This window comes from Salvelinus fontinalis, chromosome 37, assembly GCF_029448725.1.
Source record: "Salvelinus fontinalis isolate EN_2023a chromosome 37, ASM2944872v1, whole genome shotgun sequence".
NCBI lineage: Eukaryota > Metazoa > Chordata > Actinopteri > Salmoniformes > Salmonidae > Salvelinus > Salvelinus fontinalis.
The window spans coordinates 32,016,562-32,290,416 of NC_074701.1; the positions used below are offsets into that span (position 1 = coordinate 32,016,562).

Genomic DNA, 273,855 nt, shown 5'->3' on the forward strand with positions numbered 1-273,855 from the left:
GTTGCAAAATGTAACTTTCCCAAAATGCCCGGGTTTCCCAGAAATCCCAGGTACAGGATGGAAATGGAACACGTTGGAATTTTGTGAAACTTACCGACCAGAAGACTGGTTTTGACATTGTTCCTGTAAGATGAACATGAACTGATGTATGGACTGACGGCGGTGGTTGTAACGTATGTTATATTTGTTTTCCATCTACATTTCCTGTGTGTGTAGAAAGAGTTTGTCAGCTACTGACATCTAGACACATAAATAAATACATGTAAGATGGTGCTATATAATTTGAAGCACCCAAATGGAAACCGGAGTTAAGCACTTCAGGAAGAAACTTGCACTTCGAAGCCTTGATGTTGATTGAGGCAGCCCCCCGCACCTCTCTGATTCAGAGGGGTTGGGTTAAATGCGGAAGACACATTTCAGTTGAATGCATTCAGTTGTACAACCTGCAAGTTATCCCCCTTTCCCTTGGCTCTTTTATGTTTATTTATGATAGTGTAGTATGATTCTGGCCACAAGGGGTCAGAAACGAGTCCGTAATATGTTTACCCACAACAACAGTCTAGCCTGGATGTAACTGGACTTTACATTACCATGCTGAATCAAAATCAAATAATGTATTTATCACATGCGCCGAATACAATAGGTGTAGTCCGTACCGTTAAATGCTTACTTACAAGCCCTTAACCAATAATGCAGGTTTTTAACAAAGTAAGAGAAAATGTGCTAAATATACTAAAGGAAAGATAGCCTCATTATTGTTATTTTGTGTTACTATGTACAAAGCCTTCATACCCACTACTACAGAGATTTCTGTAATCTTATCAGTCCATGTGTTATCATGATGATCCCCACACTGGAGTGCCTTATGAATATGGGCTCTGTTCTTATCTTGTTAAGCCAAATGGTGTAAGGAAATAGGAAGTCATGAGAATCATATGTACGCTACCGGTCAAAAGTTTTACAACACCTACTCATTCAAGGGTTTTTCTTTATTGATACTTTTTTCTACATTGTAGAATCATAGTGAAGACGTCAAAATTTGAAATAATCAAATTGTATTTGTCTCATGCTCCGAATACAACCTTACAATGAAATGCTTACTTACAAGCCCTTAACCAACAATGCAGTTTTAAGAAAATACAAAAAAAAGAGATTAGAATAACAAACAATTAAAGCGCAGCAGTAAATAACAATAGTGAGGCCATATACAGGGGGTACCGGTACAGAGTCAATGTGCGGGAGCACCGGTGTTCGAGGTAATATGTACATGTAGGTAGAGTTATTAAAGTGACTATGCATTGATATTAACAGTAGCAGCAGTGTAGAAGGGGGGGGAGGGCAATGCAAATAGTCTGGGTAGCCATTTGATTAGCTGTTCAGGAGTATTATGGCTTGGGGGTAGAAGCTGTTTATAAGCCTCTTGGACCTAGACTTAGTGCTTTGGTGCCGCTTGCCGTGCGGTAGCAGACAGAACAGTCTATGACTAGGGTGGAAGGAGTCTTTGACAATTTTTAGGGCCATCCTCAGACATCGCCTGGTATAGAGGTCCTGAAAAGCAGGAAGCTTGGCCCCAGTGATGTACTGGGCCGTATGCACTACCCTCTGTAGTGCCTTGTGGTCGGAGGCCGAGCAGTTGCCATACCAGGAAGTGATGCAACCAGTCAGGATGCTCTCGATGGTGCAGCTGTAGAACCTTTTAAGGATCTGAGGGCCCATGCCAAATCTTTTCAGTCTCCTGAGGGGGAATAGGTTTTGCCGTGCCCTCTTCACAACTGTCTTGGTGTGCTTGGACCGTGATAATTTGTTAGTGATGTGGACGCCAAGGAACTTGAAGCTTTCAACCTGTTCCACTACAGCCCCGTCGATGAGAATGGGGGCGTGCTCGGTCCTCCTTTTCCTGTAGTCCACAATCATCTCCCTTTGTCATGAGTGAACAGGGAGTACAGGAGGTGACTGAGCACGCACCGCTGAGGGGCCCCCGTGTTGAGGATCAGCGTGGCGGATGTGTTGTTACCTACCCTTACCACCTGGGGGCGGCCCGTCAGGAAGTCCAGGATCCAGTTGCAGAGGGAGGTGTTTAGCTTAATGATGAGGTTTGAGGGCACTATGGTGTTGACTGCTGAGCTGTAGTCAATGAATAGCATTCTCACATAGGTGTTCCTTTTGTTCAGGTGTGAAAGGACGGTGTGGAGTGCAACATAAATTGTATCATCTGTGGAGATGTTGGGGCGGTATGCAAATTGGAGTGGGCCTAGGGTTTCTGGGATAATGGTGTTGATGTGAGCCATGACCAGCCTTTCAAAGCACTTCATGGCTACAGATGTGAGCGCTACGGGTCGGTAGTCATTTAGGCAGGTTACCTTATTGTTCTTGGGCACAGGGACTATGGTGGTCTGCTTGAAACATGTTGTTATTACAGACTCATACAAGGAGAGGTTGAACATGTCAGTGAAGACACTTGCCAGTTGGTCAGCGCATGCTCAGGGGTACACGTCCTGGTAATCCGTCAGGCCTTGCGGCCTTGTGAATGTTGACCTGTTTAAAGGTTTTACTCACATCGGCTGCGGAGAGAGTGATCACACAGTCGTCCGGAACAGCTGATGCTCTCATGCATGTTTCAGTGTTATTTTGCTTGTCTGGTAGGCTCGTGTCACTAGGTAGTTCTCAGTGGAATCATGTAGCACACATGGAATCATGTAATAACCAACATTTTTTTAAATCGAAATATATTTCATATTTGAGATTCTTCAAATAGCCACCCTTTGCCTTGATGACAGCTTTGCACACTTTTGGCATTCGCTCAATCAGCTTCATGAGGTAGTCTTCTGGAATGCATTTCAATTAAAAGGTGTGCCTTGTTAAAAGTTCATTTGTGGAATTTCTTTCCTTCTTAATGCGTTTGAGCCAATCAGTTGTATTGTGACAAGGTAGGTGTGGTATATAGAAGATAGCCCTATTTGGTAAAAGACCAAGTCCATACTATGGCAAGAACAGCTCAAATAAGCAAAGAGAAAAAATGACAATCCATCATTACTTTAAGACATGGTCAGTCAATACAGAACATTTCAAGAACTTTAAACGTTTCTTCAAGTGCAGTCGCAAAAACCATCAAGCGCTATGATGAAACTGGCTCTCACGAGGACCACCTCAGGAATGTAAGACCCAGAGTTACCTCTGCTGCAGAGGATAAGTTCATTCGAGTTACCAGCCTCAGAAATTGCAGCCCAAATAAATGCTTCACAGAGTAACAGACACATCTCAACATCAACTGTTCAACTGTGATTCAGGCCTTCATGGTTGAATTGCTGAAAGAAACCACTAGTAAAGGACACCAATAAGAAGAATAGACTTGCTTGGGCCAAGAAATATGAGCATTGGACATTAGACCGGTGTAAATTAGTCCTTCGGTCTGGATTCCAAATTGGAGATTTTTGTTTCCAACCGCCGTGTCTTTGTGAGACGATGTGGGTGAACGGATGATCTCCACATGTTGTATTTCCCACGTAAAGCATGGAGGAGGTGTTATGGTGTGGGTGGTGACACTTTGCTGGTGACACTGTGATTTATTTAGAATTCAAGGCACACTTAACCAGCATGGCTACCACAGCATTCTGCAGCGATACAACGTTACATCTGGTCTCAATAGTCTAAAGTCACTTCTTTTCCCAATCTGCTTTTCTTCAGCTGCACTGAACGAGCTGTTTAGGTAACACTACTTCCTGGTAGGCAGCTTCCATACTGCTTTCAGCTATCCTGTGTTTTCAGATCAGTGCAGATGAAGGGGAGGAAATGGAGAGGATTTTTTTTTTGTGGACAATTTAAAATACATAAATGTACACCCGGCAACAGATACATACCATTAACTGTCAACGATATAAACACAAAGTTGAAAGACTTGCTTCCATTGTGGTCCTCTTGAGGAGAGGAAGCCACTTTTTTTCTTACTATTGAGATGCACCCTCAAACTTCCACGAAGGCCAAGAAACACAGGACTTACATGTATATGTTACAGGGCTATAAAAAAGATGAGGCCATACTCTCTTTGGAGCACTGATGCTCTGTCCCAATGCACATCTCTCCTATGGGAATGTTTACCACTGTCCCAATGCACATCTCTCCTATGGGAATGTTTACCACTGTCCCAATGCACATCTCTCCTATGGGAATGTTTACCACTGTCCCAATGCACATCTCTCCTATGGGAATGTCCCAATGCACATCTCTCCTATGGGAATGTTTACCACTGTCCCAATGCACATCTCTCCTATGAGAATGTTTACCACTGTCCCAATGCACATCTCTCCTATGAGAATGTTTACCACTGTCCCAATGCACATCTCTCCTATGAGAATGTTTACCACTGTCCCAATGCACATCTCTCCTATGGGAATGTTTACCACTGTCCCAATGCACATCTCTCCTATGGGAATGTCCCAATGCACATCTCTCCTATGGGAATGTTTACCACTGTCCCAATGCACATCTCTCCTATGAGAATGTTTACCACTGTCCCAATGCACATCTCTCCTATGGGAATGTCCCAATGCACATCTCTCCTATGGGAATGTTTACCACTGTCCCAATGCACATCTCTCCTATGAGAATGTTTACCACTGTCCCAATGCACATCTCTCCTATGGGAATGTCCCAATGCACATCTCTCCTATGGGAATGTTTACCACTGTCCCAATGCACATCTCTCCTATGGGAATGTTTACCACTGTCCCAATGCACATCTCTCCTATGGGAATGTTTACCACTGTCCCAATGCACATCTCTCCTATGGGAATGTTTACCACTGTCCCAATGCACATCTCTCCTATGGGAATGTCCCAATGCACATCTCTCCTATGGGAATGTTTACCACTGTCCCAATGCACATCTCTCCTATGGGAATGTTTACCACTGTCCCAATGCACATCTCTCCTATGGGAATGTCCCAATGCACATCTCTCCTATGGGAATGTTTACCACTGTCCCAATGCACATCTCTCCTATGGGAATGTTTACCACTGTCCCAATGCACATCTCTCCTATGGGAATGTTTACCGCTGTCCCAATGCACATCTCTCCTATGAGAATGTTTACCACTGTCCCAATGCACATCTCTCCTATGGGAATGTTTACCTCTGTCCCAATGCACATCTCTCCTATGGGAATGTTTACCACTGTCCCAATGCACATCTCTCCTATGGGAATGTTTACCACTGTCCCAATGCACATCTCTCCTATGGGAATGTTTACCACTGTCCCAATGCACATCTCTCCTATGGGAATGTTTACCACTGTCCCAATGCACATCTCTCCTATGGGAATGTTTACCACTGTCCCAATGCACATCTCTCCTATGGGAATGTCCCAATGCACATCTCTCCTATGGGAATGTTTAACACTGTCCCAATGCACATCTTTCCTATGGGAATGTTTACCACTGTCCCAATGCACATCTCTCCTATGGGAATGTCTCAATGCACATCTCTCCTATGGGAATGTTTACCACTGTCCCAATGCACATCTCTCCTATGAGAATGTTTACCACTGTCCCAATGCACATCTCTCCTATGGGAATGTCCCAATGCACATCTCTCCTATGGGAATGTTTACCACTGTCCCAATGCACATCTCTCCTATGGGAATGTTTACCACTGTCCCAATGCACATCTCTCCTATGGGAATGTTTACCACTGTCCCAATGCACATCTCTCCTATGGGAATGTTTACCACTGTCCCAATGCACATCTCTCCTATGGGAATGTCCCAATGCACATCTCTCCTATGGGAATGTTTACCACTGTCCCAATGCACATCTCTCCTATGGGAATGTTTACCACTGTCCCAATGCACATCTCTCCTATGGGAATGTTTACCACTGTCCCAATGCACATCTCTCCTATGGGAATGTTTACCACTGTCCCAATGCACATCTCTCCTATGAGAATGTTTACCACTGTCCCAATGCACATCTCTCCTATGGGAATGTTTACCACTGTCCCAATGCACATCTCTCCTATGGGAATGTTTACCACTGTCCCAATGCACATCTCTCCTATGGGAATGTTTACCACTGTCCCAATGCACATCTCTCCTATGGGAATGTCCCAATGCACATCTCTCCTATGGGAATGTTTACCACTGTCCCAATGCACATCTCTCCTATGGGAATGTTTACCACTGTCCCAATGCACATCTCTCCTATGGGAATGTTTACCTCTGTCCCAATGCACATCTCTCCTATGAGAATGTTTACCACTGTCCCAATGCACATCTCTCCTATGGGAATGTTTACCTCTGTCCCAATGCACATCTCTCCTATGGGAATGTTTACCACTGTCCCAATGCACATCTCTCCTATGGGAATGTTTACCACTGTCCCAATGCACATCTCTCCTATGGGAATGTCCCAATGCACATCTCTCCTATGGGAATGTTTACCTCTGTCCCAATGCACATCTCTCCTATGAGAATGTTTACCACTGTCCCAATGCACATCTCTCCTATGGGAATGTTTACCACTGTCCTAAAGCACATCTCTCCTATGGGAATGTCCCAATGCACATCTCTCCTATGGGAATGTTTACCACTGTCCCAATGCACATCTCTCCTATGGGAATGTTTACCACTGTCCCAATGCACATCTCTCCTATGAGAATGTTTACCACTGTCCCAATGCACATCTCTCCTATGGGAATGTTTACCACTGTCCCAATGCACATCTCTCCTATGGAAATGTCCCAATGCACATCTCTCCTATGGGAATGTTTACCACTGTCCCAATGCACATCTCTCCTATGGGAATGTTTACCACTGTCCCAATGCACATCTCTCCTATGGGAATGTTTACCTCTGTCCCAATGCACATCTCTCCTATGAGAATGTTTACCACTGTCCCAATGCACATCTCTCCTATGGGAATGTTTACCACTGTCCCAATGCACATCTCTCCTATGAGAATGTTTACCACTGTCCCAATGCACATCTCTCCTATGGGAATGTTTACCACTGTCCCAATGCACATCTCTCCTATGGGAATGTTTACCACTGTCCCAATGCACATCTCTCCTATGGGAATGTTTACCACTGTCCCAATGCACATCTATCCTATGGGAATGTTTACCAATGATTTCTCCCAGCCCACCCATGGCACAGTAGCTAAGCCCTTAGCCTTCACCTCTTAAGTCAATCTCATTGATGCTCAGACTTTATTCTCTATGGTCTTTTGTACAAGATTTGTTCTTTTGGCGCTAGGAAACTTTATGCAATCGCTTTTTATTTAACCCGTATTTAACTAGGCAAGTTGGTAAAGGACAAATTCTTATTTACAATGACGGCCTACCCCGGCCAAACCTGGACAACGCTGGGCCAATTTTTGCACTACCCTATGGGACTCCCAATCACAGCCGGATGTGATACAGCCTGGATTCGAACCAGGGACTGTAGTGACGCCTCTTGCACTGAGATGCAGTGCCTTAGACCGCTGCGCCACTCAAGAGCCGTGTTTAGTTGACTGAAACCAGGGTTATGTTCAGCAGTGTAAAAGGGGGAGAAAACATTTTGTCAAATGCAAATGACAGATTGAGGTAGCATCTCCTTTTCTGTTTCAAAGTGTTTCATCCCATTGAGGTGCCTGCTGAATGCGACCTTGTTGAAACAGTTCTGTGAATCCTATCATGGGTTTAAGACATGATTGTCTCAGTTAATGTATGTACTTAGGGTGGGATTGGTTGCATTGATAAGTGGAGCACCTGAGATGTCTGTATTTAATGTATTAATGTGTTTATTCTGTAGACCTAAACTATGCTTTTGAAACGCTACGGGTCAAAGTCCTTAAGATCTACGCTTGTAACTCAAATGTTCATGTAAATCTTCATTTACATCATTACTTGGTTCAGGGTTAGCGCCAATTCCATTTCTATTCAGCCAATTCAGGAAGTGAACTGAAATCCCAATTCTAATTATCCTCATTGAAAAGCAATGACAAGAATTGGAATTTATATGTCGGTTTACCTGCTGAATTGAAAAGGAATTGAGCCAAACCTTGTCAGAATTCAGGCCTAAAGGGAACATATCAACTCACTGCTGCTCAATATATCCTGACAGTAGTCTACACATGACCTATCCTAGCCTGGTTAAAACAGACTAAATAAACACTGCTCACCTTACCGTATGGACAATGGTGAGTACAGCGTTATGTCTTGTGTAACCAGGCTAGAACTACCCCGTCTTCAGATCCGTTTATTTATGATCAATGTTTAATGATGATATTCTAATAATATATCAGGGAAGGAATGGTTTTGTCTGAAAGAGAAATCATTTGCTGGAAACTACTGAACAATAAAAAAAAATGTTTTAACCAATATTTATTTTAATTTATACATCAATTCTTGTCAGTTTCTTGTTCTGATTTTATAAATGATAAACGATCAGAATTGCGCTAAAATGTTGTCTTTTATTGAGTCAATATAAAGGCTGTTATTTCTCATACAGAACTTATGATTTGGTTGGTGTAGTTTACTCATCATGTAAGAAATGTATTGTTCTCTTAACAAATAGGTTACATAAATATATCCTTTGAATATGTAGGCTAAACCTGTTATTATGGTTCAGTCTCCACTCCAGTTTCCTTAGAAGGACTGTTGTGGGTGTTGGGGTCCTGCCCTGTGCTTTACACACAACTGTCTGTAACTTTGAGATTAGATTGCTGCATAACATCTCTGAGTAAACCAGACATTATTTTTGCTTCTCCATTCCTATGTGGCTTGAGGTAGAAGCTGCCTTTTAACTGTACTAGGATCAGCTTACCCTCCTCTAGTGTCTCTTGACAAACAGGTTGCTTCCCTTAATGTGACATTTGTTCAGGCTTAACACGTAATTGAACCTCAGTTTGGCATAAAGGAACTAGGTCAATGCCTTATCCGCTGGTTGCTCACATCACATCCCCCAGACACAAAATAGTAGCTAGCAAGATGGATATCACTGAGGTTATTTTTAATGAGTCCATTTCACAAGTGACTAGTTTTCTTCAACTCCCGTCACTAAAACCACTGCAAAGGTTTCGCCTGCAAACTTTTGGTTTAGAATCATGACCGTCTGTTGGGAGAGTTGAAGAGGACCCTCCCAGGAACAATTTTATTTCCCTTTTTTAAAGTTACCAAAATAGTCTGTCTTTAATCCCAGACCCTATTCACTGCTTTTGCCTAGGGTATGGTTTTACGAGACTACCATCTGCCAATCCAATCAACGCAAGACTTTAGATGACTTTCTAGGGCAGGGGTTCTCAAACTTTTTCACTCAAGCCTCCCTTCCAGCATTGGGGAACATCTCGCTCCCCCCGTCTATTTCTATGTGCACGAACATTGTTTATGACACAAACTGTTCACACTCCTCTTGTTGCTGGAGAGAACATTTAGCATATTTACGGTTTATTTCCTCCAATTCTACACATTTTGTCTTGTCTGTGTCTTCATGTGATATTTGAATGACTCAAACATTACAACAAACTCTATGGGTTAAAAAACCAAGCAAAGAAAACGTTAGCTGATATGGGCTAGTTGATCTGGACATTTCTGTTATAAATAGCTCTCTAAGATATGCAATAACTGACATGACAAGAGGAATAGTGATGATGCACTTCCCAATTTCGAAATTGCACCTTATGCATTCTACTCAAGCATAAGTTGAAAGCCGGACTGAGTTTTTGGAAGCTGGACCCGAGTGCCCCCCCCCCCCCCTCCCCAGACCAAACCACATTACAGTCCTGCTTCACTATGTAACTATATTATTACATCATTCTGTACCCTGCAGTGAAATAGTTGGAATCCATATTTGCATATATTTTCTTGATACCAGGCTACACTGCCCACTGTTGTCTGATGTCACCTCGTGATTTGACTGGTAAATATGTGTAGCCTATTAATGGATGGCTAGAGAGCTACGCTCTACCTTTCTGAGTATTCACTGTAGATGAAAACATGTTCAATTGCTTTCATTAGCTTATTTTCTCACTGCCCAAGTTTAAGACAAGGGTTTAGCATTTCCAAGAACAAATCCAAGAGCTATAGTTTCAATAATCAAATTTCTTTACTTTAGGCTTCAGGAGAAACATAAGAAATAATATTTCCGATAACCTTTTTTGAGGAATAGCAACTTTGCTTAACTTTCTCCATGAGTCTATAGTTAAGGGAAAAATTGCAGTTAAGACATTTCTTAAGGTTTTGTGAATCTAGGCCCTGCTCTCAACCCTTCTGAGTATTCATTGTCTCTGCTCCCTGTAACCCTGTTTCCCCTCCTGTATTAAACCTAGCCTGGTCTTCAATCTGCTGTCTCCTATGGTAATATTGTATTGGCAAGACGACGCAATCAGTTCTGGGACCAGGCTATGTTAGATTTGGAACTCCCTAAAAACACGCCACTTCGATACAGCTACGACTTCTCGTAGCAGGTTAGGAGATTTAACTTAAGGTTAGGAAAAGGACTAGGGTTAGCGAAAATTCTACGAAAGTAATTTGTATTGAAGTGCCGTGTTTTTAGGGAGGCCCTATTAGACCCGTTTCCTTGAATCGTTTTGAAACACAGCGGCATTTCCTTGAACACTGTTTACCTCCTCCTACATTATATACTGTATAACATATTACTAAATGGCCTATACCCATCTACCCCCATTAGTATTGGTACATTGGGAGCATTAGGAAAATAAACCCTGTCAAGTGTAAGTACTGATATTTGATCATTTGTTTGAATATTGACCTGGGAATTTTCTATTGGAACCCCAGTGGTCGTGAGTGTGTTGGATTGTGTGGGTGCATCCACAGAATAGTGAGCTGACCTATACAGGTCTACACTGCTCAATGATTTGGAAACCAAATAATGTAATGTAAAGAAACCAACGTGACAGTGATGTTTTCATTAAACAAAAGAAGTAGGCACTTTGATGGGGAGAGGACGTGGATTTGTTTGTTATCTTATGTCTAAAACTTTTTTAACTTTCTGAAGCTTTAATAAATACTTACTCGCAGAGTCCTCTTTGTCCTGGGTAGGGCATAATGTCGCAACAATCTTCTGCCACTGGAGTCTGTCTTTGGCCACAGCTTGATTATATACAGTGGGGAGAACAAGTATTTGATACACTGCCGATTTTGCAGGTTTTCCTACTTACAAAGCATGTAGAGGTCTGTCATTTTTATCATAGGTACACTTCAACTGTGAGAGAAAATCCAGAAAATCACATTGTAGGATTTTTAAGTAATTAATACGCGTTTTATTGCATGACATAAGTATTTGATCACCTACCAACCAGTAAGAATTCCGTCTCTCACAGACCTGTTAGTTTTTCTTTAAGAAGCCCTACTGTTCTCCACTTATTACCTGTATTAACTGCACCTGTTGGAACTCGTTACCTGTATAAAAGACACCTGTCCACACACTCAATCAAACAGACTCCAACCTCTCCACAATGGCCAAGACCAGAGAGCTGTGTAAGGACATCAGGGCTAAATTGTAGACCTGCACAAGGCTGGGATGAGTTACAGGACAATAGGCAAGCAGCTTGGTGAGAAGGCAAAAACTGTTGATGCAATTATTAGAAAATGGAAGAAGTTCAAGATGACGGTCAATCACCCTCAGTCTGGGGCTCCATGCAAGATCTCACCTCGTGGGGCATCAATGATCATGAGGAAGGTGAAGGATCAGCCCAGAACTACACGACAGGACCTGGTCAATGACCTGAAGAGAGCTGGGACCACAGTCTCAAAGAAAACCATTAGTAACACACTACGCCGTCATGGATTAAAATCCTGCAGCGCACGCAAGGTCCCCCTGCTCAAGCCAGCGCATGTCCAGGCCCGTCCGTCTGAAGTTTGCCAATGACCATCTGGATGATCCAGAGGAGGAATGGGAGGTCATGTGGTCTGATGAGACAAAAATAGAGTTTTTTGTCTAAACTCCACTGGCCGTGTTTGGAGGAAGAAGGATGAGTACAACCCCAAGAACACCATCCCAACCGTGAAGCATGGAGGTGGAAACATCATTCTTTGGGGATGCTTTTCTGCAAAGGGGACAGGACGACTGCACCGTATTGAGGGGAGGGTGGATGGGGCCATGTATCGTGAGATCTTGGCCAACAACCTCCTTCCCTCAGTAAGAGCATTGAAGATGGGTCGTGGCTGGGTCTTCCAGCATGACAACGACTCGAAACACACAGCCAGGGCAAGTAAGGAGTGGCTCCGGAAGAAGCATCTCAAGGTCCTGGAGTGGCCTAGCCAGTCTCCAGACCTGAAACCAATAGAACATCTTTGAAGGGAGCTGAAAGTCCGTATTGCCCAGCGACAGCCGCGAAACCTGAAGGATCTGGAGAAGGTCTGTATGGAGGAGTGGGCCAAAATCCCTGCTGCAGTGTGTGCAAACCTGGTCAAGTACTACAGGGAAACGTATGATCTCTGTAATTGCAAACAAAGGTTTCTGTACCAAATATTAAGTTCTGCTTTTCTGATGTATCAAATACTTATGTCATGCAATAAAATGCTAATTAATTACTTAAAAATCATACAATGTGATTTTCTGGATTTTTGTTTTAGATTCCATCTCTCACAGTTGAAGTGTACCTATGATAAAAATTACAGACCTCTACATGCTTTGTAAGTAGGAAAACCTGCAAAATCGACAGTGTATCAAATACTTGTTCTCCCCACTGTACTTATACTTAGTGTACAAAACATTAGGAACACCTTCCTAATATTGATTTGCACCGACTTTTACCCTTAGAACAGCCTCAATTCGTCGGGTCATGGACTCTACAAGGTGTTGAAAGCGTTCCACACGGATGCTGGCCCACGTTGACTCCAATGCTTCCCACAGTTGTGTCAAGTTAGGTGGATGTCCTTCGGGTGGTGGACCATTCTTGATATACACGGGAAACTGTTGAGCGTGAAAAACTCAGTAGTGTTGGAATTCTTGACACAACCGGTGCTCCATGGCACCTACTACCTAATACCCGTTCAAAGGCACTTCAATCTTTTGTCTTGCCCATTCTCCCTCTGAATGACAAACATACATAATCCATATCTCAATTGTCTCAAGGCTTAAAAATGATTCTTTAACCTGTATCCTCTCCTTCATCTACACTGATTGAAGTGGATTTAACAAGTGACATCATAGCTTTCACCTGGTTAGTCTGTCATGGAAACAGCAGGTATTCTTAATGTTTTGTATACTCAGTGTATATTTGACTTGCCTAGTTAAATAAGGTTAAATATATATTTTTTAACTACCAGAAACCATTATATTTACATTTGAGTCATTTAGCAGATGCTCATATCCAGAGTGAAGTACAGTTAGTGCATTCATCTTCAGATAGCTGGGTGAGACAACCACATATCACAGTCATAGAAAGTACATTTTTCCTCAAAGTAGGTATCAGCAAAGTCGGTGCTTGTACAAAAAAATGAGGGGGCGATTATTTAAGATACTCACAGGTGCCACTGACCACAAAAGTGCCAACGACCACTGTTTGCTAAAATAAATTGCGATGTTTCCTTATGAAATAGGAAGAAAGTTGCCAGTTATTGTTTCACCCTCCTAATGTTGAGTGTTAGGATTGGAGATAGAGTAAACTGATCCTAGAACTATGGTTAAGTACAACTTCAACATATTGCTTCAAGACTCTTTGATTTCTCAAAGAGAAAGAGGAACATGTAATGAACAAAAATATAAACGCAACATGTAAAGTGTTGGTCCAATGTTTCATTAGCTGAAATATAAGATCCCAGAAATGTTCCATATGCACAAAAATCAATTGGCATGCTGACTGCAGGAATGTCCACCAGAGCTGTTGCCAGAGAATTTGTTAATTTCTCTACCATAAGCCACCTCCAGAGTCATTTCAGACAACTTGGCTGTACTTTCAACCGGCCTCACAACTGCAGACTACGTGTTACCATGCCAGCCCAGGACCTCCTCTTCCGGCTTCTTCATCTTTGGTATCCTCTGAGACCAGCCACACTGACAGCTGATGAAACTGAGGAATATTTCTGTCTGTAATGAAGGCCTTTTTTGGGGAAAAACTGGGCCTGTGCCCTCCCAGGCCCACCATGGCTATGCCCCTTCCCAGTGATGTGAAATCCATAGATTAGGGCCTAAAGAATTTAAAATTGACTGATTTATTTATATGAACTGTAATTCAGTAAAATCGTTGAAATTGTTGCATGTTGCGTTTATATTTTTGATCAGTATAGATATCATTCTCAAGAAAGTGGATTCCATTTCACCCTAGGAGGAAAAACCCTGAACCACACCACCAACTATACTTACCTTGGTCTGACTAGAAGTTATGAGCAGTTTGACATGGCCACAACGTCTCTAACAGAGAAAACATGCAGAGCATATTTAGCAATTAGAAAGACCCTGTATAAATTAACCCCCAATTAGAATTGAACTTAAATTATTTGACGATGTCGTAATTCCAATCATTCTATATAGCAGTGAAATTTGGGGTCCCCTTTACAATTCAAAATATGCATCATGGGATAAAAGCCCCACCAACATTTTACACCTGGAATGTTGTTCTTCTGGACTTACCTTACACCTTTTGATCCAGAATGTTATCTCAATAATAAGATAAAATAATTCAAACAAAGGAAGACATAAACAATGTACAGACTCATAGACGTCAGAACTAGAGAAAGACTATGTAAACACTGTGGGTCAGGTGAACTAGAGAAAGACTATGTAAACACTGTGGGTCAGGTGAACTAGAGAAAGACTATGTAAACACTGTGGGTCAGGTAACTTAGAGAAAGACTATGTAAACACTGTGGGTCAGGTGAACTAGAGAAAGACTATGTAATCACTGTGGGTCAGGTGAACTAGAGAAAGACTATGTAAACACTGTGGGTCAGGTGAACTAGAGAAAGACTATGTAAACACTGTGGGTCAGGTGAACTAGAGAAAGACTATGTAAACACTGTGGGTCAGGTGAACTAGAGAAAGACTATGTAAACACTGTGGGTCAGGTAACTTAGAGAAAGACTATGTAAACACTGGGTCAGGTGAACTAGAGAAAGACTATGTAAACACTGTGGGTCAGGTAACTTAGAGAAAGACTATGTAAACACTGTGGGTCAGGTAACTTACAGAAAGACTATGTAAACACTGTGGGTCAGGTGAACTAGAGAAAGACTATGTAAACACTGTGGGTCAGGTGAACTAGAGAAAGACTATGTAAACACTGTGGGTCAGGTAACTTAGAGAAAGACGATGTAAACACTGTGGGTCAGGTGAACTAGAGAAAGACTATGTAACAACTGGGTCAGGTGAACTAAAGAAAGACTATGTAAACACTGTGGGTCAGGTAACTTAGAGAAAGGCTATGTAAACACTGTGGGTCAGGTGAACTAGTGAAAGACTATGTAAACACTGGGTCAGGTGAACTAGAGAAAGACTATGTCAACACTGGGTCAGGTGAACTAGAGAAAGACTATGTAAGCACTGTGGGTCAGGTGAACTAGAGAAAGACTATGTAAGCACTGTGGGTCAGGTGAACTAGAGAAAGACTATGAAAACACTGTGGGTCAGGTAACTTAGAGAAAGACTATGTAAGCACTGTGGGTCAGGTGAACTAGAGAAAGACTCTGTAAGCACTGTGGGTCAGGTAACTTAGAGAAAGACTATGTAAGCACTGTGGGTCAGGTGAACTAGAGAAAGACTATGTAAGCACTGTGGGTCAGGTGAACTAGAGAAAGACTATGTAAGCACTGTGGGTCAGGTGAACTAGAGAAAGACTATGTAAACACTGTGGGGCAGGTGAACTAGAGAAAGACTATGTAAGGACTGGGTCAGGTGAACTAGAGAAAGGATATGTAAACACTGCGGGTCAGGTGAACTAGAGAAAGACTATTTAAACACTGTGGGTCAGGTAACTTAGAGAAAGACTATGTAAACACTGTGGGTCAGGTGAACTAGAGAAAGACTATGTAATCACTGTGGGTCAGGTGAACTAGAGAAAGACTATGTAAACACTGTGGGTCAGGTGAACTAGAGAAAGACTATGTAAACACTGTGGGTCAGGTAACTTAGAGAAAGACTATGTAAACACTGTGGGTCAGGTAACTTAGAGAAAGACTATGTAAACACTGGGTCAGATGAACTAGAGAAAGACTATGTAAACACTGTGGGTCAGGTAACTTAGAGAAAGACTATGTAAACACTGTGGGTCAGGTAACTTACAGAAAGACTATGTAAACACTGTGGGTCAGGTGAACTAGAGAAAGACTATGTAAACAATGCGGGTCAGTCTTTCACTAGTTCACCTGACCCACAGTGTTTACATAGGTGAACTAGTGAAAGACTATGTAAACACTGTGGGTCAGGTGAACTAGAGAAAGACTATGTAAACACTGTGGGTCAGGTGAACTAGTGAAAGACTATGTAAACACTGTGGGTCAGGTGAACTAGAGAAAGACTATGTAAACACTGGATCAGGTGAACTAGAGAAAGACTATGTAAACACTGTGGGTCAGGTGAACTAGTGAAAGACTATGTAAACACTGTGGGTCAGGTGAACTAGAGAAAGACTATGTAAACACTGGATCAGGTGAACTAGAGAAAGACTATGTAAGCACTGTGGGTCAGGCGAACTAGAGAAAGACTGTAAACACTGCGGGTCAGGCGAACTAGAGAAAGACTATGTAAGCACTGTGGGTCAGGTGAACTAGAGAAAGACTATGTAAACACTGGGTCAGGTGAACTAGAGAAAGACTATGTAAGCACTGTGGGTCAGGCGAACTAGAGAAAGACTGTAAACACTGCGGGTCAGGCGAACTAGAGAAAGACTATGTAAACACTGCGAGTCAGGTGAAGTAGAGAAAGACTATGTAAACACTGTGGGTCAGGCGAACTAGAGAAAGACTATGTAAACATTGCGGGTCAGGCGAACTAGAGAAAGACTATGTAAACACTGCGGGTCAGGTGAACTAGAGAAAGACTATGTAAACACTGTGGGTCAGGTGAACTAGAGAAAGACTATGTAAACACTGTGGGTCAGGTAACTTAGAGAAAGACTATGTAAACACTGGGTCAGGTGAACTAGAGAAAGACTATGTAAGCACTGTGGGTCAGGTGAACTAGAGAAAGACTATGTAAACACTGTGGGTCAGGTGAACTAGAGAAAGACTATGTAAGCACTGGGTCAGGTGAACTAGAGAAATAATATGTAAACACTGCGGGTCAGGTGAACTAGAGAAAGACTATGTAAACACTGCGGGTCAGGTGAACTAGAGAAAGACTATGTAAACACTGGGTCAGGTGAACTAGAGAAAGACTATGTAAACAATGCGGGTCAGGTGAACTAGAGAAAGACTATGTAAACAATGCGGGTCAGTCTTTCACTAGTTCACCTGACGCACAGTGTTTACATAGTCTTTCACTAGTTCACCTATGTAAACACTGTGGGTCAGGTGAACTAGAGAAAGACTATGTAAACACTGTGGGTCAGGTGAACTAGTGAAAGACTATGTAAACACTGTGGGTCAGGCGAACTAGAGAAAGACTATGTAAACACTGCGGGTCAGGTGAACTAGAGAAAGACTATGTAAGCACTGTGGGTCAGGTGAACTAGAGAAAGACTATGTAAGCACTGTGGGTCAGGTGAACTAGAGAAAGACTATGTAAGCACTGTGGGTCAGGTGAACTAGAGAAAGACTATGTAAGCACTGTGGGTCAGGTGAACTAGAGAAAGACTATGTAAACACTGTGGGTCAGGTGAACTAGAGAAAGACTATGTAAACACTGGGTCAGGTGAACTAGAGAAAGACTATGTAAGCACTGTGGGTCAGGTAAACTAGAGAAAGACTATGTAAACACTGTGGGTCAGGTGAACTAGAGAAAAACTATGTAAACACTGTGGGTCAGGCGAACTAGAGAAAGACTATGTAAACACTGTGGGGCAGGTGAACTAGAGAACGACTATGTAAGCACTGGGTCAGGTGAACTAGAGAAAGGATATGTAAACACTGCGGGTCAGGTGAACTAGAGAAAGACTATGTAAACACTGAGGGTCAGGTGAACTAGAGAAAGACTATATAAACACTGGGTCAGGTGAACTAGAGAAAGACTATGTAAACACTGTGGGTCAGGTGAACTAGTGAAAGACTATGTAAACACTGTGGGTCAGGTGAACTAGAGAAAGACTATGTAAACACTGGATCAGGTGAACTAGAGAAAGACTATGTAAACACTGTGGGTCAGGTGAACTAGTGAAAGACTATGTAAACACTGTGGGTCAGGTGAACTAGAGAAAGACTATGTAAACACTGGATCAGGTGAACTAGAGAAAGACTATGTAAACACTGTGGGTCAGGTGAACTAGAGAAAGACTATGTAAGCACTGTGGGTCAGGTGAACTAGAGAAAGACTATGTAAGCACTGTGGGTCAGGTGAACTAGAGAAAGACTATGTAAACACTGTGGGTCAGGTGAACTAGAGAAAGACTATGTAAACACTGGGTCAGGTGAACTAGAGAAAGACTATGTAAGCACTGTGGGTCAGGCGAACTAGAGAAAGACTGTAAACACTGCGGGTCAGGCGAACTAGAGAAAGACTATGTAAACACTGCGAGTCAGGTGAAGTAGAGAAAGACTATGTAAACACTGTGGGTCAGGCGAACTAGAGAAAGACTATGTAAACATTGCGGGTCAGGCGAACTAGAGAAAGACTATGTAAACACTGCGGGTCAGGTGAACTAGAGAAAGACTATGTAAACACTGTGGGTCAGGTGAACTAGAGAAAGACTATGTAAACACTGTGGGTCAGGTAACTTAGAGAAAGACTATGTAAACACTGGGTCAGGTGAACTAGAGAAAGACTATGTAAGCACTGTGGGTCAGGTGAACTAGAGAAAGACTATGTAAACACTGTGGGTCAGGTGAACTAGAGAAAGACTATGTAAGCACTGGGTCAGGTGAACTAGAGAAATAATATGTAAACACTGCGGGTCAGGTGAACTAGAGAAAGACTATGTAAACACTGCGGGTCAGGTGAACTAGAGAAAGACTATGTAAACACTGGGTCAGGTGAACTAGAGAAAGACTATGTAAACAATGCGGGTCAGGTGAACTAGAGAAAGACTATGTAAACAATGCGGGTCAGTCTTTCACTAGTTCACCTGACGCACAGTGTTTACATAGTCTTTCACTAGTTCACCTATGTAAACACTGTGGGTCAGGTGAACTAGAGAAAGACTATGTAAACACTGTGGGTCAGGTGAACTAGTGAAAGACTATGTAAACACTGTGGGTCAGGCGAACTAGAGAAAGACTATGTAAACACTGCGGGTCAGGTGAACTAGAGAAAGACTATGTAAGCACTGTGGGTCAGGTGAACTAGAGAAAGACTATGTAAGCACTGTGGGTCAGGTGAACTAGAGAAAGACTATGTAAGCACTGTGGGTCAGGTGAACTAGAGAAAGACTATGTAAGCACTGTGGGTCAGGTGAACTAGAGAAAGACTATGTAAACACTGTGGGTCAGGTGAACTAGAGAAAGACTATGTAAACACTGGGTCAGGTGAACTAGAGAAAGACTATGTAAGCACTGTGGGTCAGGTAAACTAGAGAAAGACTATGTAAACACTGTGGGTCAGGTGAACTAGAGAAAAACTATGTAAACACTGTGGGTCAGGCGAACTAGAGAAAGACTATGTAAACACTGTGGGGCAGGTGAACTAGAGAACGACTATGTAAGCACTGGGTCAGGTGAACTAGAGAAAGGATATGTAAACACTGCGGGTCAGGTGAACTAGAGAAAGACTATGTAAACACTGAGGGTCAGGTGAACTAGAGAAAGACTATATAAACACTGGGTCAGGTGAACTAGAGAAAGACTATGTAAACACTGTGGGTCAGGTGAACTAGTGAAAGACTATGTAAACACTGTGGGTCAGGTGAACTAGAGAAAGACTATGTAAACACTGGATCAGGTGAACTAGAGAAAGACTATGTAAACACTGTGGGTCAGGTGAACTAGTGAAAGACTATGTAAACACTGTGGGTCAGGTGAACTAGAGAAAGACTATGTAAACACTGGATCAGGTGAACTAGAGAAAGACTATGTAAACACTGTGGGTCAGGTGAACTAGAGAAAGACTATGTAAGCACTGTGGGTCAGGTGAACTAGAGAAAGACTATGTAAGCACTGTGGGTCAGGTGAACTAGAGAAAGACTATGTAAACACTGTGGGTCAGGTGAACTAGAGAAAGACTATGTAAACACTGGGTCAGGTGAACTAGAGAAAGACTATGTAAGCACTGTGGGTCAGGCGAACTAGAGAAAGACTGTAAACACTGCGGGTCAGGCGAACTAGAGAAAGACTATGTAAACACTGCGAGTCAGGTGAAGTAGAGAAAGACTATGTAAACACTGTGGGTCAGGCGAACTAGAGAAAGACTATGTAAACATTGCGGGTCAGGCGAACTAGAGAAAGACTATGTAAACACTGCGGGTCAGGTGAACTAGAGAAAGACTATGTAAACACTGTGGGTCAGGTGAACTAGAGAAAGACTATGTAAACACTGTGGGTCAGGTAACTTAGAGAAAGACTATGTAAACACTGGGTCAGGTGAACTAGAGAAAGACTATGTAAGCACTGTGGGTCAGGTGAACTAGAGAAAGACTATGTAAACACTGTGGGTCAGGTGAACTAGAGAAAGACTATGTAAGCACTGGGTCAGGTGAACTAGAGAAATAATATGTAAACACTGCGGGTCAGGTGAACTAGAGAAAGACTATGTAAACACTGCGGGTCAGGTGAACTAGAGAAAGACTATGTAAACACTGGGTCAGGTGAACTAGAGAAAGACTATGTAAACAATGCGGGTCAGGTGAACTAGAGAAAGACTATGTAAACAATGCGGGTCAGTCTTTCACTAGTTCACCTGACGCACAGTGTTTACATAGTCTTTCACTAGTTCACCTATGTAAACACTGTGGGTCAGGTGAACTAGAGAAAGACTATGTAAACACTGTGGGTCAGGTGAACTAGTGAAAGACTATGTAAACACTGTGGGTCAGGCGAACTAGAGAAAGACTATGTAAACACTGCGGGTCAGGTGAACTAGAGAAAGACTATGTAAGCACTGTGGGTCAGGTGAACTAGAGAAAGACTATGTAAGCACTGTGGGTCAGGTGAACTAGAGAAAGACTATGTAAGCACTGTGGGTCAGGTGAACTAGAGAAAGACTATGTAAGCACTGTGGGTCAGGTGAACTAGAGAAAGACTATGTAAACACTGTGGGTCAGGTGAACTAGAGAAAGACTATGTAAACACTGGGTCAGGTGAACTAGAGAAAGACTATGTAAGCACTGTGGGTCAGGTAAACTAGAGAAAGACTGTAAACACTGCGGGTCAGGCGAACTAGAGAAAGACTATGTAAACACTGCGAGTCAGGTGAAGTAGAGAAAGACTATGTAAACACTTTGGGTCAGGCGAACTAGAGAAAGACTATGTAAACACTGCGGGTCAGGCGAACTAGAGAAAGACTATGTAAACACTGCGGGTCAGGTGAACTAGAGAAAGACTATGTAAACACTGTGGGTCAGGTGAACTAGAGAAAGACTATGTAAACACTGTGGGTCAGGTGAACTAGAGAAAGACTATGTAAACACTGTGGGTCAGGTAACTTAGAGAAAGACTATGTAAACACTGGGTCAGGTGAACTAGAGAAAGACTATGTAAGCACTGTGGGTCAGGTGAACTAGAGAAAGACTATGTAAACACTGTGGGTCAGCTGAACTAGAGAAAGACTATGTAAGCACTGGGTCAGGTGAACTAGAGAAAGAATATGTAAACACTGCGGGTCAGGTGAACTAGAGAAAGACTATGTAAACAATGCGGGTCAGTCTTTCACTAGTTCACCTGACCCACAGTGTTTACATAGTCTTTCACTAGTTCACCTATGTAAACACTGTGGGTCAGGTGAACTAGAGAAAGACTATGTAAACACTGTGGGTCAGGTGAACTAGAGAAAGACTATGTAAGCACTGTGGGTCAGGTGAACTAGAGAAAGACTATGTAAGCACTGTGGGTCAGGTGAACTAGAGAAAGACTATGTAAGCACTGTGGGTCAGGTGAACTAGAGAAAGACTATGTAAAAACTGTGGGTCAGGTGAACTAGAGAAAGACTATGTAAACACTGGGTCAGGTGAACTAGAGAAAGACTGTAAACACTGCGGGTCAGGCGAACTAGAGAAAGACTATGTAAACACTGCGAGTCAGGTGAACTAGAGAAAGACTTGGTAAGCACTGTGGGTCAGGTGAACTAGAGAAAGACTATGTAAACACTGTGGGTCAGGTAACTTAGAGAAAGACTATGTAAACACTGTGGGTCAGGTGAACTAGAGAAAGACTATGTAAACACTGTGGGTCAGGTGAACTAGAGAAAGACTATGTAAACACTGTGGGTCAGGTAACTTAGAGAAAGACTATGTAAACACTGTGGGTCAGGTGAACTAGAGAAAGACTATGTAAACACTGTGGGTCAGGTGAACTAGAGAAAGACTATGTAAACACTGTGGGTCAGGTAACTTAGAGAAAGACTATGTAAACACTGTGGGTCAGGTGAACTAGAGAAAGACTATGTAAACACTGTGGGTCAGGCGAACTAGAGAAAGACTATGTAAACACTGCGGGTCAGGCGAACTAGAGAAAGACTATGTAAACACTGTGGGTCAGGCGAACTAGAGAAAGACTATGTAAACACTGCGGGTCAGGCGAACTAGAGAAAGACTATGTAAACACTGTGGGGCAGGTGAACTAGAGAACGACTATGTAAGCACTGGGTCAGGTGAACTAGAGAAAGGATATGTAAACACTGCGGGTCAGGTGAACTAGAGAAAGACTATGTAAACACTGAGGGTCAGGTGAACTAGAGAAAGACTATATAAACACTGGGTCAGGTGAACTAGAGAAAGACTATGTAAACACTGTGGGTCAGGTTACTTAGGGAAAGACTATGTAAACACTGGGTCAAGTGAACTAGAGAAAGACTATGTAAGCACTGTGGGTCAGGTGAACTAGAGAAAGACTATGTAAACACTGTGGGTCAGGTGAACTAGAGAAAGACTATGTAAGCACTGGGTCAGGTGAACTAGAGAAAGAATATGTAAACACTGCGGGTCAGGTGAACTAGAGAAAGACTATGTAAACACTGGGTCAGGTGAACTAGAGAAAGACTATGTAAACAATGCGGGTCAGGTGAACTAGAGAAAGACTATGTAAACAATGCGGGTCAGTCTTTCACTAGTTCACCTGACCCACAGTGTTTACATAGTCTTTCACTAGTTCACCTATGTAAACACTGTGGGTCAGGTGAACTAGAGAAAGACTATGTAAACACTGTGGGTCAGGTGAACTAGAGAAAGACTATGTAAACACTGGATCAGGTGAACTAGAGAAAGACTATGTAAACACTGTGGGTCAGGTGAACTAGAGAAAGACTATGTAAGCACTGTGGGTCAGGTGAACTAGAGAAAGACTATGTAAACACTGTGGGTCAGGTGAACTAGAGAAAGACTATGTAAACACTGTGGGTCAGGTGAACTAGAGAAAGACTATGTAAGCACTGTCGGTCAGGTGAACTAGATTAAGACTGTAAACACTGCGGGTCAGGCGAACTAGAGAAAGACTATGTAAACACTGCGAGTCTGGTGAAGTAGAGAAAGACTATGTAAACACTGTGGGTCAGGCGAACTAGAGAAAGACTATGTAAACACTGTGGGTCAGGCGAACTAGAGAAAGACTATGTAAACACTGTGGGTCAGGTAACTTAGAGAAAGACTATGTAAACACTGGGTCAGGTGAACTAGAGAAAGACTATGTAAGCACTGTGGGTCAGGTGAACAAGAGAAAGACTATGTAAACACTGTGGGTCAGGTGAACTAGAGAAAGACTATGTAAACACTGTGGGTCAGGTAACTTAGAGAAAGACTATGTAAACACTGGGTCAGGTGAACTAGAGAAAGACTATGTAAGCACTGTGGGTCAGGCGAACTAGAGAAAGACTATGTAAACACTGCGGGTCAGGCGAACTAGAGAAAGACTATGTAAACACTGCGGGTCAGGCGAACTAGAGAAAGACTATGTAAACACTGCGGGTCAGGCGAACTAGAGAAAGATTATGTAAACACTGTGGGTCAGGTGAACTAGAGAAAGACTATGTAAACACTGCGGGTCAGGTAACTTAGAGAAAGACTATGTAAACACTGCGGATCAGGCGAACTAGAGAAAGACTATGTAAACAATGCGGGTCAGTCTTTCACTAGTTCACCTGACGCACAGTGTTTACATAGTCTTTCACTAGTTCACCTATGTAAACACTGTGGGTCAGGTGAACTAGAGAAAGACTATGTAAACACTGTGGGTCAGGTGAACTAGTGAAAGACTATGTAAACACTGTGGGTCAGGCGAACTAGAGAAAGACTATGTAAACACTGCGGGTCAGGTGAACTAGAGAAAGACTATGTAAGCACTGTGGGTCAGGTGAACTAGAGAAAGACTATGTAAGCACTGTGGGTCAGGTGAACTAGAGAAAGACTATGTAAGCACTGTGGGTCAGGTGAACTAGAGAAAGACTATGTAAGCACTGTGGGTCAGGTGAACTAGAGAAAGACTATGTAAACACTGTGGGTCAGGTGAACTAGAGAAAGACTATGTAAACACTGGGTCAGGTGAACTAGAGAAAGACTATGTAAGCACTGTGGGTCAGGTAAACTAGAGAAAGACTGTAAACACTGCGGGTCAGGCGAACTAGAGAAAGACTATGTAAACACTGCGAGTCAGGTGAAGTAGAGAAAGACTATGTAAACACTTTGGGTCAGGCGAACTAGAGAAAGACTATGTAAACACTGCGGGTCAGGCGAACTAGAGAAAGACTATGTAAACACTGCGGGTCAGGTGAACTAGAGAAAGACTATGTAAACACTGTGGGTCAGGTGAACTAGAGAAAGACTATGTAAACACTGTGGGTCAGGTGAACTAGAGAAAGACTATGTAAACACTGTGGGTCAGGTAACTTAGAGAAAGACTATGTAAACACTGGGTCAGGTGAACTAGAGAAAGACTATGTAAGCACTGTGGGTCAGGTGAACTAGAGAAAGACTATGTAAACACTGTGGGTCAGGTGAACTAGAGAAAGACTATGTAAGCACTGGGTCAGGTGAACTAGAGAAAGAATATGTAAACACTGCGGGTCAGGTGAACTAGAGAAAGACTATGTAAACAATGCGGGTCAGTCTTTCACTAGTTCACCTGACCCACAGTGTTTACATAGTCTTTCACTAGTTCACCTATGTAAACACTGTGGGTCAGGTGAACTAGAGAAAGACTATGTAAACACTGTGGGTCAGGTGAACTAGAGAAAGACTATGTAAGCACTGTGGGTCAGGTGAACTAGAGAAAGACTATGTAAGCACTGTGGGTCAGGTGAACTAGAGAAAGACTATGTAAGCACTGTGGGTCAGGTGAACTAGAGAAAGACTATGTAAAAACTGTGGGTCAGGTGAACTAGAGAAAGACTATGTAAACACTGGGTCAGGCGAACTAGAGAAAGACTGTAAACACTGCGGGTCAGGCGAACTAGAGAAAGACTATGTAAACACTGCGAGTCAGGTGAACTAGAGAAAGACTTGGTAAGCACTGTGGGTCAGGTGAACTAGAGAAAGACTATGTAAACACTGTGGGTCAGGTGAACTAGAGAAAGACTATGTAAACACTGTGGGTCAGGTGAACTAGAGAAAGACTATGTAAACACTGTGGGTCAGGTAACTTAGAGAAAGACTATGTAAACACTGTGGGTCAGGTGAACTAGAGAAAGACTATGTAAACACTGTGGGTCAGGCGAACTAGAGAAAGACTATGTAAACACTGTGGGTCAGGCGAACTAGAGAAAGACTATGTAAACACTGTGGGTCAGGCGAACTAGAGAAAGACTATGTAAACACTGTGGGGCAGGTGAACTAGAGAACGACTATGTAAGCACTGGGTCAGGTGAACTAGAGAAAGGATATGTAAACACTGCGGGTCAGGTGAACTAGAGAAAGACTATGTAAACACTGAGGGTCAGGTGAACTAGAGAAAGACTATATAAACACTGGGTCAGGTGAACTAGAGAAAGACTATGTAAACACTGTGGGTCAGGTTACTTAGAGAAAGACTATGTAAACACTGGGTCAGGTGAACTAGAGAAAGACTATGTAAGCACTGTGGGTCAGGTGAACTAGAGAAAGACTATGTAAACACTGTGGGTCAGGTGAACTAGAGAAAGACTATGTAAGCACTGGGTCAGGTGAACTAGAGAAAGAATATGTAAACACTGCGGGTCAGGTGAACTAGAGAAAGACTATGTAAACACTGGGTCAGGTGAACTAGAGAAAGACTATGTAAACAATGCGGGTCAGGTGAACTAGAGAAAGACTATGTAAACAATGCGGGTCAGTCTTTCACTAGTTCACCTGACCCACAGTGTTTACATAGTCTTTCACTAGTTCACCTATGTAAACACTGTGGGTCAGGTGAACTAGAGAAAGACTATGTAAACACTGTGGGTCAGGTGAACTAGAGAAAGACTATGTAAACACTGGATCAGGTGAACTAGAGAAAGACTATGTAAACACTGTGGGTCAGGTGAACTAGAGAAAGACTATGTAAGCACTGTGGGTCAGGTGAACTAGAGAAAGACTATGTAAACACTGTGGGTCAGGTGAACTAGAGAAAGACTATGTAAACACTGTGGGTCAGGTGAACTAGAGAAAGACTATGTAAGCACTGTCGGTCAGGTGAACTAGATTAAGACTGTAAACACTGCGGGTCAGGCGAACTAGAGAAAGACTATGTAAACACTGCGAGTCTGGTGAAGTAGAGAAAGACTATGTAAACACTGTGGGTCAGGCGAACTAGAGAAAGACTATGTAAACACTGTGGGTCAGGCGAACTAGAGAAAGACTATGTAAACACTGTGGGTCAGGTAACTTAGAGAAAGACTATGTAAACACTGGGTCAGGTGAACTAGAGAAAGACTATGTAAGCACTGTGGGTCAGGTGAACTAGAGAAAGACTATGTAAACACTGTGGGTCAGGTGAACTAGAGAAAGACTATGTAAACACTGTGGGTCAGGTAACTTAGAGAAAGACTATGTAAACACTGGGTCAGGTGAACTAGAGAAAGACTATGTAAGCACTGTGGGTCAGGCGAACTAGAGAAAGACTATGTAAACACTGCGGGTCAGGCGAACTAGAGAAAGACTATGTAAACACTGCGGGTCAGGCGAACTAGAGAAAGACTATGTAAACACTGCGGGTCAGGCGAACTAGAGAAAGATTATGTAAACACTGTGGGTCAGGTGAACTAGAGAAAGACTATGTAAACACTGCGGGTCAGGTAACTTAGAGAAAGACTATGTAAACACTGCGGATCAGGCGAACTAGAGAAAGACTATGTAAACACTGTGGGTCAGGTAACTTAGAGAAAGTCTATGTAAACACTGTGGGTCAGGCGAACTAGAGAAAGACTATGTAAACACTGTGGGTCAGGTAACTTAGAGAAAGACTATGTAAACACTGCGGATCAGGTAACTTAGAGAAAGACTATGTAAACACTGCGGATCAGGTGAACTAGAGAAAGACTATGTAAACACTGTGGGTCAGGTAACTTAGAGAAAGACTATGTAAACACTGTGGGTCAGGCGAACTAGAGAAAGACTATGTAATCACTGCGGGTCAGGCGACCTAGAGAAAGACTATGTAATCACTGCGGGTCAGGCGACCTAGAGAAAGACTATGTAAACACTGCGGGTCAGGTGAACTAGAGAAAGACTATGTAAGCACTGTGGGTCAGGTAAACTAGAGAAAGACTGTAAACACTGCGGGTCAGGCGAACTAGAGAAAGACTATGTAAACACTGTGGGGCAGGTGAACTAGAGAACGACTATGTAAGCACTGGGTCAGGTGAACTAGAGAAAGGATATGTAAACACTGCGGGTCAGGTGAACTAGAGAAAGACTATGTAAACACTGAGGGTCAGGTGAACTAGAGAAAGACTATATAAACACTGGGTCAGGTGAACTAGAGAAAGACTATGTAAACACTGGGTCAGGTGAACTAGAGAAAGACTATGTAAGCACTGTGGGTCAGGTGAACTAGAGAAAGACTATGTAAACACTGTGGGTCAGGTGAACTAGAGAAAGACTATGTAAGCACTGGGTCAGGTGAACTAGAGAAAGAATATGTAAACAATGCGGGTCAGGTGAACTAGAGAAAGACTATGTAAACAATGCGGGTCAGTCTTTCACTAGTTCACCTGACCCACAGTGTTTACATAGTCTTTCACTAGTTCACCTATGTAAACACTGTGGGTCAGGTGAACTAGAGAAAGACTATGTAAACACTGTGGGTCAGGTGAACTAGAGAAAGACTATGTAAACACTGGATCAGGTGAACTAGAGAAAGACTATGTAAACACTGTGGGTCAGGTGAACTAGAGAAAGACTATGTAAGCACTGTGGGTCAGGTGAACTAGAGAAAGACTATGTAAACACTGTGGGTCAGGTGAACTAGAGAAAGACTATGTAAACACTGTGGGTCAGGTGAACTAGAGAAAGACTATGTAAGCACTGTCGGTCAGGTGAACTAGATTAAGACTGTAAACACTGCGGGTCAGGCGAACTAGAGAAAGACTATGTAAACACTGCGAGTCTGGTGAAGTAGAGAAAGACTATGTAAACACTGTGGGTCAGGCGAACTAGAGAAAGACTATGTAAACACTGTGGGTCAGGTGAACTAGAGAAAGACTATGTAAACACTGTGGGTCAGGTAACTTAGAGAAAGACTATGTAAACACTGGGTCAGGTGAACTAGAGAAAGACTATGTAAGCACTGTGGGTCAGGTGAACTAGAGAAAGACTATGTAAACACTGTGGGTCAGGTGAACTAGAGAAAGACTATGTAAACACTGTGGGTCAGGTAACTTAGAGAAAGACTATGTAAACACTGGGTCAGGTGAACTAGAGAAAGACTATGTAAGCACTGTGGGTCAGGCGAACTAGAGAAAGACTATGTAAACACTGCGGGTCAGGCGAACTAGAGAAAGACTATGTAAACACTGCGGGTCAGGCGAACTAGAGAAAGACTATGTAAACACTGCGGGTCAGGCGAACTAGAGAAAGATTATGTAAACACTGTGGGTCAGGTGAACTAGAGAAAGACTATGTAAACACTGCGGGTCAGGTAACTTAGAGAAAGACTATGTAAACACTGCGGATCAGGCGAACTAGAGAAAGACTATGTAAACACTGTGGGTCAGGTAACTTAGAGAAAGACTATGTAAACACTGCGGATCAGGCGAACTAGAGAAAGACTATGTAAACACTGCGGGTCAGGCGAACTAGAGAAAGACTATGTAAACACTGCGGGTCAGGCGAACTAGAGAAAGACTATGTAAACACTGCGGGTCAGGCGAACTAGAGAAAGAATATGTAATCACTGCGGGTCAGGCGAACTAGAGAAAGACTATGTAAACACTGCGGGTCAGGCGACCTAGAGAAAGACTATGTAAACACTGCGGGTCAGGTGAACTAGAGAAAGACTATGTAAACACTGTGGGTCAGGTAACTTAGAGAAAGACTATGTAAACACTGTGGGTCAGGCGAACTAGAGAAAGACTATGTAAACACTGTGGGTCAGGTAACTTAGAGAAAGACTATGTAAACACTGCGGATCAGGTAACTTAGAGAAAGACTATGTAAACACTGCGGATCAGGTAACTTAGAGAAAGACTATGTAAACACTGCGGATCAGGTGAACTAGAGAAAGACTATGTAAACACTGTGGGTCAGGTAACTTAGAGAAAGACTATGTAAACACTGTGGGTCAGGCGAACTAGAGAAAGACTATGTAATCACTGCGGGTCAGGCGACCTAGAGAAAGACTATGTAATCACTGCGGGTCAGGCGACCTAGAGAAAGACTATGTAAACACTGCGGGTCAGGTGAACTAGAGAAAGACTATGTAAGCACTGTGGGTCAGGTAAACTAGAGAAAGACTGTAAACACTGCGGGTCAGGCGAACTAGAGAAAGACTATGTAAACACTGCGAGTCAGGTGAAGTAGAGAAAGACTATGTAAACACTGCGGGTCAGGCGAACTAGAGAAAGACTATGTAAACACTGCGGGTCAGGTGAACTAGAGAAAGACTATGTAAACACTGTGGGTCAGGTGAACTAGAGAAAGACTATGTAAACACTGTGGGTCAGGTGAACTAGAGAAAGACTATGTAAACACTGTGGGTCAGGTGAACTAGAGAAAAACTATGTAAACACTGTGGGTCAGGTGAACTAGAGAAAGACTATGTAAGCACTGTGGGTCAGGTGAACTAGAGAAAGACTATGTAAGCACTGTGGGTCAGGTGAACTAGAGAAAGACTATGTAAGCACTGTGGGTCAGGTGAACTAGAGAAAGACTATGTAAAAACTGTGGGTCAGGTGAACTAGAGAAAGACTATGTAAACACTGGGTCAGGTGAACTAGAGAAAGACTGTAAACACTGCGGGTCAGGCGAACTAGAGAAAGACTATGTAAACACTGCGAGTCAGGTGAACTAGAGAAAGACTTGGTAAGCACTGTGGGTCAGGTGAACTAGAGAAAGACTATGTAAACACTGTGGGTCAGGTAACTTAGAGAAAGACTATGTAAACACTGTGGGTCAGGTGAACTAGAGAAAGACTATGTAAACACTGTGGGTCAGGTGAACTAGAGAAAGACTATGTAAACACTGTGGGTCAGGTAACTTAGAGAAAGACTATGTAAACACTGTGGGTCAGGTGAACTAGAGAAAGACTATGTAAACACTGTGGGTCAGGCGAACTAGAGAAAGACTATGTAAACACTGTGGGGCAGGTGAACTAGAGAACGACTATGTAAGCACTGGGTCAGGTGAACTAGAGAAAGGATATGTAAACACTGCGGGTCAGGTGAACTAGAGAAAGACTATGTAAACACTGCGGGTCAGGTGAACTAGAGAAAGACTATATAAACACTGGGTCAGGTGAACTAGAGAAAGACTATGTAAACACTGTGGGTCAGGTAACTTAGAGAAAGACTATGTAAACACTGGGTCAGGTGAACTAGAGAAAGACTATGTAAGCAATGTGGGTCAGGTGAACTAGAGAAAGACTATGTAAACACTGTGGGTCAGGTGAACTAGAGAAAGACTATGTAAGCACTGGGTCAGGTGAACTAGAGAAAGAATATGTAAACACTGCGGGTCAGGTGAACTAGAGAAAGACTATGTAAACACTGGGTCAGGTGAACTAGAGAAAGACTATGTAAACAATGCGGGTCAGGTGAACTAGAGAAAGACTATGTAAACAATGCGGGTCAGTCTTTCACTAGTTCACCTGACCCACAGTGTTTACATAGTCTTTCACTAGTTCACCTATGTAAACACTGTGGGTCAGGTGAACTAGAGAAAGACTATGTAAACACTGTGGGTCAGGTGAACTAGAGAAAGACTATGTAAACACTGGATCAGGTGAACTAGAGAAAGACTATGTAAACACTGTGGGTCAGGTGAACTAGAGAAAGACTATGTAAGCACTGTGGGTCAGGTGAACTAGAGAAAGACTATGTAAGCACTGTGGGTCAGGTGAACTAGAGAAAGACTATGTAAGCACTGTGGGTCACGTGAACTAGAGAAAGACTATGTAAGCACTGTGGGTCAGGTGAACTAGAGAAAGACTATGTAATCACTGCGGGTCAGGCGAACTAGAGAAAGACTATGTAAACACTGCGGGTCAGGCGAACTAGAGAAAGACTATGTAAACACTGCGGGTCAGGCGAACTAGAGAAAGACTATGTAAACACTGCGGGTCAGGCGAACTAGAGAAAGACTATGTAAACACTGCGGGTCAGGCGAACTAGAGAAAGACTATGTAAACACTGCGGGTCAGGCGAACTAGAGAAAGACTATGTAAACACTGTGGGTCAGGTGAACTAGAGAAAGACTATGTAAACACTGCGGGTCAGGTAACTTAGAGAAAGACTATGTAAACACTGCGGATCAGGCGAACTAGAGAAAGACTATGTAAACACTGCGGGTCAGGCGAACTAGAGAAAGACTATGTAAACACTGTGGGTCAGGCGAACTAGAGAAAGACTATGTAAACACTGTGGGTCAGGCGAACTAGAGAAAGACTATGTAATCACTGCGGGTCAGGCGAACTAGAGAAAGACTATGTAAACACTGCGGGTCAGGCGACCTAGAGAAAGACTATGTAAACACTGCGGGTCAGGTGAACTAGAGAAAGACTATGTAAACACTGTGGGTCAGGTAACTTAGAGAAAGACTATGTAAACACTGTGGGTCAGGCGAACTAGAGAAAGACTATGTAAACACTGTGGGTCAGGTAACTTAGAGAAAGACTATGTAAACACTGCGGATCAGGTAACTTAGAGAAAGACTATGTAAACACTGCGGATCAGGTGAACTAGAGAAAGACTATGTAAACACTGTGGGTCAGGTAACTTAGAGAAAGACTATGTAAACACTGTGGGTCAGGCGAACTAGAGAAAGACTATGTAATCACTGCGGGTCAGGCGACCTAGAGAAAGACTATGTTAACACTGCGGGTCAGGTGAACTAGAGAAAGACTATGTAAACACTGTGGGTCAGGTAACTTAGAGAAAGACTATGTAAACACTGGGTCAGGTGAACTAGAGGAAGACTATGTAAGCACTGTGGGTCAGGTGAACTAGAGAAAGACTATGTAAACACTGTGGGTCAGGTGAACTAGAGAAAGACTATGTAAACACTGTGGGTCAGGTAACTTAGAGAAAGACTATGTAAACACTGGGTCAGGTGAACTAGAGAAAGACTATGTAAGCACTGTGGGTCAGGCGAACTAGAGAAAGACTATGTAAACACTGCGGGTCAGGCGAACTAGAGAAAGACTATGTAAACACTGCGGGTCAGGCGAACTAGAGAAAGACTATGTAAACACTGCGGGTCAGGCGACCTAGAGAAAGACTATGTAAACACTGCGGGTCAGGTGAACTAGAGAAAGACTATGTAAACACTGTGGGTCAGGTAACTTAGAGAAAGACTATGTAAACACTGTGGGTCAGGCGAACTAGAGAAAGACTATGTAAACACTGTGGGTCAGGTAACTTAGAGAAAGACTATGTAAACACTGCGGATCAGGTAACTTAGAGAAAGACTATGTAAACACTGCGGATCAGGTGAACTAGAGAAAGACTATGTAAACACTGTGGGTCAGGTAACTTAGAGAAAGACTATGTAAACACTGTGGGTCAGGCGAACTAGAGAAAGACTATGTAATCACTGCGGGTCAGGCGACCTAGAGAAAGACTATGTAAACACTGCGGGTCAGGTGAACTAGAGAAAGACTATGTAAACACTGTGGGTCAGGTAACTTAGAGAAAGACTATGTAAACACTGTGGGTCAGGCGAACTAGAGAAAGACTATGTAATCACTGCGGGTCAGGCGACCTAGAGAAAGACTATGTAAACACTGTGGGTCAGGTGAACTAGAGAAAGACTATGTAAACACTGTGGGTCAGGTAACTTAGAGAAAGACTATGTAAACACTGTGTGTCACGATCGTGTGGTGGATTGACGGACCAAAACGCAGCTTTAGGAAAATAAGCCATCTCCTTTTATTGGTGAAGAAGGCAAACGAAACAAAAAACACTTAAACACTAAACAAAACAAGAAAACGATCGTGAAGCTAAACAACGATGTGCACACACTGGCTACAAACGTATCACATAGACAACTACTCACATAGAATGAAAGCCTATGGCTACCCTAAATAAGGCTCCCAATCAGAGACAACCGAAATCAGCTGTCTCTAATTGGGAACTCATTCAGGTAACCATAGACTCTCCTAGATAACTAAACATACATAGACAACGCTAGACATCTGAACTCAACACAAACCCATATACTACACCCAATAACCCCTTTACCATAGAAACACCCAAAACCAACAAAACACAAACATTCCCCATGTCACACCCTGACCTAACTAAAATAATAAAGAAAACAAAGAATACTAAGGCCAGGGCGTGACACTGTGTGTCAGGCGAACTAGAGAAAGACTATGTAAACACTGTGGGTCAGGTAACTTAGAGAAAGACTATGTAAACACTACGGATCAGGCGAACTAGAGAAAGACTATGTAAACACTGCGGGTCAGGCGAACTAGAGAAAGACTATGTAAACACTGTGGGTCAGGCGAACTAGAGAAAGACTATGTAAACACTGTGGGTCAGGCGAACTAGAGAAAGACTATGTAAACACTGTGGGTCAGGCGAACTAGAGAAAGACTATGTAAACACTGTGGGTCAGGTGAACTAGAGAAAGACTATGTAAACACTGTGGGTCAGGTGAACTAGAGAAAGACTATGTAAACACTGTGGGTCAGGTGAACTAGAGAAAGACTATGTAAACACTGTGGGTCAGGTGAACTAGAGAAAGACTATGTAAACACTGTGGGTCAGGTGAACTAGAGAAAGACTATGTAAACACTGTGGGTCAGGTGACCTAGAGAAAGACTATGTAAACACTGTGGGTCAGGTGACCTAGAGAAAGACTATGTAAACACTGTGGGTCAGGTGAACTAGAGAAAGACTATGTAAACACTGTGGGTCAGGTGAACTAGAGAAAGACTATGTAAACACTGTGGGTCAGGTGAACTAGAGAAAGACTATGTAAACACTGTGGGTCAGGTGAACTAGAGAATGAGCAGCACTTCCTGCTCCACATACAGTGGGGCAAAAAAGTATTTAGTCAGCCACCAATTGTGCAAGTTCTCCCACTTAAAAAGATGTGAGAGGCCTGCAATTTTCATCATAGGTACACTTCAACTATGACAGACAAAATTAAAATAAGTATTTGGTCAATAACAAAAGTTTATCTCAATACTTTGTTATATACCCTTTGTTGGCAATGACAGAGGTCAAACGTTTTCTGTAAGTCTTCACAAGGTTTTCACACACTGTTGCTGGTATTTTGGCCCATTCCTCCATGCAGATCTCCTCTAGAGCAGTGATGTTTTTGGGCTGTTGCTGGGCAACACGGACTTTCAACTCCCTCCAAAGATTTTCTATGGGGTTGAGATCTGGAGACTGGCTAGGCCACTCCAGGACCTTGAAATGCTTCTTACGAAGCCACTCCTTCGTTGCCCGGGCGGTGTGTTTGGGATCATTGTCATGCTGAAAGACCCAGCCACGTTTCATCTTCAATGCCCTTGCTGATGGAAGGAGGTTTTTATTCAAAATCTCACGATACATGGCCCCATTCATTCTTTCCTTTACACGGATCAGTCGTCCTGGTCCCTTTGCAGAAAAACAGCCCCAAAGCATGATGTTTCCACCCCCATGCTTCACAGTAGGTATGGTGTTCTTTGGATGCAACTCAGCATTCTTTGTCCTCCAAACACGACAAGTTGAGTTTTTACCAAAAATAATTTTTTGGTTTCATCTGACCATATGACATTCTCCCAATCTTCTTCTGGATCATCCAAATGCTCTCCAGCAAACTTCAGACAGGCCTGGACATGTACTGGCTTAAGCAGGGGGACACGTCTGGCACTGCAGGATTTGAGTCCCTGGCGGCGTAGTGTGTTACTGATGGTAGGCTTTGTTACTTTGGTCCCAGCTCTCTGCAGGTCATTCACTAGGTCCCCCCGTGTGGTTCTGGGATTTTTGCTCACCGTTCTTGTGATCATTTTGACCCCACGGGGTGAGATCTTGCGTGGAGCCCCAGATCGAGGGAGATTATCAGTGGTCTTGTATGTCTTCCATTTCCTAATAATTGCTCCCACAGTTGATTTCTTCAAACCAAGCTGCTTACCTATTGCAGATTCAGTCTTCCCAGCCTGGTGCAGGTCTACAATTTTGTTTCTGGTGTCCTTTGACAGCTCTTTGGTCTTGGCCATAGTGGAGTTTGGAGTGTGACTGTTTGAAGTTGTGGACAGGTGTCTTTTATACTGATAACAAGTTCAAACAGGTGCCATTAATACAGGTAACGAGTGGAGGACAGAGGAGCCTCTTAAAGAAGAAGTTACAGGTCTGTGAGAGCCAGAAATCTTGCTTGTTTGTAGGTGACCAAATACTTATTTTCCACCATAACTTGCAAATGCATTAAAAATCCTACAATATGATTTTCTGGATTTTTTTTCTCATTTTGTCTGTCATAGTCAGACCCAAGTGTACCTATGATGAAATTTACAGGCCTCTCTCATCTTTTTAAGTGGGAGAACTTGCACAATTGGTGGCTGACTAAATACTTTTTTGCCCCACTGTATGACTCAACCAGACGTATTTAATGCTGATTTTTTCCTCAACAGGTAGCTCAAGAAATCCTGCAATTCTTTCTTCAAATTCCAGGATTTCTTGAACTACCTGTTGAGGAGAAAATCAGCATTTTTGGGTGGAGAAAACATAGAGACAGTAGGTTATGTCATGGCCTATCACAATAGAAGAGAGACATTAGCTCCCAGGATGTTATACACACGAGCACTTGTTGTTTCAATTACTAAATTGTTTTGTGTATTCATTTCTGTGTAATTGTATTTGTTGATACATATTATTGTTGCTCAAACAAAGAGAGAGGCGGAGAGAGAGGGGAGGGGTGAGAGAGGGAGAGAGAAGGGGGAGGGAGAGAGAGAGAAGGGGGAGAGAGAGAAGGAGAGAGGGTAAGAGAGAGAGAGAGAAGGGGGAGAGAGAGAAGGAGAGAGGGTAAGAGAGAGAGAGAAGGGGGGGAGAGAGAAGGGAGAGAGGGTAAGAGGGAGATTTGAGAGAAGGGGGAGAGAGAGAGAATGTGAATAGAAGATGATCTTCAGGCATGATACAGGGGTGGGGTCAAACAGTACACCAGCCCACATGAACCATTTTCACATGCCTCTGCCTCTAGCTAGTTGTTTAAATGCTTTTACATTGCATGTGTGGTGTCAGTACATTAGTGGATGTTTATGAGAGAGAGAGAGAGAGAGAGAGAGAGAGAGAGAGAGAGAGAGAGAGAGAGAGAGAGAGAGAGAGAGAGAGAGAGAGAGAGAGAGAGAGCGAGAGAGAGAGAGGAAGGTCTACGTATATTCATGAGCAAAAAGGGGAACTTTAATTTGGTCCAGACTCTCTCAAAGTGAACAACCAACACACTTGTAGTAGGTGATCATATCTGCCTGCAGAGTTAACCAGTGGATATCTCCTGTCTATCCTGTGTGTGATTACCACCATGCCATCCTATACAGTGACGGTGGCTACAGGGAGCCAGTGGTTTGCAGGGACTGATGACTACATATACATCACCCTGGTAGGAACAGAGGGCTGCAGTGAGAGGACTTTACTGGACAAACCACTCTACAATGACTTTGAGAGAGGGGCGGTGAGTTGAGTTACAGTGGCTTGTGTGGTTAGGGTTTTGTCTGTCGTGCTCACTATCCAGAGTTCGTGTTAGAGTGAGATTGAAGGTTTCAGTGTGTGCATTACTTGAAAGACAGAGTTGACCTTGTTAATGACAATCATTGGAAATATTGTACCTTCATCAGACTTGAGACTGGAGATTTACTCAGTAGAAAGCTTCCTCTGGTATTTGTCCTGAAGACTAAACTTCAAAAGAAAGGAATTGATTGTGCTCTTTAGAATGACTGGTTACTAGTTGTGTAGACAAATACATACACTATATATTCAAAAGTATGTGGACACCCCTTCAAATTAGTGGATTCGGCTATTTCAACCACACCCATTGCTGACAGGTGTATAAATTCGAGCACACAGCCATGCAATTTCCATAGACAAACATTGGCAGTAGATTGGCCTTACTGAAGAGCTCAGTGACTTTCAACGTGGCACCATCATAGGATACCACCTTTCCAACAAGTCTTTTCGTCAAATTTGTGCCCGTGGAAACATTCTCTGGAGTGATGAATCTCGTGGATGCCATGAGAACCCTACCTGCCCCAATGCACAGTGCCAACTGTAAAGTTTGGTGGAGGAGGAATAATGGTCTGGGGCTTTTTGTCATGCTTCGGGCTAGGCCCTTTAGTTCCAGTGAAGGGAAATCTTAACTCTACAGCATACAATGATATTCTATACAATTCTGTGCTTCCAACGTTGTGGCAACAGTTTGGGGAAGGCCCTTTCCTGTTTCAGTATGACAATGCCCCCATGCGCAATTCACGGCTCATACAGAAATGGTTTGTAGTGGACCTCCCGATTGGCGCAGAGCTGTAAGCCACTGCATCATAGTGCTTGAGGCGTCACTACCGGGTTCGATCCCAGTCTGTGTCACAGCTGGCCGTGACCGGGAAACCCATGAGGTGGCGCACAATTGGCCCAGCGTCGACCGGGCTAGGGGAAGATTTGGCCTCCGGGATTTCCTTGTCTTATTGTGCTCTAGCAACACCTTGTGGCAGGCCGGGCGCCTGCCATCTGGATGGTGTTTCCTCCGACACGTTGGTGCTTCTGGGTTAAGCAAGCAGTGTGTCAAGAAGCAGTGCGGCTTGGCAGCGTCGTGTTTCGGGGGACGCATGGCTCTCAACCTTTGCCTTTGCAGCGATGGGACAAGACTGTAACTACCAATTGGGTAAAAGTACAAAAAATGTGTTTGTTGAGATCGGTGTGGAAGCACTAGACTGGCCTACACAGAGCCCTGATCTCAACCCCATCAAACACTTTTTGGATGAATTGGAACGCCTACTGCGAGCCAGGCCTAATCGCCCAACATCAGTGCCCAACCTCACTAATGCTCTTGTGGGTAAATGGAAGCAGGTCCCCGTAGTTCCAACATCTAGTGGAAAGCCTTCCCAGAAGAGTGGAGGCTGTTATAGCAGCAAAGGGGGGGATCAACTCCATATTAATGCCCATGATTTTGGAAAGAGATGTTTGACGTCCTGGTGTCCACATACTTTTGGTCATGTAGTGCATGTGTTGGATCACAAAACATCTACCTCTGGAAGCCCTCACAAGGCCCCTGTCGGGGAAAATTCACTGAAATCAATGTACATTAACAGTAACATTTGACATGCCATTTGGACATACTTATATTTATATATCATTCCATGTCATTTCTATCAGTATTGTAGTGTAACCAGGCATTGCAAAGTGCATTTTGCACCATACCTGGAGCAATGCTAATAACTGGTCCCCTTACCAATAAAAAAGATATACTGTATATATATATATATACAGTTGATGTCGGAAGTTTACATACACCTTAGCCAAATACATTTAAACTGAGTTTTTCACAATTTCTGACATTTAATCCTAGTAACAATTCCCTGTCTTAGGTCAGTTAGGATCACCACTTTATTTTAAGAATGTGAAATGTCAGAATAATAGTAGAGAGAATAATTTATTTCAGCTTTTATTTCTTTCATCAAATTCTCAGTGGTTCAGAAGTTTAGCATTGACTTTAAATTGTTTAACTTGGGTCAATGTTTCGGGTTGCCTTCCACAAGCTTCCCACAATAAGCTGGTGTAACTGAGTCAGGTTTGTAGGCCTCCTTGCTCGCACACGCCTTTTCAGTTCTGACCAAAAATGTTCTATGGGATTGAGGTCAGGGCTCTGTGATGGCCACTCCAATACCTTGACTTTGTTGTCCTTAAGCCGTTTTGCCACAACTTTGGAAGTATGCTTGGGGTCATTGTCCATTTGGAAGACCCATTTGCGACCAATCTTTAACTTCCTGACTGATGTCTTGAGATGTTGCTTCAATATATCCACAATATATCCTCTATCATGATACCATCTATTTTGTGAAGTGCACCAGTCCCTCCTGCAGCAAAGCACCCCCACAACATGATGCTGCCATCCCCGTGCTTCACGGTTGGGATGGTGTTCTTCGGCTTGCAAGCCTCCCCATTTTTCCTCCAAACATAACGATGGTCATTATGGCCAAACAGTTCTATTTATGTTTCATCAGACGAGGACATTTCTCCAAAAAGTACGATCTTTGTCCCCATGTGCAGTTGCAAACCGTAGTCTGTCTTTTTCATGGCGGTTTCGGAGCAGTGGTTTCTTCCTTGCTGAGCGGCCTTTCAGGTTATGTCGATATAGGACTCGTTTTACTATGAATATAGATACTTTTGTACCTGTTTCCTCCAGCATCTCCACAAGGTCCTTTGCTGTTGTTCTGGGATTGATTTGCACTTTTCGCACCAAAGTACGTTCATCTCTAGGAGACAGAACGCGTCTCCTTCCTGAGCGGTATGACGGCTGCGTGGTCCCATGGTGTTTATGCTGCATACTATAGTTTGTACAGATGAACGTGGTATGTTTGGAAATTGCTCCCAAGGATGACCCAGACTTGTGGAGGTCAACTATTTTTTTTCTGATGTCTTGGCTGATTTCTTTTGATTTTCCCGTAATGCCAAGCAAAGAGGCACTGGGTTTGAAGGTAGGCCTTGAAATACATCCACAGGTACACCTCCAATTGACTCAAATTATGTCAATTAGCTTATCAGAAGCTTCTAAAGCCATGACATACTTTTCTGGAATTTTCCAAGCTGTTTAAAGGCACAGTCAACTTACTGTATGTAAACTTCTAACCCACTGGAATTGTGATACAGTGAATTATAAGTGAAATAATCTGTCTGTAAGCAATTGTTGGAAAAATTACTTGTGTCATGCACAAAGTAGATGTCCTAACCGACTTGCCAAATCTATAGTTTGTTAACAAGAAATATGTGGAGTGGTTGAAAAAATAGTTTTAATGACTCCAACCTAAGTGAATGTAAACTTCCGACAACTGTTTATACTCAAGGACATTCTAGACAATTCTGTGCTTCCAACTTTGTGGCAACAGTACGGGGAAGGCCCTTTCCTGTTTCAGCATATTTTTTTTTATTTGACTGTTCCCCAGTGTAGGATCTGCCACAGATCTGTTGCAGGATCAAGCCCAGCCCTGTAAGAACATCTGTCATCAGGTTCACACTGCAAGCTGAGAAAAGAGGAACCAGTCAGTCAGTCAGTGAGGTTACACATAAACTTGATGAGCTCTATTCTCTTCAATAAATTGTGCCTGAAATTGTGTTCCAATATGAGTCAAGGGGAGTAATCCATAGAGATGAAGTAAAGAGACTTTACTGTGATTCGTTCCATTGACACAGTGCTATTTACCTGGTTGTCACCTGGAAATACAATGGATTGGATTATATAATGCATTTTTTAAGGCGCTCAAATCTCTTTACATTGATTGTCCTGTAGAAACTTGCCTTTACCACTACACAGTACAGTACTAGATAAAAGGATTACGCTCCGGTGCAGAGTGAGTCCTGGAGGCGCCATCACCACCATCGCTGTTACTGTGTATGAGGGTGGTCTAACGGAATCAGATTACTACTTTCAATTCTCTGCTCTTTCACTCTAATGAAGCAAAATAACAACATAAGGCCTATTGACAAATGTCTTCTACAGCCAATAGCTTATGAGTGACCTGCTCGTGACCTCATGGCCCATGAACACCACATTGAAGTTCAATAAAAAGCTTCCCTATCTGATCAAAATTGTCAACTCATTCTCGCATTAAAAGCTTCACCAGTGTCTGAGTCTTGTTCCCTAGATGCAGTTGTACTCTTTAGTTCAGATGCGTCGGCTGTATACTTCTTCTATTGCACTAACTATCAGTGACTCATGAGCTCGTATCAACCTCATGCTGTCTCTTTCTGACTGTTGTATCTGGACCCCAGAAAGAGTACCTGGTGCAAAATGAACAGCTATGGGGATCCCAACAAACACAATAAACCTTGTTCAGTGTAAGTCATTCATTGAAAAAAATTGCTTTCCGTAACAGTGACAACCTGGTAATGACTATTGTCCGTCCTCAGGTTAGGCTGAATCTGGGTCCGGGAATTAGCCCATTATGTTTACTCTACACAGGATGAGAGCAAGCTCAATCGCTCTAAACCTGGTTGTCCGTCCTCAGGTGGACTCGTATGATGTGACGGTGGGGGAGAACCTGGGAGAGATGGTGCTAGTGAAGATAGAGAAGAATAAGTACTGGGTTCATGATGACTGGTACTGTAAGTACATCACAGTGAAGACTCCCTCTGGAGACTACGTAGAGTACCCCTGCTTCCACTGGCTGGTGGACGACAAGGAGGTGGTCCTTAGGGATGGCAGAGGTACCTGTGTGTCTGTCGGTCGGTCACATCTGTCTGTCTGCCGGTCTGTCTGTCGGTTTGTCTCTCTCTTTGTCAGTCTGTCTGTCTATCGGTCTGTCGGTCTGTCTCTCTTTGTCTGTCTATCAGTGTGTTAGTCTGTCTCTTTGTCTGTCTCTCGGTTTGTCTGTCTGTCGGTTTGTCTGTCTGTCTGTCTGTCTGTCTGTCTGTCTGTCTGTCAATAAACTGTCTCCTCTCCTTATGTTAAGGAACACAAGTCAATCCAGAAACATCTTCATTACGGGTTTTCACTTTTTTTAAGCACGGTTGCCAAAGGACGACAAGACCAGGCTGGAGAAGCAGCACCGACGTAAAGAGCTGGAGAGCAGACGGAAAACCTACAGGCAAGAGCTGGGTTTATGGTGTAGCACACATCTACATCACAATTGTAACATACTGATAATATACCAAGATGCGTTAATCAAATACATGTATTCAATGTAATGAACTAGTCAATGTTTTCTAGTTTCCAATGCACTGACTTTATAAAGTGTAGCCTAACAGTAAAAGATCTGCGCACAGTGTTACGTAGTGTAGTCCTAATTCAGTAGTGCTGCTGAACCTGCTAGTGATTCTGTGATGTCCTGCTGTGTATAGATGGAGTGAGTGGCAGCCTGGGTTTCCTATGAGTATAGATGCCAACACACACAAGGAGCTTCCCAGAGACATCCAGTTTGACAGCGAGAAAGGAGTGGACTTCATTCTTAACTACAGTAAGGCGTAAGTACTGCATCCATACTAAACTCTGTAACCATTGTCCTATCATTACAGGGTTACAGGTTCAACCCCTGCTACCACTGTTTCCCCTCATAAATGTTTCCCCTCATCACTGTTTCTCCTCATCACTTGTACACTCATCACTTTTACACTCATCACTGTTTCGCCTCATCACTTTTACACTCATCACTTTTACACTCATCACTGTTTCCCCTCATCACTTTTACACTCATCACTTTTACACTCATCACTGTTTCCCCTCATCACTTTTACACTCATCACTTTTACACTCATCACTGTTTCCCCCTCATCACTTTTACACTCATCACTGTTTCCCCCTCATCACTTTTACACTCATCACTTTACTGTTCTTTATTTTACTCTTATTATTATCTATCCTGATGCCTGGTCACTTTACCCTGCCTTCATGTACATGTCTACTCAAATACCTTATTATTATCTATCCTGATGCCTAGTCACTTTATCCTGCCTTCATGTACATGTCTACTCAAATACCTTATTATTATCTATCCTGATGCCTAGTCACTTTACTCTGCCTACATGTGTATATCTACCTCAAATACCTTATTATTATCTATCCTGATGCCTAGTCACTTTATCCTGCCTTCATGTACATGTCTACTCAAATACCTTATTATTATCTATCCTGATGCCTAGTCACTTTACTCTGCCTACATGTGTATATCTACCTCAAATACATTATTATTATCTATCCTGATGCCTAGTCACTTTAACCTGCCTTCTTGTACATGTCTACTCAAATACCTTATTATTATCTATCCTGATGCCTAGTCACTTTACCCTGCCTTCATGTACATGTCTACCTCAAATACTTCTTACCTCTGCACATTGATCTGGTACTGATACGTCCTGTTTATAGCTCCACATTGATCTGGTACTGGTACTCCCTGTTTATAGCTCCACATTGATTTGGTACTGGTACTCCCTGTATATAGCTCCACATTGATCTGGTACTGGTACTTCCTGTATATAGCTCCACATTGATCTGGTACTGGTACTCCCTGTATATATCTCCACATTGATCTGGTACTGGTACTCCCTGTATATAGCTCCACATTGATCTGGTACTGGTACTCCCTGTATATAGCTCCATTCTTGTGTATTTTATTTGATTCCTCTTGTGTTACTATTTTATAAAATGTTTTAACTGCATTGTTGGGAAGGGCTCGTAAAGCAAGCATTTCATGGTAAAGTCTACACCAGTTGAAATTACATTTCAAAAACTTACAGTAGGCCTCTTTCCAATGTGGAGATTTACACTCGGTTTAATTTGTACTCTATACAGTGCTAAACCTTCATGAGGTCTCTTTCCAATGTGGAGATTTATACTCGGTTCAATTTGTACTCTCTACAGTGCTAAACCTACAGTAGACCTAGTCTTTCCAATGTGGAAATTTACACTGGGTTTAATTTGTACTCTCTACAGTGCTAAACCTACAGGCCTCTTTCCAATGTGGAGATTTACACTTGGTTTAATTTGTACTCTCTACAGTGCAGGCCTCTTTCCAATGTGGAGATTTACACTTGGTTTAATTTGTACTCTCTACAGTGCAGGCCTCTTTCCAATGTGGAGATTTACACATGGTTTCATTTGTACTCTCTACAGTGCTAAACCTACAGCAGGCCTCTTTCCAAAGTGGAGATGTCCACGTAGAAGACCCATGCTTGTCATAATAGGGAATTTTCTGTTTTTTAGGGGCAGTATTTTTTTATTGCATTGACACTTATGCTCTAAATGTCAGGTTGTCCAGGATAGTGAGGTCATCTAGTGAGGTGTTCCTCAGAATGTTTTTTTTAATGTTCTCAAAGGGACTTCTTGGTTTGAATAAAGGCTAAATGGGAAACAGAAATCCACTGTTGGCTCAGTAGGTGGGTTGTGAGTAGTATGTAAATGTGACTAAAAGGTAACCTGTTTAAAAGCTCTGTATGAAAGCCTGTGGAACAGGAGAGTTAATGTATGAGTAACCATGGAAATTTGCATGTATCCTACACATCACCAGACCTAATCACAAACACATATTGTTTCAATTTTTTTATTCATTTTTTATTTCATCTTTATTTAACCAGGTAGGCTAGTTGAGAACAAGTTCTCATTTACAACTGCGACTTGGCCAAGATAAAGCAAAGCAGTGCGACACAAACAGCAACACAGAGTTACACATGGAATAAACAAGCGTAGTCAATAACACAATAAAAAAAAAGAAAGTCTATATACAGTTTGTGCAAATGGAGTAAGAAGGTAAGGCAATAAATAGACCATAGTAGCGGAGTAATTACAATTTAGCAAATGAACACTGGAGTGATAGATGAGCAGATGATGATGTGCAAGTAGAAATACTGATCTGCAAAAGAGCAGAAAAGTAAATAAAAACAATATGGGGATGAGGTAGGTAGATTGGGTGGGCTATTTACAGATCCGCTATGTACAGCTGCAGCGATCGGTTAGCTGCTCAGATAGCTGATGTTTAAAGTTAGTGAGGGAAATATAAGTCTCCAGCTTCAGTGATTTTTGCAATTCATTTCAGTCATTGGCAGCAGAGAACTGGAAGGAAAGTCGGCGAAAGAGGTGTTGGCTTTGGGGATGACCAGTGAAATATACCTGCTGGAGCACGTGCTACGGGTGGGTGTTGTTATCGTGACCAGTGAGCTGAGATAAGGCGGACCTTTACCTAGCATAGACTTATAGATGACCTGGAGCCAGTGGGTCTGGCGACGAATATGTAGCGAGGGCCAGCTGACTAGAGCATACAGGTCGCGGTGGTGGGTGGTATAAGGGGCTTTGGTAACAAAACGGATGGCACTGTGATAGACTTCCTCCAGTTTATTTTGTAAATTACATCGCTGAAGTTGAGGATCGGTAGGATAGTCAGTTTTACGAGGGTATGTTTGGCGGCGTGAGTGAAGGAGGCTTTGTTGCGAAATAGGAAGCAGATTTTGGATTTAATTTTGGATTGGAGATGTTTAATATGAGTCTGGAAGGAGAGTTTACAGTCTAGCCAGACACCTAGGTATTTGTAGTTGTCCACATATTCTAAGTCAGAACCGTCCAGAGTAGTGATGCTAGTCGGGCGGGTGGGTGCGGGTAGCGAGCGGTTGAAAAGCATGCATTTGGTTTTACTAGCGTTTAAGAGCAGTTGGAGGCCACGGAAGGAGTGTTGTAAGGCATTGAAGCTCGTTTGGAGGTTAGTTAACACAGTGTCCAAAGAAGGGCCAGATTTATTCAGAATGGTGTCGTCTGCGTAGAGGTGGATCAGGGAATCACCCGCAGCAAGAGCGATATCGTTGATATATACAGAGAAAACAGTCGGCCCGAGAATCGATCGCTGTGGTACCCCCATAGAGACTGCCAGAGGTCCAGACAACAGGCCCTCCGATTTGACACACTGAACTCTGTCTGAGAAGTAGTTGGTGAACCAGGCGAGGCAATCATTTGAGAAACCAAGGCTGTTGAGTCTGCCAATAAGAATGTGGTGATTGACAGAGTCGAAAGCCTTGGCCAGGTCGATGAAGATGGCTGCACAGTACTGTCTTTTATCGATGCGGACCTCGATATCGTTTAGGACCTTGAGCGTGGATGAGGTGCACCCATGACCACCTTGGAAACCGGATTGCACAGCGGAGAAGGTACGGTGGGATTCGAAATGGTCAGTGATCTGTTTATTAACTTGGCTTTCGAAGACTTTAGAAAGGCAGGGCAGGATGGACATAGATCTATAACAGTTTGGGTCCAGAGTGTCACCCCCTTTGAAGAGGGGGATGACCGCGGCATCTTTTCAATCTTTAGAGATCTCAGACGATACGAAAGAGAGGTTGAACAGACTGGTAATAGGGGTTGCAACAATGACAGCTGATAATTTTAGAAAGAGAGGGTCCTGATTGTCTAATCCAGCTGATTTGTACGGGTCCAGGTTTTGCAGCTCTTTCAGAACATCTGGTATCTGGATTTGGGTGAAGGAGAAGCGGGGAGGCTCGGGCAAGTAGCTGTGGGGGGTGCGGAGCTTTTGGCCGGGGTTGGGGTAGCCAGGAGGAAAGCATGGCCAGCCGTAGAGAAATGCTTATTGAAATTCTCGATTATTGTGGATTTATCGGTGGTGACAGTGTTACCTAGCCTCAGTGCAGTGGGCAGCTTGGAGGAGGTGCTCTTATTATCCATGGACTTTACAGTGTCCCAAAACCTTTTGGAGTTAGAGCTACAGGATGCAAATTTCTGTTTGAAAAAGCTAGTTTTTGCTTTCCTGACTAACTGCGTGTACTGATTCCTGACTTCTCTGAAAAAATGAGACAAATACTTTGTTTCAAACCTATCAGCTTACTGTATGCTTTTAATCTACATTACGAAATTAGGAAATAAGGTGAATATGGGTGATGATTAGGTTCAACTTTCCGTTGATTGCTTAGGAGGGATAGCAAACCTTGGAAACGGGTTGTCTGTCTTTGCTCTGTAGTTCCTCTGTAGCTCAGTTGGTAGAGCAGGGTGCTTATAATGCCAGGATAGTGGGTTCGATTCCCGGGATCACCCATATGTAAAATGTAAACATGCATGATTGTAAGTCGCTTTGGATAAAAGCGTCTGCTAAATGGCTTATACACTCAGTGTACAAAACATTAATGACAGCTCCTCATTTCATACCATTCACCTGGTCAGTTGATGATCCTTTAGTCATGTCACTTAAATCCACTTCAATCAGTGTAGATAATGGGGAGGAGACAGGTTACATGTAAATAATGATTTTCAAGCCTTGAGACATGTATTGTGTTTTCAAGCCTTGAGACATGGATTGTGTATGCGTGCCATTCAGAGGGTGAACAGCCAAGACAAACGATTTAAGTGCCTTTGAACGGGGTATGGTAGTAGGTGCCAGGCACACTGGTTTGTGTCAGGAACTGCAACACTACTGGGTTTTTCACGCTCAAAGTTTCCTGTGTGTATCAAGAATGGTCCAGCACCCATTGGAGTCAACATGGGCCAGCATCCCTATGGAACGCTTTCGACACCTTATAGTCCATGCTCCAACGAATTTGGGGGGGGGTGCAACTCAATATTAGGAAAGTGTTCTTAATGTTTGGTCTACTCAAAGGCGTGATGAGGAACTAGAGGAAGTGGCTGGTGTTAGCATGCCGTTTATTTATAGTCCTGAGAAGTGTTGGTGTCATCATGACTAACTGTGTTGCTGTGGCTTGTTTGAACAACGGAATTATTTGTGCAGCTGATTTATTTGTGCAGATGAATTATTTGTGCAGCTGAATTATTTGTGCAGATGAATTATTTGTGCAGCTGAATTTGCTTATCTGCAGAGAGCACAGGGTACAAAGGACTACATGCAGTACGTTGTGCTATTAAGACATTGCACAATGCTTGATGTAGCTTTACCAGACTGGTGATGGGTAGGATTACATTCAAAGCATGATGACTGACCTACATTGATAGTACCAATGTACCAATAACTAGTAAACATTACTCACCAGGAGGTGAGTAGCAGCATTCTCGGTATCCCAAATGTTGTTGCCAAAGTACTGCACACATATGTGCCCGAATCATAACAAGGAAGGGAAGCGGTAACTCTATCCATACATTAATCCCTAACAACCAACGCTGCTAACGTTCTAATAGAAGGTGGATAAGTGTGTAAAGAATGTGTACATACATCATCAACTCCTCAATTGTCTTGTTTGTTGATCACATTGACATTGGAAGAAAATAACTCAACATAAATCTTAGCTTCGCTTGACCATCCTGATCTCCCGAGATGACATTTTGTTTCTCTACATGGTATCGCAGAGGTCAGTCAGGAGGGTGGATCAGGAGTCATAAATCTCCTGCAGCTAGATGATGTTGTCCTTTCCTCCCCAGGATAGAGAACCTGTGTGTGAACCAGTTGTCCTTTCCTCCCCAGGATAGAGAACCTGTGTGTGAACCAGTTGTCCTTTCCTCCCCAGGATAGAGAACCTGTGTGTGAACCAGTTGTCCTTTCCTCCCCAGGATAGAGAACCTGTGTGTGAACCAGTTGTCCTTTCCTCCCCAGGATAGAGAACCTGTGTGTGAACCAGTTGTCCTTTCCTCCCCAGGATAGAGAACCTGTGTGTGAACCAGTTGTCCTTTCCTCCCCAGGATAGAGAACCTGTGTGTGAACCAGTTCATGCACATGTTCCAGTCCTCCTGGAATGACTTTGCTGACTTTGAGCGGATCTTCGTCAGGATCAAAAACACCATCTCAGGTGTGTGGTCTCTGTTTTCTCCATAGAATGTGGTCACTGTTTTCTCCATAGGGTCCCCTTATGTAAGACCGGCACTATACTAGCTGTTTCTGCAATCATACTTCTCCTCTCCTCTCCTCCTCCACTCTCCTTCTCTCTTCTCCTCTCCTCCTCTCCTCCTCTCCTCTTCTCCTCTATTCTCCTCTCCTTTTCTCCCCCTCCCCTCCCCTCCCCTCCCCTCTCCTCTCCTCTCCTCTCCTCTCCTCTCCTCTCCTCTCCTCTCCTCTCCTCTCCTCTCCTCTCCTCTCCTCTCCTCTCCTCTCATCTCCTCTCCTCTCCTCTCCTCTCCTCTCCTCTCCTCTCCTCACCCTATTCCTATCCTAGAGTATGTGATGGAGCACTGGAAAGAGGACTTTATGTTTGGATACCAGTACCTGAACGGCTGTAACCCAGTGATGATTCAGAAGTGCACCAAGCTGCCAGAGAAGTTCCCCGTTACACACAACATGGTGGCAGACTGTCTGGAGAGAGAGATGACTCTGGAGGAGGAGATCAAGGTAGAGACTGAACCCATAGAGATCTTATTCAATTATTCTAATTCCTAATTCTTGACATGTCACATGTCACCTGCACGCAGTTGTGCAAGCATATACACATGCATGCACACATCACATCCACTCACTGTACCTGTGACAGATTGTACACACAAAAAGACATGGCATTCAGAAAGACAGACTCGGAGGATAATTCTAAGACATTCACCCCTTGTATTACGTGTTGTTTGCAGGCTGGTAACATCTACCTAGCAGACTATGAGTTGATGGAAGACATCAGTCCCAACAGTACAGACCCCTGTACTCTACAGTACCTGGCTGCTCCCATCTGTCTGCTGTACAACAACAGCCAGAGCAAGATCCTGCCTCTGGCCATACAGGTAGGCTACTCTGTGTGCTTAGAAAAACACTAGGGAGCCGTTGGCTAGTGTTAACCCTAGCCATTAGCCAAATAGCTCAGCTGAACAACTGTTTGTGTCGTAATAGTGTAAAGTTTAAGTCCTTTTGTCAATTGTTATAAGGGTCGTTCCACAAAATAAGTGGCTTTTGCATCCCTTTGATATCTTAAGTAGAAACTGTGCACAAATATTGCATAAAAATGTATAAAAAAGTAAATAAAGGCTTGCTAAAGTGTCCCTCTGTCAACCCTTTATCACTTCTAGGAAGATTTTAACCAACTTAATCCCAAAAGTTATCAAAGTTTCACCATCATTGTAAAGCCCTAGTTATTTTGTTGCTTTGATAGTCATTTCTGAAGATTATTAGATATTTAATGTGAATAGTGATTGGCTTGGGGGTAGGAGCTGTTTAGAAGCATCTTGGTCCTAGACTTGGCGCTCCGGTGCCGCTTGCCGTGTGGTAGCAGAGAGAACAGTCTATGACTTGGGTGACTGGAGTCTTTGACAATTTTTAGGGCCTTCCTCTGACACCGCCTGGTATAGAGGTCCTGGATGACAGGAAGCTTGGGCCCGGTGATTTACTGGGCCATACGCCCGGTGATGTACTGGGCCATACGCATGCGCACTACCCTCTGTACCAGGCAGTGATGCAACCCGTCAGGATGTTCTCGATGGTGCAGCTGTAAAACCGTTTGAGGATCTGAGGACCCATGCCAAATCTTTTCAGTCTCTTGAGGGGGAATAGGTTTTGTCGTGCCCTCTTCATGATTGTCCTGGTGTGCTTGATCCATGTTAGTTTGGTGGTGATGTGGACGCCAAGGAACTTGAAGCTTTCAACCTGCTCCACTACAGCTTCGTCGATGAGAATGGGGGTGTGCTCGGTCCTCCTTTTCCTGTAGTCCACAATCATCTCCTTTGTCTTAACCAGGTTGAGGGATAGGTTTTTGTCCTTGCACCACATGATCAGGTCTCATTGTTGTCGGTGATCAGGTCTACCACTGTTGTGTCATCTGGAAACTTAATGATGGTGTTGGAGTTGTGCCTGGCTGTGCAGTCATGAGTGAACAGGGAGTACAGGAGGTGACTGAGCACGCACCCCTGAGGGGACCCTGTGTTGAGGATCAGCGCGGTGGATGTGTTGTTACCTACCCTTACCACCTGGGGGCAGCCCGTCACGAAGTACAGGATCCAGTTGCAGAGGGAGGTGTTTAGTCCCAGGGTCCTTAGTTTGTTGATGAGCTTTGAGGGCACTATGATATTGAATGTTGAGCTGTAGTCAATGAATAGCATTCTCACATAGGTGTTCCTTTTGTCCAGGTGGGAAGGGGCAGTGTGGAGTGCAACAGAGATTGCGTCATCTGTGGATCTGTTAGGACGGTATGCAAATTGGAGTGGATCTAGGGTTTCTGGGATAATGGTGTTGATGTGAGCCATGACCAGCCTTTCAAAGCACTTAATGGCTACAGACGTGAGTGCTACAGGTCGGTAGTCATTTAGGCAGGTTACCTAAGTGTAGTGTTCTTGGGCACAGGGACTATTGTGGTCTGCTTAAAACATGTTGGTATTGCAGACTCGGACAGGGAGAGCACACGTCCTGGTAATCCGTCTGGCCCTGCGACCTTGTGAATGTTGACCTGTTTAAAGGTCTACCCACATTGGCTGTGGAGAGCGTGATCACACAGTGGTCCGGAAAAGCTGGTGCTCTCATGCATGTTTCAGTGTTACTTGCCTCGAAACGAGCATAGAAGTAGTTTAGCTCGTCTGGTACACTCGTATCACAGGGCAGCTCGCGGCTGTGCTTCCCTTTGTAGTCTGTAATAGTTTGCAAGCTCTGCCACATTCGACGAGCGTCGGAGCCGGTGTAGTACGATTCAATCTTAGTCCTGTATTGACGCTTGCCTGTTTGATGGATCGTCGGAGGGCATAGCGGGATTTCTTATAAGCTTCTGGGTTAGAGTCCCACTCCTTGAAAGCGGCAGCTCTAGCCTTTAGCTCAGTGCGGATGTTGCCTGTAATCCATGGCTTCTGTTTGGGGTATGTACATACGGTCACTGTGAGGACGACGCCATCGATGCACTTATTGATGAAGTCAATGACTGGTGTGGTGCACTCCTCAATGCCATAGGAAGAGTCCCGGAACATATTCCAGTCTGTGCTAGCAAAACAGTAAAAAAAATAAAAAATCTGCTTCATCTGACCACTTTTTATTGAGCGAGTCACTGGTGATTCCTGCTTATATTTTTGCTTGTAAGCAGGAATCAGGAGGATAGAATTATGGTCAGATTTGTCAAATGGAGGGCGAGGGAGAGTTTTGTATACATCTCTGTGTGTGGAGTAAAGGTGATCTAGAGTTTTGTATGTGTCTCTGTGTGTGGAATAAAGGTGATCTAGAGTTTTGTATGTGTCTCTGTGTGTGGAATAAAGGTGATCTAGAGTTTTGTATGTGTCTCTGTGTGTGGAATAAAGGTGATCTAGAGTTTTGTATGTGTCTCTGTGTGTGGAGTAAAGGTGATCTAGAGCTTTGTATGTGTCTGGGTGTGTGGAATAAAGATGATCTAGAGTTTTCTTTCCCTCTGGTTGCACATTTAACATGCTGATGCTTTTTGTTTTTACCTCTTGAGATGGGAAAACGTGTTTTTTATCAAGTTGAACATGTGCTCTTTATGACAGAATGTTAAAATAAGTCAGAAGTTCGTTACACTTCTCGAAAGGCACCGAATTGATGGAACGACCCATAAGCTCACATCACATGTTTCTTCACCATCTAGTAAAACATACTTCTCCTCTCCTCCTGCCATGTTCTTCCTCTCTCTCTTCCTCCCCTTCATCCTCCCCCTCCTCATTCTCCCTCTCTTCCTCCTCCTCCTTTCTGTCTCCTAGCTGGGTCAGACTCCAGGCAAGGACAACCCTATCTTCCTACCCAGTGATGGTCAGTATGACTGGATGCTAGCTAAGATCTGGGTCCGCTCCTCTGACTTCCACATCCACCAGACAGTCACACACCTTCTGAGGACTCACCTGGTCTCGGAGGTGTTTGGAGTGGCCATGTTCAGACAGCTTCCTGCTGTACACCCTGCATATAAGGTACACCAACTACACGTCAGTCTGTGCTTGAGTTTTGTTCCTGCTAATGTGACTGAATAGTTGATTCATTGATAGGTTAGTTATATATTTACTGATTGATTGATCGACTGGTTGACTGACTGATGGTCTGTCCTACTCTAGTTGCTCCTTCCTCACATTCGTTTCACCATCGCCATCAACACCAAGGCCAGAGAGCAACTCATCTGTGAGTTTGGCATCTTCGATAAGGTGAGAACGAGTGTGTGTTTGAGAGTGAGAGCGAGAGAGACAGAGACATAGACAGATTCAGTTAATGTGTCTGTCTCTCCTCATGCCAACAGTACAGTTAATGTGTCTGTCTCTCCCCAGATCAACAGTGCTGTTTATGTGTCAGTCTCTCCTCAGGCCAACGGTACAGTTAATGTGTCTGTCTCTCCCCAGACCAACGGTACAGTTAATGTGTCTGTCTCTCCTCAGGCCAACGGTACAGTTAATGTGTCCGTCTCTCCTCAGGCCAACGGTACAGTTAATGTGTCCGTCTCTCCTCAGGCCAACGGTACAGTTAATGTGTCTGTCTCTCCCCAGGCCAACAGTACAGTTAATGTGTCTGTCTCTCCCCAGGCCAACGGTACAGTTAATGTGTCTGTCTCTCCTCAGGCCAACAGTACAGTTAATGTGTCTGTCTCTCCTCAGGCCAACGGTACAGTTAATGTGTCTGTCTCTCCCCAGACCAACGGTACAGTTAATGTGTCTGTCTCTCCTCAGGCCAACGGTACAGTTAATGTGTCTGTCTCTCCTCAGGCCAACGGTACAGTTAATGTGTCTGTCTCTCCTCAGGCCAACGGTACAGTTAATGTGTCTGTCTCTCCTCAGGCCAACAGTACAGTTAATGTGTCCGTCTCTCCTCAGGCCAACGGTACAGTTAATGTGTCTGTTTCTCCTCAGGCCAACGGTACAGTTAATGTGTCCGTCTCTCCTCAGGCCAACGGTACAGTTAATGTGTCTGTCTCTCCTCAGGCCAACGGTACAGTTAATGTGTCTGTCTCTCCCCAGATCAACAGTACAGTTAATGTGTCTGTCTCTCCTCAGGCCAACGGTACAGTTAATGTGTCCGTCTCTCCTCAGGCCAACGGTACAGTTAATGTGTCTGTCTCTCCTCATGCCAACAGTACAGTTAATGTGTCTGTCTCTCCCCAGACCAACAGTACAGTTAATGTGTCTGTCTCTCCTCAGGCCAACGGTACAGTTAATGTGTCCGTCTCTCCTCAGGCCAACGGTACAGGAGGTGGAGGTCATGTTGAGATGATCCAGAAGGCCATGAGGTTACTGACCTTCAGATCTCTGTGTTTCCCTGATGCCATTAAGGCGCGCGGGGTGGACAGCCCTGAGGACCTACCCTACTACTACTACAGAGATGACGGGAACAGGGTCTGGGATGCCACCAAGAGGTCAGAGGTCATAGGGGTGTGTGTGTGTGTGGGGGGGGGGGGGGGGGGACCAGACCAATCACCAGGAAGAGATGCAAGGCGGTGGCTAACCCTCACCCTAGCTTCATGTCCACACACTGGCTCAACCCTCACCCATCTTCATGTCCACATCATTGATCAACCCTCACCCTAAACCTAGCTTCATGTCCACATCATTGATCAACCCTCACCCTAAACCTGGCTTCATGTCCACATCATTGATCAGCCCTCACCCTAAACCTAGCTTCATGTCCACATCATTGATCAACCCTCACCCTAAACCTGGCTTCATGTCCACATCATTGATCAACCCTCACCCTAAACCTAGCTTCATGTCCACATCATTGATCAACCCTCACCCTAAACCTGGCTTCATGTCCACATCATTGATCAACCCTCACCCTAAACCTAGCTTCATGTCCACATCATTGATCAACCCTCACCCTAAACCTGGCTTCATGTCCACATCATTGATCAGCCTTCACCCTAAACCTAGCTTCATGTCGACATCATTGATCAGCCTTCACCCTAAACCTAGCTTCATGTCCACATCATTGATCAGCCTTCACCCTAAACCTAGCTTCATGTCCACATCATTGATCAGCCTTCACCCTAAACCTGGCTTCATGTCCACATCATTGATCAGCCTTCACCCTAAACCTAGCTTCATGTCCACATCATTGATCAGCCCTCACCCTAAACCTAGCTTCATGTCCACATCATTGATCAGCCCTCACCCTAAACCTAGCTTCATGTCCACATCATTGATCAGCCCTCACCCTAAACCTAGCTTCATGTCCACATAATTGATCAACCCTCACCCTAAACCTAGCTTCATGTCCACATCATTGATCAACTCTCACCCTAAACCTAGCTTCATGTCCACATCATTGATCAGCCCTCACCCTAGCTATTATTCTAACCCTAAGCCTACATTTACTTTTGACCCTAGTTTTGTGTGGGACGTGGTGTGTATCTACTACGACAGTGACAACACAGTACAGAAGGATGAGGAGATCCAGGCGTTCGTTAAAGATGTCTGCAGCTTTGGGATGCAGGACCTTGATTGCTGTGGTGGGTACAAACACATAATAACCAACAAACACTACAATGGCATAGCTTGCTTTAAAATATTTGAGTTATCTGCAATACAAATACATACTTCTTATTTCTCTGGATTGTGTTGAAAGACGTAACTGACCACACAGTAACATTATCGATATTTAGCTATGCAGACACCATTGTATACAGACATGTACTTAACTTTTGAGTTGGCCAATAGCCTATCTGTCAGGGACTGGTTAGTGGCTCACTGATGGAACAAGTGTCAAAATAAACATCCTGTGTTGCGCCCAAAAACTTGTTAAACATCCTGTGTTGCGCCTTTTACTTAACTTGGCATTAAGCAAGGGCTGACCACTGCACTTTATGGCTCCCGAGTGGCGCAGCGGTCTAAAGCACTGTATCTCAGTGTTTGAGGCATCACTACAGACCCTGGTTCGAATCCAGGCTGTATCACAACCGGCCGTGATTGGGAGTCCCATAGGGCGGCGCACAATTGGCCCAGTGTCGTGGGTAGGCTGTCATTGTAAATAAGAATTTGTTCTTAACTGACTTGCCTAGTTAAATAAAGTTTAAATTAAAAATAAATAAGTAAAATGACAAGGAGTCATTCAATATCACTATTTTCAATATTTTTTTTATATTTAACTCTGCATTGTTGGAAAAAGACCCGTAAGTAAGCATTTCACTGTTGGTATTCACCTTTTGTTTATGAAGCATGTGACAAATAACATTAGATTGGATTATATGGAAACTTTTTCTGCAGAGTTTCCCAAATCCCTGAAGACACGTGAGGATCTCACAGAGTACCTGACTGTAATCATCTTCACTGCCTCTGCTCACCATGCTGCTGTCAACTTCGGACAGGTAACATTTAGGGCTAGATTCAATCAGATTGACATCTGCATAGCGTTGTTTTGGCGGTCTGACTGTAGGTCTGCTAAATTACTAAAATGTTGATGTAAAAAATGGTGTTGGAGGTGGAACAGCATTAGAGCTGTGAAATCTACAAGAGGCTCACTGCGTTACCTTATCAAGGACAGTGCCGTTGGATGCAGTGAAACCACACTTGAATATAATTCCATGCAGCTGCGTTAAAAGTGTATGCAACCACGTTACAAATTCAAACACTCAAATTAGATTGATAGGCATAAATCCCCCCATCCAAATTAACATGAAAACATGCATTAGCTTAATAATGATGTCTAACATTGATAGAGGTTACAATTTCTAGTGAAGGTTTTTGAACTTCTAACGCAGTAGGGATCATAAGGGAGTGGTTTGTAACTTCTAACGCAGCAGGAATCATAAGGGAGTGGTTTGTAACTTCTAACGCAGTAGGGATCATAAGGAAGTGGTTTGTAACTTCTAACCCAGTAGGAATCATAAGGGAGTGGTTTGTAACTTCTAACGCAGTAGGAATCATAAGGAAGTGGTTTGTAACTTCTAACCCAGTAGGAATCATAAGGAAGTGGTTTGTAACTTCTAACGCAGTAGGGATCATAAGGGAGTGGTTTGTAACTTCTAACCCAGTAGGAATCATAAGGGAGGGGTTTGTAACTTCTAACGCAGTAGGAATCATAAGGAAGTGGTTTGTAACTTCTAACGCAGTAGGGTTAATAAGGAAGTGGTTTGTAACTTCTAACGCAGTAGGGATCATAAGGAAGTGGTTTGTAACTTCTAACCCAGTAGGAATCATAAGGGAGTGGTTTGTAACTTCTAACCCAGTAGGAATCATAAGGGAGTGGTTTGTAACTTCTAACGCAGTAGGAATCATAAGGAAGTGGTTTGTAACTTCTAACGCAGTAGGGATCATAAGGAAGTGGTTTGTAACTTCTAACCCAGTAGGAATCATAAGGGAGTGGTTTGTAACTTCTAATGCAGTAGGAATCATAAGGGAGTGGTTTGTAACTTCTAACCCAGTAGGAATCATAAGGGAGTGGTTTGTAACTTCTAACCCAGTAGGAATCATAACGGAGTGGTTTGTAACTTCTAACGCAGTAGGAATCATAAGGAAGTGGTTTGTAACTTCTAACGCAGTAGGGTTAATAAGGAAGTGGTTTGTAACTTCTAACGCAGTAGGGATCATAAGGAAGTGGTTTGTAACTTCTAACGCAGTAGGGATCATAAGGGAGTGGTTTGTAACTTCTAACGCAGTAGGGATCATAAGGAAGTGGTTTGTAACTTCTAACCCAGTAGGGTTAATAAGGAAGTGGTTTGTAACTTCTACCCCAGTAGGAATCATAAGGGAGTGGTTTGTAACTTCTAACGCAGTAGGAATCATAAGGAAGTGGTTTGTAACTTCTAACCCAGTAGGAATCATAAGGGGGTGGTTTGTAACTTCTAACGCAGTAGGAATCATAAGGAAGTGGTTTGTAACCTCTAACGCAGTAGGGATCATAAGGAAGTGGTTTGTAACTTCTAACCCATTAGGGATCATAAGGAAGTGGTTTGTAACTTCTAACGCAGTAGGGTTAATAAGGAAGTGGTTTGTAACTTCTAACGCAGTAGGGATCATAAGGAAGTGGTTTGTAACTTCTAACGCAGTAGGAATCATAAGGAAGTGGTTTGTAACTTCTAACGCAGTAGGGTTAATAAGGAAGTGGTTTGTAACTTCTAACGCAGTAGGGATCATAAGGAAGTGGTTTGTAACTTCTAACGCAGTAGGAATCATAAGGGAGGGGTTTGTAACTTCTAACCCAGTAGGGATCATAAGGGAGTGGTTTGTAACTTCTAACCCAGTAGGAATCATAAGGGAGTGGTTTGTAACTTCTAACGCAGTAGGGATCATAAGGAAGTGGTTTGTAACTTCTAACCCAGTAGGAATCATAAGGGAGTGGTTTGTAACTTCTAACCCAGTAGGGATCATAAGGGAGTGGTTTGTAACTTCTAACCCAGTAGGAATCATAAGGGAGTGGTTTGTAACTTCTAACGCAGTAGGGATCATAAGGAAGTGGTTTGTAACTTCTAACGCAGTAGGGATCATAAGGAAGTGGTTTGTAACTTCTAACCCAGTAGGGATCATAAGGAAGTGGTTTGTAACTTCTAACCCAGTAGGAATCATAAGGAAGTGGTTTGTAACTTCTAACACAGTAGGAATCATAAGGGAGTGGTTTGTAACTTCCAACCCAGTAGGAATCATAAGGGAGTGGTTTGTAACTGCTAACGCAGTAGGAATCATAAGGAAGTGGTTTGTAACTTCTAACGCAGTAGGGTTAATAAGGAAGTGGTTTGTAACTTCTAACGCAGTAGGGATCATAAGGAAGTGGTTTGTAACTTCTAACGCAGTAGGGATCATAAGGAAGTGGTTTGTAACTTCTAACCCAGTAGGGATCATAAGGAAGTGGTTTGTAACTTCTAACGCAGTAGGAATCATAAGGGAGTGGTTTGTAACTTCTAATGCAGTAGGGATCATAAGGAATTGGTTTGTAACTTCTAACGCAGTAGGGATCATGAGGAAGTTGTATGTAACTTCTAACCCAGTAGGGATCATAAGGAAGTGGTTTGTAACTTCTAACGCAGTAGGAATCATAAGGGAGTGGTTTGTAACTTCTAACCCAGTAGGGATCATAAGGAAGTGGTTTGTAACTTCTAACACAGTAGGGATCATAAGGAAGTGGTATGTAATTTCTAACCCAGTAGGGATCATAAGGAAGTGGTTTGTAACTTCTAACGCAGTAGGAATCATAAGGGAGTGGTTTGTAACTTCTAACCCAGTAGGGATCATAAGGAGGTGATATGTAACTTCTAACGCAGTAGGGATCATAAGGAAGTGGTTTGTAACTTCTAACGCAGTAGGGATCATAAGGAAGTGGTTTGTAACTTCTAACCCAGTAGGAATCATAAGGGAGGGGTTTGTAACTTCTAACGCAGTAGGAATCATAAGGAAGTGGTTTGTAACTTCTAACGCAGTAGGGTTAATAAGGAAGTGGTTTGTAACTTCTAACGCAGTAGGGATCATAAGGAAGTGGTTTGTAACTTCTAACGCAGTAGGGATCATAAGGAAGTGGTTTGTAACTTCTAACCCAGTAGGAATCATAAGGGAGTGGTTTGTAACTTCTAACCCAGTAGGAATCATAAGGGAGTGGTTTGTAACTTCTAACGCAGTAGGGATCATAAGGAAGTGGTTTGTAACTTCTAACGCAGTAGGGATCATAAGGAAGTGGTTTGTAACTTCTAACCCAGTAGGAATCATAAGGGAGTGGTTTGTAACTTCTAACGCAGTAGGATTCATAAGGGAGTGGTTTGTGACTTCTAACGCAGTAGGGATCATAAGGAAGTGGTTTGTAACTTCTAACCCAGTAGGAATCATAAGGGAGTGGTTTGTAACTTCTAACGCAGTAGGAATCATAAGGGAGTGGTTTGTAACTTCTAACCCAGTAGGAATCATAAGGGAGTGGTTTGTAACTTCTAACCCAGTAGGAATCATAAGGGAGTGGTTTGTAACTGCTAACGCAGTAGGAATCATAAGGAAGTGGTTTGTAACTTCTAACGCAGTAGGGTTAATAAGGAAGTGGTTTGTAACTTCTAACGCAGTAGGGATCATAAGGAAGTGGTTTGTAACTTCTAACGCAGTAGGGATCATAAGGAAGTGGTTTGTAACTTCTAACCCAGTAGGAATCATAAGGGAGTGGTTTGTAACTTCTAACCCAGTAGGGATCATAAGGAAGTGGTTTGTAACTTCTAACCCAGTAGGGATCATAAGGGAGTGGTTTGTAACTTCTAATGCAGTAGGGATCATAAGGAATTGGTTTGTAACTTCTAACGCAGTAGGGATCATGAGGAAGTTGTATGTAACTTCTAACCCAGTAGGGATCATAAGGAAGTGGTTTGTAACTTCTAACGCAGTAGGAATCATAAGGGAGTGGTTTGTAACTTCTAACCCAGTAGGGATCATAAGGAAGTGGTTTGTAACTTCTAACACAGCAGGAATCATAAGGAAGTGGTTTGTAATTTCTAAGACAGTAGGGATCATAAGGAAGTGGTTTGTAACTTCTAACGCAGTAGGAATCATAAGGGAGTGGTTTGTAACTTCTAACCCAGTAGGAATCATAAGGAGGTGATATGTAACTTCTAACGCAGTAGGAATCATAAGGGAGTGGTTTGTAACTTCTAACCCAGTAGGAATCATAAGGAAGTGGTTTGTAACCTCTAACGCAGTAGGAATCATAAGGGAGTCGTTTGTAAATTCTAACGCAGTAGGAATCATAAGGGAGTGGTTTGTAACTTCTAACGCAGTAGGGACATAAGGAAGTGGTTTGTAACTTCTAACCCAGTAGGGATCATAAGGAAGTGGTTTGTAACTTCTAACCCAGTAGGGATCATAAGGGAGTGGTTTGTAACTTCTAACGCAGTAGGGATCATAAGGAAGTGGTTTGTAACTTCTAACGCAGTAGGAATCATAAGGGAGTGGTTTGTAACTTCTAACGCAGTAGGGATCATAAGGAAGTGGTTTGTAACTTCTAACCCAGTAGGAATCATAAGGGAGTGGTTTGTAACTTCTAACCCAGTAGGAATCATAAGGGAGTGGTTTGTAACTTCTAACGCAGTAGGGATCATAAGGAAGTGGTTTGTAACTGCTAACGCAGTAGGGATCATAAGGAAGTGGTTTGTAACTTCTAACCCAGTAGGAATCATAAGGGAGTGGTTTGTAACTTCTAACGCAGTAGGATTCATAAGGGAGTGGTTTGTGACTTCTAACGCAGTAGGGATCATAAGGAAGTGGTTTGTAACTTCTAACCCAGTAGGAATCATAAGGGAGTGGTTTGTAACTTCTAACGCAGTAGGAATCATAAGGGAGTGGTTTGTAACTTCTAACCCAGTAGGAATCATAAGGGAGTGGTTTGTAACTTCTAACCCAGTAGGAATCATAAGGGAGTGGTTTGTAACTGCTAACGCAGTAGGAATCATAAGGAAGTGGTTTGTAACTTCTAACGCAGTAGGGTTAATAAGGAAGTGGTTTGTAACTTCTAACGCAGTAGGGATCATAAGGAAGTGGTTTGTAACTTCTAACGCAGTAGGGATCATAAGGAAGTGGTTTGTAACTTCTAACCCAGTAGGAATCATAAGGGAGTGGTTTGTAACTTCTAACCCAGTAGGGATCATAAGGAAGTGGTTTGTAACTTCTAACCCAGTAGGGATCATAAGGGAGTGGTTTGTAACTTCTAATGCAGTAGGGATCATAAGGAATTGGTTTGTAACTTCTAACGCAGTAGGGATCATGAGGAAGTTGTATGTAACTTCTAACCCAGTAGGGATCATAAGGAAGTGGTTTGTAACTTCTAACGCAGTAGGAATCATAAGGGAGTGGTTTGTAACTTCTAACCCAGTAGGGATCATAAGGAAGTGGTTTGTAACTTCTAACACAGCAGGAATCATAAGGAAGTGGTTTGTAATTTCTAAGACAGTAGGGATCATAAGGAAGTGGTTTGTAACTTCTAACGCAGTAGGAATCATAAGGGAGTGGTTTGTAACTTCTAACCCAGTAGGAATCATAAGGAGGTGATATGTAACTTCTAACGCAGTAGGAATCATAAGGGAGTGGTTTGTAACTTCTAACCCAGTAGGAATCATAAGGAAGTGGTTTGTAACCTCTAACGCAGTAGGAATCATAAGGGAGTCGTTTGTAAATTCTAACGCAGTAGGAATCATAAGGGAGTGGTTTGTAACTTCTAACGCAGTAGGGACATAAGGAAGTGGTTTGTAACTTCTAACCCAGTAGGGATCATAAGGAAGTGGTTTGTAACTTCTAACCCAGTAGGGATCATAAGGGAGTGGTTTGTAACTTCTAACGCAGTAGGGATCATAAGGAAGTGGTTTGTAACTTCTAACGCAGTAGGAATCATAAGGGAGTGGTTTATAACTTCTAACGCAGTAGGAATCATAAGGAAGTGGTTTGTAACTTCTAACGCAGTAGGGATCATAAGGAAGTGGTTTGTAACTTCTAACGCAGTAGGAATCATAAGGGAGTGGTTTATAACTTCTAACGCAGTAGGAATCATAAGGGAGTGGTTTGTAACTTCTAACCCAGTAGGGATCATAAGGAAGTGGTTTGTAACTTCTAACCCAGTAGGGATCATAAGGAAGTGGTTTGTAACTTCTAACGCAGTAGGGATCATAAGGAAGTGGTATGTAACTTCTAACCCAGTAGGGATCATAAGGAAGTGGTTTGTAACTTCTAACCCAGTAGGAATCATAAGGGAGTGGTTTGTAACTTCTAACGCAGTAGGAATCATAAGGGAGTGGTTTGTAACTTCTAACCCAGTAGGGATCATAAGGAAGTGGTTTGTAACGTCTAACCCAGTAGGAATCATAAGGAAGTGGTTTGTAACCTCTAACGGTAGGCTATTTGGTCAGGTAGGCTTTGGACAATTTGTCCACATTATACAACAGGTGGGTCTAATACTGAATGCTGATTGGTTAAAACCGCATTCCAGACGGTATCTATTCCACAAATTACCACCTGCTACATCTATGATGTTAAAACGATTATTTACTCTGTTCCATCTGACTGCACAATCCACTGTGTCACCATACGAGAGCACCACCTAGCTTCCCTTAGATGTTAATGTCTGCCTACTCTGTGTATTTCAGTATGACTGGTGCTCGTGGATCCCCAACTCGCCCCCCACCATGCGGAAGCCCCCTCCCACACAGAAGGGGGTGGTAGATGTGAAGTTCATCATCGAGAGTCTCCCTGACCGCGGCCGGTCCTGCTGGCACCTAGGGGCTGTCTGGGCCCTTAGTCAGTTCCAGGAGAATGAAGTAAACACACAACACACACACATGCACATAACACACGCATGCACACACACACACGTTTGTCTGCTTTTATTCTGAATGTTAAAGAAAGCCCTCCAACCTCTGTGTCTCTCTCTCTCTCTCTCTCTCTCTCGCCTTTCTTACCCCCCCCCCCCACCCCCACCCCCCAGCTGTTCCTGGGGATGTACCCAGATGAGCATTTCATAGAGAAGCCTGTGAAGGAGGCCATGGAATCGTTCAGGAAGAGACTGGCAGAGATCAGCAGTGTCATCAAGATCCGCAACGAAGGCAAGAAACTACCCTACTACTACTTCTCTCCTGACCGCATCCCTAACAGTGTGGCTGTCTGAGAGAGGGTGAGAGGAGGGTGAGAGGAAGGATGAGAGCGAGGGAGTGATGGAGGGAGATATTGTGAACAGTGATTTATGGTGTTGTTTCTTACATACAGTGCTGTATGTATATTGTGCTATGATAAGCACATACCCGCTGATGCAATTCAACTTTTTTTGCCAGCAATTTTTACAAACAGAAAGTGAATCATCATTGTTGTACAATTCAAATGTCAAATAAAAATTATCAAAATGTGCTTTTCTATTTCTCCTTATAGTTTTGAAAAACTGTTGGTGACAATGAAAGTATATGAGACGCATATTCACTAGCTAAAATGAAAGAAGACATTCCGGTATTCATAATAGCAAACCGTTTAAAGGTTTTCATTTTTATTTGGTTGGTTTTTCAATCTACATACTTTATTCAAACATGGGAAATGAAACAAATCAAAACACATCAATATTTATTTTTTAAAACATAAGTAATTTTTTTCTTACCAAAATTCTACACAGTTACTATTAAAAGGTAAACTCACAGACAAACATGTGGAATGATATATGAAGGAGGGAAACAGTCGTATGTTCAAGTCGAGTCAGTAGTAAAGCACTGTAGTTTTATGCAAGTAACACTTTCTCAGCACAAGGGTTATTATTTTGATGATGGGGCACGGAACGGCTTTCCTTATGGAATGGCTGTTTAAGTTACATCTGTTCTGCAGGAGAAATGTGTGTTCTCTTACATGTTAAATGACTGAATAAACAGACAGACCTCTGCCAGAGTAATGTTACACAGTATGGTTTAGGGGTTTCAATATTCCAGGAACTTTCCCAAAATGGTCAGGTTTTCCAGAAATCTGTGAATATTCCAACCGGGACATCTGGAAAAGGTTGGAATTTGGGGAAAGTTGCCAGAATTGTGCAAATGCTGGGGAAAATGGAGGGCCGTCGTTACAAAGTTATTATAGAGCTTGGCAGTAAAAACTGTTCTCATCAGATAGCTAAGCAAACTACTACATAAAGGTCTGAGGTGAAACATGAAAGGTCAACATCAACAAGTCAACAGGTATGTTCTCTCAAAGAGAGAATTATAGGAGCCAGCTATACATCATCAAACGTCTATCATTTCAAATAATTTATCAATCATGTAATTGTTAATATTTGAAAATCTCAATAATTCTCTGACTAAAATAAATGGATGTATCATTTGAATCCATTGTATTGATCAGGTAAAAGCAGTGGTTATAAATGCAGGTTGAATAACTTATAGAGGGTAGAACTATAGACGTCGACTTAAGAGTAAATTACCTTTAAAAGCCAAGCGCAGTGTGGTTTACTTTAAGCCTGGCCTCAGTGTATTGCCACTCCCTTTCAAAGAGTCTTGAATCCAACAATAACTAAGACAGTGTGAAAAAGTAATGTACAGGAGAACACACAGAGGTGGAATTGGTTTCCAGGGGGAAAGCTCAACTGGAATTGGGTACTGCTAGTATTAGTTGAATAAAATCACAATTTGAAGGGGTCTCTTTTGATGCAAACAAATATTTTTCTTAAAAATAAATAAATACAACACAGAAAATGTAGAAATAATCCTCATGTCTCCAGAGAGTCAACCTCTGGATGAGAGCGACAGTACTAGAGAATTGACCAGGTCAGCTAAGGTAATTGCACTTTTTCTGTCTTATCGTAAAGAGCATCTTGGGGACTGTGTGTCCTAAAATGTACATCGTACATTGGGACTGTGTGAGGGTGTCCTAAAATGTACACCGTACAGAGGGCTGTGTGAACACAGCTGTATAATACAATAATAATTTGTATTAATACATATCTGTGTGTGGTTCTGAGAAAGCATGAGGTCCTTATAACCAAACATGGGGCGGCAGCGTAGCCTAGTGGTTAGAGTGTTGGACTAGTAACCGGAAGGTTGCAAGTTCAAATCCCCGAGCTGACAAGGTACAAATCTGTCGTTCTGCCCCTGAACAGGCAGTTAACCCACTGTTCCTAGGCCGTCATTGAAAATAAGAATTTGTTCTTAACTGACTTGCCTAGTTAAATAAAGGTTAAAAAAAAAAAAAAAAAAAAAAAAAACATGATTCTCAAATACAAAAAAAACATGTTCCATTGTCATACACCAGATAGGTGAAGTGAAATGTGTCGTTTTACAGCGTCAGCCATAGTAGTACAGCGCCCCTGGAGCAAATTAGGGTTAAGTGCCTTGCTCAAGGACACAGACAGATTTTTCACCTTGTCAGCTCAGGTATTCGAACGCTCTACGCTCTAGCCGCTATGCTACCTGCCACCTGCCACTCACAACTCTAATCCCAACTTTTATACAAATTAAGACACCAAATCCCAGAATACAATTGGGGCTTTACATTACAGGAAATCAGATGTTGAAAGAACAATGCTGATTTTGGTTTTGTTTGTCGTCATTGTACAAGTGTCATGGTTGGACCTCTGTTGTTGTCGTGTGTATGTATACACTAGTATAAAATACACTGTTGATAAAAATGTGTGTTTGCTGGAATGGTTGTAAAAGGCCAGAGAAGACCCTGGCATTGCTGTTCTCCCACAGATACAAAAGCACTTACAACAGACTGTAAGCCCAAAACACAGTGTTACCTTGAGGAAACCACAACACCTGTGTTCAGACTGCACTTCCCTACTCCAAACACTAGATGGTGACCCAGTCAGCTCCTCACCGCCAAACTGCTCTGCTGACCGTTCCAATAGTACACGTCCATGTTCTGTCACTGCTCAGCATTTAGATTTTAGTATTGTAATTAAGTCAAGAAATCATGTTCTTGCATTTCTGCGCAGATTGAATTTGACACTATATTAGACTCTTACCAAGTTACATTTGCCTGATATCATTGATGACAACATAAGGTTTTGGCTCTGTGAAACAAGTGTCTCTATTGTCAACATATGGCAACTTTACTGGAGAGAAGCATCAGACATTACTTTAGGAAAAATGTAATCGAAAAATTTATAAATGTGTCTAATCAAAGCCTCATTATGCCAGATGTGAGAAAGAACGATACATCAAGTTAAATCGAATAATGATTAGTGAAACGACAGGTGGGTTAGGGACTGATCATTGTAACTTAGAAAGGGAAGGTTGTTTGACTGTGCAATAGAGACTTTAGATCGACTGAAAAACTTTATGTTGTGTTGCAGGTCTCTGTATCAGGTGTTTGTCTCTCTCTCACACTGGAGTCTCAATAACTGACTGCATGTGTACAACTAGGCTACAGTATAACCCACCCACACTCATCACCATAGTAAAAATAGGATCCGCATTAATAATCATTTATTACATTTCTATAGCTCTTTTCATAGAATCATAGAACAAAAAACAAACAAGCAATATACCATGGCAGGTAAACCAGTAGAGGCCAGGTAAACAATAGAGGCCAGGTCAACCAATAGAGGCCTGGTCAACCAGTCGAGGACAGGTCAACCAGTAGAGGCCAGGTCAACCAGTAGAGGCCATGTTTTTGAAAGCTGTATCCTCTGAAGATAGAGAGGGTCAGTTCATGGCTTGAGTTGAGGGAGCTGGTCAGGGGATGGTAGATGATGGTGATTGGGTGTCTCATAATAATAGGCCCTGTACTCCATGCCTTCTGCCTCTGGACCTCTCATTGGAGGAAAATACACAGACAGTGATCAAATTAATATAATCTTATGTAAATGAGGATTTTAATAATGCCATCTGCATTATCCATCTACATTATCATTATCAGTGTAATCAGAGAAGTCAATTGGCCCACTATAAACTGCCTTGGGAAGAGAGGAGAGGAGGATGACAGGATGAGATAACAGTCTAAATATAGCAAGCTGTAGCTTCCCCAAGGCATCATAAAACCCATAATTACACCAACATAATTAACAACAGATTATTATTAAAAACTGCACATGGAATACCAGAAGTACTGTATAATTCACACAATAGAAAAAACATGACTGATTGGTTGGTTTTCCAAAGGTCATGTTTAGATGATGACAGACATGGGAGATTATCTAGCAATTTCCTGTGACTGAATGGTTGGTAGAAAATGGTTTTAAAAACGTTACATTCTTCTCAGAGCCTTTAAAGAGTTCCAATGGTAGAAGGAGGTAATGTCAGGTGGATGGCTGGATCTGATGTTATCCCAATGTTGTGTTTTGGTTGTATCAACGTTGTATCAATATTGTACCAACCCAACCCAAACAAGATGTAAAAACCCCAGAGCTTGAATAACCAGTAGGCCATATATAGCAATGACTTTCAGTGTTTGTTTTTCTAGATGAAAAGGGAAACGATCATTTTGGCAAAATTCCATTTCCTCCATCATTCATTGCTTTTCTTGATTCCTTTTTTGTCATCCAAGGGTGGGCAGGTGTGTATGTGTCTGTGTGTTGGACAGAAATGTCAAATGTAAAACAAAAGATTTTTCCACAAATCTTCCTGTTTGTTTCTGTATAATTTCCCACACTTACACTGCAAACAAAAATGTGTCCTTAGGACTTCCCGGGAACATCACAAAATGGTCGTCAAGACATTGCGTCATGGTCCTGTGGAGGTTTTGTTTAGTTCCCGGTTGCCAGAACCTGTTCATAAAGTTCCCTAGTGGACATTAAAAAAAAACTATTATAACATTACACTGCGACCAAACCGGGACCTGCACTGATGTCCCCTTATGGATAAGGTCTTGCTGAAACCCTAAAAATAACCTAATGGGAACATTGCTTAATGTCCTAGAGATGTCCTCTGTTTGCTGGGATATACTATAAAGAACTTGACTTATATTAAAAGAGAAAAGGGTTGAGAGGGATGTTGGTGGGAACTAAAAAGTGCTTCAATGCATGGTCAGATCCGATACAATCCAGTCCGATCCGGTCTGATCTGGTCCAGACCAGTACAGACCCAAACCCAGAGGGGCGGGCATGTAGGCCTTAGCGGGCTCTCTGCTGTCAGCGGTATGGTGGCAGTAGTTGGAATGTTCAATGTTCCAGAATGTTCCAAAGTGTTCTAGAATGTTCCAGAGATCCGGCGGCGCTTTAGCCCACGACTCACAGGAAGTACAACCAATAAACCAAACATACAAGCTAACAAACATACAACGAAACAGAAACACTGAAACCTCTGAAGCAGAGTGAGTTCATCTGACTCTGTGTGTGTGTGTGTGTGTGTGTGTATGTGTGTGTGTGTGTGTGTGTGTGTGTGTGTGTGTGTGTGTGTGTGTGTGTGTGTGTGTGTGTGTGTGTGTGTGTGTGTGTGTGTGTGTGTGTGTGTGTGTGTGTATATATATATATAGAGGTGTCTATGGGCTCATCGGGCCCCAGTGGAGAAAGAAGGATGGTCTCAGACGGTGTGGAGACGGTGGGGTCAGGGTGGGACGGTCACACCTCAGGAGAACATCCATACTATAGTCTTTTGTATATCTGCGTGTATGTGTGTTTCACTCTGTGCGCTGATCAGTGGAGGCTGCTGAGGGGAGGACGGCTCATAATAATGGCTGGAACGGAGCGAATGGAATGGCATCAATCCATGTGTTTGCTGTATTTGATACCATTCAAATGATTCTACTTCAGCCATTACCACGAGTCTGTCCTCCCCAATTAAGGGGCCACCATCCTACTGTGGCATTCATGTGTGTGTTTATATACGTTGGTCAGACATGATGTGTCCCTTTTCATGTGTATACGTAGGTCAGACATGGTGTGTCCCTGTGTGTCAGTATTCATACCTCTTGACTTATTCCACATTTTGTTACAGCCTGAATTCATAATGCATTAAATATGTTTTTTCTCGCCCATCTACACATCTACAATACCCCATTATGACAAAGCAAAAACATGAAATACAGAAATCTCTAATTTACATAAGTATTCACACCCCTGAGTCAATACTTTGTAGAAGCACCTTTGGCAGTGATTACAGCTGTGAGTCTTTCTATGTAAGTCTCTAAGAGCTTTCCACACCTGGATTGTGCAACATTTGTCCATTTCTATTTAAAAAATGTATTAAGCTCTGTCAAATTGGTTGTTGATCGTTGCTAGACAACCATTTTCAGGTCATGCCATAGATTTTAAAGTGGATATAAGTCAGAACTGTAACTCAGCCACTCAGGAACATTCACTGTCTTCTTGGTAAGCAACTTCAGTGTAGGTTTGGCCTTGTGTTTTAGGTTATTGTCCTGCTGAAAGGTGAATTCATCTCCTAGTGTCTGGTGGAAAGCAGAGTATCCCAGGTTTTTCTCTAGGATTTTGCCTGTGCTTATCTCCATTCCATTGCTTTTTTATCCTGTAAAACTCCCCATCCTTAACGGTAACAAGAATACCCATAACATGATGCAGCCACCACTATGCTTGAAAATATGAGTGGTACTCAGTAATGTGTTGTATTGGATTTGCCCCAAACATAACATTTTGAATTCAGGACAAAAAGTTAATTGCTCTGCCACATTTTCTGCAATATTACTTTAGTTAGTGCCTTGTTGCAAACAGGATGGATGTTATGGAATATTTTTTATACTATACAGGCTTCTTTCTTTTTGCTCTGTCAATCAGGTAAGTATTGTGGAGTAAACTACAATGTTGTTGATCCATCCTCAGTTTTCTCCTGTCATAGCCATTAAACTCTTTTTTTTTTAAAGTCACCATTGGCCTCATGGTGAAATCCCTGAGCGATTTCCTTCCTCTCAGGCAACTGAGTTAGAAAGAACGCCTTTAACTTTGTAGTGACTGGGTGTATTGATACACCATAAAAAGTGTAATTCATAACTTCACCATGCTCAAATGGATATTCAATGTCTGCTTTTATTTTTTTTAAATGACCAATTGGTGCCCTTCTTTGCGAGGCATTAGAAAACCTCCCTGGTCTTTGTGGTTGAATCTGTGTTTGAAATGCACTGCTAGACAGAGACCTTACAGATAATTGCATGTGTTGGGTACAGAGATGAGATAGTAAATAAATGAAAGGAATTTTTATCCTTATCAATCTATACACAATACCCCACAATGGCAAAGTGAAAATAGGATTTTAGAAATGTTAGCAAATTTATTGATCATCCTTTAGCTGTCTATACAACTTGAATGGAGCCACTTGTAGTAAATTCAATTGATTGGACATGATTTGGAAAGTCCAATAACCGGTTTATTAAAGGACACAGAGTTGATAGTGCATGTCATAGCAAAAACCAAGCCATGAGTTCGAAGGAATTGTCCGTAGAGTTCCGAGACAGGATTGTGACGAGGCATAGATCTGGGGAAGGGTACCAAAAAATGTCTGGAGCATTGAAGGTCCCCAAGAACACAGTGGCCTCCATTATTCTTAAATGGAAGAAGTTTGGAACCACCAAGGCTCTTCCTAGAGCTGGCCGCCCAGCCAAACTGAGCAATTGGGGGAGAAGAGCCTTGGTCAGGAAGGTGAACAAGAACCCGATGGTCACTCTGACAGGGCTCTAGATTTCCTCTGTGGAGATGGGAGAACCTTACAGAAGGACAACCATCTCTGCAGCACTCCACCAATCAGGCCTTTATGGTAGAGTGGCCAGACGGAAGCCACTCCTCAGTAAAAGGCACATGAAACCAAGATTGGACTCTTGAGGAAACCTGGCACCAACCCTATGGTGAAGCATGGTGATGGCAGCATCAGGCTGTGGGGATGTTTTTCAGCGGCAGGGACAGGGAGACACGTCAGGCTTGAGGGAAAGATGAACGGAGCAAAGTACAGAGATATCCTTCATGAAAACCTGCTGCAGAGCGGTCAGGACCTCAGACTGGGGCGAAGAACAACGACCCTAAGCACACAGCCAAGACAACGCAGGAGTGGCTTCGGGACAAGTCTCTTAATATCATTGAGTGGCCCAGCCAGAGCCCATACTTCAACCCGATCAAACATCTCTGGAGAGACCTGAAAATAGCTGTGCAGCGACGCTCCCTATCCAACCTGATAGAGCTTGAGAGGATCTGCAGAGAGGAAGGGTATAAACTCCCCAAATACAGGTGTGTCAAGCTTGTAGCATCATACCCAACAAGACTCAAGGATGTAATCACTGCAAAAGGTACATCAACAAAGTACTGAGTAAAGGGTCTGAATACTTATGTAAATGTGATATTTCAGTTTTTTATATACATTTGCAAAAATGTCTAAAAACCTGATTTTGATTTGTCATTATCTGGTATTGTGTGTAGATTGATGAGGGGGGAAATCAATTTAATCAATTTTAGAATAAGACTGTAACGTAAAACTTTTTGGAAAAAGTCAAGGTATCTGAATACTTTCTGAATGCCTTGTATGTGGGTCAGACATGGTGTGTCCCTGTATGTGTGTATATGTGGGTCAGACATGGTGTGTCCCTGTATGTGTGTATATGTGGGTCAGACATGGAGCACTTCCATACTGTAGTCTTCTGTCTCTGTGTACTGGGAGGAGTTTGTGTCTGACTGGGTGGGGGCCAGAGCCTCCTTGTGCTCCACATTGGGCTCCATGAGGGGAGGCTTCTCCAACATCTGCTTTTTACACGTTTCCGGGCGATTCTGGACATAGATCACCCGGTTGTAGGCCTTGAGTCTTCGCCACAGCTGGATGTAGACTTTACACTGGATGTACATGAAGACCAGGCCGCCAGTGAAGCCGATGGCCACCACCACCAGTTTGGTCCAGAATGGCCACTCCAGGATACCTGGTGTTAGGGTTAGAAAAGAAAGAAAGAAAGAAAGAAAGAGAGAGAGAGAGAGAGAGAGAGAGAGGGAGGGAAAGAGAGAGCGAGAGAGAGAGAGAGAGAGAGAGAGAGAGAGAGAGAGAGAGAGAGAGAGAGACATGTAAAATAAATTGCAAACAGTCACAGCCATAGATACAGTTGAAGTCGGAAGTTTACATACGCTTAGGAAGTCATTAAAACTAGTTTTTCAACCACTCCACAAACTATAGTTTTGGCAAGTTGGTTAGGACATCTACTTTGTGCATGACACAAGTAATATTTCCAACAATTGTTTACAGACAGATTATTTCACTTATAATTGACTGTACCACAATTCCAGTGGGTCAGAAGTTAACATACACTAAAGTGACTGTGCCTTTAAACAGCTTGGAAAATTCCAGAAAATTATGTCATGGCTTTAGAAGCTTCTGATAATTGACATCATTTGAGTCAATTGGAGGTGTACCTGTGGATGTATTTCAAGGCCTACCTTCAAACTCAGTGCCTCTTCGCTTGACATCATGGGAAAATCAAAAGAATCTGCCAAGGCATCAGAAAAATAATTGTAGACCTCCACAAGTCTGGTTCAATCCTTGGGAGCAATTACCAAATGCCTGAAGGTACCACGTTCATCTGTACAAACAATAGTACGCAAGTATAAACACCATGGGACCACGCAGCCGTCATACCACTCAGGAAGGAGACACTTTCTGTCTCCAAGATATTAATGTACTTTGGTGCGAAAAGTGCAAATCAATCCCAGAACAACAGCAAAGGACCTTGTGAAGATGCTGGAGGAAACAGGTACAAAAGTATATATATCCACAGTAAAACGAGTCCTATATCGACATAACCTGAAAGGCCGTTCAGCAAGGAAGAAGCCACTACTCCAAAACCGCCATGAAAAAGACAGACTACGGTTTGCAACTGCACATGGGGACGAAGATCGTACTTTTTGGAGAAATGTCCTCTGGTCTGATGAAACATAAATAGAACTGTTTGGCCATAATGACCATCGTTATGTTTGGAGGAAAAAGGGGGTGGGAAGCACGTGGGTGGTAGCATCATGCTGTGGGGGTGCTTTGCTGCAAGAGGGACTGGTTCACTTCACAAAATAGATAGCATCATGAGGGAGGAAAAGTATGTGGATATATTGAAGCAACATCTCAAGACATCAGTCAGGAAGTTAAAGATTGGTCGTAAATGGGTCTTCCAAATGTACAATGACCCCAAGCATACTTCCAAAGTTGTGGCAAAATGGCTTAAGGACAACAAAGTCAAGGTATTGGAGTGGCCATCACAAAGCCCTGATCTCAATCCCATAGAACATTTTTGGGCAGAACTGAAAAAGCGTGTGCGAGCAAGGAGGCCTACAAACCTGACTCAGTTACACCAGCTCTGTCAGAAGGAATGGCCCAAATTCACCCAACTTATTGTGGGAAGATTGTGGAAGGTTACCCAAAACGTTTGACCCAAGTTAAACAATTTAAAGGCAATGCTACCAAATACTAATTGAGTGTATGTAACCTTCTGACCCACTTTGAATGTGATGAAAGAAATAAAAGCTGAAATAAATCATTCTCTCTACTATTATTCTGACATTTCACATTCTTACAATAAAGTGGTGATCCTAAATGACCTAAGACAGGGAATGTTAACTAGGATTAAATGTCAGGTATTGTGAAAAACGGAGTTTAAATGTATTTGGCTAAGGTGTATGTAAACTTCCGACTTCAACTGTATGTGCTTATCTAGGGTGACGATGCTATAATAATCATTCTTTCAAGTTAAGAGATGGTGAATGGTGAAAGATGAAAGAAATGGGAGTAGAAATAGCACAGTTACAAGTGGAAATCAAACTCGATGGACATCAGAAATAGAGGAAGGACTAAGAACAAACAAGAGAGAACTATTGTAAAGTAGACTGCGTCTGTAAAATGTGTATAAGATGTATAAATTGAAGGTAAAAGCAGAAGTGTTTATCAGTTTACTCCAATTGGGGGATCGGTGGTAGGGTTGCGGGGAATAATAATAAAGGTATATTCTTTAAAAAAGTATGAATGTCTATATAGGTATGTGTATGTATATATGTGTATATGTATGCATACGTGTATGGATATATATATTTACCCCAAAAAATATGGGGGATTGGAAATGATGCAGGCATTTACATTGGAAGCAACATTCTTTCCGCAATATTAAGCTGATCCACCCCTAAAAAAAAGAAGAAAAAAAAAGAAGAAAGAAATGGGAGTAGATAGGGTCAGGTAGGAAGTAAGAACTATCTCAATGAGTCTTTCTGCAATTTCTTGCGTCCTATCGCCTTACCTCCTTCCCAAACAGATTGGAGAAGAAGGTCCAACGTCCCTCCACTCTGGCCTTCTCCAATGCGTTTTAAAAACATTTGACATTTTAGTAATTTAGCAGACACTCTTATCGAGAGTGACTTACAAGTTAGTGCATTAATCTCAAGGTATAGACAACCACATATCACAGTCATAGTAAGTCAAACTTTCCTCGCTATTAGCAAAGTCAGTGCTATTAAGAAAAGTGCAAGAAAGGCATGGGTGGGTTTTCTTTTTGTCCTTATGGGGGGGGGGATTATTTCAGATGGAGGCGAGGAGAAAGGTTGAGAGGAATCAAGAAAAGATTAAATGAGAATGGCGCTTGACTTTATTACGGCCTCGTAACCAATTATGCTTTGTAACGTTTCCACCGTCGTTTCCTATGAGTAAAAAGGGCTTCTGGACATCAGAACAGCAATCACTCGACTTGGATGAAGATTTCGGCGGCACAGGACATACTGCTCATTTCGGACCAGGCCCTAATCCCAGACACTTGCTAGAGAAAGAGATGGCTATATGTGGCTCGTTTCAGGAAAGTAAGCATATGTCGCGCATCACTACTTCACAGGAGAGCCATTTGAACGTAAACGTTTAAAAAAAAAATCTAAATGTGTTTTTTGGCAGAAATGCCTTCCGGAACATGTGAACTTCCATGTGCCTTAATAACAAACTTGTATGCAATCTGTAAATATGAATACATTTGTTAAATTAGGAGCCTAATTGGTTTAACTACAGAAAAAGACAGCAACATTCCAGCTAGCCATGATTGGCTGAGATAATGAGTGGGCTGGACATGCCGAGAGATGAGTTCGGATTGGTCTGCCATGTAGCATGCCATGTACTCTGTCTATAACATGAGCTGGTCAGTATGTGTAGGTAATCCTTTCTAATGCAACTTTTTTGAAAGATATCACGTAGTAGAACTGCATAAGTGTTGCTCTCCACTTTCTGGAGGACACGAGTTTTAAAATCCGTGGAATTAGAGTATAATAGCTAAGGAGATGGAGAAAAATTCTGGCGTTTGATTGCAAATATGCAGATGGAGTTGAAAAGAGGAAACACAGATGTCTGTTGTATAAAACACCTGTCTCCGGATTCCATCTTCCAACTAAGAGCAACCATGGCCTTCCGTGACAGAGAGGGGGAAGCGTCCATCCATGTAATAAGGGTAAGATAGTCTAGCTAGCTACATTTTCAGAGACTATGTTAAATTTCAAATTATAACCTGTTTGGTTAGCTATCTGCAGATTCATGCAGGGTAGTAACGCTATGAGTTGGGACTATGGTTCATTGTTTAGCTAGCTAGCTACATGTCTAAACAAAATACTCCACTATGCAAGTAACTATTTCAATAGAATGTTTATGATGTTACTGCGACAACTGTTGATACATGTATCTTGTAAATTCACTCTGGCTAGCTGGTAAATTCGGTCTGGAAATCTACCGATTTCAGAGCACTCTCGTCTGAGTCAGGGATACAAACTAGTCACCTTTCGGCGAAATTCGCCATTTAGAATCCAAAATAGGTGATCCACGTGATTCGTTTAGATCCGATTAGAAAAGTTTGGGGGGGGTTGGATCACTACTGGCTGTAAGCGAATGAGTGATGCGCGTTTGGGGAAATACTGGCTGTATCCAAGGCTCAGCCAATCATTTACATAACAACAGAATGCAGCGCTGCACGTGACTGAAGAAAGAAGAGACAACCAATTTACTACAGCATCAGTGCGTGTTCTGGGAAGTAAAGGTAACGTTAGGTGAGAAGCCTGACCACGGAGACGGGGATGAGAAGTTTGGTGGGGATGGCATTTGGAAAGTTTGAGGTGAGGGAGAAAGTATGGTGGAACAAGTATTAGCATTTTTAAGTATCTTGCTAGCTGGATCGAATTTTCTGTTAGATAGCCAAAGAAATGTTGAGCAACATTAGCCAACTTATCTGATCAAATTATTTAGTTTTTGGTGTGAAAATTAGCTTGCTAATAAAGTCAGAGAGCTAACATTAATAACCTAACCAATTCGCCATAGTATTAACTGGTGTACGGCTCAAGTTATAATGCGTTAGTTGCTTACGGACCCTGGCAATCTGTGTGAAATGTTAATGAACTAACCACTAGCTGTTAAATAATGTTTTCCCTCTACAGTATATGGTTAATATTTTAGACTGCGAGAATTAGGTGAAAATGAGGTGTTGCTTGTTAAACAAGTGGATTCAGGGATCTAGTGTAGCTGGAGCTGGGCCTGGCTTAAGCTGGTGCCGCTATACAGGTGAAAGGAACACCACACACTTTCCCTCTTTCTCACTTTTGCTGGCACATTGTAGAACAGATATCCACAGGCAATGTCTATAGTGGCCACCATGTGTGCACTATCGATGTCTATAGTGGCCACTATAATAGAGCAAAAATAGAATGCCTGTTTGTTTCATTCTATTTCTACTTTATGATGTTTTTTCCCCAAGTATAATATTTATGTGTGCGGTCACAAGTGTTCTATTATAAAGGCTGTCATGGTAACAAGTGTTCTATTATAAAGGCTGTCATGGTCACAAGCGTTCTATTATAAAGGCTGTCATGGTCACAAGTGTTCTATTATAAAGGTTGTCATGGTCACAAGTGTTCTATTATAAAGGCTGTCATGGTAACAAGTGTTCTATTATAAAGGCTGTCATGGTCACAAGCGTTCTATTATAAAGGGTGTCATGGTCACAAGTGTTCTATTATAAAGGCTGTCATGGTAACAAGTGTTCTATTATAAAGGCTGTCATGGTCACAAGTGTTATATTATAAAGGCTGTCATGGTCACAAGTGTTCTATTATAAAGGCTGTCATGGTCACAAGTGTTCTATTATAAAGGCTGTCATGGTCACAAGTGTTCTATTATAAAGGCTGTCATGGTCACAAGTGTTCTATTATAAAGGCTGTCATGGTAACAAGTGTTCTATTATAAAGGCTGTCATGGTCACAAGTGTTCTATTATAAAGGCTGTCATGGTCACAAGTGTTCTATTATAAAGGCTGCCATGGTCACAAGTGTTCTATTATAAAGGCTGTCATGGTCACAAGTGTTCTATTATAAAGGCTGTCATGGTCACAAGTGTTCTATTATAAAGGCTGTCATGGTCACAAGTGTTCTATTATAAAGGCTGTCATGGTCACAAGTGTTCTATTATAAAGGCTGTCATGGTCACAAGTGTTCTATTATAAAGGCTGTCATGGTAACAAGTGTTCTATTATAAAGGCTGTCATAGTCACAAGTGTTCTATTATAAAGGCTGTCATGGTAACAAGTGTTCTATTATAAAGGCTGTCATGATCACAAGTGTTCTATTATAAAGGCTGTCATGGTAACAAGTGTTCTATTATAAAGGCTGTCATGGTCACAAGTGTTCTATTATAAAGGCTGTCATGGTCACAAGTGTTCTATTATAAAGGCTGTCATGGTAACAAGCATTCTATTATAAAGGCTGTCATGGTAACAAGTGTTCTATTATAAAGGCTGTCATGGTCACAAGTGTTCTATTATAAAGGCTGTCATGGTCACAAGTGTTCTATTATAAAGGCTGCCATGGTCACAAGTGTTCTATTATAAAGGCTGTCATGGTCACAAGTGTTCTATTATAAAGGCTGTCATGGTCACAAGTGTTCTATTATAAAGGCTGTCATGGTCACAAGTGTTCTACTAAGTGTTCTATTATAAAGCTGTGAGTTAGGTTCACATTAACCACTTATTTTACACACAGAGACTGATCATGTAGATCATATTCTTTGTTGTTTAATTAGTTAAAACCGGCATTACTCCCTAGCATGGAGTTCAGTGCAACAAAAAACAGTGTCACCTTTTTGGGCCCTCAGCAGTTTGCATCCCTGCTGAGTGCAGAATAACTGACAAATTTACGAACACTCAACGCCCGTTGAATATGGCCGGTGTCAGTAAACGTTAGCAAAAAAGCGTAATTAAATTGTTGCCAGCCGCACAGTTACAGTCACCAACGCTCTGGATAACATAAAAAACAGCCTAACCAGCTCTGTTAGGGCAAGTAAAATGGTCAGTGAGCTGTTCTCTCATTTGTGTGTGGAAGTAGCTAGCAAGCCAGCCAACATTAGCCAGTTAGTTTGGGTGTTGACTGCTGTTGTTAACCTCTCTTGGGTATGGGGCAGTATTTTGACGTCCGGATGAAAAGCGTGCCCAAAGTAAACTACCTGTTACTTAGGCCCAGAAGCTAGGATATGCATATAATTGGTAGATTTGGATAGAAAACACTCTAACGTTTCTAAAACTGTTAAATTTATATCTGTGAGTATAACAAAACTGATATGGCAGGAGAAACCCAGAGAACAAACCACCCCCCCCCCCAAAAAAATCAGCCTACCCCTATTTTCAATGGCTTTCACGTTTATTATAAGTCCCAGATTGCAGTTCCTAGGGCTTCCACTAGATGTCAACAGTCTTTAGAAAGAGTTTCAGGCTGGTTTTTGGAAAAATTAGCCAGAAATTGTAGTTTTTCTAGGTGGCTCCCATTTTGGCTGTTGTGGATCCAAGCGCGTGGAAGAGAGCGTGTTCTTTGGTATTTTTCTCCAGTAAATACAATAACGATTCTCCCTCTTAAATTGTATCATTTATTTACATATTAGGGTACCTAAGGTTTGATTATAAACGTTGTTTGACTTGTTTGGAAAAGCTTATTAGTAACGTTTGGGATTCATTTTGTATGCATTTTGATGGAAGGAAACTGGGTGTATTATTGACTGAAGCATGCCAGCTAAACTGAGTTTTTATGGATATAAAGAAGGACTATCGAATAAAAGGACCATTTGTCATGTAACTGGGACCTTTTGGAGTGCCAACAGAAGAAGTTTATCGAAGGTAAGGCATTTTTTATATCGCTATTTCTGACTTTCGTGTCGCACCTGCCTGGTCGAAATATGTTTTTCATGTGTTTGTATGCGGGGCGCTGTCCTCAGATAATCGCATGGTTTGCTTTCGCCGTAAAGCCTTTTTGAAATCTGACACAGCGGCTGGATTAACAAGAAGTTAAGCTTTATTTTGATCTATTACACCTGTGATTTTATGAAAGTTAAATATTTATAATACTACTGTCGTTTGAATTTCTTGCTCTGCAATTTCACCGGATGTTGGTGGGACGCTACAGCCCATAAGAAGTTTTAACCTGTTGAGGATGGGGGCGCTGTTGAGACTATTTATGCTAATCGTGTAATTTTTGAAACGGCTTCCCACAAAATCCTTGATCGTACAATATGCATATTATTATTATTATTGGATAGAAAACAGTCTATAGTTTCTATAGGAGTTGAAATTTTGTCTCTAAGTGGAACAGAGCCCATTCTACAGCAATTTCCCTGACATGGAGTCAGATTTCAGAAATTTTGGCCACTGTTCTGGAGTCAGTTAAAAGGGCACTGTTATTGCTATGACTATACGGACACTGCTTACGTCTTCCCCTGGATGCCTTTACGTGATGACGATTTCAATGGGGTCGATTGCGCGTTCACAGGCCCTATAAATAAAAAAACCCTGTAGGTAGGAGCTCCTTTGCAGCTGCGTAATGCGCGTGGAGGACATCGACCTGCTATTTTTCCAAGCGTTAGTTTAGCCTGTTATATTTTTCCGGTCATGTTTTTACTTGTTATAGGAGTTAAAAACATCATAAGGTAGTTAATTTAAAGCGTTTTATAGCAATTTATATCCGTTTAGTGCGATTTGGGGACATTTATTTCTTTAACGCTGTGAATAACTGGGCACGCTTTCAGTTCATCCCGAACGCAGTTGGCATTTCCACATGGCAAGAGGACAGCTTTCCACCAAAAGACGATTACTCCCAAGAAAGGATCCTTTGCCCAAGATACTGATGGAAGAACAGCTCAAAGTAGGACATTTTTATTATGATAAATCGTGTTTCTGTCGAAAAATTTTAGTGGCTTAGGACGCCATGTTTTTTGACGTAGCTTCGCTTGGCGCAAACTGTATTGAAAAGTAAGGATAAATTAAAAAATGTAATTCCGCAATTGTATTAAGAATTAAATTGTCTATCAATCCCTGTCCACCCTATATTTTTTTGTCACGTTTATGAGTATTTATGTATAAGAGTAGATCACTGTCTAAGTGGCGCAAGGACATTTTCTGACCAGCTGAGCTACATTTCACATTGTCTAACCATGATTTTGGTGGCTAAATATAAACATTTTCGATCAAACTCTATATGGATTGTGTAATATGATGTTACAGGAGTGTCATCTGAAGAATTCTGAGAAGGTTAGTGAAAAAATTAATATATTTTGGCGATGTTGACTTTTATCGCTCACTTTGGCTAGAATCAATGCTGGGCTGCTATGTGCTATGTGCTATGCTAATATAACGATTTATTGTGTTTTCGCTGTAAGACACTTAGAAAATCTGAAATATTGTCTGTATTCACAGGATCTGTGTCTTTCGATTCATGTATGCTGTGTATTTTTACGAAATGTTTGATGATTAGTAAGTAGGTAAACACGTTGCTCTAAGTAGTTTTTCTATTCCATTTGTGACGGTGGGTGCAATTGTAACCTATCCCATCTACCTGAAATATGCACTTTTTTCTAACAAAACCTATCCCATACCATAAATATGTTATCAGACTGTCATCTAATGAGTTTTTTTCTTGGTTAGGGGCTATAAATATCTTAGTTTAGCCGAATTGGTGATGGCTACTGGTGTTGGTGGACAAATAAAAGATGGTGGATTATGCTAATGTGTTTTTAGGTAATAGATGTACATCTTTACATATTGTGTCTTCCCTGTAAAACATTTTAAAAATCGGACATGTTGACTGGATTCACAAGATCTGTGTCTTTCATTAGCTGTATTGGACTTTAATGTGTGAAAGTTAAATATAAAAAAAAAAAAAAAAAATTGAATTTCGCGGCACTGGTTTTTCAGTGGGGGTGGGGGGGGAGTGCCGCTAGCGGCACACTCATCCTAGACAGGTTAAGACAGAACGCTCGGATCAACCCTACTCCTCGGCCAGAGCGTCCAGTGTGCACTCTGAATGCTCTGATAGCAAAACACTGAATTTATGAACGGACAATCTGACAACGCTCTGAGTTTCCAAATGCCCAGAGCACACTCTGGCACTCCAGTCTAAATTTTACGAAAACACCCATTGTATAAACCAGCCTTTAGTCTTGAAATCTTTGGTTGTTAAATACATAACCTCACATGTGAATCCTTAAAAAGGTGGGTGGGGCTAAAGCTTAAGAGGATGTGAACGATGCTTAATGGGTGTAGACAAAGAAGAGCTCTCCAGTAGGCACCAAAACATTGAAGGGCCATTTTCTGCCGGTCGTTCACATATAGAGGCCGACGTGCGGGTACCCTGTTGAAACCATGGCAACGAGTAAATAATCCGCCTCTACCCTCTGTTCTATTGGCAAATGTATAGAACAAACTGGACGAGCTCCGTTCGAGACTATCCTATCAACAGGACCCGAAGAACTGTAATATCCTATGTTTTTCGGAAACTTGGCAGAACAAGGACGTATAATACACTAGCTGGTTTTTCTATGCATCGGACAGAATGGCAGCATTGGGTAAGCTCAAGGGGGGTGATGTGTGTCTCTTTGCTAAAACAACCGCTGGTGGGTGATCTCTAATATTAAGGAAGTCTCAAGGTTCTGCTTGCCTGAAAACCTCATGAAAACCGTTGATGAGAAACTACACTGAACAAAAATATAAACACAAAATGTAAAATGTTGATACCATGTTTCATGAGCTGAAATAAAACATCCCAGAAATCTTCTACACGCACAAAAAGCGTATTTCTCTCAAATTTTGTGCACTCATTTGTTTACTTCCCTGTTAATGAGGATTTCTCCTTTGCCAAGATAATCCGTTTACCTGGCAGGTGTGGCATATCAAGAAGCCGATTAAACAGCATGATCATTACACAGGTGCACCTTGTGCTGGGGGCAATAAAAGACCACTCTAAAAGGCGCAGTTTTGTCACACAACACAATGCAACAGATGTCACAAGTTTTGAGGGAGCGTACAATTGGCATGCTGACTGCAGGAAAGTCCACCAGAGCTGTTGCAAGATAAGAAAATATGAATTTCTCTACCATAATGTTGTTTTAGAGAATGTGTCAGTTTGTCCAACTGACCTCACAACCACAGACCACGTGTATGGCGTTGTGTGAGTGAGCGGTTTGCTGTGTCAACGTTGTGAACAGAGTGCCCCATAATGGCGTTGGCGTTATGGTATGGGCAGGCATAAGCTACGGACAACGAACACATTTGCATTTTATTGATGGCAATTTGAATGCGCAGAGATATCGTGACGAGATCCTGAGGCCCATTTTCATGCCATTCATTTGCCACCATCACCTCATGTTTCAGTATGATAATGCATGGCACGATGTCACCCATTGAGCCTGTTTGGGATGCTCTGGATCGACGTGTACGACAGCGTGTTCCAGTTCCCGCCAATATCCAGCAACTTCGCAGAGCCATTAAAAAGGAGTGGGACATCATTCCACAGGCCACAATCAACAGCCACTCTATGCGAAGGAGGTATCGCGCTGCATGAGGCAAATGGTGGTCACAACAGACACTGACTGGATTTCTGATCCATGCCCCTACCTTTAAAACAAATAAGGTATTTGTGACCAACAGATCCATATCTGTATTCCCAGTCATGTGAAACGCATAGATTAGTGCCTAATGAATTGACTTCAATTGACTTCAATTGACTGATTTCCTTATATGAACTGTAACTTGGTAAAATTGTTGCGTTTATATTTTTGTTCAGTATACTTACAAAGAGAGTTTTATCTATATTTTTTGTAGCTGTCTATTTACCACCACAAACCGATGCTGACACTAAGACCGCACTCAACTGTGCAACTAGAGGTGAAAAAACTCTAGATAATCTTTACTCCACACACAGAGACGCATACAAATCTCTCCCTCGCCCTCCATTTGGCAAATCTGACCATAACGCTATCCTCCTGTTTACAAGCAAAAACTCAAACAGGAAGTACCAGTGACGCGCTCAATGCGGAAGTGGTCCGATGAAGCGGATGCTAAGCTAGAGGTCCGTTTCGCTAGCATTGAATATGGTCCGTTACAAATGGCAATCCAGCCGCGAGCTGCCTAGTGATACAAGCCTACCAGCTGAGCTAAATGCCTATCTATCTTTGTTTCATGGCAAGCAACACTGAACCATGCGTGAGAGCACCAGCTGTTCCGGATGACTGTGTGTTCACGCTCTCCGTGGCCGATGTGAGTAAGTTCTTTCTACAGGTTAACATTCACAAGGCCGCAGGGCCAGACGGATTACCAGGACACATACTCAGAGCATGCGTTGACCAGCTGGCAAGTGTCTTCACTGACATTTTCAACCGCTCCTTGACACAGTAGGTTTTTAGCAGACCACCATAGTCCCTGTGCCAAAGAACACCAAGGTACCTGTCTGAATGACTACCGCCTTGTTGCACACACATCTGTAGCCATGAAGTGCTTGAAAGGCTGGTCATGGCTCACATTAACACTATCATCCTGGACCCACTCCAATTCGCCTACCGCCCCAACAGATTCACAGATGAGGCCATCTCTATTGCACTAAACACTCCACTTTCACCTACGTGAGAATGCTGTTCATTGACTACAGCTCAGCGATCAACACCATAGTGCCCTCCAAGCTCATCACTAAGCCAAGGACACTGGTACTGAACAACTCCCTCTCTAACTGGATCCAGGACTTCCTGACGGGCCACCCCCAGATGGTGAGGATAGGCAACAACACATCCGCCATGCTGACCCTCAATACAGGGGCCCCTCGGGGGTGCATGCTTAGTCCCCTCCTGTACTCCCTGTTCACCCACGACTTCGTGGCCGCACACGACTCCAATACCATCATGATGTTTGCCGATGGCATGACAGTGGTAAGCCTGATCACCGACAACGATGAGACAGCCAATAGGGAGGATGTCAGAGACCTGGCAGTGTTGTGCCAGGACAACAACCTCTCCCTGAACGTCAGCAAGACAAAGGAGCTGATCATGGACTACAGGAAATGAAGGCCCGAGCACGCCCCCATTCACATTGACAGGGATATAGTGGAGCGGGTCGAAAGCTTCAAGTTCCTCGATGTACACATCACTAAGGATCCATCATGGTCCAAACACACTAACACAGTAATTAACAGGGCACGACAACGCCTCTTCCCCCTCAAGAGGCTGAAAAGATTTGGCATGGGTCTTCAGATCCTCAAAACGTTCTACAGCTGCACCATTGAGAGCATCTTGACTGGCTAGATCACAGTTTGGTATGGCAACTATTTGGCATCTGACGCAAGGCGCTACAGAGGGTAGTGTGGACTGCCACCCAGTACCTCTATACCAGGCAATGTCAGAAAAAGGCCCTTAAAATAGTAATAGACTCCAGCCACCATAGACTGCACCAAGTCTGGAACCAACAGGACCCTGAACAGCTTCTACCCCCAAGCCATAAGACTGCTAAATAGTTTGTTAAATAGTTAACCAAATACTGTAGCTTCCCGGACTGTCTGCATTGACCTGTTTTGCACTAACTTTTGTTGACTCATCACACACGCTGCTGCTACTGTTTATTATCTGTCACTTTATTCCTAGTTATATGTACATATCTATCTCAATTACCTCATACCCCTTCACATCGACTCAGTACTGGTACCCCTGGCATATAGCCATATTATCGGTACTCATTGTGTATCTATTATTACTTGATTTACTTTTCTATTATTTCTCTATTTTCTCTTTATCTGTATTGTTGGGAAAGGCTCGTGAGTAAGCATTTCACTATTAGTCTACACATGTTGTTTACGAAGCATGTGACAAATAAAAGGTGATTTGAAATGAGAGAAAGACCTACACACCAGAGCCCAGTCTCACAGGAAATGACATAAAACAGGGTTAAAGGTCAAAGGTGAAAAATTTACCTGGGATTCTTCCGGCTGCATGGGTGAAGAGATTGTCATTACAATGTATTACCAGTGACAGAGAGAAAGAGAGAGAGAAAGAGAGAGAGAGAACAGATGATTGAATGTACACTATACAGTATAACTCAGTTTAACATGCCCGTATACACCCTAGTCAAACACGTGAAAACAGATGGTGGTTCTCTCTCTCCCATCCTTTCTCCTTTTTCAAATTGAACCTTTATTTAACTAGGCAAGTCAGTTAAGAACAAATTCTTATTTACAATGATGGCCTAGGAACAGTGGGTTAATTGCCTCGGGCAGAACGACAGATTTTTACCTTGTCAGCTTGGGGATTCGATCTAGCAATCTTTCGGTTACTGGCCCAACACTCTAACCACTTGGCTACCTGCCACTCCTTAGCAGTACAATAACATCTTAACAGACCCAGAAGAAACGTCCTAATTGTCTTGCGCCATGCTTAGAGTACTAGCTGCCAAATGACTTGATGTAAGAAGACAGTGAAAGAGATACACTGGCCTGTTGTTATGGATGGGTACTAACTATTATAACGATCAGAGCAGAAACACAACATGTCAATCTGTGTGAACGGACATGACCCGAGAGAGTGTGTGTATGTGTGTGTATGTGTCATGTTGAACTGTACTAGAATTGTGTATTGTGTTTTTGCCGTCACTGTATTGAGTGATGGGTGTTGTGGTGCTTTTGGCTTGCACTGTCCATGCTGAGGGGTGTGTGGCTGTTCTAAGGTGTGAAGTGGTGTTTTTAGCATGCAGTGATAGAATTGAAGAGTATGTGGTATGCAGCGTCCATGCTGAAGGGTGTTGTGGTGGTTTTGGTGACTGTGCTAACCTGCTTTGATCTCGTCTGCAGTGCGGTCGATGAGCACGTAGAGGGACCACACCACGCAGGTGATGGCGATGACATGGAACGTCACAGAACAAATGATCTTCCTCCTCTCGCTAGATGTCATCTGGAGCTTCTCCCACTGAGAGAGAGAGAGAGAGATAGAGAGAGAGAGAGAGAGAGAGAGAGAGAGAGAGAGAGAGAGAGCATGAGAGAGAGAGACAGAGACAGAGAGAGAGAGCATGAGAGAGAGAGAGAGAGAGCATGAGAGAGAGAGAGAGAGCGAGACAGAGAGAGAGAGAGCATGAGAGAGAGAGAGAGAGAGAGAGAGAGAGAGAGAGAGAGAGAGAGAGAGAGAGAGAGAGAGAGAGAGAGAGAGAGAGAGAGCATGAGAGAGAGCATGAGAGAAACAAAAGAGATCAAGTCAGACCCACACATAAACACACGCTCAAAGACTCCATTGTGTTCTTTTGGACAGGGTTTGGGCGATTGACTATCAATGGACTTTTGCAGTCTGGCAAAAAATGCCCTCTTCAGAAGCTGCTTAAACTGAGTGCTAAATATTTGATGGCCATCATTCAGTAAGTGTAATGTGGATCATTCAGTTACACACTGTTTCTGGTTAACAATTTATCAGCTGTCCAGTACCACTCAACCACATCGTTAGACCTCTCATAGATCCAACACCCAGGAGGGTTTCTTTATTGATCCATGAAACCCATTGAAATCAAATACATATTGGTACATTACACATCTGAATATCTGATACAATCTCTCGATAACCTTCATAGATGTTGACATGCTTTGAAATCCTTTAGAACAAGCATGAAATGAAAGGCCAATGGCCACAATGTATTCTTCAGCTTTCTGGTATTGATTTGATGAAAAAGAAGGAAAGGGAGAGCTGAGAGGGATGACTGAATGGGGAACAGGGAGAGGAGCACTCTGCCCATCCAATCTTCTTTGGCAGAGAGGGGGTATAAGATAAGTGTGTGTGTGTGTGTGTGTGTGTGTGTGTGTGTGTGTGTGTGTGTGTGTGTGTGTGTGTGTGTGTGTGTGTGTGTGTGTGTGTGTGTGTGTTTAACTATTCTTGTGGGGAAGTCATTTGACCATCTGGGGACATGTTGTTGGTCCCCATGATCTCTAGGGGTTTTAGGGTTAAAGTTAGAAGTAGTGTTAGGGTTAGAATTACATTAAGGGTTAGGAGCTAGGGTTAGTTTTAGGGTTAGTTTTAGTTTTAGGGTTAGGTTTAGGGTTAGGTTTAGGAGCTAAGGTTTGGTTTAGGGTTAGTTTTAGGGTTAGGTTTAGGGTTAGGTTTAGGAGCTAAGGTTAGGTTTAGGGTTAGTTTTAGGGTTAGGTTTAGGAGCTAAGGTTAGGTTTAGGGTTAGGTTTTTGGGTTAAGTTTAGGGTTAAGGTTATGTTTAAGAGGGTTTCTGTTTATGCTGGTATTAAAAACCTTGGGTTGCACAGGCCTATTGCAACTTTCTGCCCGGTTTCTATATTGTAACCTCAGACCGGTCTGGAGAGGGTGGGAGAACATGAAAGGCATTAAGGTTAGGGTGAGAGTACGGGTTAGGGTTAGGGGTTAGGGAAAAAATGATTTTGAATGGGACTGATTTGGTGTGTCCCCACAAGGTCAGCTGTACAAGACTGTGTGTGTGTGTGTGTGTCGCTCAACGGGGACTTGGGACTATTAACAGAATGGCCTTTATTTAAGTGCTTTTGTTCAATTAATCGACAGTGAAATAATTTGTATTAAAATGCTGAATCTGGAAGCAATGAAGACTGTTCCATGCCTGAAACAAGAGTGCATCATGTCAAAACCACTCGAAACCAAACCTCCAAATTCTCCACTGAAATCTTCTTCAAAGCCTTAAACCCCATGTCATGCTACTCTTATCAGTATTAGAGAATTAAAACAGCTTTCTGTCATGTCAGTGTCTTCAAGTGGGGGTCACATCTGAATTTTCAGGTCACAGTCATCTCTGGGAGTGCAGAACTAGAATAGAATGAGTGTATTGCGAGCGCGTGCACACACACACACACACACACACACACACACACACACACACACACACACACACACACACACACACACACACACACACACACACACACACACACACACACACACACACACAAACACACACACACTGTTTTCCACAAGCACACGGAGTAGCCAGCCAAACAAGCCAGGATCCCCCGGGCTGAACAAGCTCCATTTTGGTGGCCTCTGGAACATTCTAATGCCTTGATTCCATCCGAAACACACAGAGAAATTATTCAATACTTTATTGAGTTTACTGCCCAGATTGGAACAATTTGTTGTGGTATTGTGTTTACAATTTAAATGACTGAAAATGTATGAATTCAGTGTATTGTTTGTTTTTTGAGATCCAGTACCATCTAGTCCTAGGCCTATATGATCAGGACATTTAACCTGTCTTCTCTTGAGATTAAACTATTTTACTGCAAGATATGAATTGCCACAATTATGTTTGTTCTTCAAATTATGTATTTTATTAAAACAGAAAAAATAAGTAAATTGCTCAAATTTCCACCCCCTTAAAAATGTAAGGTTACATTTTAAAATCAAACAAATTGTGTGATGGGCACATTTTCAAATGAAAAAAAATGGGTCTCTACAATAAACATAACAGATGCTGAATGAAGTTCTGGGTCTATACGTGTTAAGAGACGAGATAGAACAGGTCAACTAGTGAAAGAATTTCAATAAGTGTTCGCAACTCTGTTTGTGAATTGCAGTATGTTATTTATTCTAAAGAAATCTCTTGTTTGCAACTGACCCACATATTTCTTCTTAAACAATCTTGTAAGAGTCCGGTGACTTGCACAGGCTTCAAGCTTCCTTTTAAGAGGCATTTTCTCAGCTATCTGCAATACAGGTATGACTGAAGAATGAAGCAGGTGTTAAACATGGGCTTTGCTACACAGAACAGTCAACTAGTCCATTGTCAACACTTTGACTAAATCAGTAGACATAGATCAATATCTTTGAAAATACCATATAAGTATCATTAGCATTTAAAACAATTCAATCCGTATTCTTTGATCATATTTTGGACCACTAGTCTACCTATTGTTTCTGCAGTGAGGAGGATTCACCGTCTTCATCGAATGTTTTCATTATTTATCTGAAGATAATCGCCAAAAAGCCTACCAGTATGCAAATGTATGTCTCTCTTACCGATGCGATTGGGTAGGCTACTGACCAGTCGATAACTTTAACCTGTTTGGGCTGCAGGGGCAGTATTGAGTAGCCGGATAAAAGGTGCCCATTTCAAACGGCCTCGTACTCAATTCTTGCTTGTACAATATGCATATTATTATTACTATTGGATAGAAAACACTCTCTAGTTTCTAAAACCGTTTGAATTATATCTGTGAGTAAAACAGAACTCCTTTTGCAGCAAACTTCCTGACAGGAAGTGGAAAATCTGAAATCGATGCTCTCTTCTAGGGGCTGCCTATTAAAGTCCTTGATATTTAAAAGTTTAGATGCACTTCATACGTCTTCCACTAGATGTCGACAAGGAGTGAGAGAAGAAATTGAGTGTGTAACTTGATCTGGACTCGAATCATAGCTCTTGGCATGACGTGACCCCAGTTTCCTGTTTTCTGGAGAGCGCGAGCAGGGACCTGGATTTGCCTTCTGATAAGCTGCCATTATGGACGACTAATATCTCCGGCTTTAATTTTATTTGATACATGTGACAATATCATCGTAAAGTATGTTTTTTCAATATAGTTTAATCAGATGATTGAATTTTTTTTGTTTTGCTGTGTTCCGTTCTCTTCCGTTTGTTGACATGGAGAGATTCGTGCCACTTGGCAAGTGTGCTTGCTAAATCGAGAGGGAAAAAGGCCGTTCTAAATCCAAAAAACGATTGTTCCCGACAAAGGACCCCTTGTACAACATTCTGATGAAAGATCAGCAAAAGTAGGACCCATTTTATAATGCTATTTCATATATCTGTCGTACATGTGAACTAGTCGTTTGCGCCCAGAGTTTGGGTACTCTCTCGCTATACCTAAGCTGGATGTCGTAATTAAGTTATTTTTAGAATTCTAACATGGCGATTGCATTAAGAACTAGTGTATCTATCATTTCCTATACAACATGTATTTTTTAGTTATGTTTATGAATAGCTATTTGGTCAGAATATGTGTGTCAGAAAAAGTGTCAGAAAAATATCCGGACGTTGTGGGAAAAAGATGCTACCTTAGCACAATGTATAACCACTGATTTCAGCTCTAAATATGCACATTTTCGAACAAAACATAAGTGTATGTATAACCTGATGTTATAGGACCGTCATCTGATGAAGCTTATCAAGGTTAGTCAAAAATTATATATCTTTTGCTGGTTTGATACGATCGCTAACTTTTGCTGCTGGGGAATGGCTTGTGTTTCTGGCTATTGTGGTAAGCTAATATAACGCTATATTGTGTTTTTGCTGTAAAACACTTAAGAAATCGGAAATATTGGCTGGAATCACAAGATGCCTGTCTTTCATTTGCTGTACACTATGTATTTTTCAGAAATGTTTTATGATGAGTATTTAGGTATTTGACGTTGGTGTCTGTAATTATTCTGGCTGCTTTCGGTCCAATTTCTGATTGTAGCTGCAATGTAAACTATGATTTATTGTCACGTTCCTGACCTGTTTTCTGTTAGTTTTATGTGTTAGTTGGTCAGGACGTGAGTTTGGGTGGGCATTCTATGTTTTCTGTTTCTGTGTTGGTTTATTGGGTTGCCTGGTATGGCTCTTAATTAGAGGCAGGTGTTTGGCGTTCCTCTAATTAACCTGTTGGGGATGGGGGCGCTGTTTAGACTATTTATGCTAATTTGGCTAATTTTTGAAACGGCTTCCCACAAAATCCTTGATCGTACAATATGCATATTATTATTATTATTGGATAGAAAACAGTCTATAGTTTCTATAGGAGTTGAAATTTTGTCTCTAAGTGGAACAGAGCCCATTCTACAGCAATTTCCCTGACATGGATTCAGATTTCAGAAATGTTGGCCACTGTTCTGAAGTCAGTTAAAACGGCACTGATTTTGCTATGACTATACGGACACTTCTTACGTCTTCCCCTGGATGCCTTTACGTGATGACGATTCCAATGGGGTCGATTGCGCGTTCACAGGCACTACAAATGAAAAAACCCTGTAGCTAGCAAGTCTTTTCTTGCTGCGTAACGCGCGTGGAGAACACCGACCCTCTCCTGTTCCAAGCGTTAGTTTAGCCTGTTATATTTCTCCGGTCATCTTTTCACTCGTTATAGGAGTTAAAAACATCATAAGGTAGTTAATTTAAAGCGTTTTATAGCAATTTATATCCGTTTAGTGCGATTTTGGGACATTTATTTCTTTAACGCTGTGAATAGGTGGGCACGCTTTCAGTTCATCCCGAACGCAGTTGGCATTTTCACATGGCAAGAGGACAGCTTTCCACCAAAAGACGATTCCTCCCAAGAAAGGATCCTTTGCCCAAGATACTGATGGAAGAACAGCTCAAGGTAGGACATTTTTATTATGATAAATCGTGTTTCTGTCGAAACATTTTAGTGGCTTAGGACGCCATGTTTTTTGACGTAGCTTCGCTTGGCGCAAACTGTATTGAAAAGTAAGGATAAATTAAAAAATGTAATAACGCAATTGTATTAAGAATTAAATTGTCTATCAATCCCTGTCCACCCTATATTTTTTAGTCACGTTTATGAGTATTTATGTATAAGAGTAGATCACTGTCTAAGTGGCGCAAGGACTTTTTCTTTACCAGCTTGTCTACATTTCACATTGTCTAACCATGATTTTGGTGGCTAAATATAAACATTTTCGATCAAACTGTATATGCATGTTGTAATGTGATGTTACAGGAGTGTCATCGGAAGAATTCACTTTGGCTAGAATCAATGCTGGGCTGCTAATTGCTATGTGCTAAGCTAATATAACGATTTATTGTGTTTTCGCTGTAAGACACTTAGAAAATCTGAAATATTGTCTGTATTCACAGGATCTGTGTCTTTCGATTCGTGTATGCTGTGTATTTTTACGAAATGTTTGATGATTAGTAAGTAGGTAAACAAGTAGTTTTTGCTCTAAGTAGTTTAGAGCGTGTCCTTAGCCCATGGTCCTTCTCCGTTAAATACCTGCTCCCAACTCCACAAGTCCTGTATACTCTCCCGTTGCTCGACATTACGCTGCTTGGTTCTGGATTGGTGGGTGGTTCTGTAACGGTAATCCTCCTCCTCTTCATCAGAAGAGGAGGAGTAGTGATCGAACCAAGGCGCAGCGTAGTGAAATGACATGATTTATTGAACACGACGGAAAAAACAAACTAAACTTGCCTAAACTAACAAAACAAATAAACGATGCAGACAGACCTGAACGACGAACTTACATATAACGTGAAGAACGCAATGAACAGGAACAGACTACATAAAACGAACAAACCGCAAACAGTCCCGTATGGTGCAAACACATACACAGACACAGGAGACAACCACCCACAACGAACACTGTGAAAACGCCTACCTAAATATGACTCTTAACATCACTGTCTGGCAAGTCCTGATGGACTGGCAAGTCCTGACGCAATACCATGGACATACAGTATAACTACGTTATATGATTTATGAATGGCAAGGATACATGAGATTGACTTCATTCTGTCAGTTTGACACTATGTATAAACTAGTCAAGCTTGCTGTTCGTCAATCAAATCATAGTAAGCCTACGTGCCAGCACTTCATGGCTGCATATCAAACACGCAAAAGAAAATAAATCAGTGTTCCAGAAAACAATAGGCTGAGTGGATTTCGACTCATCGTTACCACATTGTATGGGACGTGCAAATTGACTCACTAATTGACTCATATAGATGATGAAGGAGCAGCATCCTTTCTCCTCCGTGTAAAGAAATTTGACCACAGCGTACACAACACACACACACAGGTACCAGGAGGCGGGACAGACAGCAGACTGTCAAACCAGCAGTGTTTCCCTGTCATCACTCACTTTGTGAATGACAGGCACCTGTCCAATGAATAGATCGCTAGAAGATGCATTTAATTCATTATAGTGGGAGAGGGCTTGGCTGACGTTTTTTCTGACTTGCGAAGGGTAAAAAGTTGCCTAGTTAATTTAAGTGAAAAAATACCCAGCTGAAAATGAGTGTGCAACCGGCTATATACTGTAGCCAACAGCTGATGCTAGTCGAAAACACTGCGCGCGCACACACACACACACACACACACACACACACACACACACACACACACACACACACACACACACACACACACACACACACACACACACACACACACACACACACACAATCCGTCTGTCTCACCTTGCGCAGGGGTTTCAGCTTGGTCTGCATGATGAACTGGTACTTGCAGAGTTCACAGCAACGTGTATCTGAGGACTTGATCCACTGCTGCAGGCAGGCCTGGTGGACGAAGCGCAGGCTGCCCGTACAGTGGCACGGTGTTATCAACGGGCTCTCATCATCTCCTTCACAGTGACAGATCCTACAGAGAGAGACACAGACACACAGGGTCAGTTACAGACACAGATAAGTAGACCATAGCAGATACACAGCTATTGGGGCGGCAGGTAGCCTAGTGGTTAGAACGTTGGGCCAGTAACCGAAAGGTTGCTGGATCGAATCCCCGAGCTGACAAAGTAAAAATCTGTCATTCTGCCCCTGAACAAGGCAGTTGTTCAACCCACTGTTCCCTGGTAGGCCATCATTATAAATAAGAACTTGTTCTTAACTGACTTAAATAAAGGTTCAATAAAAAATATATATACAGTGCCTTCAGAAAGTATTCATACACACCCCTTGACTTACTCCACAGTTTGTTGTTACAGCCTATAGAAAGTTACTGATAGGGTTATTACCTCCAGACTGTTAATAATACAGAGTTATTACCTCCAGACAGTTATTACTCCCAGACAGTTACTGAAAGTTATTACCTCCAGACTGTTAATAATACAGAGTTATTACCTCCAGACAGTTATTACCTCCAGACAGTTAATGATAAAGTTATTACCTCCAGATAGTTACTGATACAGAGTTATTACCTCCAGACTGTCACTGATACAGAGTTATTACCTCCAGACAGTTACTGGTAGAGTTATTACCTCCAGACTGTTACTGATACAGAGTTATTACCTCCAGACAGTTATTACTCCCAGACAGTTACTGAAAGTTATTACCTCCGACAGTTACTGATACAGAGTTATTACCTCCAGACAGTTATTACTCCCAGACAGTTACTGAAAGTTATTACCTCCGACAGTTACTGATACAGAGTTATTACCTCCAGACAGTTATTACTCCCAGACAGTTACTGAAAGTTATTACCTCCGACAGTTACTGATACAGAGTTATTACCTCCAGACTGTTACTGATACAGAGTTATTACCTCCAGACAGTTACTGGTAGAGTTATTACCTCCAGACAGTTACTGGTAGGGTTATTACCTCCAGACAGTTACTGATACAGAGTTATTACCTCCAGGCAGTTATTACTCCCGGACAGTTACTGATAGAGTTATTACTTCCAGGCAGTTAATGATACAGCGTTATTACCTCCAGACAGTTACTGATACAGAGTTATTACCTCCAGACAGTTACTACTCCCAGACAGTTACTGATACAGAGTTATTACCTCCAGACAGTTATTACTCCCAGACAGTTACTGATATAGTTATTACTTCCAGGCAGTTAATGATACAGCGTTATTACCTCCAGACAGTTACTGATACAGAGTTATTACCTCCAGACAGTTACTACTCCCAGACAGTTACTGATACAGAGTTATTACCTCCAGACAGTTATTACTCCCAGACAGTTACTGATATAGTTATTACTTCCAGGCAGTTACTGATACAGAGTTATTACCTCCAGACAGTATTAACAAATTCCCATAAAGGAGATCAGAGTTTATATCAGACAGAAATACTGATCACATCAGAACTGATAACACAACACAGAGATAGTCTATCACAGGAGGCTGGTGAGGGGAGGATGGCAATTAATAATGGCTGGAATTAATTGGAATCAAAATATGTGTTTGATGTGTTTTATACTGTTAAGTACACTCCATTCCAGCCATTACTATGAGCCCGTCCTCCTGCCCATATGGCATCCAATAGGCCCTGGTCAAAAGGAGTGCACTATATACGGAATAAGGTGATATTTGGGACGCATCCATTAGAGTAGACATAGAATGACACAGATAGTTTGTTACAGTATGGCTTATAAATAGAACAAGGTATTTTACCACAGCAGCATTCACCGTTGGAGGGCATGAGATCACTACAGTGACTCTTTATACACACACACACACACACACACACACACACACACACACACACACACACACACACACACACACACACACACACACACACACACACACACACACACACACACACACACACACACACACACACACACACACACACACACACACACACACACACACACCTCTATTGAGTATTCTGAGCATGCACACACCATAAATGAAAGATATATTTCAGGGAATCAATCAGATCTGTAACATCGCTCCTATTCTCAAGCAGGAAGTTGGAAGGAGAAAATCGATGGAGAGAGAGAAAGAGAGAAAGAGAGAGAGAGAAATAGAGATAGAGAGGGATAGTATGAGAGAGAAAGAGAGAGAGGGAAAGAGGGAGAGAGAGAAGTAGAGAGGAGAGAGAGAGTGTGAGGGAGAGGGAGAGGGAGAGGGAGAGGATGAGAAAGAGAGAGAAAGAGAAAGAGAGACAGAGAAAGAGAGAGAGAGAGAGAGAGAGAGAGAGAGAGAGAGAGAGAGAGAGAGAGAGAGAGAGAGAGAGAGAGAGAGAGAGAGAGAGAGAAATAGAGGGGAGAAAGAGGGAGAGCGTGAGAGGGAGGAGGGTGGGATTAGAGTTGCTGTTGAAAATGCAGAGTAACCTGTAAAGGCAACGCTGAGGTCAATACTCTCAGAACACACACACACACACACACACACACACACACACACACACACACACACACACACACACACACACACACACACACACATACCCTCTCCCTATACACACACATACCCTCTCCCTGTACACACACATACCCTCTCCCTATACACACACATCCTCTCCCTATACACACACACACCCTCTCCCTATCCACACACACACCCTCTCCCTATACACACACACACCTTCTCCCTATACACACACACACCCTCTCCCTATACACACACGCACATCTAGGTTGAGTCGGGGAGGTAGGTGTGATTAAATGACAACATAAAGAAAGGAGGAGGGAAAACAGAACAGCATTATGATTTCCTCAAAAACAGACTGAGGAGAGAGGCGTGGAGGGATGGAGGAGGGAGAGAGAGGAGGTTGTTCTTAGTGGTTATGGCTGGGGAGGAGAAGAGGAGAGAGTGGGATGGAGGGAGAGAGAGGAGGTAGTTCTTAGTGATTATGGCTGGGGAGGAGAAGAGGAGAGAGTGGGATGGAGGGAGAGAGAGGAGGTAGTTCTTAGTGATTATGGCTGGGGAGGAGAAGAGGAGAGAGGCGTGGAGGGAGAGTGTGTGTGGTGTTTGTTTGCGGCTCTGCAATTCACTCAGAAACATGTACCTGTCACGGCCGTCAAAAGAATGGGACCAAAGTGCAGCGTGGTGAACGAACATATTCCTTTTATTTTTAGAAAATGACGCCAACAAAACAACAAACGAAGAAAACAACCATGAAGCTTACAGGGCTAAGTGCCACTAACAAAGTTAACTACCCACACCGAAAGGAGGGAAAAAGGGCTACCTAAGTATGGTTCCCAATCAGAGAAGACGATAGACAGCTTTCCCTGATTGAGAACCATACCCGGCCAAAACATAGAAATAAAGAAACATAGAAAACAAAACATAGAATGCCCACCCCAAATCACACCCTGACCAAACCAAATAGAGACATAAAAAGGCTCTCTAAGGTCAGGGCGTGACAGTACCATATAAGACTGACTCCATAACGGTAGTCATAAAGCATGATACATTTATAATAGTATTCAGATAGTGTGTGAGATGATGTCTTACCAGACTGTTGAGTGGGGACAAAATTGGTGAAAATAGACTAGCATGTGATGCACTGCTGGCTGGGAATATGATAGAAACAGGGATTCAATTTGCCTTGCTTCGTCAGCCAGAACACACCTTGTTGAGCAGAGATAGTGAGATGGTAAGTGCCATGGACGCTAGCAGAGCATCTCAACATGAAACGCATTCAAATGCCAGCGGGAAACATGATGTAAACAGGATGATTATTCCTAATCCCTCTCTCGCACTCTGTATGTATATTTCATCATCTATCTGTCTTTAAACTTGGCGCCCGGCAAACATACACGTTTCCTGTTTTAATTCAGACCTGTCATGAACGAGCATTATAATTTCTGTATAATTTGGAAGTATTGGAATTAGGACAAGACAGTATCTAAAGGAAATACTGTAGCAATAGTGAACTTGATCAAATGTATTTGGAGGTGTTTGCAGAAATGTTTTATTTTGCAGTGACATTTGTTGTATCTGCCCCCAGGGCACACACTGGTTGAATCAACTATGCTTTCACATAATTTCAATGAAATTATATTGAACCAACGTGGAATAGACGTTAATTTGAAGTCTTTGCCCAGCGGGTGACCATTTCTAAAAGTATTTTTTTGGGTGCAAATTGTTGTGGACCAGTCCGATGTGGATGGTCATTTGTTGTATGGCTACTTTGGGAATATTAACTAATCATGGCCAGAAAATGTGAGGAATTTATTCTGCAATGGTTATGAAGAACACCTGCTCTTTCCATGACAGACTGACCAGGTGAATCCAGGTGAAAGCTATGATCCCTTATTGATGTCACTTGTTAAATCCACCTCAAATCAGTGGAGATGAAGGGGAGGAGACAGGTTAAAGAAAGAATCTTAAGCCTTCAGACAATTGAGACATGGATTGTGTATGTGCCGTTCAGATGGTGAATGGGCAAGACAAAAGAAGTGCCTTTGAACGGGGTATGGTAATAGGTGCCAGGCACAACGGTTTGTGTCAAGAACTAAAACACTGCTGGGTTTTTCACTCAACATTCCCGTTTGTATCAAGAACGGCCAGCCAACTTGACACAACTGTGGAAAGCATTGGAGTCAACATGGGCCAGCGTCTCTGTGGAACCCTTTCAACACCTTGCAGAGTCCATGCCCTGATGAATAGAGGTTGTTCAATTTAATATTAGGAAGGTGTTCCTAATGTTTTTTACACTCAGTATATATTTCCCATTTGCACAAGTCTACTACTAGTCGACTATTGCCTTCTTGTAATGCAAGACTTCAACCCCTAGAAACGGTTTGTACGCATGATCTAATGTTTAAGGGAGGATAAGCACATTCTCACCTCAATTTCAGTTTTTATAAATGCCAACTTTTGCGTGAAAAATGTAGCATATGCATGTTTTAGAACACAACGTTCATAGATGAGGCCCCTGATGTCAATCGCATCTAAAGCTCTCCTCTGTTCCTCCTCTCTTCCTCCCTCGTACACTCTGATCACACAGTCAACATCCAATAAGCAGTTAAATAACTTTCTCCTCTCCACTGTGTTTAATAATATAATACCATTGTTTCAATGGAAAAACCTTCCCAGTTTTCTCTGCTCTGAGTGGTACGTCCGTACAAGTCAGCATTGATCTATAATATCTCGTTTCCATTGGCAACACATTTGCGCTGGCTCGATTTCTAATCATTGCCTCTTGTTCAGATTCAAGCCGAACCGGGGAGAGCCACTCCAATAATGTGTCAGAAAGACTGTTGCATTAGGCTAGCAGCCAGGACAGAGTAGAGCAGAATGAACAGAGTGGGTGGCAAGTAATAATATAATAGCTATATCTAGGAAAACCAAAGTTCCAAAGGCCGGGCCTAATATAGTGTATAAGAGGTCATACAAGAAGTTTAGTGGTGATTCATATGTTGATGATGTAAAGAAAATGTGCTGGTCTGTGGTGTGTATAGAGGAGCTGCACTTGACACATTTATGAAACTACTTATTCCAGTTACTAATAAGCATGCACTCATTAAGAAAATGACTGTAAAAACTGTAAAATCCCATTGGATTGATGAGGGATTAAAAAGTTGTATGGTTGAGAGGGAAAAGGCAAAAGGTATGGCAATTAAATCTGTCAGCCTAACTGACTGGCAAACGTACTGCAGATTAAGAAATCATGTGACTAAACTAAATTAAAAGAAACTACACTACGAAACAAAGATAAATTATATAAAGAAATATAGTAAAAAGCTTTGGGGCACCTTAAAACTTCTTTGGGGTACCCCCCCCCTTCTTCTCAATTTCCGCCTAAAGACATACCCTAATCTAACTGCCTGTAGCTCAGGCACAGAATCAAGTATATGCATATTCTTGGTATCATTTGAAATGAAACACTCTGAATTTTGTGGAAATGTGAATTAAATGTAGGAGAATATAACACAATAGATCTGGTAGAAGAAAATACAAGGAAATAAACATACGTTTTCAGTTTTTTATTGTTGCTGCATCATCTTTCAAATGACCAAGAACAGCCAAACATACAGATAGGATGCTGTGGATGATTTAAATGAAGAACATAAGATGGCAACAATAGCTGAGCAAAGTTTTAGACAGATAACTTCAAAAATGAGCAAGCTACATGACATTGAGTTTGAAGTCACCCAGGTGTCCCACACAAATGTACCCAAGTGGCCGAATTGGTACAGTGATACAATTTGAAGGAAATAACTATGTACAAAATACATAAATGCTATTCTAACACACCCCCCAAAAATAAATATATATGAAAAAATATATAATAATAATAATAAAAAATAATAAACAAACAAATAACAAGGGTAACTATTTACACATTTTCTATTTACAACATTGTACATTTTATAAATAGATAAATATTGTGAAGACCCTCAGCCCTCAGTCCTGGTGCCATGGCCCATAGCAATCTCTTTCTGCTGTAAAGCAGAGGCTTACTGAACAGGTGGTGCAGGTGATGGGGCATTTCCTGTGACAAAGGGCACAACGTCGCCTCCCCACTGTGCCCTTTTTGCCCTGAGGCACATTCATGCCTTCAGAGATGAATCTGGACAGGTGAACACCACTGGTTGACGGAGAAGAAGGTGCTGCAGTGGACTTTCCTGGATGAGCAGCTCCCTGAAGGCTAGCTGTAAGATGGGGGGCTGTCTCTATCAATTTCCTCTATAATTTGGGTTAAATCTATATACCTAGACTTTGTTTTAGCTTTTCCTGATTTATTCGCCATAATTTAAATAAATAAACTTGTTGAAAATGCTATTGAATATGTACTGCTATGCGTAACACTCGTGGCTCCGTCAAGTAGGATTTGCAATGGCGAATGAACCTCTTTTACGCCAGAGTTTACGACAAAGGCTGGTCTTCAAACGTATAACCATTACATATTGCCGTTTACCTCAGCTCATTGGCTATCTTCCAAGCTAGATTTCAGGACGATCAGTGGTCATTGGGCCAAAATACAGTCAATCAACCATAGACCTGTCCTACCATTGGTGTGCAATGAGGTCATTGATTGGTGTCTTCAAATCGGTTTGTTTCAGGTCAATACGTCCCGGGAAAAGAGCCATCATGTATGGTTGTGTTAGTAACAACCAGAGGATTGCAATGAAACCAACCATGACTGGATAAACATTTGTTTAGTGTGTGTAATTACCACGAACGCTTCGTCCAAAGTTGAATGAGAGGGAAATCACGACACAACCGGTTTACAAATGTTTCATGTTAGGCTATAAAAATAGATTTTATCAAACAAAACGAACATTCACTGTGTAGTTAGGACACTTGGCATTGCCACCAGAGGAAGATCTTCAATGGTAAGCGATTTATTTTATTGTTATTTCTGACTTTCAGAAGCTAATGCTTGGTTGGAAAATGCTAGTAATACTTGTGTGTGTGGGGCGCCGTCCTCAGAAAATCGCATGTTTGCTTTTGCAGTAAACCTTTTTGAAATCTGACACAGCGGCTGGATTAATAAGACGTTCATCTTTTAAATGATGTAAGATACATGTATTTACAAGAATGTTTAATACAACGAATGGTGTATTTAAAATGTTAGCTCTCTGCAGCTTCATCGGATGTTGGCCTGGTGGGACGTTAGCGTCTCACCTACCCTAGAGAAGTTAAATGAAATGTTGTGGAAAATAGCCAACTCGGCTCCTTCATTCATTGAATCAGATGGCTCATTCATCACAAAGCCCACTGACATTGCAAACTACTTTAATGACTTTTTCAGTGGCAAGATAAGCAAACTTAGAGATGACATGCCAGCAACAAACGCTGACACTACACATCCAAGTATATTGGACCAAATTATGAAAGACAAGAACTTTACTTTTGAATTCCGTAAAGTCAGCGTGGAAGAAGTGAAAAAAGTATTGTTGTCTATCAACAATGACAAGCCAGGAGGGTCTGACAATCTGGATGGAAAATTACTGAGGGAGGATAATAGCAGACGATATTGCCACATCTTCAATTTAAGCCTACTAGAGAGTGTGTGCCCTCAGGCCTGGAGGGAAGCTAAAGTCATTCCGCTACACAAGAATAGTAAAGCCCCCTTTACTGGTTCAAATAGCTGACCAATCAGCCTGTTACCAACCCTTAGTAAACTTCTAGAAAAAATTGTGTTTGACCAGATACAATGCTATTTCACAGTAAACAAATCGACAACAGAATTTCAGCATGCTTATAGGGAACGACACTCAATAAGCACAGCACTTACACAAATGACTGATGATTGGCTGAGAGAAATTGATGATAAAATGATTGTGGGGGCTGTCTTTTTAGACTTCAGTGCAGCTTTCGACATTATAGATCATAGTCTGCTGCTGGAAAAACTTGTTTTATGGCTTTACACCCCCTGCTATAATGTGGATAAAGAGTTACTTGTCTAACAAAACACAGAAGGTGTTCTTTAATGGAAGCCTATCAAATATAATCCAGTTAGAATCAGGAAATCCCCAGGGTAGCTGTTTAGGCCCCTTGCTTTTTCTAATTTTTACTAACAAAATGCCACTGACTTTGAGTAAAGCCAGAATTTCTATGTATGCGGATGACTCAAAGCTATGCACGTCAGCTACTACAGCGACTGAAATGACTGCAACACTCAACAAAGAGCTGCAGTTAGTTTCAGAGTGGGTGGCAAGGAATAAGTTATCCCTAAATATTTCTAAAACTAAAAGCATTGTATTTGGAACAAAAACACTCACTAAATCCTGAACCTCAACTAAATCTTGTAATAAATAATGTGGAAATTGAGCAAGTTGAGATGACTAAACTGCTTGGAGTAATACTAGATTGTAAACTGTCATGGTCAAAACATATTGATGCAGTAGTAGCTAAGATGGGGAAAAGTCTGTCTGTAATAAAGCGATGCTGTGCCTTCTTAACAACACTATCAACAATGCAGGTCCTACAGGCCGAGTTTTGTCACACCTTGACTACTGTTCAGTCGTGTGGTCAGGTGCCACAAAAAAGGACTTAGGAAAATTGCAATTGGCTCAGAACAGGGCAGCACGGCTGGTCCTTGGATGTACACAGAGAGCTAATATTAATAATATGCATGTCAATCTCTCCTGGCTGAAAGTGGAGGAGAGATTGACTTTATCACTACTATTATTTATGAGAGGTATTGACATGTTGAATGCACCGAGCTGTCTGTCTAAACTACTGGCACACAGCTGGCCACCCATGCATATCCCACAAGACATGACACAAGAGGTCTCTTCACAGTCCCCAAGTCCAGAACAGACTATGGGAGGCACACAGTACTACATAGAGCCATGACTACATGGAACTCTATTCCACATCAAGTAACTGACGTAAAATTAGATTTAAAAAACATAAAAAAACACCTTATGGGGACTGTGAACCAACACAAACATGGGCACAGACACACACACACACATACACATGGATTTAGTACTGTAGATATGTGGTAGTGGTGGAGTAGGAGCCTGAGGGCACACAGTGTGTTGTGAAATCTGTGAATGTATTGTACTGTTTAAAAATTGTATAAACTGCCTTAATTTTGCTGGACCCCACTAAGAGTAGCTTTATAGTGCACTACTTTAGGAATAGAGTGCAATCAAAGCTCCTTAAGGTTCTATACTCGTCTTGGTCTCTATAGAGAGTAACAAGTCAGAATATCATCCACCAGTGTCTGTGTGTGTGTCTGTCTCTCTCTATTTCCCTCTCTCTCTCTCTGACTGTCTGTCTGTCTGTCTGTCTGTCTGGCTGTCTGTCTGGCTGTCTTTCTGTCTGTCTGTCTGTCTGTCTGTCTGTCTGTCTGGCTGTCTGTCTGTCAAGTCAGAACACCGTCCACGCCCCTCTCTCTGTCTGCCTGTCTCTCTGTCTGTCTGTCCCTGTGGATTGCCAGAGTTAATCATTTAAATCCTACTTAGCAAGTAGAAAAATAAAACACACCCACGCAAGCTTTGCACTCACACACCTACACTCGCCTACGCAGTACATACTCCTGACACCGGTCAGGTCATGAGCTACCCGACCATGGTCTGACACAAAGTGTGTGTGTGTATACATGTGTGCGTGTATACGTATGTGTGTCATACCTTATAAGGCTATTTGAAGCCAATAATCTGCCTGTTGATCCCTAGCCTGAACCCACCCCCAAAGAGCTCATGTTCCTCTCTCCCAGGACAACTACCTCAATTGAGCTGGGTCAGGGAGTGTGTGGCGTGCAGTAATCTACCACCACAAGGTTGAAAGGGGGTGGACCACAGGACTCTACCACCACAAGGTTGAAAGGGGGTGGACCACAGGACTCTACCGCCGCAAGGTTGAAAGGGGGTGGCCCAAAGGACTCAACCACCGCAAGGTTGAAAGGGGGTGGACCATAGGAATCTACCACCACAAGGTTGAAAGGGGGTGGACCACAGGACTCTACCACCACAAGGTTGAAGGGGGGTGGACCACAGGACTTTACCACCGCAAGGTTGAAAGGGGGTGGACCACAGGACTCTACCACCACAAGTTTGAAAGGGGGTGGACCACAGGACTTTACCCCCGCAAGGTTGAAAGGGGTTGGACCAAAGGACTCTACTTCCACGTCACGTCACAGGGGTGTTCAGGCTCTCCCAGGACAACTACCTAATTTGAGCTGGGGCAGGGAGTGTGTGCCGTGCAGGAATCTACCACCATAAGGTTGAAAGGGGGTGGACCACAGGACTCTACCACCACAAGGTTGAAAGGGGTTGGACCACAGGACTCTACCACCGCAAGGTTGAAAGGGGGTGGACCAAAGGACTCTACTTCCACGTCACGTCACAGGGGTGTTAAGGCTCTACCACTTCACAGGATGGGCTGGGCAGGACTCTACTACGTCACGTCCCAGGAGGGGTGAGCAGGATCCAGCAATGGCATTCTATGGAACTCTACCACAAAACAGCACAGGGTGACAATCCAGGAATCACCCACCTGCAGCAGTCTCCGGACAGCGAATAGGGAGAGAGCGGGCCTGGCGTGAGCGGCCCTGTTTTCTCTGAGTGGGTGGGTGACGAACACTGGTCCAGGAACGAAAACTGGTCCAGATCGCTGTCTTCGTCCATGTAGCAGAGGGGGGCTTCCCCGAGGAGAGCCGCTACCCCGCTGCCAGCATCTCTTCCTGGGATTCCAGCCCCTGTCCTTCCCTTGGGGACCTCAAACACCTCGTCATCCCCCAAGAGGTCCTCTGCTCCCCCCAGGGGAGGCTCGCTGCTCCCCATCAGGGCACTGGAGGATTTGGTGATGTGGAGGCGGGAATCATAGCTCCCCAGCTCAGAACACTGGAGACTGGCCGAAGTAGAGGAGCGAGAGAAAGGGAGGAAGAGGCGGAGGAGGTTGGAGCTGGGAGGGTGGAGGTGGGAGTTAGGAGGAGGAGGAGGGGGGACGCCGGTAGAGGGAGGTTGGAGGCAGTGTTGGGGGTTGAGGTATTTGTAGTTGTTGGTGAACGAGGGGACAAGGTGAGGGTGTGTGTGGGTGTGTGTGTGCGTGGGGAACGAAGGTAGGTTTGAGGCCTGGTGTGGGAGTGTGGCTGATTTGCCGTTGAGTGCTTTGGACTTCCGGTCCGTGTTGGGTGGTTCGGGTTTAACCTCCAGCTCTCCTTCAGAACAGGTCCGGTCTATGAAGTGCAGTCCACTACAGAGACTATCCATGCGCTGGCCAACATCGTTCAGAGAGCGAGAAAACTTCAGTGTCCCATTGACTGTGGAGGGGCGGAGCACTGAAAACCATTCCGTTCCGAATGAGACCCCGCCCCGGGCTTTGGGGGGCTTGAAGGCTGGGGGTGCGCCCAGGCAGAGGGTTGTCATGGAGATGTCTCCTCCTGACCCCTGAGAGGTTTTGCCGTTTGAGTTCAATAAAACCACGGCGGTCTGCAAAGGCTTCTGGGAGCACTGATCTGGAGATGTGGCGGCAAGGCTGTGTGTGGGGGAGTGGAGGGATAGAGGGATGGAAGTTGGAGGAGTGGAGGGATGAAGGGATTGAAGTTGGAGGAGTGGAGGGGTAAAGGGATGGAAGTTGGAGGAGTGGAGGGATGAAGGCATGGACAGGCGGATGATAGCGGAAAACCGGTACAGGAGAGAGGAGAAGAGAGACAAGCAGGAGGTAGGAGAGAGGGGTAGAAAAAAAGAGAAATGAAACAAAAGGCCAGCGTGCATTCAAAGAAAGAAAACAGGATGGAGAAATAAAACAGGGAAACTCCATGACCTTTCACATTGTGGTTGGTGTAAAGCAGACAATGTGACAATGGATAATAAAGTGTTCTTCTTCAGTACAGTGTAGTACTCCTCACTTCCAACTCTAGCTCCTATCTATTCTGTTTGGCATCAGGCAACACCCTCTGTGACCCGTCTTTCATAATATCAACTATCCATGGGTCTGTCTTGCCCTCAGCAGCCCAATGCAATTGAAGGATGTAAACCAGCAGATGTCATGGTTGGAGGGTTAAAGGTCAGGGGTTAGAGTTCAACGGTTATTTAAAGGTGTGTGTACAGTACCTGCAGATGTCCTGGTTGGAGGGGGTGACCGACGTTCGTGAGAAGTTGCAGGGGGCGTTGACGGAGGTGGGGCTCCCTGCCTGAGGGAGAAATACAAAAATAACTCTGATAACTTTGTCTGGCTGGCAGGCTGCTACTGCCGGAGCAAGCACGAGATGATAACTTTAAGGAATTCAAAATAATAAAGTAATCAAATAAAAACTAAGTAATATACACAACTAAAATATTTTATTACTTCATAGTAATTTAAAAATGTTCTATTGATGTCTACCCAATGTGGACCTGACAGAGACAATATTTTGGCAATTGAATGTTCACTATTTTTGGCTTGGAAAGCTCTAATCATTTTATTGTCATCATTTCATAATGCATTTCTTGTTAATTTTTGGGGGGGGAAATTGAAATCGAAAACCGTTATTATTTTTTAATAATCGAAATGAAACAATCTAGAAGAGCACTAATCACTCAGCATTAGTAGAGAGAGAGAGCTGGCCTCTGATTAGCTGTATACTTCCTCAGATATACATTGAACAAAAATATAAACGCATGAGCTGGAAAAAAATGATCCCCCGAAACACAAGAAGCTTATTTCTCTCAAATTTGGTGCACAATTTGTTTACATCCCTGTCTGTAATGAAGCCATTTTGTGGGGAAAAACTCATTCTGATTGGCTGGGCCTGGCTCCCCAGTGGGTGGGCCTATGCCCTCCCAGACCCACCCATGGCTGCACCCCTGCCCAGTCATGTGAAATCCATTGATTATGGCCTAATGAATTTATTTCAATAGACTCTTCCTTATGAACGGTAACTCAGTAAAATCTTTGAAATTGTTGCATGTGACGTTTATATTTTTGTTCAGTGTAATATATCCCATTTAGCAGACACGTTTTAAGCGTTCAGTTCCACAGAATGCACATTTCTATCCAGCCCGCGCAATGATTTTGGGTTGTCAATTAATTTTGGCCAACTTCCATACCGCCCGGGATGCGCTGCACAGCAACCACCGCCAACGTGATACACGATAAACCGCAGTGCATTACCACACACACCCCTCCAAGACACACACACACACACGAGCCAGCCAGCGCGCTGTATCATGTGATCACTAATGGCACAGGCCGAAAGTTTAAACGTGGTGTAGGCTAAATGTCCATGCCAAGTTTCCGTTCCAACAGGTCTATTGCTGTAGCCTACAGAAAATGTCATCTTGGTTGTCAACAAGTTAAAGATAAAATATTCACACGCGGTTATAAATAACTACTATAGGACAATAGGACACACACGCGAGTATAAATGAGTCAACAGTTGAGTCAGCTACTTTATGAAATTACAACTACTTTATGAAATTACAGCCTGATGCGCTCTCATCTGTAAATGGACTGTCAATTGCTTTGCTTTCTTGTCCCTTTTTTTCTTTTCTTTTGTGTGTCCGGTTTACAGCGCGCAGCGGAGGGAAAGTGTACAGATACAGTACAGTCTAGCTTCGGTTTTTAAAGCTTGACAATGAATAACCTAAAAACAAAACCTTGCAATAAAACACCATAAAAAGGAGAAACATGTAGGCCTATAACAGCAACATTTGAGCAGTAGTCTAGGCTGGCTACTCAACTACAACACATTTTGAGCATACCATACAACAATGCAGCACTCAACTGTACCAGTGTTCCATGCAGTGAAAAAAAGTTGAAATGTTACTACAACATATAGCTACGTGTTTGTTATTTGGAGTTAATAAATACTTTTTGATTAGGGTCTCAGAATATTATGCACATCTGCAAGCAATATTATTTATCTCTTCAGTAAAATGCCGCAGGAGAAGAAGGCTTACGTTCTACGTGTCCCCAAATTATTGTGTTTTTTTGTTCGTTTATTTGCAACTTATTTTTTTTAACTTATTTTGTACATAATGTTGCCGCTACCGTCTCTTATGACCGAAAATAACTTCTGGACATCAGGACTGCGATTCCTCACCATGGACTAGCAGAATCCTTTTTTTCCTTTTAAAGAGTCTAACAGCCCAAAACAAATAATATACTGCTTTCTCGGGAACAGGCTCAGATCCCCGCGATTTGCGTGAAGGGGAGCCAGAGAAAAAGGAGCAAGAGGGCGGGCTGCCTTCGGAGAATTCGTAGGCGATCGAATAAACCCCCACTTCCTTCCATTCTGCTAGCAAACGTGCAATCTTTGGAGAATAAAATCAATGACCTATGCGGAAGATTAAACTACCAACAGGACATTCAACACTGCAATATCTTACGCTTCACGGGGTCGTGGCTGAACGACGACACTATCAACATACAGCTAGCTGGTTATACGATGTACCGGCAGGATAGAACAGCGGCGTCTGGTAAGACAATGGGCGGCGGTCTATGTATTTTTGTAAATAACAGCTGGTGCATGATATCTAAGGAAGTCTCAAGCTATTGCTCGCCTGAGGAAGAGTATCTCATGATAAGCTGTAGACCACACTATATTCAGAAACACATTCCTGTAAAGCTTAGAGAAGATCTAATGTTAAATACTGTTGAAGTAATATGGCTACAGGTTCATCTGCCTCACCTAAAGCCCATTCTTGTGGGAAGCTGATATAGACCAACAAGTGCTAACAGTCAGTATCTGGATAATATGTGTGAAATGCTTGATAATGTATGTGATATCAACAGAGAAGTATATTTTCTGGGTGATTTAAATATTGACTGGCTATCATCAAGCTGCCCACTCAGTTAAAAAACTTCAAACTGTAACCAGTGCCTGCAACCTGGTTCAGGTTATCAGTCAACCTACCAGGGTAGTTACAAACAGCACAGGAATTAAATCATCAACATGTATTGATCACATATTTTCTAATGCTGCAGATATTTGCTTTAAAGCAGTATCCAAATCCAAAGGATGTAGTGATCACAATATAATAGCCATATTTAGGAATACCAAAGTTCCAAAGGCTGGGCCTAATATAGTGTGTAAAAGGTCATACAATAAGCTTTGTAGTGATTCATATGTTGATGATATAAAGAATATTTGCTGGCCTGTGGTGTGTAATGAGGAGCAACCAGACGCTGCACTTGACACATTTATGAAACTACTTATTCCAGTTACTAATAAACACGCACCCATTAATAAAACGACTGTAAAAACGGTTAAATACCCCTGGATTGATGAGGGATTGAAAAATTGTATGGTTGAGAGGGACGAGGCAAAAGGTATGGCAATTAAGTCTGGCAGCCCAACTGATTGGCAAACGTACTGCAAATTAAGAAATCATGTGACTTAACAAAATGAAAAGAAAAAAAAACTACACTATGAAACAAAAACAAATTATATAAAGAAATATAGTAAAAAGCTTTGGGGCACCTTAAATGAAATTCTTGGGGAAAAAAAGCCAACTAGGCTCCTTCATTCATTGAATCAGATGGCTCATTCATCACAAAGCCCACTGATATTGCAAACTACTTTAATGACTTTCAGTGGCAAGATAAGCAAACTTAGAGATGACATGCCAGCAACAAACGCAGACACTACACATCCAAGTATATCAGACCAAATTATGAAAGACAATAATTGTACTTTTGAATTCTGTAAAGTCAGTGTGGAAGAGGTGAACAAAGTATTGTTGTCTATCAACAATGACAAGCCAGCAGGATCTGACAATCTAGATGGAAAATTACTGAGGGAGGATAATAGCAGGCGATATTGCCACTACTATTTGCCACATCTTCAATTTAAGCCTACTAGAGAGTGTGTGCCCTCAGGCCTGGAGGGAAGCTAAAGTCATTCCGCTACCCAAGAATAGTAAAGCCCCCTTTACTGACTCAAATAGCCGACCAATCAGCCTGTTACCAACCCTTAGTAAACTTCTGGGAAAAATTGTGTTTGACCAGATACAATGTTATTTTACAGTAAACAAATCGACAACAGAATTTCAGCATGCTTATAGGGAAGGACACCCAACAAGCACAGCAGACACAGCAGTCAGCTTTACACAAATGACTGATGATTGGCTGAGAGAAATTGATAAAATGATTGTGGGGGCTGTCTTGTTTGACTTCAATGCAGCTTTTGACATTATCGATCATAGTCTGCTGCTGAAAAAATTTGTGTTATGGCTTTACACCCCCTGCTATAATGTGGAAAAAGAGTTACTTGTCTAACAGAACTTCGAGGGTGTTCTTTAATGGAAGCCTATCAAATATAATCCAGTTAGAATCAGGAAATCCCCAGGGTAGCTGTTTAGGCCCCTTGCTTTTTCCAATTTTTACTAACGACATGCCACTGACTTTGAGTAAAGCCAGAGTTTCTATGCATGCGGATGACTCAACGCTATACATGTTAGCTACTACAGCGACTGAAATGACTGCAACACTCAACAAAGAGCTGCAGTTAGCTTCAGAGTGGGTGGCAAGGAATAAGTTATCCCTAAATATTTCTAAAACTAAAAGCACTACTGGCACACAGCTGGCCACCCATGCATACCTCACAAGACATGCCACAAGAGGTCTCTTCACAGTCCCCAAGTCCAGAACAGACTATGGGAGTCACACAGTACTACATAGAGCCATGACTACATGGAACTCTATTCCACATCAAGTGACTGACGCAAGCAGTAAAATTAGATTTAAAAAACAGATTAAAAACACCTTGGAACAGCGGGGACTGTGAAGCAACACAAACATGGGCACAGACATGCATACACACACACACACAATAACATACACACTATACATACACATGGATTTAGTAGTGTAGATATGTTGTAGTGGAGGAGTAGGGGCCTGAGGGCACACAGGCCCCTACTCCTCACACAGGCCCCTACTCCTGTGAAATCTGTGAATGTATTGTAATGTTTTAAAATTGTATAAACTACCTTAATTTTGCTGGACCCCAGGAAGAGTAGCTGCTGCCAAATAGAGATTGAGAATAAATACAAATACCTAGAGTTTTCATCAGTATTTTTCGTAGCTGTTTACATAACACCACAGACAGGCTGGCACTAAGACAGCATTGCATGAGCTGTATTCCGAAGCCATCGATTACAGGCAACAACCGCACTGAGCTAACGGCTAGATCTGCTGCTTTCAAGGAGCGGGACTCTATTTTAGTATTATATATTTTTTTAATTTATTTAACCTTTATTTAACTAGGCAAGTCAGTTAAGAACAAATTATTATTTACAATGACGGTCTACCCCGGCCAAACCCGGACGGCGCTGGGCCAATTGCGCGCTGCCCTATGGGACTCCCAGTCACGGCCGAATGTGATGCTTTTTCCAATTTTTACTAACGACATGCCACTGACTTTGAGGAAAGCCAACGTTTCTATGCATGCGGATGACTCAACGCTATACACGTCAGCTACTACAGCGACTGAAATGACTGCAACACTCAACAAAGAGCTGCAGTTAGTTTCAGAGTGGGTGGCAAGGAATAAGTTATTATTTCTAAAACTAAAAGCATTGTGACGCCTCTTGCACTGAGATGCAGTGTCTTAGACCACTGCGCCACTCGGGAGCCCTCTAACCTGTAAGCTTGTAAGAAATCCCGCTATGCCCTCCGACAAACAATCAAACAGGCAAAGCGCCAATAAAGGACTAGGATTGAATCGTACTACACCGGCTCTGACGCTCGTTGGATGTGGCAGGGCTTGCAAACAATTACAGAATACAAAGGGAAGCAAGAGCTGCCCAGTGACACGAGCCTACCAGACGAGCTAAACTACTTCTATGCTCGCTTCGAGGCAAACAACTTCTTTGCTCGCTTTGAGGACAATACAGTGCCACCGACACGGCCCGCTACCAAAACCTGCAGGTTCTCCTTCACTGCAGCCAACGTAAGTGAAACATTTAAATGTGTTAACCCTCTCAAGGCTGCCGGCCCAGACGGCATCCCTAGCCGTGTCCTCAGAGCATGCGCAGACCAGCTGGCTGGTGTGTTTATGGACATATTCAATCAATCCTTATCGCAGTCTGCTGTTCCCACATGCTTCAAGGGGGCCGCCATTGTTCCTGTTCCTAAGAAAGCTAAGGTAACTGAGCTAAATTACTATCGCCCCGTAGCACTCACCGTCATCATGAAGTGCTTTGAGAGACTAGTGTAACGGCTGTCGTCGGGAGAAGGAGAAGAGGACCAAGGTGCAGCGTGGTAAGTGTCCATATTACTTTTCAACCTCAGGAGGCTGAAGAAATTCGGCTTGTCAACAAAAACACTCACAAACTTTTACAGGTGCACAATCGAGAGCATCCTGTCGGGCTGTATCACCGCCTGGTACGGCAACTGCTCCGCCCACAACCGTAAGGCTCTCCAGAGGTTAGTGAGGTCTGCACAACGCATCACCGGGGGTAAACTACCTGCCCTCCAGGACACCTACACCACCCGATGTCACAGGAAGGCCAAAAAGATCATCAAGGACAACAACCACCCGAGCCACTGCCTGTTCACCCCGCTATCATCCAGAAGGCGAGGTCAGTACAGGTGCATCAAAGCAGGGACCGAGAGACTGAAAAACAGCTTCTATCTCAATGCCATCAGACTTTTAAACAGCCATCACTAACATTGAGTGGCTGCTGCCAACGTACTGACTCAAATCTCTAGCCACTTTAATAATAGAACATTTGATGGAATAAATGTATCACTAGCCACTTTAAACAATGCCACTTTATATAATGTTTACATATCCTACATTACTCATCTCATATGTATATACTGTACTCTATACAATCTACTGCATCTTGCCTATTCCGTTCGGCCATTGCGTATCCACATATTTTTATGTACATATTCTTATTCATTCCTTTACACTTGTTTGTATAAGGTAGTTGTTGTGAAATTGTTAGATTACTTCTTAGACATTACTGCATGGTAGGAACTAGAAGCACAAGCATTTCACTACACTCGCATTAACATCTGCTAACCATGTGTATGTGACAAATAAAAATTTGTTTTATTTGTCCGAGTCTGTAATACCAACATGTTTTAAGCAGACCACCATATTTTCTGTGCCCAAGAACACAACACTTAGGTAACCTGCCTAAATGACTACCGTCCCGTAGCACTGTCGTGTCTTTGGCTATGCCGGATTAAGTGATATGACGTGCTATTCTATAAAATCCTTTCTCTGTAATTAATATTACCTGATTGAGCTAATCATGTAAATGTAATTAACTAGAAAGTCGGGGCACCACAAAATAATATTTATAGAGCAGTTATATTCCGAATAAACTCTTAAAGACCTAGTAATATTTTACATCAATAGCAGTCAATATTAATCGTCACCTTATTTCAGTCTCATCTGAAAGTTGTAAATTCTTGGTTAGCTTCCCGAACCCTGGCTAACAAGTTGAATCAGCAATACAAAATTGGGTTGAATTATTTATTTACTAAATACCTAACTAATCCCACAGAATTACATATACACAGAATGAATCATACCTTGATTACAAATTATGTCATAAAGGAAAACCTCCCTAGCGGACAGAACAGATATGACAGCTGGTTACACAAAGAAAAGGGGGTTGTGTTTGAGTGAAAGAGCGGGAAGACTGAAGAACAAAGGGAGAAGCGATGTCTCTATCGGGCCGTAGGCAGCTACTCTATCGTAAATACAGAATCTTATGCATTCTAAATTACCGCCCATTTGGAAAAGGAAAATGCAATAAATATTTACTCTGAGCTGCGATTCAATAGGTTGGTGGTAGATGGAAGGCCGTTTTGCCCAACAGAGTCCTTTGAAGAGTGTCTCTGGTGGTGAACAAATTACGTTGTAGTGTCGTTGTTGTGTGGTAGATGGGATACTCTGTCCGTCCTTTCCTAGCCCACGTTTACAGCGGCCGCTGCTAACTCAATGGCTAGGAGGTATCACTTCTGTAGCGAATAAGAGTTCAAAGTTTATACCATTCGCAACCAAAGCTCACGCTGAGGTTGGCTTCGTTCTGTAGTTATTATCTGAATCTTTCTGACATTGGACCGTCATCCTAATGTACCCAGAACAGGAGGTTACATTTTCGTCAAGGGCTTATATAGTGGAGGAAAAGGGTGTGTTTCATAGTTTATAACCCATGTCTCTTCACAGGGGCGGGCCACTGATTGAGCAGAGCCCTAACCTTATGAAAACCCAAATCTCTCATTTGGAAGCTAAAATTACATTTAATCTTTTCACAAATAATTTCATTTTTAAACATTTGAATTGCACAACAATTCCATGTGAATCTGATAACTATAATGGGTAGACTTTCCCAGATACAGTTTATGTCGTCCTGTCATCAGTCATAATGTCTCAGATGACAACCGAACTGACATCATATTGATGTCATACATATTCATACTGACATCACAGGCCAACGTCATGACAGCACTCACGTCTGTAGCCATGAAGTGCTTTGAATCAACACCATTATCCCAGAAACCCTAGACCCACCCGAATTTGCATATCGCCCCAACAGATCCACAGATGATGCAATCTCTATTGCACTCCACACAGCCCTTTCCCACCTGAACAAAAGGAACACCTATGTGAGTTTGCAATTCATTGACTACAGCTCAGCGTTCAACACCATAGTGTCCTCAAAGCTCATCAATAAGCTAAGGACCCTGGGACAAAACACCTCCCTCTGCAACTGGATCCTGGACTTCCTGACCGGCCGCCCCCAGGTGGTGAGGGTAGGTAACAACACATCCGCCATGCTGATCCTCAACACAGGGGCCCCTCAGTGGTGCGTGCTCAGTCTCCTCCTGTACTATCTGTTCACTCATGATTGCACAGCGAGGCACGACTCCAACACCATCATTAAGTTTGCCGATGACACAACAGTGGTAGGCCTGATCACCAACAATGATGAGACAGCCTATAGGGAGGAGGTCAGAGACCTGGCCATGTGGTGCCAGGACAACAACCTCTCCCTCAACGTGATCAAGACAAAGGGGATGATTGAGGACTACAGGAAAAGGAGGACCGAGCACACCCCTATTGTCATCGATGGGACTGCAGTGGAGCAGGTTGAGAGCTTCAAGTTCCTTGGTGTCCACATCACCAACAAACTAACATTGTCCAAGCACACCAAGACAGTCGTGAAGAGGGCACAAAAAAGAGAGTCTCCTCAGGAGACTGAAAAGATTTGGAATGGGTCCTCAGATCCTCAAAAGGTTCTAAACCTGCCCTATCGAAAGCATCGTGACGGGTTGCATCACTGCCTGGTATGGCAACTGCTCGGCCTCCGACCGCAAGGCACTACAGAGGGTAGTGCATACGGCCCAGTACATCACTGGGGCCAAGCTTCCTGCCATCCAGGACCTATATACCAGGCGGTGTCAGAGAAAGGCCCTAAAAATTGTCAAAGACTCCAGCCACCCTAGTTATAGACTGTTCTCTCTGCTACTGCACGGCAAACGGTACCGGAGCACCAAGTCTAGGTCCAAGAGGCTTCTAAACAGCTTCTACCCCCAAGTCATAAGACTCCTGAACAGCTAATCAAAGTGCTACCCAGACTATTTGCATTTCCCCCCCTCTTTTACACCACTGCTACTCTCTGTTGTTATCATCTATACATAGTCCCTTTAATAACTCTACCAACATGTACATACAATATTCCCTCAACTAACTGGTGCCCCCGCACATTGACTCTGTACCGGTACCCACCTGTATATAGTCTCGCTACTGTTATTTTACTGCTGCTCTTTAATTACTTGTTACTTTTATTTCTTCTTCTTATCCCTATTTGTTTCAACTGCATTGTTGGTTAGGGACTCGTAATTAAGCATTTCTCTGTAAGACCTGTTGTATTCAGCGGATGTGACTAATGAAATTTGATTTGATTTTGTTTTAATATTTTAAAACGCTATGTTGGATATTACAAGAGGGCCATATGTTTTCAAATAAAACAATAGCCAGTTTGGGCCAATTGTTTGTACGTAAAAAAACATAATAGGCTATGTCTGGCCCACGAATTTGTTGTGTTTTTTTCCAATATGGCTCATGTGCTGATTGAGTTTGACACCCCTGACTTAGAAGATAAAAGGAATTCAGAGGGAAGCTGTCAGAATGCCGATCAAACATACACAGTACAGCTGGCTGCTAGCTCACGTTACATTGAAAAGGCAAACATTTGGAAAAAACACTCGGAGAACGAATTTGAATACTAAACTACTTCTACAGATATATTTTCAGTTGGTTCAGTTTATTAATTGGCAGTTAAATTAAAGGCCGAACATGAGGAAAGTGTTAACTTTTTCCATAGACTCAATAGAGTACTTCAACCCTGCCCGCTAGCCTGGATTTTAAAGATCATGTTCATGGCATGGATAAGCTCTCTATACCTCATTAAGACACACATTATCAGCACTGGTGTGGTAGTAACAAATCAGAACTCCTTTCTCATACTCAGTGGTAGTAGAGGAGTGACGTAATATCCAGTGTCCCAGTACATCTGCTGTGGAGAACAGAAGCTCTGCTATCAGAAGCCTACCGAGCCACAGGCACTGTGTTTTAGTCTCTACTATGTACCACCCACTAATTACCTATCGATTCAATCTGGAACTAAGGGGCAATTGATAGCTCAGGGGCTGACAAGATCAATAAAGAATTCAATGTCCATCCCTGCCTTTCACCCACTCTCTCACTGTAGCTGTCTCTCCATCTGTGTCTGTCTGCCTCGCTCTCCCTCTCCGTATCCGTATCTGTATCCCTCTCTCTCACTGTAGCTGTCTCTCCATCTGTGTCTGTCTTCCTCGCTCTCCCTCTCTGTATCTGTATCCGTATCTGTATCCCTCTCTCTCACTGTAGCTGTCTTTCCTTCTGTGTTTGCCTGAGTCGCTCTCCCTCTCCGTATCCGTATCTGTATCCCTCTCTCTCACTGTAGCTGTCTCTCCTTCTGTGTCTGTCTGCCTCGCTCTCCCTCTCCGTATCCGCATCTGTATCCCTCTCTCTCACTGTAGCTGTCTCTCCTTCTGTGTCTGCCTGAGTCGCTCTCCCTCTCCGTATCCGTATCTGTATCCCTCTCTCTTGCTGTAGGTGTCTCTCCTTCGGGTTCTGTCTGCCTTGCTCTCCCTCTCCGTATCCGTATCTGTATCCCTCTCTCTTGCTGTAGGTGTCTCTCCTTCGGGTTCTGTCTGCCTCGCTCTCCCTCTCCGTATCCGTATCTGTATCCCTCTCTCTTGCTGTAGCTGTCTCCCCTTCTGTCTGTCTGCCTCCCTGTCTGCCTTGCTCTCCCTCTCCGTATCTGTATCCCTCTCTCTCGCTGTAGCTGTCTCTCCTTCTGTCTGTCTGCCTCCCTGTCTGCCTCGCTCTCCGCATTTGTATCCCTCTCTCTCGCTGTAGCTGTCTCTCCTTCTGTGTCTGTCTGCCTCCCTGTCTGCTTTGCTCTCCGTATCTCTATCCCTCTCTCTCACTGTAGCTGTCTCCTTCTGTGTCTGTCTGCCTCCCTGTCTGCCTCCCTCTCCGTATCTGTATCCCTCTCTCTCGCTGTAGCTGTCTCTCCTTCTGTGTCTGTCTGCCTAGCTCTCCCTCTCCGTATCTGTATCCCTCTCTCTCTTGCTGTAGCTGTCTCTCCTTCTGTGTCTGTCTGCCTAGCTCTCCCTCTCCGTATCTGTATCCCTCTCTCTTGCTGTAGCTGTCTCTCCTTCTGTGTCTGTCTGCCTCGCTCTCCCTCTCCGCATCTGTATCCCTCTCTCTTGCTGTAGCTGTCTCTCCTTCTGTGTCTGTCTGCCTCGCTCTCCCTCTCCGTATCTGTATCCCTCACTCTCACTGTAGCTGTAGCTGTCTCTCCTTCTGTGTCTGGCTGCCTCCCTGACTGCCTAGCTCTCCCTCTCCGTATCTGTATCCCTCTCTCTTGCTGTAGCTGTCTCTCCTTCTGTGTCTGTCTGCCTCGCTCTCCCTCTCCGTATCTGTATCCCTCACTCTCACTGTAGCTGTAGCTGTCTCTCCTTCTGTGTCTGTCTGCCTCGCTCTCCCTCTCCGCATCTGTATCCCTCTCTCTCACTGTAGCTGTCTCTCCTTCTGTGTCTGTCTGCTTCGCTCTCCCTCTCCGCATCTGTATCCCTCTCTCTTGCTGTAGCCGTCTCTCCTTCTGTGTCTGGCTGCCTCCCTGTCTGCCTCGCTCTCCCTCTCCGTATCTGTATCCCTCTCTCTCTTGCTGTAGCTGTCCCTCCTTCTGTGTCTGTCTGCCTCGCTCTCCCTCTCCGTATCTGTATCCCTCTCTCTCTTGCTGTAGCTGTCTCTCCTTCTGTGTCTGTCTGCCTCGCTCTCCCTCTCCGCATCTGTATCCCTCTCTCTTACTGTAGCTGTCTCTCCTTCTGTGTCTGTCTGCTTCGCTCTCCCTCTCCGTATCTGTATCCCTCTCTCTCTTGCTGTAGCTGTCTCTCCTTCTGTGTCTGTCTGCCTCGCTCTCCCTCTCCGTATCTGTATCCCTCTCTCTTGCTGTAGCTGTCTCTCCTTCTGTGTCTGTCTGCCTCGCTCTCCCTCTCCGCATCTGTATCCCTCACTCTCACTGTAGCTGTAGCTGTCTCTCCTTCTGTGTCTGGCTGCCTCCCTGACTGCCTAGCTCTCCCTCTCCGTATCTGTATCCCTCTCTCTTGCTGTAGCTGTCTCTCCTTCTGTGTCTGTCTGCCTCGCTCTCCGTATCTCTCTCTGTCGTCTGATTTTCTTTCTATCTCTCGTTTTTTTTCACACACTATGTAAACACATACAGGAAGGAAAAGAGAAGCACATAGGAGTGTGAGAGGATCGAAACAGAGGAGCTGTCTTTACGATCAAACAGACAAGACTATATTTAACCGTGGAAGGAGAACATTTACACAGTCTTTTATTAAACACCAGCAAGAGATAGGAATAATGAGGACGTTAATTTGTTAGCTGTAAAACTATCAGATATACAGTAAAAATGGGGCTTCTATAAATGCTTGACAATCCCTGAATGATTTACGGTACTAAACGTATGTATATATCGCTCCTCTCCCTCTCTCTCTAATTGATCCTCCTCTCCCATCATCTCACCCTTGTCTCCATCGCTTCTCTATACCCCTCTCTGTCTGGATGGAGAATAGTAGAGACTAAGAAGAATAAAGACAGAAGTATTTAATGTGAATGAACATGATGTCCACAGACAGAAATAGAACGAAAATCCAGAGACAAGAAGATTTGTTTCTATTAAGCTAAATCCAATCATTGTCTGCCAATCTGTATGACTACGAGCTCAGATCAGCTATTGATGGTCAGGGGCTATAAACTGTACTAACATTATACAATGTACTTTTTATTGTTTCTATCCAGTATCATTAGACCTGTATGAAGCGGATGATGAAATAAACAGTAAAAACTATATCTTTGCCACATAGACAAAGTTAGAAGCTTCTATCCAAAGTGACTTAAAGTACAATGAATGAATACATTCAGAATGTGTATGTGATCCCTGCAGGAAACGAGCCCACAGTCGTGGCAAGTTCTAACAGAGTCTGTTAATGTGTGTCAGAACAAACACACCATTTACCATTCCTGGTAATACCTCAAACACATCTCTATCCAACTCTCTGCTCTCTGTTTGCACAGCGAACATATCCTTGTTCTTTAAATTTCAGGTATTTCTCCTCAATGAGCTAAAGTCATCTTAATGGTATGAATCTTACTGAGGCCTAAGACCAAAGCCTATAACCAAGAAGAGGCCAACTCAATCCAAGCTAGTTACCATGACACTTACCACAATAACAACTTGAAGATGGCAGCGATTGCTACCGAGAGCAGATTTCAATCAAAATAATGAATCCTACTGCCAATAGGAGCGAGGAAAATCTACTAGCCAAGACGCAGATGGCCTACATGTGAGTTATATTAGTACGACTGTGGCAATTGTATAGCAGTACAAAGCAAAAAGTCTACGGTCACTTCCTCACGGTCTAAGCAATGTGAAGGAATTGGAGAAAGAAACGGAATGTACAAGACAGGAGGCCTGCCACATAGGAACATGAAAGGTCAATAGAAAATAATTTATTATAATTAAAACAATTGGTTTATGCAGTTCTATGGCAGCACAAAATAAATAGTATACTGTAGGGTGTCCAATCAATCTTTTGACCAATGGGTAAAATAATAAAGTATAGGTGACTAGACAATCCTCTAGGGAAACCAAAAGTCCAAACCTCATGTCTCTATCATAATCCGTTCAAAAGTTATTGGAGTTTTTACCCTTGAAGGGTGGCCAGAATTAGGGTGACTAAATCAATGATGGCCAGAGGAAAAAGGTGATCCTAAATCTTGAAAATTCCATCTCATCAGCTAGTCTGGATGCTGTGCAGGAACTGAGGCCACTGGCTACTTGACAGACTCACTTTCCCATTGAACTCATCATCTTTCTTGTTGAATCCGCAGGACATAAAACAATAACAGAGGTATATACAGTACATTGATTTTGAGACATGACATGTAGTGTTTTCATATTTTAGTAGACTCTAGGCAGAGTGGGTGGACACCTTATATCAGGGATTATCAACTAGATTCAACCGCAGGACAATTTTCTTCTTGAATGGTCAGGGGCCCGGAACATAATTACAAATCATTTGTATACTGCAAATTGACCGCAATAAGCCGAAACAGATATCAGATTTGACCTAAACAATTTCAAACCTTGCTTACATTTGTGTACGATCACATATATCTATTATGAGTGGGAATACTTTGGAACAGATTTCCAAAATTAAAATCACTTGTTTTTACAAACTGCAAAGTGCTGTGCGCTCCAAACCAAACAGTGAGAGTGCGAACCAGCTGTCAGCATTGGACAGAGAACAATAGACAGTGATGAGGCCTAAAAAGTAGCAAACTACCGCAAACTACAGCAACTACTGCAAACTGTAACAAACCATAAGAAATGACCCAAAACTACAGCAGTGTCTCCCAAACTACAGCAGTGTCTCCCAAACTGCAGCAGTGTCTCCCAAACTACAGCAGTGTCTCCCAAACTACAGCAGTGTCTCCCAAACTACAGCAGTGTCTCCCAAACTACAGCAGTGTCACCCAAACTACAGCAGTGTCTCCCAAACTGCAGCAGTGTCTCCCAAACTACAGCAGTGTCTCCCAAACTACAGCAGTGTCACCCAAACTACAGCAGTGTCTCCCAAACTACAGCAGTGTCTCCCAAACTACAGCAGTGTCTCCCAAACTGCAGGTGTATCTCCCAAACTGCATGATGTTAGTTCGCGTGACTGATGAAGGGCAGCTCAGAGAGCTGCAGGTCAGAGCTGTGTGTGTGTGTTTTTGTCAGGGATGTAATACTTTAATATTGTACTCCCAAATCAGTATGGGAGGCCTCCCAGGGCCCAATAACACACAACTGGAGCAGCTCAACTAGTACCATGCTTGATACATGTTGGTTCTCTAAACAGAAGCTCATAGCTAGTTTGTAGGATGAAAGAGGTGCAAATAAATTAATATGTAGACTGGTCTTATGTGCTTCTGCCTGCGCATTGCTTGCTGTTTGGGGTTTTAGGCTGGGTATCTGTAAAGCATTTTGTGACAACTTCTAATGTAAAAAGGGCTTCATAAAATACATTTACTTTGATTCAGGAATTTGTATGGCATTGAGTTGGTGCAGCACGTCCTCTCAGCTCTGACCACAGTAATAGGTTTATTTCAGTAGCAATATGGTAGCCGCTCTAGTGATGTTGGAACTAAATGAAAAACATGTGTACTAGAAACTCTTCTCTAACCAAGTCATCTATATTATTTGATTCCAGACACTGTTTCTTGCTATCTTAGCAAAACTGTAATTTGACAGAGAAATATCAGCTAGCTAACATTAGACAGGCTATGCTAACTAGCTTCTGACAGCTTGGCTTAACACAAGGTCATCGACGGTTTTACGTTCTATTTTCTTCTTCTTCTCTACTTTAGCTCCCACATAAAACTGAATTAGCCCTTGTTTGTTGTGATTAAACGGCAGACACCCCCCCCCCCAAAAAACACCCAAATGAAACCACACCCAGAAGACAACTCGTTTGCCTTCAGTCATGGCATGTAGCATTCCTTAACGAGCATTGATGAAAAACGAGGCCAAATCGGGAAGTGCAGTTCTCTAAGAAAAATTCCTTACCAAAAAATTATAATCTTTACAATTAAAAAAACAAGGTGACCCACGAAAGCCAGATGGATATGGGTAAATTAGACGTGCATTCAGTCTTTATATTACCGTAGTATAGGCTATGCTGTAACAAATGTATGTCTACCTGTCACAAGAAAAAAAGTTACCATGATGAGATGATAGATCTACATGCACTGTGAACTCCATACTGAGATGGGCTGTCTGTCCCCACCCTCAGCGTTGATTCATCATGCAGAGGCCATAGACAAGCCAGATATAGACATTGCATATAATTGAACAGTTCCATTTCACACCATGCTGTTCATGTAAATCATTTATAATAATTTATCGGTTTCTGGCAGTTATTTATCCAGGGAAAAGGGAGGGGTTTAGGGCAGTAAATCTCAGTAACCGAGTTCCCGCCATTCAACCCTAACACACACTGACACAAAGGCACAGATGCAGAGACAGTGAAGAGTAAGAGCTGCCTGCTCATACACACCTGAGTGCTCTGTCAGGCAAGTCATTGTGTGACTAAACTTGTCTGTCTGGATATTACTTTAAGCAACAACAAAATGGAAGACATTATCCAACAGTTTCTTCTCTCTATTCATGTAGATTAATTGTGGATTGGATTGGATCTTTTATCATTACTAATTTTCACTGGGTCTCAAAGTGACTTGTATGGAGGTAACTCACTTTATAAAGATATTATTAAAGGAAAATTCTACCCAAAACCTACAAAACATGACCAAAAGTATGTGGACACCTGCTCGTCAAACATCTCTTTCCAAAATCATGGGCATTAATATGGAGTTGCTCCTGCCTTTGCTGCTTTAACAGCCTCCACTCTTCTGGGAAGGCTTTCCACTAAATGTTGGAACATTGCTGCGGGGACTTGCTTCCATTCAGCCACAAGAGCATTAGTGAGGTCGGGCACTGATGTTGGGCGATTAGGCCCGGCTCACAGTCCGCGTTCCAATTCATCCCAAAGGTGTTCGATGGGGTTGAGGTCAGGGCTCAGTTATTCCACACCGATCTCAACAAACTATTTCTGTATGGACCTCACTTAGTGCACGTGGGCATTGTCACGCTGAAACAGGGAAGGGCCTTCCCCAAACTGTTGCCACGAAGTTGGAAGCACAGAATCATCTACAATGTAATTTATGCTGTAGCGTTAAGATTTCCCTTCACTGAAACTAAGGGGCCTAGCCCAAACAATGAAAAACATCCCCAGATCATTATTCCTTCTCTACCAAACTTTACACATGGCACTATGCATTCGGGCAGGTAGTGTTGTCCTGGCATCTGCCAAACCCAGATTTGTCCGTCGAACTGCCAGATGGTGAAGCGTGATTGATCACTCCAGAGAACACATTTCCACTGCTCCAGAGTCCAATGGCAGCAAGCTTTACACCACTCCAGCCGACGCTTGGCATTGTGCATGGTGATCTTAGGCTTGTGTGCGGCTGCTCGGCCATGGAAACCCATTTCATGAAGCTCCCGACAAACAGTTCTTGTGCTGACGTTGCTTCCAGAGGCAATTTGGAATTCGGTAGTGAGTTTTGCAATAGAGGACGATTTCTACGGGCTATGCGCTTCAGCTCTCGGCGGTCCCATTCTGTGAGCTTGTGTGGCCTACCACTTCGTGGCTGAGCCGTTGTTGCTCCTAGGCGTTTCTAGCACTTACAGTTGACCGGGGCAGCTCTAGCAGGGCAAAAGTTTGACGAACTGAACTTGGGAAGGTGTCATCCTATGACGGTGCCATGTTTAATGTCACTGAGCTCTTCATTAAGGCCATTCTACTGCCAATGTTTCTCTATGGAGATTGCATGGCTGTGTGCTCAATTTTATACACCCACTAATTTGAAGGGATTTCCACATACTTTTGTATATATAGTGTATATTTTTGTATTTGTTCCATTAATCCATTGTTGATATAGTCCCAACATGTTTTGCATGTCAGCAATCATGTTTTGAAGATATATAACTTTCAAAATACAAAGTTTTCCTTTAATATTGATCTATAAGCCATGAATCCTAACAAAAAAGGATTGCTACCAGAATTAAATGAAATCCTGCTGACTCATGCTGAGAATTGAAACATGGTGGTGTTGAATCACTTTAACCCTTGAAAGACTCATGACTGGCTGCTTCTGCTTTCTTGTTACCGGGGTGGAATGACATCCTGCCGACTCATACCGCCCGGCTCAAACATGGCAGCTGGAGCGTTGCCATGGCGACGAGGTGACCCTGACTATTAGCACATGTAAAGCTTTATCCCACTAAGAGGCTCACAGGAGAACACAACCAATCTGTCCCGGCAGAGAGGAGGGAGGGGGGGAGAGAGAGAGAGAGAGAGAGAGAGGGAGAGAGAGAGAGAGAGAGAGAGAGAGAGAGAGAGAGAGAGAGATAGAGAGACTAGTACTGTTCCAATATGAGGATTGAGGAACAGACAGTGGAGCAGCACTTCCATATGAGATGAAACTGCTTTTTTTATAGATCAGATGGAACAAAGAAGAGATAATGAGAAGAAGTCAAGGTAGACTACTGAGTTGCACCCCTGAGTGTCAGTTGGGAAGCACGAGGTGAGACAGTCTCTCTCAATAAGAACTGATCCGAGAGCTGTACCTCTGACTATGGGAGTGACTGGCAGGTTAGGACCCCCTGGAAGGCCAGGCCTGACTCTCTTTCTCTACAGGATGTTCATTCTGTCCGTCAATCTCTCTCTCTCATACTGTATGTTGCATCTCTGTCCTTACCTTGGAAATATTGCTGGACCTGCTGGCAGAATGACCGAGGGGCTTCTCATTCTGAAAGAGAGGACCAGAAAGATTTAGTACATTCAAATTACATACAAATGACAAAATACCTTCTGCCCCGAGCTGTGTTAGAGACATAAGAGATACCAAGGATAATTTCTATCTGTTGTCAATTTGACAGTGATTACACATGATAAAATGTCTCGTAATGATATTACATCTTGATTATTACTGTTGATACGGGTAGCTCTCATTGTTTTGTTTTACTGCGGAGCCCCTAGTCCTGCTCTACATGCCTCTGTTAGCTGCCTTGCCCCACCCCCCACACATGCGGAGACCGCACCTAGCTTAACTGGCGCTTCCAGAGATGCAGCCTCTCTCATCGTCACTCAATGCCTAGGTTTACCTCCACTGTACTTGCACCCTACCATGCCCTTGTCTGTGCATTATGCCCTGAATCTATCCTACCACGCCCAGAAGTCTGCTCCTTTCACTCTCTGTTCCGAATGCACTAGACGATCAGTTCTTTTAGCCTTTAGCCGTACCCTTATCCTACTCCTCTTTTCCTCTGGTGATGCAGAGGTTAACCCAGGCCCTGTGTGTCCCAAGGCTCTCTCATTTGTTGACTTCTGTAACCGGAAAAGCCTTGGGTTCATGCATGTTAACATCAGAAGTCTCCACCTTAAGTTTGCTTTATTCACTTCTTTAGCACACTCTGCCAACCCTGATGTCCTAGCCGTGTCTGAATCCTGGCTTAGGAAGGCCACCAAAAATTCTGAAATGTCCATCCCCAACTACAACATTTTCCGTCAAGATAGAACTTCCAAAGGGGGCGGAGTTGCAATCTACTGCAGAGAGAGCCTGGAGAGTTCTGTCATACTATCCAGGTCTGTACCCAAACAGTACGAGCTACTTATTTTCTCTCCAGAAATAAGTCTCTCCCTGTTGCCGCTTGTTATAGACCGCCCTCAGCTCCCAGCTGTGCCCTGAACACCATATGTGAATTGATCTATCGTCAGAGTTCGTACTGTTAGGTGACCTAAACTGGGATATGCTTAACACCCCGGCTGTCCTTCAATCTAAGCTAGATGCCTTCAATCTCACACAAAGTATCAAGGAACCTACCAGGTACAACCCCAAATCTGTAAACATGGGTACCCTCATAGATATCATCCTGACCAACTTGCCCTCTAAATACACCTCTGCTGTTTTCAACCAGGATCTCAGTGATCCCTGCCTCATTGCCTGCGTCCGTTATGGGTCCGCTGTCAAACGACCACCCCTCATCACTGTCAAACACTCCCTAAAACACTTCTGTGAGCAGGCCTTTCTAATCGACCTGACCCGGGTATCCTAGAAGGATATTGACCTCATCCTGTCAGTAAAGGATGCCTGGTTGTTCTTCAAAAGTGCCTTCCTCACCATCTTAAATAAGCATGCCCCTTTCAAAAAATGTAGAACTAAGAACAGATATAGGCCTTAGTTCACTCCAGACTTGACTGCCCTTGACCAGCACAAAAACATCTTGTGGCGCACTGCACTAGCTTCGAATAGTCCCCGCGATATGCAACTTTTCAGGGAAGTCAGGAACCAATATACACAGTCAGTTAGGAAAGCAAAGGCCAGCTTTTTCAAACAGAAATTTGCATCCAGCAGAACTAATTCCAAAAAGTTTTGGGACACTGTAAAGTCCATGGAGAATAAGAGCACCTCCTCTCAGCTGCCCACTGCACTGAGGCTAGGAAACACTGTCACCACTGATAAATCCACGATAATCGAGAATTTCAATAAGCATTTCTCTATGGCTGGCCACGCTTTCCACCTGGCTACCCCAACCCCGGCCAACAGCTCTGCACCCCCCGCAGCAACTGGCCCAAGCCCCCCCTACTTCTCCTTCACCCAAATCCAGACAGCTGATGTCCTGAACGAGCTGCAGAATCTGGATCCCTACAAATCATCTGGGCTAGACAATCTGGACCCTCTCTTCCTAAAATTATCCGCCGCCATTGTCGCAACCCCTATTACTAGTCTGTTCAACCTCTCTTTTGTATCGTCTGAGATTCCTAAAGATTGGATAGCGGCTGCGGTCATCCCCCTCTTCAAAGGGGGAGACACTCTAGACCCAAACTGTTACAGACCTATATCCATCCTGCTCTGGCTTTCTAAAGTCTTCAAAAGACAAGTGAACAAACAGATCACCGACCATCTCGAATCCCACCGTACCTTCTCCACTATGCAATCCGGTTTCCGAGCTGGTCACGGGTGCACCTCAGCCACGCTCAAGGTCCTAAACGATATCATAACCACCATCGATAAAAAAACAGTACTCTGCAGCCTTCTTTATCGACCTGGCCAAGGCTTTCGACTCTGTCAATCACCATATTCTTATCAGCAGACTCAACAGCCTTGGTTTCTCTAATGACTGCCTCACCTGGTTCACTAACTACTTCTCAGATAGAGTTCAGTGTCTCTATGGGGGTGCCACAGGGTTCAATTCTCGGGCCGACTCTTTTCTCTGTATATATCAATGATGTCGCTCTTGCTGCAGGTGATTTTTGATCCACCTCTAAGCAGACGACACCATTCTGTATACATCTGGCCCTTCTTTCGACACTGTTAACAAACCTCCAAACAAGCTTCAATGCCTTACAACACTCCTTCCGTGGCCTCCAACTGCTCTTAAACGCTAGTAAAACTAAACGCATGCTCTTCAACCGATCGCTGCCCGCACCCGCCCGCCCGCCTAGCATCACTACTCTGGACGGTTCTGACTTAGAATATATGGACAACTACAGGTGTCTAGGTGTCTGGCTAGACTGTAAATTCTCCTTCCATATTAAGCATATCCAATCCAAAATTAAATCTAGAAGCGGCTTCCTATCTCGCAACAAAGCCTCCGTCACTCATGCTGCCAAACATACCTTCGTAAAACTGAAGTATCCTACCAATCCTTGACTTCGTCGATGTCATTTACAAAATAGCCTCCAACACTCTACTCAGCAAATTGGATGCAGTCTATCACAGTGCCATCCGTTTTGTCACCAACGCCCCATATACTACCCACCATTGCGACCTGTATGCTCTCGTTGGCTGGCCCTCGCTATATATTCGTCGCCAAACCCACTGGCTCCAGGTCATCTATAAGTCTTTGCTAGGTAAAGCTCCGCCTTATCTCAGCTCACTGGTCACCATAGCAACACCCACCTGTAGCACGCGCTCCAGCAGGTATATTTCACTGGTCATCCCCAACACCTACTTTGGCCGCCTTTCCTTCCAGTTCTCTGCTGCCAATGACTGGAACGAATTACAAAAATCACTGAAGTTGGAGACTTATCTCCCTCACTAACTTAAAGCATCGGCTGTCAGAGCAGCTTACCGATCGCTGCAGCTGTACATAGCCCATCTGTAAATAGCCCATCCAACCAACTACCTACCTCATCCCCATATTTGTTTTAGTTTTTTTCTGATCTTTTGCACATCTTCATCTGCACATCTATCACTCCAGTGTTAATTGCTAAAATTGTAATTACTTTGCCCCTATGGCCTATTTATTGCCTTACCTCCTTACTTCATTTGCACACACCATATACAGATCTTCTATTATGTTATTGACTGTATGTTTGTTTATTCCATGTGTAACTCTGTGTTGTTGTTTTTTCGCACGGCATTGCTTTATCTTGGCCAGGTCGCAGTTGTAAATGAGAACTTGTTCTCAACTGGCCTACCTGGTTAAATAAAGGGGAAATACATATTTTAAAAAAAAAATACATCTTGATTATTACAAGATGTAATCTCGCTCTCTCTCTGTTTATACATTACCATGCTGATGCTTTCGCAACAAGTTCAGGGGAAGTCAGAAGATGCGCGCGCACACACACACACACACACACACACACACACACACACACACACACACACACACACACACACACACACACACACACACACACACACACACACACACACACACACACGATTTCTGAGAAGATGATATGATCTCTTTATGGTCTTAATACAGTGAAGTGATCACACACACACACCTGATAAACTGTGTGTTTATCTATCTATGTTTGGCCATAATGGTTGGTGAAATGTTAGATGTGTTCTTTATGAAGAGCTGAAACATACAGGATCATACTTCTAGTGAGAAACAGAGCAACAGACATGGAGAGAGTAAGAGTGAGATAACAAGAGAAGGGACGATGGAAAGAGAGAGGGAGAGAGAGACGATATGGAAGGAAAGAGAGAAAGATAGAAGGACAGATGTAAAGAGAGAGAGAGAAAGAATAAGATATAGAAGGAGATGGGAAGAGAGAGAGAGGGAGAGAGAGAGAATATGGGGAACATAAATTATTATTGTCCTCTGGTTGGTGAAAATGTTAAATGTGTTCTTTATGAAGAGCTGATGTAATCACTCTCTTCTACGACGGAGTAATGATGATGAACTCAAGGACAAGGTTGCCATGAGAACGGAGGGAAATAAGGCCACTAATACCACAGCCTCCAATTGACTAGGACAGGGTTGATTAGAATAGGAAGAGGAGAGGAGGAGAGATGGATGGATAAACGAGAGGAAGGAAGAGCAAAGTGCTGAACTCTCTCCACACTCAGATTAGTGAGAAAAGAGAGAAGCATTTAGTCCTGGTAAGGAACTAATTGACTTTTCCCTGTCTCTGTTTCTCTCTTCATCCTTCTCTGCCTTTCCCTCTGTCTCAGTTTCCCTCTCTCACACACTAACTCACAAACAGTCCCATCGTCTCAATGACAGTAGTCTAAGGACTTAGCCTTGACAGTCATCCATTATTCTGTGAGAGAAAGTCAAATTTCAGACGTCTCTCTCTCTCCCTGCATTCGTGGACTGGGTAACAACCATCGACTGTATATAAGTGGACATAGCCATCGATGACGTCACACCACTCATTCTTATGTGATGACTCAATAGTGCATTTGAAGCTCAAGAAGTCGGTTTTAGTTTGCCAAGATGGCGTCTCATGGAGCGGATTCTCAAGACATAACATGTGCAGTTTGAGCTCCTCCAGGAGGTGACGTAGCAGGCTAGCTCATTTCTGCCTCCTCTCATTGAGTATCTCAAGTTGAAGGTCGACCAGGGTTCTGCAGGCTACTGTAGCAACTACATTATATAACGTATAACTCCCGTATGAGATTTTTAAAATTTAAATTACATAAATCTGGTGTCTTAGAAGCAATTATTGGTTTACCATGATTGTCATTAAAAAATATATATATTTACACAAATATTACCATTTTACCATTCACTATAATGGATGGGAATCCTGCTTCCTGAAAACCACAGCCTGCAGTACCCCAGTCAGCCTTGAACTTCATGGCTTCAATGTGAGGAGGAAGTTGTTCTCCCCTAGTAACAACCCCTGGCTGTGATGATCCAGGCCAGTGTTAGGGGGATAAAGGGAGGATCAGGAGGATATGACAGAGAAGAGGAGACATTTTATCTTGGTGGTTCACGGCTGTTCAGGGCCTCAGAGCTTCAGGGCCTCTGTTTGGGCTGGCCCTTCCCTATGTCTGAGGACTTTTACAATGTTACATCTAATCAGAACAGAGTTATCTTGTGAAATTCTAATCTTCCTAAGTTCACCTCCAAACAGCAGGTCCAGTAATATTGTAAGGACAGAGATGGAACAGAGTGAGTGAGTGAGTGAGTGAGTTGAGTGAGTTGAGTGAGTGAGTTGAGTGAGTGAGTGAGTTGAGTGAGTGAGTTGAGTGAGTGAGTGAGTGAGTCGGTGAGTTTGATTGATTGATGGAAAGAAGAGACATCATGTAGAGAAAGAGAGTCAGGCCTGTCAGAAGCTTTTATTCCTCAAAAGTAGTCTAAAGTAGAACTGTATCAACTATATCATCTTCTTTCCCTGTACCAGACGGTTACCTTAAATAGAAATATAATGGGGATGTCAGTTCTTTTCAGTGTATTTCTATTTGTGATGCATCTTCTATTTCTGCATATAGCCTACAACCAACCCAGTACAACGTCATCACGCACAGATTCAAAACAACAACAGACCGACGTGACATCAGCTATTCTCCACAACATAGCGAAGCTAGCATCATTAGCGTCTGGCAGCTAACGATAATTAGCACGGAATCGCTAACTACCACAGCGATCCAAAACTTCAATAAATAACCCTTTACACTGAGTGTCAAGGAGCAGAAGTTTCTTTATCTTTTCTTGATATGCCGTTAAATGCTTGATCATTAGGAGTTAAATGTGTTGGCGGAGGGCTCCCGTCCTGGCTCCCCTCCTGACACCCTTCCTGGCTCCTGTAGCATCATATCACAGCTTGGCCAAATGCTGTTCTAATGACATCTTCATAAGACACGAAGATAGAAATGTTATAACGGCACCAGAAGGAGCCTGGGTATGTGCGGAATTCTCTCTATCCCTCTCTCAATTTAAGGGCTTTATTGAGCATGGGAAACATATGCTAACATTGCCAAAGCAAGTGAACTAGATAATAAACAAAAATGAACAGTAAACATTACACACACCAAAAGAATAAAGACATTACACATGTCATATTATGTGCAAAATGGAAAATAAATAAATACGAATTCTTTGTGGATCTGTGTAATCTGAGGGAAATATGTGTCTCTAATATGGTCATACATTTGGCAAGGGGTTAGGAAGTGCAGCTCAGTTTCCACCTCATTTTGTGGGCAGTGTGCACATAGCCCGTCCTCTCTTGAGAGCCAGGTCTGCCTACGGCGGCCTTTCTCAATAGCAAGGCGTGCAGAGTCTCAATTTGGTGTTTGTCCCATTTTGTGAATTCTAAGTTGGTGAGCGGATCCCAGACCTCACAACCATAAAGGGCAATGGGTTCTATAACTGATTCAAGTATTTTTTGCCAGATCCTAATTGGTATGTCAAATTTATTTATTTACAATTTCCTTTTGATGACATAGAAGGCCCTTCTTGCCTTGTCTCTCAGCTCCTTCACAGCTTTGTGGAAGTTACTGTGGCGCTGATGTTTAGGCCAAGGTATGTATAGTTTGTGTGCTCTAGGGCAACGGTGTCTAACTATAATTTGTATTTGTGGTCCTGGCAACTGGACCTTTTTTGGAACACCATTATTTTGGTCTTAATGAGATTTACTGTCAGAGCCCAGGTCTGACAGAATCTGTGCAGAAGATCTAGGTGCTGCTGTAGGCCCTCCTTGGTTGGGGACAGAAGCACCAGATCATCAGAAAACAGTAGACATTTGACTTCAGATTCTAGTAGGGTGAAGCCGTTTCTCTCTCTCTCTCTCTCTCTCACTTAATTATCTACTGTCAGATAAGACAGAGAGACTGGGAGGGAGATGGAGATTGATAGTGATCTCTCTCGCTCTCTGAGTCAGTGATAATGAGGAGAAAGGTGGAAACAGAATTAAATCATCAGAACTCATGGTCTGAATACACACACACACACACACACACACACACACACACACACACACACACACACACACACACACACACACACACACACACACACAGAGATGAGGATAATGGGGAAATCTGTGTGATGTGAATCCTGTCCATTGAGCTCTCCATAGAAGAGGACACACCTGGAGGCCACAGAACTGCACAGAGCCGTCTGCTCATCAACCTGTGCAGATACAGACATTCACCATTGACAGAACTCTCTCATCACACTGTTATGACTGAAGTACTACTGCTATTCTAAAATAGGCTGTTTGGATCCTGATTGGTTGAAAGGAGAGATTTATTCACCCCAATCCCTGGGTAACAGTTTGATTTGAATGGTCAATGCGCATCCACTGTCTCGCAGCTACTCTGCCTACAGCTAATTTAACCAGTAAAATATGCCAGATAGTGCGGTAAAAAAGCTGTCAGATATTATAATAATACATATCAATGACTGTCACTTTGTGTTAACTTATTCAAACTAATGGTATAGCCCTTTATGAAACAGATGATTACAGTCGATCAGTCACAGTACGACCACAGTTGTGATTAAAACTAGAAAAGGACAATGTTTTAGTCCGATAGCCAACAACCCTTCTCATATATATTCTGCAGCACACATACAACCTGTGTATATTAAAGGTTACTGGTAGTGGATCATATCGTTAGGACATGAGATAAGACACTTCTGAGACTTGAAAGGAAGACAGTGAAACTGATCTCAGACGATTCTTGGTATAAAAAAAACATGAAAAGGCAAACATTTCCAGTGGGTGTATCTCCACTGGTTCAATGGCAGCACATCCTGAAGCCTGGTCTCAAACACACACACACACACACACACACACACACACACACACACACACACACACACACACACACACACACACACACACACACACACACACAACCTGCTTTGCCTGTGTATAAATACCTATCAGTGAAAAGCTTACAATATTATGATTGTGTAGAATATGTATCTGAGATGAAGTCACCATATTCCTCAGCAAGAAGGCAGAAGGCCAAGAGTATAGAGCACTCTAAATAATCTTCCTGTACGGAGACTGAAACAGAACTATATCTGTGACACTTTACTTGAAGAATATGGAATAAAACGTTTATATATTACACAATAGGCGTACACACACACACACACACACACACACACACACACACACACACACACACACACACACACACTGACTCTAACAGCTGCAGTCATCGACCCCTCACTGTATTCCCCAAACCTCCTACCAGAAGAAAGCAGGATATGTTGTATCCAACATCACTGAAAGAATCTGATCACAGGAAGAGTGTGGGGTCTACTGTGTAGATGTGGTTTCCTGGCTCTGTACAATGACCACTACGGAGGAAGATACAAGGCTGAACACACACACACACACACACGAGGCATGCACACACACACATGTGCACACGCTCACACACACACACACACACACACACACATGTGCACACGCACACACACACAGGCTGTGTGTGGTCAGCTAACGAGGATGCGGACCAGATGGGAATGTTAGAATGTAAACTATGGACAGTAACAATAATCACCAGAGGTTACTGTGAACCACTGCAACACAGGACTCCAGTTCTAGCCATATAGATAAACACACATGTCCTACATGTCTCTGGTTCTAGTGGTTGACCCTGTCTGAGGAGCAGAATGGGCAGTACAGGGCTATAAGACAAACAGGGCTATAAGACAATGGAAGTGGGATACAGACACCACCCATAGACACTGATCTAAGATCAGTTTTGTGTTTTCTTCCCTAATGGGTAGGATTTTGTTGAGGGTAAGCTGATCCTAGACCTTTAGTAAAACTGTAGTGACAGTACGCTGTTTCCACTACATGAGACAGCAGCAATCCTTAGCATTAGCTCAGCAAAAAGAGTCCCACAGTTAGCTTGGAAATTAGGTCTGACAGAGGAAAGAGACTGTGTGTGTCTGTCTGTGTGTCTGTGTGTGTGTTAGAGAGAACTAGAGACATCACATATGTGTGTGTTAAAACCACAGTTCCACAGAGATAGCTCGTAAGTAGGCCTGCAGCTACAAGCAGGAAACAGCCTGTGAGTGAGTGTGAGTGTGTGTGCGTGTGAAAAACTTCACAACAGCAGGAAGTTGAGAATGTGGTTTTCCTCCCCTCTTCCTCGCTCTTTCACCTCCCACCCACTCTCATCTGCCTCTCATCTTCCTCCCCCCTCTCATTCCTCTTTTCCTCTCCTCATCTCTTCTCCTCTCAGTCTTCCTCTGATCCCTCCTCCCCCTCTCTTCCTCTCCCACATCATCTCTCATCTGCATCTCATCCTGCCTAACCCCCCCCTATCTGCCTCTCTTCCATCCCTCCTCATCTCTCCTAATTACATCAGTGTGTCAGAACAGGAACAGGATATGGGAGACTAGTATGTTCTAGTCTAGTGTGTCTGCTGCTCTGTCACTGATACAGGGCTGTCTGGACAGAGCTAACAGCACTGATACAGGGCTGTCTGGACAGAGCTAACAGCACTGATACAGGGCTGTCTGGACTAGTAAGAGGCAATGGCATGGCCTTTTCTCATTGAATGAAGTGAAAGAGGGAGAGAGAGACGGGAGAAACAGAGAGAGAGATAATAACAGAGAGAATGAGAAAGAGAGAGATGATGAGAAAACAATGGAGAAAGCGATCAGTATTTGAGTGTGTGAAAAGTCCTTGTTTTGAGACCCAGATAAGGACGCGGGTGTCAGTTGGAGTTTGAGGCACATTTCCTCATTAAGCACAAGTACAGCTTGGTTTGCTTTCCTCTGAACCACTTGAGGGTTTATTTCTGTGTGAGTCCAGTAGTGTCCCCCAAATTGCAGCCTATTTCCTACAGTGCACCTCTTCCGACCACAGCCCTATGGGTTTTAATATGGGTTTCCCTATTGTAAAGTAGTGCACTATAAAGGGAATAGGCTGCAATTTGGGAAGCTGACCAGAACTTGTAGCCACAGATAATCAGTGCACCATAATTAACTGTGTTGACTGGCTCGGCACTCAGCTCCTCTGTGATGTAACCCTAACAGCCACACACACACACACACACACACACACACACACACACACACACACACACACACACACACACACACACACACACACGCCCAGAAAGCAGAGGTCAGAACAGCAGAGACCACAGCAGAGCAGAGCTGCTAATAGTCAAACACTAACGAAACAGGGCGGAGTCTGGAAACTAGGTGTATATTGTCACAAAACACTGTTGTTATTTGTTTATTTCAACAACACTGAATGACACCACCATGTATGCACAGACACTGCTCCAAAGCATCTGGGTGTGTGTGCGCGCGCATGAACGGATGTCTGAAGACAATAACAGGCAAACATACAGTGTGTCCTGCACAATCAGGACGCTTCCTTCCCAACCAGGAACAGGGATGAGTCCATCTAGGAGGGCCAGGAGGACTCCAAAACTCACCCATTCACTTCCCTGTCCTGTCCACTCCACCCCTAACACATTTTAAAGCACAACGGAAGGCAATAAACAACTTTTCTGATAAGCTGTTTTCTGTAGCATCAATATTAGTCAGAAACATTTACTGTCAAAATTGACTACAAAGTGGAAATGGATAATTTGTCATAAAGTCAAAGTCTCCTCTAAAACAGACTTTTGTAAGTGAGTTTGTCATGACGTATTTGAGGGTTGGGTTGTGACTTCGACAAGGCCCACTTGCCCACTAACATGGGATACACAGCTGCGGTGAGGGCACTCTATCCAATCCTACTTTTTTTACTTGGGAAATATTGCACTGAACACCTTAGCTAGATGTAAAATGTGTGATTAAAACCTCAGCAAAAACGTCAAAATTATTTATAGATTTCTTTAGTTCTTTTAGATTCATTCTGACTATCTTGAAGAAGTGATACTGGCTTTGTTCCTATGGTGTATCATGAGGTACAAACATCACACCACATCCCCAAGACCGAAAGAGAAACCCATGCAGGAATCAGTGCGTTCAGACACTCTTTAAGCTCCCGTCCCGACATGTGACTACTAATCTCTTTCCTCTGCCTCCATCCCTCCTGTTGAGGGATTGACACAAATCTCTGTCGTTTGGTGCAGCAGTCAATGATGTGATCTGCTACTCTGTGGATTTGGAGGAAAGCACTGATAAATCCCCCCCACCTCCGTCAACAAACAATTGTCAGCACACCCATCCCCAAAACATCGCCCCGTGGCTATGTCTGGCCCATCAATGTGTCTGATCTGCTGTTTGGGTTTACTGCTGTCGGAGAGAAAGAGAAGAGAGCAAGATAAAAAGAGCGAGAGGAGAGGAGAAGAGAGAGAGCGAGGTGTGAAATTGGGTCATCCTTTCATACTATGTTAGTGGCAGATGCTCCCCTGACATGCACCTGACACACACACACACACACCCCTCCCCCCCACACACTCCCCTCCCCCCCACACGTGTGTATCCCCCCACGCACACACACAAAGAAGGGGGCATCAAGAAGGGGGTGAACTCTCCATGCAGAGACAGAAGTGATGGACACACACGTTGCCAGTAGAGATTGTTATCTAGCTGCTTTTTTAGAGGAGCTCCAGTCACCACGGAGACAGCAGGCCTCACTATAACAACCACCGAAAGGAGACTGCTTGTACTGCCTCGCTGTCTCACACACACGTTGGTGGTTTCTCTTACTGCACTAACAAAACACATACACACAAGTATGCTGAGGGATGCCCCCCGACACACACACACACACACACACACACACACACACACACACACACACACACACACACACACACACACACACACACACACACACACACACACACACACACACCTGATAGTCAGTATCAACAACAAGTACGAGAAAGAGCCAGCCATACCTTCATCTTCCAACAGGAATTCATGGCTGCTAGATCCTTGAAGCCACACACACACCCTCAGACACCCCACACACAGACAAAGGAACCTGGGGGAGTTACATGCCCCTGTGTAAATCCTCTCCGGGGGAAACAACCATTAGTAAATACACAAGTAGAGCTGTAGCAATGTCACCCAGCCATCTCTTTGGCAATGACAGCTCCCATAACACACCCTGAGACAAAGACAGAATGAGCAGCGATAGAGAGAGGGAGGGATAGCGACAGAAAGGCTACACTATAGGCTCTGAGCTGCTGCTATTTGTCTGGACTTGCCCGCTCTCTCTCTCCTGCTTACTATACACACACACTGAGCAAACCCGGCAGGGACGTAATCTGATTGGCCCAAACCCCAATTTCCTCCAGCTGATCCCAATGAGGGGAGGGGCTATCTAATGCATTATTCATGTATGGGAGTCAATTTAAAGTATTCCCACTGCTCACTCAGCTTAACCAGTCCCTCCCCCTAACCTCCCTCAGCCTGTCCCCTGACACACACAAGCAGGCTTGTTCCGTTCAGATGAGAACACAGATTCACCAACCTACACCAATCAGAGAGGATCTTACTGGCCGTCCAATCCACATCAGGGAGAGAAGGAAGTGAAGGGGTTATCAACTGACAGAGGTTAATTTATCAGAGACATATTCACAGCTGACAGAATTTCATTTATTAAAGTCATCCTCACAGCTGACAGAGGTTAATTTATTAAAGTCATCCTCACAGCTGACAGAGGTTAATTTATTAAAGTCATCCTCACAGCTGACAGAGGTTAATTTATTAAAGTCATCCTCACAGCTGACAGAGGTTAATTTATTAAAGTCATCCTCACAGCTGGCAGAGGTTAATTTATCAGAGTCATCCTCACAGCTGACAGAGGTTAATTTATTAAAGTCATCCTCACAGCTGACAGAGGTTAATTTATTAAAGTCATCCTCACAGCTGACAGAGGTTAATTTATTAAAGTCATCCTCACAGCTGGCAGAGGTTAATTTATTAAAGTCATCCTCACAGCTGACAGAGGTTAATTTATTAAAGTCATCCTCACAGCTGGCAGAGGTTAATTTATCAGAGTCATCCTCACAGCTGACAGAGGTTAATTTATTAATCTTGCAACTATAGGGGGTGCTGTTTCACATTAGCATAATTTGCTCTACACATTAAACGGCTTCCTACTCAATTCTTGCCCGTACAATATGTATATTATTATAATTATTGGATAGAAAACACTCTCTAGTTTCTATAGCCGTTGGAATTTTGTCTCTGAGTGAAACAGAACTCAATCTACAGCACTTTTCATGATAGGGAGTCAGATTTCAAACATTTTGGCCACTGATCTGGAGTCAGTTTAAAGGTCACTGTAAATGCTATGGAGAAACAGACACTGCTTACGTCTTCCCCTGGGTGTCAGTGCGTGATGACGCTTTGAATGGAGTCGATTGCGCAATCAGGGGCTGAATAAAACACTAAATACCGGAAGTAACTTCCTTTGGCTGCCTGCGCGTGGCGCGCTAAGGACATCCGACTCGCCTCCTTCCAAGCTTTAGTTTAGCCAGTAATATTTCTCCGGTCATATTTTTACTCGTTATAGGTGTTAACAGCATCATAAGGTAGTTAATTTGAACCGTTTTATAGCAATTTATATCCGTTTAGTGCGATTTTGAGGCATTGCTTTGTTGTGCACTTTGAAGTGCTGGGCACGTTTCGGGGTCCCGGTCGAACGTTAGTGGGCATTTCGACAGACAAGAGGACATCTTTCGACCAAAAGAAGATTAGACCCAAGAAAGGATTCATTGCCCAAGATTCTGATGGAAGATCGCCTCATAGTAAGAAATATTTAAGATGATAAATCGTTGTTCTGTAGAAAAATGTTAAACACATGTTCCGCCATTTTGTTAGGTATAGCTTTGCTTGGCGCAACCTGTATTGAAAAGTAAGGATAATTTAAAAAATGTAATTCCGCGATTGTATTAAGAATTAAATTGTCTATCAATCGCTGTCCACCCTATATTTTTTTGTCAAGTTTATGAGTATTTATGTATAAGACTAGATCACTGTCTAATATGGTGCACGACATTTTCTGACCAGCTGGGCTACTTTTGTCATTGTCTAACCATGATTTTGGTGGCTAAATATGCACATTTTCGAACAAACTCTATATGTATGTTGTAATATGATGTTACAGGAGTGTCATCTGAAGAATTCTGAGAAGGTTAGTGAAAAAATTTATATATTTTGGCGATGATAACGATATCGCTCTCTTTGGCTTGAATCAGTGCTCGGGTAACGTTTGCATATATGGTATGCTAATATAACGATTTATTGTGTTTTCGCCGTAAAACACTTAGAAAATCTGAAATGTTGTCTGAATTCACAAGATCTGTGTCTTTCCATTGCTATGTGCTGTGTATTTTTAAGAAATGTTTTATGATGAGTAAATTGGTAATACAAGTTGCTCTCTGTAGTAATTCTAGTCGCTTTGGTGAGATTTGTGATGGGGGCTGCAATGGCAAACTATGATTTATACCTGAAATATGCACATTTTTCTAACAAAACCTATCCTATACCATAAATATGTTATCAGACTGTCATCTGATGAGGTTTTTTCTTGGTTAGTGGCTATCAATATCTTAGTTTAGCCGAATTGGTGATAGCTACTGGTGGAGAGAAAAAATGGTGGACAAAGAAAAATGGTGTCTTTTGCTAACGTGTTTAGCTAATAGATTTACATATTGTGTCTTCCCTGTAAAACATTTTAAAAATCTGAAATGGTGGCTTTATTTACAAGATCTGTATCTTTCATTAGGTGTCTTGGACTTGTGATTTAATGATATTTAGATGCTACTATTTAATTGTGACGCTATGCTAGCGATGCTAATCAGTGTGGGGGGGGGGGGTGCTCCCGGACCCGGGGTAGAGGCTCGTGAAAGGCTAAAGTCATCCTCACAGCTAACAGAGGTTAATTTATCAGAGTCATCCTCACAGCTGACAGAGGTTAATTTATTAAAGTCATCCTCACAGCTGACAGAGGTTAATTTATCAGAGTCATCCTCACAGCTGGCAGAGGTTAATTTATTAAAGTCATCCTCACAGCTGGCAGAGGTTAATTTATTAAAGTCATCCTCACAGCTGACAGAGGTTAATTTATTAACCTGTTGGGGATGGGGGCGCTGTTTAGACTATTTATGCTAATGTGGCTAATTTTTTAAACGGCTTCCCACAAAATCCTTGATCGTACAATATGCATATTATTATTATTATTGGATAGAAAACAGTCTATAGTTTCTATAGGAGTTGAAATTTTGTCTCTAAGTGGAACAGAGCCCATTCTACAGCAATTTCCCTGACATGGAGTCAGATTTGAGAAATGTTGGCCACTTTTCTGAAGTCATTTAAAAGGGCACTGTCGTTGCTATGACTATACGGACACTTCTTACGTCTTCCCCTGGATGCCTTTACGTGATGACGATTCCAACGGGCTCGATTGCTCGTTCACAGGCCCTACAAATGAAAAAAACCTTTAGCTAGCAAGTCTTTTCTTGCTGCGTAACGCGCGTGGAAGACACCGACCCTCTCCTGTTCCAAGCGTTAGTTTAGCCTGTTATATTTCTCCGGTCATCTTTTCACTCGTTATAGGAGTTAAAAACATCATAAGGTAGTTAATTTAAAGCGTTTTATAGCAATTTATATCCGTTTAGTGCGATTTTGGGACATTTATTTTTGCAACGATGTGAAAAGTTGGGCATGCTTTTCAGTTCATCCCGAACTCAGTTGACATTTCCACATGGCAAGAGGACAGCTTTCCACCAAAAGACGATTTCTCCCAAGAAAGGATCCTTTGCCCAAGATACTGATGGAAGAACAGCTCAAGGTAGGACATTTTTATTATGATAAATCGTGTTTCTGTCGAAACATTTTAGTGGCTTAGGACGCCATGTTTTTTGACGTAGCTTCGCTTGGCGCAAACTGTATTGAAAAGTAAGGATAAATTAAAAAATGTAATAACGCAATTGTATTAAGAATTAAATTGTCTATCAATCCCTGTCCACCCTATATTTTTTAGTCACGTTTATGAGTATTTATGTATAAGAGTAGATCACTGTCTAAGTGGCGCAAGGACATTTTCTTTACCAGCTTGTCTACATTTCACATTGTCTAACCATGATTTTGGTGGCTAAATATAAACATTTTCGATCAAACTGTATATGCATGTTGTAATGTGATGTTACAGGAGTGTCATCGGAAGAATTCTGAGAAGGTTAGTGAAAAAATTAATATCTTTTGGCGATGTTGACTTTTATCGCTCACTTTGGCTAGAATCAATGCTGGGCTGCTAATTGCTATGTGCTAAGCTAATATAACGATTTATTGTGTTTTCGCTGTAAGACACTTAGAAAATCTGAAATATTGTCTGTATTCACAGGATCTGTGTCTTTCGATTCGTGTATGCTGTGTATTTTTACGAAATGTTTGATGATTAGTAGTTAGGTAAACACGTTGCTCATTGTAATTATTCTAGTCCATTTGTGATGGTGGGTGCAATTGTAAACTATGCCATATACCTGAAATATGCACTTTTTTCTAACAAAACCTATCCCATACCATAAATATGTTATCAGACTGTCATCTAATGAGTTTTTTTGTTGGTTAGGGGCTATAAATATCTTAGTTTAGCCGAATTGGTGATGGCTACTGGTGTTGGTGGACAAATAAAAGATGGTGGATTATGCTAATGTGTTTTTAGGTAATAGATGTACATCTTTACATATTGTGTCTTCCCTGTAAAACATTTTAAAAATCGGAAATGTTGACTGGATTCATAAGATCTGTGTCTTTCATTAGCTGTATTGGACTTTAATGTGTGAAAGTTAAATATTTTAAAAAAATATTTTTTTTGAATTTCGCGGCACTGGTTTTTCAGTGGGGGGGGGGTGGTGTGCCGCTAGCGCCACGCTGATCCTAGACAGGTTAAAGTCATCCTCACAGCTGACAGAATTTCATTTATTAAAGTCATCCTCACAGCTGGCAGAATTTCATTTATTAAAGTCATCCTCACAGCTGACATAATTTCATTTATTAAAGTCATCCTCACAGCTGACAGAGGTTAATTTATCAGTCATCCTCACAGCTGACAGAGGTTAATTTATCAGAGTCATCCTCACAGCTGACATAATTTCATTTATTAAAGTCATCCTCACAGCTGGCAGAGGTTAATTTATCAGTCATCCTCACAGCTGGCAGAGGTTAATTTATTAAAGTCATCCTCACAGCTGGCAGAGGTTAATTTATTAAAGTCATCCTCACAGCTGGCAGAGGTTAATTTATCAGAGACATATTCACAGCTGGCAGAGGTTAATTTATCAGTCATCCTCACAGCTGACAGAGGTTAATTTATTAAAGTCATCCTCACAGCTGGCAGAGGTTAATTTATCAGAGTCATCCTCACAGCTGGCAGAGGTTAATTTATTAAAGTCATCCTCACAGCTGGCAGAGGTTAATTTATCAGAGTCATCCTCACAGCTGACAGAGGTTAATTTATCAGAGACATATTCACAGCTGGCAGAGGTTAATTTATTAAAGTCATCCTCACAGCTGGCAGAGGTTAATTTATTAAAGTCATCCTCACAGCTGACAGAATTTAATTTATTAAAGTCATCACAACAGCTGATAGAGGTTAATTTATCAGAGTCATCCTCACAGCTCGATCCAAGGGCAAATCAAGATCTATAGTTCTGTGAAATCCACAATATACATGGATCCAATTGATTTAGCACCATACAGAGTAGAACTGTAATAATGTTAGATAGATTATATTAGAGGAAGAGAGGGAGGGGGAGGGAGGGAGAGCGGAGGAGAGAGAGGAGAGAGAGGAGTTAGGAGAGAAGGGGAAGAAAGAGGAGAGAAGGGGAAAAAAGAGGAGAGAAGGGGAAGAAAGAGGAGAGAAGGGGAGAGAGAGGAGAGAAGGGGAGAGGAAGAGGAGAGAAGGGGAATAAAGAGGAGAGAAGGGGAAGAAAGAGGAGAGAAGGGGTGAGGAAGAGGAGAGAAGGGGAGAAAGAGGAGAGAAGGGGAAGAAAGAGGAGAGAAGGGGAAGAAAGAGGAGAGAAGGGGAGAGGAAGAGGAGAGAAGGGGAAGAAAGAGGAGAGAAGGGGAATAAAGAGGAGAGAAGGGGAGAGAGAGGAGAGAAGGGGAGAGGAAGAGGAGAGAAGGGGAATAAAGAGGAGAGAAGGGGAAGAAAGAGGAGAGAAGGGGTGAGGAAGAGGAGAGAAGGGGAGAAAGAGGAGAGAAGGGGAAGAAAGAGGAGAGAAGGGGAAGAAAGAGGAGAGAAGGGGAGAGAGAGGAGAGAAGGGGGGAAAGGGGAGAAAGTGGAGAGAAGGGGAGAGAAAGTGGAGAGAAGGGGAGAGAGAGGAGAGAAGGGGGAGAGAGAGGAGAGAAGGGGAGAAAGGGGAGAGAAAGTGGAGAGAAGGGGAGAGAAAGTGGAGAGAAGGGGGGAGAAAGGGGAGAAAAGGGGAGATAAAGGGGAGAAAGGGGAGAGAAGGGGAGAGAAAGGGGAGAGAAAGGGGAGAGAAGGGGAGAGAAGGGGAAGAAAGAGGAGAGAAGGGGAGAGGAAGAGGAGAGAAGGGGAAGAAAGAGGAGAGAAGGGGAAGAAAGAGGAGAGAAGGGGAAGAAAGAGGAGAGAAGGGAAAGAAAGAGGAGAGAAGGGGAGAGAGATGAGAGAAAGGGGAGAGAAAGTGGAGAGAAGGGGAGAGAGAGGAGAGAAAGGGGAGAAAGAGGAGAGAAGGGGAGAGAAAGGGGAGAACGGGGAGAGAAGGGGAGAGAAAGGGGAGAAAGGGGAGAGAAGGGGAGATAAAGGGGAGAGAAGGGGAGAGAAAGAGGAGAGAAGGGGAAGAAAGAGGAGAGAAGGGGAGAGGAAGAGGAGAGAAGGGGAAGAAAGAGGAGAGAAGGGGAAGAAAGAGGAGAGAAGGGGAAGAAAGAGGAGAGAAGGGGAGAGAAAGCAGAGAAGGGGAAGAGAGAGGAGAGAAGGGGAGAAAGAGGAGAGAAGGTGAAGAAAGAGGAGAGAAGGGGAAGAAAGAGGAGAGAAGGGGAAGAAAGAGGAGAGAAGGGGAAGAAAAAGGAGAGAAGGGGAGAAAGAGGAGAGAAGGGGAGAAAGAGGAGAGAAAGGGAGAAAGAGGAGAGAAGGGGAAGAAAGAGGAGAGAAGGGGAGGAAAGAGGAGAGAAGGGAAGAGAGAGGAGAGAAGGGGAGAAAGGGGAGAAAGAGGTGAGAAGGGGAGGGAGGGAGAGCGGAGGAGAGAGAGGAGAGAGAGGAGTTAGGAGAGAAGGGGAAGAAAGAGGAGAGAAGGAGAAGAAAGAGGAGAGAAGGGGAAGAAAGAGGAGAGAAAGGGAGATGAAGAGAGAGAAGGGGAAGAAAGAGGAGAGAAGGGGAGAGGAAGAGGAGAGAAGGGGAAGAAAGAGGAGAGAAGGGGAAGAAAGAGGAGAGAAGGGGAGAGAGAGGAGAGAAGGGGAGAGGAAGAGGAGAGAAGGGGAAGAAAGAGGAGAGAAGGGGAAGAAAGAGGAGAGAAGGGGAGAAAGGGGAGAAAGTGGGGAGAAGGGGAGAGAAAGTGGAGAGAAGGGGAGAGAGAGGAGAGAAAGGGGAGAGAGAGGAGAGAAAGGGGAGAGCAAGGGGAGAACGGGGAGAGAAGGGGAGAGAAAGGGGAGAAAGGGGAGAGAAGGGGAGATAAAGGGGAGAAAGGGGAGAGAAGGGGAGAGAAGGGGAGAGAAAGAGGAGAGAAAGAGGAGAGAAGGGGAAGAAAGAGGAGAGAAGGGGAAAGGAAAAGCAGAGAAGGGGAAGAGAGAGGAGAGAAGGGGAGAAAGAGGAGAGAAGGGGAAGAAAGAGGAGAGAAGGGGAGAAAGAGGAGAGAAGGTGAAGAAAGAGGAGAGAAGGTGAAGAAAGAGGAGAGAAGGGGAAGAAAGAGGAGAGAAGGAGAAGAAAGAGGAGAGAAGGGGAAGAAAGAGGAGAGAAGGGGAGAAAGAGGAGAGAAGGGGAGAAAGAGGAGAGAAAGGGAGAAAGAGGAGAGAAGGGGAGGAAAGAGGAGAGAAGGGGAGGAAAGAGGAGAGAAGGGAAGAGAGAGGAGAGAAGGGGAGAAAGGGGAGAAAGAGGTGAGAAGGGGGGGGAGGGAGAGCGGAGGAGAGAGAGGAGAGAGAGGAGTTAGGAGAGAAGGGGAAGAAAGAGGAGAGAAGGAGAAGAAAGAGGAGAGAAGGGGAAGAAAGAGGAGAGAAAGGGAGATGAAGAGAGAGAAGGGGAAGAAAGAGGAGAGAAGGGGAGAGGAAGAGGAGAGAAGGGGAGAGAGAGGAGAGAAGGGGAAGAAAGAGGAGAGAATGGGAAGAAAGAGGAGAGAAGGGGAGAGGAAGAGAAGAGAAGGGGAGAAAGAGGAGAGAAGGGGAAGAAAGAGGAGAGAAGGGGAAGAAAGAGGAGAGAAGGGAAGAGAGAGGAGAGAAGGGGAGAAAGGGGAGAAAGAGGTGAGAAGGGGAGAGAAAGTGGAGAGAAGGGGAGAGAGAGGAGAGAAAGGGGAGAGAGAGGAGAGAAGGGGAGAAAGGGGAGAGCAAGGGGAGAGAAAGGGGAGAAAGGGGAGAGAAGGGGAGATAAAGGGGAGAAAGGGGAGAGAAGGGGAGAGAAAGGGGAGAGAAGGGGAGAGAAGGGGAAGAAAGAGGAGAGAAGGGGAGAGGAAGAGGAGAGAAGGGGAAGAAAGAGGAGAGAAGGGGAAGAAAGAGGAGAGAAGGGGAAGAAAGAGGAGAGAAGGGAAAGAAAGAGGAGAGAAGGAGAGAGATGAGAGAAAGGGGAGAAAGAGGAGAGAACGGGAGAAAGGGGAGAGAAAGGGGAGAACGGGGAGAGAAGGGGAGAGGAAGAGGAGAGAAGGGAAAGAAAGAGGAGAGAAGGGGAAGAAAGAGGAGAGAAGGGGAAGAAAGAGGAGAGAAGGGGGGAGAGAAGGGGAAGAAAGAGGAGAGAAGGGGAAAAAAGAGGAGAGAAGGGGAGAGGAAAAGCAGAGAAGGGGAAGAGAGAGGAGAGAAGGGGAAGAAAGAGGAGAGAATGGGAGAGAGAGGAGAGAAGTGGAGAAAGGGGAGAAAGAGGGGAGAAGGGGGGAGAAAGGTGAGAGAAAGTGGAGAGAAGGGTAGAGAGAGGGGAGAAAGGGGAGAGAAAGTGGAGAACGGGGAGAGAAAGTGGAGAGAAGGGGAGAGAAGGGAAGATAAAGGGGAGAAAGGGGGGAGAAGGGGAGAGAAAGGGGAGAGAAGGGGAGAGAAGGGGAAGAAAGAGGAGAGAAGGGGAGAGGAAGAGGAGAGAAGGGGAAGAAAGAGGAGAGAAGGGGAAGAAAGAGGAGAGAAGGGGAAGAAAGAGGAGAGAAGGGGAGAGGAAGAGGAGAGAAGGGGAGAAAGAGGAGAGAAGGGGAGAAAGAGCAGAGAAGGGGAAGAAAGAGAAGAGAAGGGGAGAGAAGGGGAGAGAAGGGGAGAGAAGGGGAGAGAAGGGGAGAGAGAGGAGAGAAGGGGAAGAAAGAGGAGAGAAGGGGAAGAAAGAGGAGAGAAGGGGAGAGGAAGAGGAGAGAAGGGAAGAGAAGGGGAAGAAAGAGGAGAGAAGGGGAGAGAAGGGGATAGAAGGGGAAGAAAGAGGAGTGAAGGGGGGAGAAAGGGGAGAGAAAGTGGAGAGATGCGGAGAAAGGGGAGAAAGAGGTGAGAAGGGGGGAGAAAGGGGAGAGAAAGTGGAGAGAAGGGGAGAGAGGGGAGAGAAAGGGGAGAAAGAGGAGAGAAGGGGAGAAAGGGGAGAGAAAGGGGAGAACAGGGAGAGAAAGTGGAGAGAAGGGGAGAGAAAGGGGAGAAAGGGGAGAGAAGGGGAGATAAAGGGGAAGAAAGAGGAGAGAAGGGGAGAGAAAGGGGAGAGAAGGGGGGAGAAAGGGGAGAGAAGGGAAAGAAAGAGGAGAGAAGGGGAGAGGAAGAGGAGAGAAGGGGAAGAAAGAGGAGAGAAGGGGAAGAAAGAGGAGAGAAGGGGAGAGGAAGAGGAGAGAAGGGGAAGAAAGAGGAGAGAAGGGGAAGAGAGAGGAGAGAAGGGGAGAAAGAGGAGAGAAGGGGAAGAAAGAGGAGAGAAGGGGAGAAAGAGGAGAGAAGGGAAAGAAAGAGGAGAGAAGGGGAGAGAGAGGAGAGAAGGGGAGAAAGGGGAGAAAGAGGGGAGAAGGGGGGAGAAAGGGGAGAGAAAGTGGAGAGAAGGGGAGAGAGAGGAGAGAAAGGGGAGAAAGAGGAGCGAAGGGGAGAGAAAGGGGAGAAAGGGGAGAGAAAGGGGAGAGAAAGTGGAGAGAAGGGGAGAGAAAGGGGTGAGAAAGGGGAGAGAAAGGGGAGAAAGGGAAGAGAAGGGGGAGAGAAGGGCGAGAGAAAGGGGGGAGAAAGGGGAGAGAAAGGGAAGAGAAAGGGGAGAGAAGGGGAAGAAAGAGGAGAGAAGGGGAGAGAAGGGGAGAGAAGGGGAAGAAAGAGGAGAGAAGGGGAGAGAAGGGGAGAGAAGGGGAGCAAGAGGAGAGAAGGGGAGAGAAGGGGAGAAAGAGGAGAGAAGGGGAAGAAAGAGGAGAGAAGGGGAGAGGAAGAGGAGAGAAGGGAAAGAAAGAGGAGAGAAGGGGAGAGAGAGGAGAGAAGGGGAGAGAAGGGGAGAGAGGAGAGAGGAGAGAAGGGGAGAAAGAGGAGAGAAGGGGAAGAAAGAGGAGAGAAGGGGAGAGGAAGAGGAGAGAAGGGGAGAAAGAGGAGAGAAGGGAAAGAAAGAGGAGAGAAGGGGAGAGAGAGGAGAGAAGGGGAGAGAAGGGGAGAGAGGAGAGAGGAGAGAAGGGGAGAAAGAGGAGAGAAGGGGAAGAAAGAGGAGAGAAGGGGAGAGGAAGAGGAGAGAAGGGGAGAGAAGGGGAAGAAAGAGGAGAGAAGGGGAGAGAAGGGGAAGAAAGAGGAAAGAAGGGGAGAGAGAGGAGAGAAGGGGAGAAAGAGGAGAGAAGGGTAAGAAAGAGGAGAGAAGGGGAGAAAGAGAGAGAAGGGGAGAAAGAGAGAGAAGGGGAGAAAGAGAGAGAAGGGGAGAAAGAGGAGAGAAGGGGAGCAAGAGAGAGAAGGGGAGAAAGAGGAGAGAAGGGGAGCAAGAGAGAGAAGGGGAGAAAGAGGAGAGAAGGGGAGCAAGAGAGAGAAGGGGAGAAAGAGAGAGAAGGGGAGAAAGAGGAGAGAAGGGGAGCAAGAGAGAGAAGGGGAGAAAGTGGAGAAAGGGATAGAAAGGGGAGAGAAGGGGAGCGAGAGGAGAGAAAGAGGAGAGGAGAAGGGGAGGAGAAAGGGAGAAAAGAGCTACACACTGATATTCATTAGACATGATGAGAGATCTGAGTCTGAGAAAACATGCTCATACTCCCACTATTTAGAGGGGCTGAGAGTCTGAAATAACATTTTGATAATAGAATATAACAGTATAACAGTCTGTATAACAGTATAACAGTCTGTCTGTTGTATCGTATAAGTATATAATGATATTATTTTTGTATACTGGTATCATATTATTGTATCAAGTTGATGATCAGTTGATGGTGAATACCAGACTCTCTGTCTGACCTGATGCCAGACTAACTCATGACTGAGGACACAGAACAGAAGGTGAAGGAACTGCAGGCTTTGCCACGACATTAAACCAACCAATGGGGGCGGGTGGAGCAAAAAACAAAAAACAACACAATAGCCAATCAGAGTTGAGTACCTCCATGTCACCAACCTTTGTGGCGAAAGCTTTACACAACACACCTTCCACATGACATGGCAATTACGTATTTATTACATGACAATTAGGAAGAATGGTGCCGAAGAAGATAGCTGCCGTTTTACGATCCCGTAACCAATTGTGCAATTGTAAGTTATTTTGTACATATTTTGTACATATTGTTTCTACCACTGTGTCTTATGACCGAAAAGAGCTTCTAGATGTCAGGACAACGATTACTCACCCCTTACTGGAGGAATACTTTTTCTTCAATGAGTCGGACGGGAAGGATTTACTTCAGACGCCTGACAAGGCCCTCATCCCCGTCATTCGCAGGAGAAAGAGACGGAGTGGGTAATCTACCTTTACCATCGGTCCTATTAGCCAACGTACAATCAATCGATAAAAAAATAGACAAACTACAATCACACATATCTTACCAACAGGACATTAAAAACTGTAATATCTTGTTTCACCGAGTCGTGAATGACGACATGAATAACATACAGCTGGCGGGTTTTATGCTTTTTTGGCAGGATAGAACAGCGGCCTCTGGTAAGACAAGGGGTGAGGGTCTACATATATATATTATTTTTTTATTTTTTTGTAATTTTTTCACCTTTATTTAACCAGGTAGGCAAGTTGAGAACAAGTTCTCATTTACAATTGCGACCTGGCCAAGATAAAGAAAAGCAGTTCCACACATACAACAACACAGAATTACACATGGAGTAAAACAAACATACAGTCAATAATACAGTAGAAAAATAAGTCTATATACAATGTAAGCAAATGAGGTGAGATAAGGGAGGTAAAGGCAAAAAAAAGGGCCATGGTGGCGAAGGAAATACAATATAGCAAGTAAAACACTAGAATTGTAACAGAATTCCTCCTCCTCTTCATACGAAAAGGAGGAGTGGTGATTCGACCAAGACGCAGCGTTGTAACTTGACATTATATTTATTAAACAAGACGAAAAAACACGAAACGAAATACACTTGAATAATTAACAAAATAACAAAACGGAGTAGACAGACCTGGACATGGAACTTACATAAAACACGAAGAACTCACGAACAGGAACAGACTACATAAACCGAGACAGTCCCGTGTGGCGCGACAAACACTGACACAGGAGACAACCACTCACAACAAACAATGTGAAACAACCTACCTTAATATGACTCTCAATTAGAGGAAACGCCAAACACCTGCCTCTAATTGAGAGCCATACCAGGCAACCCATTAACCCAACATAGAAAACACATAACATAGACTACCCACCCAAAACTCACGCCCTGACCAATTAAACACATACCACACAACAGAAAACAGGTCAGGAACGTGACAAGAATGGTAGATTTGCAGTGGAAGAATGTGCAAAGTAGAGATAGAAATAATGGGGTGCAAAGGAGCTAAATAAATAAATAAATAAATACAGTAGAGGGAGAGGTAGTTGTTTGGGTTAAATTATAGGTGGGCTATGTACAGGTGCAGTAATCTGTGAGCTGCTCTGTGAGGGAGATAAGTGTTTCCAGTTTCAGAGATTTTTGTAGTTCATTCCAGTCATTGGCAGCAGAGAACTGGAAGGAGAGGCGGCCAAAGGAAGAATTGGTTTTAGGGATGACCAGAGAGATATACCTGCTGGAGCGCGTGGGAGCGCGTGCTACAGGTGGGTGCTGCTATGGTGACCAGCGAGCTGAGATAAGGGGGGACTTTACCTAGCAGGTTCTTGTAGATGACCTGGAGCCAGTGGGTTTGGCGACGAGTATGAAGCGAGGGCCAGCCAACGAGAGCGTACAGGTCGCAGTGGTGGGTAGTATATGGGGCTTTGGTGACAACAGTTAACAACAGCTGGTGCACGAAATCTAAGGAAAACTCTCGACTACCTTTACTCCACACACAGCAACACGTACAAAGCTCTCCCTCGACCTCCATTTGGCAAATCTGACCATAATTCTATCCTCCTGATACCTGCTTACAAACAAAAACTAAAGCAGGAAGCACCAGTGCCTCGGTCAATAAGAAAAGTGGTCAGATGAAGCAGATGCTAAGCTACAGGGCTGTTTTGCTAGCACAGACCGGAAACATTTTCCCGGGATTCTTCAGATGGCATTGAGGAGTGCACCACATCAGTCATAGGTTTCAGCAATAAGTGCATCAAGGACGTCGTCCCCACAGTGACCGTATGTACATACCTCAACCAGAAGCCATGGATTACAGACAACATCCGCACTGAGCTAAAGGGTAGAGTTGCCACTTTCAAGGAGCGGAACTCTAACCCGGAAACTTATAAGAAATCCCGCTATGCCCTCCAACGAACCATCAAACAGGCAAAGCGTAAATACAGGACTAAGTTCGAATCGTACTACACCGGCTCCGATGCTCGTCGGATGTGACAGGGCTTGCAAACTATTAGACTACAAAGGGAAGCACAGCCACGAGTTGCCCAGTGACACGAGCCTACCAGACGAGCTAAACTACCTCTGTGTTCGTTTCGAGACAAGTAACACTGAAGCATACATGATAGCATCAGCTGTTCCGGACGACTGTGTGATCACGCTCTCCGTAGCTGATGTGAGTAAGACCTTTAAACAGGTCAACATTCACAAGGCCGAAGGGCCAGACGGATTACCAGGACGTGTACTCCAGGCATGCACAGACCAACTGGCAAGTGTCTCCACTGACATTTTCAACCTGTCCCTGACTAAGTCTGTAATACCAACATGTTTTAAACAGACAACCATAGTCCCTGTGCTCAAGAACACTAAGGTAACCTGCCTAAATTACTACTGACCCGTAGCACTCACGACTGTAGCCATGAAATGCTTTTAAAGGCTGGCCATGGCTCACATCAACACTATTATCCCAGAAACCCTAGACCCACTCCAAGTTGCATACCGCCCCAACAGATCCACAGATGATGCAATCTCTACTGGCTCAACACTGCCCTTTCCCACCTGGACAAAAGGAACACCTATGTGAGAATGCTATTCATTGACTACAGCTCAGCGGTCAACACCATAGTGCCCTCAAAGCTCATCACTAAGCTAAGGACCCTGGGACTAAACACCTCCCTCTGCAACTGGATCCTGGACTTCATGATGGGCTGCCCCCAGGTGGTAAGGGTAGGTAACAACACATCCGCCATGCTTACCTTCAACATGGGTGCGTGCTCAGTCCCCTCCTGTACTCCCTGTTCACTCATGACTGCATGGCCAGGCACGACTCCAACACCATCATCAAGTTTGCCGATGACAACAATGGTAGGCCTGATCACCAACAATGATGAGACAGCCTATAGGGAGGAGGTCAGAGACCTGGCCGTGTGGTGCCAGGACAACAACCTCTCCCTCAACATGGTCAAGACAAAGAAGATGATTGTAGACTACAGGAAAAGGAGGACCGAGCACACCCCCATTCTCATCGATGGAGCTGCAGTGGAGCAGGTTGAGAACTTCAAGTTCCTTGGCGACCACATCACCAACAAATTAACATGGTCCAAGCACACGAAGACATTCGTGAAGAGGGCACGACAATGCCTATTCCCCCGCAGGAGACTGAAAAGATTTGGCATGGGTCCTCAGATCCTCAAAAGGTTCTAAACCTGCCCCATCGAAAGCATCCTGACTGGTTGCATCACCGCCTGGTATGGCAACTGCTCGGCCTCCGACCACAAGGCACTACAGAGGGTAGTGTGTACGACCCAGTACATCACTGGGGCCAAGCTTCTTGCCATCCAGGACCTCTATACCAGGCGGTGTCAGAGAAAGGCCCTAAAAATTGTCAAAGACTCCAGACACCCTAGTCATAGACTGTTCTCTCTGGTACCGCACGGCAAGCGGTACCGGAGCGCCAAGTCTAGGTCCAAGAGGCTTCTTAACAGCTTCTACCCCCAAGTCAAAAGACTCCTGAACAGCTAATCAAAGTGCTACCCAGACCCCTCTTTTACACTGCTGCTACTCTCTGTTTATTATCTATGCATGGTCATGTTAACTCTACCTACATGTACTGTACATATTACCTCAATTACCTCGCCTAACCGGTCCCCCCGCACATTGACTCTGTACTGGTACCCCCTGTATATCGCCTCGCTACTGTTATTTTACTGCTGCTGTTTAATTATTTGTTACTTTTATTTCTTTACTTATCTTTTTTTTTTTTTTTACTTAAGACGTTTTTCTTCTTAACTTCTTAAAGCATTGTCGGTTAGGGGCTTGTAAGTAAGCATTTCACTGTAAGGTCTACACCTGTTGTATTCAGCGCATGTGACAAACACAATTTGATTAGATTTTTTGAATTATTTATTACATGACATGGCCAATTAGGCATCAACCAGCTGGCATGATGGTGTGTGTTTCTATGTTCACATGTAGGCTGACTTATGACTATAGGTGTGTTGATGGTCAGCATACACACACGCACGCACGCACGCACGCACGCACACACACACACACACACACACACACACACACACACACACACACACACACACACACACACACACACACACACACACACACACACACACACACATGCAGTCAGAGAAAATCTCCCATGTCTCAGGAGACTCACAGGGAGCCAATAAATACTACTACAGTCCTTGCTCTCTGGGCAGTACTGACAACAGACAGTAATAGTAACATGGCTCTCCACCTCTACTGGCAATAGCACTTTGAAAAGGTTAACGGTCTCTAACTTCTACTCAGCGGGACTGTGTAACACCAGCATCCCTTGAGCTTGTCTATCTCTGCAGGGATGACACACCACTGGCTGCTGAGGGACCGCAGTAGGACAAATCTGATTTAGTAATCACCTCAGTCTCAGCGCTGAGATTATTATACTGATAACTGTGTAAAGCTTGACCTTGTACATTAAATAATAATGCAATTTAAAAGCAACATAACTACATTAGAATTTGCATTACAAAAGTGGAATGGTTATTCCCTTATAATAACACAGAACATTATTCTACTGTATCACTATGGTTATTACTCTCTATGTCCTCGTGTCAATAGCAAATAACATATTTACCTATTATTTTATGTTCTGTCGTGTGTGTGTGTGTGTGTGTGTGTGTGTGTGTGTGTGTGTGTGTGTGTGTGTGTGTGTGTGTGTGTGTGTGTGTGTGTGTGTGTGTGTGTGTGATTGCTTGCTAGCATGTGTGTCCAGCTGCATGTCCATGGGTGTGTAGGCATCAATCAAATGCTATGCAGACTGTGATATTAGGCTGATTAGACTGCAGGTCCATTCACTAATGAGTTTGATAACTCAGAGGCAGGTAGCACCATAACATGAGATTACTGTTGACATGCTGTTTACTGTGCTAATTATAGCCTTCCAGTATACTGCTAGGTCTCTGTGACTGACAGGATAATACTGCCATTATGTTTACCTGACACCTCATTCATCATAACTAGAGAGATTTGAAAACCAAGAAACACAACATATGATCACTTCCTGTAACGTGCCCAAAGTCAGTTACGCAGACTAGACCACCATTTGTCTGTATTGTTGTCAATGAGGAGAGTGACAAATTATTCCCTAATTAATAGTTTTGATTACAATCTGACTCATATTACACACGGGAGTAAATTGGCATTCATGTTCATACAATAATAACCGTGATAATCATATTTAATTTGTAAAGCGCATTTCTGATATGGTCTCTTGAATTATTTCACACGGTCAAACATTCATATTTCAAGCGACAATATTTACAACGCTATTGTCCTGTCTGAACAGGGGCTGATTTAATTATAATTTAACGTTACTGAACAATCAGTAAGATGAATTGATAAATTATAGACTTCCTGTTAGAAAGGAAAACCAGCAGTACTTTGGTTCCAAAGGGACTCAAACTGTGCAGAAATGATACAGAACTTTGTAACTGTAATTGTGTGTATAATTATACATTTACTGTAGATTACCTCAGCTCACCAGCAATACCAATTTATATTTATAGTGCAATTGTGTATAATTATACAGAACTTTGTAACTGTCATTTTGTGTATAATTATACGTTTAGATTGCTGCAGCTCGCCAGCATTGATGTTGCTTCAATAAAGCTTTCAGTTTACCCATAGCTAGCCTATTACGTAAAGTCATACATATCTATTATCTATGGGAACATTCAGGTGGACTATACGGCCGGTACAGCATGGAAGGAAAGCATCATGCCAGGTAGACGTAAGGAGTCTTGGCTTGTGCGAGCCAGAACGGCTCATAGGAGCCTATCTCCTGTTTCTGTAGCATGAGGCAGCTTGATGTACAAGTCCACCCCCTGGACAGGACACTAGTCTATGATGAGGCCATGTAGAGGCCATGGAGAGAACATGGAAAGGCCATGGAGAGAGAGTTCTCATCTATATTATTCGTAGCCGTCTATCTACCACCACAAACCGATGCTGGCACTAAGACCGCACTCAACCAGCTGTATAAGGCCATGAGCAAACAAGAAAATGCACATCCAGAGGCGGCGCTCCTATTGGCCGGGGACTTTAATGCAGGGAAACTTAAATCCGTTTTTACCTCATTTCTACCAACATGTCACATGTGCAACCAGAGATAAAAAAACTCGAAACCACCTTTACTCCACACATAGAGATGTATACTAAACTCTGCCCCGCCCTCCGTTTGTAAAAACTGACCATAATTCTATCCTCCTGATTCCTGCTAACAAGCAAAAACTAAAGCAGGAAGTACCAATGACTCGCTCAATACAGTAGTGGTCAGATGACGTGGATGCTACGCTACAGGACTGTTTTGCTAGTACAGACTGGAATATGTTCCGGGATTCATCCAATGGCACTGAGGAGTATCCCACCTCAGTCATCGGCTTCATCAATAAGTGCATCGACAACGTCATCCCCACAGTGACCGTACGCACATATTCCAACCAGAAGCCATGGATTACAGGCAACATCCACACTGAGCTAAAGGCTAGAGCTTCCACTTTCAAGGAGAGGGACACTAATCCGGACGCTTATTAGAAATCCTGCTACGCCCTCAGCGTCAATACAGGATTAAGATTGAATCCTACTACATCTGAAGGTTATAAAAATTGTCAAAGACTCCAGTCACCCAAGTCATAGGCTTTTCTCTCTGCTACCGCAGGGCAAGCCGTACCGGAGCACCAAGTCTAGGACCATAAGGCTTCTTAACAGCTTCTACCCCCAAGCCATAAGAATGCTGAACAATTAATCAAATGGCCACCCGGACTATTTACATTGACACCCCCCATTTGTTTTTACTCTGCTGCTACTCACTGTTTATTATCTATGCATAGTCAATTTACCCCTACCTACAAATGACCTGACAAATGACCTGACTAACCTGTAACCCCGCACATTGACTCGGTACTGGTACCCCCTGTATACAGTCGTGGCCAAAAGTTTTGAGAATGACACAAATATTAATTTCCACAAAGTCTGCTGCCTCAGTGTCTTTAGATATTTTTGTCAGGTACTATGGAATACTGAAGTATAATTACAAGCATTTCATAAGTGTCAAAGGCTTTTATTGACAATTACATTAAGTTGATGCAGAGTCAATATTTGCAGTGTTGACCCTTCTTTTTCAAGACCTCTGCAATCCACCCTGGCATGCTGTCAATTAACTTCTGGGCCACATCCTGACTGATGGCAGCCCATTCTTGCATAATCAATGCTTGGAGTTTGTCAGAATATGTGTGGTTTTGTTTGTCTACCCACCTCTTGAGGATTGACCACAAATTCTCAATAGGATTAAGGTCTGGGGAGTTTCTTGGCCATGGACCCAAAATATCGATGTTTTGTTCCCCGAGCCACTTAGTTATCACTTTTGCATTATGGCAAGGTGCTCCATCATGCTGGAAAAGGCATTGTTCGTCACCAAACTGTTCCTGGATGGTTGGGAGAAGTTGCTCTCGGAGGATGTGTTGGTACCATTTTTTTATTCATGGCTGTGTTCTTAGGCAAAATTGTGAGTGAGCCCACTCCCTTGGCTGAGAAGCAGCCCCACACATGAATGGTCTCAGGATGCTTTACTGTTGGCATGACACAGGACTGATGGTAGCGCTCACCTTGTCTTCTCCGGGCAAGCTTATCTCCGGATGCCCCAAACAATCAAAGGGGATTCATCAGATAAAATGACTTTACCCCAGTCATCAGCAGTCCAATCCCTGTACCTTTTGCAGATTATCAGTCTGTCCCTGATGTTTTTCCTGGAGAGAAGGGGCTTCTTTGCTGCCCTTCTTGACACCAGGCCATCCTTAAAGTCTTCGCCTCACTGTGTGTGCAGATGCACTCACACCTGCCTGCTGCCATTCCTAAGCGAGCTCTGTACTGGTGGTGCCCCGATCCTGCAGCTGAATCAACATTAGGAGACGGTCCTGGCGCTTGTTGGACTTTCTTGGGCGCCCTGAAGCCTTCTTCACAACAATTGAACCGCTCTCCTTGAAGTTCTTGATGATCCAAAAAATGGTTGATTTAGGTGCAATCTTACTGGCAGCAATATCCTTGCCTGTGAAGCCCTTTTTGTGAAAAGCAATGATGACGGCACGTGTTTCCTTGCAGGCAACCATGGTTGACAGAAGAAGAACAATGATTCCAAGCACCCCCCTCGTTTTGAAGCTTCCAGTCTGTTATTCGAACTCAATCAGCATGACAAAGTGATCTCCAGCCTTGTCCTTGTCAACACTCACACCTGTGTTAACGAGAGAATCACTGACATGATGTCAGCTGGTCCTTTTGTGGCAGGGCTGAAATGCAGTGTAAATGTTTTTGGGGGATTCAGTTCATTTGCATGGCAAATAGGGACTTTGCAATTCATTGCAATTCATCTGATCACTCTTCATAACATTCTGGAGTATATGCAAATTGCCATCATACAAACTGAGGCAGCAGACTTTGTGAAAATTTATATTTGTGTCATTCTCAAAACTTTTGGTCACGTCTGTATAGCCTCATCATTGTTATTTTATTGTGTTACTTTTTATAATTTTTTACTTTAGTTTATTTGGTAAATAATTTCTTAACTCTTTCTAGAACTGCATTCTTGGTTAAGGGCTTGTTAGTAAGCATTTCACGGTAAGGTCTACACCTGTTGTATTCGGCCCATGTGACAAATAAAGTTTGATTTAATTTGAGAGGCCATGGAGAGGCCATGGAGAGACCATGGAGAGGCAATAGAGAGGCCATAGAGAGGCCAAAGAGAGGCCATGGAGAGGCCATAGAGAGGCCATAGAGAGGCCATGGAGAGACCCCAGCGAGGACATGTAGAGACCATGGAGAGGCCATAGAGAGGCCATGGAGAGGCCATAGAGAGGCCATAGAGAGGCCATGGAGAGGCCATGGAGAGGCCATGGAGAGGCCATAGAGAGGCCATGGAGAGGCCATGGAGAGACCCCAGCGAGGACATGTAGAGGCCATGGAGAGGCCATGGAGAGACCACAGCGCGGACATGTAGAGACCATGGAGAGGCCATGGAGAGACCACAGCGAGGACATGGAGAGACCATGGAGAGGCCATGGAGAGGCCATGGAGAGGCCACAGCGAGGACATGTAGAGGACATGGAGAGGACATGGAGAGACCCCAGCGAGGACATGTAGAGGCCATGGAGAGGCCACAGCGAGGACATGTAGAGGACATGGAGAGGACATGGCGAGGCCACAGCGAGGACATGAAGAGGACACAGAGAGGACATGGAAAGACCCCAGCGAGGACATGTAGAGGACATGGAGAGACCCCAGCGAGGACATGTAGAGACCATGGAGACGCCACAGCGAGGACATGTAGAGGACATGGAGAGGACATGGAGAGACCACAGCGAGGACATGTAGAGACCATGGAGAGGGGAGATTGAAAAGGAAAAGATGTGGAGGGGGAAGAAGAGAAAGACTAAATACAGAGAGAGAAAGTGGGAAAGAGGTAAAGACAGACGAGAAGGAGAATTTAGCAGAGGGAGAAAAAGCAAAGAGAGAGAGAGAGAGAGAGAGAGAGAGAGAGAGAGAGAGAGAGAGAGAGAGAGAGAGAGAGAGAGAGAGAGAGAGAGAGAGAGAGAGAGAGAGAGAGAGAGAGAGAGAGAGAGAGAGAGAGAGAGAGAGAGAGGACGAGAGACAGATAGGGAGAAAAACGAGAAAAGCAAAAGGAGAGAATAGGAGAGGGAGGAGGAGGAGGGGAGAGATTTGATCGGGAGAAAAGGAGTAAGAAAGGTGTTAGAGAAAGGGAAAAAGAGAGACAGAGAGAGAAAGAGAGATGACAACCTAATCTCCATAGAGGGAAGAAGACATTAGATCTCCTGTGGGGCATGAAATTACCCTGTAATAGTCCTTTCAGTTCATATTCAAATATACACTCATACATACTGATAACCACAGCACTGTACAAGGGTTGCACTGCACGCCTTTACCCAACAGTTCTATCAAATCATACTGGAGAGATGGGGGGGGGGGGGGGGGGGAAGAGGGAGAGAAAGATGGAGGGAGGGGATATCAGCCAAGAAAGTATATCAGCCGAGATTCCTCTAAAGTACAGCGTACCTGTATCACTTATAGAAATATATTTCGAACCCTTCTTGAAGATTTCAGACCTCTTGTTAATATTCCCCAACAGTCTATATATTTCCCATCTCGGTATGTATATAAGATCCAGTCTGCTTTGATGTGCTCACATCTCATCATATATTCCCTGTGTGATTCAGCACATTACATCATGATAAGACTTATAGCCTGCAAATGCCTTTACACAACATACAGGGACGGCAGGTAGCCTAGTGGTTAGAGCGTTGGACCAGTAACCGAAAGGTTGCTAGATCGAATCCCTGAGCTGACAAGGTAAAAGCAGTGTATATATATATATATATACACTGCTCAAAAAAATAAAGGGAACACTTAAACAACACAATGTAACTCCAAGTCAATCACACTTCTGTGAAATCAAACTGTCCACTTAGGAAGCAACACTGATTGACAATAAATGGCACATGCTGTTGTGCAAATGGAATAGACAAAAGGTGGAAATTATAGGCAATTAGCAAGACACCCCCCAAAACAGGAGTGATTCTGCAGGTGGTGACCACAGACCACTTCTCAGTTCCTATGCTTCCTGGCTGATGTTTTGGTCACTTTTGAATGCTGCCGGTGCTCTCACTCTAGTGGTAGCATGAGATGGAGTCTACAACCCACACAAGTGGCTCAGGTAGTGCAGTTCATCCAGGATGGCACATCAATGCGTACTGTGGCAAAAAGGTTTGCTGTGTCTGTCAGCGTAGTGTCCAGAGCATGCAGGCGCTACTAGGAGACAGGCCAGTACATCAGGAGACGTGGAGGAGGCCGTAGGAGGGCAACAACCTAGCAGCAGGACCGCTACCTCCGCCTTTGTGCAAGGAGGTGCACTGCCAGCACCTTGCAAAATGACCTCCAGTAGGCCACAAATGTGCAAATGTGTAGCCAGATAAAATGTGCCCATTTCAAACGGCCTCGTACTCAATTCTTGCTCGTACAATATGCATATTATTATTACTATTGGATAGAAAACACTCTCTAGTTTCTAAAACCGTTTGAATTATTTCTCTGAGTGAAACAGAACTCATTCTGCAGCACATTTCCTGACCCGGAAGTGGAAAGTCTGAAATCGATGCTCTGTTCTTCTTCCTGCCTATAAATGGGCACAAGACTTATTAGTATACATGCACGTCATACACCTTCCTCTGGGTGTCAAGAGGCTGTGAGAGAAGAAATGAGTTGAATATCTTGGTCTGAGTTGGAACACATCATCTTGGAATGACATGTCCACCATTTTCGGTACTCTGAAGTGCGCGAGCTGGACAGTGGAATTGCCTTTTGTTTAGCTGCCGTTACAGGCGACTACAATCTCCGGCTTTGATTTTATTTGATACATGTCACCATATCATCGTAAAGTATGTTTTTTCAATATGGTTTCATCAGATTATGGAAATTTTTTCGGGAGTTTTGCCGTGTTCTGTTCTCTTCCGTTTGTTGACATGGAGAGTGTCGTGCCACCCGGCTAGCGCGCATGCTAAATGAAGAGGGAAAGTGTCCGTTCTGAATCCAAACAACGACTGTTCTGGACAAAGGACACCTTGTCCAACATTCTGATGAAAGATCAGCAAAAGTAAGACCCAATTTATAATGTTATTTCATATATCTGTCGTAGTCACCGGCGCCCAAGTGTTTCTGGCTATTGTGCTAAGCTAATATAACGCTATATTGTGTTTTCGCTGTAAAACACTTGATAAATCGGAAATATTGTCTGGAATCACAAGATGCCTGTCTTTCAATTGCTGTACACTATGTATTTTTCAGAAATGTTTTATGATGAGTATTTAGTTATTTGGCGTTGGTGTCTGTAATTTTTCTGTCTGCTTTCGGTGCAATTTCTGACTGTAGCTGCAATGTAAACTCTGATTTATACCTGAAATATGCACATTTTTCTAACATAACATATGCTATACAATAAATATGTTATCAGACTGTCATCTGATGAAGTTGTTTCTTGGTTAGTGGCTATTTATATATTTATTTGGTCGAATTTGTGATAGCTACTGATGGAGTAACAAACTGATGGAGTAAAAAAAGTCATACACATGTCTTGGACTTGTTAATGTGTGATAGTTAAATATTTTTAAAAAATATCTTTTGAATTTCGCGCCCTGCACTTTGAGCTGGCTGTTGTCATAAGTGTACCGGCGTCGGGCTACAGCCATAAGAAGTTAACCAACAATGCAGTTAAGAAAAATATTTACGAAATAAAACTAAAGTCAAAACTAAAAGTGCAACAATAAAATAACAATAAAGAGGCTATATACAGTGGGTACCGGTACGGAGTCAATGTGCGGGGGCACCGGTTAGTTGAGGTAATTGAGGTAATATGTACATGTAGGTAGAGGTAAAGTGACTATGCGTAGATAATAGATATTAAACAGACATTTTTAGGGCCTACCTCTAACACCGCCTGGTATAGAGGTGCTGGATGGCAGGAAGCTTGGCCCCAGTGATGTACTGCCCTCTGTAGCGCCTTGCGGTTGAAGGCCAAGCAGTTGCCATACCAGATGATGATGTAACCAGTCAGGATGATTTTGATGATGCAGCTGTAGAACCTTTTTGACAATCTGAGGACCCATGCCAAATCTTGGCACCACACTTCCAGGTCTCTGACCTCCTCCCTATAGGCGGTCTCGTCGTTGTCGGTGATCAGGCCTACCATCAATGTGGAGTCGTGCTTGGCCACGCAGTCGTGGGTGAACAGGGAGTACAGGAGGGGACTAAGCAAGCACCCCTGAGGGGCCCCGTGTTGAGGATCAGCATGGCAGATGTGTTACCACCTGGGGGCGGCCCGTCAGGAAATCCAGGATCCAGTTGCAGAGGGAGGTGTTTAGTCCCAGGGTCCTTTGCTTAGTGATGAGCTTTGAGGGCATTATGGTGTTGAAAGCTGAGCTGTAGTCAATGAGCAGTATTCTCACATAGGTGTTCCTTTTGTCCAGGTGAGAAAGGGCAGTGTTGAGTGCTATAGAAATTGCGTCATCTGTGGATCTGTTGGGGCGGTATACAAATTGGAGTGGGCCTAGGGTTTCTGGGATAATGGGATAATGGTGTTGATGTGAGCCATTGATGTGACCAGCCTTTAAAAGCACTTCATGGCTACAGACGTGAGTACTAAGGATCAGTAGTCATTTAGGCAGGTTACCTTAGTGTTCTTGGTCACAGGGACTATGGTGGTCTGCTTGAAACATGTAGGTATTACATACTCGGCCAGGGACAGTTTGAAATGTCAGTGAAGACACTTGCCAGTTGGTCACCGCATGCTCGGAGTACATGTCCTGGTAATCCGTCTGGCCCTGCGGCCTTGTGAATGTTGACCTGTTTAAAGGTCTTACTTACATCGGCTACGGCGAGCATGATCACACAGTCGTCCGGAACAGCAGGTGCTCTTATGCATTCTTCAGTGTTGCTTGCCTTGAAGTGCGCATAGAAGTAATTTAGCTCGTCTGGTACAGAGACAGAGACAGATGTGCGTAAACACACACATACACACTGAGATGATACAAGAATTCAAGGGCATCAGAGAATGGCAGGGCTATAGCTACCGTTTATACTGCAGGGTCAGTGCCACTTAAAAGGGCAATCCGCAGTTGAAACAATAACAAAGCATACTCCCGCCATTGTTTCAGTGATAAGCTGAGGGATGGGTCTGGAGAAATTGAACCACTCTCAGATTCATAGAGTGAGCTACGGATGCAAGGACTGACCCTCCATGATATCAGAATTACAGTTATAACCATGTTGAGGCTGTAGAGTGTTTGTTTACATTTACTTTGGGTTATGAAGGGGTAGATAAACTAAGCTAATGAGGCCAATGAGGCATTTACAAGTTATACTCTTCAAAAATCAATGAGATCATCATATCTAAGTTAAAAAATGGATGTAGCAACAGCATATTGACCCTTTAAAAAGTACCTTTGTGAAAATGCTCCCTACTGAATCAATCCATGGTTTGTGACATCACTGTGAGGTGCAAAGAAAACAAAATCCTTCCACATTATTATCATTAACAATTAACTGTTCCTAATGCTATAATTGGGTGGACATTTTAAATAACAAACAGAGGGAGAGTTGTTGTCCATGAATGACATACTGGCCAACTGAGAATGAGGAGAGAGAAGCAGGACAACTGCCACATACTGCCAGACAAGACTAAAGGAAAGTGTGTTTGTCTGTGTCTGTGTGTGTGTCTATATGTGTGTCTGTGTGTGTGTGTGCTCCTGTGCCCGGGGGATATTGGTTGAGGTCCAGACTAGTCCACTAATTGAGCCTGGTAATGGGTTCCACAGGGAGACACAGTGTGGTAGATAGAATGTAATTAACTGAGGTTGACTCCCAAATGGCACCCTATTCCCTATATAGTGCACTAGTTTTGACTATAGCCCTATGGTCCTTGGTCAAAAATAGTGCACTATATAGAGAATGGGTTGCCATTTGTGACTCATCCTGGTACTGCATTGGCCATCACTCTCCTTACATCAGGTGGAATTGGAGACAGAGGGGAACATGCTACTAGGCTACTGAGAAGACAGTCTTATAAAAATAATGTATTGGATACGAGAAAGGGAACATGGTTCTACACTGAACAAAAATGTAAACGCAACATGTAAAGTGTTGGTCCCAAATTTCATAAGCTAAAATAAAAGATCCCAGAAATGTTCCATATGCACTGTCGTGATGTGACTTTCATTAATCTGATGACCGTTATGTATCAAATCAACTAACTATGTTTAATCGATTAAATGAATAACGTAACAATTAACTCATTAGGATTTGGGACACCATGGAAGAAGTTGTTGAACGAGTTACCATCTCCCGAATTAAACTCTAGATGATATAAGATATATCAATAACAGTCATTTATTAATCATTACCTCATATCAGTCTCATAATTCTGAACGTTGCATACTCCTTGTATCTGCACAAACCCCAGCCTTACTGATCATTCCGTACCACACAAATTGATTTAATTGTTTATTTACTAACTAACTAAATGATAACTCAGGATACATACACAGTATAGGTTATTGATTAGAAACTTAATACGATGGAAACAGGTCCCTAGTGAACTAATGACAACATGACTGCTTGTTTATCAAAAGAGGGAGGAGTAAAGAGGAACAAAGGGAGAAAGAAAGAGAGACAAACTTATACACTTGGAACTACACTCACAGTAATCATAATACTTTGCCCCGAACCGCCACCCGTTTGGGGTAAAGAAATAATGCATGTATTTACGTGTATGAATGTCGTTCTTCGTCGTGTATCTCTGTTGGACCCAGGCCTTTGTGAAAAGGGTTCTGTTGGACCTTCTCCCAAGCTCAAGTGAAAGGCTCTGATTGTCCACAAGAGGTCACAATGTCCTTCTTCTTCATTGTCCGTGGCTTCAATGCCTTGTCCTGTAGTCTTAAGCAGAACTAACAGGATGGTGTTTGCTTTCAGCCGTCCTGGAAGAGTGGTCCTCTAAATCAGGCGTCTCGATGATCCCCAGTGGGGTGATGAGAGCAGTGTAGTCGATGATGTTTTGAAGAGAGTAACAGGATGGTACTACTTAAATTCACTTTCTCAGATACAGTACTTAGAACAGCTACTCAGCCGTAACATTGGTTGTTAGAGAGGCTACTTTGTCATCTTCACCTTGATTTTCAGGGTCGTAACCAATGGAGACCTAAGCTGCAGCTTGAGTCCTTCTGGTCTGATATGTTAATTCTCAACTCATCTTTTATACACTGGCAAAAAGGCGGCGTTTCCGTCATGCTGACACGGTGTCTGAGCTCCCTTGGGTGTGGCTACTTACTGGGCAAAGTATCATCAAAACGATGATCTCATTAGAAAACTAAAATCACATTCATATCTTAACAAAAATACTGTCATCCTTGAAATTTCCTACCCAGCACAAAGGAGGAAAACCGGACATATACAATTTGTATACTGTTCAAGTTATAATAATCTCATTCTAACATGTTTGCACAATGTTTAATGACATCACAAAATGGACATTAGTTTTCCATAGACCATCTCTCATCATTCCCCACATTCCCAGCCGCGTCCTCAGAGCATTCCCAGCCGCGTCTTCAGAGCATGCGCAGACCAGCTGGCTGGTGTGTTTACGGACATATTCAATCAATCCTTATCCCAGTCTGCTGTTCTCACATGCTTCAAGAGGGCCACCATTGTTCCTGTTCCCAAGAAAGCTAAGGTAACTGAGCTAAACGACGCACTCACTTCCGTCATCATGAAGTGCTTTGAGAGAATAGTCAAGGACCATATCACCTCCACCCTACCGGACACCCTAGACCCACTCCAATTTGCTTACCGACCCAATAGGTCGACAGACGACGCAATCGCAACCACACTGCACACTGCCCTAACCCATCTGGACAAGAGGAATACCTATGTGAGAATGCTGTTCATCGACTACAGCTCAGCATTTAACACCATAGTACCCTCCAAACTCCTGGGTCTCGACCCCGCCCTGTGCAGCTGGGTCCTGGACTTCCTGACGGGCCGCCCCCAGGTGGTGAGGGTAGGTAACAACATCTCCACCTTGCTGGTCCTCAACACTGGGGCCCCACAAGGGTGCGTTCTGAGCCCTCTCCTGTACTCCCTGTTCACCCACGACTGCGTGGCCATGCACGCCTCCAACTCAATCATCAAGTCTGCGGATGACACTACAGTGGTAGGCTTGATCACCAACAACGACGAGACGGCCTACAGGGAGGAGGTGAGGGCCCTCGGAGTGTGGTGTCAGGAAAATAACCTCACACTCAATGTCAACAAAACAAAGGAGATGATTGTGGACTTCAGGAAACAGCAGAGGGAGCACCCCCCTATCCACATCGACGGGACAGTAGTGGAGAAGGTGGAAAGTTTTAAGTTCCTCGGTGTACACATCACGGACAAACTGAATTGGTCCACCCACACAGACAGCGTTGTGAAGAAGGCGCAGCAGCGCCTCTTCAACCTCAGGAGGCTGAAGAAATTCGGCTTGTCACCAAAAGCACTCACAAACTTCTACAGATGCACAATCGAGAGCATCCTGTCGGGCTGTATCGCCGCCTGGTACGGCAACTGCTCCGCCCACAACCGTAAGGCTCTCCAGAGGGTAGTGAGGTCTGCACAACGCATCACCGGGGGCAAACTACCTGCCCTCCAGGACACCTACACCACCCGATGTCACAGGAAGGCCATAAAGATCATCAAGGACAACAACCACCTAAGCCACTGCCTGTTCACCCCGCTATCATCCAGAAGGCGAGGTCAGTACAGGTGCATCAAAGCAGGGACCGAGAGACTGAAAAACAGCTTCTGTCTCAAAGCCATCAGACTGTTAAACAGCCACCACTAACATTTAGCGGCCGCTGCCAACATACTGACTCAACTCCAGCCACTTTAATAATGGGAATTGATGGAAATTATGTAAAAATGTACCACTAGCCACTTTAAACAATGCCACTTAATATAATGTTTACATACCCTACATTACTCATCTCATATGTATATGTATATACTGTACTCTATATCATCTACTGCATCTTGCCATCTTTATGTAATACATGTGTCACTAGCCACTTTAAACTATGCCACTTTATGTTTACATACCCTCATCTCATATGTATGTACTGTACTCTATACCATCTACTGCATCTTGCCTATGCCGTTCTGTACCATCATATATCTTTATGTACATATTCTTTATCCCTTTACACTTGTGTGTATAAGGTAGTAGTTGTGGAATTGTTAGGTTAGATTACTTGTTGGTTACTACTGCATTGTCGGAACTAGAAGCACAAGCATTTCGCTACACTCGCATTAACATCTGCTAACCATGTGTATGTGACAAATAAAATTAGATTTGATTTGATGATTTGATTCGGATGTTAAAAATATTGTCCCAGTGTTCACTTTTCGAAGTTAAAGTTTTTGGGCGGCAAAACGACTCTGTAACAAAGAGATTCCAATCACCACTACTGAAGACCAAAAAAAAGAGCTCTCTGCTGCATACAATTTACAACCGGGAGTGAGGTGTCATATAACTCCCACATCAATCCCTCCTCCCCTCTGTTGGTGAGAGGGGTCTGGTGGAAGTCAGATCCATTGTAAACCTGATCTCTGAGTCATGACAGCACAAAAAGCTTATTTTTGATGGCGGGAGGGAGAGGATATCAGCCGGGATTCCTATAAAGTACAGCGTATAACCTGTATCACTTATAGAAATATATTTTGAACCCTTCTTGAAGACTTCAGACTTCTTGTTAATATTCCCCAACAGTCTATATATTTCTTATCTACACATAATAAAAATATAAACGCAACATGTAAAGTGTTGGTCCCATGTTTTATGAGCTGAAAGAAAAGATCCCAGTTCCATACACACAAGAAGCTTATTTCTATCAAATTGTGTGCATACATTTGTTTACATCCCTGTTGGTGAGCATTTATCCTTCACCAAGATAATCCATCCACCTGACAGGTGTAGAATATCAGGAAGCTGATTAAACAGCATGATCATTACACAGGTGCATCTTGTGCTGGGGACAATAAAAGGCCACTCTAAAATGTCACACAACACAATGCCACAGATGTCTCATGTTGAGGGCGAGCGGTTTGTGGTTGTCAACGTTGTGAACAGAGTGCCCCATGTTGGCGGTGGAGTTATGGTATGGGCAGGCAAAAGCTACGGACAACGAACACAATTGTATTTTATCCATGGCAATTTCAATGCACAGAGATACCGTGATGAGATCCAATGCCATTTTTCTAGCACCATCACCTCATGTTTCAGCGTGATAGTGTACGGTCCCATGTCGGATCTGTATACAATTGCTGGAAGCTGAAAATGTCCCAGTTCTTCCATGGTCTGCATACTCACCATACATATCACCCGTTGAGCATGTTCGGGACGCTCTAGATCAACGTGTACGACAGTGTGTTCCAGTTCCCACCAATATCCAGCAACTCTGCACAGCCATTGAAGAGGAGTGGGACAACATTCCACAGGCCACAATCAACAGCCTGATCAACTCTATGCGAAGGAGATGAATCACACTGCATGAGGCAAATGGTGGTGATACCAGATACTGACAGGTTTTCTGATCCATGCTCCTACCTTTTTTTAAGGTATCTGTGACCAACAGAAATCCATAGATTATGGCCTAATGAATTTATTTCAATTGACTGATTTCCTTATGAACGGTAACTCAGTAAAATCTTTGAAATTGTTGCATGTTGCGTTTATATTATTGTTCAGTATAAATGCACTAGAATAATTTGGAGACTTATTGGAGACTTAATATTCCGCATGGGAGCAGACGTGCAGTGGCTAACAGTGTTGTGCAAGTATGGTAAGCATGGAATGCCCCTACAGTAATAATGCTTTGCACTCCCGTTATAGGGGAGCTTCTGCTTTCTCCGCTCTCTCACCACATTTCTGTGAGCGTATCATGAGGTGTGCGAGAACTTCCAGAATGACCACAGGGGATGTTACTCATCATATACATTTACAGAATATCACAATGCCCATGTCGTAATCCTCAATCTTTGTCACGGACACACCATTTCCTCCATACCAGATTAGTCTGTTATAAAACATAAAAACATGCCACATCATTGCCCTTCTGGTGTGTGTGTGTGTCTGTGAGTGTGTGTAGAGTACATGTGTGTACATGTGTGTTTGTGTGCGTGTGTGTTATGTGTGCTGTGTATGCACACTGAGCCAGGGCAGCAGGGGGCGGCGTAGCACGCTGGGTGAGATAATCCTACTGCTGTTCTGTCAGCTGCTCAGTAGAAGGCACCAGAATGACACAACACTGATCTAAGGTCAGAGTTAGCATTCCTCAACCCAATAGTTCTGGTTACGGCTTGAGAGTTGTTTTGTAGCTCATGTAGGTAAGAAAAATGCAGATAGAGCCATATTTACACTTAACAAAAATATAAACGCAACATGTAAAGTGTTGGCCTATTTTTCATTAGCTGAAATAAAATATCACAGAAATGTTCCATATGAACAAAAAGCATATTTCTCTAAAATGTTGTGCACAAATTTGTTTACATCCCTGTTAGTGAACATTTCTTCTTTGCCAAGATAATCCATATACCTGACAGGGGCATATCAAGAAGCTGATTAAACAGCGTAATCATTACACAGGTGCACTATAAAATGTGCAGTTTTGTCACACAACACAATGCCACAGATGTCTCAAGTTTTGACGGTGCGTGAAATTGGCATGCTGACTGCAGGAATGTCCACCAGAGCTGTTGCCAAAGAATTGAATGTTAATTTCTCTACCATAAGGGCCTCCAACTTCCTTTTAGAGAATTTGGCAGTACATCCAACTGGCCTCACAACCACAGACCACATGCTACCATGCCAGACCAGGACCTCCACATCCGGCTTCTTCACCTGCGGGATCGTCTGAGGAGGAGGAGGGGAGTATTTCCGAGGAGTATTTATGTCTGTAATAAAACCCTTTTGTGGGGAAAAACTCATTCTGATTGGCTGGGCCTAGCTCCTCAGTGGGTGGACCTGGCTCCCAAGTGGGATGGGCCTAAGAGGCGCGTTCTGGCTCTGAGCATCACAAGTTTGCACCCAGTGCTGGTCAATCGTTGGGAAAAAATTTGTGAGCTCAGAGGAAGGCCTATAAAAAAATCTACATTTTCAGAACCTTTTCAAACCTCCGAAATCGCTGTCTATTTCAGGTGATCAGGCTGCATCTGACACCAAACAGCCTCAATTATGCTGACAGCACAAATACAACAAAGCTTTACCACAGATAAAACAATGATACAGATATTTCACCGGATGTTTAAATGTGAAGCATCCGGTTGGCGTTTCCACTCACAACCAAATATGGTAGTGAGAGGAAGCCCACTGGCAGGCAGTGGGAGAAGATGGAACTAGATGGATTTTGGCAAACATTCTGATAATTTACTCATTGATGAAACATTTGATCTCAATACAGTTTTCTGTTCCCAAAACTACAATCTGTTACAAACAGATTTGACGAAGTTTTGTAGACTTGTTCCCTTAGCCAAAGTTTTTTTAAATTGCGTTGTTTAGAAGGAGTGACAACAAAGCTTTTAAACAGTATCAATCAAAGCCTCTAATGTATTCCAGACATATTTTATCCTATTAAATCCATAGTGTAACATATTTCCCCTTTCTCACAGTGAGTGAGGATAGTAATGTATGTGTGTGTGTGTGTGTGTGTGTGTGTGTGTGTGTGTGTGTGTGTGTGTGTGTGTGTGTGTGTGTGTGTGTGTGTGTGTGTGTGTGTATCGGTCTGTCCTACTAATCAATAACAATGGTCACTGTGTCATCGTCTCTCCTTCTCTGCTGAAACACTCAAGCCTTCCCTATGGGGATTTCCAAAATGTTACCGCTTCTCTCGTCTATTTAAAGTGAAACTTGAAACTCATTCACTCACTGCTTATGTATGCCAGTTAGGCTCTACACCCCTTGTAAAGCGGACGAATGTGCTTAATTTTAAGAAGTTATTTGGCCACTTTAGTTATCAAAACATATAGGCCTATGGGCTAGGCTACATGAGGAGTGTGACTATGATTTGAAAGTTGCACAAAAAAAAGGCATTGTTTCTTTCCTTACGTTGGGCATCATTTAGAAGTGATAATATATCATTCAGGCATAGGATAATATTGTCACCCATTAGACTATTCTTGATTTAATATTGTCTTTACATATATTAAATAATATATTTGTGAAATTTGTTTTATTTAGAATGAACCATTAGCATGCACCTATCTCGAAACAGGGGCAGGGGGAAAAATACAAATACTATGCACTTAAATAGCGAATGGAGGACGCTTTTCCTGTGGTTCATTTCATTGCCTTTACATTTGCATTGATGTCAGAGTGATTAGAGGGACAATAGAGTGCTGAGTACCAGGCAGTTAGCACGTTTAGTAGGGTACTAATGACCATCAGCAGCATCAGAGCTTGGAGAAGCCTAATTACCATGACTAAACGGTCATGCGGAATTTGACTGCCTTCATGACTCATGACTGGGGGTGTGGCGGTAATACGGTCACCGCAATAACCTTACCTGATCCCCGGTTCTCCTCCGTTCTTCCCATTCTCCCTCGTTCCTCCCCTATTCTCCTCTGCTATTCGCCTGTTCTCCCATCCTCCTCCGGTCCTCCAATGTTCTCCTCCGGTCCTCCAATGTTCTCCTCCGGTCCTCCAATGTTCTCCTCCGGTTCTCCAATGTTCTCCTCTGTTCCTCCCCTGTTCTCCTCTGTTCCTCCCCTGTTCTCCTCTGTTCCTCCCCTGTTCTCCTCTGTCCCTCCCCATGTTCTCCTCTGTTCCTCCCCATGTTCTCCCCTGTTCCTCCATTTCTCCTCCGTCCCTCCCCTGTTCCTCCATTCCTCCTCCGTCCCTCCCCTGTTCCCCCATTCCTCCTCCGTTCCTCCCCTGTTCCTCCATTCCTCCTCCGTCCCTCCCCTGTTCTCCTCTGTCCCTCCCCATGTTCTCCTCTGTTCCTCCCCCTGTTCTCCTCCGCCCCTCCCCTGTTCTCCTCCATCCCTCACCTGTTCTCCCCTGTTCTCCTCTGTTCCTCCCCATGTTCTCCCCTGTTCCTCCATTCCTCCTCCGCCCCTCCCCTGTTCTCCTCCGCCCCTCCCCTGTTCTCCTCCGCCCCTCATCTGTTCTCCTCCATTCCTCCTCCGTTCCTCCCCTGTTCTCCTCCGTCCCTCCCCTGTTCTCCTCCGTCCCTCCCCTGTTCTCCTCCGTCCCTCCCCTGTTCTCCTCCGTCCCTCCCCTGTTCTCCTCCGTCCCTCCCCTGTTCTCCTCCATCCCTCACCTGTTCTCCTCTGTTCTCCTCCGTCCCTCCTCTGTTCTCCTCCATCCCTCCCCTGTTCTCCTCCAAACCTCTCCTGTTCTCCTCTGTTCTCCGTCCCTCACCTGTTCACCCACATTCGTCACCTGTTCACCCCCGTTCCTCCCCATGAGGTCCAGACTCATTTAGCACCTTGAAATATGGTCCACAGCAGCACATTTCTAACTCGTCCATCTATTTGGCTGAACATAACGTGTCCTCTGGTGCCTGTCACTATTACAGTAGCTGGTTTACAGTGGAAAGTACAGCTGTGACTACAGAAGTAGTTCAGAAGTCTGTAAAAGGTAATGGAAACTCTCCCAACACTTGGATGTTGAACTCTTGAACTCTATTGCGTAGGCAGTAAATAATGTACAGTACGTGTCATGTAAAATGGCTCTGGAGAAGAAGGCAGACATTTTACAGCCGATTGTGTTTTTTGTTTGTTTATTTGCAACTTATTTTTTTACTTATTTTGTACATAATGTTGCCGTTACCATCTCTTATGACCGAAAATAACTTCTAGACATCAGGACTGCGATTACTCACCACGGACTAGCAGAATCCTTTTTTTCCCTTTCATGACTCTGACGAGCCCGACGCAAAGGACATGCTGCTTCCTCGGAAACAGGCCCCGATCCCCGTGATCAGCTTGAAGAGGAGGCGGAATAAAATGGGCCGAAGGTCGGGCTGCCTTCTGAGAATTCGTAGGCAATCGAATAAACCCCCACTTCCCTCTATTCTGCTAGCAAACGTGCAATCTTTGGAAAATAAAATTGACGAGTTACGCGGAAGATTAAACTACCAACAGGACATTAAAAACTGTAACATCTTACGCTTCACAGAGTCATGGCTGAACGACAACAATATCAACATACAGCTGGCTGGTTATACGATGTACCGGCAGGAAAGAACAGCGGCGTCTGGTAAGACAAGAGGCGGCGGTCTATGTATTGTTGTAAACAACAGCTCGTGCACGATATCTAAGGAAGTCTCGCGCTATTGCTCGCCTGAGGTAGAGTATCTCATGATAAGCTGTAGACCACACTACCTACCGAGAGAGTTTTCATCTGTATTCTTTGTAGCTGTTTTACATACCACCACAGCCAGAGGCTGGTACTAAGACAGCATTGAATGAGCTTTATTCCGCCATATGCAAACAAGAAAACGCTCACCCAGAAGCGGCGCTCCTAGTAGCCAGAGACTTTAATGCAGGGAAACTTAAATCCGTTTAACCAAATTTCTATCAGCATGTTAAATGTGCAACTAGAGGGAAAAAGAACTCTGGACCACGTTTACTCCACACACAGAGATGCATACAAAGCTCTCCCTTGCCCTCCATTTGGCATATCTGACCATAATTCTATCCTTCTGATTCCTGACCTGAAAGCTTATAAGAAATCCCGCTATGCCCTCCGACGAACGATCAAACAGGAAAAGCATCAATACAGGACTAAGATCGAATCGTACTACACCAGCTCAATGTGGCAGGGCTTGCAAACCATTACAGACTACAAAGGGAAGCACAGCCGAGAGCTGCCCAGTGACACGAGCCTACCAGACGAGCTAAACTACTTCGATGCTCGCTTCGAGGCAAATAACACTGAAACACGCATGAGAACAATAGCTGTTCCGGAAGACTGTGTGATCACGCTCTCCACAGCCGATGTGAGTAAGACCTTTAAACAGGTCAAGATTCACAAGAACGCAGGGCCAGAGGGATTACCAGGACATGTACTGCGAGCATGCGCTGACCAACTGGCAAGTGTCTTCACTGACATTTTCAACCTCTCTCTGTCCGAGTCTGTAATACCAACATGTTTTAAGCAGACCACCATAGTCCCTGTGACCAAGAACACTAAGGTAACCTGCCTAAATGACTACTGACCCGTAGCACTCACGTCTGTAGCCATGAAATGCTTTGAAAAGCTGGCATGGCTCACATCAACACCATCATCCCAGAAACCCTAGACCCACTCCAATTTGCATACCGCCCCAACAGATCCACACATGATCCAAACTCAATTGCACACGACACTGCCCTTTCCCACCTGGACAAAAGGAACACCTATGTGAGAATGCTATAGCTATAGCCAGCAGCATACCACCCTGCATCCCACTTGCTTCTGAAGCTAAGCAGGGTTGGTCCTGGTCGGTCCCTAGATGGGAGACCAGATGCTGCTGGAAGTGGTGTTGGAGGGTCAGTAGGAGGACCTCTTTCCTCAGGTCTAAAAAAAATATCCCAATGCCCCAGGGCAGTGAATGGGCAGTGAATGGGGTGCCGTCTTTCGGGTGGGATGTTAAATGAATGTCCTGACTCTCTGTGGTCACTAAAGATCCCATGGCACTCATCGTAAGAGTAGGGGTGTTAACCCTGGTGTCCTGGCTAAATTCCCAAGCTGTCCCTCATACCATCACGGTCACCTAATCATCCCTAGCTTACAATTGGCTCATTGATCCCCCTCCTCTCCCCTGTAACTATTCCCCAGGTCGTTGCTGTAAATGAGAATGTGTTCTCAGTCAACTCACCTGGTAAAATAACGGTAAAATATAAATGAATTGACTACAGCTCAGCGTTCAACACCATAGTGCCCACAAAGCTCATCAATAAGCTAAGGACCCTGGGACTAAACACCTTCCTCTGCAACTGGATCCTGTACCTCCTGACGGGCCGCGTCCCAGGTGGTGAGGGTAGGTAACAACACATCCGCCACGCTGATCCTCAACACAGGGACACTTCAGAGGTGAGTGCTCAGTCCCCTCCTGTACTCCCTGTTCACTCATGACTGCACGGCCAGGCACGACTCCAACACCATCATTAAATTTGCCAATGATACAACAGTGTTAGGCCAGATCAACGATGAGACAGCCTACAGGGAGGAGGTCAGAGACCTGGCCGTGTGGTGCCAGGACAACAACCTCTCCCTCAATGTGATCAAGACAAAGGAGATGATTGTGGACTACAGGAAAAAGAGGACCGAGCACGCCCCCATTATCATCGACGGGGCTGCAGTGGAGCAGGTTGAGAGCTTCAAGTTTCTTGGTGTCCACATCACCAACAAACTAACATGGTCCAAGCACACCAAGACAGTTGTGAAGAGGGCACGACAAAACGTATTCCCCCTCAGCAGCCTGAAAAGATTTAGCATGGGTCCTCAGATCCTCAAAAGGTTCTACAGCTGCACCATCGAGAGCATCCTGACTGGTTGCGTCACTGCCTGGTATGGCAACTGCTCGGCCTCCGACCGCAAGGCACTACAGAGGGTAGACCAATAGACTCCTGAACATGTCGTCAAATGGCTACTCAGACTATTTGCAGTCCTCAACCCCTCTTTACACCACTGCTACTCTCTGTTGTCATCAATGCATAGTCACTTTAATAACTCTACCTACATGTACATACTACCTCAACTAACCGGTGCCTCCCCAAATTGACACTGTATCGGTACCCCCCTGTATATAGTCTCGCTATTGTTATTTTACTGCTCCACTTTAATTACTTGTTACTTTTATCTATTATTCTTATCCATCTTTTTTTTAACTGCATTGTTGGTTAGGGGCAAACATTTCACTGTAAGGTCTACACGTGTTGTATTCGGGGCATGTGACTAATAAAATTAATATTAGTTCTGTCATCTATACAGTTTGTTGAGTGTCAGTCACATGACTGAGTTGTTCTTACCTACGTGAGCTACAATACAACTCTCAAGCCGTAACCAGAACTATTGGGATGAACAATGCTAAATCTGACCTTAGATCAGTGTTGTGTCAATCGAATGACTTCGACTGAGCAGCTGACAGAACAGCAGTAGGATTATCTCACCCAGCCTGCTACGCCGCCCCCTGCTGCCCTGGCTCAGTATAGACACACACACACACACACACACACACACACACACACACACACACACACACACACACACACACACACACACACACACACACACACACACACACACACACACACACTATCTGTCACATCCTGTCGGCTCGTTAGTACTTGTCATCTGTCTGTGTGCCAGATGATTGGCAGGTGACTCTGTTGGAGCTGTTTGTCTCCTAGACGCTCGCTAACGTCTCAGTACATTTATCACGTCTCCTGTTGGGTTAGCATAGCACACTGTCACTCACTGGAGCTACCTACTCTGTTGCTCTGAATACCTGAGCAGAGACCATGATATTGGTGTCAGACCAACACACTTCAGAGCTAACATCACACGTATGAATCATCTCCTCACACCACTCCCTATTTCAGTTCAAATAGGATCTTTTCAGGATCTACTCTGCCTGAAGATACAGTATGAGTATCTACTCTGCCTGAAGATACAGTATGAGGATCTACTCTACCTGAAGATACAGTATGAGGATCTACTCTGCCTGAAGATACAGTATGAGTCAAGAAAGAGAAGGAGGGTTAAGATGAAATCTAATGTTATTTGTCACATGCTCCGAATACAACTGGTGCAGACTTTACCGTGAAATGCCCTTCCAAACGACACAATAGTAACACAAAATAAATAATTAATATAAAATAAAACATTTAAATACACAAGAATCAAGCTATGTACAGGGAGTACCAGTACCAGATCAATGTGTAGGGGTACAAGGTATTTGAGGTAGATACAAAGCCGGAAGTACACACATGGCCAAACGTATGTGGACACCTGCTCGTCGAACATCTCATTCCAAAATCAGGGGCTTTAATATGGAGTTGGTCCCCCCTTTGCTACTATAACAGCCTCTCCTCTTCTGGGAAGACTTTCCTCTAGATGTTGGGATATTGCTGCAGGGACTTTCAGCCACAAGACCACTAGTGAGGTCGGGCACTGATGTTGGGCGATTAGGCCTGGCTCACAGTTGACGTTCCAATTCATCCCAAAGGAGTTTGATGGGGTTGAGGTCAGGGCTCTGTGCAAGCCATCCAAGTTCTTCTACAACGATCTTGACAAACCATTTCTGTATGGACATTGTGCACGGGATATTGTCATGCTGAAACAGGAAAGGGCCTTCCCCAAACTGTTGCCACAAAGTTGGAAGAACAGAATCGTCTAGAATGTCATTGTATGCTGTAGCGTTAAGATTTCCCTTCACTGGAACTAAGGGGCCTAGCCCAAACAATGAAAAACAGCCCCAGACCATAGTTCTTTCTCCACCTAACTTTACATTTGGCACTATGCATTGGGGCAGGTAGTGTTCTCCTGGCATCCGCCAAACCCAGATTTGTCTGTCGGACTGCCAAATGGTGAAGCGGGATTCATCACTCCAGAGAACACGTTCCCACTGCTCCAGACCGGGGCAGCTCTAGTAAAGCAGAAATTTGACCAAACTGACTTGTTGGAAAGGTGGCATCCTATGACATTGCCATGTTGTAAGTCAATGAGCTCTTCAGTAAGGTCATTCTACTGCCAATGTTTGTCTCAGGAGATTGTATGGCTGTGTGCTCCATTTTATACATCTGTCAGCAACGGGTGTGGCTGAAATAGCAGACTCACACTAATTTGAAGGTGTGTCCACATACTGCTATATATAGTGTGTGTGGTTGTCCCACCTAGCTGTCGTAACATGATTGCACTAACTTTAACAACAAGCTAAGCTGTGTTTTGGTATATTTCACTTGTGATTGCATGATTATAAATATTTTTAGTAATATTTTTGAATCTGATACGTTTGGGAATTTTCTTCTGCCTTTCAGGACCGGAACGAGGCTGTAGTTTTCTGAACATAACGCGCAACCCAAATGGAGTATTTTTGTTATAAAAGTAATATTTATCGAACAAAAATAACATTTATTGTGTAACTGGGAGTCTCGTGAGTGCAAACATCTGAAGATTATCAAAGGTAAGTGATTAATTCTATTGCTTTTCTGACTTCCGTGACCATGCTAATTTGGGGCTAGCTGTTCTAGGATTGATTGATACACTCACAAAAGCTAGGATTGCTTTTGCTGCAAAGCATATTTTCAAAATCTGACACGATAGGTGGATTAACAACAAGCTAAGCTGTGTTTTGGTATATTTCACTTGTGATTGCATGATTATAAATATTTTTAGTAATAATTTGCGCCCTGCAATTCAGCGGTTGTTTAGGAAAATGAAGTTAAGTTGCTCTGGATAAGAGCGTCTGCTAAATGACTAAAATGTCAAATGAGTATAGGAGGGGGCTGAGCACGCACCCCTGTGGGGCCCCCATGATGAGAGTCAGCGTGGCGGGGGTGTTGTTGCCTACCTTCACCACATGGGGTCTGCCCATCAGGAAGTCTAATATCCAGTTGCAGAGGGAGGTGTTCATATCCAGGGCCCTGAGTTTAATGACGAGCTTGGAGGGGACTATGGTGTTGAAAGCTGAGCTGTATTCAATGAACAGCATTCTCACATAGGTATTCCTTTTGTCCAGGTGGAAAAATGTTTAGACTTAAGAGTTTGTGATCTAGCTAATTATTAGCCCAGTGGGGTAAATGCAGATGGGCAACTCCTCAGCCTATTTATTAATAGCCACTATGCTACATCAGGTGATAATGCTTATTGCTAAATAGCACATCTGCCTGATAATATGGACCAATATATTATTGGGCTAATTTCTGGAGACTAAAATTCTATATTAGATGTCAGCATCATTTTATTGTCATTCATTTGAGTAGAATGTCCTATTAAAAAGTCACCAGAACTGACCTTCTCACAGTAATTTCCCTCCCAAGAAGGTCCCCATGGTGTTATTTGTGCTTTTGTCAGTACAGTGATCCCTCGCCACTTCGCGGTTCACTTATCGCGGATTCGCTATTTCGCGGATTTTCATAATGCATTTTTTTTTTTTTTTTGGTGCATTGTGCTCTGCATTCTGATTCGCTAAAAACTCACTCCCGCTTCTTGTATCAAAACATGCTACGAATTGGACACGAGAGATGAGGAGGAAGGACTAACGCTTGGTCGCTTAGCAACCATGGTGCGAATGGCCACTGAACTTAAGCGAGTAGCTGAGGAATGGGACCCTTTGATGAGCCGTTCATTACAGTTCTCCAACGTAATCGATGGTGGCATGTCGGTGTACAAGGATCTTTTTGCAAAGAAGAAAAAAGAGCGACAACAGCTGCCTATCACTATGTTCTTCTCCCGAACAAACACACCTGCACCGCGGGCTTCAGAAGAAGAGAACACTGCAGAGCGCAGTCAGGATGCAGCGGCCCAGTCTGAAGAGCAGTGAAACGGCCTACACGTGAGTCACTGTATTTGTATACATGTAATAGTTGCTAATTGTAAAAAAAAAAAAAAGTTTTCTATTTCGCGGATTTCACTTATCGCGGGTCATTTTCGGAACGTAACCCCCGCGATAAACGAGGGATTACTGTATAATATTTTATATTGCCCCCCCCCCATCCCAATTTGACCACTGCTTGTCCCGATGCAATATCATGGGCATATAACTACATTGTATGATTTGTGAACAGCAAAGTGATTGAGGATATTGACAGTTCAACACCTGTAATAAACTAGTGAACACAAGCTTTTCAGTCGTCAAATAACAGTAAATAGCCTATGCCCCCGACTCTGTGGCTGGCTAAATGCCTATGAAACACGCAAAAGAAAATAAATGATTGTGGCACAAAATAATAATTCAGTTGATTTCAACTCATCGTTACCACTTACATTACATTGGACGTATAAATTCACTCACAGGAGACAATGAAGAAGCATCATGTTCTCCCTCCGTGAAAACAAATTTGACCGCAGCCAACCACAGTGCTCAAAAATAACACAGGAACCGAGAGGCGGGACAGACAGAAGACTGACAAACCAGAAGTGTTTCCCTGTCATCGCTGACTTTGTGAATGACGGGTGCTTGTCCTATCAATAGATCACTAGAAGATGCATACCGTTCAATCTCGCTGGAAAAGGTTATATAGACTTTTCTGACTAGGGAATTTAAACTTTTAAATGAATAGAAACCTAGTTAATGAAGTGGAAAAAGTAGCCGGCTGACAATGAGTCTGTTATTGTTTGTTTAGCTCAGGGTTTCCCAAACCCCCTAAGTGCACGTTTTGGTTTTTGACCTAGCATTACACAGCTGATTAAAATAAAAGCTTGATGATGAGTTGGTTATTTAATCAGCTGTGTAGTGTTAGGGAAAAAAACAAAACGTACACCCGGGGGGGGGGGTGGCAGGACTGGGTTTGGGAAACCCTGGTTTAACCGACAGCCGGCACTTACTGAAAACACTGCATGTATCAGATCTAACTGCGCCCGCTTTCTGTTGTAATTTCTGCGTGTAGGCTGGTAGAAGCAGGATTGAGGCATGGTCTGATTTGACGAAGGGGGGACGAGGTATCCGTCTCGGGAAGGAGTATAGCAGTGATCCAGCTTTCGTTTCCCGCTGTTGAGACAGGAGATGTGTTGATGGAACTTTAGATTTCCTTTGTTAAATTTCACCAGTCATAATGAATGTGGCCTCAGGATGTGCAGTTTCCAGTTTGTTTAAAATCCCATATAATTCCCTGAGTGCCAGCGTGGTGTCTGCTTGGGGTGGAGGCTTGGGGAGGAATGTAAACAACACAACCCACACACAGGTGCATGCACATCTGGATGGAAGGACGCAGAGACAGTCTCAGCTTGAAGATGCTATAATAATTTGTGAATTAGATAGCTACAGTCACGTATTATAACCATGCTTTATGTCTGCATCCTTGACAGAGAGGCTATACTCTAATAGGCGTATGTCTCTGTGTCTGTACTGTGTCGCTGTGTCTGTACTGTGTCTCTGTGTGCCTGTACTGTGTCTCTGTGTGCCTGTACTGTGTCTCTGTGTGCCTGTACTGTGTCTCTGTGTGCCTGTACTGTGTCTCTGTGTGCCTATACTGTGTCTCTGTGTGCCTGTACTGTGTCTCTGTGTGCCTGTACTGTGTCTCTGTGTGCCTGTACTGTGTCTCTGTGTACCTGTACTGTGTCTCTGTGTGCCTGTACTGTGTCTCTGTGTCTACACTGTGTCTCTGTGTCTACACTGTGTCTCTGTGTGTCTGTACAGTGTCTCTGTGTGTCTGTACAGTGTCTCTGTGTGTCTGTACAGTGTCTCTGTGTGTCTGTACAGTGTCTCTGTGTGCCTGCATCGTGTCTCTGTGTGCCTGCACCGTGTCTCTGTGTGCCTGTACCGTGTCTCTGTGTGCCTGTACTGTCTCTCTGTACTTTCTCTCTGTGTGGCTGTACTGTGTGTCTGTACTGTGTGTCTGTGTGTCTGTACTGCTATCGGTGTGTCTGTACTGCTCTCTGTGTGTCTGTACTGCTCTCTGTGTGTGAGAGGATAAGGTCTGGAGCCTTTTGTAAGTAGAATCGCTCTCTTTCTTCTCTCTCTGTTGTTCTGTGCTAACATCCCTCCTTCCATCCCTCTGCTTTGCACCATTCCCTCTCTCCCTGCGGCTAAGATCTGTTTATTCCTCTCAAGGATAGAGGGATAAACGGAGGTGATTTCTCTCCTCCCTCTGGAGCCATTGGAGTAGAGGAGGATGGAACGCATGAGAAGAGGATGGAACGAAGGAGGAGAGAGAAAAGGCTACTGCTTACCCTGCATGCTAATTTGTGGAAGAGTGCGTGTGTGTGTGTGTGTGTGTGGTTGCACCTGGCATTTAGTCAGAGCGCAGCCCATCTGGCCGTAACAGACAGACAACTCATCTTTTTAGAGCCTCCAAAATCAGAGGGAGAGGGAGAGGGATAGAGGGAGAGAGAGGGAGGGAGGAACAGACAGAGAGAAAGGGAGAGATAGAGATGACTTGCCTCTACTTGGAATTCTGTGTTAGTCAGCTGCTTCCTCAGAAAGCAACTCTCAACGCTCCTCAAAAATGCTCACTGAATAATTTCTCTCTCTCTCACTCTATCTCTCCATCTCTTTTTCTATCACACACACAGTCTCTCTCTCACTCTCTCTCTCCACACTCTGATCCATTTGAAATTGTTGGGAAGGGCCCGTAAGTAAGCACTGTTGTTTATGCATGTGACAAATTACATTTTGATTTGATTTGAAATTGTGTTTGGTAAAGTGATGCATCAGAAACAAATTGAAGAAACACAATGTGAGAGGTACATAAAGTTCTACAGTTGCGACCAAAATGGCACACTTTTATAGTGCACTACTTTTGATCAGGGTCTTTTGACCGAGTCAAAAGTAGTGCACTATGTACGGAATACAGTGCCATTTGGGACAGAGACAATGAATTTTACAGTTCTACCACTCAGAAAGTTTCCCCTGAGCCTCTGTGAGAAGGTTCTGTGACTCCTATGGATGATACGGAGAGAGCTGAGTGGATTATGAATGTACAATATGAATTCAACTGAGATTTGAATCATCACTGCAACAGGTTTAGAGACGTGGGTGTTGAAAAGGCAACCTTGCTTTGTTATTTAAGACTTTGCATTTTTAATTGGTGTATAACAGTGTATCATTTGCTGTTGGTTGCTTGTTTTTTTAATAGGTGTATAACACTGTATAATTTGCTGTTGGTTGCTAGTTGACTTGTTACGAACATTTCCTCATTATAGCGTCTGATTGTGAATGTGATAAGTAGTGATAAGCAGTGATAAATATGTGATATGTAGTTAAGTAGTTATTAAGATTACACCCCCATTGTAACGGCTTTCGTCTGGTGAAGGAGAAGAGGACCAAGGTGCAGCGTGGTAAGTGTTCATTTTAATAAACGAAATAAACTGAACACTGAAATGATAAAAATGATAAAGAGCGAGAACGAAAAGGAAACAGTTCTGTAAGGAATACGCACAAAACAGAAAACAATCACCCACAACCAAAATGGGGAAAACAAGCCACCTAAGTATGATTCTCAATCAGAGACAATGATCGACAGCTGCCTCTGATTGAGAACCATACCAGGCCAAACACAGAAATGGAAAACATAGAAAAACAACATAGAATGCCCATCCCAACTCACGCCCTGACCAAACCAAAATAAAGACATAAAAAAGGAACTATGGTCAGAACGTGATACCCATGCACGCAGAGGCTGAGCTGCGTATTAGTCTCTCTCTCACACACACACACACACACACACACACACACACACACACACACACACACACACACACACACACACACACACACACACACACACACACACACACACACACACACACACACGCTGCTTAAAATCCACACCGTTTGTCCCTCTGCAGAGGGAGGGACCGATCTGACTCTTTCAAAGAAGAGGTTTAAAACCACATAACAGGAGCATCATTCAGTAAGTAGATGAGTTAGAGCTCTGTGCCACATTGGTAATTTTTATTTCACCTTTATTTAACCAAGTAGGCCAGTTGAGAACAAGTTCTCATTTACAACTGCGACCTGGCCAAGATAAAGCAAAGCAGTGCGACACAAACAACACAGAGTTACACATGGGATAAACAAACGTACAATCAATAACACAATAGAGAAATCTATATTCAGTAATGCAGGTATCACACCAGACCTCCCTCTTCCTCTCCCTCTCGGTCTCTGTCTACCTCCCTCAGGCCTAGAGTGTTCTGTTCCATGGAGACAACTCTGGATGTGTGCTGTATCTTAGAGGGAGGCTGTCCCATAATCTGTCGGTCTGTCCCTTAAACCTTTTTCTCCTATGTGTTTTGAGAAGGCGGCATTGGAATTTTTTTTCAAGAAATGGAGGAAAAATGTGAAAAATGAATGAAGATAAAAGCCTGTCTGTCTTTTGTCTGTCTGCTTAATCCTTTGTGACAAATACCATGTTGTTTTGTGTTTTTTCACTCAGATATCTGAGATCAATGGCTGAGATCCTCTCTCTCAAGACTGTAGATGAGGTGAAATGTTTTTTTTATTTGGGCTTATTACTATATCTGATGAAATAATCAGTACTGTTTCACAAACACTCTCCCCCCTCTCTCACCCTGTGAATGCCCTTGCCTCAATCCCCCTCTTTCTCAAGGTCTTCCACTCCTTCTCCTCCTGTTCTCAATCGGTCTATCCGGTGAAAGATGAGTTTCCCTAATCCCTCCCTATGGATTCATGGGCACTCATAATTTCCAATCGGTGAACTTTCCTTTTCCAATCTGCTGTTCAAAGTTGAACTGATCTTCTCAAGGTACTCTGTAACAGTATGGCGCCGTTGTCACGATCGTGTGGTGGATTGACGGACCAAAATGCAGCTTTTGGAAAATAAGCCATCTTCCTTTTATTATGAAGAAGGCACAAAAACACTTTACAAACTAACAAAATAACAAAACGACCGTGAAGCTACAAACGTTGTGCACAAACATACAGGCTACTAACGTTCTTACATAGACAATTACCCACAATTAATGAGAGCCTATGGCTACCCTAAATAAGGCTCCCAATCAGAGACAACCGACATCAGCTGTCTCTAATTGGGAACTCATTCAGGTAACCATAGACTCTTCTAGATCACTCACCAACATAGACAACGCTAGACATCTATACTAAACACAAAACCATATTTTACACCCCATAACCCCTTTACCAAATAAACATCAAAAACCAACAAAACATAAACATTACCCATGTCACACCCTGACCTAACTAAAATAATCAAGAAAACAAAGAATAATAAGGCCAGGGCGTGACATAACCCCCCCCTTGAGGCGCGAACTCCGGGCGCACCATACACAGTCTAGGGGAGGGTCTGGGTGTGCTCCCCTCCACGGTGGCGGCTCCGGCTCTGGTCGTAGTCCCCACGTCACCACAGTACCTAACCACCTCCTAGGCCTCCTCCAAACGACCCCCCTCCACATTAACCCCATTGCATTCAGGGGCAGTTCCAGACTAAGGGGCAGAACCAGGGTAAGAGGCAGTACCAGGGTCAGGGGCAGTACCAGGGTCAGGGGCAGTACTAGGGTCAGGGACAGTACCAGGGTAAGGGGCAGCACCAGGGTAAGGGGCAGCACCAGGGGAAGGGGCAGCTCCAGGGTAAGGGGCAGCTCCAGGGTAAGGGGCAGCTCCGGACTGAGGAATGGCAGCTCCGGACTGAGGGACTGCAGCTCCGGACTGAGGGACTGCAGCTCCGGACTGAGGGACAGCCCATGGCTGGCTGACAGATCTGGCTGCTCATGGCTGGCTAACTGATCTGGCTGCTCATGGCTGGCTGACGGATCTGGCTGCTCATGGCTGGCTGACGGATCTGGCTGCTCATGGCTGGCTGACGGATCTGGCTGCTCATGGCTGGCTGACGGATCTGGCTGCTCATGGCTGGCTGACGGATCTGGCTGCTCATGGCTGGCTGACGGATCTGGCTGCTCATGGCTGGCTGACGGATCTGGCTGCTCATGGCTGGCTGACGGATCTGGCTGCTCATGGCTAGCTGACGGATCTGGCTGCTCATGGCTAGCTGACGGATCTGGCTGCTCATGGCTAGCTGACGGATCTGGCTGCTCATGGCTAGCTGACGGATCTGGCTGCTCATGGCTAGCTGACGGATCTGGCTGCTCATGGCTAGCTGACGGATCTGGCTGCTCATGGCTAGCTGACGGATCTGGCTGCTCATGGCTAGCTGACGGATCTGGCTGCTCATGGCTAGCTGACGGATCTGGCTGCTCATGGCTGGCTGACGGATCTGGCTGCTCATGGCTGGCTGACGGATCTGGCTGCTCATGGCTGGCTGACTGATTTGGCTGCTCCTGTCTGGTTGGCGGCTCTGGCAGATCCTGTCTGGTTGGCGGCTCTGGCAGATCCTGTCTGGTTGGCGGCTCTGGCAGATCCTGTCTGACGGACGGCTCTAGCGGCTCCTGTCTGGCTGGCGGCTCTAGCGGCTCCTGTCTGGCGGACGGCTCAGTGGGCTCATGGCAGACGGGCGGCTTTGCAGGCTCATGGCAGACGGGCGGCTTTGCAGGCTCATTGCAGACGGATGGCTCAGATGGCGCTGGGGAGACGGATGGCTCAGATGGCGCTGGGGAGACGGATGGCTCAGATGGCGCTGGGGAGACGAGCAGTTCAGTCAATGCTGTGCAGACGGCAGATTCCTGCCGGCTGAGGCGCACTGTAGGCCTGGTGCGTGGTGCCGGGACTGGTGGCACCGGGCTGGGGACACGCATCTCAGGGCTAGTGCGGGGAGCAGCAACAGGACGCACAGGACTCTGGGGACACACAGGAGGCTTGGTGCGTGGTTTAGACACTGGTGGTAAAGGGCTGGAGACACGCACCATATAGCTAGTGCGTGGAGGAGGCACTGGTGGTACTGGGTTGGGGCGGGGAGGTGGCGCCGGAAATACCGGACCGTGCAGGCGTACTGGCTCCCTTGAACGCCGAGCCTGCCCAACCTTACCTGGTTCTATGCTCCCCGTCGCCTGACCAGTGCGGGGAGGTGGAATAACCCGCACCGGCCTATGTAGGCGAACCGGGGACACCATGCGTAAGGCTGGTGCCATGTACGCCGGCCCGAGGAGACGCACTGGTGACCAGATGCGTTGGGCCGGCTTCATGACATATGGCTCAACGCTCCGTCTAGCCCGGCCGATACGTGGAGCTGCAATGTACCGAACCGGGCTATGCACGCGTACAGGAGACACCGTGCGCTCTACTGCGTAACACGGTGTCTGCCCGTACTCTCGCTCTCCACGGTAAGTACAGGGAGTAGGCGCAGGTTTCCTACCTGACTTCGCCACACTCCCTTTAAGGCCCCCCCCAAGAAATTTATGGGGTGTACTCACGGGTCTCCAGCCTTGTCTCCGTGCTGCCTCCTCATATCGCCTCCTCTCGGCTTTCGCTGCCTCCAGCTCTTCACGAGGGAGGCGATATTCTCCAGGTTGATCCCAAGGTCCATCTCTTTCCAATTCGTCCTCCCAACTCCAGAGATCCTGTGTAGGTAGGTCCTGTTGCCGCCTTCCATGCCGCTTGGTCCTATGGTGGGTAATTCTGTCACGATCGTGTGGTGGATTGACGGACCAAAATGCAGTTTTTGGAAAATAAGCCATCTTCCTTTTATTATGAAGAAGGCACAAAAACACTTTACAAACTAACAAAATAACAAAACGACCGTGAAGCTACAAACGTTGTGCACAAACATACAGGCTACTAACGTTCTTACATAGACAATTACCCACAATTAATGAGAGCCTATGGCTACCCTAAATAAGGCTCCCAATCAGAGACAACCGACATCAGCTGTCTCTAATTGGGAACTCATTCAGGTAACCATAGACTCTTCTAGATCACTCACCAACATAGACAACGCTAGACATCTATACTAAACACAAAACCATATTTTACACCCCATAACCCCTTTACCAAATAAACATCAAAAACCAACAAAACATAAACATTACCCATGTCACACCCTGACCTAACTAAAATAATCAAGAAAACAAAGAATAATAAGGCCAGGGCGTGACAGCCGTGCTCGCTGTAGAATTTATTAGTAGGAAAAAACACATTATTTCTCATGGGTCTCTCCATTCATCGTCTGCTTGGGTAATCTCACTAAGCCTAATACAGTGGATTTGATAAAAGTGTACATGTTATGTAAGATAAAGAGGGCTGGTCTGAAGCTGTAAGCATGTTAATCATCATAATGAACTGATGATAATGATGAGACGGATACGGAGTCTAGGCAGAATAGTGCAGGTGTCACTGTGAAAAGCAACAACTCTCCTAGGGTTCTTCTCCTGCTCCTCAGTACTTATACGTGGTTAGAAGGCACTGTGCTCTCTCACATCTAATGATACCTTCCATGACAGACTTGCTATTAACACACCTTACCGTCCTAGCTGTTAGCTGTGGAGGACTATGGCTGCCTCCTACATGGGGGGAGGCACTGTACACTATTGATTTTAATCTTAGGACGGATATAGGCTTCTGTTGTGCCGGTTTCTCATAAGAATGTGACACAGAGAACTTAGAACTCTCAGAGCTACACTGGAACTCCACATGTTTGGAACTTGGAAGCTTCTAGAAACTCAGAGCTGCCCAGTACACATCTTGGAATCTTCTGCGGGACTAAAGCCAGAGCCTTAGAACAAAGCTTCTTATTGAAGAGATGAAATAAAACCTACCTGAGGTTATTTCCACTCTTTGCTTAAGGGGACATAGGTGGCATGACCAGGAACACCCCTGTCCTTAGTTAAAAGCAATGTAATGTAAAAGTAATGCGCTATAGATGGACTAGGCAACCATTTGGGACGCAGCCATGGTTGTGAAGTTTTTCCCCTCTGGATTTCTGGGCTACAGGCAGTAGAACATTAAAGCCCAGACTCTCTAACAGAGATACACACAGTCCTTCAACTAACAGCAGGACTCTCTTCCCTGCCTTGACCTTTCTACAGACGAGAGAGAGAGACTTGCGGCGTTGCCTTGGAAACAGTTTGACGCAACGAAGAATGTAAATAAGAATGGTAACTGTAGCAAATGCTAAACACAAGGAATACGATGTCCTGTAATTTGATATAAATCACAAACGATACACCTTTACGTGTACTTACCTCATTTAATGGTCAACAAATTATGTAATAGTGCTCATCTGCTTAATGTTTATAATCAGCTTATAGGAAGTAAATAAATAAACATATAAACAAATAAAGTGTTCTTATGAGCTTCTATCTGCAAAGCTCTTCCACTTCAATGAGGTTGGAGTCACTACATCACTTTAGTCACACTTAGTATTTTATTTATTTTATTCCAAAACGTTACGTCACTTCACATACAGTCAGCTGCCTGCTACGCACTAGCTCAGCACCGGGATTAAACCTCTAGTTAAGTTTCAAGTCAAACAGCAGTTATCTAGCCAAAGCCATATTTACCTCTGCAATGTGTTGAGAAAAAGTCCCGCTGTGCCCTGCAGCTGCGTCGATGCACTCTCCACAGAGAGGAAGAGGCGAAGTAAGAGGTTTCTCACCTAAATCTGTCCAAAATAAGCCCCATTTGTTTCTATGGGCTTATTTTGGACCTAAGCGCCTGCCTTCCCACCTTTGGGACAATGACTCCCGTTGTTAGGATGGAGACATGAGAATCTCGCCATTATATACAGATCTCTGCTCTCCATAAAGCCACCCAGCCAGCCATACAAACAGCCTTCCCTCACGCTCTTAGGCCTCTGCATGGTCATTAACTTCTTTGGGCTGCAAGCCCGAAGACGGGCACAATATGACAACAGCCACTTCAAGTGCAGGGCGCGAAATTCAAAATATATTTTTTTGAAATATTTAACTTTCACACATTAACAAGTCCAATACAGCATATGAAAGATAAACATCTTGTGAATCCAGCCAACATGTCCGATTTTTAAAATGTTTTACAGCGAAAACACCACATATATTTATGTTAGCTCACCACCAAATACAAAAAGGACAGACATTTTTCACAGCACAGGTAGCATGCACAAAGCCAACCTAACTAACCAAGAACCAACCAAACTAACCAAGAAACAACTTCATCAGATGACAGTCTTATAACATGTTATACAATAAATCTATGTTTTGTTCGAAAAATGTGCATATTTGAGGTATAAATCAGTTTTACATTGCAGCTACCATCACAGCTACCGTCAAAAATAGGACCGAAGCAGCCAGAGTAATTACAGACACCAACGTCAAATACCTAAATACTCATCATAAAACATTTATGAAAAATCGATGGTGTATAGCAAATTAAAGACAAACACTGTAACAGTCCTGACCTATTTATGTTAGTTTTTATGTGTTATGGTCAGGGCATGTGTTTTGGGTGGGCAGTCTATGTTATCTGTTTCTATGTTGGTTTCGGTTTGCCTGGTATGGCTCTTGATTAGAGGCAGGTGGTTTGCATTTTCCTCTAATCAAGAGTCATATTTAGGTAGGGCATTCTCACTGTGTGTTTGTGGGTGATTGTCTCCTGTGATGTCTTCGTTGTGTTCGATGTATTCACTTTTGGAGCTGTTTGGCTGTTCGTATGTTTCGATGTCCGTTCCTGTTCGTGAGTTTACGTTTGTCCATGTAAGTTTATGTTCAGGTTGCGTGTACGTCGTTTTCTTATTTTGTAGTTTGTTAAAGTGTTTGTTTTCGTGTCATCGGTTTTTGTTATATAATAAAGATGGCATATTTCCCTGAACCCGCATTTTGGTCAGAAGATCCTTCTCTCCTCACCTCTTCCGAGGATGAGGAAAGCGACACCCATTACAGAATCACCCACCAAAATACAGAGACCAAGCGGTATGGGAAGGCTCGACGGAGCAACAAGGACTTTTGGACTTGGGAGGAGATCCTGTCTGGTAGAGGACCCTGGGCGCAAACTGGAGAACATCGCTGCTCTCGTGAGAAGAGTGAGGCAGCCACAGCCCAGGAGCGGTGGTTTAAGGAGGCAGCTAGGAGACGTGGATGGAAGCCGGAGAATCAAGCTCGAAACCGGAATTATGAGGGGACACGTCTTGCACGGAAGCCCGAAAAGCCCGTGAGTAACTCCCAAAAATTTCTTGGGGGGGGGCTAAAGGGTAGTGGGCCAAGGGCAGGTAGGAGACCTGCGCCCACTTCCCAGGCTAACCGTGGAGAGCGGGAGTACGGGCAGACACCGTGTTACGCAGTAGAGCGCACGGTGTCTCCTGTACGTGTGCATAGGCCGGTGCGGGTTATTCCACCTCCCCGCACTGGTAGGGCGAGATTGGGCATTGAGCCAGGTGTCATGAGGCCGGCTCAACGTGTCTGGTCTCCAGTGCGTCTCCTCGGGCCGGCATACATGGCACCTGCCTTACGCATGGTTTCCCCGGTTCGCCTACACAGCCCGGTGCGGGTTATTCCACCTCGCCGCACTGGCAGGGCGACCGGGAGCATTCAACCAGGTAAGGTTGGGCAGGCTCAATGCTCAAGAGAGCCAGTACGCCTGCACGGTCCGGTATTTCCGGCGCCACCTCCCCGCCCCAGCCTAGTACCTACAGTGCCTATATTACGCACTAGGCTACCAGTGCATTTCCAGAGCCCTGTTCCTCCTCCACGCACTCTCCCTATAGTGCGTGTATCCAGTTCAGTGCCTCCAGTTCCGGCCCCACGCACTAAGCCACCTGTGCGTCTCCTAAGTCCTGTACACACTGTCACTTCTCCCCGTACTAGTCCTGAGGTGCGTGCCCTCAGCCAGGTGCCACCAGTGCCGGTACCACGCACCAGGTATAGAGTACGCTTTGAGAGTTCAGTGTGCCCTGTCCCTGCTCCACGCACTAGTAGGAGGGTGCTTATCATTAGCCCGGTGCCTCCAGTTCCGGCACCACGCACCAGGTCTACAGTGCGCCGTATCCGGCCAGAGCCATCCGTCTCCCCAGCGCCATCTGAGCCATCCGTCTCCCCAGCGCCATCTGAGCCATCCGTCTCCCCAGCGCCATCTGAGCCATCCGTCTCCCCAGCGCCATCTGAGCCATCCGTCTCCCCAGCGCCATCTGAGCCATCCGTCTGCCAGGAGCCTGCAAAGCCGCCCGTCTGCCATGAGCCTGCAAAGCCGCCCGTCTGCCATGAGCCTACAGAGCCATCCGCCAGACAGGAGCCGCTAGAGCCGTCAGCCAGACAGGAGCCGCTAGAGCCGCCCGCCAGACAGGATCTGCCAGAGCCGCCAACCAGACAGGATCTGCCAGAGCCGCCAACCAGACAGGATCTGCCAGAGCCGCCAACCAGACAGGATCTGCCAGAGCCGCCAACCAGACAGGATCTGCCAGAGCCGCCAGAGAGCCATGAGCAGCCAGAGCCGTCAGAGAGCCATGAGCAGCCAGAGCCGTCAGAGAGCCATGAGCAGCCAGAGCCGTCAGAGAGCCATGAGCAGCCAGAGCCGTCAGAGAGCCATGAGCAGCCAGAGCCGTCAGAGCGCCATGAGCAGCCAGAGCCGTCAGAGCGCCATGAGCGTCGAGAGCCGTCAGAGCGCCATGAGCGTCGAGAGCCGTCAGCCTGCCATGAGCGTCGAGAGCCGTCAGTCTGCCATGAGCGTCGAGAGCCGTCAGTCTGCCATGAGCGTCGAGAGCCGTCAGTCTGCCATGAGCGTCGAGAGCCGTCAGCCTGTATGGACCTGCCAGAGCCGTCCAAACAGGACCTGCCAGAGTCCTTCAGCCGGGATCTGCCCCTTGTCCCGGTGTTGCCCCTTGTCCCGGTGTTGCCCCTTGTCCCGGTGTTGCCCCTTGTCCCGGTGCTGCCCCTTGTCCCGGTGCTGCCCCTTGTCCCGGTGCTGCCCCTTATTCCAGTGATGGTCCTTATCCTGGTGCTGCCCCTTGTTCTGGTGCTGCCCCTTGTCCCGGTGCTACCCCTTGTCCCGGTGCTGCCCCTTGTCCTGGTGCTAGCTGTTTATTTAGGGGAAGGTAGTGTTAGGGTGGGCATTAGAAGGGGTAGAAAGAAGAGGGGAGTGACTTTGGTGGTATGGGGACAGCGTCCTGAACCGGAACCACCACCGTGGTCAACTGCCCACCCGGACCCCCCCCTGGACTTTGTGCTGGTGCGCCCGGCGTTCGCACCTTGGGGGGGGGGTACTGTAACAGTCCTGACCTATTTATGTTAGTTTTTATGTGTTATGGTCAGGGCATGTGTTTTGGGTGGGCAGTCTATGTTATCTGTTTCTATGTTGGTTTCGGTTTGCCTGGTATGGCTCTTGATTAGAGGCAGGTGGTTTGCATTTTCCTCTAATCAAGAGTCATATTTAGGTAGGGCATTCTCACTGTGTGTTTGTGGGTGATTGTCTCCTGTGATGTCTTCGTTGTGTTCGATGTATTCACTTTTGGAGCTGTTTGGCTGTTCGTATGTTTCGATGTCCGTTCCTGTTCGTGAGTTTACGTTTGTCCATGTAAGTTTATGTTCAGGTTGCGTGTACGTCGTTTTCTTATTTTGTAGTTTGTTAAAGTGTTTGTTTTCGTGTCATCGGTTTTTGTTATATAATAAAGATGGCATATTTCCCTGAACCCGCATTTTGGTCAGAAGATCCTTCTCTCCTCACCTCTTCCGAGGATGAGGAAAGCGACACCCATTACAAACATCTTGTGAATCCAACCAATATTTCCGATTTTTTTACGTGTTTTACAGCGAAAACACAATATAGCATTATATTAGCTTACTACAATAGCCTACCACACTACCGCATTCATTCGTCAAGGCACGTTAGCGATAGCAATAGGCACGTTAGCGATAGCGAATAAGCCAGCAAAAGATATATAATTTTTGACTAACCTTGATAAGCTTCATCAGATGACAGTCCTATAACATCAGGTTATACATACACTTATGTTTTGTTTGAAAATGTGCATATTTAGAGCTGAAATCAGTGGTTATACATTGTGCTAACGTAGCATCTTTTCCCCAGAATGTGCGGATATTTTTATGGCACTCAACTATTCTGACCAAATAACTATATATAAACGTTACTAAAAAATACATGTTGTATAGGAAATGATAGATACACTAGTTCTTAATACGATCGCCGTGTTAGAATTCTAAAAATAACTTCATTACGACATCCAGCTTAGGTATAGCGAGAGAGTACCCAAAATCTGGGCGCAAACGACTATTTCACATGTTCGACAGATATATGAAATAGCATCATAAAATGGGTCCTACTTTTGACGAATGTCAACAGAATGTTGTACAAGGGGTCCTTTGTCGGGAACAATCGTTGTTTGGATTTAGAATGTCCTCTTCTCCAGTCAATTAGCACGGAAAGCTAGCAAAGTGGCGCGAAGCTCTCCTTCCTGAACAAAGGCACACAACGCAACACGCCTAACGTCCCGAAAAAAATTCAATAATCTAATAAAACTATATTGAAAAAACGTACTTTACGATGATATTGTCACATGTATCAAATAAAATCAAAGCCGGAGATATTAGTCGTCTATAACGACAGCTGTACAGAAGGCAAAACCAGGTCCCTTCACGCGCTCTCCAGAAAACAGGAAACTGATGACACGTCATACAAAGAGCTTCTGTTCGACCCCAGCTCAAGTTATACACTCCATTTCTTCTCTCACTGCCTGTCGACATCTAGTGGAAGACGTATGAAGTGCATGTATACTGATATATATCAAGAACATTTATAGGTAGGCCCTAGAACAGAGCATCGATTTCAGATTTTCCACTTCCTGTCAGGAAGTTTGCTGCAAAATGAGTTCTGTTTTACTCACAGATATAATTCAAACGGTTTTAGAAACTAGAGAGTGTTTTCTATCCAATAGTAATAATAATATGCATATTGTACGAGCAAGAATTGAGTACGAGGCCGTTTGAAATGGGCACCTTTTATCCGGCTACTCAATACTGCCCCTGCAGCCCAAACAGGTTAAGTCAGCCCTCTAATACCAATAACTGCATTTGCTTTGTAATCGGGTTTGAAATAATTTTAGTAGCCTATTTTAAATTGTTGGTGTTAAATGTATGCCCCTGACTCTACAATGTGACTAGCATGTTAATGTGACCTGCAGGTCTAGGAACAGGAGGAGGCTGAGGAGGCTTATAGCTGCCACACACCCCTGACCTCTGGGTGTCTGGAGACCGACAGCAAACAGACTGACGCACGCACGCACTCTGTCCAGGGCCAGAGAGTTCTTCAAGCGTGCAGATGGATTTATCAGGGTGTTATTCAAGAGGCATTGACATCTCCAGTTCCAGGAAAGAACAGAGAAGATTACACAGGTGGAGACAGAGACCGAGAGAGACCGAGAGAGACCGAGAGAGACCGAGAGAGACCGAGAGAGACCGAGAGAGACAGAGAGAGACAGAGAGAGACAGAGAGAGACAGAGAGAGACAGAGAGAGACAGAGAGAGACAGAGAGAGACAGAGAGAGACAGAGAGACAGAGAGACAGAGAGACAGAGAGACAGAGAGACAGAGAGATAGAGAGATAGAGAGATAGAGAGATAGATAGATAGATAGATAGATAGATAGATAGATAGATAGATGGAGAGCGGGGGGATCTAACCAGGCAGAAAAGACGATGTCATCAGGAAAATATCTGCTCTAACTACACTACATCGTGAATAACACCCAGATATATCCATCTGCACACTTGAAGAACTCCCTGGCCCTGGACATCTCATTCCAAAATCATGGGCATTAATATGGTGTTAGTCCCCCCTTTGCTGCTATAACATTTTACATTTTAGTCATTTAGCAGACGCTCTTATCCAGAGCGACTTACAGTAGAGTGCATACATTTTATTATATTTTTACATACTGAGACAAGGATATCCCTACCGGCCAAACCCTCCCTAACCCGGACGACGCTATGCCAATTGTGCGTCGCCCCACGGACCTCCCGGTTGCGGCCAGCTGCGACAGAGCCTGGGCACGAACCCAGCCCAGCCTGGGCACGAACCCAGAGACTCTGGTGGCGCAGCTAGCACTGCGATGCAGTGCCCTAGACCACTGCGCCACCCGGGAGGCCCGGGTAACAGCCTCCACTCTTCTGGGAAGGCTTTCCACTATATGTTGGAACATTGCTGTGGGGACTTCCATTCAGCCACAAGAGCATTAGTGAGGTTGGGCAATTAGGTTAGGTTAGGTTAGGTTACGTTAGGGTAGGCGATTAGGCCTGGCTTGCAGTCGGTATTCCAATTCATCCCAAAGGTGTTCGATGGGGTTGAGGTCAGACGTTTCCACGGTTGTTGCTCCTTGAGAAATCACCTAAAACTCAGTTCAAGACTATTGTTTGGCTGCTTCCTATCTCTCTCTTCTCTCCCTATACCAGACAGCTTTGTCATTTTTGTCAGTAAAATTTTTATTGTTATTATTATAGCTCTCTTCTCTCCATCTAGCACATTCCCTCAGTTCTCGCTCTCTCTTTCCCCTACTTCTCTCTCCCTCTCTCTCTCCCTCCCTGTTACTTCTTTCTTTCTTTCTCTCTTCCTGGTGTGATTCCAGTTATCCTACCTTTTGAGGAAGTGTTCCTGTGTGTGTGTATGTGTGTGTGTGTGTGTGTGTGTGTGTGTGTGTGTGTGTGTGTGTGTGTGTGTGTGTGTGTGTGTGTGTGTGTGTGTGTGTGTGTGTGTGTGTGTGTGTGTGTGTGTGTGTGTGTGTGTGTGTGTGTTTGGGGAGAGAGGTAGTAATCCGTAATAAGGGGAACAGAGAAACAACACTAACAGTGCAGTGAGAGAAGGAAAAGCTAATGAAATTCTGGCCACACACACACACACACACACACACACACACACACACCCAGCAGCAGCTGTCACAGAGGAAGTGGATAGCAGTGTGGCGTGACACACAAGATCCATGGTGACAAAAAAGTATACAGGGACAATGATATGACCTTTAGAGCAGGTGGAAGAGGATATGATGAGTGTGTTCTATTTAATTAACTGGGACTGGGACACTCTGTTGTCATTTGCCAGCTGAGACCGAATCTGTTGGATGGGGGGGCTGTTTTCACACTCTGTCCTTATAAGACAGTATACTTCAGTGATCAGTATGCAGTAGCTGTACGTTGGTGGTCCTCATAAGAGAGCTAACTTCAGTCATCAGTATGTACATAGCTAATGAGAGATCTACCCAGGCAGAGAGAAAGAGGACACCGAGAGAAGGGGGGATTCTAGTTATTAAGATAAATAAAACATCTCAAATGAGCTACTCACTTTAGCGTTAACTTCTTTGAGGTATTTTCAGAACATCTTCTCACTTCTTTGTTTCTCCAATTGTCAGTTCGACCACACACCGTTTTTACAAACTCATTTGTGGCACCCAAATTCAAACATGACAGTTGGAACTCAACAGCAGAAAGGCTGAGATTCATGTTGCCAGGCTACCAGTTACAATGCTTTTAGCTTGCGGTTTGCGCATGCCATTATGCAGATGGAATACAAAAAGTTGAGCTAGTGTCTGAAAGAATTAAATGGATTCAATATTTGTGAAATTATTAAACATGTCTTCAAAACTCAAATAAGCATCAGAAATTGTCAAGCGGATATGGGCCTCAGCCAAGAGAAGCATATCTGGAATCAATATAGCTTAATATCTTGAAAACAGAGATATGCGATATATACAGTCAGTATTTGTCAACATGAAGACAGAAAATAGGATGTCACATATCTCAGGATATTAAATGAGTCCATATCCGTCCATAGGAAATGTCTGTGTGATATTCTGAGTAATCCCAATATCATATACGTCTAAAAGACATCTGGATTCAGAATTTGTCAGGATATGGTGCAAATCCACAAAACACAAAATATGCATTGGAAAGGTTCTGTATTCTGTAGGATATCAACAACGTGTCATGTAAAGACATCCCCTGTTATGGACCCTTTTCCCCCAGTGGTGTATGGATTATGATGATTCACGACAGACTGAAAACACTTTCAAAATAATCCTCAAAAATAATGTTTCTCGTGAATGTCCCAACCCCCTCATTATCTCAACCAAGCATGGTTAGATTCTGTATTTTTTCAGTGTCTAAACAGCTTTGTGATTTCACATTTTATCTATATTTACAGATTGCATACGAGTTTGTTATTAAAGGCACATGACAGTTGACATATTTAAGAAGGCATTTTTGAAGAAACCCCCCCCCTGTTCAAATACCTCTCTTGTGAAGTAGTGACATGCGACATATGCCCAGCTTTCTGTAACGGTTCACACAGGTCTTCAGAATTTGTCAGGATATGATTCATATCCACAAAACTCAGAATATGCGTTGGACGTGGTCTGTATTCACTAGAATATCACCTGTTGCGCATTGAAATAACCGGAGGAGCCTACCCAACATGAGTGAAACGAACCAGCGGGAATGCGGACTCCATTCATATTCCAGTGCATATGGATTACATGTCTTTTTTCTCTTGCCCCTGTTCCTGTTCCTGCCCATTTCAAAATGGACCATTCTAAATCAAATCTATTTTTACATAATTAGTAAAGACAAGATTAAATTGAGAATAATCCGATGAGAGAACAGCGTGTGCAGCCTGAGGCAAGGAACAGAGAGCAAGCTTTTTTTGCGACTTTCAGCCACACACGCTGCTGACAGGTTTATAAAATCGAACACACCACCATGTAATCTCCATAGACAAACATCGGCAGTAGAATGGCATTACTGAAGAGCTCAGTGACTTTCAACGTGGCACCGTCATAGGATGCCACCTTTCCAACAAGTCAGTTGGTCAAATTTCTGCCCTGCTAGAGCTGCCCCAGTCAACTGTAAGTTCTGTTATTGTGAAGTGGAAACATCAAGGAGCATTAACGGCTCAGCCGCAAAGTGGTAGGCCACACAAGCTCACCGAACGGGACCGCCGAGTGCTGAAGCGCATAGCACATAAAAATCGTCTGTCCTTGGTTGCAACCCTCACTACAGAGTTCTAAACTGCCTCTGGAAGCAACGTCAGCACAAGAACTGTTCGTTGGGAGCATCATGAAGTGGGTTTCCATGGACGAGCAGCCGCCCGCAAGCCTAAGATCACCAAGTGCAATACCAAGCGCAGGCTGGAGTGGTGTAAAGCTCGCCGCCATTGGACTCTGGAGCAGTGGAAACACGTTCTCTGAGTGATGAATCACGCTTCACCATCTGGCAGTCTGACGGACAAATCTGGGTTTGGCAGATGCCAGGAAACGCTACCTGCCAAAATGCATAGCACCAACTGTAACAACATCATCAGCCATGGTAAGGTACTTGACAGTAGCGAGAGATACATTCAACCTGTCTCTGTTGTTATTGACCACCCATTCTCACATATACAGGTTTGTTTGTTAGGATTGTCAGCCATGGTGACACGCATTACTGGAAGACTGCTCTTACCCTACACTGATTTCTCTGTGGAGAGGAGAGTTTTTCTTATGGCGCACGCACACACACAGAGTCAGAGTAAGGAGAGACATTGGCCAGCAACCAACTTAGCCCCCTCACTACCTTTCCAATCTACTGCACAATAAATCACCTATATCATAGACTGCTTATAATCTTTGTAAATAAGATGAATAACATCATATCTGGATAGTGTATCAGGGGGTTGAAACAGTGAGAAATGTGAGAGTTTTCTGATGGCACTAGACACAGTTTATGTATTAGAGAGACAGTATGGAACCTGGCAGGAAGACCCGAGTGCCTCTGTGGCCACTCAAATGCATTACAGTTAAACACAGTACGACACAGCCACCTAATGAAACCTCTGTAGCTGTGCCTGGAGTGTGCGTGTGTGTGTGTGAGTGTTTGCTTTCGTCATCCTGTGTCTTCAGATCAGTAAATATGAAGGAGAGGAGAGATGTCAGACTATTTAGAATGCCCCCCACTGTCACAGAGCCAGAATACGGTGGCCTTCAAGGACCAAAATAATACAGTGCACCCCTGGACTAGAAGCTCAGCCTAAACCAACCACAACAAGGAGTATTGAAGCGCAGACCTCTAAATCACACTCAACAATAGTAGATCAAAACTGTTTGTAAAACACTTCGCACACACACGACAGGCTGATAGAAGTATACAATAATTACAGTAGACGAACATGTGGCAACAGTTTGGGGAAGTCCCTTTTCCTGTTTCAGCATAATAATGCCCCCATGCACAAAGCGAGGTCCAAACAGAAATGGTTTGTCAAGATCGGTGTGGAAGAACTTGACTGGCCTGCACAGAGCTCTGATCTCAACCCCATCGAACACCTTTTGAATGAATTGGAACACCGACTGCAAGCCAGGCCTAATCGACCAATATCAGTGCCCGACCTCACTAATGCTTTTGTGTCTGAATGGAAGCAAGTCTCTGTAGCAATGTTCCAACATCTAATGGAAAGCCTTCGTAGAAAAGTGGAGGCTGTTATAGCAGCAAAGGGGGGACCACCTCCATATTAAAGCCCATGATTTTGGAATGAAATGTTTGACGAGCAGGTGTCCACATACTTTTGGACCTTCTGGAATCTACCTCAAATACCTCGTACCTCTACACGTTGATCTGGTACTCCCTCTACACAGCTCCATTGTTGTGTATATTATTTTTTATTTCTATTAATTATTTATTTTATAAAACGCTGCGTCGTTTGGAAGGGCATTTCACGGGAAAGTCTGCCCCAGTTGTATTCAGAACATGTGACCAATAACATTAGATTTCATCTTAACCCTCCTTCTCTTTCTTGACTCATACTGTATCTTCAGGTAGAGTAGATCCTCATACAATATCTTAAGGTAGAGTAGATCCTCATACTGTATCTTCAGGTAGAGTAGATCCTCATACTGTATCTTCAGGCAGAGTAGATCCTCATACTGTATCTTCAGGTAGAGTAGATCCTCATACTGTATCTTCAGGCAGAGTAGATCCTCATACTGTATCTTCAGGCAGAGTAGATCCTCATACTGTATCTTCAGGTAGAGAAGATCCTCATACTGTATCTTCAGGTAGAGTAGATCCTCATACTGTATCTTCAGGTAGAGTAGATCCTCATACTGTATCTTCAGGCAGAGTAGATCCTCATACTGTATCTTCAGGCAGAGTAGATCCTCATACTGTATCTTCAGGTAGAGTATATCCTCATACTGTATCTTCAGGTAGAGTAGATCCTCATACTGTATCTTCAGGTAGAGTAGATCCTCATACTGTATCTTCAGGTAGAGTAGATCCTCATACTGTGTCTGCAGGCAGAGTAGATCCTGAAAAGATCCTATTTGAACTGATATAGGGAGTGGTGTGAGGAGATGATTCATACGTGTGATGTTAGCTCTGAAGTGTGTTGGTCTGACACCAATATCATGGTCTCTGCTCAGGTATTCAGAGCAACAGAGTAGGTAGCTCCAGTGAGTGACAGGGTGCTATGCTAACCCAACAGGAGACGTGATAAATGTACTGAGACGTTAGAGAGCGTCTAGGAGACAAACAGCTCTAACAGAGTCACCCGCCAATCATCTGGCACACAGACAGATGACAAGTACTAACGAGACGACAGGATGTGACAGATAGTGTGTGAGTGTCCATATATATGCACTCGTGTGTGTGGTTTTGGTTTTACTATCCTTTTGGGGACCAGAAGTCCTTACGAGGAAAATTCTGACAAGTGGGAACATTTTGCTGGTCCCCACAAGAAAAAAGGCTACTTTAGGCTTAGGGTTTAGGTTTATGGTTAGGGTTACAATTAGGGTTAGGGATCGAATTAGGGTTAGGTTAACAGTTAGGTTTAAATTTACGGTGATGGAAAATAGGATTTGAATGGGAATCAATTGTTTGGTCCCCACTAGGATATTAAAACAAACGTGTGTGTGTGTGTGTGTGTGTGTGTGTGTGTGTGTGTGTGTGTGTGTGTGTGTGTGTGTGTGTGTGTGTCTATGTGTACTGATGTGTGCCTGTGTGTGTGTCTATGTGTACTGATGTGTGCCTGTGTGTGTGTGTGTGTCTGTGGTTTTTATGGGTAGGCCGTCATTGCAAATAAGAATTTGTCCTTAACTGACTTGCCTAGTTAAATAAATGTTAAATAAAATAAATTCTTTTTTTTTACCATGATTTTGGAATGAGATGGTCGACGAGTATCTCAGTCATAGTAAGTACGTTTTTCCTCAATAAAGTAGCTCTCAGCAAAGTCAGTGCTCGTAAGGGGGAGGGAAAGTGCCTGGATTAGGACCTGTGCTGCCATCTCTGTGAGGTAGGATCGTACTCTACGGATGTTGTAGAGCATGAACCTATAGGAGCGAGTCACTGCTTTGATGTTTGCAGAGAACGACAGGGTGTTGTCCAGGGTCACGCCAAGGTTCTTTGCACTCTGGAGGGGGACATTGTGGGGTTGTCAACCGTGATGTTGAGGTCTTCCCCGGGAGGAAAAGCAGCTCCGTCTTGTCGAGGTTGAGCTTGAGGTGGTGGGCCGACATCCAAGCTGAGATATCTGCCAGGCACGCAGAGATGCGTGTCACCACCTGGGTGTCACCACCTGGGTGTCAGAAGGGGAGAAGGAGAAAAGTAGTTGAGTGGCAGCCGCATAGAAATGATAGTCTCTCCTATGTGAGGATATGACAGAGCCAAGTGACTTGGTGTACAGAGAGAAGAGGAGAGGGCCTAGAACCAAGCCTTGGGGGACACCAGTAGTAAGAGTACATGTGGCATACATAGATCCTCTCCATGCACCTGGTAGAAGCGGCCTGCCAGGTAGTATGCAATCCAAGAGAGTGCAGAGCCTGAGACGCCCAGCCCTGAGAGGGTGGAGAGGAGGATCTGATGGTTCACGGTGTTGAAGGCAGAGGATAGATCTATGATTATGAGAACAGCTTTGAGTCAGGATAGAGTCAGCTTTGGCAGCGCGGAGAGCCTCCTTGACACAAAGAGAAGTCTCGGTTTATTGACCCGTCTTGAAGCCTGACTGGTTAGGGTCAACAAGATCATTTTGAGAGAGGTAGCGAGAGAGCTGGTCAGAGACAGCACGCTCAAGTGGTTTAGAAAGAAAAGAAAGAAGGGATACAAATCTGTAGTTTTTGACGTCAGAGGGGTCGAGTGTTGGTTTCTTGAGGAGGGGACATTTTGAAGCCAGTGGCCAGGGATGAGTTGATGAGGGAAGTAAGAAATGGGAGAAGGTCTCCAAAGATGGTTTGGAGAAGGGAAGAGAGGATAGGGTTGAGCGGGACGGTTGTCGGGCGGCCAGACCCCACTAGTTGCAGGATTTCATCTGGAGAGAAAAGGGAGAAAGAGGTCAAGATCGAGTAGTTCTGTGTGAGTGGAACCAGTGGACCCAATAGGTTGAGTGAATGAGGAGTGGATGTCATCCACCTTTTTTTCAAAATGGTTCACAAAGTCGTCCGCAGAGAGGGAGGAGAGAGGGAGAGGTGGGGAGGAAAGTGGAAAAGAGTTTCCTAGGGTTAGGCAGAATTTAGAAATGTAGAATGATAGAAAGTGGCTTTAGCAGCGGATACAGAGGGGAGGGCCGAGCCAGCCAGGAAGAAAGGGGACAGTGCGAGTCATAGGATGCGGAAAGAGAGGAGAGTAGGGTCGAAGAGGCAGAATCAGGAGACAGACGGGGGAAGGATTTAGCAGAAGGGAGAGATGATAGGATAGAAGAGGAGAGAGTAGTGGGAGAGAGATAAGATTATGACAGCGCATGACCATCTGAGTAGGGGTTGAGTAGGTAGGGTTGTAGGAGAGGGAAGCAGAAAAGGAAACAAAGTAGTGATCAGAGACCTAGAGGGGGTGTTGTGCCAGGATAACAGCCTCTCCGTCAACGTCAGCAAAACCAAGGAGCTGGTTGGGGTCTTGAGAAAACAGGGGGGTGAGCATGCCCCCCTCTGCATCGACAGGGCTGCAGTGGAAAGGGTCAAAAGCTACAAGTTCCTCGAAACGCACATCACAGAGGATCTATAATAGTCCAATCACACCGACACCGCGGTGAAGTAGGCGCAACAGCACCTCTTCAACCTCAGGCAACGGAAGAAATTTGACATGGGCCCTCAGATCCTCAAGAAGTTGTGCAGCTGCACCATCGAGAGCATCTTGAACCATCTGTATCACCGCCTGGTATAGCAACTGCACCGCCCTCAACCGCAACCCTCTACAGAGGGTGGTGCGGACAGCCCAATACATTACTGGGGCGAGCTCCCTGCCCTCCAGGACATTTACACAAGGCGGTGTCTGAGGAAGACCCGGAAGATCGCCAAGGACTCAAGTCCGCCGAGCACCAGGCTGTTCAATCTGTTACCATCTGGCAAGTGGTATCAGAGCATCCAGTCTCGAACCAACAGGTTCCGAGACAGCTTCTACCACCAGACCAACCGGTGTCGTAGCAACCAGTCTCAGAACAACAGGCTCTGAGACAGCTTCTACCACCAGACCAGACGGTGTCGTAGCAACCAGTCTCAGAACAACAGGCTCCGAGACAGCTTCTACCACCAGACCAGACGGTGTCGTAGCAACCAGTCTCAGAACAACAGGCTCAGAGACAGCTTCTACCACCAGGCCAAACTGTGTCGTAGCAACCAGTCTCAGAACAACAGGCTCCGAGACAGCTTCTACCACCAGGCCAAACGGTGTCGTAGCAACCAGTCTCAGAACAACAGGCTCCGAGACAGCTTCTACCACCAGACCAGACTGTGTCGGAGCATCCAGTCTCGAGCCAACAGGCTCCGAGACAGCTTCTACCACCAGACCAAACTGTGTCGTAGCAACCAGTCTCGAACCAACAGGCTCCGAGACAGCTTCTACCACCAGACCAAACTGTGTCGTAGCAACCAGTCTCGAACCAACAGGCACCGAGACAGCTTCTACCACCAGACCAAACTGTGTCATAGCAACCAGTCTCGAACCAACAGGCTCCGAGACAGCTTCTACCACCAGACCAAACGGTGTCGTAGCAACCAGTCTCAGAACAACAGGCTCTGAGACAGCTTCTACTACCAGACCAAACTGTGTCGGAGCATCCAGTCTCGAATCAACAGGCTCCGAGACAGCTTCTACCACCAGACCAAACGGTGTCGTAGCAACCAGTCTCAGAACAACAGGCTCTGAGACAGCTTCTACCACCAGACCAAACTGTGTCGTAGCAACCAGTCTCAGAACAACAGGCTCTGAGACAGCTTCTACTACCAGGCCACGCGACTGCTGAGCAGCTAAGCCAAACTGTCTACCTACTTAGAACAGCACGTTAGAGACTATGTGCACCTTAAAGACTATCTGCACCAAGAGACTATTTACACGGGCTCTCCACACATCCAACCTTTACACACATGCATACACACACACAAGCACACACACACGCACACACACACAGTCAACGCTGCTGTTCTATTATATAGTATTGATTCAACTGTGCAACCATGACAACATCCACTTTATATTTGTAAATACAGCCATACATGACATGGCATATTCAGAATATATACTGTATATCCCATTGTGGAAATATCAGTTTATTACTTTGCATACTACCGTCTAACTACCTGTTGTTTTTCATTTGACTTTTTGTATTATTGATATTGATTATTGTACTGCAATGTTGAGGGAGCTAGCAACTATTTCACTGCACCTTTTATACTGGAAACTGTGTATGTGACGTGTTCAAAAGCTGTGTTGGGAGAGACAGTGATGTTGAAGTTTCACAGGCACAGCAGTGTGTGTGTGTGTACGGCTAAATCAGGCTAAATCCACTCCACCATATGTACAGGTCGAGTGGGCCCTTGTGAACACCTGTGTGGACATGCTGAGGTACTCAGACCCTAAAAGACAATAGACCGTGTTAGACAGAGTGTTGCGTGAGTAAGAGGACAGACACCAGACAGACAGACAGACAGACATGTTGTCTTAGCACCACACTTTGTTCAGCAGATCTACAGCTGACAGCTACTGAGAGTCCTTCACACACACAAAGAGGTGCAATGTGTTCGCACTAAAAATATGTTGCATTAAAGCTTAAGTCATTATCCGATATTTTACATTTTTTACTGCATCAGACGTTTCGACTTTACAGCCTTATTTCAGTGTGTAGGTACAGCCCTTCACACGCTCGCACGCACGCAGGCACCCCCACACACCCACACCCTGCCACCAACAGTGACAGCATGTAATTCAACTGAGGAGATGGACAGGTGAGTGAGGGAGAAAATTGAAAATCTCCACTTAGGAGAAATGAGCAGCCCTGTGCCACCACCACGACGACCAGATGCTGTCAGACTATGACAGCACACGTAGTCAGATGAAGAGAGAGCAGCTGGAGTAGAACTCGGCGTTGTGAAACTTCCTGGTGAGAGCGTTCTCATTAGTGTCAGCATCCAATCACCTTCCTTAAGCAGCAGCATGTGACCAGAAGAGATGCGAGGAGACCAGAAAGGGAGGAAAGTGCCACCTTCCTGGCATTAGAATGCATCTCACGCATCAATGCTTTAAGATCAAAACAGCCTTAAATCATACGGAGAAATATTCAGCTTTTCTGTTTGTGGAAATATTCTGTTTCCTTTGTTTGTCTCTGTACACACTGTAAGACAGACAAGCATACAGAGGTACACAAACAGGAGGTAGAGCAAGAGAGAAAGACAAAAACACACTTGAGTTTGCAAGAAAGGCATTTCACTGTACTTGTGCATGTGACCTTGAAACACTAGGGCTGTGAAGGTCATAGAAATTTGGATGACGGCTATTGGTCAGCCAAATGACCAAGTCAAATAAAATCCTACAATGTGATTTTCTGGAGAAAACAATTCTAATTTTGTCTGTCATAGTTGAAGTGTACCTCTGATGAAAATTACAGGCCTCTCTCATCTTTTTAGGTGGGAGAACTTGCACAATTGGTGGCTGACTAAATACTTTTTTGCCCCACTGTATATATACACACATATATACATAAACACACATATATACACATATATACACATATACATACATAATATATATACATACATAATATATATATATATATATATATATATATATATATATATATATATATATATATATATATATATATATATATATATATATATATATATATATATACACACATTCACACACATACATACATACATTAATACATATACAGTTGAAGTCGGAAGTTTACATACACCTTAGCCAAATACATTTAAACTCAGTTTTTCACAATTCCTGACATTTAATCCTAGTAAAAATTCCCTGTCTTAGGTCAGTTAGGATCACCACTTTATTTTAAGAATGTGACATGTCAGAATAATAGTAGAGAGAATGATTTATTTCAGCTTTTATTTATTTCATCACATTCCCAGTGGGTCAGAAGTTTACATACACTCAATTAGTATTTGGTAGCATTGCCTTTAAATTGTTTAACTTGGGTCAAACGTTTCGGGTAGCCTTCCACAAGCTTCCCACAATAAGTTGGGTGAATTTTGGCCCATTCATTCTGACAGAGCTGGTGTAACTGAGTCAGGTGTGTAGGCTTCCTTGCTCGCACGTGCTTTTTCAGTTCTGCGCACAAATTTTCTATAGGATTGAGATCAGGGCTTTGTGATGGCCACTCCAATAACTTGACTTGGTTGTCCTTAAGCCATTTTGCCACAACATGGGAAGTATGCTTGGGGTCATTGTCCATTTGGAAGACCCATTTGCGACCAAGCTTTAACATCCTGACTGATGTCTTGAGATGTTGCTTCAATATATCCACATAATTTCCCTTGTGAGGATGTCAACCCCATTACATGTTCATGTCATCGTCACCAATTAATTGCATTGCAGTTAAAAGACGACTTTAACTAACACCACGGATTTCTGCATGCTAGCTATGCTGCCAGGTTATACGAACAGAAGTTAGCATTTAGCAGTCACTTCTTTTAAACCTGAAAAGGAACAGCTTCTAAATGTTATTCAGCAAAAACAGCCAAATATATCCAAATCAGACTTTAGTAAGTACATTGTGGGCCTGTTACAATACATCCATCATGACAGATTTGACAAACATCCTTATTGTTTTATTTTTTTTAAACAGATTTGTTTAAAAGTTGAATGTGCGCCAATCCAGCGTCCTTCTTCTATCCACCAAGTCTGCATTCCATTGACCTCTTTACCGCATCTATGAGTTTACTAGTCAAATTTCCAGGGTTAGAGGTTCCAAGCCTGTTCTATTCATTCTATAGCTGTGTGCTGCTACTGAAGGGGGGTTGAAGACTCATTTGCTACAACACCTTGCTTGTTTCAGCAAGGAGAAACAAAGTTTCATCACGTTGTGAATAGACCATGTTACGGCAGAAACGCCAGGCCATCCCATCTTCAGTCATTTTATAAATATTTTTTATAAATAAACGGTTATGACGGTTATTTTATTTTCATGACGGTCTTTATCCATAACCGTTGGTTACACGTAATTATTCCAGCCCTAAATACACACACACACACACACACACACACACACACACACACACACACACACACACACACACACACACACACACACACACACACACACACACACACACACACATCCTTCTGTGACTTTATGACTCAGCATAGTAGCACGAAACCGTTCTTCACAAACTGAAAGCTTCTCCCTATTAAACCACCTCAGCTCAGCAGTGGAGCCTCTATACACACACTAGGGTTGGTATCCAGATTTTCTTACTGTCGTACTGTTTCTGTACCATACCAGGGTTTACGTTATTACTGGAAGTGCACACAAGGGGCGCTATTTAGTTAAAAAGACACACAAAACAATTTAGGCAACATGGATCTTGAACCAGGAGGGGATTGATCGTCTCTGCTGTAACCAAGAAGCTTGATCTGGACATCTATCCACGTAGCTAGCAAGTTAGCAAACCAAATGCATAGTTGGTGCCCAGAGCTGGATATAATTTAATTGGCAAATCTATGATAGTTAACTTATAACCAGTGGCGTAGCACGCACCTCCGCAGCCCCCGCAAGGGGAGGGACTCCCAACTCCTAGGTATTGAAAATCATACTGTCGGTGTGTCTAAATACACCGGTATCCGGTATATCGTCCAAACCTAACACACAAACTCTCATCCTCCTTTGACCTTCTGACTCATCATAGCAGCACAAAACCATTTGCAAACTGAAAGCTTGTCCTTGTTAAACCAATTCAGCCTAGCAGTGGAGCCTCTACTGTGATGCTCTGTGATGGGGCCTCAGTCAAACAGCATTTAGTGAACTGAGCAGTTCCCTACTCTCTCTCTCACACACACACACACACACACACACACACACACACACACACACACACACACACACACACACACACACACACACACACACACACACACACACACACACACACACACACACACACACACACACACACACGTCTCTGTGGAGTCCCTGCAGTATCAACACATGACAGTGTGGGTCACAATGAGTCCTGCTATTTGTTTAAAAAAAGTATTCCATACTGCCAAAAGATTGTTGTACCAAACAACGTCCTCGTCCAAAACGCCCCACAAGAAGACCATGACCTTTGACCCTACCTGTTTGTCTTTGTCCTTGGCCTTTCCGCTGCTGCTGACCCGGGAGGAAGGGACATCACGGGGAATGACAGAGATCTGGTGCAGTGGCATGTTCATCCCCGCGGAAACCACCGGACTGGGCGTACTCACACACACACTTCCTGTCTTGCTGCTGCTGCCACGGCAACAGGCATGACTGGCCAAAACACTACTCCTACCGTAGCCTGCACTGCTCTGGAGAGGAAAAAGATTGGAAAGAGGAGAGACAGGGTTAGACATACAGTACATAAACAACACTCACACCTATCACATTTATTTTCAAAAGATATTTGAATTTTCCTTTCTTTCTTTATCAGAGTGATGATTACACATTGTCAGAGAGAAGAGTCTGAACAGCCCATCTTGTGAAGTCTATAACTATAGTACAAACATCCCATAATAGCACATTGACACAGAGAGGAGAGAATGAACCATGGTATCAATAGGCCATGATAACACATTGACTGTCAACATTGAGAAAGGTCTGAATTGCCCATAATAGCACATTGAGGGTGAGAGAAGACTGAGGAACCACAATCTAAGCAGCACCATGATGGGTAATTCCTCACAAAACCAGGACAAAAAAAGACGATGATTTTGGGGATTTGCACAACATTTAATCCATAGAATGTTCATTTGGAGGAAGGATTGTTGACTTATATTTTTCAAGATTCATAAATAATTGTCTAAACAATTTTAATTAAATAAAAATACTAATCATATTACAGAGCAAGTGGTAAAGCTTCATATGACACCAATGTCCGCTTTGTAGCACCTACAGATAAAACATCATGGAGTCTTAAAGGAGGCCTGTAGCACCTACAGATAAAACATCATGGAGTCTTATAGGAGACTTGTAGCACCTACAGATAAGACATCATGGAGTCTTATAGGAGACTTGTAGCACCTACAGATAAAACATCATGGAGTCTTATAGGAGACCTGTAGCACCTACAGATAAAACATCATGGAGTCTTATAGGAGACTTGTAGCACCTACAGATAAAACATCATGGCGTCTTATAGGAGGCCTGTAGCACCTACAGATAAAACATCATGGCGTCTTATAGGAGACCTGTAGCACCTACAGATAAAACATCATGGAGTCTTAAAGGAGGCCTGGGTAAGGCAAAAATGTCATAAATATGCCAACTTTTATAAATTATTTCTCAATTATGGTTTTAGATACAAATATCTAACATATGTCAACAATTCTTCCTACAAATGACCATTATATGGATTAAATGTGAGAAGGGAAAAAATCATGGTCTTTTTTTGTCCTGGTTTCGTGAAGAATCACTCTGTTAACATATTGACAGGGCCTGAAGCAGCCCAAGGTGAGAAGTGATGGAAATATACTTATAAATATATGGTTTCCACTTCTGCTAATGCAGCCATCTGCAGTGCACAGCCACTGACTGCAATTACTGTAAGGTTCAACCCCTCTGGTGTGTGGATGTGCGTGCGTGCGTGCGTGTGCATGTGTGTGAGAGTTCTTGTGCCCGCATGTGTTGGTGTGGATCCGTGTACACATTTGTGTGTGTGTGTGTGTGTGTGTGTGTGTGTGTGTGTGTGTGTGTGTGTGTGTGTGCGTGCGTGCGTGCGTGCGTGCGTGCGTGCGTGCGTGCGCGCACGCGTGTGTGTGTGTGTGCCAACGCTGGAGATGTAGGCTACTAGTAAGGGAAAGAGGAATATGTCATATTGACGTCTTAGGTGAACCCTGCGAAATACAGCGTCCAGGTCAAGGGCACTGGGCAAAACTGTTGGAGGGCATCTACCATCACCGTAGTGCCAGGACTCTATTTGGGGAGGGAGGGAACAGGTGGAAGACAGGAAGAAGAGGAAGACAGACAGGAAGAGGGATAGTGGTGCATCACTAATCCAGTGCTGTCTGGAAGTAGAGGTGGATTCTATTTCTCTCTCAGTAGAGGTTAGGGATATCTCAGGGGACCATAGGGGTCTCCGGTAGTCTCTCCCTCAGGTCCCAAGGACATTATAGACCCAGAGGACAAGGCACTGCAGGGAAACTAAAAAGGGGTCTTGACACTATCACAGTCAGATATGAATTACATAGCAGGGTCACCAGAAAGGCTTTTCATTATGTAATGAGAGCGAAGGAGAAGGTTAGAGAGAGATAGAGAGAGTTAGAGAGAGAGAAGGAGAGAGAAAGAGAGAGGGAAGAAGAGGGTTAGAGAGAATTAGAGAGAGAAAGACAGTGAAGGAGAGGGTTAGAGAGAGAAAGACAGGGAAGGAGAAAAGAGAAAGACAGGGAAGGAGAAGAGAGAAAGACAGGGAAGGAGAATGTTAGAGAGAGAGAAAGAGAGAGGAACGAAGAGGGTTAGAGAGAATTAGAGAGAGAAAGACAGGGAAGAAGAGGGTTAGAGAGAGAAAGACAGGGAAGGAGAGAGAGAAAGAGAGAGAGAGAGAAAGAGAGAGAAGGAGAGAGGAAAGAAGAGGGTTAGAGAGAGTTAGAGAGAGAAAAACAGGGAAGAAGAGGGTTAGAGAGAGAGATAGAGAGAGAAAGACAGGGAAGGAGAGGGTTAGAGAGAGAGATAGAGAGAGAAGGAGAGAGGGAAAAAGAGAGTTAGAGAGAGTTAGAGAGAGAAAGACAGGGAAGAAGAGGGTTAGAGAGAGTTAGAGAGAGAAAGACAGGGAAGGAGAGGGTTAGAGAGAGTTAGAGAGAGAAAGACAGGGAAGGAGAGGGTTAGAGAGAGAGATAGAGAGAGAAGGAGAGAGGGAAAAGGAGGGTTAGAGAGAGTTAGAGAGAGAAAGACAGGGAAGAAGAGGGTTAAAGAGAGTTAGAGAGAGAAAGACAGGGAAGGAGAGGGTTAGAGACCGACCTAAACCCAGAGTCTCTCAGAGCCTTCACAGTCAGCCCACTAACACCTCTCTCAGACCACAGTAAAATCACAGTGTATCTGAGAAGAGCAGAACCCAACCATGAAGCATCACGGCCCAATAAATTGCATGGTACTAAACAAGCCTATAGATGGAGTGCAAACAGTACAGACATCTACCAAAAAGCAATTAGTAGCCAAAAAATACAATCTCTCCTGCACAACTTTTTAGCCTTAACATTCTCCTTCAGCAATGAAGGTGTAAATTTGGCCGTTAGAAACATAAACTTTATATTTGACAAATTAGCCTCCTTGGCTAATCTAAAGAAGCATAAGAGCAAACCAAAAATAACAGATAATAAAAAAATGGTTTAATAATGATTGCAAAAATCTAAGAAAGTCATTGAGAAATATATCTAATCAAAAACACAGAGAACCAGACAACAAAAATATACGCCTTCAATATGGGGAAACACTGAAGCAATACAAACGCACCCTAAGAACAAAAAAGGAACAGCACATTAGAAATCAGCTGGATGGAATTGAGGAATCCATAGAATCAAACCACTTCTGGGAGAATTGGAATAAATTAAACAAACCTCATCATGAGGAATTGGCTATCCAAAATGGGGATATGTGGAGAAATCACTTTGCAAACCTCTACAGCAATATAACAAAGAGCCCAGAACAAAAAGATATACAAGAAAAATTACAAATCCTTGAATTAGCAGTCAAAGACTATCAGAATCCTGTAGATACCCCAATTACAGAAGAAGAATTATTGGAAAAACTATGCAATCTTCAACCCAAAAAGGCCTGTGGTGCTGATGGTATTTTAAATGAAATGATCAAATATACAGACCACAAATTCAAATTGGCTATACTCAAACTCTTCAACATTATCCTCACTGCAGGTATTTTCCCCGATATTTGGAAACAGGGATTGATCACACCAATCTATAAAAATGGAGACAAATTTGACCCGAATAATTACAGAGGAATTTGCGTTAACAGCAACTTGGGGAAAATTCTCTGCAGTATTATAAATAGCAGACTACATCATTTCCTTGACGAACACAACGTCCTGAGCAGAAGCCAGATTGGATTTCTAAAAAATGATCGTACAACAGACCACATTTACACCCTCCACACTCTAATTGATAAACAAGTTAACCAAAACAAAGGCAAAATCTACTCGTGTTTTGTAGATTTCAAGAAAGCATTTGATTCAATTTGGCACGAAGGTCTTTTGTATAAACTAATAGAAAGTGGTATTGGAGGGAAAACATATGATTTTATTAAATCAATGTACACTAAAAACAAATGTGCGGTTAAAATTGGCAACAAGCAAACAGACTTCTTCTCTCAGGGGCGGGGAGTGAAACAGGGCTGCCCAATAAGTCCAACATTATTTAACATCTACATTAATGAATTGGCAAAAACATTAGAAGAATCGGCAGCACCTGGTATCACCCTACACAACACTGAAATCAAGTGTCTGCTGTACGCAGATGACCTGGTGCTGCTGTCTCCCACTAAAGAGGGGTTACAGCAGCACCTAGATCGTCTTCACAGGTTCTGTCAGACCTGGGCTCTGACCGTTAACCTAAAAAAAACAAATATAATGATATTCCAAAAAAGGTCGGGAAATAAGGATGACAAATATAAATTCTATTTGGACAAAGTTCTATTAGAACACACCAAAAACTACACATATCTAGGACTAAATATCAGCAACACAGGTAGCTTTCACATGGCTGTGAATGAGCTGAGAGACCAAGCAAGAAGAGCATTCTATGCCATTAAAAGGAACATCAAAATTGAAATTCCAATTAGAACCAATTGCTCTATATGGCAGTGAAGTATGGGGTCCACTCTCTAATAATGAATTCACTAAATGGGACAAACATCCAACTGAAATATTGCATGCAGAGTTTTGCAAGACTGTATTGCAAGTACAAAGAAAAACTCCAAATAACGCATGTAGGGCAGAATTGGGCCAATACCCCCTCCTCATTCGAATAGAAAAAAGAGCCATCAAATTTTACAACCATCTAAAAACAAGTGACCCTAAAACATTCCATCACACAGCTCTACAATGTCAAGAGATGAAACCAGAGAAGAGTCCCCTCAGCCAGCTGGTTCTGAGGCTCAGTTCACCAACCCAAACCAACCCCATAGAGCCTCGGGACAGCCCTCAGAAAATCTGGCCCAACCAAATCATCACAAAACAAAAAGAAAAATATATAACCTATTGGAAAGACACCACAAAAAATCAAAGTAAACTTCAATGCTATTTGGCTCTAAACAGACAGTACATGGTGGCAGACTATCTGACCACTGTGACTGATAGAAAACTGAGGAAAACATTGACTAGGTACAGACTCAGTGAGCACCGTCTGGCTATAGAGACCGGTCGTCACAGACAAACCTGGCTGCCCAGAGAGGACAGGCTGTGCTCACTCTGCTCCAGAGGAGAGGTAGAGACAGAGGTGCATTTCCTACTACACTGTGACAAATACTCAGACCTAAGAGCATATTTCTTTCCCAAAATTATAACTCAATACAAAGAATTTGAAACTATAAAAGATGAAGAAAAAATCAAATATTTATTGGGTGAAAAGCCAAAATGTGCAGTTTTGGCAGCCAAATATGTGTCCTCCTGCCACAATCTGAGGGACAGCCAGTGAAAAATGCAAAGTAATATTGATAATATTTCCAATTTAGCTTAGTTTTGTTTTGTCTTTCATACCAGGTCATGTCTTCTCAAGTCATATTGACACTGGTCTACTACTGTTGCTTTAATTTATTGTTGTTCTGACTAATATTGTTGTAGTTGTTGTTAATGGTAATCCCATGTCCACTACTACTGTTATTATTGCTGTTGGTCCCACCATTTATTTATATATAAATATATATATATATATTTTGTATATATATACATATATATTTGATTTTTATTTTTCGATATGTATACTTTGACAATGTAAGTAATAACGAACCTACCATGTCAATAAAGTCAATTGAATTGAATTGAATTGAAAAATTGATAGAGAGAGAAGGAGAGAGGGAAAAAGAGGGTTAGAGAGAGTTAGAGAGAGAAAGACAGGGAAGAAGAGGGTTAGAGAGAGAGATAGAGAGAGAAGGAGAGAGGGAAAAAGAGGGTTAGAGAGAGTTAGAGAGAGAAAGACAGGGAAGAAGAGGGTTAGAGAGAGTTAGAGAGAGAAAGACAGGGAAGGAGAGGGTTAGAGAGAGAGATAGAGAGAGAAGGAGAGAGGGAAGAAGAGGGTTAGAGAGAGTTAGAGAGAGAAAGACAGGGAAGAAGAGGGTTAGAGAGAGAGATAGAGAGAGAAGGAGAGAGGGAAAAAGAGGGTTAGAGAGAGTTAGAGAGAGAAAGACAGGGAAGAAGAGGGTTAGAGAGAGAGATAGAGAGAGAAGGAGAGAGGAAAGAAGAGGGTTAGAGAGAGTTAGAGAGAGAAAGACAGGGAAGGAGAGGGTTAGAGAGAGATAGAGAGAGAAGGAGAGAGGGAAGAAGAGGGTTAGAGAGAGTTAGAGAGAGAAAGACAGGGAAGGAGAGGGTTAGAGAGAGTTAGAGAGAGAAAGACAGGGAAGGAGAGGGTTAGAGAGAGTTAGAGAGAGAAAGACAGGGAAGAAGAGGGTTAGAGAGAGTTAGAGAGAGAAAGACAGGGAAGGAGAGGGTTAGAGAGAGTTAGAGAGAGAAAGACAGGGAAGAAGAGGGTTAGAGAGAGTTAGAGAGAGAAAGACAGGGAAGGAGAGGGTTAGAGAGAGAAAGATAGAGAGACATCCAACTTACAATTGCCTATGAGCTCATCTTCAGTAAGACAGTGAGTCCAGAGAAATGTCTGCACCAACCACTGTTTCCTCTAACACACTAGTGCTACATGGACACGGGCCCAGCCTTCCCCCCCCCTACACATTACTGCACGTACACACAAACACACACACGGAAACACACATTCTATTTCTATGGTCCAATCAATAACTTCATGAAAAGGTCAGATTGGTCAGAAATTGACCTTGTTGCCATGACACCAGCTACTGGAGGCTGGTTCGGATTTACAGTAACCTGCTGAAACACACAAACACACGCGTATAAAAGTGCATGCACACGTGTGAGCATAGACACACAGTCATTGTTTCTATTTAAAAGGAATAATACAAGAACCCAATAAAAAATATTGTCATTTACATTCAAAGTTTAATCTTCACGGTCCGCTTCACTCATCTACATGACAAAATCCCCAACATCAAAAAGTCTTCAGACCATAAAGGTTTACAAAAACAACACTCATCTTGACTGACTGACTGACACAAATATAAACAACTAGATCCGGTCTTACTTTGCAACCCAGGTTCCTAATGTATTTAAAAAGTCTCTCTCCTCAGGCAGTGGGTTCTCTCTCCAGTCCAGAGTCCTGTCAGGTAAATCTATATCTATCCTCCATCTGTTTTCTGCCTGGCTGAACCCTTGTTATTCACACGGAGCAGACCCAGACCTGCACTCACCCTCTTCCATCAGATAGACAGAGCAGACATTTGGTGTGTGTGTATGACTGTGACAGAGATGGCTTGGAGCTACACACCTCCTAGTAATGAGACTCAATGCTTCAACTCCTTATCAATGCGCTTACATTATTAAACCAGCAGCACTTATCTGGACAAATACTCACACAGAGACGTGAGAGCAGTAGTGTGAAAACAGTTCAGGTCCTCCTTTCTCCTAAATGTCATCCTCCTCCTCTATGCTAGCCGGCTCAATCACCAGCATCACTGACATTTCAGGCTCTTCAGTAATACTATTGTCAACCTCATTAGAATATATGCTAATGAGTGTTAGGGATGAGAGGTCTGAGACAGGGCTTTGAACACAGAGTGGTAAGTTGGAGGACAGAGAGAGAGCGAGAGAGAGACAGAGAGACACAGACAGACACAGAGAGACACAGAGAGAGAGAGAGGCTTCGAGGAGACTCCTATGGTAGGTACACCTATAGCTCATCTCTTGGCAGTAGTACTGTAGACTACTTTATTACTGACCTCGACCCAGAGTCTCTCAGAGCATTCACAGTCAGCACACTGACACACCTATCAGACCACAGCAAAATCACAGTCTAATCACAGTCTAGCCATCTCTCTACTTGAACAGAGCAATACTCAATCATGAGGCATCAAAGCCAAAGGAACTGAGTAACATTAAGAAATGCTATAGATGGAAGGAATGCAGTTTGGAAACCTACCAAAAAACAATTAGGCAACAACAAATTCAATCCCTTTTAGACAATTTCCTGGGTAAAATGTTCCACTGTAATAATGAAAGTGTAAACTTGGCAGTAGAAAATCTTAACAGTATATTTGACATCTCAGCTTCCCTATCAAATCTAAAAATGTCAAATAGAAAACCGAAGAAAATGAACAACAATGACAAATGGTTTGATGAAGAATGCAAAAATCTAAGAAAGAAATTGAGAAACCTGTCCAACTAAAAACATAGAGACCCGGAAAACCTGAGTCTACGCCTTCGCTACGGTGAATCACTAAAACAATACAGACATACACTACGGAAAAAGAAGGAACAGCACGTCAGAAATCAGCTCAATGTAATTGAAGAATCCATAGAATCTAACCACTTCTGGGAAAATTGGAAAACACTAAACAAACAACAACATGAAGAATTATCTATCCAAAATGGAGATGTATGAGTAAACCACTTCTCCAATCCTTTTGGCTCTAAAACAAAGACCAAAGAGCAAAAACATATACATGATCAAATACAAATCTTAGAATCAACTATTAAAGACTACCAGAACCCACTACATTCTCCAATTACATTGAATGAGCTACAGGACAAAATAAAAATGCTCCAACCCAAAAAGGCATGTGGTGTTGATGGTATTCTCAATGAAATGATCAAAAATACAGACAACAAATTCCAATTGGCTATACTAAAACTCTTTAACATCATCCTTAGCTCTGGCATCTTCCCCAATATTTGGAACCAAGGACCCGTCACCCGAATCCACAAAAGTGGAGACAAATTTGACCCTAATAACTACCGTGGGATATTCATAAACAGCAACCTTGGGGAAATCCTCTGCATTGTCATTAACAGCAGACTCGTACATTTCCTCAGTGAAAACAATGTACTGAGCAAATGTCAAATTGGCTTCTTACCAAATTACCGTACAACAGACCATGTGATTCACTTAAAACCAATGATTCACTTAAAACATGTCAAAACTAAATGTCACTGTCATGAGTACAAAAACATCCATACCGTGGTGGTTGAGATGGCAACCATTAGCCGCGTGATCACAAGCCTTACCTAGTCCAAGCCCCTTATGATTATCCATGTGGGCCATGTGCAGCCATTCCGGACACAGACTTGATTAACAAAAAATGTTTAAAACTCTGGGTTCTTGCTATGCCTGCTGCCTCTTCAGCGCCCATTGCATCTGTTAGGTAAATATCACCAGGCACTCATTCTATGGTCCTTTCATTGTCCGTACACCCTAATTGACAAACAAACAAACCAAAACAAAGGCAAAGTCTTCTCATGCTTTGTTGATTTAAAAAAAAACTTCGACTCAATTTGGCATGAGGGTCTGCTATACAAATTGATGGGAAGTGGTGTTCGGGGTAAAACATACAACATTATAAAATCCATGTACACAAACAACAAGTGTGCGGTTAAAATAGGCAAAAAACACACACATTTCTTCCCACAGGGCCGTGGGGTGAGACAGGGATGCAGCTTAAGCCTACCCACTTCAACATATATCAACGAATTGGCGCAGGCACTAGAAAAGTCTGCAGCACCCGGCCTCACCCTACTAGAATCTGAAATCAAATGTCTACTGTTTGCTGATGATCTGGTGCTTCTGTCACCAACCAAGGAGGGCCTACAGCAGCACCTAGATATTCTGCACAGATTCTGCCAGACCTGGGCCCTGACAGTAAATCAAAGTAAGACCAAAATAATGGTGTTCCAAAAAAGGTCCAGTCGCCAGGACCACAAATACAAATTCCATCTAGACACCGTTGCCCTAGAACGCACAAAAAACAATACATACCTTGGCCTAAACATCAGCGCCACAGGTAACTTCCACAAAGCTGTGAACGATCTGAGAGACAAGGCAAGAAGGACATTCTATGCCATCAAAAGGAACATAAAATTCAACATACCAATTAGGATCTGGCTAAAAATACTTCAATCAGTCATAGAACCCATTGCCCTTTATGGTTGTGAGGTTTGGGGTCCGCTCACCAACCAAGATTTCACAAAATGGGACAAACACCAAATTGAGACTCTGCATGCAGAATCCTGCAAAAATATCCTCCATGTACAATGTAGAACACCAAATAATGCATGCAGAGCAGAATTAGGCCGATACCCACTAATTATCAAAATCCAGAAAAGAGCCGTTAAATTCCACAACCACCTAAAAGGAAGCGATTCCCAAACCTTCCATAACAAAGCCATCACCTACAGAGAGATGAACCTGGAGAAAAGTCCCCTAAGCAAGCTGGTCCTGGGGCTCTGTTCACAAACACAAACACACCCCACAGAACCCCAGGACAGCAGCACAATTAGACCCAACCAAGTCATGAGAAAACAAAAAGATAATTACTTGACACATTGGAAAGAATAAACAAAAAAACAGAGCAAACTAGAATGCTATTTGGCCCTAAACAGAGAGTACACAGTGGCAGAATACCTGACCACTGTGACTGACCCAAACTTAAGGAAAGCTTTGACTATGTACAGACTCAGTGAGCATAGCCTTGCTATTGAGAAAGGCCACCGTAGGCAGACATGGCTCTCAAGAGAAGACAGGCTATGTGCACACTGCCCATAAAATGAGGTGGAAACTGAGCTGCCTCCTGCCAAATGTATGACCATATTAGAGACACATATTTCCCTCAGATTACACAGATCCACAAAGAATTCGAAAACAAACCCATTTTTGATAAACTCCCATATCTACTGGGTGAAATACCAGTGTGCCATCACAGCAGCAAGATTTGTGACCTGTTGCCACAAGAAAAGGGCAACCAGTGAAGAACAAACACCATTGTAAATACAACCCATATTTATGCTTATTTATTTTCCCTTGTGTACTTTAACCATTTGTGCATTGTTACAACACTGTATATATACATAATATGATATTTGTAATGTCTTTATTCTTTTGGACTTCTGTATGTGTAATGTTTACTGTTAATTCTTATTGTTTATTTCACGTTTGTATATTATCTACCTCGCTTGCTTTGACAATGTTAACACATGTTTCCCATGCCAATAAAGCCCCTTGAATTGAATTGAATTGAGAGAGAGAGAGAGACAGAGACAGAGAGAGACAGAGAGAGAGAGAGAGAGAGAGAGACAGAGAGAGACAGAGAGAGAGAGAGAGAGAGAGAGACAGAGAGAGACAGAGAGAGACAGAGAGAGAGAGAGAGAGAGAGAGAGAGAGAGAGAGAGAGAGGGAGACAGAGAGACAGACAGACAGAGACAGACAGAGAAAGAGACAGACAGAGACAGACAGAGACAGACAGAGACAGACAGAGACAGACAGAGACAGACAGAGACAGAGACAGAGACAGAGACAGAGACAGAGACAGAGACAGACAGACAGACAGACAGACAGACAGACAGACAGACAGACAGACAGACAGACAGACAGACAGACATAGTAATTACTTGTGGTAAAGTGGTACAACAGCTGTAAATGACATGGCATCACCTTGGTTCTGATTAATGTCAACACACACACACACACGCACACGGATGCACACAGTTAATATCCATCCATCCAACACTGTTAATATCCATCCTGTTTTAACACAGTTAATATCCATCCTGTTTAACACAGTTAATATCCATCCTGTTTAACACTGTTAATATCCATCCTGTTTTAACAGTTAATATCCATCCTGTTTTAACACAGTTAATATCCATCCTGTTTAACACAGTTAATATCCATCCTGTTTAACACAGTTAATATCCATCCTGTTTAACACAGTTAATATCCATCCTGTTTAACACAGTTAATATCCATCCTGTTTAACACAATTAATATCCATCCTGTTTAACACAGTTAATATCCATCCTGTTTAACACAGTTAATATCCATCCTGTTTAACACAGTTAATATCCATCCTGTTTAACACAGTTAATATCCATCCTGTTTAACACAGTTAATATCCATCCTGTTTAACACAGTTAATATCCATCCTGTTTAACACAGTTAATATCCATCCTGTTTAACACAGTTAATATCCATCCTGTTTAACACAGTTAATATCCATCCTGTTTAACACTGTTAATATCCATCCTGTTTAACACAGTTAATATCCATCCTGTTTAACACTGTTAATATCCATCCTGTTTTAACACAGTTAATATCCAGCCTGTTTAACACAGTTAATATCCATCCTGTTTAACACTGTTAATATCCATCCTGTTTTAACACAGTTAATATCCATCCTGTTTAACACAGTTAATATCCATCCTGTTTAACACAGTTAATATCCATCCTGTTTAACACAGTTAATATCCATCCTGTTTAACACTGTTAAAACCTTTTCTCAATAGGGGGTGCTGTTGGGACTTTGTAATATTTACGTTCCCAAATTAAACTGCCTCGTACTCAATTCTTGCTCGTACAATATGCATATTATTATTACTATTGGATAGGTAACACTCTCTAGTTTCTAAAACAGTTTGAATTATTTCTCTGAGTGAAACAGAACTCATTCTGCAGCACATTTCCTGTCAGGAAGTGAGATTTCTGAAATCGAGGTCCCTGTTCTGAGGTCAGTTTATAAGTCCCCATGTAAGCTATGGGGCTACATGCACTGCATACGCATTCCTCTACATGTCAGTAAGCGGTGAGAATTTGAATGGAGTGGATTGCACCATCTGGACCACTATAAAGGCTCATTGAACGGAAGTACAGTTCTTTTCAACGGGGCATCTGGCGCAAGGGGGACATCACAATGGCGTCCTGCAAAAGCTTTCGTTTTAGCAGTTCTATATCTCCGGTCATGTTTTTATTCGTTATAGGTGTTAAAGACATCATAAGGTAGTTCATTTAAACCGACTTATAGCAGTTTATATCAGTTTATTGCGATTTTCTGGGATTTCTTTGTCACGCGCTTTCACGAGTTGGACACCTCTCCAGTGGGTGGCTATCGTTAGCTGCTATTTCTACAGGAGAAGAGGACATCTTTCAACCAAAAGACGATTGTTCTGGAGAAAGGACACCTTGCCCAAGATTCTGATGGAAGCTCGGCAAATAGTAAGCAATCTTTATGTTGTTAATTCGTATTTATGTTGACAAATGTCAAATAATAATTCTGCCATGAATTTCGGTGCGGTCTCGCTTTAGCACACGCTGTATGTTGAAGTAACGTTAATTTTAAAAATGTAACACAGCGATTGCATTAAGAACTAATTTGTCTTTCATTTGCTGTCCAACATGTATTTTTTTGTCAAGCTTTGGATTAGTTACTGATTAGAATAGGTGCCTCTCCAAAGATTTCTCCCGACATTTTCTGGGCAGCTTTGCTACTTTTCTCATTGTATAACCACGATTTGTGCCGCTAAATATGCACATTTTCGAACAAACTCTATATGCATTGTGTAATATGATGTTATAGGACTGTCATCTGAAAAATTCTGAGAAGGTTAGTGAAAAAATTAATATATTTTGGTGGTTTATACGTTATCGCTATTTTTGCCTTGAATCAATGCTGTTGTGATGTTTGCTATTGTGGTAAGCTAATATAACGCTATATTGTGTTTTCGCTGTAAAACACTTAGAAAATCTGAAATATTGGCTGGATTCAAAAGATCTGTGTCTTTCATTTGCTGTACGCTGTGTATTTTTAAGAAATGTTTTATGATGAGTAATTAGGTAATACACAATGGTCTCTGTAGTTATTCTAGTTGCTTTGGTGAGAGTTGTGATGGTGGCTGCAATGGTAAACTATGATTTATACCTGAAATATGTAAATTGTTCTAACAAAACATATGCTATACAATAAATATGTTATCAGACTGTCATCTGAGGAAGTTGTTTCTTGGTAAGTGGCTATTTATATCTTTATTTTGTCGAAATTGTGATAGCTACCTATGCAGGAAAAAAATGGTGGAGAAAAAAAGTTGTGTCTTTTGCTATCGTGGTTAGCTAATAGATTTACATATTGTGTCTTCCCTGTAAAACATTTTAAAAATCAGAAATGATGGCTGGATTCACAAGATGTGTATCTTTCATCTGGTGTCTTGGACTTGTGATTTAATGATATTTAGATGCTACTATTTTCTTGTGACGCTATGCTAGGCTATGCTAGTCAGCTTTTTTTACTGGTGGGGGTGCTCCCGGACCCGGGATTGGGAGGAAGTAGAAGTTAATATCCATCCTGTTTAACACAGTTAATATCCATCCTGTTTAACACAGTTAATATCCATCCTGTTTAACACAGTTAATATCCATCCTGTTTTAACACAGTTAATATCCAGCCTGTTTTAACACTGTTCATATCCATCCTGTTTAACACAGTTAATATCCATCCTGTTTAACACAGTTAATATCCATCCTGTTTAACACTGTTAATATCCATCCTGTTTTAACACTGTTAATATCCATCCTGTTTAACACTGTTAATATCCATCCTGTTTAACACAGTTAATATCCATCCTGTTTAACACAGTTAATATCCATCCTGTTTTAACACAGTTAATATCCATCCTGTTTAACACAGTTAATATCCATCCTGTTTAACACTGTTAATATCCATCCTGTTTAACACAGACTAGGAAGAGTGGATTAATGCCTTACAACTGGGTATAATATGACATCTCATTTCACTACATTGTACTCACATTTTCTATGAGACACAGACACATGATACTATATAATCACATACTTTCTGTTCTGTAGGCATACTGTAGGTTCATGTAACCATATGGGCTGTGGTCCTAGACTAGACAATATTGCATTGTTGGGAAATCCAGAAAGTCAAATTTAAATTCCAATTCATTGAAAAGCATTGAAGAAAATTGAAATTGGAATTTCAAGGCACTTCCTGAATTGACTGGAATTGAAATGGAATTGACCCCAACCCTGCAATAGAGCCATGTCTCTCCCTCTCTCTGTCTGTAATGATATGCATAGCCTTGGGCATGGTACTGCCTATATTTCTTTGGTCCACAACTTTACCTGGCTGCTCACTGCTCAGAGATTCACACACGCACGCACTCGCACGTTATCACACACACACACACACACACACACACACACACACACACACACACACACACACACACACACACACACACACACACACACACACACACACACACACACACACACACACACACACACACACACACACACACTGACAGGTTCAACACTGCGTGTCATGATAGATAGGAATCTGAAAAACAGAGAGAGGATAGTCTCCACATAAACGCATGGATGACCAGAGGAGATTCAGAAAGTCACTGGACTGAATTGGTGAATTGTACCCTTTGACAGGGAGCTGTTGGACGGACACTCTCTCCTCTAGAGAGTCTCCCATCACATACAAGGCAATCAGAAAGTATTCAGATTCCTAGATTTTTTCCCACATTTTTTACGTCACAGCCTTGTTCTAGAATGTATTAAGAGAGAGGAGAGAGGACAGAGAGAATAAATGACAGGGAGAGGTGAGGAGACTGATTCAAAATGTTTGCTAGAAGAGCAGAATGAAATGAAAACACCTGGAAAACAGCAGGAAGAGGAGAAAAGCGCAAACATCAGAAAGTCAAAATGAGAAGGGGAAGTTGATTGAGAGGCCATGCACAGACACAGACACACGCATAAACTCACACACACACACACTGTTGTGCTATCACTGACACACACACTTTCTCAAACAATGCTTCTTGCATCAGTCCATCTCTGAGAAATGCAGGAAGTAGTTCATGGTATGGTTTCACGGTTTCATGTGTATGATGATTAAGGCAGCCTGAGCTGTTGAGAAGAAATTACTCTGATACTGTTTCATCCAACAGGATCATTGATTCCCCATTGACATAAACCACAGCAATGCTTCATCCTATAAACCCAAACCCATTTGCAGAAGAACCAAGGAAATCAAGAGCGTACATGTATAAGTGTATACTAACCACACATGCAGTACGCGCTTACAGGAATCAGTGTGATATGACTTTGATACATTTTTCTGTTCATTATGAATCGTAAATCTGCTTGGTTCTATTTGTTATTAAAAACTATGATAACCATATTGTTATCATTAGAAAGTATGAGCTATATGGAACATTCAGCATGTACACACACACACACACACACACACACACACACACACACACACACACACACACACACACACACACACACACACACACACACACACACACACACAGGACTTACAGTACACAGTAAAGAGAAGTGTCAGTTGTCATATCACTTCCTTTGTGAAATCACATGACCGGGAGAGCCACGGGTCTCAGTACACTTACTGGAAGATGTGTCAACCAAAACAAGCCATCAACAACAGTAAACTGTCCAGTTATCAGTAATCTTTATAAACCATTAACTGTAAACTGTTTTCAGTCATCTTTAACAAAGTTATGACTCATCAAAGCAATGAAAAACCCAGCCGTGTTCCAGGTCTGGGGCCTTCACAGAAGTTTCCATTGAAATTATCTGATTCCAAATTATAGACTCAAGTAAAAAACCTAATAGTGTTTAATGAATATTTTTCCACAAGTGGGAAGCCAAGTAGAAAAAACAAATATTCACCAGAGTTTTCCATGGCAATGAAACTAAAGGATGTGACAATGAAAATAAGTGGACAACAGGGGAGGCCCACTGGAACGATAGCTCATTATAGGGAAAACACTGACAAGTCTACACAAAAGCCAGTTGAAGACTGTCAACTAACTGCACTACAGTCTAGTCCCAACTCCTCGTGCCATTACTCTCATCCAGGGACGCAACTTTCACTGGGGACAGGGGGGACATGTCCCCTCCACATTCTGAAATTGCATTTTTGTCCCGGCCCAATTTAATCATTGGAATGTGATACAAAACAGGGCAACGATGTGCTTTAGGACCATGCGGACGCCTCAGAGCGGTAGGCTGTTTGGAGTGTTTATCTGACTGGATAAAATAAAGTATATAAATATTATGTCCCCCCTGCTTCTAAGTTGCGCCCCTGCTCTCATCTTATCCCAGAAGATTAGAGCCAGAAGAAGATGTAACTGGGCTGGGCTGTATAGCGGTAACAGTTATGGTACACTAGACTACATGCCAATGACTGGGGGCATTCACAATTCAGCCTGAGGACTGTATATTAACTCTCCAACAACCCTTGACTTACTTATTTTCTGTTTAGTGTTTCTGCACCTGACAGGACTGTTTCGGTTTCGTTCATTCTCTTTGTTATTTTGTTATTAGTGTTCAGTTTAAATAAAAAGCATGAACACTTACCACGCTGCGCTTTGGTCCGATTATTCCTCATCCGACAACGACACCCGTTACAGCAAACATATTTACATATACCCGGAATTTGATTTGGTAAAATGGTGCTGCCGCGTATACAAAATCAACATACAGAATATAAAGGTGATAAACATAATATACTGACAGAATATTTTACGACTAATTTACAAATCCACATACACCATTAACAGGAAAAAAATGAATAATTATGCATGGTACGGATGTATAAACAAATTTACAATGTGCAATGAAGCAGAACTATATAGAGTGCCTTCAGAAAGTATTCAGACCCCTTGACTTTTTCCACATTTTGTTACGTTACAGCCTTATTCTAAAAATGTATTACATAAATAAATATCCTCAGCAATCTACACACAATACCCCATCATGACGAAGCAAAAACACATTTTGAGAAATGTTTGCAAATGTAATAAAAATATAAAAAACAGTATTCAGAACCATCGGGTTCTTGGTCACCTCCCCGACCAAGGCCCTTCACCACCGATTGCTCAGTTTGGACGGGCGGACAGCTTTAGGAAGAGTCTTAATGGTTCTAAAATCCTTCCATTTCAGAATGATGAAGGCCACTGTGTTCTTGAGGACCTTCACTGCTGCAGAAATGTTTTGGTACCCTTCCCCAGATCTGTGCTTTGACAGAATCCTGTCTCTGAGCACTACCGACAATTCCTTTGACCTCATGTCTTGGTTTTTGCGCTGACATGCACTGTCAACTGTGGGACCTTATACAGTATAGACAGGTGTGTGCCTTTTCAAATCACGTCAAATCGATTGAATTTACTGCCGGTGGACTCCAATCAAGTTGTCGAAACATCTCAAGGGTAATCAATGGAAAAAGGATGCACCTGTGCTGAATTTCGAGTCTCATAGCAAGGGTCTGAATACTTATGTAAATAAGGTGTTTCTGTTTTTAGGTTTAAATAAAATTTCCAAACATTTCTAAAAACCTGATTTCGCTATGTCATTATAGGGTATTGTGTGTAGATTGCTGAGGAAATTGTTTAATTTAATCATTTTTAGAATAAGTCTGTAACGTAACAAAATGTGGAAAAAGTCAAGGGGTCTGAATACTTTCCGAAGGCACTGTATGCAGTCAGACAGTGCAGAGTGCAAAAATTAGATAAAGGGCTTAGCATGTCCCAGATAGAAATGCTATATAGTCCTCCATAAATGCGTTGAAAAATGCAAGAATTATACTTTTATCTGTGGCTTAACAAAACCCTGTAGCAATTTCTATTCCTGTTAGAGAGAAAATGAGGAAGTAGCCTACTGCTTGCAAACTTAGCTGCTCTGACTTGTAAAGAAATATGTCACTTTTTTTTCAAGTGAAACCAGAAAAAATGTCATTCTTCTGTACCCTTTATGTTATATTTCATATCACGTCTTAGACAAGCATTTTCTTCTAGCCTTTAAGCTGTGTTTCTTTTCAAAGAAAAGTGTTAAAGACTCAGTACGGGTACAGAAGCCATAAGCTGGTAAAGCTGGCTCAGATAGAGAGACAGATGGTGAGGATTCCAGAACCTTCTTTGACATGTCAAGTCAAGAGGGTTCCTAATGAAGTCACTACACCACTCTTCCTCTCTTCCCATCTCTCTCTCTCTCTCTTCCTTCTCTCCCATCCCTCCCCTCATCATATCCACGACAACAGAACTGGTTAATAAAGAGCGATGTGTGGCAGGGGTTGTTTAAACCACATCCGTATCTTACTAGTCAACAAACCTAGCAAATACATTTTTATAATATCATCATTGACACAGGTCTGTATTCAAGTACAGTAAAATACTTTATAATCACACACATCTTTCATTATACGTTTCCAAAGATAACAGACTCGTACTGTACATGTGTATCAGCCTGTAAACCTCATTGATGGTCAAACACAAGCTGGCAAGCTTCTGTGTGCTGTGTAACGGGACACACTGTTCAGTTAAGACCATCTTCAGAAAACACACTAAAGCAATAAGGAATGATGATGATTGCTGTTAACACAGAATACCATCTCTGTTTACACTCATAAAGTCACATTGTGTGCATGCGTGTTATGCTTTGCAGTCCTTTGTACTTTCATCATTATAGGAATGTTTTTCCGTAGAGGCCTGTAAGAATGGACACCGTATAAAGCTCTTTATCTGTAGTAGTTCCAGTCCACAGTGATTTCAAAGTTCTGCATAAAGCTTTTCCCCCATGGATTTAAATTCAAAGGCACAGTACTATGCTGTTTATCAAGTCTACCAGGTCAGTTGTGAAACATTTTAAATAGATTGAATCAATTTATTGTAATGAGGCCAATCTGGATGAATTAAAGTTAAATCAAATATACACCGCCATGACAAATAAAGTGTCCACCCATGAATTTAACTTTCAAAACACAAGTGCTGTGCTGTTAATCAAATTTGAGAAAAAAGTGCTATCTAGAACCAACTAGATTTCTTCGGCTGTCCCATTTTTTACATTTTTTTTTTTACATTTTAGTCATTTAGCAGACGCTCTTATCCAGAGCGACTTACAGTAGTGTATACATTTTATTTTATTATTACATTTATTTATTTTTTACATTTCATTACATTTCATTACATTTTACATACTGAGACAAGGATATCCCTACCGGCCAAACCCTCCCTAACCCGGACGACGCTATGCCAATTGTGCGTCGCCCCACGGACCTCCCGGTTGCGGCCGGCTGCGACAGAGCCTGGGCGCGAACCCAGCCCAGCCTGGGCACGAACCCAGAGACTCTGGTGGCGCAGCTAGCCCTAGACCAATGCGCCACCCGGGAGGCCACTGCGCCAGGTCCCATAGGAGAACCCTTCGAAGAATCCCTTTTGGGTTCAGGTAGAACCCTTTTGGATACAGGTAAAACCCTTTTGGGTTCCAAGTAGAGCCCTTTCTACGGAGGGTTTTACAGGGAACCAATACGGGTTCTCCAATGGGGACAGCCACAGAACCCTTTTGGAACCCTTTTTTCTAAGAGTGTATACATCCACAATGAATGAAAAGGCCTCTGTGTAAAGCGGAACTGCTATTTCAGGGCCACAAAACCGAAAGCCTGAAACCTTGAAGGAGCACAACGACCATAATGACACCATCATCCAGAGACAGGTAATGTACAGTGCATAATCAAAAAGAGAGGTAATGTATTACTACTCCCCATCCATTCTAGCTGAGCCAGCACTTCTGCCCAGGTAATCTATGGAGCCTGTCAACTTTTTCCAGTTGCATTGCGTACCATTACCATTCCTCTCTCCTCTCATCTACCATGGCCCATGTTTGGTGAGCGTTCTGGCACAAAATGTCCACCACGCATCACCCAGGTGGGTGCCACACATCGGTAGTGGAATGGGATGAATTATCCCCCATGGCATAATGCGAAGTGTTTCTGGGCTTCGTCAAAAGCGCTATATAAATGCAGCCCACTAGTGCTAATCAACTTCTGTCTAGCTCCTATCAGTGTGATTCGGGGGGCTGTGCAAACCGCCTTTACGAAAACATCCAGGGACAAAAACTGTTGTCCTACATTCCAACCACCACAGAGTTCTTTCCACTGCAGGTGCTCTAGGGATGCTAAGATAGCGGTTGGGGGTCTGACATCATCCATAGAAAGAGAGAAGCTATTAGAGAGGATCAATATTCACTGTTAGACAGACATAGTAGAGCACAGCAGGGTAGATTGAGTTTCTGTAGAGAACAGTAGACAGGCAGACATAGTGGAGCACAGAGCACAGCAGGGGAAGATTGAGTTTCTGTAGAGAACAGTAGACAGGCAGACATAGTGGAGCACAGAGCACAGCAGGGGAAGATTGAGTTTCTGTAGAGAACAGTAGACAGACAGACATAGTGGAGCACAGAGCACAGCAGGGGTAGATTGAGTTACTGTAGAGAACAGTTGCTCCTGGCTGCAGTGAAATCACTGTGAACTAGAACTACTACAGATAAAAGAGCTTCATTCAGGGTTCATTCTTATAGCAGGGCAGGGGAAGATTGAGTTACTTTAGAGAACAGTAGACAGGCAGACATAGTGGAGCACAGAGCAGGGCAGGGGAAGATTGAGTTACTTTAGAGAACAGTAGACAGGCAGACATAGTGGAGCACAGAGCAGGGCAGGGGAAGATTGAGTTACTTTAGAGAACAGTACACAGGCAGATAGTGGAGCACAAAGCAGGGCAGGGGTAGATTGAGTTACTTTAGAGAACAGTACACAGGCAGACATAGTGGAGCACAGAGCAGGGCAGGGGAAGATTGAGTTACTTTAGAGAACAGTAGACATGCAGACATAGTGGAGCACAGAGCAGGGCATGGGAAGATTGAGTTACTTTAGAGAACAGTAGACAGGCAGACATAGTGGAGCACAGAGCAGGGCAGGGGTAGATTGAGTTACTGTAGAGAACAGTAGACATGCAGACATAGTGGAGCACAGAGCAGGGCATGGGAAGATTGAGTTACTTTAGAGAACAGTAGACAGGCAGACATAGTGGAGCACAGAACAGGGCAGGGGTAGATTGAGTTACTTTAGAGAACAGTAGACATGCAGACATAGTGGAGCACAGAACAGGGCAGGGGAAGATTGAGTTACTTTAGAGAACAGTAGACAGACAGACATAGTGGAGCACAGAGCAGGGCAGGGGTAGATTTAGTTACTTTAGAGAACAGTAGACAGGCAGACATAGTGGAGCACAGAGCAGGGCAGGGGTAGATTGAGTTACTTTAGAGAACAGTAGACTGACAGACATAGTGGAGCACAGAGCACAGCAGGGGTAGATTGAGTTACTTTAGAGAACAGTAGACAGGCAGACATAGTGGAGCACAGAGCACAGCAGGGGAAGATTGGGTTACTTTAGAGAACAGTAGACAGGCAGACATAGTGGAGCACAGAGCACAGCAGGGGTAGATTGAGTTACTTTAGAGAACAGTAGACAGGCAGACATAGTGGAGCACAGAGCAGGGCAGGGGTAGATTGAGTTACTTTAGAGAACAGTACACAGGCAGACATAGTGGAGCACAGAGCACAGCAGGGGTAGATTGAGTTACTTTAGAGAACAGTACACAGGCAGACATAGTGGAGCACAGAGCACAGCAGGGGTAGATTGAGTTACTTTAGAGAACAGTAGACAGGCAGACATAGTGGAGCACAGAGCACAGCAGGGGTAGATTGAGTTACTTTAGAGAACAGTAGACAGGCAGACATAGTGGAGCACAGAGCAGGGCAGGGGTAGATTGAGTTACTTTAGAGAACAGTAGACAGGCAGACATAGTGGAGCACAGAGCAGGGCAGGGGAAGATTGAGTTACTTTAGAGAACAGTAGACAGGCAGACATAGTGGAGCACAGAGCAGGGCAGGGGAAGATTGAGTTACTTTAGAGAACAGTAGACATGCAGACATAGTGGAGCACAGAGCAGGGCAGGGGTAGATTGAGTTACTTTAGAGAACAGTAGACAGGCAGACATAGTGGAGCACAGAGCAGGGCAGGGGAAGATTGAGTTACTTTAGAGAACAGTACACAGGCAGATAGTGGAGCACAGAGCAGGGCAGGGGTAGATTGAGTTACTTTAGAGAACAGTACACAGGCAGACATAGTGGAGCACAGAGCACAGCAGGGGTAGATTGAGTTACTTTAGAGAACAGTAGACAGGCAGACATAGTGGAGCACAGAACAGGGCAGGGGTAGATTGAGTAATTTAGAGGAAAATGCTGGCAACACCAAAGTTGCCAACACGCACACACACACACACACACACACACACACACACACACACACACACACACACACACACACACACACACACACACACACACTGCGGTTTCCCACAGTGGTGAGTGTTTACAGGTTTTTCTATTGGCTAGCTTTGCTTCCTCACAGTCATCCTGCATACTGAAAGCTACATTATGTAAATGAATCTGTATAAAAGCACAGTGCTTACTTTAGTCAGTTTTGACTCATCTGATGAACTTTTATCACATTCTTTTGGCATTTCCAAAATTGCTGAAAAATTTAACAATAACTGCAAAGAGCCCTAACCTGAAAATATCCCTAACCTAACCCTAACCTGGAAATAGCCCTAACCTAACCCTAACCTGTAAATAGCCCTAACCTAACCCTAACCTGGAAAGAGCCCTATAACCTAACCCTAACCTGGAAATAGCCCTAACCTAACCCTAACCTGTAAATAGCCCTAACCTAACCCTAACCTGTAAATAGCCCTAACCTAACCCTAACCTGGAAAGAGCCCTATAACCTAACCCTAACCTGGAAATAGCCCTATAACCTAACCCTAACCTGAAAATAGCCCAAACCTAACCCTAACCTGGAAATAGCCCTATAACCTAACCCTAACCTGGAAAGAGCCCTATAACCTAACCCTAACCTGAAAATAGCCCTAACCTAACCCTAACCTGGAAATAGCCCTATAACCTAACCCTAACCTGGAAAGAGCCCTATAACCTAACCCTAACCTGGAAATAGCCATAACCTAACCCTAACCTGGAAATAGCCCTATAACCTAACCCTAACCTGGAAATAGCCCTATAACCTAACCCTAACCTGGAAATAGCCCTATAACCTAACCCTAACCTGGAAATAGCCCTATAACCTAACCCTAACCTGGAAATAGCCCTATAACCTAACCCTAACCTGGAAAGAGCCCTATAACCTAACCCTAACCTGGAAATAGCCCTATAACCTAACCCTAACCTGGAAATAGCCCTATAACCTAACCCTAACCTGGAAATAGCCCTATAACCTAACCCTAACCTGGAAATAGCCCTATAACCTAACCCTAACCTGGAAATAGCCCTATAACATACCCCTAACCTGGAAATAGCCCTATAACCTAACCCTAACCTGGAAATAGCCATAACCTAACCCTAACCTGGAAATAGCCCTATAACCTAACCCTAACCTGGAAATAGCCATAACCTAACCCTAACCTGGAAAGAGCCCTATAACCTAACCCTAACTTGGCATTAGCTTATACTAACTTTCACACATCTACATGGCCGGGCGGGGTGGGTGTGGAGCCAGAGACAGCAGTGGGGTCAAACTGTAAACACCAGTTCCTACATTTGAACATTAAAATGTATTTTATCAAATAGAACTTTGCTACATTTTATCTCTGGGACCCCCGTATTTCACTTTAATAGCTACTGTTAATTGGACATTGCAGTTAGATGAACAAGAATTTAAGATTTCTGCCCATAGAAGACATGTCTATGTCCCGGACAGTTGGCTGTTGTATACAACGTCACTCTGGTCACATTAACACACGTTAGCAACAACCTTCCCGGTTTAGGGACACCTATCCCGTAGAGGTTATTGCTGCTGCCTCATAGTTAATGCTGCCACCTCATAGTTAATGCTGCCGCCTAGTTAATGCTGCCACCAGTCTGATCATAGTGGAGAAAAAGTAACGCATAGCAAATGTCTCTTCATAAAAGCAGTGACATAATAATCACAGTGAAGACACAGGTTGCATCCAAATAATCTCTCCTTTCTCCTGAAGTTTGCACTCGTTCACTACTCCCCAACAATGTAAAGGATTTAGATTGGTATAGGCATGGGCTAGAGGGAGTTCCCACCATATTTCTTACATAGTACCAGTCATTTCCTTTCAAATCCATGAAGGGAAGTGAACAAGTGCACACTTCGGGAGATTATCGAGACACAACCACACAGAGGGGTAAGAGGCTGTGTGTGTGTGTGTGTGTGTGTGTGTGTGTGTGTGTGTGTGTGTGTGTGTGTGTGTGTGTGTGTGTGTGTGTGTGTGTGTGTGTGTGTGTGTGTGTGTGTGTGTGTGTGTCTGAATCAATATTTCTCTCATTGTCCCCCTAAATGAAATCAGGGAGGGGACTGTGGATCGGTCTTCGTTCGTCCGTCCGCCCTGTCTTAGGTCAGTTAGGATCACCACTTTATTGTAAGAATGTGAAATGTCAGAATAATAGTAGAGAGAATGATTTATTTCAACTTTTATCTTTTATCACATTCCCAGTGGGTCAGAAGTTTACATACACTCAATTAGTAGTTGGTAGCATTGCCTTTAAATTGTTTAACTTGGGTCAAACGTTTCAGGTAGCCTTCACAATAAGTTGGGTAAGTTGAGTGAATTTTGGCCAATTCCTCCTGACAGAGCTGGTGTAACTGAGTCAGGTTTGTAGGCCTCCTTGCTCGCACACGGTTTTTCAGTTCTGCCCACAAATTTTCTATGGGATTGAGGTCAGGGCTTTGTGATGGCCACTCCAATACCTTGACTTTGTTGTCCTTAAGCCATTTTGCCATAACTTTGGAAGTATGCTTGGGGTCATTGTCCATTTGGAAGATCCATTTGTGACCAAGCTTTAACTTCCTGACTGATGTCTTGAGATGTTGCTTCAATATATCCACATAATTTTCCTCCCTCATGAAGCCATCTATTTTGTGAAGTGCACCAGTCCCTCCTGCAGCAAAGCACCCCCACAACATGATGCTGCCACCCCCGTGCTTCACATACATACATGTCTTGAGATGTTGCTTCAATATATCCACATAATTTTCCTCCCTCATGAAGCCATCTATTTTGTGAAGTGCACCAGTCCCTCCTGCAGCAAAGCACCCCCACAACATGATGCTGCCACCCCCGTGCTTCCAAACATAACGATGTTCATTATGGCCAAACAGTTCTATTTTGGTTTTATCAGACCAGAGGACATTTCTCCAAAAAGTACGATCTTCATCCCCATGTGCAGTTGCAAACCATAGTCTGGCTTTTTCATGGCGGTTTTGGAGCAGTGCTTGCTGTGCGGACTTTCAGGTTATGTCACTATAGGACTCGTTTTACTGTGGATATAGATACTTTTGTACCTGTTTCCTCCAGGATCTTCATAAGATCCTTTGCTGTTGTTCTGGGATTGATTTGCACTTTTCGCACCAAAATACATTCATCTCTTGGAGACAGAACGTGTCTTCTACCTGAGCGGTATGACGGTTGCGTGGTCCCATGGTGTTTATACTTGCGTACTATTGTTTGTACAGATGAACGTGGTACCTTCAGGCATTTGGAAATTGCTCCCAAGGATGAACCAGACTTGTGGAGGTCTACAATTTTTTTTCCGAGGTCTTGGCTGATATCTTCTGATTTTCCCATGATGTCAAGCAAATAGGCACTGCGTTTGAAGGTAGGCCCTTCTTTGGACACTGTGTTAACTAACCTCCAGACGAGCTTCAATGACATACAACTCTCCTTCCGTGGCCTCCAACTGCTCTTAAACGCTAGTAAAACTAAATGCATGCTCTTCAACCGATCTCTGCCCGCACCTGCCCGCCCTTCCAGCATCACTACTCTGGACGGTTCTGAGTTAGAATATGTGGACAATTACAAATACCTAGGTGTCTAGGTGTCTCCAATGCAAAATTAAATCTAGAATCAGCTTCCTATTTCGCAAAACAAAGCATCCTTCACTCATGCTGCCAAACATACCCTCGTAAAACTGACTATCCTTAACTTCGGCGATGTAATTTACAAAATAGCCTCCAACACTCTACTCAGCAAATTGGATGCAGTCTATGTCACCAAAGCCCCATATACTACCCACCACTGTGACCTGTATGCTCTCGTTGGTTGGCCCTCGCTTCATATTCGTTGCCAAACCCACTGGCTCCAGGTCATCTATAAGTCTTTGCTAGGTAAAGCCCCGCCTTATCTCAGCTCACTGGTTAACATAGCATCACCCACCCGTAGCACGCGATCCAGCAGGTATACTTCACTGGTCACCCCCAAAGCCTATTCCTCCTTTGGCCGCCTTTCCTTCCAGTTCTCTGCTGCCAATGACTGGAATGAATTGCAAAAATCACTGAAGCTGGAGACTCATATCTCCCTCACTAACTTTAAGCATCAGCTGTCAGAGCAGCTCACAGATCACTGCACCTGTACATAGCCCATCTGTAAATAGCCCATCCAACTACCGCGTCCCTATATTCATGTAGTTTTTTTTGCTCCTTTGCACCCCAGTATCTCTCCTTGCACATTCATCTTTTGCACATCTATCACTCCAGTGTTTAATTGCTAAATTGTAATTACTTCGCCACCACGGCCTATTTATTGCCTTACCTCCCTAATCTTACCTCATTTGCACACACTGTATATAGATTTTGTCTATTGTGTAACTGACTGTATGTTTGTTTATTCCATGTGTAACTCTGTACTGTTGTTTTTGTCTCACTGCTTTGCTTTATCTTGGCCAGGTTGCAGTTATAAATGAGAGGGGGGGGGGGGGGCTGCATCATGTGTTTACTGTTGCTTTGTTTCAATCTACATATTTTTCTTGAACTATCAAAAAGGACTGTCTAGAAAGACTAACAGGGGGAATTTGCCCTTGTGTGCACAACTAGGAAATAAGATACGCTTCTTTAGACTGGTGATGAGATACAGACACACAGAAAGATGGACAGCGCGAGAGAGCAAGGAGCGAAAAAAAAGAGAAAGACTTTGAAAGTGGAAAATGAAGAGAGAGAGAGAGCGAGAGAGAGAGAGAGAGTGAGCGAGAGAGAGAGAGAGAGTGAGCGAGAGAGAGAGAGAGAGAGAGAAAAAGAGAGAGAGAGAGAGAGAGAGAGAGAGAGAGAGAGAGAGAGAGAGAGAGAGAGAGAGAGAGAGAGAGAGAGAAAAGAGAGAGAGAAAAAGGAGAGAGAGAAAGAGAGAGAGAGAGAAAGAGAGAGAGAGAGAGAGAGAGAGAGAGAGAGAGAGAGAGAGAGAGAGAGAGAGAGAGAGAGAGAAAAGAGAGAGAGAGAGAGAAAAAGAGAGAGAGAGAGAAAGAGAGAAAGAGAGAAAGAGAGAGAGAGAGAGAGAAAGAGAGAGAGAGAGAGAGAGAGAGAGAGAGAGAGAGAGAGAGAGAGAGAGAGAGAGAGAGAGAGAGAGAGAGCACACCCACACAGTAAAACATCTTGTTAACTCAGTTATAAAGACTCATTGACTTTATCAGAGCCTCAGAAAACCCACTGGAAAGTTTTATAGTGTACAACATCCTGCCTTGGCCATGACTTCTGATAAGAGTAAATTCTCTTAATTCGACACAAACTTCATCAGAGCCTTTGAAACCCCTGGAATGTTTTATAAACAATCCTCACCTGACTACATTTTATACAGTCTTCACCTGACTACATTTTATACAGTCTTCACCTGACTACATTTTATACAGTCTTCACCTGACTACATTTTATATAGTATTCACCTGACTACATTTTATACAGTCTTCACCTGACTACATTTTATACAGTCTTCACCTGACTACATTTTATACAGTCTTCACCTGACTACATTTTATACAGTCTTCACCTGACTACATTTTATACAGTCTTCACCTGACTACATTTTATACAGTCCTCTCCTGACTACATTTTATACAGTCTTCACCTGACTACATTTTATACAGTCTTCACCTGACTACATTTATACAGTCCTCTCCTGACTACATTTTATATAGTATTCACCTGACTACATTTTATACAGTCTTCACCTGACTACATTTTACACAGTCCTCTCCTGACTACATTTTATACGGTCTTCACCTGACTACATTTTATACAGTCTTCACCTGACTACATTTATACAGTCTTCACCTGACTACATTTTATACAGTCCTCTCCTGACTACATTTTATATAGTATTCACCTGACTACATTTTATACAGTCCTCTCCTGACTACATTTATACAGTCCTCTCCTGACTACATTTTATATAGTATTCACCTGACTACATTTTATACAGTCCTCTCCTGACTACATTTATACAGTCCTCTCCTGACTACATTTATACAGTTCTCTCCTGGCTACATTTTATACAGTCCTCTCCTGACTACATTTTATACAGTCCTCTCCTGACTACATTTTATACAGTCCTCTCCTGAACATGAGTTCTCATAAGAGGAAATGCTCTTCTATAGACACAAACTAATGTTGAAGATGATGAGGATGAAAAAGAAATTAGGGAGAGATAGGTCAGTATTTAGTGTGTATTGTGATGCCTTATTCCTGAACAATTTAAAAATAAAACACGTTTGGAATCACACTTGAAAAATGACAGTTGACATCCATACTCGCTATACACTCCAGACAGAAACACAACTACGCATTTTGAAACACAGCCATAGTTTGACGTTAATGAAATATGACAAGCCAAATATGATTGAGGCCAAAAGAGCTGCAAATGGATGTTGCACCTGGTAAAAATCCATACAAAGATGACTATTATTGAGTACATTTCCTGAAAAGGCAAGGGCTTTCTAGGAAATGGTCTACTTGTCCTCGCTACCCACAATTAATTTGGTTTAAAAACCTATTTCTATTTAAATTAACACAATAGGGAATGAGTGATAACTGACAAATACATATTCTGCTACTCCAAACTCAGTTTTAACTGCAAGGACATTCTTAAGAATCACCACTATACTGTGGCATACTAGGGCTGTGATGGTCATGGAATTTTGGATAAAGGTAATTGGCCATTTTTCTTCTTCTCTCCTCCGCTCCTGACTGCCTGTGCCATAGAAATAGAATGAATAGAACGGGCATCCTCATTCAAGTCAATGATGGAGTAATGGGTGAACTGGCAGCCATTGTGAGGAGAAAGCAGGAAGTAAAAGCATGAAGTGTACCCATCAATATGTGTTGTAATTTGTTGATTCAATGCAACTGACTACAAAAACTACAGTGTATTGCATGACCACATCAGTTAAAATAATTTGAATGATCATTCTACATTAACATTGAAATGATTGCATTACAATACCATGCAGCCATTTCAAGTGTACCCCCATGATTTTACCAGTCAAATTGCCATACAAATGCCCGGCCGTCCCATCTTCAGTCAGCTATTCATTTTTGTATGATTTATTTTAACCATTATGATATTTTTGTTTTTTTCATGACGGTCTTCATCCATAACTGTCGGTTACACAGTTATATGGTAATTGTGCCAACCCTAGTCACGTAAAAAAAAAAGAAGATTAATAGTTAATTGGATAAAATGACTCTCCTCAAAACGCACCTCTAAGAGAACGAATTAGGAATTGATTTGATAGCAGACAGTAGAAAGTCGCTTGGCTTTCTCTCTTCTCCCCTGTCGTTTTTTCACCACGTTCATTGACAGATGTGACAGGGCTTTCTCCTGATTTAGCTTCTTAATTGGGAAGTTTAAATATAATTTCTCTCTCTGTCTCTTGACAGGCCTCTCTCCTCTTACGTTTGTAAGGAGGTCTGACAGCTTTAGCAAAGATAGTCAATTACCAAGATGTCTACCCAATGGAAACCCCTCTCTGATCACACAAGTGTCATGGCAGCTGCACTCATGGACAAACTCATGGACAAACTGCTGCCTGAATACAAACAAATGCAATACAACTGCCTGAGTTTACTTTACTCTGAGTTTCTTATGGAAGTACTGGCTATTTGGACCTCTTGGTTTGACTTAAAACCCTGCTGACTTTACAGACTGTTGACAATCCATCCCAGAATAGCTTTAACACAAAGACAGCAAGCTGATACTGTATGGAGAGAACACACAGCTGAACAGAACAGCAGAGCAAAGCCAGGCCAGATGGGCTGTTCGCCACCCTTTAAGACCAATGGAATAGTCTCAAATAAATAATGCTATGACTCATTATATAACCACATGCTTTCTGTAAATAGACACAGGACTACATATCCCCACTGCACATTCACACATTTGGTCAAATACATATTTTTAACCAACAGAAAGCAATCAGAAACTCTTTTGAGAAAGCCAACTACAGTATAGCAGGTATTCCCATGATGACAGATGACAGATAGCAGCAGTATTAGTTACAGTAAGGCCCCACCACAGGAGACATTGTGTTATGCAGGTGTATGCCTGCATGCTACTCAAGATACCAGAGAGCAATAATAAAAAGAAACACCCACCATCTCAGATTGACACCCACCATCTCAGATTGTTCTGAAATCATTTCTGTAGCTAGAAACAGATCGGATTAACATTCCTGAAACATTATTTTGTTGAAATGTAATTTGATCTCAGAGAAATTAAGCTAATTGATTGCACTCAAATTCACCCTTTAAATGTTTAGGATTCACATAATATTCAATAAATATAGTACCCAACATCCGATATTGACCAAACTTCTTCCTACCATTGAGTAAGAGGAATCCAATAAAATGGTCAAAAGCCACGGACCCCCCACATCAACCCCACCCCAACAACCAGTATACACTATCAGTTCTCTATGTTTGACAAGTAGTATGGAGCTGTGGCTTGTAGTATTGCTTCTTCACCATTTGCAATCTATTCCCTGTGAATCTGCTGATATTTTCCCCCATTCAGAGATATTAGCCATTGAAGTCGCTTGCATTATTTTACCATAAATTAGTGTGAAAGTACCACGGTTTGCCCACTAGATGCCGCTGTTCCTGTTACTGCCATCACGATGTAACCTGTTGCTGGTGTGATGTAACACACACACACATAGCATGCCTGTTAAAGTACTGGACTATACTGTACACAGAACACATCAGGCTTGTTCATTATCCTGTTGCAGTACTCTACACAAAACACCGCAAACACAAGATTGCCCGCTCGCACACAATTACACATTACAATCACATCTAAGGAATTTAGTAGATGCTCTTATACAGAGCCGCGATTTACACAAATACGAGTTTGAGAGTAAATTTGTACAAGAATAATGATCCAATTGAGGTTGATGAAGTCCAAAGCACTGCAGTAAATGCATTGGTGGAAAATGGAGTTTAGTGGCAGCAAATGAAGGAAGACGGATCCAACCGTCCATCACGATGAAGTGATACTGAAGTAAAGAGGAAAGAAAACTTGAGAGAGAAGATGATGAGTCCATTTGAGGACATACAGAGAGATAGATAGATCTGCTCAGAATAATGATGCCAGATCATAAATGTATCTGCAACATTCACTATTTCCTCTCTCACCATTATCGCTCAAATTAAACCACAAGCTAGTTCCTAAACCTGCCCATTGCGGTAGCATATTCTGCATAAATACTTATCAATGGAATCCAATAGGCTCCTAAGGATGTGTAGCAATCCACACACAAATCAAATCACTCTGTGCCCATGAGTCAAGATGGGCTACTACAGCTGCACCCAATCGATCGCATCTCTCTCTCCCTGTTTATTACCTACCGGGGACCGGGCAGTCCGAAAGAGACCGGATGGTGACCGGAATGTCTATGCTGGAACCACATGACCAAGAAACACACTCGTTAGGCTTTTGTCTATTAACTACATAAGGTACACGAATCGCAATAAAGATAATAGTTGGAGATATGCTGGGTAAAACGTCAGATCTATACAATGAAACAAACCTTGCTTTTGTAGGCTTGGCTATCGCGCAGCAGCGCAGTTTAGGCTCGCGCGGTCTGTGAAGGTTTGATTAAAGATAATGATATGTGAAAATGAAAGCTACATTTTCATCCGTCACCGACCAATGGTTTATCTAATATACTTCTCTTTTTATTAATGCGCACGATTCACGAATATGTGATGATAGACTAAAGAACGCGCAATATTATTAATGTTCTCCTAACCGAGAATATTTCATCTGGATTATCTCACGTTATCACAAATAAAACATTATTAATGTCAACACTGGAATACGAATACCTAGTGGTTGCATTCCCAAAGAGGAAATGAATGTGTGACAGAATTATTGTGCAAATTAAATGAAAAACAGCAAAAATACCTATGTAGCCTGGCGCTAGTTGAAATTAATAGCCTATTATGCAGAATAAAGCAGCTGATTCGCTCTGCGTCCATATATCGCTCATATAATATTTGAAGTAATATCACACCCACCGTATTTTTAATACTTCCTTATGTTGTAGAATTGCTGTCAGTTATGTATTTCTGTAGGCTACAGCAGCGGTCGTGAAATGCAGATATTAATTAACACAATTTTATAGTCCAAACTAGTCCATCAAGCCACGCGTCGTCTCAGGAAGAATTCTTTTATAAAAGACGCAGCAGTTACAATGTAGCCAGATAATTTACATTTCCTGAAGTGCTCCGCGGTGATCAAATGCTCAAATCGCAGTTCAAAATGTACGCACTGTGCAGAACAAAACAATGAACACTCACCGCCGCTTTCTCCCGAACTAAATGGCGATGATGTTTTGTTTATTTCATAGCCCCCATCTGCATCTGAATGTACAGTAGACTATATGCGTCACTGACTTCCGCGTTAAAATGGAGTGAAAAAAATGGGACGGGTAGAAAAAACGTCGTTAAAGGGCAGGCGCTTCAGCAGAGAAGGCGTCAACTCATGTTGCATTGATTGATAAGGGCTGGTCATATTAATGTTGAGATATTTTCATGATGATGATGATAAGGATGATTTTTGTTGACTGTTAAAATGTACATACACCTGAAAACTATCCACACTGACTAAGCAAGTTATTATGTATTCATTATAATAGTGAGTGAATAACCCTCATCTAAAACTTTATCCCCTGTTGACAGAGAGCTCTTGCTCCATCTCTGTGAGGCCTGTCACTGTGTTTGATGTGATTACTGATTCCCAGTCTGTCTCTGTGTGGTTGGGGGCTGGGGCAGGACAACAGGGCCTCTGTGTGTGTCTGGAGTGTGTGGGCACCTCACGGGGACCGGCGGATGCCAAAGGGACGCGCGTGTCTGGGCCACTGAGTGAGTGTGTGTACGTGTGGAGTGTGTGTGTGTGTGTGGGGTGAGTGTGTGCGTGCAAGAGAGAGAAAGCTTGAGAGAGAGGGGGAAATAGAGAGAGAAGGAGAGAGGGAAAACGAGGGAGAGAGAGTAAGAGATAGCGTCATAATGACAGAGAGAATGAGAAGGAGAGAGAGACAGCATGATTAAAAACAGTTATTGTTAAGGACAGAAACAGTGAAATCCAAAGATTTATTTCAACAAGCTATCTTTCCATTGAGGGCCTCTTACCTCTCACTCTCTCTCTCTCTCTCAGACCAAATGGATGACTGCTGTGGCATATCAAACTGTTGTGGTACACAGTATGACTGTGGTATGCCAATGCTCTTATGTGCTTATAAATCCAGTGCACTTTGAGATAGACTGAGGCATGGATTCTTCTGAGCATTTCCTTGTTTTTCCCTGTTGAATGAATCTGGCAGAGGCATAACACAGTCATGTGTACCACAACAATTTGATATGCCACAGCAGTCATCCATTTGGTCTGAGGGGCAATGGGGGAGAGAGGGAACAGGAGAGGGAGTGGAGGAGGGGGGAAAGGGGAGGGGGAGAGGGAAGGGGGAGCGATAACAGTTTGAAATAAGAGTATATACTCTATATACTATGTCTCTTGTGATTATGTTGAGTTGTCAACCATCTACACACATGTCTACCCACCCATCTACACACATGTCTACCCATCCATCTACACACATGTCTACCCACCCATTTACACACACACATCTACACACACACACATCTACACACATGTCTACCCACCCATCTACACACACACACATCTACACACATGTCTACCCACCCATCTACACACACACACACATCTATACACATGTCTACCCACCCATCTACACACACACACACATCTATACACATGTCTACCCACCCATCTACACACACACACATCTACACACATGTCTACCCACCCATCTACACACACACCCATCTACACACATGTCTACCCACCCATCTACACACACACACATCTACACACATGTCTACCCACCCATCTACATACTCACCCATCTACACACATGTCTACCCACCCATCTACACACACACACATCTACACACATGTCTACCCACCCATCTACACACACACACATCTACACACATGTCTACCCACCCATCTACACACACACACACATCTATACACATGTCTACACACACATCTACACACACACACATCTACACACATGTCTACACACACATCTACACACATGTCTACACACACATCTAGACACACATCTAGACATGTCTACACACACATCTACACACACGTATCTACACACACGTATCTACACACACACGGAAACCTTCACTTTGTCTTTGTGTAACTGCTGTTTTCCTCCTCTTCTTCTGAAGAGGAGGTGTAGGGATCGGACCAAAACGCAGCGTGTTGTGAAGACATGATGAATTTATTTAAACAAGACGAACACGAAATACACTTGAGAAATTACAAAACAAAAAATGACGTAGACCGACCTGACCATGAGAACTTACATATAAACAAAGAACGCACGAACAGGAACAGACTAGACAAACGAAACAGTCCCGTGTGGTAACAAACACTGACACGGAAGACAATCACCCACAAACAAACAGTGAGAACAGCCTACCTTAATATGGTTCTCAATCAGAGGAAACGTCAAACACCTGCCCCTAATTGAGAACCATATCAGGCAACACATTGAACCCAACATAAAAACACATAACATAGACTACCCACCCAGCTCACGCCCTGACCATACTAAACAAATACAAAAACAACGGAAAACAGGTCAGGAACGTGACACTTTGGGTATAGTTGTGATGTGGTTAGGCTAGAATAAACCTGTCAGACAAGTTGTGCCTATCATCTTGATGTCGTCCCCCCCCCACATTTCACTTCCTCCTCACGTTAATATTTGACTCAGCAGAGCATGGCACATTCATTCCACAGAGACACATTATCAGTGTGACACACACACACACTCACACAGACACTGCCACATTATCCCGGTGTCATTGTACATTTCTAATTCACTGTTAAAAGAAAGGAAGACAGCTTTTACAGCCTTTGTGTGTTCCGTCTGTTACAGCCAGTTAAGAGGAACTTGGCACAGTCATAAGGTTGAACAATTCAGAAACAGAAAGTAGAATCGAACAAATTCCTTTGTGTCAGTAAATAAACACTGCATTTCTCAGGCGTGGGTCAGCAGCAGGGGACTCTGGGAATGTTGATACATAAAGGGAGACTCATTGACAGTATTTTGTCTTTTGGCACTTGGACGAGTTAAATCAATTATGGCTGTCCGTGGCCTACTCCAGCCAAGCACTCCTATCTGCCTGGCCGTGCCAAACCTGGGAGCACTTGTCAATTCTCTTGACTTCATTTAGCTGGCTATTGACTTGATGTCAAACAATGCATCTATTGCTTTATTCTCAGGAATAGATTTCTATCAAACTTGTGGGTCTTTTGAGGTATGATCAATACACTACGGTGGAGGATATTTTTGGCTGTGATTGTTCAATTTTCTACAAAAGTTGGAGGAATTTGAAAGTGTGATGATATAATTACAGAATTCTACTGAACAATAGTAGTAACTAGAACACCAATTGGTAACACTTTACTGAAAGCCTGGAGGTACAATGCATTTTAATGCAGATACATTATAAGTCTTTCATGAGCCTTTTATAATGTCTTATTACCATCTGATAATGATCCTTTTTTACACAATCAATAAAGTAACGTCACCCCCACAGAATGTTCTCTATGCAGGTGGAAGGGGCCAAGAAATAGGTAGAGGGAATAGGATGAGGGGTAGGGGGGGACAGTTGTCTCAAATACCAGCCGCCCTGCTTGAGAATATGTGATTCAACACATTAAAGATTCTGAGTGTCGGAACGAGGCACTAAATGAGGAAAATAGGACAGTAAATTCCAATGTTATGGCTGCATTACCCATTTCAAGTCCCCGGCCAGAGTTGAGCTCTTCATACAGGAGGAAGATGTTAGGCAGGGACAAGAGTCCCTGCGTCTGTCTGTCTGTGTGTGTCTGTGTGTCTGTGTGTGTCTGTCTGTCTGTCTGTCTGTCTGTCTGTCTGTCTGTCTGTCTGCGTGCGTGCGTGCGTGCAGGCGTGCGTGCGTGCAAGGGACAAGAAGGAGAGACTGTGGTCCATTGTCACTGCTGATGCCTCTTAAAGGCCACTGATTCTGAGGTCCAATACTAATGAGCACCTCACTTTCTTCCTGCTGGACATGTAGACTATAAGAGCTGATTCTGTGAACTACGCTGGGATGGTGAGTAACCTTTATTCCACACCTGAACATTGTGTTGCTCGTGTTAGCTCCCACTCAGAGCTGACATCTAGGTTTTAGCTCAGTGGGCTAGCATGATCTCGAGTTCTGCAGAAAACCCTGGCCAAAATGGAGAAACAGCTGAATTGTCCAGATCTTCCATATCAGTGTGGATGAAAGAGAATGGACAATAGGAGACAAGAAGAGACAAGCAGAGGAGACAAACAGAGGAGATGAGGAGAGGAGACAATAAGAAGAGATGAGGAGAGGAGACAATAAGAGGAGATGAGGAGAGGAGGAGAGGAGATAATGAGAGGAGATGAGTAGAGGAGATAATGATAAAATGAGATGAGGTGAGTAGACAAGATGAGGCGAGTAGACAAAGAGAGGAGATGAGGAGAGGAGACAATGAAAGGAGGTGAGGAGAGGAGATGAGGAGATGAGGAGATGAGGAGTGGAGCAAATGAGAGGAGCTAAGGAGAGTAGACAATGAGAGGAGATGAGGAGAGGAGACAATGAAAGGAAAGGACTAGAGGAGGCAAATCATTGCTTCTCGACTGCCAAGGCAGTCTGTTAACAGTGAAGTGAATGCATTTGTGCTCCACTTCTCCTTTCCTGGTGTGTTCTAATATGACTCATTACAACACAGACAATATACCAGAGAATAGTCTAGTTTAAAAGTTCTAGTCACCATATAACAGGTAGCTAACTGGCCTTTAGAATGTAACAAATAAAATTATTTTCTAAATTACCATAAAATGAAGAAAAGTAGCCAAATCACTCACATAACAAATGTGGTACATACCTTATGTGCACACCGTGGTACATCCTCAAACAGATTGTCTATCTGTGAGAAGCTACCCAGGAAAGGGCTGAAAATAGCCCATATTAATATATTGTATGTAGCCTTAGAAAAAAGGTTAATGAACTCAATAACTTGCTAACAATAATATTCATGTATTAGCCATTTCTGAGACTCACTAAGATAATTCCTTTGATGATACAGCAGTAACAATACAAGGATATAACATCTATAGAAGAGACAGAAATGCTTAAGGGGGAGGTGTTGCTATGTATACTGTACAAAAATATAAACGCAACATGCAACAATTTCAAAGATTTTAGTGAGTTAAAATTCACATAAGAAAATCAGTCAATTGAAATAAATAAAATAAATAAACTAATATATGGATTTCACCTGACTGGGCAGGGGTGCAGCCTTGGGTGGTCCTGGGAGGGCATAGGCCCACCCACTTGGAAGCCAGGACCACCCACTGGGGAGCCAGGCCCAGCCAATCAGAATTAGTTTTTCCCCACAAAAGAGCTTTATTACAGACAGAAATATTCCTCAACATTTCTGGGATCTTTTATTTCAGCTCATGAAACACGGGACCAACACTTTAGATGTTGTGTTTATATTTTTGTTCAGTGTTTATTCAGAGCCATTTCTCTGTAATGCTAAGAGAAGATCTCATGTCAAGTGTTATTGAAGTGCTGTGGTTGTGGGTTCATCTGCCTCATCTAAAGCCTATTCTTTTGGGGTGTTGCTATAGGCCACCAAGTGCTAACAGTCAGTATCTAAATAATGTGTGTATCAAGGCACAAGGTGAGACCCAAATAAAGACACAGGAGGCAGATGGTTGGAGTCGTACAATGTTTATTAATCCAAAGGGGTAGGCAAGAGAATGGTCGTGGACAGGCAAAAAGGTCAAAACCAGATCAGAGTCCAGGAGTGGCAGACAGGCTCGTGGTCAAGGCAGGCAGAATGGCCAGGCAGGCGAATACAAAGTCCAGAAACAGGCAAGGGTCAAAGCCGGGAGGACTAGAAAACAGAGAATGCAAAAAGCAGGAGAACGGGAAAACCGCTGGTTGACTTGGAAACATACGAGACGAACTGGCACAGAGAGACAGGAAACACAGGTATAAATACACTGGGGAAAACAAGTGACACCTGGAGGGGGTGGAGACAATAACGAGGACAGGTGAAACTGATCAGGGTGTGACAGTGTGTGAAATGCTTGATACTGTATCCACATACACTACCGTTCAAAAGTTTGCCGTCACGTAGAAATGTCTGTCACGTTCCTGACCTATTTCTGTTAGTTTGTTGTATGTGTTAGTTGGTCAGGACGTGAGTTTGGGTGGGCATTCTATGTTGTCTGTTTCTATGTTGGTTTAGGGTTTCCTGGTATGGCTCTTAATTAGAGGCAGTTGTTTGGCGTTCCTCTAATTGAGAGTCATATTTAGGTAGGTTGTTTCACTGTGTTCGTTGTGGGTGGTTGTCTCCTGTGTCAGTGTTTGTCGCACCATACGTGACTGTTCGGTTTGTTTTTGTACATCGTCATTTTTGTGTAGTCTATTTTTCCCTGTTCGTGCGTTCTTCGTGTTTAATGTAAGTTCGTCGTCCAGGTCTGTCTACTCCGTTTGTTGTTTTGTTAGTTATAGTGAAGTTCGTGTTTTTTTCGTCTTGTCTTTAAATATATTATGTGTTCACAACCCGCTGCGCCTTGGTTCCATCACTACTCCTCCTTTTCGGTTGAAGAGGAGGAGGACTACCGTTACAATGTCCTTGTTTTTGAAAGAAAAGCTATTTTTTTGTCCTTTAAAATAACATCAAATTGATCAGAACTACAGTGTAGACATTGTTAATGTTGTAAATGACTATTGTAGCTTAAAACGGCAGATTTTTTATGGAATATCTACATAGGCGTACAGAGGTCCATTATCAGCAACCATCACTCCTGTGTTCCAATGGCACGTTGTGTTTGCTAATCCAAGTTCATCATTTTAAAAGGCTAATTTATCATTAGAAAACCCTTTTGCAATTATGTTAGCACAGCTGAAAACTGTTGTTCTGATTAAAGAAGCAATAAAACTGTCCTTCTTTAGTGTCACGTTCTGACCCTAGATATTGTGTTAATCTTTTGTTTTGTTGGTCAGGACGTGAGCTGGGTGGGCATTTCTATGTGTTGTGTTTCTATGTTGGGTTAAAGGGTTGCCTGGTATGGCTCTCAATTAGAGGCAGGTGTTTGGCATTTCCTCTGATTGAGAGTCATATTAAGGTAGGTTGTTCTCACTGTTTGTTTGTGGGTGATTGTCTTCCGTGTCTGTATGTATGTTAGTACCACACGGGACTGTAGCGTTGGTTTGTAGTCTGTACCTGTTTCATGCGTTCTTAGTGTATTTATGTCTACATACCTTGCTGCGTATTGGTCCGACCCATGCTTCTCCTCTTCAGACGAAGAGGAGGAGAGCAGTCGTTACATTTAGACTAGTTGAGTGTCTGGAGCATCAGCATTTGTGTGTTTGATTATGGGCTCAAAATGGCCAGAAACAAAGAACTTTCTTCTGAAACTCGCCAGTCTATTCTTGTTCTGAGAAATGAAGGCTATTTCATGCGAGAAATTGCCAAGAAACTGAAGATCTCGTACAATGCTGTGTACTACTCCCTTCACAGAACAGCGCAAACTGTCCCTAACCAGAATAGAAAGAGGAGTGGGAGGCTGTGTTTTTTGGACTTGGCGGTGATCTACGTAATCATATATTGTGTTTTTGCTGTAAAGCATTTTTTGAATCGGACACAATGGGTAGATTAACAAGATGTTTATCTTTCATTTGCTATATTGGACTTGTTAATGTGTGAAAGTTACATATTTAAAAAAATATATTTTTGAATTTCCCGCGCTGCCTTTTCAGCGGAATGTTGTGGTGGGGTTCCGCTAGCGGAACGTGTGTCCTAGAAAGGTAAAATGGAAGCCTCTCGAATGTCAAACATGTAGGGAGTGGTGTACCGCAGGGCAGCTCTCTAGGCACTCCACTCTTTTCTATATTTTACCAATGACCTGCCAGTGGCATTAAACAAAGCCTGTGTGTCCATGTATACTGATGATTCAACCACATACAGTACTGTCGGAAAGTATTCAGACCCCTTGACTTATTCCACATTTTGTTAAGTTGCAGCCTTATTCTAAAAGGTATTTTAAAAAACTATTTCCACAGCAATCTACCCACAATACCGCATAATGACAAAGCGGAAACTGTTTTTTAGATTTTTTTGCACATTTATTAAATGCAAAAAACAAAAATACCTTATGTACATAGGTGTCACGGCCTGATCTGTTTCACCTGTACTTGTGCTTGTCTCCACCCCCCTCCAGGTGTTGCCCTGGAGGGGTACTTATACCTGTGTTTTCTGTCTGTCTGTGCCAGTTTGTTTTGTTCATCAAAACTACCTGCGTTTTCCCCCTGCTCCTGTCTTGCCTATTGTTCCTGTTTTTCCCGGTTTTGTCCCGGTTTTGACCTTTTCTGCCCACCCTGACCCTGAGCCTGCCCGCCGTCCTGTACCTTTGCCCCACTACTCTGGATTATCGACCCCTGCCTGCCTGTTGTTGACCTGTTGTTGCCTGCCCCTGTTGCTGTAATAAACATTGTTACTTCAACAAAGTCTTCTTTTGGGTCTTACCTGAAACGTGATAATAAGTATTCAGACCCTTTGCTATGAGACTCAAAATTGAAAGCAGGGGCATCCTGTTCCATTGATTATCCTTAAATTTTCCTACAACTTGATTGGAGTCCACCTGTGGTAAATTCAATTGATTGGACATGATTTGGAAAGGTCACCTGTCTACACTACCGGTCAAAAGTTTTAGAACACCGACTCATTCAACGGTTTTTATTTATTCACGCTATTTTCTACATTGTAGAATAATAGTGAAGACATAAAAACTATGACATTTTTATTTTATATTTATCTCACTAGGCAAGTCAGTTAAGAACAAATTCTTATTTTCAATGGTGGCCTAGGAACAGTGTGTTAACTGCCTTGTTCAGGGGCAGAACGACAGATTTGTACCTTGTCAGCTCGGGGATTCGATCTTGCAACCTTTCAGTTACTAGTCCAACGCTCTAACCACTAGGTTAGGCTGCCGCCCCAAATTGTCACGCTCGCCATAATGTTGAAGAGAGGAGGACCAAGGCGCAGCGTGAAATGAATACATTCTTGATTTATTTAACGAAGACGAAAATGAAGAACACTTGACAAACTAATACAAAACAATAAACAACGAACGTGAAGCTAATGAAAACTAGTGCTGACACAAACACTACACATAGACAATAACCCACAACCCACAATACAAAACAGGCTACTTAAATATGGTTCCCAATCAGAGACAACGCAAAACACCTGTCTCTGATTGAGAACCATATCAGGCCAAACACATAGAAACAGACAAACCAGACAGACAACATAGAATGCCCACACAGATCACACCCTGACCAACCAAAACATAAAACATACAACGCAAACTATGGTCAGGGCGTGACACAAATAACACAAATAACAATATAATGTAGTAACCAAACAAGTGTGAAACAAATCAAAATATATTTTACATTTGAGATTCTTCAAATAGCCACCCTTTGCCTTGATGACAGCTTTGCACACTCTTGGCATTCTCTCAACCAGCTTCACCTGTAATGCTTTTCCAACAGTCTTGAAGTAGTTCCCACAGATGCTGAGCACTTGTTGGCTGCTTTTCCTTCACTCTTGGTCTGTCTCATCCCAAACCATCTCAATTTGGTGGAAGTCGGGGATTGTGGAGGCCAGGTCATCTGATGCAGCACTTCATCACCTTCTTGGTCAAATAGCCCCTACACAGCCTGGAGGTGTGTTGGGTCATTGTCCTGTTGAAAAACAAATGATAGTTTGAAAAGTGGCTGTTCCACTGGATGTCATAGTGGCTGTTCCACTGGATGTCATAAGGTGAATGCACCAATTTGTAAGTCGCTCTGGATAAGAGCGTCTGCTAAATGACTTAAATGTAAATGTAAATGTAAGCCCAAACCAGATGGGATGACGTATCGCTGCAGAATGCTGTTGTAGCCATGCTGGTTAATTGTGCCTTGAATTCTAAATAAATCCCAGAGTCACCAGCAAAGCACCCCCACACCATAACACATCCTCCTCAATGCTTTACGGTGAGAAATACACATGCGGAGATCATCTGCTCACCCACACCGCATCTCACAAAGACACATGGAACTAAAAATCTCAAATTTGGACTCCAGACCAAAGGACAAATTTCTACTGGTCTAATGTCCATTGATCGTGTTTCTTGGCCCAAGCAAGTCTCTTCTTCTTATTGGTGTCCTTTAGTAGTGGTTTCTTTGCAGCAATTTGACCACGAAGGCCTGATTCACAGTTGATGTTACCTCTGAACAGTTGATGTTGAGATGTGTCTGTTACTTGAACTCTGAAGCATTTATTTGGCCTGCAATGTCTGAGGGTGGTAACTCTAATGAACTTATCCTCTGCAGCAGAGGTAACTCTGGGTCTTCCATTCCTCTGGCGGTCCTCATGAGATCCAGTTTCATCATAGCACTTGATGTTTTTTTAGGACTGCACTTGAAGAAACTTTCAAAGTTCTTGACATTTCCGTATTGACTGACCTTCATGTCTTCAAGTAATTGTGGATTGTTGTTTCTCTTTGCTTATTTGAGCTGTTCTTGCCATAATATGGACTTGGTCTTTTACCAAATAGGCCTATCTTCTGTATACCCCCCTACCTTGTCACAACACAACTGATTGGCTCAAATGCATTAAGAAGGAAATAAATTCCACAAATGAACTTTTAAGAAGGCACACCTGCTAATTGAAATGCAATCCAGGTGACTACCTCATGAAGCTGGTTGAGAGAATGGCAAGAGTGTGCAAAGCTGTCATCAAGGTAAAGTGTGGCTATTTGAAGAATTTCAAATATAAAATATATTTTGATTTGTTTAACACTTATTTGGTTACTACATGATTCCATATGTGTTATTTCATAGTTTTGATCTATTCACTATTATTCAATGTAGAAAATAGTACAAATTAAGGAAAACCCTTGAATGATTAGGTGTTCTAAAACTTTGACCGGTAGTGTATATAAGGTCCCACAGTTGACAGTGTATGCCAGACCAAAAACCAAGCCAGGAGGTCGAAGCAATTGTCCGTAGAGCTCCGAGACAGGACTGTGTAGAGGCACAAATCTGGGGAAGGGTATCAAAACATTTCTGCAGCATTGAAGGTCCCCAAGAACACAGTGGCCTCCATCATTCTGAAATGGAAGAAGTTTGGACCCACCAAGACTCTTCCTAGAGCTGGGCACCTGGCCAAACGGAGCAATCGGGGAGTTGACCAAGAACCCGATGGTCACTTTGACAGAGCTCTAGAGTTCCTCTGTGGAGATGGGAGAACCTTCCAGAAGAACAAACCATCTCTGCAGCACTCCACCAATCAGGCATTTATGGTAGAGTGGCCAGATGGAAGCCACTCCTCAGAAAAAGGCACATGACAGCCCGCTTGGAGTTTGCCAAAAGGCACCTAAAGACTCTCAGACCATGAGAAACAAGATTCTCTAGTCTGATGAAACCAAGACTAAACTCTTTGGCATGAATGCCAAGTATCACATCTGGAGGAAACCTGGCACCATCCCTATGGTGAAGCATGGTGGTGGCAGCATCATGCTGTGGGGATGTTTTTCAGTGGCAGGGACTGGGAGTCTAGTCAGGATTGAGGCAAAGATAAACGGAGCAAAGTACAGAGAGATCCTTGATGAAAATCTGCTCCAAAGCCCTCAGAACCTCAGACTGGGGCAACGGTTCACCTTCCAACAGGACAATGACCCTAAGCACACAGCCAAGACAACACAGGAGTGGCTTCAGGACAAGTCTCTGAAAGTCCTTGAGTGGGCCAACCAGAGCCTGATCCCGATCAAACATCTCTGGAGAGACCTGAAAATAGCTGTGCAGCAACGCTCCCCATCCAACCTGATAGAGCTTGAGAGGATCTCCAGAGAAGAATGGGAGAAACTCCCCAAATACAGGTGTGCCAAGCTTGTAGCGTCAAACCCAAGAAGACCTGAGGCTGTAATTGCTGCCAAAGGTGCTTCAACAAAGTACAGAGTAAAGGGTCTGAATACTCATGTAAATGTGATATTTCAGTGTTTTATTATGAATAAATAAGCAAACATTTCTACAAAACAGTTTTTGCCTTGTCATTATGGGGTATTGTGTGTAGATTGATGAGGGGGAAAAACTATTCAATCAATTTTAGAATAAGACAGTAACCTAACAAAATGTGGAAAAAGTAAAGAGATCCGAATAATTTACAAAGGCACTGTACGTACCAGAATCCACAGCTAATGAAGTCACTGAAAGCCTTAACAAGGAGTTGCAGTCAGTTGTGGAATAGGTGACCAGCAATAAACTGGTCCTGAACATCTCTAAATCTAAGAGAATTGTATTTGGTACAAATCATTCCCTAAGCGCTAGACTTCAGCTGAATCTGGTAATGAATGATGTGGCTGTTGAACAAGTTGAGGAGACTAAATTACTTGGTGTTACCTTAGATTGTAAACTGTCATGGTCAAAACATATAGATTTCAATGGTTGTAAATCTGGGGAGAGGTCTGTCCATAATGAAGAGATGCTCTGCTTTTTTTGACACCACACTCCAAAAAGCAAGTCCTTCTAATTTGGTCTCATCTTGATTATTTTCCAGTCATGTGGTCAAGTGTTACAAAGAAGTACCTAGTTAAGCTGCAGCTGGCCCAGAACAGAGCGGCACGTATTGCTCTTCACTGTAATCAGAGGGCTGATATAAATACTATACATGCCAGTCTCTCTTGGCTAAGAGTTGAGGAGAGACTGACTGAATCACTTCTTCTTTTTATAAGAAACATTAAGGTGTTGAAAATTCCATATTGTTAGCATAGTCAGCTTACACACAGCTCTGACACACTTACCCCACCAGCCATGCCACTAGGGGTCTTTTCACAGTCCCCAAATACAGAGCAAATTCAAGAAAGCGTACACTATTATATAGAGCCATGATTGCATGGAACTTCCTTCAATCTCATATTGCTCAAAAATGAACAGCAAACCAGATAAAAAAAACTGATAAAGCGATACCTCACGGCACAATGCCTCTCCCCCATTTGACCTAGATAGTTTGTGTGTATGTATTGATACTGTAATGTAGGCTATGCGTGCCGTTTTTAAAGGTATGTAGTTCTGTCCTTGAGCTGTTCTTATCTATTAATGTTCTGTAATGTCATGTTTCATGTTTTGTGTGGAACCCCAGGAAGAGTAGCTGCTGCTTTCGCAACAGCTAATGGGGATCCTAGTAAAACACTGAAAACTCAACACCAACTAGATTTCAATCGATAGAGGATATTTCCTACTTTATCTGATATTGTCGAATTCTCCTGGCTTACCTTTGCAAATGCACACATACACAATACAGCATCTAAATTCTGAACTCATGCCAGTAATTAATATGAAACCACTGCTAGCAAAGCTCACTTAGGTTACTGGAGGTAATTTATCTATTGTCTTCCTATCGATCTAAGCACAAATTATGGTTAGTCACTTTTCAGTCACAAACCATTGTGCTGGAGGTTGGACATCTTTTAGAATGATGCGTCTCAAATTGCACCCTATTCCCTTTATAGTGCATAGCTTTTGACTAGGGCCAATAGGACTCTGGACAAAAGTAGTCCACTATACAGGTAATAGGGTGTTATTTGAGATGCATCATTCTGAAAGACGTGCTTGAGGTTGGACAATGGTTTGTGACTAAAAGGTGACAGTCCAGGGCTGTTCTGACCCGGAGTCCTATTAGCAACAGACAGCCATGTAAATCCATTTATGGAAACAAATGGCCTTTCCCTCATTTTCCCATGAGTGAGATTTGGAGCGGTGTTCTACCTCTCCCACAGTAAACCCTCCTATTTAAATAGTGATTTTGTAACAATAGCAAGTTATATGATGTGAGGTTCACAGGTCCTTTCCTTTTCTCTTGCCTAAAATCGTCTCGATTCTATTTCTCTTACAGACACACACGGCTGTGACAAGTCATTGAGGTCAAGAGTGTATTACGGAGTTCTTATATCCGCAGATAAGCTCTAGACCCTGTAATGAGATGGAGTCTGAGTACAGAAACCTGTTCCCAGCCACTGTATCTCTACTCCAAGCCAAAAGGCATATTGCTGAAATCAGTTTCCTGAATGAGTTGGGACTTATTCCACTTTGGGTAAAAGTTTCCCATAATCACAGATCTAGGATTATTTTACCCGTCTCAAATCTTAACCTCAATCATTAGGTGGTAAACACATAACTGAGTTTGGATCCCGATATTACTCCTGATCTGGGTCAGTGCTAAAAACCTGATTTCAAATTAGAAATATATAATTGCTTATGGATCTCAGTTCAAGACAGTGTGGCGAAACAATGGTCATTAGTCTAATTAAGTCAAATTGCATTTCTCACATGTGCCGGATAAAACAGGTGTAGACCTTACCGTGAAATGCTCACTTAGAATCTAGATGTGTAATGCCTGATCTATAGTATAGGGCCAAACTGAACCATTCTCTGCTACGGTGGATGCAGAACCAGGCCAGCCCAGTACAGCTTGGCTTGGCTCTATAGTGTGAATCAGGCACAGCAGTACTGGGCCTGAGAATACAGTTGTGGTATCCAATTCGTAGTTACAGTCTTGTCCCATCGCTGCAACTCCAGTATGGACTTGGGAGGGGAAGGTCGAGAGCCGTGCGTCCTCCGAAACACAACCCAGCCAAGACACACTGCTTCTTGACTCAACCCCCGCTTAACCCGGAAGCCAGCCGCACCAATGTGTCGGAGGAAACATCATACACCTGGCGACTGTATCAGCGTGCACTGCGCCCAGCCCGCCACAGGAGTGGCTAGAGCGCGATGGGACAAGAACATCCCTGCCGGCCAAACCCTCCCCTAACCCGGACGATGCTGGGCCAATTGTGCACCGCCCCATGGGTCTCCCGGTCGCGGCCGGCTGAGACAGAGCCTGGACTCAAACCAGGATCTGTAGTGGCACAGCTAGCACTGAGATGCATTGCCTTAGATTGGCAGGATGAACCCTTTAAGAAACCATCTCCATATCAAGGTGTGCTGTAATGTTCTCCTCTTAACTGCTCTTCCCTCCTCATCAGAATGATTAATAGAGCAAGAGAGAGGTCTTAAATTCCTCATGTTAAAGGGATACTTTAGCATTTTGGCCGTTTATCTACTTTCCCAAACAGATTAACTCGTTGATACCATTTTTATGTCTGCGTGCAGTTTGAAGCAAGTTGCTAGCTAGCATTAGCGCAATGACTGGAAGTCTATGGTAACTGCTAGCATGCAGATAGATATCACAGATTTCCAGTCTTTGCGCTAACGCTAGTTAATATTGGCTTTCAAAACTACCTTTAACTTCTTTCATACTGGATGCAGAGACATAAAAATGATATCCATGAATTCATCAGACTCTGGGGAAGTAGAGAAAGGGTTGCATTGCCAAAATCACAAAGTAACCCTGTAATAAAAGCCAGCTTGTTGCTAAGAAACTACAGGAGTGGCACATCAGGTGGGTCTGGGCAGGGGAAGTTCTATGTGACATGAATCAGTTAATGATTTTCTATTCTATTTAACAATGAAAGACATTGCCAGTCTCTGAAAAGGAGTGTACTACATAGGGAATAGGGAACCATTTCAAATTTGCTTAAAGATCTTATAATTCACAGAATATAGGATCTCCCTGGTCTACTGTCAGGGTCTGAAATGTAAAGTACTACTTCTGTCACCCTGTTCGCTATATAGTTCCTATACACTGTGTTTTGTTGATGCTAGTGGACGGGTGATATCAACTTCCATCCTTGGGAACATTTAGGTTCTACTGCAATACTACTACAAGTACTGCACTATTAAAGACCAGAGCCCAACACCCTGTTCCCAATCGTGCACATCTTTTGACCAGTGCCCTAGTAACTAAGCCTTGACTGAGTCAGAACGACCCATAAGGAAGGAGCCTATCTCCTGTTTCTGTAGCGTGAGGCAGCTTGATGTACAAGTACCCCCCCCTGGACAAGGATGCTAGTCTGTTGCAAGGCATTAACCCCAATCAATATCCCTAATGCCGAGTGCCAAGCAGAAGAATCAGGTCCCATTTTTAGTCTTTGGTATGACTTGACCAGGGATCGAAACACCAACTTTTCAATCTCAGAGCAGACACTAACAAGGCCACTGAGTTGGTCACCTAGTAGCTAGTGAACTAGGATAACTGGAGAATACCTGTCAGAGCCCATTTCGTAGGCAATCATCCTCTTACATCCCAGAACGTTCAGAGGGACATTTTTAGAAGAGAAGAGGCATGTGGAGAACAGAAGGTCCCTTTAGTACTGTAGTGCTTGAAGAACAGAATGCCTCTGGATTGTATTGAATACAAAACAAAATACTTACAAGACCTCTCAGAGGAGGGTGATAAGAGTAGGCTGAGGGAAAGAGGTATGCTAAGTACAGTAGTGATAAGAAGGTATGCTAAGTACAGTAGTGATAAGGAGGTATGCTAAGTACAGTAGTGATAAGGAGGTATAGTAATATAATATGCTATTTAGCAGACTCTTTGGGTGGCCCTGGGAATTTAACCAACAATCCTGGCTTTACAAGCGCCACGCTCTCCCAACCGAGAAAGTACAGCAGATATGGACGGATATTAGAATTCAAGGCCGTTATCACGTAAAATGAACATGTGAAGGTCTTGATCTACGTCCAAACGTAATGGTTACGTTCACATTAGGCATTTAAATTCCAGTCATTTCTCTTCACAGTCAGACAACTGACCAGTTCTTGTATAAAAAAAACCCACACTACTCATTCAAACATGTTAGCAAACACAAACACATTTTATTAGATTATCCCCTTCCTCCATTACTGTTACGTTTTCTGCAACAGTTGTGCAATTAGTAAATTATACAAAATCATGTTTTTTTATGGCAATTGGCAGCCACAAACTGGAATTCTATATGACCGCCGCCCTCCTGCATTACCATAAAGTATAGCTGACAAACGTACATAAATTATACAATTTGCATACTTATGTGAAAGCTAATCTTGAATTAACATGAAAGTAATCTGTTTTATACCCTGAACAAAAATAAACGCAACATGCAAGATTTTACTGAGTTACAGTTCACAAGGAAATCAGCCAATTAAAATACATTCGTTAAGTCCTAATCTATGAATTTTACATGACTGGGAATACAGATATGCATCTGTTGGCCACAGATATCTTTTTTTTTTAAAGTAGGGGCTGGATCAGAAAACCAGTCAGTATGTGATGTGACCACCATTTGCCTCATCCTTCGCATAGAGTTGATCAGGCCTGTGTCCCACTCCTCAATGGCTGTGCGAAGTTGCTGGATATTGGCGGGAAGTGGAACACACTGCCGTACACGTCAATCCAGAGCATCCCAAACATGTTCAATGGGTGACATGTCTGGTGAGCATGCAGGCCATGGAAGAACTGGAACATTTTCAGCTTCCAACAATTGTGTACAGATCAGGGATGCAAACTGCTGAGGGCCCAAAAAGGTGACACGCAAAACATGCAAAAAATCCCTGCTAGGGGGAAATGCAGGTTTTAACTAATTAAACAAAGAATATGATCTACATGATCAGTCTCTGTGTGTGAAATAAAAAGTGGTTAATGTGAACCTAAATCACAACTAAACAATGTAAAGAAATCAATCCAACGTTATTTGTTGTCTAGACTTTACTGCAAATGACACTCAAGTATTGAGAAAAAAACAATACACTAAGATTGCAGTTAGCCATGACAGCCTTTATAATAGAACGCTTGTGACCATGACAGCCTTTATAATAGAACACTTGTGACCATGACAGCCTTTATAATAGAACACTTGTGACCATGACAGCCTTTATAATAGAACACTTGTGACCACACACACATTGCACTTGGGAAAAACACATCATAAAGTAGAAATAGAATGAAACAAACAAACATTGTATTTTTACTCTATTATAGTGGCCACTATAGACGATCAAGTTCACAAGGCTATGTGTGCAAAAATATCGTTCACTGAGTACAAAAAGGTATAATCCCCCTCACACACGCGTGTGTTTCTGTCAAATTCAACACAACAAAATCTTTGGGCTACACTGCACATTATTACAATTGGACACTTTCTGCCTGTGGACATCTGTTCTACAATGTGCCAGCAAAAGTGAGAAAGTGTGTGGTGTTCCTTTCACCTGTATAGCGGCACCAGCTTAAGCCAGGCCCAGCTCCAGCTACACTAGATCCCTGAACCCACTTGTTTAACAAGCAACGCCTCATTTTCACCTAATTCTCTTATTCAAAAAAATTTACCACATACTGTAGAGGGAAAACATTAGTTAACAGATAGCAGTCAGTTCGTTAGCTAGTTAACATTTCACAGATTGCTAGGGTCCGTAAGCAACTAACGCGTTATAACTTGAGGAACGGCAAGGAGTCATACCAGTTAATACAATGGCGAATTGGTTAGGTTACTAATGTTAGATCTGATGTTGTAACGTTAGCTCTCTGACTTTATTAGCAAGCTCATTTTCACACCATAAACTAAATAATTTGATCAGATAAATTGGCTAATGTTGCTTAACATTTCTCTGGCTAGCTAACGGAGAATTCGATCCAGCTAGCAAGATACTCTTCTTTTTTCAGTCACGTGCAGCGCTGCATTCTGTTGTTATGTAAATGTTTGGCTGAGCCTTGGATACAGCCAGTATTTCTCCAAACGTGCAGCACTCGTTCGCTTCCAGCCAGTAGTGATCCAAACCCCTTGTGTTTGTTGTCCATAGCTTTTGCCTGCCCATACCATAACCCCACCGCCAACATGGGGCACTCTGTTCACAATATTGACATCAGCAAACAGCTCGTCCACATGGATTAATCTCAGTTGAAACCAGGATTCATCCGTGAAAAACACCCTTCTCCAGAGTACCAGGCCATCGAAGGTGAGCAGTTGCCCACTGAAGTCGGTTACGACACCACACTGCAGTCAGGTCAAAACCCTGGTGAGGAAGACAAGCGTGCAGATGAGTTTCCCTGAAACAGTTTCTGACAAGTTTGTGCATAAAATCTTTCGGTTGTGCAAACCCAGTTTCATCGATTATCCGCGTGGCTGATCTCAGACGATCCTGCAGGTGAACAAGCCGGATGGTGGAGGTCCTGGGCTGGCGTGGTCTACGATTGTAAAGCTGGTCAGACATACTGCCAGATTCTCTAAAACAACATTTGTGGCAGCTTATGGTACAACATTTCTGGTGGACATTCCTGCAGTCAGCATGCCAATTGCAAGCTCCCTCAACTTGACATCTGTGGCATTGTGTGACAAAACTGCACAATTTAGTGTCCTTTTATTGTCCCCAGCACAAGGTGCACCTGTGTAATGATCATGCTGTTTAATCAGCTTCTTGATATGCCATACCTGTCAGGTTATCCTTGCAAATGAAAAATGCTCACTAACAGGGATTTAAACAAATATGTGTGCGCAATGAGAGAAATAATATTTTTGTGCATATGAAACATTTCTGGGATCTTTTATTTCAGCTCATGAAACATGGGACCAACACTTTACATCTTTACAACACTTTACATTTTTACATGTTGCATTTATATTTTTGTTCAGTGTAGTTTCTCATCAACGGGAAGTGTTATACCCTTTAGTAAAATACATGTTGTAAGGGTGATGCCAGTAATGTCAAAAGTTGACACACCTACTCATTCAAGGGTTTTCCTTATTTTTTTTTACAATTTTCTACATTGTAGAATAATAGCATAGACATCAAAACTATGAAACAACACATATGGAATCATGTAGTAACCAAAAAAGTGTTAATAGGGGGCAGTATTCGGAAGTTCGGATGACTGACGTGCCCAAAGTTAACTGCCTGTTACTCAGAAGCTAGGATATGCATATAATTGGATAGAAAACTGAAGTTTCTAAAACTGTTCTAAAACAGGGCGCGCACCTCATTTTTTATCTCCGGTATTGAACACACTATTCTCCGTCTTAAACTGTATCGCTTATTTACATATTAGGGTACCTGTGGATCGATTAGAAACATTGTTTAACTTGTTTAGACAAAGTTTATTTGTAACTTTTGGGATTCCTTTGTATGCATTTTGAACGAGTGGAACAGGTGGATTACTGAATCAAGCGCGTCAACTAAACGGACTTTTTTGGGATATAAAGGACTTTATCAAACAAAACGACCATTTGTTGTGTAACTGGGACCCTTGGGATTGCAAACAGAGGAAGATGTTCAAAAGGTAAGTGATTTATTTTTAAAACCATTTCTGACTTTTGTGACACCTCTGCTGGGTTGGAAAATGTTTTTAATGCTTTTGTATGAGGGGCACTGTCCTCAAATAATCGCATGGTATGCTTTTGCCGTAAAGCCTTTTTGAAATCTGACAAAGCGGCTGGATTAACAAGTAGTTAAGCTTTTAAATTATGTATGACACTTGTATTTTCATGAATGTTAAATATTACTATTTTTGTATTTTGAATTTCCCGCTCTGCAATTTCCCCGGATGTTGTCAAGGAGGGGGCACTAGCGGCACGTCTAGCCCAAAGTTAAACAAATCAAAATATATTTTAAGTAGCCACACTTTGCCTTGATGACAGCTTTGCACACCTTTGGCATTCTCTCAACCAGCTTCATGAGGTAGTCACCTGGAATGCATTTCAATTAACAGGTGTGCCTTGTTAAAAGTTCATTTGTGGAATTTATTTCCTTCTTAATGTGATTGAGGCAATCAGTTGTGTTGTGACAAGGTAGGGTTGGTGTACAGAAGATAGTATGGACTTTTACCATATTTCAGCACTTATTGCCATAGTCATAAAAGAAAAGATAAACGACATGGTCAGTCAATCCTGAAAATGTCAAGAACTTTGAAAGTTTCTTCAAGTGCAGTCGCAAAAACCATCAAGCGCTATGATGAAACTGGCTCTCATGAGGACCGCCACAGGAATGGAAGACCCAGAGTTACCTCTGCTGCAGAGGATGAGTTCATTAGCGTTACCAGCCTTAGAAATTACAGCCCAAAAAAAATGCTTCACAGAGTTCAAGTAACAGACATCTCAACATCAACTGTTCAGAGGAGGCTGCGTGAATCAGGCCTTCATGGTCGAATTGCTGCAAAGAAACCACTACTAAAAGACGCCAATAAGAAGAAGACTTGCTTGGGCCAAGAAACACGAGCAATGGACATTTGACCGGTGGAAATCTGTCCATTGAGTCCAAACTGGAGATTTTGGTTCCAACCGCCGTGTCTTTGTGTGACACAGAGTAGGTGAACGGATGATCTCTGCATGTGTGGTTCCCACCATGAAGCATGGAGGAGTTGGTGTGGTGGTGCATTGCTGGAGACCGTGTCAGTGATTTATTGAGAATTCAAGGCATACTTAACCAGCATGGCAACCACAGCATTCTGTGGCCTCCGCACTCACCCGACCGCAACCCAGTTGAGATGATTCGGGATGAGTTGGACTGCAGAGTGAAGGAACAGAAGCCAACAAGTGCTCAGCATATGTGGGAACTCCTTCAAGACTGTTGGAAAAGCAATCCAGGTGTAGCTGGTTGAGAGAATGCCAAGAGTATGCAAAGCTGTCATCAAGGGAAAGGGTGGCTATTTGAAGAATCTCAAATATAGTTTGATTTGTTTAACACTTTTTTGGTTACTACATGATTCCATATGTGTTATTTCATAGTTTTGATGTCTTCACTATTATTCTACAATGTAGAAAATAGTAAAAATAAAGAAAAACCCTTGAATGAGTAGGTGTGTTCAAACTTTTGACTGGTACTGTATGTGCCCATAGGAGCGGGGGAAAGCAGAGATAGGTGCTGGATATAAAAACATTATGATACAGTAAGACAACATAAAAAACACTTCATTACAAAAAGAAAAACAGAACAGCCTTCCCTCGAAAAAATGTTTAAGTCAAACATTGGTATATAAATATGATAATTCTAAAGTGCATCTCTCAAAGACTGATCTGCAGTCCTATTTTTAGAAACAATCTGATAAAGAAAGCAAAAAAATATAAAGATATAACATTATACGCTTGGAGTCGTGCACTTCTGTTCTGTTAAAACATGAAATAGACAGACATTCTGCTTTAAAAACTACAAATGTACATGCAATACTTTCCTGCTATGGAAAACGATCAAGATTACTGTATGAGGAAAAGCGGATGAACAGTTTGTTCACATTGTCCAGAGCGGAGGAAACACCTAGCTACTAAAGTTAATTTGCTAATATTCTGTGTTCTCCGTTTTGTTCACACTTGGCGTTTTGAAGTAGTTAAGTCAATTTAAAAGCACACAGTGGTGATCAAGTTCCTTCTTTCTTTTTGTTTTTAATCATTCAGGTACATCTGTTATTTTCTCTCTCTTCATCCCTCCATCCCAAAGAGGAAAGAGGAGTGCAGGGATAGAGGGGTGACATGGGGAGGGGCTCAGATCTTGGGCAGCTTGGGAGCATTGACGATGGGGTTGGTTTCCTGGAGGAAGCGGCGTCCGGCGCTCTTGTAGTTGTACGTGCAGTCATGGGTCTCTGCATAGCGGTGGGTGGCGCAGAAGCTGTTACCACACCTGAGAGAAAGAACACAACAGCCCTATTCAGACAGTATGGCTGTGATTGTTCCATTTTAACCTCCTGAAGGTGGAGGGAATTTGAAAGTGTGATGATATAATAACAGAATTCTACTTATCAAAAACAATAGTAATAAGTAGAACACCAATTGGTAACACTTGACTGAAAGCCTGGAGCTACAGTACATTTGGAAAGTATTCAGACCCCTTGACTTTTTCCACATTTTCTTACGTTACAGCCTTATTGTAAAATTTATTAAATTGTTTGTTTTTTCCCATCAATCTACACACAACACCCCATAATAACAAAGCAAAAAGTTAAATTTTTTTTTTTACAGCAAATGGTCTGAATACTTTCCGAATGCACTGTTTATCTAGCTTTATTCAGACTCCATCCCAGAGGAACTGAAATAGAGACAAAAAAAGTGTGTGTGTCTGTGTGAGATTGTTCATGCTAGGCGGTAAGGGGTAAGGAGTCATCCAAGGGCACAGTATTGAAAGTTGTTGCATCATCATTTCCAGTATTCCCCTTGACTGGTCTATAGTCCTCATCTCCTTCATTCTAACTCATAACACCATGGGTGCACCATCTCCTTTCCTTCATCTGAACACATAACACCATGGGATGGTGCATCTCATTGGTCTAAAATGGATTCCTCCCCTCAAGTTTAAAGTTTTAATGTCACATGCACAAGTGCAGTGAAATGCCTTTCTTGCGAAATCAAAACCCAACAATGCAGTAATCAATGTAGTACTAAAAATAACAAGGTAGAACAAAAATACACAAATAAAAAGAACTAGAGAAAGTAAGCATACTATATACAGGTACCCCTTTCCTTTGTCTTAATGCCTGTAGAAAAAAATGGGCACCCTCCACATTTATTTAACTATGACTAGCTATATTTTCAGATCCGTTTTCAGATGAAGGGGAAACTACAGACTAGGGGCGTGTTACAAAGCAACTGTCCTACTTTCAACCACACACACCAAGTGTAACACTGTATCACAGTTAGCGCTGTGTGATCTAGTCCAATTAGAATCTTTTGCACACAGCGTGACTCCAACATCAGACAGTTAAGCGTTATGACCAGGAGTTTACACAGCTCCAGTTACTCTGTTGCGTCACCACCACACACTGTGTTCTCTAAGCAAGGACAAAGAGAGGGGAGAGGAAGGGAAGGGAGAAGGGGAGGAGTAAAAGGAATTGGGGAGATGGGGAAGAGGGGAGAAGGGGAGTGATAATGGAGTTGTGGTGGAGGAGACTTAAGTCAGCATGTGATGTGATATCATGTTGATGACAAACTCCTGGACATGAACAATACCCCTTCCCCAAAACGTGAAAACATTGGACTATAAATTGTGCCTTCCTGTATTATACTTATGCTAAAATGTTTATTTTATTCCACTGAGCCATTATCTTTACGTTCATATTATTATCTTATTCCTTATTGTTGCATTGTCGAGAAGGAACCTGCAACTAAGCATTTTGTTGGACGGTGTTTACCATGTGTATCCTGTACATACTAGGAATGTGCACGGCTCAATTTTTTCGAAAGGACGTTAGTATTCAAATGCCTCTAACACTGAAAAGGCTGTCATTAAATTCAAATATCCATGTGACATTGTTACATACAAGGATATACCATGACATTTCAAATAATTAATTTACTAAAATAACAAACATTTAGATTTTTATGACGTGCATGGTGCACCCCATAAAAAGACAGGTAACGTAAACTCACCCCATTCCGTACAAATGTGCGCAACCGCAACATTCAAACGAGGCTACAAAGAAAACGAATGGGACTGTAGCGACTGTGTTGACTTCAAAATCGGGGGTGTGAACTAGGTTTCTATTCAAGTGTTGATCGACATGGTAATGGCTCTATAGTACTGGAGAAAAGTTGAAAAAAAAGGACCTGCCGTTACATCGTGACGTGTCATAACGTACAGCAACTATTTCTGTCTTACAATCTCTCTCCACCAGGTGTAGCACTTCTCTCATCGTTTAAAAACAAGAAATGGACAGTGACGGGGGATACCTAGTCATTTTTTGCGTCATCAGTGCATGCGATCATCATTCTCAAAGCCGCTGTTTACTTCTAAGATCACTTTTGCACCTCCCTAAAAACCTGATTCAAATTCGACACAAACCTTCAAATAGGTATGTAATGACACATTATATAAATTCTTTAGTGTTTTATTTACATTTTAGAGGCGATAAGGTGATAAGTTGGACAGATCGAGTGAAAAAAAGCAATTGTCCCACACAACATCTCTCCTTCTCACTATTACGCATTAGTTTCCCTTCCCCACCCGCCATTTTTAAAAAGACCCGACGGGGCTCATTGCCTGCTTGAGTTATGCAGAAAAAGGGCAGCATTTAGGTCATGTAATTGATAATGTTGGAAAGGGGAGAAATTGTGCTTTACAATGGTATTGACATTACAGTTGATCTGGAAGTATTACATTTTTGGGGCGCTAAAATAAGGGCAATTGTACGGACCAAGGCGATGTACGAGTTTACGTTAGCCTTCACAGTGTGTAGCTTGTTGTTAATGTTGGCCAATCAAAGTGGCTCAATGTGTAGCAAGTGGAGAAGGATGTTCACTAATGCAATGCAATACATTTTTTAAATAAAAAGTTTGCAATTAGAAGGAGTAGGATACAATGAGCAACGAACAGGTAGGCTGTTGTTTTATATGAATGGGGTTAAGAGAAAGCACAGCATGTGCGCCTCAATTAGCCTGGCTAGCTTGGCTGGCTAGCTATAGCTTCTCTAGGTTACTCCAGTCAAGACAGGCACTATTATATGGGATGGTAAATAACATTGTGGCTGCTACTAGTTAGCAAGTCTTGTCTGTAGCTGAATTGCGAGGGTGTCTCTCCCTGCTACACACACCACCCCATATAACATCCGGAGCCAGCTGCAGCAATAGCGCACCAGCCTCTCTCCCTCACGCAGCAATGCTCAGGTTAGAAAGTACTTTTAAAAAAACATGTTTTGAATATCCGAATATCTGATGAATGATACTATACAATGTGCAATTATTTCAAACCCCCAGCCCTAGTAAATACGACTAATAAAACGTCAAACTTTAATTCCTGGCATACATAGTAGTAGGACAAATACTCACACATGAAGTGGTTTGTGTGAGAAGTACAGGCAGGATGTGTGATAACCCGTGTGGTGTTTCACCTCAAGTTACCCTACAAGTACATTGCACTGTGTTAATGCAAGTTTTTTGGGACATGCTTACTAAATACAGATTCTATATTATTGCTAATAGCATACCTAATAATATGGACCATGCATTGGCTATATGCATGGTCCAATATGTTAAAGTTGCACTATGAAGAAATCGTTCCGCCATTACCTGGTTGCTAAAACTATAATAGTTTATGTGACAAAATAAGCTAGTATAGTGTAGAGAATCATTGTACCATCATTAAGAAACATATAGTTGTTTCAGCTGGTTTGTCAAAACCAAAAGTAAAAGATACAAAAACAACACTTACCAGGAAGCATAGAAATAGGAAGCATAGAAATAGCAACATATAACAGATCTACCGCTTCGTAGACTTGCTTAAAAGTAGAATGATAGATCTATAACTCACTTTTTATGTGAATTTGGTCGGGTCGCCCAACAAGTTACATATTGACACTAAAATAATTTATTGGGCTAATTTCTAGACGTGGAAATCATATTTTAGATTGTGTCAGCATCATTTCATTTTTATTCATTTTGGAGTATAACGTCCTTTTAAAAGTCACCAGAACTGAGTTTCTCAATCCATGTACATACGACTAATGAAACTAACTCCTGGCATACCTAGGAGTAGGACAGACACACACAAAACAGACTAGATTGAAATACAATGATTAATGAGGGAGAGAGGCAGGTAGGGAGGGAGAATGACAGAAGAATTGAGAGGTGTACCTGCACTCGTAGCTGGTGGCCAGACCAGTCTTCTTGCCACAGAGGAAGCAGTGTTTAGATTTCTTCTTCTTCTTGGCCAGCGGAAGCTTGACTGAAGGCAGGTGATATGCAGGGGGGCCTGGAGGGAGGAGACCAGAATAAAAAAGAGAGTTATGTTCTTAAGCCAAGATCACTGCGGTGATATTAACATCAAATATGTCACTCTTAATTGATGTTTAGTTTCCTAACTATTACCAAGGTAACAAGTAAAATAAGAGGCTCTCTCAACTGAATGTCCTCCCTTGGGTCCAATTGTGATCACAATCTTACACTCCTCGCAGCAGATAGAAATGATTCCCATGTTAAGTTTACGAGGGTCTTCCGAGTGGCACAGCGGTCTAAGGCACTGCATCGCAGTGCTAGCTGTGCCACTAGAGATTCTGGGTGTACGGTGTTTCCTCTGACACATAGGTGTGGCTGGCTTCCGGGTTAAGTGGGCATCATGTCAAGAAGCAGTGCAGCTCGTTTGGGTTTCGGAGGACGCACAGCTCTCGACCTTCGCCTCTCCCGAGTCCGTAAGGGATTTGCAGCGATGAGACTAGACTGTAACTACCAATTGGATACCACTAAATTAGGGAGAAAAAGGGGTAAAAAAATATATACATATACATACAGTTGAAGTAAAAAGTTACCATACACCTTAGCCAAATACATTTAAAAACTCAGGATTTCCACAATTCCTGACATTTAATCCTAGTAAAAATGCCCTGTCTTTGGTCAGTTAGGATCACCACTTCATTTTAAGGATGTGAAATGTCAAAATAATAGTAGAGAGAATGATTTATTTCAGTTTTTATTTCTTTCATTACATTCCCAGTGGGTCAGAAGTTTACATACACTCAATTAGTATTTGGTAGCATTGCCTTTAAATTGTTTAACTTGGTTTAAACATTTCAGGTAGCCTTCCACAAGCTTCCCACAATAAGTTGGGTGAATTTTGACCCATTCCTCCTGACAGAGCTGGTGTATCTGAGTCAGGTTTGTAGGCCTCCTGTTCTATAGGATTGAGATCAGGGCTTTATGATGGCCACTCCAATAACTTGACTTTGTTGTCCTTAAGCCATTTTGCCACAACTTTGGAAGTATGCTTGGGGTAATTGTCCATTTGGAAGACCCATTTGCGACTAAGCTTTAACATCCTGACTGATGGCTTGAGATGTTGCTTCAATATATCCACATAATTTTCCTCCCTCATGCTGCCATCTATTTTGTGAAGTGCACCAATCCCTCCTGCAGCAAAGCACCCCCACAACATGCTGCTGCCACCCCCGTGCTTCACGGTTGGGATGGTGTTCTTCGGCTTACAAGCCTCCCCCTTTTTCCTCCAGACATAACGATGTTCATTATGGCCAAACAGTTCTATTTTTGTTTTATCAGACCAGAGGAAAAAATACGATCTTCGTCCTCATGTGCAGTTGCAAACCGTAGTCTGGCTTTTTCATGGCGGTTTTGGAGCAGTGGCTTCTTCCTTGCTCAGATGGGCCTTTCAGGTTATGTCAATATAGGACTCATTTTACTGTGAATATAGATTATTTTGTACCCGTTTCCTCCAGCATCTTCACAGGGTCCTTTGCTGTTGTTCTCGGATTGATTTGCACTTTTCGCACCAAAGTACGTTCATCTCTAGGAGACAGAACACATCTCCTTCCTGAGCGGTATGATGGCTGTGTGGTCCCATGCTGTATATACTTGCGTACTATTGGTTGTACAGATGAACGTGGTACCTTCAGGCATTTGGAAATTGCTCCCAAGGATGAACCAGACTTGTGGAGGTCTACAATCTTTTTTCTGAGGTCTTGGCTGATTTCTTTTGATTTTCCCATGATGTCAAGCGAAGAGGCACCGAGTTTGAAGGTAGGCCTTGAAATACAGTATATCCCCAGGTACACCTCCAATTGACTCAAATGATGTCAATTAGCCTATAAGAAGCTTCTAAAGCCATGACATAATTTTCGGGAATTTTCTAAGCTTTTTAAAGGCACAGTCAATTTAGTGTATATAAACGTTTGACCCACTGGAATTGTGAAACAGTGAATTATTAGTGAAACAATCTGTAAACAATTGTTGGAAAAATGACTTGTGTCATGCACAAGTAGATGTCCAAACCGACTTGCCAAAACTATAGTTTGTTAACAAGAAATTTGTGGAGTGGTTGAAAAACGAGTTTTAATGACACCAACCTAAGTGTATGTAAACTTCCGACTTCAACTGTACACAAACAAGTGTGCGGTTAAAATAGGCAAAGAACACATACACACATTTCTTTCCACAGGGCCGTGGGGTGAGACAGAGATACAACTTAAACCCCACCCTCTTCAACATATCAACAAATTGGTGAGGGCACTAGAAAAGTCTGCAGCACCATACCTCACCCTACTAGAATCTGAAGTCAAATGTCTACTGATTGCTGATGATCTGGTGCTTCGGTCACCAACCAGGGAGGGCCTACAGCAGCACCTAGATCTTCTGCACAGATTCTGCCAGATCTGGACCCTGACAGTAAATCTCAGTAAGACCAAAATAATGGTGTTCCGAAAAAGGTCCAGTCGACATGAACACAAATTCCATCTAGACACCGTTCCCCTAGAGCACACAAACTATACATACCTTGGCCTAAACATCAGCGCCACAGGTAACTTCCACAAAGCTGTGAACAATCTGAGAGACAAGGCAAGAAGGGCATTCTATGCCATCAAAAGAAACATAAAATTCAACATACCAATTAGGATCTGGCTAAAAATACTTCAATCAGTCATAGAACCCAATGCCCTTTATGGTTGTGAGGTCTGGGGTCCGCTCACCAACCAAGATTTCACAAAATGGGACAAACACCAAATTGAGACTCTGCATGCATAATTCTGCAAAAATATCCTCAGTGTACAACGCAGAACACCAAATAACGCATACAGAGCAGAATTCGGCCGATACCCACTTATTATCAAAATCCAGGACAGAGCCGTTAAATTCTATAACCACTTAAGGAAGCGATTCCAAACCTTCCATAACAAAGCCATCACCTACAGAGAGATGAACCTGGAAAAGAGTCCCCTAAGCAAGCTGGTCCTAGGGCTCTGTTCACAAACACAAACACACCCCATAGAGCCCCAGGACAACAGCACAATTAGACCCAACCAAATCATGAGAAAACAAAAAGATAATTACTTGACACATTGGAAAGAATTAACAAAAAAACAGAGCAAACTAGAATGCTATTTGGCCCTAAACAGAGAGTACACCGTGGCAGAATACCTGACCACTGTGACTGACACAAACTTAAGGAAAGCTTTGACTATGTATAGACTCAGTGAGCATAGCCTTGCTATTGAGAAAGGCCGCCGTAGGCAGACATGGCTCTCAAGAGAAGACAGGCTATGTGCACACTGCCCACAAAATGAGGTGGAAACCGAGCTGCACTTCCTAACCTCCTGCCCAATGTATGACCATAGAGACACATATTTCCCTCAGATCACACAGATCCACAAAGAATTCAAAAACAAATCCAATTTTGATAAACTCCCATATCTACTGGGTGAACCTCCACAGTGTGCCATCACAGCAGCAAGATTTGTGACCTGTTGCCACAAGAAAAGGGAAACCAGTGAAGAACAAACACCATTGTAAATACAACCCATATTTATGCTTACTTATTTTAACTTGTGTGCTTTAACCATTTGTACATTGTTACAACACTGTATATATATATATAATGACATTTGTAATGTCTTTATTGTTTTGAAACTTCTGTATGTGTAATGTTTACTGTTAATTTGTATTGTTTGTTTCACTTTTGTGTATTGTCTACCTCACTTGCTTTGGAAATGTTAACACTTGTTTCCCATGCCAATAAAGCCCCTTGAATTGAATTGAGAGAGCCAGTCAGAGAGAGAGAGAGAGAGAGAGAGAGAGAGAGAGAGAGAGGGCCAACGAGAGAGAGAGAGAGAGAGAGAGAGAGAGAGAGAGAGAGGGCCAACGAGAGAGAGAGAGAGAGAGAGAGAGAGAGAGAGAGAGAGAGAGAGAGAGAGAGAGGGCCAACGAGAGAGAGAGAGAGAGAGAGAGAGAGAGGGCCAACGAGAGAGAGAGAGAGAGAGAGAGAGAGGGCCAACGAGAGAGAGAGAGAGAGAGAGAGAGAGAGAGAGAGAGGGCCAACGAGAGAGGAGAGCGAGAGAGAGAGAGAGGGCCAGACGAGGGCCAGACGAGAGAGAGAGAGAGAGAGAGAGAGAG

General features: G+C 43.3%; 4 protein-coding genes and 1 pseudogene across 10 annotated transcripts in view; 2 read left to right on the plus strand and 3 right to left on the minus strand.

The window, feature by feature from the left end:
• Nucleotides 1–281, plus strand: part of LOC129835996 (solute carrier family 25 member 16-like) — a 6,623-nt pseudogene extending 6,342 nt beyond the window's left edge.
• A 36,908-nt stretch (nucleotides 282–37,189) lies between these two features.
• On the plus strand, nucleotides 37,190–64,051 carry LOC129836532 (polyunsaturated fatty acid 5-lipoxygenase-like). Its single transcript, XM_055902842.1, has 14 exons — nucleotides 37,190–37,432; nucleotides 41,973–42,171; nucleotides 42,470–42,551; nucleotides 42,805–42,927; nucleotides 49,076–49,182; nucleotides 49,546–49,718; nucleotides 49,949–50,095; nucleotides 52,994–53,197; nucleotides 53,339–53,425; nucleotides 54,446–54,624; nucleotides 55,595–55,716; nucleotides 56,471–56,571; nucleotides 63,298–63,468; nucleotides 63,636–64,051. The coding sequence occupies exons 1-14, from the start codon at nucleotides 37,283–37,285 to the stop codon at nucleotides 63,813–63,815; spliced, it is 2,025 nt and encodes a 674-aa protein (XP_055758817.1). The 5' UTR covers nucleotides 37,190–37,282; the 3' UTR covers nucleotides 63,816–64,051.
• A 99-nt stretch (nucleotides 64,052–64,150) lies between these two features.
• LOC129836534 (E3 ubiquitin-protein ligase MARCHF8-like) lies at nucleotides 64,151–243,452 on the minus strand. Of its 6 annotated transcripts, none has more exons than XM_055902845.1 (8): nucleotides 243,278–243,450; nucleotides 209,775–209,987; nucleotides 125,577–125,627; nucleotides 106,765–106,844; nucleotides 94,025–94,205; nucleotides 86,646–86,781; nucleotides 85,794–85,808; nucleotides 64,151–72,463 (listed from the first exon to the last, which is right to left on the minus strand). In XM_055902845.1, exons 2-8 carry the CDS (start codon nucleotides 209,868–209,870, stop codon nucleotides 72,159–72,161), a joined length of 864 nt encoding a protein of 287 aa, XP_055758820.1. In that variant the 5' UTR covers nucleotides 209,871–209,987; nucleotides 243,278–243,450; the 3' UTR covers nucleotides 64,151–72,158. The 6 variants fall into 6 exon arrangements, with proteins under 6 accessions (XP_055758820.1, XP_055758821.1, XP_055758824.1 ...); XM_055902846.1 differs by having other exon boundaries at nucleotides 242,996–243,450; XM_055902849.1 differs by lacking the exon at nucleotides 106,765–106,844 and having other exon boundaries at nucleotides 243,278–243,452.
• On the minus strand, nucleotides 104,813–106,757 carry LOC129836533 (uncharacterized). The gene has a single exon (XM_055902844.1). The coding sequence runs from the start codon at nucleotides 106,423–106,425 to the stop codon at nucleotides 105,163–105,165; it is 1,263 nt and encodes a 420-aa protein (XP_055758819.1). The 5' UTR covers nucleotides 106,426–106,757; the 3' UTR covers nucleotides 104,813–105,162.
• A 19,120-nt stretch (nucleotides 243,453–262,572) lies between the features above and the next one.
• Nucleotides 262,573–273,855, minus strand: part of LOC129836536 (AN1-type zinc finger protein 4-like) — a 53,864-nt gene continuing 42,581 nt past the window's right edge. For both annotated transcript variants that reach the window (XM_055902851.1, XM_055902852.1), the window contains exons 9-10: nucleotides 269,596–269,713; nucleotides 262,573–265,654 (exon numbers count right to left, since the gene is read on the minus strand). In XM_055902851.1, coding sequence (XP_055758826.1) covers nucleotides 265,519–265,654; nucleotides 269,596–269,713 — 254 coding nt within the window. In that variant the 3' untranslated portion in view covers nucleotides 262,573–265,518. The remainder of the gene's footprint in view (nucleotides 265,655–269,595; nucleotides 269,714–273,855) is intronic.

What these genes read in the sequence shown, in the direction of transcription:
- LOC129836532 (XM_055902842.1), top strand. Translation starts at nt 37,283, where the DNA reads ATGCCATCCTATACAGTGACGGTGGCTACAGGGAGCCAGTGGTTTGCA. An exon ending in AGCAGACGGAAAACCTACAG is followed by an intron (nt 42,552 to 42,804) that starts GCAAGAGCTGGG and finishes TGCTGTGTATAG; the next exon opens with ATGGAGTGAGTGGCAGCCTG. An exon ending in GATCAAAAACACCATCTCAG is followed by an intron (nt 49,183 to 49,545) that starts GTGTGTGGTCTC and finishes TTCCTATCCTAG; the next exon opens with AGTATGTGATGGAGCACTGG.
- LOC129836533 (XM_055902844.1), bottom strand. Translation starts at nt 106,425, where the DNA reads ATGCACGCTGGCCTTTTGTTTCATTTCTCTTTTTTTCTACCCCTCTCT.
- LOC129836534 (XM_055902845.1), bottom strand. Translation starts at nt 209,870, where the DNA reads ATGAACATGCCACTGCACCAGATCTCTGTCATTCCCCGTGATGTCCCT. An exon ending in CCAAGGACAAAGACAAACAG is followed by an intron (nt 125,628 to 209,774) that starts GTAGGGTCAAAG and finishes CCTCTCTTTCAG; the next exon opens with AATGAGAAGCCCCTCGGTCA. An exon ending in TCCAACCAGGACATCTGCAG is followed by an intron (nt 94,206 to 106,764) that starts GTACTGTACACA and finishes CTCTCTCTGTAG; the next exon opens with GATCTGTCACTGTGAAGGAG.